The sequence below is a fragment of the Desmodus rotundus genome, chromosome 1 (assembly GCF_022682495.2).
Source record: "Desmodus rotundus isolate HL8 chromosome 1, HLdesRot8A.1, whole genome shotgun sequence".
NCBI lineage: Eukaryota > Metazoa > Chordata > Mammalia > Chiroptera > Phyllostomidae > Desmodus > Desmodus rotundus.
Window position 1 is genome coordinate 30008488 of NC_071387.1, and position 212498 is coordinate 30220985.

Below are 212498 nucleotides of genomic sequence, written 5' to 3' on the forward strand. Positions count from 1 at the left end.
ATACACTGGCTCACGTTTGCATGGTGCCATTATAATTTAAACATGATCTCAATTTCCCTGTCTCAGGCCAGTGAAGCTGGGCTGTGGTAAGCACCACCCAGGTGTCCTGCCCTCTGGACCTACCAAGTGTGGTTTCTAAGGGGCTGGGCAGCCCCTTCCCAAAGAAATCTCCAATGATTTTGGCCTCTAGCAGATGCCCAAAATCCACCATGAAAGCATCACTTTTTTGAACTTGGGCACTTTTACTGTTAAAGCAAAAATGCCTGTGGAAATAAGCACATAGCCAACTCTGTAACTGATTTACACCTGAGTATGAATGCGTTCTCAGCACCATCTCAGCAGAACGGCTGGCTAAGGATTTAAACAGGTTATACAAAGTATTTAGAGAGTAAAAGGAGCCTAGCAAACAGACATTGCTAACACTCTTCACTTGCTACAGCTTTTGAGGTAACAGGAAACATGCAGAGTGGTATTAATTCAAGATTGGATCTTAATTTAGCTAAGAGCTACAGAATAATCTGCCACCTACAGCTGCATACCTTCAAGGTAATAAAATGTTACAAGAATTCAATTTTGAAATGGCGGAAGTTTGAATCACAGTGCATCCTAATATCAGCAACACGCGTTCATTCATTTACCCATCTGTTCATGAATTCATTCTCTAGCCAGTAAGTTGAACACCCAAAACTCACGGAATATAATAAAAACCTCTTACTGTCCTTTGAACTTATTGGGGGTGCAATGGGGAGAGATCTTCCTCGGCCACCAGGTATAAATGTAAGCACGCCCCTGGGCCTTGGTAGTCATTCCTGAGGAGCTAAAATTCCTACCTTCACTTTCAGTCACAACTGCAAACACAGTTTCAATTCAGTAAACTAAAATATCCACATCCATGTTTGTAACAGAAACTGCTAACCTTGTTTAGGGGGCTTTCAGCAAGGAGGGAACCAGGGTGTAAATTTTCTCTTCCCATCTTGCTAAATAGGGTTCCTGACACCTCCTGGAGAGAGAGTGAGAGGAGGAAAGGGAAGGTGGGCGAACAGTGCTTGTCTGATTGGGGCTGTGGTAAGATGGTGTCATACTCCCTAGGCCCAGCAGCTGTCTAAAACCGACTTTCTCTTACGTGGAATTATTGTGAGTTCCTCAAACACCTGCCCCCTCCCCTAGCTCATGGTGGTCTCTCACTTGAGGATCCCTTAAACTGAGCAAAAATATTCTATTTCAGCAGGAGCTTCCACCTCGAGCCCTAGAAATCACTGCAGGTCCCATCCGGCTTCTCCTCAGCCTGGCAGCAAGGCATTCCCTGCTGACCAGATCTAAGGTGCTTCCCACAGCGGCTCTCCCTGCTGAGGCATGTATCTGCTCCATGGAGCATTCTTTGCCTGAACGGTTTCTGGGAGTGTTAGCCAATGCAGAAGCAGCAGCAACCGTCTTTGCTCTGCTGCCAAAGCATTAGCCAGCCCTGTTTTTTTCTTCTACATTTCCAGAGGTCCCCACGGCAGGAGACACAGCTGCAGGAGACACAGCTCAAGCTCTGAGGGGTCCTGTTTCAGTGAGATGAGGTGGGCGCCCATATCCCATACCCACTTAGCACACTCGCTGCTCCCTCTGAAGAAATCCTCTTCAACAGCCTCCAATGGAGTGCTGGAGTCGTGTACCCACCTCTCTGCAGAATTCGTTGTGTAGGTTTTTTCGGCTGGCCTGTCCCACAACTTTGGGTATCTGATGGCTATTATGTCTTGATTCTCTCTGGGAACTTCCAGTCTAATGCTGTTACATTTCATTCACTCATTCGATGAACAATTGTTATTTTTAAAAAGATTTTATTTATTTATTTTTAGAGAGAGGGGAAGGGAAAGAGAAAGAGAGGGAGAGAAACATCAATGTGTGGTTGCCTTTTGTGCACCTCCCACTGGGGCTCTGGCTGGCAACCCAGGCATGTGCCCTCACTGGGAATCGAACTGGAAGCCTTTTGGTTCGCAGGCCAGTGCTCAATCCGCTGAGCTACACCAGCCAGGGCTTGATGAATGATTATTGAAGATCTACCTAGTGTGGGTCTTTCCTCTTCCCTACTCCCTTTCTCTTCCTCACTTATTCTAATCTCCACCTTCCTGCTATCAAATGTTTTGATAAAGAATGAATCGTTCTCTCTCTCTTTTTTTTTTTTTTGAATCATTCTCTTTCTTTGTCCCTTCCTCCCTCTCCACAATTCCAGCTGTTATTGTAGACACATGGGAGAAAATGTTTCCACCTTCTGTACCAAGATGGATAACAACTAAACTGAAAAAACTTAAAAAACTACAATAAATAAAATTTTGGATGTCAAATTATCTGACAAGCATGGTAATTTTTTTAACCCAAAGCATAGCATGTTGTCTATTTGGACTTGGGTTTGTCAAAGTTCAAGCTGCAAAGTTCTTGCAAAGCTGTTGCAAACACACACTCTTCACAATGTTATAGAAAAGAAGGCGAGTCACCGTGCGCTCCTAGAGCACAGGGCCTGGGGCAGTAGGAGACAGGCTGGCGATATTGCTAAAGAAGCAACATAACTGTCCTGTACTTTCTGCAGCACATAAATATGGGCATGTGAATGGGATGAAATAAAAACAGTTTTCAAGGGATACCAAGTGCTTTAAAACTAACTGCTCCGCCAGACAACCGAAACATCGAACAGGATTTCTGAAATATCACACAACAGCCGTCTACTTTGCCAAGTCCTTGAATCCTCACCCCCACAAAGTTTGTTTGTTTGAAGTAATCAAGGTGATCACCAGCTAACACTTACTTGGGGCTTCCGCTGTGCCCAACGCTGGACTAAGTTAGTCGTGTGCATGTTATTTAATTCTCACAGCAGTCCTATGGAGAAGACAGTATTTATCTCCACCCTGTAGATGAGGAAAACAGGCCTCAGTGATTAAGGCGCTGGCCTTAAGTCGTGCGCCTTGTAAGTGGCAAAACGAGGAGCTCTGCCCCGCTCTCGGAGCTGCCAGGGAAGCCGCTCCGCCCACTCCACTGTGGTGCTCTGTCCTGGAAGCTAAAAGGGAATCCTCCCCTCCTAATTGTGCCTATTTGTGTAGAAGGAAGGGAAAAGGAATTTCGGGCTCATCTGGAAGCCTTTGAGTTTTTTTAAAGCTACCTTCACTTTGCGTTGTTCGTGAAACCTCCAGCAATCACAGCGCCGCGGAGTCGGAGTCGGAGTTGGGCAGAGTGCAACCGCCCGCCGCCTGCTCCTCGTTATCTGAGGCTCAGGAGTGTGTCACAGCGCCAGTTCCAGAATGGGGGGGGTGGGGAAGAGGAGGACCCAAGGATCTAGGAGTGCAAGGTGGTTGTTTTTCCTTATTTTCTCAGTGTTAGCACCTACAAAAAGCAGTATGTAGCGGGTGAGCACCTTCGTCACATCAAGCAAATCCATCAGGACAGTGTGGCAGGGTCCCCACACATGACTGCACCTCTCTGGATTCAATTTCTCTGTGTAGCCTTCGCCCTCCCCCATCGCTACACGAATAAGCCCTCCTTCCCTCCCTCCCACCCTCTTTTTTCTCCTCCCACAAGTATTTGTTGAGCACTTACTACGTGCCAAGCACTAAACTGGGTAAAAGGTTACAATTAGGATGAAGGCTTGGTCCCTGCCCGCAAGGCTCTTCCAGTCCAGTACATAAACCAGACGTGGAGGTATATAATTACAGTACTGGGTTGTGAATGCCACCACGGGGGCAGGTACAGGAGGAACACGTGCCGCCAGGGAAGGTTTACAAGAAAAAATGAAACCTGTCCTGGTCCCCCCTTTTTTTTTTTTAATCCTCACTTGAGGACATGCTTAGAGGGGGAGGGAGGGGGAGAGAGAAGGAGAGAAACGTCCATCAGTTGCGTCTCACAGACACGCCCCGACTGGGGCCGAACCTGCAACCCAGGCCTGTGCCCTGGCCAGCAATCAAACCTGTGACCCACTAGTTTATAGGACGATGCTCCAACCAGCTGAGCCTCCCTGGTCAGGGCCCCAGTCTTTTCTATTTGGAATATATTCATCCTTTCTCCAGCCCAAATTCAATTCCCCTGGCGTTTTGGCTTGTGTTAGTCACTTTGGGCTGGGTTTATTTATCTCCTCCATTCTGTTCAGTGTAATCAATCACGCCACATGACTATTGTAGCAGCTATGCCGTGGGAGAGGAAAATAACAACCCCAGCCGCAGGACCAGTTCCCCAGGGGAACTCGCAGGAGGAAAACTCGGTGACACGAGAGAAGGATGAACCAATGCAATGGAGGATAACATGCGATTGAGACATCCCATAATGGGGGCCAACATCGTGGGATGCTTCAGGGAAGAAGTGGCCTTGGAGATGAGCCTGGAAAGGTGATCCCTCTCTGTCTAGTCAGAGAGGAAGTGGAGGTGTGCTGTGCCATGTCACAGGGTCAGGGGAAGCAGGGAGATGGGGAGAAGGGAGAAGGGAGAAGGCGTGTGTGAGGGAACTGCAGTAGGCCGGTCCGCGGGATCTTTAAACACGGGTAAGATATTCTCACTCAATGTATAGGCAACGGGGAGCCGTTCTGAATGGGGAGTTATGAGACTGAAGTTGCTTTGTACTGACTGCGACTGAGGAAAGACAAGAGGTGGGGACACCAGTCAGGAGGGGACTGCAACAGGCGGGTGAGAACAACCATAGGTGCTGCTGAAAAGTGGCCGTGCAGATGGAGAGCACCCTTGAGTCGGGGACTGAGTGCCACCCCCTTGTGTCCCCGAAATGTCCAGTACTGTTCCTTGCCCTAATTTTCATCGCTCTCTCTGAAATTGAGCTGTATTAAAGGTTCGATTTGGAGGGATAATTTGTCTTGCAGGTGTTTTGTCCTTTTTGTTTTAATCCTGTCACCTAAGTCATCCAATTCCAGGTCACAGAAGATCCCTGCCCAGGGCTGTCATTATCTGGCATTTCATGTGGCACCTCAGAGCCCTGGCATCTCGTTCACAGTCCCTAATTAGCTCCCGCACCAGCTCAGCTGCTCAGCAGTCGCCTGTGTGGACAGACTTGGTTTCCTTTCTGGAGCCACTGAAACTGCCCCACCCTTTCCTGCCAGCTCAGGCCTCGGGGAGCCGGCTGCGCCCCAGCACATACAAAGAATGGGCCCTCTGGGAGGTGCCGAAGACCAGAGGGCTGCTGGGACCCACGATAAGGCAACTCTTCATTAAATTCGTAGTCACTTTAGGCTGGCATTTCTAGAGAAAGGCGGAAGAGGGTACAGTAGAGGCAGGATGTAGGGACCACCTATGGTGTGACTCTGAAATTCTAGATGAGGTCTGGTATTTGCCTTAGTAAGGATCTGTTAGAACAGTTAAGATAATTCACTAAAATTGTTAAGATGACCCATCAGGAAAGTAACCCACCTCAAGAAATGGCTTAGAATCATGGAATTAATGAGGCTACACTGTCTATCCAATACAATGAAGGGGTCAAACTGGATTGAGGTCAATACCTCAATTTAATCAAAAGATGATCATGGGTAATTTTACTGAGCATTTACTATGTGCCAGATTCTTTTCTAATAACTGTAGTTATATTAACATATTTAATCTTCACAACAACCCTATAGAGTGAGTACTATTGATATCCTCATTTTACAAGAGAGGAGCCAGGCACACAGGGGTAAGACTTGCTCCCGGGCACACAGCTGGCAGGTGGTGGAGCCTGAATTTGAACCCAAGCAGCCTGGGTCTAGGGCGTACTGAAGGCAACACCCTCCCACCTTTCTCCTGTCTCTATCCTCATCACTCCGTCCAGCAGGACGGGAGGACGAAAGAGGCCTGAACAGTAGCATCTCCTTCAGAGGCAGGGATGTACTGAAGGTCAGCATGACACAATGGGAAAACTTGGGTTTCACATGCAAAGAGATGCACCTTACAGCCCCAGGTCCATCGTGCATTAGAGAGTGACCTTGGGCAAGTTACTCAACCTTGAAGGGTTACAGTTTTGGGGGGTATAGGATGGAAACCAGACAATCTTTGAGCTTGTTATGAGCAAAATGATGTACCTAGTCCCAAGTGGGCACAACATGGGTCCTCAATAGTGGTCACTATCATAAAGGAGGGGTGCTCTGTGTGAAGTCTGGGGCAAGGAAAATGGAATAAGAATGTATCCTCACGTATCCAGCAGTGCTTAGAGGGCAGGGTTTTGACTCTTGATGTAGGGATGGGATTGGGCTTTTCTACTACGAATCAATCCCTGGTTCTGATAGTAGCATTCTTGATCATGGCTTTCACGCTAAGCCTCAGCACCTGACTTCTGTGCTTGACCTTCAAGTTGATAAACAATAGTGTTATGGTTTTTATAGTTTAATAACACGGTGCACAGCAAGATGTACTAGCCTGGGGGTCCGAGCTCTGTCTCTGCCTCTTATTAACCATGTGATGATGAGCAACTTCAGTCCCTGCCCTCTTTACCTCAAGGTTTTTCAGAATGATGGGATGCAATAGCAGAAGTGAACATGTGTTTTGATTGTAAAGCAGCTCACAAATGGAATGGAAAGCGTCCCACACTGAGGTCTTACCTAGTTTGTGAAATTCTGACAATGTTAAATAAGATGGTTTTGAGCCATGTGGGACTTGGCGTGCTCTAGAATCTCAAGGCTGGAAAGTGTTGTCAGTGAGTGATCTTGAAAGAAACAGAAATAAGGTTGTCCTTTGAGAGTTCAACTAGGACATCAACACACAACTGCTTGCAGCAGAGATTTGCTAAGTCAGCTTCAGGAAAAAGAATGGTTCTCAGACCAGGAGAACTTGATGGCATCCGGTTGAGAGAAGGAGAGCCTCAGACAGAAGGGAGGTTGGCTGGTCATGAAAATGCCAGGAAAGGACGTCGGAGGAGCAGACCTTGGTGCCGCCCACCTAATGCCATCCAGGCAGAGGGGCTCTGGTGACCTAGGTAATCCTGGTGACAATATCTTCCTGTTATAGAGGTCTGAGTCAGATGTCTCTAAACACCCTTTTAAGGATTTCCCCTTGTCCTAACTCCAAGCTTATCAAGCAATCTGATTTTAGTTCGACTTGCCTCATAGAGCCACCTACAGAAAACAAGTACACAGGCTTTGGACTCGGCACCCTTTGGCAACTGCACTTCTCATTGTGGTTTGATAAACTGACACCTAATTGCAATTTGGCTACTTATGCAACCTGTTTACAGGGCTAGAATCAGCATTGGATACTTTTAGCAACTCCAGTTTTCCCTATAAATTACTAAATCAGCATTCTGGTCATATATAGTAGCCTTGTGAGTTTAGATCTTCCCTGGAGTGCTGACAAACCAGATTTCAGAGCTTGGCAGGCAAAGGGCCAGAAGCTGGGCCCTGTAGATCACTGTGGTGAGATCCCATTGTGAAGTTGGGGGGACAGCCAATTGGCCTTCTCCTGGACTCATCCAGTCTTTGGCACTGTACATGCCATTTCTTTTGGAACACTACAGAAGTAACTGACCCCCCCCACCCCCACATTCAAGGTAGGGATCCCCTCTACGGCAACACCTGCCAACAGGGAAATCAGTCCAAACTCTATCCTGCCTGCCTCATTAGGGTCCCACACTGCCTTCCCCAAGTTACGTCTCATTGCTCCCCTAACACACACACTCTGAATTCCAGGCTTGACACTGTTGCTCATGCTGTCCATTTCAGACAGGAATAACCTTCTCCCTCCACTTCTCAGCTGTACATGTCAAATCCACATCTCATCTTTGACTTAAGACTCAGGTCAGGTGCCCTCTCTTCTCTAACCACTTCCATCATGGCCATCGCATCTCTGTGGTTCCATAGCTCATTTCCTATTCGCTCATACCTTCTATCTTATGTTAGGGTCCTGCCGTAAGAGTGAGGTCTCCAAGATTTCCAGAAATGGCAATCATCCCTCTACTCAGAGCACTCTTCCCTTATAGGAAATAAAATTCCTGGAAAATCACGTTCACTCAACCTTTCATTTATTTAGTCCGTCATTTAACAAATATTTACTGAGTACCTCGATGTGCCAGCCAGTGGGACACAGCGGTGAATAAGACTGATGGGGCTTCTGCCCTCATGCAGCTTCCGTTCTAGTGAGGAAGGCAGAAATGATAAATGACAGCTGTGACAAATGCCATGAAGGAGAAATACCTAGTGCTGTGAGAATACAGAGGAGACTTTTTCCAGGGAAGTTACTTGTAAGTTAAAACCCAAAGGTAGGCAGGAGTTAGCCAGAAGACAAGGAGGGGCTTGAAAGAAAATGAGTTGAATGGTCTCACTGGCCAGTGTCACTGAGCTGGGACAGTTCGATGTCTTCAGTCCCTGATCAACTAGCCTGTCTTCAGATGATGCTCAGAACAAAGTCACAGATATTTTTCCTCTGAGTCCCTGTCATCCAGCTGCAGGCAGACCACCCCTCTGACACAAACAGCTGTCAGAGCTGTCAAAGAATAATAGGATTTGTTATACTTAAGCTTTCTTAGTTGTAATTACATCCCCGTCAGCCACATGATTTTATTTGTCTTATGTTACATTTTCCTAATTTCTTTCTCAAAGAGTGACATTAACTTTATGCTTTAGTTGTTCTCATTGCCAACCTTATCCACCACCTGTGAGAAACAAAAATCTCTGTTTTGTTCACTGCTGTATCCTTGGGGATATAATGCTTGTCACATAGTAGGTGCTCAATTTGTATTCATTGGATGGAAGGATGGATGGATGGATGGGTGGATGGATGGATGGATGAATGAATGGGTGGATAGATAGGTGGATGGATGGGCGGATGGATGGAGGGATGGATGGATGGATGGATGGATGGATAGGTGGATGGGTGGATGGATGGGTGGGTGGATGGGTGGATGGATGGGTGGGTGGATGGGTGGATTTTATCTTCCCCTTTATAACAGAAACGCTCTGGACCTGCACTGGACCTGCCTAGTTCACGTTTGGGTTCCTCTAGCTCTCAGGACAGTGCCCTGCAGAGGGTCGGTAAGCAATCAATAACTTACTTGAAAATAACAAGTCATCTGGCTCTGCCTGAACTTTTCCATGACTAGAAAAAAACATCCTGCTTTTTCAGGCAATTGGTTCCATAGTTGAACCGCTCCAGCTGTTGAAGTTCTTCCCACTTTGGGGCTAACATTTGCCTCCCTACTGGTTCTAGTTCTGCCTTTCGGGCCCATGAAAAACAAATCTGCATTTTCTGTTCATGGCAGTTCTTCTAAAAAAAATTTTATTTATTTATTTATTTTTAGAGAGAGGGGAAAGAGAAAGAGAAGGAGAGAAACATTGGTGTGTGAGAGAAACATTGATTGGCTGCCTCTCTCACACATCCCAACCGGGGACTGGGCCACAGCCCAGGCATTTGCTCTGACTGGGATTCGAACCATCAACCTTTCACTTTGCAGGATGATGCTCAACCAACTGAGCCACACCAGTCAGGGTCATGGCAATCCTTCTGATGTTGGGGACAGTGACCAGGTTCCCTGCAGTCACTTATAAGCAGGGCACCTCTCCAGTATGAACTCAGGTACTTTAAAATACACTCTAAAGTGCTCCTAACATATTCAATACTGTGAAGGAGGACACATCTCTGATAGGTTTGTGGTGTGTTCTTAACTTCTAGAGAGAGTCAGTGTGAGAGCAGGTTCTCTCTCTGGGTCAAAAACCTAGACGGGAACTGATGGTAATAACAATAATTAATGTTTACTTTGCAGTTAATTATAGTTTACTGATTAATCCACGTAACACCCTTGGGATATAGGCCATGGTTTCTAGACCTATTAATGGTCAAGGGGTGAGGGAAAGACATGGACTTAGGCATATTTCACACGCATGCAGGGGCTGAGTGTAGGAGGGAATTGAAGTGCCGGAGTCTCATTGACTTAAGAACCCACTCCAGACTGATCCACCTGCAGTTACCACTGGTATCTGTCCTTGGCTTCGAGAATCACTCTGGGTCCAATCTCATTAAAATCACATCTGTGAAATGCTGCAAGTTCAGGGATGAGCAGTAAAGGGACAAAGGTGTATAGAAGACAGGCATCAAGGGCTTACTGTGTGTGAGCGTTAGGCTATGTGTACAGAGATATGTCAAAAATGTTTCCAAACACAGCACCCTACACACAGCAGGCCCAAAGCTATGCACAAAGGTTTGGTGTTATTTGGAAGAAGAGAACTGTTAGCTCCAGGCTCAAACATCTTTTTGTTATGCTTAGAGTTTCTTGTGGTAGGCTTCGCTCTGAATCCCCTGAGAAGTGATACACTTTGGTCACAAAGAGGCCACTAAAATAAGAGCATGTATTTAATTTCATCCATTTCACTGTAGTGTAAATGTAGAAGCCATTTTAAGTGATTCCATTCATCAAATAAAGAACCCTCTTTGAATTATTTTATAATTTGAATATAAATCCCTTCTTAAAATTGGATTTTCAAGTGGCAGGCTTCCTCCAAGCAGTATTTCTTAAGTTTGGGGGAGATTTTCAGTCCTTCAAGGATCTGGTGACCGCCACGTGGACTCTCCCCAGATGAGGGAACAGATTCACTCATGCACAGAAACTGCATAAAATTCAGGGCCTGTGAACTAAAGGTAAAGATCAGAAAAGAAGCTGGCCCCTGATGAAGCTTTGTAGCCATTGTAAGGGCTTTGATTTTTCACTCTGAGTCAGATGGAAAGCCCCAGAAAGTTTTGAACTTTCATTTTAAGAGGAGCACTCTGGTTCCTGTGATGAGGATAGACTTGAAGGAGGTGAGGGCAGAAGGAGTATCCTGCAACCATCGAGGAGAGAGAGGGTGGTAGTAGGAGTGGAGGAGTGAGAAGTGGGCAGATTCTGATACATGAGGTCTGTCCAGAAAAAGTCCTGCCATTGTTAATATAACCAGAACAATTTGCACATCGATGTAACCTGGCAGCCATGGAGAGTGGACTGGAATGCACATGTGTGAACAATGACAACTTCACTGTACTAGTTAGTGGGGGCGGTAGACACCATTGAGTGTGCATGTGGCTGTTGCGTTAAAAAATGACTGAGCCTGTAGAGCAAAGAATCTGCATCAAATTATGTGTTAAGCTTGCACATTCCTCCATGGAAACTACTCAGATTAATCAGAAGGCCACAGCTTTGAGCAACTGGTGATTGGCAGCTTCATCACAACAACATGCCTGCTCATGCATCACGTCTCGTGCAGAGTTTTTTGGCGAAACATCAAATCACCCGGGTGACTCAGCTGCCCTGCAGCCTAGACTTGGCACCCTGCCACTTCTGGCTTTTCCCAAAACTAAAATCACCTTTTAGTTTTAGGGAAGAGATTTCAGACCATCAATGAGATGCAGGAAAATACAACGGGGCAATTGATGGTGACCGGGAGAACCTTGTGAGGTCCCAAGGTGCCTACTTTGAAGGGGACTGATGCATCATTGTCTTATGTACAATGTTTCTTGTATCTTGTATCTTCTTCAATAACTGTCTCTATTTTTCATATTCCATGGCTGGATACCCGGACAGAGCCCGTAGTCTGAAGGTGCAGGGACAGAAGGTGCTGACCAGACCGAATGTGGGATGTGAGTGAAAGAGGTGAGTTAAGCTGATTCCAAGACTTTTGGCCTGAGCGACGTGGAGGCTGGAGTTGTCACCACCTGGGATGAGGAAGACTGAAGGGGCGCAACGGGGTGCAGGGGAATGAGAAGGGAAATATTAGGAGCCGAGTTTGGGACGTTTTAAACTTGAGATGCCTATTGAACACCCAAATAGAGATGCTGAGTAGACAGTTGACTGTCTGGTCAGGAATTCTGGAGACAGTTTGGGCTTTAATAATGTTTACCTGACATTTGAAATAATAATATAATAATGTTTACATACTAATACTTATTATCGGAGGGATTAAACAAGACAATGCATGTAAAGCACTTAGTGCCACACTTAGCACGCAATATACCCTCAGTACATTTTAAGTATTATTTTTACTAAAACTTAAATGCTGTCAGTCAGTATTCCTACCATTACTACAAAGTTATGAGCGTGGTTGCTTTTAAGGTTGGTGAGTCATTTCTGGTGTCAGTCCCCCAGGCAGGATTTGTAAAAGCAAACAAAGTCTTGAGCGATGCCAGTGCCTTCAGACTTGGTCCCCTGCCCCGAGAGTTTAACATTTGGAAGGCTTTTGCACAAGTTCGACAGTCTCCATGGGCAGGTTGTGTCATGTTTCTTAAATCATAGGTATGTTATTTCATCGACCCAGAATTTATTTCAAATTTCAGAGAGGGTTTGACAAGGAGAACGAGGCAGTTCATCAGGAGAAACTGAAAACCAGCGAGCACCTGCAGGGAAGACATTCCCAGAACATTATGTTGCCCACGTGACACGGGGGGTGTACGTGGAAGGAAGCATGAGGACTGACTGCCCTGTCTCCACTTCAGCAGCTCCAGGCGCTACTGCTGGCCACAGGTCTACCTGGCTCCTTCTGAAATTGATTCACAAAAAGCCGTGGCCCCTGTCTCCCTTACGTTGCAAGCTTCTCAGAGCGAACTTCCGTGAAGAAGCACACCCTTGCTCTCTGTAATTAATTTGGTCAGTGATCTTTAGCTGTTTTATGTTGGGAAATTGGAACCAAAGAGCTGGAGTCGTTTCATTACAACCTTCTAGATCTTTGAAGCCATGAGTTTCCAACATCAAAACCTAAACAGTATTTGAGGTTTCTCATTTCTTTTACATCTCTTTGAATTTTGACTATAAATCCTTGACCCTGTAATTCCCTTCGACATCTTTGACAGGCCTAATGCTCAATAATTGCCTATTAATAATCCTCCTTATCTCCATCTGTACCCAAAGGGACGAGGTGATGAAGCAGTTCAAACAGTCCCAAGTGCATCTGTAACAGATGGATTGTCAGGGTCCCACACAATCTCAGACCTTGTGTGATGGGCGTAGCGATGGATGGAAGCGCAGCCCAGCAGACACAGGCGGATGCATCAGCGAGAGGGGAGAGAGGAGAGGACACAAAACAAAGGCCCTTCCCCCTCATCCTTTTTTTCCCTCCCCTCTGTGAACAAGGCCACACAACCGAGCTGATTGCTGCTAATGAGCAGGGCAACGCTCAACTGAACTTCATGAAACACCCGTTGCTTTCCTTCTTGATTCTGTTGCAAGTTCCTAATAACTGCTACCTTCACTGGGACTATGCTGCCAGCGGATCTCCAGCGGTGGCTCCACGTGAGAAAACAGCTCTTCTCCTTCCCTCCCCCCAGGAGTCAGGAGGGGACACCTCTAGGACTAACACCTAAGGGTCCCGTAGTCCAGCAGGACATGGGAGGCGCTGAGACCCCCACCCTACATCTATGGTTCTTACCAGTCCCGCACCGCAGCCTCTCCTGGCTGTGAGCCCCAGAACTCTAGGCGGACCAAGGCTAGATGACCCGAGAACCGATAGCTCTAAACGGAGCCAGCCAAGTAGATCTGTGACAAGGACTCAATGGATTTCTACCCTGTGTCTGTTTTTCTACTTTAAAAGAGATCTTTTTTGTTTTCTATTAATTTTGAAAGTAAATTTTAGTCTTCTATTTTTCTAGCCAAGCTAAGGGGGGAAAGGAAAGCGTTTTGTCCATTATCAGACATGGGGCAACAGGAGAAAGCTATCCAGCCCGTGGTGTTTGTATCCCAACATCCCTTTGGCCTTAAATCCATAACTCAGGCCTGCCAGAAAAATGCGGGTGTGTTTTGTCCATGGGTAGCATGACGGTAATATGTGATATGTACCATCCAGCCCAGGATGCCTTTCAGAGAGGAACAAGCACTGATAACGTAAGCACTGACCCCAGCACGCCGTGCGCGAACGGGGACGGCACGGACAAACCCAACAGCAGCGTCACACCACACCGTCCCTGGCCTTCCGCGGTGTCCTCGTCACGCAAGAGACCTGGCCCCAGAGAAGGGTTCATGGCTCACACAGAGAATAAACGCCCTCTTCTCCCTACTGGGATAAACAGGTCCCAGCGTTTTGCGAGTGTAAGATTCCTTCTCCCTTCTCTTCTCCAGCAGTCTCTCCAGCCATTTTCACTGCAGAGCCCTTTCGCAAGCTCTGTCTTCTCAGCCTTGCCATCATCTTAGCCCCTGCCTCATTGATCCAGAGGGTACATCCAGGGATCTGAAAGTTATCCAGCCCATCTCCTGAATCCACTTCGTGGGCATGGAGCTGAATATTTAAAACTCCACCAAGACAGACAAAATGGTTTATAATTAACCTTGTCTGCCTTGACAAAGCAGGACAGGGGTCTCAAGGTAATTTCCAGGGTCCTATCAGATAGGCAGCCCTTCCCACTACCACCAGGGGACTCTTCCGGGACAATGAACATGCACAATCCAACCCTATATCGGCAACGGCCAGCACCCAACACAGGGATGAGTTCTCAGTATGCGTGAAGGAATGCGCAGGCTGCTTCCTCACATCCCTCAGCTCTGGGCTCCTGAGTACCCGAGGTTCTCCTCCCCCTTTCTGTGCAGTGAGGGGAAATCCTCCCCACGATCCCACATCAGCTCCCTGGACTGGGCTTCGGCTGCCAAGCCCCAGAGACTTCCTAGCATTCCACTGCTCAAGTACTGTACTGAGCCAAACAGAGCCTCCCACATACTCTTGGTACCAGGATCGGGCACAGGCTGAGTCTATCTGTTTCTGTTCAGTTCTGGGACACTCAGCAAAGCCCATTATCTTCCCAGCCCCAGGGTGGATGCTGGAGATAGAGAACAAGAGTCATGTGCAACCCCGAGAGGTTGCATAGGCGCCAGGGCACGGGTGGTTAACAGCAGTGACTCTGCAGCCCCGTTGTCTGGGCTTGTACCCTGCCTGGCTCTACAACTTGGGTGAATATGTAACGTCCCTGTACCTGAGTTTTCCCTTTAGCAAATGGAAATACGAGCATGCCTCCGAGAGCTGGTGTGAGAATTATTAATATAATTCTGGTTGTGATAATTATTATTTAGAACCCTTCTTGGCACAGAAGAAACACTCCATAAATCTAACTATTACTATTTTTGTGCTTCGGCTTCTCTTCCCGAGGGCCTAAAGCTTGGCCCATTTCTCTTAACTCTGTCTGCATCTGGCTGGTTCTCTCACCCCTCGGGGGCCGGGGTGGGGCGGGGGGTGGCTTTTCTTTTCCCCTGGTCCACCTCCAAGCTCCTGGCCAAAACTGACACTTCTCCACCTAACATCTGGCTGCTGTTTTGTGCACGAGGATTCAAATCCAATACCTTTGAGAGGTGAAGCAATCACCTTCCTCCTCTGCACCCAAGGGAATTATTAGGTAAGTATTTTTCTAAGAAGGTGGGGAAACTCTTGGTCAAGGCACAGGGGAAGGACCAGATATGAAAGGGGTCGCCCTGAGCCAGAAGCCCAGGTCCTAAGCATACCTCATGCCCACACACTTCCTGTTCTTTCAAGGACAAAGGCAGGAGTTTCCACACACCTTTCAGAAATTCTGGCATCAGTGCGCAGTGAGCAAAAGGAATGTTCCCAGGATTTAAAAAAAAATCATAGCGTTATTTTCTTCTCTACTCACCCTAAATTCTCTAACTCGTAGCAGTTAGTTTTAATGTACTTATTCAATTAGGCAAATATGTAATTTTCTTCATGCTTCCCAGGTTGTCTTTCATATGAGTATCAAAGTCACTGCTGCCCATGTAAGACAGGGAAACTTCCATATAAACTGGATTTTGGTCCCCTTGGCTAGAGGAATTCTGAATTTCCATGACTTGATAGTTCGTAGCCTCAAACTGCAGATAATCTCAATTCACCCACTTACCAGTTCCATTCAAAATCACTGCATTCCTGGCATTCCTTCCTCAGCCAAGTTCCAGGTGGTATTCTTTACACCATTTCCAGGGCTTAAATTTTGGGTAATTTCAGTGCAAAGGAAATAATCACAACTATTGGCCCAAAAACATCAAAACCTTTGCCAAATGTGGTCATTTTATGAAGTAAAAAATGACCACTGCTCTGCCACCATACTGACCCCAATCCAATCCTTGGAAATGCTCCTGACAGACCTGAATTTGGTGAGCTTTGGGGCCCCCGCAGTCTCTGCCCCCCAGGGTGACTTAAACAAACCTCTGTCCTAGCTTGGCGCTTTTTCGCTGAAGGCTGCTGCTGACCTGGAGCTGGTGGTTTGGTTGCCACATTTTCCTCATACACTTACCTGCTTCCTCCTGCTGGTGTTCACAGTCTTCATTCACACTGGACACACATTCCCAGAGCGTCGACCCTGGACGGGACGTTAGAGACCAGCCAATCCAAGCCCTCATTTTACACATATGGACACTGGACCTTACGAAGAGGAAGACACTTGTCCAAGGTCACATAGTTCTTTCATGAAAGAGCTGGAGCGAGAATGGCTGACCTGGGGATTCATCTCCCCGTGGTGTCACTCTTCTTCCAGCCGGTTCCTGAGCTCTGTCCCGGTTGGCTTTTGGGCTCTGACATATGGCCACACCCTCCTGGGATGGGCCAGCAGCCCGTGAGGCTCACCCGGGTGAACTAACCCAGCTCAGCCCGGGGAGTGCTCTTTACCTGCAGAGGAAGAAGTCATGTGACTCTCTTGAAAACACACACGGTGTGTAGGGACACATGCGACGTTCAGGAGTATCCATCATTTCATGTCCACCAAATCCATGACGCTGAGAAGCAAGCAGAGCCTACCAGTCCCCTATGATGTCTGAGGCTTTGAAGTTCCTTTCTTCCAGGCTTGTAACTTCATATCCCTCTACAACAAAAGCTTCGGTGCTATCCCCCAAAATCAGCTTATCTGACAACAAACATTTACTTAGGAGATACTCGTCCAACAGTTCCCATTTGCTAGGCACTGTGCAAAAATACGTAAGAAATGATTCCATCGTTTTTCCGTGGAAGAGACGGGCATGCAGACAAAGGCGAGATACTGTGCTGAGTGCTTCGACGTTCTCACTGGGGGAAGCACAGGTCTTGCAGATACACAGAAGCAGCAGCTAAGCAGGCACAGGAGAGTTAGAGGAGACTCTTTTTTAAATAACCTTATTATCCTGGAATAGTCTAAGCAAAGTTGCAAAAACAGTGCGGAGAGTTCCCATGGATCCCTCACCCCAGGTCCCCACAGTGACAACTTCTCGTATGACTGTGGCACAGTTGTTACGACAAGAGGGCCAACAGTGGCACAGTCCTTTTAACTAAACCGGTAGATACTCTTTGAAGGAGGTGAAAGCCAAGGTGATTTCTGAATAACATTAGGAGTTAGCCCGACAAAGAGGTAGGAAAAATAATTTTAATTAGAAAGAAAAGCACAGTATGTGCAAAGACCCAGGGCTGAGAGTTTGGTGAGTTCAGGAAGCAGCCAGCTGCAGTATGCGGGGATGGAGGTGGGAGTGTGCGAGGGAAAAGGGAAGGATAGAGGAAGAATGAAGAGGCACCAGACAGGGGAAGCAGAGGGGAACAGGGTGAAGTTAGTGAGGAAAATAGAAACCAGATCAATAAAATGCCATCTCAACAGGCATTTGTACTTTTTCCTGGGGGCCACAGGAAACAAATTAAAGCATTTTATATAGACTAACATTATAAAAATTATATTTAGAAAGTTCACTTAGACCACAGGGTAGAAAATTCACTCTCGGTGATAAGACAAAAGAAAGAAGACCAGTTGCTGGCTGGCCTGAGCAGAAATAGTGGCAGAGGGGACAGAAAGAATACAATAAATTGTAGAGACACTAAGGGGCCAGAAGTGACAGAACTTGGTGGTTAATTAGACCAGAGCACCTTAGGCAGAGAAAAGAATCAAAGTTGCCTCCCACGTTTCTGGCTTTAGCAACCGGAGAAGCCGGATGGTGGCGTTAGTCACTAGACAAAAGCGCCCGGGAGTTAAGATTGATTAGGAGGGGAAGATGATTGGTTCCACATTGAGCAACTGGAGGGTGAAGTACCCAAGGGACATGCCAGAAGACAATGAAGTCAAGAGGTGGGCTGAAGTCAATACAGGTCTGTGTTTCTGGAGAGAAATATGAGCGTGGAGCAAAAGTAGGTTTACAGTTGGGAGTATGTAAAAGAGTTTATTCTCATATTACTATTTATTGATTATTATATTCTTTTCCATACCAAGAGCTGTGAACCTACTTTTCCCCACCCTGTTTGTGGTAAATCATTAGCCTAAGGCTGGCAGTTGAAACCCGATTAGATTGCCCATGAGTATAGAGGAGAAGAGGGTCCAGGAGAGAATCTTAAAGGATGCTGCCATTTAGGAGTGGACCTTAGGAAGAGGACGGAAGGAGGCTTTGGAGCATCCAGAGAGGAATGTGGCTTCTCATAGGAGGGGAGTGCTTTCCTGAAAGGGTCCTGTGACCAACAGCGTGAAGTGCTGCCGAGGGGTGGGGGCCCACAGAGGTCCCTTGGATTTGGCAACAGAGACTTCCCTTAAAAGAGGCATTTCAGAGAATATGTGGGGTCAGCAGGTCGATCTGTCCTTGGGCTGTAGAATGAATAGGAGGTTAAGAACAAGAGGCCTGTGGATATGGGTCATTCTTTTAAAAAGATTTACTATGGGCCAGAGGCCAGAGACTTCTTAAATGAGACTAACAAATGAATAGATACTGTGGTAGTTAAAAATTACTTTTTCCATTTAGAGTATGACTAAGCTATAATTTTTCTAGTGAAAAATTATTTCTTCTGATTGTAGTAACTACCATTTATAGAAAGTTCACCATAAGTCAGGCACTTTAAGTTTAGCATCCTAGTCAGCCCTTAAAACGATACTTTAAAGTGGATGTCAGTTCTCTCCAGTAGAGATAAAGACACAAAAACCCAGAAAGGTTTAGACATCTTGCACCAGAACAGCTTCAGAGAGGAGCTGGAATTTACGCCTCACCTTCCTTCACTCCAAAGCCCATGCTCTTTCTACAGCAGGCACACTGCTTTTCCTGAATACTTCCTAGAGCTGGCCCTTACTTCCCAGGGCAAAAGCCAGGAACTAAAGTGGGTGGTCAGGGAAGTCCATCCACCACTGTGAGAGACCCGAGGGAAGAGAGAGGTAACCCAGGCCCACACTTCTTGTTCAGGGACAAACTCTGAGTGAGGAACAAAGAGTCTCTGATTTCGATTCCCAGAGATCCTTGCCAGGAGCCCAGTGCATCCCCTTCAGTTTGTGTTGGGAAGGGTGGGGGGGGGGGCTGGGGGAGTCGTAGGGTCAGACAGCTCAGAATAAATCAGTCCATCATTGCTAACTGGAAAAGTTAAGCTTTGGGTAAGGGAAACAAAACTTTTAAGAGAATTTTGCTAAAAATTATGTTCAGCTTGGAGAAAACAAGCATCGGGGAAGACCCAAAGCTGCTTTTACGCATCCATGAGGAAGAAGGGTCAGACTCGCTTTTGACATTCTGGAGGATGTGACTGGGACTGGTGGGAGTGCGGTGTAGAGAGGCAGCTTTTGGCTCTAACAGGAAGAGCTGCTTCTCCAAAGGTAGATGGAACTGCTCAGGAAAGCAGTCAGCTCCCTGTCACTGGAGATGCTCAAACAGAAGCAGGGACATTTGTGGTGGAGGCCAAGCATCAGGGAAGGCTTGGATGGCCTTTCAGGCCATTTTAGACCTGAGACTTTGAGAGACCTACTGAGAAAATGGTTAGGATAAGGTTTCACACATTAAGGCCTAAATGAACATTATGTAGTGGGAAGAGTGGCATGTACCTTCATTCACAATTTATACAATGCATAGCAATTCAACTTTGATATGCCAGAACAAAGTGTATTCCTACTGTTAGGAAGCCCTTTTTTCCCTAAGATGTGAAAATATGCTTGTGGGTGTCTACTCATTGGCTTTAATCAGGCAGGCCCGTCATCCTGAAAGTGGGTCCTGGTCATCTCGCAGGTACTTCTCGTGGAGGTAGGAAACGCGGGGCTCACTTCCTGCGTTCTCCCAGGGCTCCTGACAAGGGGTGAGAGAACACATTTAACGGGATAGAGGTGGACTTGTGGTCATTGAATCAATAAAAAATGATTTCTTTCTCTTTCTTTCACTTGATAAATATTAATTGAGCACCTACAGGCACTGCATTTTTATTGAAAAGCAAGAAACTACACCCAGCTATACGGACACATTTCCATAATATGTACGGATGTTTCTGTGTAATGGAGGTGGAATGGAAGTAGTGGCAAAATCAGCTCTCTAACATCTGCAGGGAGATGGCTGGGATTATTATGTGATCTAAGTAAGGTCAATGCAAATTACGCCTTTTTTTGCTGCAAAATAATCGTAATTTATACCACAAGGAAGCAAACCTCTTCTAAAAGCAAAATTTCCCATCCTTTGTAGTTCCCAAAGGTCTAAAGATCTGACACCTACACTCTCGGCCACACAGTACCTTTTCCCTCAGAAAAAAATAGAGAGTAATTGGGAAAATGGAAAACTCTTAATTTAATGTAATTATTATTATTATTGGGAAATTTTTCACATAGGCATGAAGATAGTATTACAAGGATGTTCCCTGGAATATTATTTGTAGGGAAAATATGGAAGCAAACTAAGTGCCCAAAGGTCGAGAGGCTTAGTTAAATAAATTATGGTACATTCATATATTGGAATACTATACAGCTATTATTAGAAAAATATTTAAAGATATAGGAAGATAGTCAATATAACATAAATGAAAAATGCAAGTTCAAATAGCATAAACTATTTGATCCATTTTGCAAAATATACATAAATAATATATATGTTGATATATACATATATATATACACACCTATGTGTGTGCTATATATGTATATGGTAAAAGAATAAAGGTTGGAAGAAATATCACTAGTGTGTCAATAGTGGTTGTGGGATTATGTGGAATTATTTTCTTTTTTCCCCCTTAATTCTATATTTTGATGGAAAAAGAGTTATTAAAAGTGTAGTATGCGTGCCCCGGCCAGTGTGGCTCAGTTGGTTGGGCGTTGTCCCTCAGACTGAATAGTCACCGGTGTGATTCCCAGTCAGGGCACATGCCTGGATTACAGGTTCATGCCCCGTTGGGGCGTGTACAGAAGGCAGCCGATCGATGTTTCTCACCTCAGAGTTTCTCTCCCTTTGTCTTTCCCTTCCCCTCTCTCTAAAATAAAAAAACTTTAAAAAATATTTTAAAAAGTATAATATGGGTATCATTTAATTATATTGCTTTAAATAAAACAAGTAAATGTTCAAGTTCGTTTAACTTTGCCTAAGATACATTAAAATCATTTACATGATTTCTACTTAAGCAAACAAAAACAACTTGTACAAAGACAGTGACAAATAAGTACCTATATAAAAATATTATGTAGAATTTTGAATAAATTTCTTTGGGGGACAATTTCTGTTCAGCCCGATATAGAAAGCTGCCAATTTTTTAATTCTAAAGGTTAGCAGACCTGAAGTTCATTCATTCATTCATTCACACACTCAGGGAGTACTTTCTGAGGTTTTAACATTTTAAATACCCATGCTCAGGAGTTTGGAGGATTAAAATGTATGTTCCTTGAACTCGAGGTGTTTACAGTCTACTTGGAAAGAAATCCAACATTGGATTTTCTGAATCATCCAGACAACAGGGCCCTAACAATTAGAACAGAGAACAGGGTAACATAGAAAGCAAATGCCAGTGAGGTGAAGGCTATCAAAATACTACTCATCCTCAAAGGTTCAAAAAGTCCCTCTTCCTGAAGATGCCTTATTGGGCCACAGTTTCTAGCAGTAAGTTATCCCATCTGCTAGGTGAGGACTCCAATTAACATCTAGCACAGAGCAGTCTTCACTGAGGTCCCAAGTGCCCTTTTCTTGACCTGACTTTTGTTTCATTCATCTTCAGTTCTGAGTGGCCTTCAAAGCCAAGTTTATTTTGGGAACTCCTGACCATGTTCATCTCCTGAAGGAATGAGGAAGGAGTGAGGGCGGAGCTAGAAAATAACCCAGCCTAGGTGAACGACCAGTGACGGTGTAGAAACACGGAAAGAAGGGCTGCCCTCGGACTGTTGCCAAGTAGCAGCCACCCTTCATCCTCTCAAAATAGGGTTGAACAACACCCCATTCTTCCAGTTCTCACCTCTGAGGGAGGGTCATCAATGAAAATTCGTAAGTATTGAAAGCTGCAAGTTGTGATTGGAAAAAGCACTGAAGTAGGAGCCCTAGTGACAACTAGCTCTACCTCTAATTAGCTTTCCTCCGGGCCTCAGTTGCCTCATCTGTCAAATGAAGGGGTTGAAGTATTCAATCCCTAAAGCTTGTAGCTCCCTACAAACTAGAACCCACAGATCCCTATGATTCTATGTTGAAATTATTCCCCAGTCGTGAGTTATCTGCCAATCTGTGACATTGCAAATACAAATTCCTCCCCGGTGATGAAAATGAAAACACTTAATTCTCTAATGGGAAGTCACGAACATTGAATGTTTGTGCGCAGTGCTGTCTGAGAAGTTGAGGCAAAAGAAACGGCTCCTAAACTTCCCGTGGGATTGAAGTGGAAAACAAGACAGCTATGACATCAGCTCCCATTTCTTCTGTGATCAGACTGAATAATACAAATATCGGTATTAAATTATGCATGCATACTTTTTATTTTTGCCTTTCACGGGAAATCACAGGGAATCCTTTGCTTTTAGCCTTTAGTGCAAAGTTACAGAGAACTGGAAAGGTGAACATATAATTTCAGTATTTTAGAGCTGCAAGAGATTTTAAAGATTAGGCCCAACCCCTCTTAGGTCCAATGAGAAAAAAAAATGAGGGATCCAAGATATGAAACAGCTCAGAACAGCCATGGGGATATAAAGTACATATAGGAAATGGAGTAGCCAAAGAATTTATGCATAGGACCCATGGACATGAACGATGGTGTGGGGATTGCCGGAGTGAGTGTGGGTGCTGGGTGGAGGGGGGCAAAGGGGGAAAAAATCAGGACAAGTCTAATAGCATAATCAATAAAATATAATTTTAAAAAAGAAAAAAACTGATAGTTCTCTATGAGAAGTGTTTATCTAAACTTGGCTAGCATATGGGATCTAGGTTCCTGGAATCCTATAACTCATTCCTTGCCAATCCATTTTGCCTCACTATTCAGATGGATGAGATATGCCTTATTGTTGCATTCTTCCTACCACGGAAAACACACACACTGATTGTTTTGATATCTCACCACATTTGATAACATTTTGATTATCTGCACACTCCAGACCAGATGTTCTAGAACTCAAAGTGCATTCCCGGTTAGAACTGAAAGGGACTCTAAGAGCATTTAATCATATCCTCCTCTTTTACAACTAAAGAAACGAAGTTGCAGTCCTTTGTCACGTGGCTAGATAGTAGCAGTGCCAGATCTAGAGGCTATGTCTCCCATCTTCCTGTCCTGGTTCTTTCCAAGGCATCTGCTGCTTTCCCGCCTCAGTGCAGGCTTTCTGAACACTCTCCAAGGGTTAGATGGAGGCTGTTCCTTGGGAGTCAGCCCCTCCCATTCCAGAGCTGCCCCTGCTATTCCACCGTATGAATTATAGATGCGGTAGGTTTCCAAAGCTTGAATATGCAGACACGTTCCCTTTCTTACCCCAATGTCTTACATTCTGTCAATGAGGAAGGTGGGTGGCAATTTTTATAGTTACCAGTTGCTCCCGTGGTAAATTACTATTCTAATTTTCCCGAAACCCATTGTCGCTATGCAATGTGCACTAAAGAAAGGAACATTTTATTCTGGTTTTGAATTATGTGAGCAATTCAGTCATCTGGTTCATGTCTAAGAATTATATATGGTTAGTTGGCGAGCATATTCTGGGGCAGTACTGCTTTGATGATTCTGTGACAGGAAGTCTGGTTGCATTAAATTCCCACCTTCTGACTCCAGTGTTGCCCCTCCAGGCAGGCTCTAACTGTTAAAAAGACTAACAGAGGAGCAGTAGGGTGCAGGGGAAAGAGATTTCAGCTTGACATTATAATTATCTGCCTTAGAACCGCGCCTCTGCCCATCACTAGCAGAATGACTTTAAGCAGCACACTTGGTTTCTGGGTCTCCCTCTTCTCATCTGTAAAATGTTGAACAGATTGGAACTTGCTTTATATATATTACATTGCTGAACAAATATTATAATTTGTAAGGATCCATTAACTCCAGAAATGAGGCTACAGCAACTATATGGATAATTTTTTAAAAACACACAAAACTCTTGTCTTTAGGGTCCCACAGGCTTAACTAGACATAAAATCCTGCTCTGCAATTACTAGTTGTGTAATCTTGAGCAAGTTTCAGCACCTTCACTTTTTTGTTTTACTTTTTTGTTCACTTTGAATGAAACATTTTAAACACTCAAAATAGAAAGGAAAAATAATTTTAATGATGTACTAAACACCGGCTTAAGCAATTTTCATTATTTTGCTAATATCATTTCATCTCTCTTCCTCAAACTTTTTTTTGGCCAAGATATTTTAAAGCACATTTGGGCAAATTGTTGTTTTCAAGATTTCTGTGCTTCAATTTTCTCATCTAGGAAATGAAGACTATAATAACATCTAGTTCATAGGGCAGGGCTGTACTGAGTACTCGATAAATGTTAGCCATTATCACTATTTATGGTGGCACCTATGTGCACTGTCCCCTCCGGGGAGTGAAAGACCTGGAGGCACCTAGTCCTGCGCTGCTAAGATCGCGGCCGCCCCCTCCCGGCAGCTCTCCTGAAAACCTCTTGGTTAGGATGCGGATTGTCCCTCGCAGGCTCCCGTTACGGCGCTCAACTATGGGGGGGGCGGGAACCGGAAGTGGGGTTGAGCCTACTTCCGGGTGCAAGGCTGCAGCTGAGAAAAAGCAGAGCGCGGCAGTTGGAAGCTGGTGAGGCAGCGCCGCTATGTTTCGTATTGAGGGCCTCGCGCCGAAGCTGGACCCCGAGGAGATGAAACGAAAGATGCGCGAGGATGTGATTTCCTCCCTACGGAACTTCCTCATCTATGTGGCCCTGCTGCGAGTCAGTGAGTGTCCTTCCAGGCTGTAACTGGGAGACCAGCAGGGAGCTGCCGACGCCGATCACCCAGCTGTGGAGCTACGGGCTTTGGGGGCTGTTGAGCTGAGCTGAGCGATCGCAGGGAGCCAGGGGCAGGCGAGTCGGAGGCAGCGGGCGCCTTAGAGTCTGCGGATCAGAGTGGGGATACTGAGCTGCACGTGGTGGCGGGTACTACGTGGTTAATCGTCCGGCCTCGCCCTGCCTTAAGAGCATTTGAATCAGACTCACGAGGGTTATAACCCAGAGCAGTTTCCTCGTTTTGCAGACAGAAACTGAGATCTGCAGTAGAGGAATGGCTGGCTCAAGGTCATTGAGCAATGCAGTGTATGATCTTGACCTGGAATCAAGACCTCTTAACGCAATACACGACTCCTTACTTCATTGCTGACCTTTGTAATCCAAAAAACTGTATTTGTACAGTGAGTAAACTAAAAATTGCTTTTGGGGGGAAAGACTGAGAAGAAAAGGGTATGCGTCTGTGGAGTTTAATGATGACACCCGAGGGTTTAAGCTCAGCAGAAACTTACTACCTGATCTTGACTATAGCCCTTTGGTGGGGGCTGGGCCTGAGATTCTGTGTATCCCATTTGTTAATTTGAACCTGACTTTCAAAGGGGACTTACGCAAGATATGAGTTGCAGGCACACTGAATATTAAAGCTAGTTTTAGATAGGAATCTCAGAAGTGACCGTTCTCAAATTCGATATTCTTTTCATTACACCTCGTTGTGTATTGCTGGCAGGTCTGAATGTAGAGGCAGGGACGATTAAGTAAATGAAGGCCATACCAAGTTCATCCTGTAAAACTCACGTTGGGCCTAGACCTGCTCACTGAGGGCAGGTCTCCCTTATTCGGGGCCCCTTTCACTGCCTGTGCTATTATACTGCTTCCCTGGAAGAGGGAGCCCTGGGAAACAGAAACTCCCACATCATCCTGCTTCTTCAACAGCTTCTAGCAGCTCCCAACCTATTTTCTCCACTTACCATGTTTTGTTGACTTAGCTGCCAGTAAAATATTTGCTTCTTGTCAGTGAGCTTTGTGTTTGACATGGTTTTCAAAAAAAAAATAGAGAGAGAATACTGTTCTGTATTATCATTTTTACATTGAGATACAGTTTGCGCATTGTGCCACTAACCCATTTTACAGTGTAGAATTCAGTGGTTTCTTAGTATAGTCAATTTATGCAGCCATCAGCGCAATCTGATGTTTTAGAACATTTTCTTTCCCTTTAAAAGGAACTCATGCCCTTAGCTGTCAAACCCCATTTCTCCCTGCCCCCCGGCCCTGGACAGCCACAAATCTACAATATGTAACCCTTTGTGTCCAGCTTATTTCACTTTGCATAATGTTTTCTAGCTTCATCCATATGGTAGCGTGTATTTTTATTTCCTTCCATGTGTTATTTCCTTCCTAGTCATTACTGGATAATAGTCCATTGTATGGTTATACCACATTTTGTTTATGCGTTCATTTGATGGATTTTTTTTTTCTGATAAGAATTGGTAGAGCCCTGGCTGGTGTGGCTCAGTGGATTGAGCACCAGCCTGTGAACCAGACGGTCACCGGTTCGATTCCCAGTCAGGGCACATGCCTGGTTGCTGGCCAGGTCCCCAGTAGGGGGCGCTTGAGAGGCAGCCACACCCGGCTGTTTCTCCCTCCCATCCCCTCTCTAAAAATAAATAAATAAAATCTTTAAAAAAAAGAAAGAAATAGTAGAAAAGGCTGGACATGCTGCTGACTTTGTCATTTTCTGGCAGATCTCAGTATCTTCAGTTTGATATTAACAAATGTTTTATTAATTTAGTATGAGTATTGAGAAAAAGATTCTGGCAGCTTTTTTGTTATGGCTCCTTTTTCCCCCAATTTTTAAAGTTACAGTAAAATGCACATAAAATTTATGACCTTTTTAAATGTACAGTGTAATGTTTACTAAATACATTTACAATATCGTGCAAACATCAGCATCATCCATCTTCAGGACTTTACCCCATACCTGTGGAATCATACAGTACTTGTCTTTTTTGTAACGGGCTTACTTCACTTAGCACGATATCCCAAGGTTCATCCGTGTTATAGCATGTGTCAGAATTTCCTTGTTAAGGCTGAATGATATTCCATTGTATACCATATTTTGTTTATCCATTCATCCATCTTTGGACACTTGGGTTGCTTCTGTGAGTAATGTGGCTGTGAACATCCGATGTACAGGTATCTCTCTTCAATTTTTTGAGGAACCCCCATTCTGTGTTCCACAGCATCTGTGCCATTTTACATTCCCACCAACAGTGACCATAAAGGTTCTGATTTTCCCACATCCCTTGCCACCAGTTTTTTGGTAGCAGCCATCCCAATAGGTATCTCCTTGTAGTTTTAATTTGCATTGTGCTCATGTTAAGTAATGTTGAGCATCTTTTCATGGGCTTATTTTGGCCATAGCACTTTTACACAGGACAATATTATCACTTCTTTCGATACTTAGGACAACACTTTCTAGTTTTCTAGATATTTTTATCTACCCCATCTGAACAGGCCCCTATAATCGAAGTAGAGCTGTACCGTGTGTGATCTGGAGGGCACAGGTGGTCTGTAGCTGGTCAGTGGGGGGTCACGACATGTGCTGGCTCTTCCCGTTCCCCAGTGCATTGTGTGTGCCCACTCTCACCTTCTGCCTTCTTTGAAGTGCACTTTTAAAGGTAAAAAATGATGATTTGTGTCCTTTTGTGTTTTGTGCCTTTGACAGTTAAATCACGAGAGTAAAGGATTATCATTTGGGGGAGGTTTGGATTTACTCTTTGTGGTCCTAAGGGAGAACTGCTTGGAGAAAAGATTTCGAGTAATGTGTGAGTGAACTCGGTGGTAGTTACGGCTGCGTGACACTGGAGTGGGCCACCTGGAAAGACTGCGTCCCTTTTGCTGGGTTGCGCAGGCAGAGGCTTGGCCATCACTTGGAGTTGTTTTCAAAAAATGTATTGATCCAAACCTGGAAGTTTTATCCCCAGTCTTAGAGTTTCATAATGTCACTTGTGAGCTAATGAAAACAAATTCTCTTTTCAGCTCCTTTTATCTTAAAGAAATTGGACAGCATATAAAGATTGGACATCACATGTGAATGCATGACACGAAGGACCTGGTTACGGTTTCTGCTCTGCAAGTGAATCTGCGAATGCATAGGCCCAGAAAGATGTAAGAGACTCTTTGACTGAATGGACATAAAACTTCTGCTTATTAAGAACAAGTTTGGTTGTATAACTGACCTTCATAGCTAAAATAGAAAACTATTCGAGAAGTATGAAAAGACATTTCTTATGCCTGTGATATTCAGCCTCCATGAATGTTGCTGTAATTGTAAATAATGTCAAATTCCATTTTCTAGCAAGTATTAATTATATAAGAGACTTTTGTCTGCAGTAGCCCTGTGTTGTCAGTCATTTCCGTTGACCTTTTTACTTCTGTCTGGAATGTATTCACTGAAGAGCTCCTTATGATTAGTTATGTTTTACGGAAGCCAGCACACAACCACAACAACATTTAAGCACAGGACCATTAGTCTGTATTTTTAATAAATGTACCAATTGAGAGAAATTGTTTTTTTTTTCTTCTTCACCTACTTTTTGCTGCAAATCAACAATCACTGGTGAGACTACTGTAATCTTGTGATTATTACAGCTGCATGAAATTGAGTTGATTGTTACAACTGCATCTGGTTTTGGAATTGATGATCCTGATGAAGTGACATTGTTTTATTGTTAAGCGACCTACTGCTTGATGCTGAAAATAGGCAATATCACCAAAAGTAAAAACAGTGTATTTTATAAGTCAGATAGTTCTCCAAGGCTGCTGGGGAAGGGGTCAGTCTTTAATCTTCTTCCCGGAGGCAGTGCAACTACATTCACCTCTTTTTTGCTAATTGTATTGCCGTTTACCTCGTGCCTCTGAATAGCAGGACTGCATTGTTCCTTTATGATTTTTCTGTTTTAAGACATTGCCTGCTGGCTTCTGCACGTCTGTAAGGACTTAGGCCTCTTTTCTTCAATTATTCGCAAATCTCTTCTTTCTTCCAGTGTATTTATTAATGTGGTTTTTATTAGTTTAATTTCATTAGCACTCCAGGTGCTATTCGTTGTTTTCATTTCCTATACATCTTTTTGTTTTTTCTAGACTTAGTTTTCTATTTACCACTAAATCAACTGAACTTTTCTGCCATTTGTCTAAATTGCTCGGTGTTCAGTTTCAGTAGATCGCTACTTCATCTTAGTGAGTGCGCTTTCCCTGGAGCTTTCTGACTTGCCCCAGTCTAAACGCAGTCTCCTGTGCCTCATGTATGACTGAGTTCTGGGGTCTCTCTTCACCGTCATCCTGTGGGTTCCTTGCCCTCTTCTCCCATGCTGGATGTCCTTGGGAATTACATGCATACTAGGGATGGTCGGGAGGCTTTTTGTGCACAGATTTTTCTTTGTGATGGGCTACCTGCCACAGGAGAGGTTCGAGCATAATGGGGAAAAGAACACTTCGTTTGCTGCATAAGGCTGTGCCAGGCATCTTGTTCAGAGGTACTTTCCAAACCAAGCCGCACACCAAGGCATTGGGAAAAATTAAACAAAAGACCTACTGGATCAGAATTGTGCCGGATGGATGGAGTCCAGGAATCTTTTAAAGTGCCCCAGTAATTTAATTGGCCCAGGATCTGCTTTGGTTAACCAGTAAACTAATTACCTTAAGGACCCTTCCAATTCTGAAATTCTGGACTAGTTTCAGAATAAGAAGCAAATAAAACTAAAAATAAAAGCAATTTTAGATTGCAGTAATACAATTACAACGTTAAGGTCTCCAGGTCTGACAGATGCTCCAAGAATAGCCAGCTTGCCCGAGTCGAGTTTGGTAGTAAGATTACTGAGAGTCTGGAAACCATGCTACTAGGAAATAATTTTTAAAAATTAAAGGTGCTTAGTCTTGAGAATACCTATAGTTGGAATCTGAAAGCTGTTTTTAATAGGTAAAAGGGTTGTTGTATCAAAGAATAATTGTCCCATAAGGCAGATAGGGTGAATGTTTGGAAAGCAAAGGAAGGTTCCTCCTTGAGTTCACAGCCACCGTGACCAAGGTGGACTGGGTTGTACAAGGCAGCCGCTCTCCTTCACTGGAGGAAGTCTTAGCAGAAGCTGCACGTGGATACTCTGTAGTAGAGATTGCCACTGTGGGGGGAAATTTTGTCATCTCTTTCCCCCGTTACTGAAAACTACTTGAACGTAAGTACTATCTCACACATTTCTCTGTCCCACGTAATATCTTTACAAAGAAGGGGCTGAGTATAAAGACTGCTGAGTTGAAGGTGAAAAAATACTGACTTTCCAGATACTACCTGTCGTCCAGGCCTCAGAAAAATATTCCCAATCTGTTTGGTAGTGGTGTTCACCTTCACAAAGACTATTCAGTGACTGCAGAGGGCCAGGTACTATGGTGGGTGAGCGGTAAGGCAGAGAGGAATTTGGTCATGGTACGTACCTTTGAGAGACTTAACAGTCCAGCAGGGGAGTCAGACATGACATAATTTCATCAGTAATTTCTTCATTATATTACATAAACTTGCAGGAGAGTGAAATACAGGTAACCGAGAGCCTGGCACAGGGAGGCCCTGACCCATTGGGTTGAAGGGGAGGCGGGCAGGGCTCCCTGGGGAAGTAATATTAGAGTAGGATTTGAATGCCTAGGAATTTGCCTGATAAAGGAGTAAGGAGCCTTTGAAAAAGGGTAAAAGCAGATGTGTTTAAGGAATAAAGAAGGCCATTGTGACTGGAGTGAGGTGAGCACAGAAGAAAACCTTCAGTCCCTCCAGAAACCCCTGCTGTGTCTTCAAACGTTAGTCTTAGGAGACCGATCCCATTCTGACATCCGGTTATGTATATACCGCATTTCCAAATTTCACTACACAAGAGCAGCCTTAACCTATTTTTTTTAAAGGCTACAATGATAAATTGGGAATAAAGCATCGGGGCTTTTCCTTACTCTGCATATGTCCAGCACAGGGAGACGTGAACAGTTGTTACTGACCTGCTATTTGCCTGCACTCAACATCACTGACGCGGATCTTGGTGCCTTTTGGCTACTTTTGTACAAGTTCATAAAGGTTTATATAGAAATCACATCTACAAAAATTGAACAAACTTGTTATTGAGTTGTGACATTATTACAAAATCACTTTGTGTCTTAAATAATATCTGATAGAATGTTTGCAGTTACGAAATGCCCTTAAGTTGTTTGTAAAGCAGCTGGCTTTAGTCCAATAAGCATCCTACTGATGCTAAAGATCTACCTTAAGCAGGTCTGATAATTTTCCTCTTTCTCAGTCATATTAGTACATCCATGTTCACTTATGTCTATAAAAGGCATGCAAAAATAAAGGTAATATTACATAGACAGCTACACAGACGATACTGCTGCATTTGAAACAATGTCCCACTGGGTTGCTTGAAATACTCATTAATCAACTGACGTTAAAAGTATACGTTTGGTGAACAAGGGGTGATTTAGAGATACGTGTACTGTGAAAATGTGGGTTGTCGGAGAGCAGAGAGCTGTATGTTGAGAAGGAACACTGGGATTAGTAGTTCAAAGTCCTGGGCTAGAGCTTCAGCTCTGCTCTAGTCACATAATAATGTGACTGTATGAGTCAGATTTTTTACTTACACCAAAATGTAGCTTCGGTAGATTTAAGGAGAAAATTAATTTCTTAAAAGAATTATAGGTAGTTTTGCATCATCAGGAGGCCCAGAGAATCAGGCTTGGATACTAGACAGCCGGAATGTCACCCTTTGTCACATGGCCACTCCACACAACCTGCTGCAGTGAGGACATCATCTCTGCTGAGGCTGAGATGCCACCATTTATTACTAAAGCCACCTGCACGGAAGCCTGGGCTATCATGGCAGCCAGTGTTGCTCTAAGAACTTCATCTTGCTGCCTTTGCCGCGGTCACCAAAGAATTATTCCACGAGCACTTCACTGTGTCTCTGACTCCCTATTCAAAGTCCAGGGGATGTTAAATTTGTGGTATCACATGGAGAAGCAGAGACAGTATCTGGGTCTCCGCTTCCATAGTGAAGGTCTTGCTCTCATTCCCAACAAGCTTATAAAGTGGGGAATTTCCAAATATAGGAAGTTCAGATGCTGGCAGACAAAAGGGGTGACAAAAGTCTATTACGTTGATCCTGGACAAATCACTTTGAGCAAAGTAAAGTTCTCACGGCCGTGGAGAATTACGTATGTTTCCTCATTTGTTTCACAATAAACACCAACTGTGTGCTGGGATGCACCAATGAGCAGGCTGGCCCTTGTTTCATGGAGAAGGAAACCCCACAGCAAGTGGTAGGATAGAGACGTGCACCGGAGAGGTGAGGGCAGCAAGAAGAGCGGGCCCAACTGCAGTGTGCAAACGACGTTTTTGTATGCAAGCGCTTATATATACAAATCACATTTTCCATTCAGCAAGTGGTGTTCTAAGGAGGAGGACAGCATACTCTCATAGAAACCTGTGGCCGCACTCCTTTAAAAGGCTTAGCTGTTTCATAGCAATGCCAAAATGATAATGTTGGCTGGCAAAAATCCAGAAATTCAGGCTTTTGATTGATGATTGACAGACATATCTAGACTGCCAGTTTCACACAACGGGGGCTTTTCAAAGGATTAAACATCATAGCTTTGCCAGTCACCAATAAAAAGATAAGTCATCAGACCCACTGTAGTGTGAAACCGTAACTGTTCTGACCTGAGTCAGAGAGGTCTTTCCACTGTATGTGGCTGCTGTGTGTACAACTTTGTGTCTTTGCTTAAAATAAACGGTTGGCTTTAGGCTTAGGGTGGTTTCCCCCCATTCATAAAAGAGAGCAGCTGCACGGTAACTTGGGCCTCAGTGAGAATAGTAATAGACGGAATACATTGTTATAGAATACAGTCTGTAGAACCAGGGACTGGCAGGTCGATAGCCAGTCCCTGGTTCTACAGACCAGATAGGGGTCAGCTATCACAAACCCCAGCCTGGTGCGGTAATTTCTTTTCCACAGCAATCTTAAGTTAGATTTCTGTAGCTGACGTTCTCTCCTAAAATCCAGAAGTCTATATCCAACTTGCCTTTTTGATTGCCTCATTTAGATGAGGCATAGGCATCTTAAATTGAGCAAGTGCAGAACTGAGTTCTTGATCTCCCTCCCCCTCCAGTTATGTCCCCCTACGATAGTTACCGTTTCAATAAACAGCACTTCCACGGGCCTAGTCAGCAGGTTCAGCTAATAGTCTGGGAACCCCCCTAACCTCCCTTATCAAGCCAAGTTTGACTCTACCTCAGAAATGCATCTCTAATCCATTTCTCTCCATCTTCACTGCCGCTACTCCAGTCCAAGTCTTCAGCGATTCCCCCGCTTCCACTCTACTTTGTCTGTTCTCCACAGAGTAGCTGGCATGGCGTTAAAAAAAAGAAAGGTATCAAATCATGTACATTCTCCATCCACTCAATGGCTTCCTTTCACATAAAATTTTGAAATCCTCATCACGGCCTACTAAGTGCTGCGTGATCTAGCTCCTAACCAACCTCCGTAGCTTCACTTGACTGTTCTCTCCTTAACCCAATCAGCTTCTAACAAACTGGACGTCTTCCATTTACCCAAAGAGCAGTCTGCCCCGCCCCACCCCACCCGAGGGTTCACCCTAGCTTTCCCTCCTCTCTTCCACCTGGTTAACTCACCTTTCTCTGACAGGTCCCTGACCTCCTTCCCTTCCCCCTAATTTTATGTCAGAGCTCCTTCAGTGCACTTACCATAATTTAAAATACACATTTAAATGACACCTGATTAATGACTACCTTCTCCACTTGAAAATTAACCTTGAGAGGATAGGGACCGGATCAGCTTTGTTCCCTTTTATGCCCACAACAACAACAGCGGCAGCGACAACTACCCTTTACTATGTGGCGGGCACTGTGCTAAGCGCTGGATCTATATACTCCCAGCTTACTGTCTGCCCCATAGCCAGCGGTCGGTCTGTTGAATGAATGAACCCAGCCCTAGGAGCACACCTTGCCACTATTTGAAACAGCCCAACCACACACAACAGTGGTGATTGGAAGAATCTTCTTTATACTGACCCCAGCATGCCTCCCTGCAATTTCCGCCCACCGATTCTATTTCTGCCCCTTCTGGGGCCACGAAGTAGAGCCTTAATCGTCCTCCCACAAGCCTGACTTTGCAGGACCTGACACCAGAGGCGTCTCCTCTCGTTCCTCCCTCGTCCCTCTCAGTCCCTCCCCGCAGAGACTCCTCCAGGTTCGGTTCCTTCCCACTGCGATCAAAAGATCGTCTGGAACCGGCCCGGCCACTGGTCCCCTGCTCCCAGCATCCCCCGCCTTGCGGGTCACGTGATGGTGCCCGCCCCGCACCAGCCCAGCAACTGTCCGCCCCCGGGCGGGGCTCGCAGCTTGTCCTCCGGTCCCACGCCTCGAGGTTCCTCTGCGGCTGCGGTGCCCGCTGCCGGGACTGCGTGGGCGAGCGCCCCAGAGAGCTCCGGCCAGGTAAGAGGTGGTCGGCGCGCAGAGGCTGCGGGCGAACTTATTCCATTTGCATCCCGGTGATGCCCCAGGCCTGGAGCAGGGGGCGGACCGGGGGAGGGGCTCGGGCGCCGGCTTGGAGCAGGGGGGCTACTCCTGGGAAACTGGGGTGCTTCTGGAGGCCACCAGCCCAGGAGGCGCCGCTGGGTCCCGGCAGAGGCTGAGCATCTGGCCCTGGCGGGACCAGGCAAGAGTGCCCGCAGGCCGCTCGCTGCCCCACGCATCTGCACCCTGCGAGTATCTGCACGCTCAGCCTCTCGGAAGAAGAGCTGTGCCTTGGGTTCCACTCCTGTAAAACCAAGGCGCCGGGAAGGTGGACCTCCGCGGTTACCTCCAGCCCTGAGATTGTGCGAGTTGTAAGTGAAGTCGAAGAAGCAGACTTTTGGGATGGGAAGAGCCCTCACCAAGAACGCAGGAGCGTGTTTCTGGGCCGGGCACCTTATTCAGTGTCTTCTGTGTTATGCAAATCGCATTTGGGACTTGGTTTCTCCACCTTTAAAGTAAAGATAATAACCCTTGCTCGGCCTCCCTCACGGGACTACAGTGAAGAATGAAAAGCCATTTGAAGAGCCAGAACTCTCTGGGTTCAAGTTCTAGTTGTGCCACTTACTAGCTGTGTGACCTTGAACCATATAGAATCCTTGTTTGTTAAAATGAGGTAATAATACTAGTTAGCTCCTTTGGTTGCTGTGAGGATTAAGTTTAAAGGGCTTAGCACAATGTCAAGCACAGAAGTGCTCAAAGATAGTGCTATTAATATAATAATTAAATTAGTAAGGGATTAGAATAATCACGTCAGTTGCTATATATTTAGTCCTTAAAAGAGTACTGTTTTGGTTTCCTAAGAAAGCATCCACGTGGGACTCTTTCCCCTTTTCTCTTTCTGGCTCCCTTTGGTTCTCATTTACAGTTGGCCCCTGAACCTGCTGTTCTATCCAGTGAGTCATGCAGGTTGGGAACAAAAATGTACTTGAGCAGATGGGTATCAGATTCCCTCTGAGAAAGGGGGAAAAAAGCGACAAAAAAACCAGGCCTGTGCTACCACCAAAAAAAGCACAGAACAGTGATTGACTGTCAGAGCTGGAAGATGCCTGGGAAACCATCTAATACAGCCCTGTCCTTTTGCACATGGGGAGGCCGGACCCGGAAAGAGACCGGGACTCTGATTTTCTCAAGACCCGACAGAATGTTGGCACTGTGTGACGGAAAGAACATACACTGTTTACCAGACACTGTGCTTTCCCTCGGGTCTGACCTAATTTTTCATTTATCCAACAAGTATTTTTGGAGCACCTGCTGTGTGCTTGTACACTTACCAGGAGCTGGAGAAGAAATATATATGTAATATATGTATGCACATATATGTCTCCATTCCTCTGCTGGTTCTCAGTACATTTTATAATAACAGCAAGTTTTAGCTCCCAGTGAGCTTGCCTCATAGCAGCTGGTCCCAAGGGACAGAAACACACAGAGACTCAAATTGTTTCATGATCAATCACAGCAGTTCTAGAGCCCTGGTTGAAACCTGGTAAGATTTCAGACACTGGAGAAAATGTTGCTTTGTCAGGGCTTTTAGGAAAGGATTTCCTTCTGGCTTGGAGCAGTTGGCTTTCTTTGTCTTTCTGGTTTCAAGCCTCTAATTGTTTTTGGATTTCTGAAAAAAGCCAGCCTTACCCATACTGCCTTCATTTTGGTTTCCATGGTTATCAGATGAATTGTATTTTTATGATAGCACAAGTAGCTGTTAAGTAATAACCTCGTCAATCAATCCCAATTTCACTGTGGGTTTCTGTTTTCTGGTGGTGGACCTCTGGGTTTGTTGGGGTTTTTTTCAGTTACAGAGCAGTCAAACTAGCCCTCCTTGCCTCCCTCCCTCCTTCCTTCTTTCCTTTAATAAACATGCATATGTGACAGAGCCAAGAAGAGTGGGAATAAGTAGAAATTGTATCCCGAACTCGAGCAGAAAATCAAATGGAGACGTGTGGAGTGCACTTAAATGGTACTTTATTTTTACCTGCACAGGGGTGAACTCCCAGGGTTGCCTGTTAAGGCTGCAAAGGGGAGTCGTGTGGAACGCTCCCAGGCTAGCTCTTTTATACGCGTGCCAAGCAAGGAAGCAAGCTACAAAAGCGGGAGTTGCGGTTATCTCTGCATAGCTCTGGGCTCGGGAGGAACTTTTGCCTGTCTCCTGTCAATAAGAACCATCTGTCTGTCACCTGTTGATAAGAACCATCTGTCTGTCTCCTGTTTTCAAGCTTACTTTGGCTGACAATGTTGTTTCTCTTCCTTATCTATTCTGGTGACCTTCAAGAGGTTTTCTGCTTAGCAATGCTTATAATTGCCTAGCCCTCTTGCCTAGCTTTCAACAAAATAAAGAAGTATACACGCACACCCTGGCTTAGGGACCTCAGAGTCTTGGGGGAAATTCAAGGGGCAATTTGGTGGGGCTCTGATAGGTGTGGGAGGAAAGTCAGCTGGAGCTCTCAGAGGTTCCAGGGATAGTGTCCTGGGCAACAAAGAAGACATCACATACTGAGACACTTTTCAGGGAAGATGTAAAAGAAACAAGTTCCTTTTACTTGTCTCAGTCACATAGTAATAATAGATGGTACCGCAAGAAGTATTTTGTTCTTCCACTAGTCTTAATGAATGAAACTTCACTTAAGTCATCTGTCACAGGCTTTGTTGGAAAGGCCTGCTAATTTCCCTCACTACCCTTTCTGTTATCCTAGTGTTATAAGATAACACTTTTAGTTTTCTTCTCATATACATGGGCCTGTGTACATAAAGGTAGATAAACTGGCAGACATATGATTTAAATTTTGTCTAGTTCAGTTCATTTTAGATATTTAACCTGTGTGTCGCATTTTACCGATTGTGTTCTAATCCAGTCACATATTTCTTTATTTTTCCAAGTAATCTCCCAAGCCCTTTAATGCCCTTACTAGTAATTTCAATGTCTCCCACTTCCAAGCCCCCTGGGGGCTTAAGCAGTCCAAAGAAGTCAGTCTTTCTTCCATCCTCAGAGGAGGAACTCAGAGTCTGAGCAGCCACCCACAGTGTTTTTCTGAAACAGCGATGTGGTATCCCTGTTGTAGACCTGTCCTGCACAGTGCGAGGATGTGTGGTCACTGCTGCCCAGCGCCCTTGTCGGACCAGGTTCCTGCCAGCTTGGTCCCAGGCTTGGATCCCAAGGTTGGAGCTTTTTTAGTTTATGCTCACAGGCTTAGCCATTCTCCCAGAAGCACTGCACTCTGGGCTACGTCTGGAGCCTGTCACCGGGCTGGCTCTCCAGTCTCCTGGTGAGTTCTCTTTGGAGGCGCGTAGGCCCTTTCCCACTAGCAGTCTTGGTCAGGGTCATCCCATTTTCAGACCTTTCATCAGGGTTTGGGGGCTCAATCCCTTTTGTTCCTAATCCTAATCCAATACATTTTTTGGCAAGTTGGTTCTTCTTCTCAAGGATTCTTCCTATGAAGGATTTTCAGGAATGGCGCCCTTCAACAAGATAACTCCCCCAGGACTTTGGGTGCCTACTCACTTACTTTTCATATGTAAGAGGGGTCCTCTGATGACTCTTGGCAAAGTGTAGATCTATTCCCAGGAGACTCCGTCTCCACCTATAGTCCTAAGAGAAGTAGGCATTATTGCAAATTTACTTGGCAGGTCCCCTTCTAGATATTTGGGGGACAAGGTTTTACTTTGAAAGATTTTCAGTTCCCTCAACTTTTCTAAGAATCATACAGTAATCAGTATGTTTATTTCATTGTCTTTGTTTTAAACTTTAAAAAGTATGACATATAACAAGAATGTCTGCAGGGAAAACCCCACACAATGTATAGGTTAACAATTCTAAGGGAAATACATGATAACCGCCGCCCGTGTCAAGAAGTGGAGCATCACCGATACTTAGAGTACTCAGTAGCACCCCTTCCAAATCACAGCCTCCTCCCCAGAAGAAAAAACTGTCTTGACTTTTGTGATGATCACGTCTTTGCTTTTCTTTGTAGTTTTGTCACCTATAGTTATATTCCTAAACAATACAGTTTATTTTCACTAGTTTTTTAAACTTTATACATGTAGAATCGTATCGTGCACATTTTGTGTTCGCTTCTTTTGCTCACCTTGTTTGTGAGCTGCATCCGTGTGATGACCACACTTATTTTTATTGCCAGCAGTGTTTCCTGATACGAATATGTCACAATATATTTATTCATCCTGTAGCTGGTGGACACCTGTGTTGCTTATAGTTGCCGACTACCAAGAACATCGAGGACGTTTTCGACTGTGTATGTGAAGAAGTTTCTTTAGGTCGTGTGAAAGTGGAATAGCTTTGCCATATGATACCAGTTTCCTAAGTGATTGTACCAGTTTACTTTCTGGCCAGCGGTATATGAGAGTTCCAGCTGCTTCACATCCTTGCAAATAGTTGGTATTGTCGGTTTCAAATGTTTTAACTATTCTCAGTGTATGATATCTCTTGTGGTTTTAATTTTCTTCCTTGTTTTCTGATGTTGAGCACTTTTTTATCGGTTAATTGCATGGTCTCTTTTTGTGAACTACAAGCTTTTACCTATTTTTCTTATTGATTTGTTGGAGTTCTTTTTTTTAAAGATTTTATTTATTTATTTTTAGAGAAAGGAAAGGAAGGAGGGAAATATCAATGTGTTGTTGCCTCTCTAGTGCCCCCTACTGGGGACTTGGCCCACAACCCAGGCATGTGTCCTGACTGGGAATCCAACTGGCAGCCCTTCCTTTTGCAGGCCAGGCTCAATCCACTGAGCCACACCAGCCAGGGCTATTATAGGATTCTTCAGTAGCCCGTCTTTATCTCTTAATGAATATTTAGTCCCTATTTAGTTAATATAACTACTGACGTATTTAGATTTAAATGTCTTCATATTTTATGCTTTTGACATATTTGCTCTGCCAGTTCTTCATTTCATTTTAACTCTTTCCTTCTTTTAGGTGATTTTAAAAAGATTTTATTTATTTATTTTTAGAGAGAGAGGGGTTGGAGGGAGAAAGAGAGGGAGGGAGACATCACTGTGAGAGAGAAACATCGATCAATTGCCTCCTGTTCTCACTTTGACCAGGGACTGAACCTGCAACCCAGGCGTGTGCCCTGACTAGGAATCAAAATGGTAACTTAGCCATACCAGTCAGGGATCCTTTGGGTTATTTTGAATCATTCAGGTTTTTTCCCCCCTCTACTAGTTTGGATGTGTGCATTTTCTCTTTTTTAATGGTTACCCCTGAAATTACAATTTAACCAATGTTGATAAATTAACGTTAGAGTATATCCCTACACTTCTGTTCGACAGTACAGAGACCTTAGGCTGCCTGAACTCTATTTATCCCCTTCCTGCCTAGTGGTAGACTGGGTGTAATGCTCTGTGTCAGCTTTGACTAGGGTCATTTAAGGACCCACAGATGGAACGAACGTGATAGAGGAAAAAGAGAGCAAAGAACTTACTTGAGAAAACTATGTACATTTGTTAAGAATGTGCATAGTTTTGGTTGCAAGTGATGAGCTTAGGCCCTCTTAACTTTAAGAAGAAAATCTCTTGGCTTATGAAACCGCATAGCTGGGTCCAGGGGCTCAAAAACTATTTTAGGGCTCTGTGTGTGTGTGTGTGTGTCTGTCTCCTTCCGTCCCAGTTGCTCAGCCTTGCCTTTCTTAAGTTGGCTTCTTTCATCAAATGAACTCTTCTGAGCTGTCCGCATCCTGGCCCTGGGGGATAGGATGTCTGATTATCTATCTGGAGTCAAGTATCCACCCTGTGTGCTGGAGGCCTGAGGCTCTCTGAGTGACAGTCCAACCAGGACGAAATGGAATGGGAGCGGGGTTCCTCTAAGGAGCCAGAAGAGGGAAGGGGTGCTGGGCAGACAAAAGTGAGAGCTACTGCAGTCCACCACACCACAGAATGACAACCGGAAGAGTGATGCAAAGAAAGAAGAGGGTTAGAGAGGTTGCAATTGGACTTAAGTCAGTAAAACCTGTACCAGAAAAAGAAAGGAGGACATCACATGTTTGTGAGCCCACTGAAAGGGGAGGAAGAGTCTGGTCAAACAGTTCCTTTGCCCACCAACCACTAGGCATCTCAGCTTTGTTGGCTGAGGACGTGGTGGTTCACAGCAGCCGAGGAGGGAGCTAGTGTAGGGGCTCTCTAGCTTGTGGAGGGCATCCCACATGTCAGCCATGGAGCTTGCTAGTCCTACAGCCCTTTTAAAGAGAAACCTCGACATCCATGCCTCCTGTTCATGCCGGGAAAGCCCCAGACAGTCATGTTCTCTACCGTGAAATCTTGCTCTGTCCCTACCCCCTAGAAGTCAAAACTTACGGACCAGAGATGGACATCAGACCCAAGAACAGCCAATTCCTAGGCTCACAGGGACCTGTGCAGGGGCTGTGACCTCAGTCCAGGTTAGGAGCCTCAGCTGTGCTGCTTACTAACTAAATAAAAAACCGGAGTAACTGTTTATTCCTAGAATTGGGGATAACACTGCTACGTCTTGGATTGTTGTAAGTACTCATTGAGATGACATATACAAAGGACCTGGTACTTAGTAAGTCCTCATCACACCTTTCCCTGCCTCCTCAAGATCCCCCAGCTAATTAGTGTTAAATCAGGCTGAAAACCCAGTCTCGGGATTCCCACCCCAGTGCGCTCTCCTCGGTGAACTGCAGTGAACGGGCATTGGAGGGGAGAGGTGGGTGCCCCGTGGCTGCCACCTACACTCAGAAAGCACTGTGTATGCATCAGAACACAGCGTTCTGGTCTGTGTCAGCAAATTTGTAAGCTGGAAATAAAAAACAGCTGATGATTTCTCAGGCTGAAGAGAGCTAAGTTTTGAAGAAATGCTGAAAAGCCCAGCTGAGATTTTTGTCATCTTCGAAGTTGAGAATGTTGTCTCATTTCCAACAGTGTGCGTACGTGTGTAGGTGCGGGTGTATACACGGCTCTCCCGTGCGTCACAATATTCTTACTCTGTGTATCTTTATATGAAAATCCACAAAACTTCAGGGAGATTGACTTTGATTTGAAGAAAGATCTAAAATCATTCACCCATTACAGTTGCTTAATTAATAGTTTGTAGTTATTTCCGCTGGAGCTTTGTATGCCTCGTAATGTGGGGAGAAAATATCTTTTTGTCTTTTCGTCAGTACTAAATAGAGTGCTGAGTTGTCCTAGACACTTTGTACCCCTTACTGACTTTTATAGTAAAAGCAAAGCTCCCTCCACTTTGACACTGACATGGCCTCCCCTCGGCAGGAAGTTAGTGCATTTTCTTCATTACGGGGTCAGGGAAGCTGGCCGGTTAAGTCCCCTGTCCTCCAGACTGCCCAGTGAGGGAGAGGCAGAGCCCAGACTGGAGCCTCTGGGTCCCTGTTGTCTGAGCCATTTCAGCACCGGGTAGGGCCTCTTGTGCTGCCCCCTTCTGCCCCCCAAACTAATGAAAACTCTGAACCCATCCAGCCCGCCTTTCTCCCTGACGCCTTCAGGCCCCAGGGCTGCAGCCAGAGTGAGCCTCTCACTTTGAAACCCAGCTAGATAGTTCCTACCTGGGGCTTTTGCTGACACTCCCCTCTGCTTCCGTTTCCTCCATTCTCTGCCCCATTCTTACCTGTATCTCAGAGTCTGACTCAGGTGCCAGCTCTTCCATGAAGCTTGGCTAAAAAGCCCAGTGGTTGTAAACCAAGATTTTAGGGTCAGGCCTGACTTCAAGAAAGGGCTCTGCTGCTCTCCAACAGAGTGATTTGGGGTAAGTCATTTGTCACATAAGTTCCCTGAGGCTTAGTTCCTTCATCTGTAATGTGAAGACAAGGACACTTTAAATCGGTGCTTCTCACACGTGCAGTACATGAGTTCCCTGGTCGTCTCATTGAAATGCCACTTCTGATCCAGCAGGTAAGGATGGTGCCCAGGAGTCGGCATTTCTAACCAGCGCTTAGGTCCTGGGAGCCTCATTCTGAGTTGTAAGGCTTTGGAGAGATGCTGAGAGATAAAGTGAAATAAGGCAGGAAAAGTGCCTAACGGTTTGTGCGCTTCGAATAGCCTTGCTTATTAGCACATGGTGGCTGCTGCTGTCTTTGTTGCCTTCTGTTATTATTGGCTCATTTCCCTAACTGGGGATCACATCTTTATTCTTTAAACAAGGGCTTTCCCTCCATTATGGTACGAAACACTGTTTCCCTTACACTGTGGTTTGGGTTGGGAGGGAGGGTTGTTTTTGTTTTTTCTCTTCAGGGGTGGGGGGTGTGGATAAAGGTATCTCTGTCTCCTGCCAGACTTGAGGGCGGAGTCTCTACCTGATTCCTCGCTACTTAACCACGCCTACCACGGCCTGGCACACAGCAAGTGTTGACTGCATGCTTGGGTTTTATTTACTTCATTTTTCATTCCTTGGGGATCTGTGTGACTATAGGGATTCTAAAGCTAATGGTCTAATAGTCTCAACTCTCCTAGTACCCCAGATAATGATGATGATGAGGATGATTCATTCATCCAGTAAGTGTTTACCGAGCACCTACTATGAGCCAGGCGTAGTTCTAGGCATAATCCAAAGCAGTGATACGGAGCTCCTTCCATTGAGGAGCTTACATTTTATGTGTGTTTATATGTATACTTGTATTACATATATATAAATAAATATATATACATGTGTGTATATATATATATATATATATATATATATATAAACAATAAGCTCCTAGAGGGCAGAGAACGTGTCTAATCATCATAGTGAGTTTCCTCATAGCAGGTGTTCAGGCACAGTGTCGCCTGGCCACTGCATCTGTATATGCTGTCCCACTTTTCACACGGGTAGTCCCTGCTGTGTAACATGGTACTTCCTGGTGCCCCCTTCACTCACCCCACAAATCCCCTCCGACAGAAGCTAAGTGAGCTAGGTGGATGTCACTAGAGATTTTATTCCTGACATGCCTACCCATCATGCCCAGCAAACTCAATGGCCCATAGAACCCACCTCGTCAGAAGCAGTGGGAGTCTGTCTGGCCGGCAAAGCAAAGCAAAGCTTTACTTCCAGGGCCCTACTTTGGCTAGACTCTGTGCAGTGTCCTCAGGGCGTTCACTCCCAATTTCTCCCTAGCAAGTCCTTTGGAGTCCGCGCCCTTTAGCTGTGAGGCTGGCGAGGACTTCGGTCAGCAGACTTATCTCTCCTCAGTCTCTGCTGTCTCCGGGGATCTCATCCCATCCCAGGGCTCTAAATGTCATTCAGGTCTCTGTCGAAATGTCACTTCCTTAGAGACCTTCCTTAACAACCCTATCTAAAACGGCAGACCTCAGCCTGCTGGACTTCCCTTCAGAGCACTGAGCTTCTTTGGAAGACTTGTCCTCTGTCTCTGACGGGAGGGACTTTGTCTTGTTCGCTGCTGTCAGTACTCGGAACAGTGCCTAGCATAAGAGCGGACAGTCAATGAATATCTGTTGAATACATGACTTTTTCTTTGGAAATCCTCCCAATCCCCGTGAGGTGCAGCCGGACAGCCCTCCTCAGCCCGCTGACAGGTGCGGAAGGAGTGGGCTCAGAGAGGTGGAGGGGTTTGCCTGGAGTTGCGGGGCTGGGACGCAGTGCGGCCTGCTCGTGGAGCACCGATTCTGATGGGACTCGCCTCCCGAGAGGGTGGCCTCTGCCTCACCCACCGTGGCTGGGGACACCAGGTGGCCTGGAGGCATGTGGATACCACCGGTGGGCTGTTAGGAGGCGCCGCACAGAAAGCCCGAGTTCTCCCACTCTCGGGAACACGCAACTAAAGGCGCGGTTTAAGGCCTTCCTCCGGACGTGTGTTCTCCCGTCCTGAGCTCGTTCCCACCCCTGCTTGCCCAGGCCTTCGCGGGCCTCCCACTCCAGGGCGTGGGCCCCGGGGGACACGCATTACTCCTACTTCCATAGCTCAGAGGCCCCGGTTGCCAAAAGCGAGTACAAGGCTCGAATATATTTTTTTAAAGTGTTACTTGGTTATAGAAATCCCTGTTGCTGCATGGATCCCCGTGGGTTAGTGTAAAGATACAGTAAATAAAGCCAAATGGAACAACAGGGAGTGTGGCGTTTAAATAAGAGGAAACCCTGAACGGAGCTCAGAGAGGGTCTGGACTCTATTTTTCATGTGCCCGTACCGCACAGTCTTGTGGCTGACGTGTTGAGCGAGTCTAAATTATATTGTCTTTTTTTTTTTAGAGTATTCCGTTTTTATTCCAGTAGGCAGTTGAGATACTGGTGGAACCCTGTGATCCCATCAGGCTTGCTTTTCTTCTCCCAGTTTGAATTTATCCCTATGGCTTATCCATTCTGAGTCTCAGCGCGAACAGTGCACGTCCTGGGCTAGAACTCCTTCGTTTCCCACCTCTGTGTGATCGCCAGGACCGCTGTGCGCCCCATGGCAGGCGATCTCTGCTAGGCCTGATGACCCCTGCACTGTGCAAGTGCCGCCCAGCTTTCAGCCAGGAAACTGCCCACTCTGCGCCGCTCGCCCCAGTCTGGCACCCTGCTGCAGAGACCCCAGCGCCCAGGCAGCGCAGGCCTTGGAGCTGCCTGCGCAGTGAGACTCCCTCTCTGCTCGGGCTCCGTCTCCCCCACCACAGTGAGAAGGTGCCTGAAGATACAAGCTGGGCCGGTCGTGCGCTCACCCTGTTGCCCTTCTCTCCAAGACCACAGGTGTGTGCAGCAGGCCCTTCAACGCCTGAAAGCATAGACACAGTTGCCCTTGTGTGTTTTGTCCAGCTTTGTAGTTGTTTATAGCAGAAGGATGAATATGAATCCAGTTCCAGTTACTCTGTTGTGGCCTGAAGTGGCAGTTGAGGTGCAGTTTTGGGAACAGTGCTGTGTTTTTAGCCTCTGTGGGATATCTGGGTCAAATTGCCCAACTGGCCATTGGATGTTCGTGGGCGCAGCCTGAAAGAGACCCTCGGGGCCAGAGATTCAGGTTTCGTAGTCACTCATTCAGCGGCGTTGAAGCCAAGGGAATGAATGTGATCATTGAGCTGCAGAATGGTTAGAGAAGGGCTGGGAGACCATTCTTCTCTTAGAAAGCCTGAGCAGACATAGCTAAAGAAGTCACTGAGGAACAGGAGACATCACTGTCACAGAAACCACCGTGAGGACATGGCATGCATCCGGGGCAGTAACAGCTGTCGGGAGCCTACCAGTCCAGAGGCCCACTTTCCTCCAGTGCCCCCGAGGACTTTGGAAAGCTTCGCTGGGCGATTATTAGAGAAAAGCCCGTATACGCAGGCTCCCGTACTAATTCTGAGGACGCTCAGAATGTCTTCCAGACGTAATCATACTTTTATGCTTCTAGCCTTCTTGGGGCTTAGAGATCTGACAAGTGTGATCACCATTTTCATAAAGTTGAGAGAAAACCAGGGCCCTGAAGATGTTAATGGCTTGATTCAAGTCAGTTGTGGAGTCTGCACTGTTTGGTTTCTAGTTGTCTACAGACCGTATAGGGTTTCACACTAGGAAGTTGCTCTAACACAGTCCCCTCGTTTTCAGGTGGAGGCACTGACACCCATAAACGAGAGGGCTTTGAGTATGTATATATAACAGAAACTCAATGGAGCCAGCTTAAGCAAAAAGGAGGATTTGTTATAAGAGCACAGAGATAGCAGATGGAATTCAAAAGGCAGGAAGAAAGCTGAGCTTTGAGAAGAGCCGAGAGCCAGGACCTGAAGTGCTGCCAAGAAACTGGGATGCCCTTGTGTGCGCCCTTTCTCTGCTCTTTTACGTGTCGGATTCATTCTTCTCATTTTAGCTTCTTGTGCAACCTCCATCAAGAGAACGTTGGCCAGCACCTATTCCTGAGTGTACAGTCAGGAGAGAAGTGACTCATTCTCCATTCAGGAAGGAAGTGATTCATTACCCTCTATTCAGCAAGGAAGTCCACCTGGCTCTAGAGTCACAACCCATATTCCCCTGGAGGTCTCAGGGGCCCAGGTGGAGCCATCCAGGGTCCAGTCGGTTGCAGCCAAGGGTCGGGGGTAGCATTGTTGCACGCACTTGGCTGTGGGGGCCCTTCCTCTGTAACCGTGGGTGTCAAGTGCTGGGGGAAGGGAAGGTGCTTTCCAGAAAAATGCAAGGGGGCAGGTGGTTGGGCAGCCAGCCCTGTGGGTGTTTGGGGCACTAGGGTACCATCAACACATTGCCAGTGGCAGAGCCGGGACCAAGAGCCACTGCCTCTGACCCAGCAGCAGTCTTTCCTGAGGCTGCCTCACATGGGGAAACGGTGGTAATGATCTGATCTAGTTACAAGGGGAGCCAGGCAAATGGGCACTCGCTGCCTCAGTTCCCATTCCTGTTGGTGTGAAGAGACAGAGGTCCCTTCCCTGGGAGTCCAGGGAATCCAGAGCTCTGGGGCTGTAACAGCCCAAGGCAAGTTCCCTCGGTATTGGCCCAGCCTCTTAGTTACCAGTCACAGAAACCCAGATCAAACCAGCTTAAGCACAAAGGCCCTTTATTAGAAGGCCAGTGAGGGACCTCACAGAAGTGGAGGAGGAACGGAAGATCCCAGGGCATCTGCAGGAATCTGGAATCCCACCAAGACCTATGTGCACGTGCTCACATTTCTTCTTTCCCTTTTTCAATCTTTATCCTTCATCTCTCCTCTTTTCTGCGTGGCTACACAAGGTCTTCTCTGCAAGGTGGGGAATGTGGCTGCCAGCAGTTCCAGGGTTGTCTGCATACAGTGTGTGAGCAAAGAAGAGAGTGTTCCCTGCTGATTCCAGGTAGGAAGTCCCAGAGAGGCATTCTGATGGAGGGGATGGAGTCCTATGGTTGTCTGGGCCTTATTCACTTGCTCTCCCCCCAAGGTCAGGAGAAAGCAGGGGGTATTCTTAGAAGGGGAACGTAAGCAGGGTCAATAAAAGCCTCTTTTGTTCTGTGTTCATCTCCCAGGGGACCATGGAGGCTGGCGGGCTCCCCCTGGAGCTCTGGCGCATAATCTTAGCCTACCTGCACCTTCCTGACCTGGGCCGCTGCAGCCTGGTGTGCCGGGCCTGGTACGAACTGATCCTCAGTCTGGACAGCACGCGCTGGCGGCAGCTGTGTCTGGGCTGCACCGAGTGCCGCCACCCCAACTGGCCCAACCAGCCTGACGTGGAGCCTGAGTCTTGGAGGGAGGCCTTCAAGCAGCATTACCTTGCCTCCAAGACATGGACCAAGAACGCCCTGGACTTGGAGTCCTCCGTCTGCTTTTCCCTTTTTCGCCGGAGGAGGGAACGCCGCACCCTGAGTGTCGGGCCGGGCCGCGAGTTTGACAGCCTGGGCAGTGCCTTGGCCATGGCCAGCCTGTATGACCGAATTGTACTGTTCCCAGGTGTGTATGAAGAGCAAGGCGAAATCATCCTGAAGGTGCCCGTGGAGATTGTAGGCCACGGGAAGCTGGGCGAAGTGGCCCTGCTCGCCAGCATTGACCAGCACTGCTCAACCACTCGCCTGTGCAACCTCGTCTTCATGCCGGCCTGGTTCTCACCCTTTGTGTTTAAGGTGGGTGCCCACATTGGATGGATGGCCACTCCGGCCCCAACCCCGGCCGTGGCCTCTTCACAGTGGGTTTGTAACCCTTTTTTTTTGTTGTTGAAACTGAGAGTTTAATCGTCATTGCTCTAACACACTCCTCTGAGTTCTACACCAGTTGAGAAATTGGCACAGGGATCAGTAGAGATTAACATTCTACTTTATTCCTGGTAAAGCTGTATTAAAAAATGAGCCTTGAACTTGAGGCCAGAATTGCTTTATACTTCTTCCCTTCCAAACTGGGTCAACTGGAGCCACAGGTGGAGCAACTAGGAAGGAAATCCAGGGTCCTGGAGCGTGCCACCTGGTGACAGAAAGCTGAGAACCCTTGATGGCAGCGTCCCCAGAGAGGGAGCCAGAGCAGGTGGGGGGAAGTGACATCAGTGCAGCAGCCCCACCCTGCAGAGGGTCAAGGAAGATCAGGTTTTTAGCAGGGGCGACTGGAGACAGGGGTCAGGAATTATCAGTCCCAACACCTTTCTTCTGGGAACACGGAGCAGACGTGGTGTTCAAAGCAAAGTGTGTACTGAGGTATTGGTAGCTCCTGGAAGAGCAGTCTGCAGCTGTTCCATTGCCTAAAAACAAATTTCAGTGCCTGCATTATGTACCTAGTCAATGAAAGTTACATTGCCACTTTACTACCCATAGCAACTAAATTGTCTCTCAGGTACGTAACAACCGTCATACCAACGCTCGTTTACGATGCACTTACTGTGTGCTATTAACACGGTTCATGGCCATTATTAAGATGCGTTGTGTCATCTGCTTTAGAGATGAGCAGACAGAGGCTCAACATTAAGAGATTTAGTAAGGGACAGAGCTAGGGTCCAGAGTCTGTATTCATAATCCAGGCGACTTTCCGTCTGTGGCCTCATTTGATCCCCAGAGCAGATGTGGGGTCCCTGTTTGCAGGCCAGGGGCACTGAAGCTCAGAGCTGCTAAGTCAGTGTCTCAAGTGGAAAACTAGTGAGGTTAGACCTGAACTCCAGGCCTTCTGATTCTAAGCACTTTTGAAATTAGATTGTGCTGAATTCCCCTCTTTTTAGTCCTAGAATGTTTCAGAAGGACTGATGAGTCCCTCTCGTGCGGGCCTGCAGACATTTCGTACACTTAACTTAGAGTGATAAGTCCATTTTAGCCTCCACTCCCCCTCACAAGTGTAGCTGTGGATCCTCAGGGGATGGGGCCTGGCCTTAGACTTCTTTGTAGCCCAGCCCACCACCTGGCTTGGTGCTTGGCGTATATTAGTGGCACAATTGTCTTTTCACTAAAAATGGAGCTAGGGGCTAAGAAGACCTTGCCTGAAAAATGCAAAGGCCAGGGTGAATTCACAGCAGTTTTTAGTGACTTCTGATGAGAACCTTAGCAGTGGCTCTGCATCTCCATTGAGCTGGTTTGTATCTGCAGAGAGGACCAAGGAAGGCAAAACGGACAAATTACAGCAAGGAAAATATTAGGTTAGGCATAGGGAAGAACTGAGAGGTGAAGTAGGGAATTAAATTCTGGGACAAGCTCTCAAGGGAGGCTACTGCTAGAGAATATAAGAATTGTTCAAGGGTTTGGATGTGCCTGGGTTACTCTGCGAGGTCGTGAAACCCTCCCTCATTTTATGGTTCATAGCATCTGACAGAATTTGGCGCACAATCCAGAAACAGTTCTTTTGCAGAAATTAGAGCAGCTGGGCTTCTCAGGCAGGCCCAGAGAGCTAAGGGCTCAGGTGGGTTGCGCTGTGGCATTCTAGCATTTCCCCACCCTGCCCCAGAGGGCTCTCTGCTCTTTCATACCTGACCCCAGAGGATATGAGCTAACTTTGTGCCTGGCTCTGTGCCTTGTGCTTTGCTAACTAGTAAGCCCCATGTTGCAGACAAAGAAACTGAGGCTTAGAGAGGTGACATCATGTGTCCAAGGTAACACCCTTGAAAGAAGCAGAGCTGGGAGCCGCCCCAAGCAGTCAGACTCAGAGACTGTACCCTTGACCGCTGCCCAACGTTGCCCCCCATGGCAGCAGGCTTGTCCCGCTCTCCAGGGCCTGTGGTCTCCTGCCGGGTCCGACGCGCACCAGGTGCCACAGAGACTGGGCTCTTTCCCAGCACCTGCAGCTGGGCCTCCCCGCTGCCTGCCTGAACCCAGGCAGGGCTCAGCCTCTCCCGGCCTGCCCTGTCCTCTGTCAGCCCTCAGGCTCCTGCCTGGCTGGGCCCTGAGTTTGGGCAACCAAGCTGGTGGCCTGTGGTGTGTGTGCTGTGGGAAAGTGCACACCCACAGGGCGAGAGCAGGTGCAAATGAAAGGAAAGTGCTTAAAAAGGTGAGACCTAGAGAAATGCTACGTGATTTTGACGCATTCTTCATAGAACCCAGATTTAGAGCTGCCACTCCCTCACCCTTACAGGTCTTGTAAAGTTGGGCTCATGTCCCAGCTGCTTCCTAGGTTTGTAAAAATTCAGAGCTCTCCCAGCCATCTCCCATCATCCCTAGAGAGACTCTCTCCTGGCTCACCTCCCATGTTAACATGCCTTGATTCTGTGGCTCCCAGTATCTCCCCTGATCCTTCAGCTTCTTCCCCTTCCCCATTTTCTCCCCCCAAAGTTTTATTCTCACTAGGCATTGCCTGAATAATAGGAGAATTTATTTGCGTTCCAGGGTTTTTGGAAAGGGCCCTGCTACAGAATGTGAACTTTTCTGCCGTTATTCATTTCCACGAGTGGAAGGAGGATAGGGCTGACAACTCCAAATGATCTTCCCTCTGATGCACAGCAGCTCCCAGGTTCCTCTTGGGGCCAGCCGACGCTTGCCCTAGTGGCTCGGGGGACGTGGTCAGCAGGACGAACGGCTCTCCATGCCCCGCCCTCCTGGAACAGCAGTTGGAGTACTGGCTAGCTAAACAGATCTGACCCCTGCTGTCTTCACTTTCTGTTTCCCCAGACAACATCAGGTCATGTCCAGTTTGACAACTGCAACTTTGAAAATGGGCACATCCAGGTCCATGGCCCAGGCACCTGCCAAGTGAAGTTTTGCACCTTCAAAAACACCCACGTCTTCCTGCACAACGTGCCCCTGTGTATCCTGGAAAACTGTGAGTTTGTGGGCAGCGAAAACAATGCTGTGACTGTTGAGGGCCACCCGTCTGCAGACAAGAACTGGGCCTACAAGTATCTACTAGGGCTCATTAAGTCCTCTCCCCGTGTGCTCCCCACAGAGAGCTCTGACTCTTTAATGTCCCTGGACCTGGAGAGCAGGGACCAGGCCTGGAGCCCAAGGACGTGTGACATTGTCATTGAAGGCAGCCAGAGCCCCACCAGCCCGGCCTCTAGCTCCCCGAAGCCAGACTCCAAGGCTGGCTCACAGGAGGCAGAGGTGGGCAGTGATGGGGAAAGGGTGGCCCAGACCCCAGACAGCAGCGATGGAGGTCTGAGCCCCAGTGGTGAGGAGGAGGATGAGGACCAGCTCACGTACAGACTGTCCTACCAAGTGCAGGGCCCGCGCCCTGTGCTGGGGGGCTCCTTTCTGGGCCCCCCTCTGCCAGGAGCATCCATTCAGCTGCCCAGCTGCCTAGTGCTGAACTCACTGCAGCAGGAGCTGCAGAAGGACAAGGAGGCCATGGCACTGGCCAGCTCCGTGCAGGGCTGCCTCATCCGCAAGTGCCTCTTCCGGGACGGGAAGGGAGGTGTCTTCGTTTGCTCCTACGGCCGAGCCAAGATGGAAGGGAACATCTTCCGGAACCTGACTTACGCAGTGCAGTGTATACACAACAGCAAGGTGCTGTCGCGGGGCTGCCTCCACAGAGCCACAAGGCAGCACCGGGTCTCCGGGAACATGATTTTTGATTGATGAGAAGCCTCCTGTGGCTACATGCAGGAAGGCTTTGATGGGGCTGTTTTGCATTTTTTTAAATCTCCTTTTTCATAACCTTGTAATATATACTTGCCTTATGTCCGTCATCTGATTTGGGGAGGGCAGAAACTCTCTCCCATTTTACACCATTATATAGCCCTAGTTGTTACCCTCTTGAACTATGGCCCTGGTGACTTTGGGCAGGAATTGTGTCATCAGTGAGTCTCTAGAAAGGAACCTGAAACACTGATAGTCAAGGTTTTTGACTAAAAGGAAAAAATCCATGATGTCTCATGAGTACAATTATATGCTAAGTGGTGTGAGTACAAGCAGGGAGTGTGGGTGAGAGCGGGCAGCTTACTCAGTTGGCCCCTGTGCCCGGGAGCAAGGCCTCGGTCCAGGGGCCTACGGGCAGCTGCCCTGTCTGCCCTCCAGGACATCCCCAGGAGGGTAACAGGTGGTAGAGGGAGCTCAGTTGCTCCAAGAAGAAAAGTATCACTGGCTGATTTTTTTTTTTTTTTTTTTTTTTTTTTGCTGCTTTGTGTATCTTGTAATTTTTAGTTGAAAGTCAAGTATCTCATATAGGACAGTAGAGACCGAGGTAAATCGGATTTAGTGGCTGAGGTAAATTGAGGCCATCAGGGGGCCCGGGTTCGGATCGATGTCGTCAGGAATGGGGCTGGTTCAGATTTTGTCGTGGCTGTGATAACCCTTGGTGTGCCATAGCCCTCACATTCTTTGGGCATGACCTTGGGCTGGCTTGCCAGTGGCTTTCCTCCTCCTCAGGTCTTCCCTGTGCTCCTGCTCTGCGGAGAGGATCTGTGTCCAAGCACTCGGCCCTCAGCAGTACACTGCTGTCGTGGGCGGCCGGCTAGCCTAGGGGCATGGTTTCTCTCATGTCCAGGTTCATCATTAGCTGTCGTGTCCGTGGGTCAAGAACCTCAGGAGTAGACCCGTTTTAGTGGCCCTGCCTCCACCCCAGCACTAGGGGGCTCTAATAATCTGGGCTCCCTGTAGTTTCCTCCCACCACCCACAGGGGTCAAGGGTTTTGTTTTTGTTTTTTCTGTTCCCTTCCTGGAGAGTGACAGGCTTATTCTATGGGAAAGTTAGAGAAAAATCCAGAAGGAGCTTAATGTTTTCCCACAGTGGCTGCTGTACTTCCCCACAAGCCTCCACTGTGCGGGTGGCTGCCCCCATCTCCCATGCTGTCTCCACTCTTTCTCTATCAGCTTGTAGTGCGTCCCATGGAGAGGTGAAGAGTGAGCTGCTCCCAGTTTCTGTCCTCACACTAGTTCCAGGTTTTATTAAGGACCTGGTGTGAGGTTGGGGGAGAAGGCAAAGCCAGGAGGGGCATGAAGGTGGCTTTGCTCCTGGAGGGTGGCCGTGCAGACACTGAGCACTCCTCTCACCGAGGGGTCGGGCAGCACCGACCAGACACTGAGGAAAAGATGCAGCGGTTTTAAACCTTTGTGACAAGAAAACAAACGTCTCTCTCTTCTCTGCCTAGATTGTCATGCTCAGGAATGACATTCACCGCTGCCGGGCGTCAGGCATCTTTCTTCGCCTGGAGGGCGGAGGCTTGATCGCGGGCAACAACATTTACCACAATGCAGAGGCTGGCGTGGACATCCGGAAAAAGTCCAACCCGCTCATCCTGGTACTTCTCGCCATCTTCACGCCCTTTTCAGGGTGGCTGTTGCTTCTCAGAAACCCTTTCTGGGGATATTTAAATCAGTGTCGCCATCTTCAGTTTATATTGCTTTCCGTTTGCAAGGGGTTCCTGCCCCTTTTCCTGCAGTCTCCCCGTCAGTAGGAAAGAGGACCAGTCACAGGGAAATCTCACAGGGCCCCGGTATGTTCTGGTTGGCTTTGACCTTGGTAAGAACTAAAGATGACGATGTCTGCCCTAAAAGACATGTGGATCAGAAATAAAACACCCATTAGTTCATTCTTTACTATAAAAAGGATATTTAGTTCTGAGGATTATTTGTTTCGTGGCTAGTGTGAGTTGGATGTCACACCAGTGTGGAAGCCACTTAAAATGCTAGCATATGAGACCCGTGGATTGAGGGGCCAGCCCCTCTTCCACCCTGGCCTTCCCCGAGAGACAGAGTCCCAAGAAACTGGGAAATGTGATGGACTTTTTATGGACCTGGAAAAATAATATCCACACTGTGTATAGTGCTTATCATGAGCCGGGTTGTTCTAAGAACTCTGTGCATGTATATTTAATTATGGTTTAATCCCTACACAGCCCTGTGGGGTGGAATTATTATCCCCATTTTATAGATGAGACACAAAGAGACCAAGTAAGGATTTTGCCCAAATCACACAACTAGGGACAGAGCGATTCCAGGCAGTCTAACTCAGGGTTGATGTTCTTAACCCATGGCATCTGACTGCCCTTGACAATGCAAAGAAAGAAAAGTCCTACTTATACTTAAAAAGACATGCCTACCCGAGGTCCCCTTTCATCCTCTCCCTCTCACGGTGTTTTTGCCATGCAGCTGGTGTTTGACGCATGGCCACGGCTTAGGAAATTATTACCGCCGTTGCCAGAGAGATGAGTTTGCCTTTCCAGGCTCAGAGGAGGCGGGCCAATTAGCAGGTGGAGGTGGGAGGCGGGTGCTGCGTGTCAGTCCTGGCTTTGTGAATGGGCGTGGATGGAAATGTCATTGCATGCACCCCTCTCTCGAAGCCCTTCAGCCCTGTGAGGGACTTCCATTAGGCTGTGGTGGCCCTGGTGGGTCGGCCATATCCGTCAGGATAAAATCTGGAAGGTGAGTCAGAATAGAAGAGTTTGCAGCATGAAACACTACAAGGAAAACTAGAACTTTCTATGAAATCTATTTGGAAGAGAAGTGGCTAACTTCCTGATTTAAGTATGGGATTGTATTTGAGGCTGTGTGAAATGATTTTATTATATTTATTATAATCTAAAAATTTTGTCACTGCGCAAAAGCATCTGACTGACTAGGAAACAGAAAAAACTAAGTTTCAAATCTGGCTCTGCCATGAACATGACCTTGGGCCTGTTTCCCTTTTGTACAGAGGTGTTAGAATGAACATGTGTGAGGTTCTTTGCAGCTCACACACCTGTGACCTCATTCCCCATGGGACAGCCACATTCCCCAGAGCCGTACCTTTCCATAGCCATCCCCTGAATAAGAAGTGAGCGCTAGAAGCCAAATGGCTCACACTTCCCTGGGTGTGGCCCCCTTGGGACTGCACATGGCCAACATTCTCATCTCGTGGGTGCAGGCTCCCCTGACACTGGGCGATATGGCGTGGCCAGATGATTGTGTGTTTGGGGGACTCCCTGGAGGCTTAGAAATTTCCAGTAGCCTGCCTTGCCAGTGAGGAGCCAGTGCCCTCAGCAGTAGGGACCAGCGTCACTGCATCCCCAGAGGCGGGACAGTGAAGACTCCTGCCTTCAGGTTCTCCTGGATAGGTTTCCATGGGCGCACGCGTGCAGGGCAGCAGAGGGACAGGGTCCGTGCGCTTTGTTGTGTGCCAGGGGGCCCCAGTGATGTGGATTTCTCCACTGTATTCCTCTGGCCCTGCTGCGGGGCAGCGGTTGAGCACTCTGTTGCTTGCTGGCATGTCTGATCTGCCTTGTGTGGTGTCTCATGTTCACTTACAGTGTAACCAGATCCACCACGGCCTTCGCTCTGGCATTGTCATCCTTGGCAATGGGAAAGGCATCATCCGGAACAATCAAATCTTTTCAAATAAGGAGGCCGGCATTTATATCTTGTACCACGGAAACCCAATTGTGAGGTATGCGTTGCTCTACCCAGACCATCCTCTCACCCTTGGTTCCTTCTTTCCTCTCTCATCTCTGTTTCCCTGCTCTCCGTCTTTCCTCCATTTGAAAACAGTTTAGTTTGCTAAAGCAGCCATACAGATGTAAGCCCGTAATCCCACAATCGCACAACCACTGTTGTGTTTGTGTTCCCTTCCAGGTACCTGTATAGTGTTGTAGTCAGCAGGTGTTACTGAGCACTTCTGATGATGACAACAAAGGTAAAAGAAGAGACAGGGACAGACTCTGCTCCCTAGGAGCTTACTCTAGTCTGGAAGACATATGGCCCACAAGAGATTTCAACTCTGGTCAGTTGCTAGCGGCCCCCTGGGATGCCGTGTTAAGATCCAGGGGCTGCATCTGGCCTCAGCATGAAAGCAGGCCGAGGCCCATCAGTGCTGGGAGCTGTGGGTGGAAGGGGCAGTGGCACTACTGGGACCAGTGCTCTGCCGTCCCTGCAGTTGTATGGGGCAGGCTGTGATAAGCGCTATCCAAGCAGTATCGAGAGAGGCAGGGCACCATCTGGCTATTTGTGCTGTAGCAGCAAATGTGTGGCTGGTATACATGCGGCCCGGCTCTCAGAGGGGAGGTGTAGGGAGGCCTGATTTAAAAGGTGGCATTGGAGTTGGACTTTGAATATGGACAGAACTTGAACTGTCATGGAGATGGGGGTGGACATTGCTAGTGAAGGAACAACCTGGGCAAAGGCAGCAGAGCGGCACACAGCAGTTTCAGGGGTGAGCAAACAGTCCAGTGTGGCTTGAGAGGAGGTCTGACACCAGGAGTGGCCCTGGCATAAAATATTTGAAATGTGCTTTGGCTGCCGTGGCTCAGTAGATTGAGCACCAGACTGCAAACCGGGAGGTTGTCAGTTCGATTCCTGGTCAGGGAACATGCCTGGGTTGTGAGCCAGGTCACAGGAGGCAACTGATCAGTGTTTCTCTCCTTGTTTTTCTCTCTCCCTTCCCCTCTCTCCTCAAATAAATAAATAAAATCTTTAAAAATTTTTTTCAATATTTTAAATTGGGATTGTCCCAGAAAATCTTGGGTGCCATGGTCACTGCTGCCTGGTCTTTTGTATCCCTGTGGCAGCCCATCTCTGCCATGCAGCGTGGCGGGAACGGAGGATGGGACACAAGCCCTGGGCCCGGTGAGGAAGCCCTTGTCTCTGCAGACCGCACTGGAGAGGGCGGAGTTTTCTCTCCAGATGATGGAGACTCACTGAAGGGTCCCAGTGGGACTCACCCAGTTATGTCTGTGCTTTAGGAAGGTAACTGGCATTAACGTGCAGAAGGTACATTCTGAGGGTTTTCCCGTACATTATTCCACACGTACTTTTCCATGGTGTTGCATGGCCTTTACGTTTAATCACTCTGGAAAGTTTCAGAACACTCCATTGTTTCGATATCCCGTAATTTGGGGGTCAGTCCTGTGAGGCATTTATTTTTTTTCTGTTACAGGCCGCTCTCTAACAACAGCAGTCGTAGAGCTCGTTTCCGTCTTGCATGGTTGCCTTAAGAGTATGTGTTTGTGTATATGCATGCTGTTTACATGACGCATACTTACATGTTCACTCTATATACGGGGTCAGTGATGTACGAAGCACGCGAGAGCAGTCTGTTCTGTGCAGTTTACCACCTCATGCCGGCGATGGACAGACACGCGAAGAACCAGGAGGGAGGAGTCACCAAAACAAGCGCGTTAGTAGGTCTTCATGCAGGTGCCAGAGGAGCTCAGCCCCGGTATCAGCTTCATGAGTCAGGGACAGGGATGCGGGGAGCTGACAGTTGAGTTGTGCCTGAAGGATACAGAGGACTTCCTGGCCACGGAAAAGCACTGTGGGCCCAGAGGCAGCGAGGTTGTCTTGGGAAAATGGTGAAAAAGAGAAAGTGGTATGTGCGGACACAAGAGGCCCCGGGGGACTGAGTAGACCCGCCCACGAAGGCGGGCTGATGCTAGAGCGTGGAGGACCTTGCATGCCCCGTGTGGTGGGTATTGCCTAAAAGTTCACTTGGTTGTCTACATACAATGACTCTAGGAGAGCTTAGTTGTCTTTAAATTCACCTGAAACAATTTTGTTAGATTGTGCGTGACAGCCGTCATATCAGCGTGCATTAAAAAAATACTTAATCAAAGTTGGTGAATTTTTGTGTAGCCGTTTTAATATTGAAGATGGAAGAAAACATGCAACATTTTCAGTATATTATGCTTTATTATTTCAAGAAAGGTAAAATGCTACTGAAATGCAAAAAAAAAAGATTTGTGCAGTGTCGGGAGAAGGTGCTGTGACTGAACGTGTCAAAAGTGGTTTGTGAAGTTTCGTGCTGGAGATTTCTCACTGGGCGATGCTCCATGGTCGGGTAGACCAGCTGAAGGTGATAACGATCAAATTGAGACAGTAATTGAGAACAAGCAACGTTTTACCGTGTGGGAGACAGCCGACAGACTCAAAAGGTCAAATCAAGCGTTGAATCACGTGCACCAGCTGGGTTATGTTGATCACTTCGATGTTTGGGCTCCGCATAAGTTAAGCAAAAAAACCCTTCGTGACCGTATCTCCACATGCAATCCTCTACTTAAACGTAATGAAAATGTTCCAGTTTTACAACAAATTGTGATGGGCAATGAAAAGATCGTGGGGCAAGTGAAGTGAACCACCACCAAACACACCAAAGGCCATTCTTCATTCAAAGAAAGTGATGTTGTTGCTGGAAGGGAGTCCTCTATTATGAGCTCCTTCCAGAATACCATATGATTAATTCCAACAAGTATTGCTCCCAATTAGACCAACTGAAAGCAGCACTCATTGAAAAGCATCCGGAATTAGTCAACAGAAAGCACATCTTCCATCAGGACAACACAAGACCACATGACCAGACAAAAACTGTTGCCACGTGGCTGGAACGTTCTGATTCATCTGTCGTGTTCACCAGACATTGCACATTCGGATTTCCATTCATTTTTGTCTTCATAAAATTCTCTTAATGGGAAATATTTCAATTCCCTGGAAGACTATAAAAGATACCTGGAACAGTTCTTTGTTCAAAAAGATAAAAAGTTGTGGGAAAATGGAATTACGAAGTTGCCTGAAAGATGGCAGAAGGTAGTGGAACAAAACGATGAATATGTTGTTCAATAAAGTTATTGGTGAAAATGAAAAAAAAAAGTGTCTTTTATTTTTACTTTAAAACTGAATGAACTTGTGGGCCAACCCAATAGAATAATGGCCCTCCGTGACCTGAGCCTTTGAACCTTATGTGGCAAAAGAGACTTTGCTGATACGATTAAGTGAAAGACTTCATCTTTAAATTGGGATGGGGAGATATTACCCTGGGTTACCAAGGTGGGCCCAGTGCGATTACAAGGCCCCTTGGAAGAGGGAGGCGGGAGGGCCAGTCAGAGAGCAGGAAACGTGGCAACAGACGCAGAGGTTGGAGTGACGAGGCCACAGGCCAACAAATACGGGCGTCCTCTAGGTGCTGGGAAGACAAAAACAGACCCCCCCCCCCCCCCCCCCCCAGGCCTCCCGCAGGAACGCAGGTCTGCCGCCGCTCTCCCTGCCCTCACTCTGCGCCTGTTTCTGAGGAACTGGTTCATGAGACCTTGACGGGACCATGAGGGCCGCCTGTGTCTCTGAGCAGGAGCATGCGTCCCTCCGTCTCATTTTTGTGGCTCACGCAGCTCATGGGGCTTCACATCCACGTGGTCTGATACTCGAGACATCCCCTTTTATAACTTCGGGTTTTCTTCTCTTAAAGCGTGTCATTGTTTTACGTTGTCATTCAGTGGGCGTGTGATTGCGTTCATAGAAAATGAAGGGCAGCTGTTGGACACGAACAGAAGGTTGTAGGCTTGGTACAGGCCTACAAGAATCCGAGGCAGGTATTGGACACTCTCACTCCCAAACAAGCTCAGCACCGCGTCCTTGGAATTCCAACGTGACGAAGACTTCACCTGGGAGCTGTGCGCCGCGGTGGCATCTGTTTAAAATGCAGTTCATGTGGGGGTGATGGTCAAGAGAGGCCACTGAGGCTCAGATGTCCTTGTGCTCCTGTGGCGTAGCCGCAGGTTGAGTTTTTGGTCGGTGATAGCTGAGGATTGCCACACGGCTGGCTGGCCTGTAGGGCTTCAGGAAGTGCTTTATCCCACCGTGGGCTTGAGCCATACGGGGAAGCCCGTAAGAGAAGGTCACCTTGAGTGGGCGTTGTCTTTGACTCTTGACACTGGGCTGGTCTCACCTGTCTTGTTCTCCTTCCATTTTAGCGGGAATCACATTTTCAAGGGCCGTGCAGCCGGCATAGCCGTGAACGAGAATGGCAAAGGGCTCATCACAGGTAGGGTCGGGACGCTGGTGCCTGGCCAGTCATGCAGTGGCTAGCACTCGGGGATGCTGGCCCGACTCACTGGCCGTGCTGATCACTGGCCTGGCGGGGAAGGAGTGTCTGGTCTTCGCCAGACCCAGTGCTCAGGGCCTCCCTGGGTGGCTACGTGATACTGCCAGGCACATCTATGCCACACAGAATGTCTGAACCCTCCTCTTGGCTTTTGTACAGGCTTCTGCCTGTTCTGGAAGCCCATGCCCATGTCCCCTCTGCCTGGCCAACTCCTGCTCATCCTTCAGGTCTCAGCCTGAGTGCCACTTCCTCAGGGAAGCCTGCCCTGACTTCCCTTTATACACATATATACTCACTGTACCCAGGAGGCCTGCTCTGTACGACATTGACCTCATTTCTTAGTGATCTGTTTAATGTCAGACTCCTTGGCTACAAGGCAGTAAATTCTGTAAGGTAGGATCAAGCCTGCCTGGGACATCGGTGTAGCCTCAGCACAGAGCGTAGCCCTCCCTGGGACAGAAAAGGGATTGGGAGAATATTGTTCCAGTGGATCCCTCTCACGGAACCCAGCCCTCCTTCATTCATCAGACATTTACTGAGCACACGCTGTAAGCAGGAGCCGAGCACACAGCAGTGAGCAAAGCAGACACCATCCCCATTTCAGGAGCTGAGGGTTCAGGAAGGGGAAGCAAATAAATAAATAAAAGCATACACGTACAATGAAGAAAAGTCATATCTGAGCATGAGAAGTGCTCTGCAGATTGATAGAATAGGGGATAGAGGGACTTTGTGGATATGTAAGCTTGGGTGGTCAGGGCAGGCCTTTCTGAGAAGGTGACATGTAAGCCAGAGTGTGTATGCTGAGGAGGAGCCCAGGAAAAGAACCAGAATTGCATGCATGGCCGCCTGCAGGGACAGACTGGGCGGGCCTGAGCATCAGGGAGATCACTGTGTCCACTACAGTATGGTGAGTGAGGGGGTGGGGTTTGAGATGGAGTCACAGAGGCAGGAAGGGGCCAGTCACCCGGGGTCTTGTGAGCCATTGCCCTCCAGTCCCAGGAGGCTGAGAGTCTGCCCTGCCACACTGCTGGGGACAGACGGTCCCAGGACCACCCTTCTGACTGTGACAGTCCACTCCTGGAGAGGTGGAGGGGAGAGGAGAGGAAGGCTGTGGCCGTCCAGAGCTGCAGCTGAGAAGGACCGGCTAGCGCCTCCCCAGGCTTGTGAGGGAATGGCTGGATTCAACCTCACCCTTCTGGAAACAGCCCCCCTACCCCCAGGACAGATAGACCCTGCCTGGCCTGGCCCAGGGGCTCTAATGCCCATTTATTCTTAGTCACCAGTCCCCAAGGCCACTGGGTACAGTGGGTACTGGGATACAGGAGAGCACAGGACACACAAACCTTGCCCTTGGGGAAAGCAGAGAGCAAACAAGGCCCTGAAAGGCCAAAGGAGGTTCCGGGTGCTGACTGCTGACAGGGTAAAGCCTGGGCATCCTGGTCCAGACTGTCCTTCCTCTCTGCTGCCCAAGCCCTCGTTGCCAGCCCTTGGGTCTTGACCCTCTTCTTTGCCTCTCTCCATAGAAAATGTCATTCGTGAGAATCAGTGGGGAGGTGTGGACATCCGCCGCGGAGGGGTGCCCGTCCTCAGGAGCAACCTCATCTGCTTTGGCTATTCAGATGGTGTGGTCGTGGGAGATGAAGGCAAAGGACTGATAGAAGGAAACACCATCTATGGTGAGGAGCGCATCCCGGGGGAGGGGTTTGGGGTCCAGCCCTGCCTGAGGGGGCAGGAAGCCCAGGTCCCACCTTTGTGGGTCCTAAGAAAGTTGTAGCCTTTCCCTGGGCCTCAGAGACCTCATCTGAATAATAGCACCGACCTCAGGTCACAGTACGCAGCCCTGTCAGAATTCAAGAGCCTCTTGTAACCACCGCGTGGCCAGATTGGCTCCGTGGGTTCAGCAAAGCAGAGGCTCTATCCCCATTTAAAACAGCGAAGGGCAGGACTCGGGCGCTGGGCAAGGACAGGGCCCGTAGGCTCTGACCCACGGCATCTAACTTCTCTTACCCTTCCTTTTGACCCAGAGAACTGAAAATAATACGGGAGAAATAGGATAATGAGAGAAAGAAAACTGTCTCACTCCCTCTGTGGCTTTGGGTAAAGCCTTAACATTTCTGGAATGTGTACTTGATGATGATGATGATGATGACGATGATGATGATAGAAGCTGAGGTGTATTCGGGCCCAGCTCTGCCAGGCCCTTTATATGCATTCCTGCATTTAATCCTCATGACTGCCTTCTGAGGTAGATACAGACATTAACCCTATTTTAAAGATGAGGAAACTGAGGCAGAGAGGTTCCATTAACTCCTCAAGGTCACACAGCTAGGAAGGGGTAGGACTAGGATCCGACTGAGGCCGCCTGTCTCTTCAGGGGGGCCTGGGCTGGGTGCCCTTGGAGGCCCCTTTGGTGCTTTCACTACGGGCTTGCGTGCTTCTGATCTGGAAGTGTGGCCCTGACCTTTCTCCAAGCCCTTTCACACCCTGTGGAACCATCCTAGTTGAAGGGTTGTCCTGGTTGTTCTTTTCCCTCTTCTATGAAGGGGGAGCCTGTAGCCAGAGCCTTGTCCGAGGCCTGTAGCAATCCAGGGATTTTGGCTCCCAGGCCAGTGCCTCTTTTGCCTGCCCTCCTGGGGAGACACTGGGGCTGCCTCACCCTTTGCTCAGTGTCGGTGACCAGCTCCTTTCACTGTCCCAGCCAATAAGGGCTGCGGCGTGTGGATGATGTCGTCCAGCCTGCCCCACGTCACCAGCAACCACGTCAGCTACAATGGCCTGTACGGGGTGGCGGTGTTTAGCCAGAAGGATGGCTCCGGGGAGCTCCCTGGAGGCCACGGGGCCCAGGAGAACTTCAGCGAGGATGGGGACGCCATCCTGTGGGAGACAGAGCTGGAGAAGGACGACGACCCGCTGCGCCAGCCCATCACCATCACGCTCGTTGAGTCCAACAGTATCAATCACAACGGAGGTGAGTGTCCCCTTGCCCTCAGTCCCTGCTCCAGAGCCCTCCGTGCTCGCACTGCCAAAATGGCCCTTCACCAACTGGCCCTCCCAGCCCTCTAGCTTCGTTGGCCACTTACCCGATACCCCAGGCCCCTGGACTTCATGTTCCCTGAACTTGAATCCATTCTTTCTTGTCCCCCAACCCCCGACTTTGCTCGTGCTGTTTCTCTTGCTTGACAATCCCTTTCTCCCACCCACAAAGCCCAAAAAACTTGACCCTCAGAGCCCACTGTGAATGCACCCGGCATCCTTTCCACCCCCACCCCCAGTGGCACTTGTTAGGGGGCCTGGGACTGTTTGTTTCTGTGGCTGTTTCATCAACTGATAAGCTCTGAACTTGCAGTGAAGACCTGAGTCCCACTCATGTTGGTGCCCACTGCCCCGGCAGTGCCAAATCCCACCTGGCAGATGCGTTTCTAACCAATTCTGAGACACATTTTTCCTGGTTTAACATCTTTGATGAGATGCGTCTTGCAATTGATGGCATAGCGTGGTTTAATTGGCAGTGGCTTTTCCTTAGATGTACAGAAAATAAGGAGTGTTTTAAATCTGCGTCATCTTACACTTGACCAAAAAAGGAAAGTATTTGATGTTTGTTGAATTGGAAAAAAAATAGTAATTTATTGCGGAATTCATCTAGCTCCAGGGCTCCCACACTGGGCTGACTATCGGAATCACTGCCGGGGGGGGGGTAATGGAGGGTGGCTTGTTAAGAAGAGGCCTGGTAAGCTCATTCCTCTGGAAGTGGCAGAGGGCTGGCAGAGCTGTAGCCAACAGCCCCAGCCCACTCACCTGGAAAATGAATTCTGTCCCCTCCCAGTTCAGGGTTTCCTCTTTGTGGCCGTCTGTCCCATGGGACAGGCTAAGCTGCGTACATTCACACATATGTCATTTATATCTGCTGTTCTCAGCCAAGCCAGGAGAAGCAACAGGCAGGCACCACCGAGAAATTTGAACTCTCAGGCTCACAGCACATTCTGCTCCCACGTGACCCCCCTCATCGCCCTCCCCACACTCTCCTCCCAGCGCCACCCCGGTGCCTCTTGCCCTAGTGGTGGGTGGATGTCACCACTGGGGAGTCCTCCTCCTCCTCACCTGCTGTGCCATCTCTCTCAAGCAAGTCGGCAGCTCTGAGTCCGCCGACATTGTGCTTTTTCCCCACACATAGTGTCTCTAAGCGTACACAGCCCCAAACAGCATTTCCTTCCCAAAATGTGCCACGCGTTTTTGACACACAGTACTTAGCTCAGTTAATTTTTCTACCTAAAAATTACAGAATTTCCCTTTTACCAAGATTTCTCCAAATGGTAAGGAGGCAGATTCCAGGTCAGTATGGGAAGGAAAATGAAACAAATGACTTTCCAGCAGGTAGGTCTGACTGGCGTTGGACAGGGCAGCAGATGACGAGCGCCTGTCACAGGAGGCGCCTGTGGCGGGAGGCCAGTGATGTTGTAGGAGGCACTCAGCTCAGGGGAGAGAGCCTGGGCCCGGGGAGCAGCTGAGCCTCAGGGCTCTTGCATCACATTCCCCTGGCTCTGTTTAACAAGGACTTTGTTCAGAGGAAGATTGTCTCCATGTTCCCAGGTTCCCTTCTGCTGTGTGCGTCATCTGGCTTGGAAGCTGCAGCTCCCAAGGGTGGATTCTCAGTGTTGCTGCCTCTTCTTCCCCAGCTCTCTCCTGGGGGCACAGTTCCAGGGAGGCTTTTCCTGACTGACTTGTCAGGGCTGACCCTGGGACCGCCCTGTGCTTTCTCTGCTCCTCCCCGCCCCCCACCCCGACCTGCAGCCTCTGGACTCTACGTGCAGAGCAGTGAGGCGCTGCATGTCGTCACCAATGTGATCCACGCTAACGGGGACAGAGGCATCACTGTGGCCCAGAGCAGCCAGCTCACCCGTGTGGCTAATAACAGCATCTCCTGCAACCGCCAGAGTGGGGTCAAGGTCGAGGCCCAGTGCAAGGTGGAGCTCCGGGGCAACGGTATCTATGACAACAGAGGCCATGGCATCATCACCAAGGGTGACAGCACCATTGTCATCGAAAACGACATCATTGGCAACCGGGGCAGCGGGCTGCAGCTGCTGCCCAGGTCCGACACCAAGGTGCGTGTGTGTGCGTGTGTGTGCGCTGTGTGATGGGTGCTAACACAGGGTACAACCCTGGGAGAGCTCGCATGCCCTCTCTGCTGAGAAGCAGCCACCACTGGGAGGGACATCACTCCTCCTGCCCAAAATCAGCCCGGAAGGCAAAGATGGGACTTCAAACAGAAGGGGACATAGGGACTGGGCCCTGAGGGATGAAAAAAAGTTATCAGCAGGAAACCAGGGTGGGTCTCCAGGTCAAGGTCAGGGCTCCTCTAGCTCCCTTCTGCTGACAGAATAATCTCACATAGGACCTGGTACGCAATAGGTGCTTAATGAGAAGAGAAGTCTTGCCTCAGGGCCTTTGCACACACTAGTCCCTGTTATACCCAGGACACCCTTCTTCTTCTTTTCCTATCTCAGTCCTACAGCTTAGCTATCACTTTCTTCAGGAAGCCCTCCGTGCACCCCCAGGCTATTGAGGCACCCCTTTCCTGTACTCTTGGGTACTTACGCCAATCCCTACCTCACAGAACGCTTCCCACAATGCTTTATAAATGTTCCTTTACCTTTTTTGTCTCCCTAATGGGACAGTGAGCTCTGAGCTCCCTTTTTATGCAAAGTACTGTGCTGGGCGCTAGGCTTTCAATGTTGAACCAGACTGACCCAGTCCCTACCCATGTGAAATTATGATCCTAGAGCCTCTTTTCAGCTTTGTGGCTTCATGATTAATGACTTAGGCAAGGAGTAAAGAATTCCTTGGCTTTGCCTCTGAGCACTGTGGGAGCAGAGGAAAGGCAGAGGGCATGCTGTTCCTTAGTTGAGTTGCAGTGGCCCTGGCCTGGGACACCACCTCCCTCTCTGCCAGACCTTTGCACATTCTTTCTCCTTCCTGCACCATCTCTCCCTTGCTCTGCATCTTATAAACTTCTACAGCTTACCCATCACCTCCTCCAGGAAGCCTTCCCTGGTCCTCCCTCCCCCAACTAGTCTCAATATCCCTTCCCTGAGCTCCCATGGCTCACTGCTCACCGACCTAGCATGCTCTGACCCCTCAGTTTTATAACCCACCTCCCCCTCTCTATTACCTGGCTCCCCCACCAGTCTGGGAGTCCCTGAGGTATGACAAACTGTGGCTGCCTCTTCCAGGTAATAAAAAACCGGATCCATTCATTTCGGGCCTACGGCATTGCAGTGCGGGGCCGCACCAAGGCTCTGGTACAGGAGAACATCATCTTCCAGGGCAAGACCAACAAGACCATCTTTCAGCAGGTCTCAAACAACCGAGAATGCATCATGCAGAACAACAAGTTCTTGGTCTTCAAGAAAAAGTAAGTGCCTAAACCAATTTTCTAGAACCACAGTGAGGTCACTGAGGAAGCCAGGCCCAGTGGTCGCAGCAGCCCTTGCTCCCTGCAGCCCTGCCAGCTTTTGGCTCGGGTCAGTAAAGGTCCACACGTGGGCTTTGTGTCAGGCCTGGGCTGCGGACCTGCGCCTGACACCCTGGCAGGAAACAAGCTTTAAGAGCAAGGGGTATGTGGTTTCAAATGTCAGCTCTGCCAGTTACCGGCTGTGTGATCTTTGGCAAGTTACTCAACATTTCTGAACCTTATTAAGATCCAGTTAATAATAGCTGCTTTGTAGCACCAATTTAAGGTAAAATAAGATCAGGTGACCTAGCAGAATATCTGAGGTATTACAAAAAATGTCCGTTGCTGCTGCCACTGTTTTTAGAACCTCTGCCTCAGTGTACCACAGTTGCTTTACACTCATCTGCCCTAAACCTCTCTGTCCTTCCCTGTTCCCCATTTCAATGATACCACCATCCACTCTGTTCTGGCAGCAAAGCCTTTGCAGCCTCCTTTTCCCTAACACCAAACGTCAGTCGGTTACCAGATCCTCTTGATTCTAGAACGTTCTTGTCCTTGGTCCCTCCTCTTCCCAGCTGCCACCACCCTTGTTCAGGTCTTGGCACCTCTCACCCTGACCCACAGCCCCTATTACCGGTACAGACAGCTGTTCCCGTTAACAGAAGGACTCTGTTCTGATTGGTTGGTGCTTTGCTCTACTGGTTATAAAAATTATTATTACTCTTATCACTGCTGGTATCACTTCTGCACTGTTCATAGCCCTGTCCTGGCGTAGCAGCCTCCTGCCTGGTCTGCCTGCCCTTAGGCTTCCCCACTCCAGCCTACGCTCCTGCAGGCTGTTCCCCTTCAGGCTGCCTTGTGCATCCTGCCAGAGGGATCTTGCTCAGTCTGCTGTGGTCATGTCATGTCTATGGTCAGAAGCCTTTGATGGATCTCCTGTTCCTATAGTAATGATCTCTATTTTCATTATACACACTCTCAGTAAAACTATTTTTTGAGACAACCTCCTCATATATGTATGTTTATATATTCGTAATTTGTATAAAATAAAAAATAAACAGAAATTCTAATATTTTCCCGAATATCCTAGCGGATCATACTGTGGACTCCCTGGGATCCGCTCCTTCTCTCCCCTTGCAGACCCCAGCCCAGACTGCTCAGCCTGGCGCTGTCTGCTGCGCACCGGCGGGTCCCAATTTTCCTTTCCAGCCCCCTTTTCATCACTCCTCCTCAGCAGCTCTCTCTGCCACCAGACTCCAGGACACACAGTTCTTTGAACATACCTCCCAGGCCTTTTATTCACGCCGTGGTCGCCAGCCTCTGTCGCGATCCACACCTTTCCAGTCCTACTCACTGTAGTGTCGTCCACATAAAAATATGTTGCTGATCTAGCAGTCTAGGGTTTGTTGTGTATAAGAGGTGGTTCCTTGTAACTCAGACGACAGAAAGCCCTGAGCAGTGTTTCACTGTTATTTGATTTTCCCCAGCCCTTCCTAATCTCCACTAGATCTTTCGGGACCAGAAGCCCACCAACTTCTGTTCCCTGTAGATTTGCATTTTCCACAGTGTCATGTAAAAAAAATCATACAGCATGTGGTCTTCTGAGTCTGGCTTCTTTCACTCAGCGGAATGCCCCTGCGGTCCGCCCGTGGTGTGGCATCTGTTGTCCCTTCCTTTTGCTGCTGGGTGGCGTTCCGTTGTATGGATGTACCACACACCGCGTATCCACTCATCAGCTGTAGGTTCTAGTTTGGGGCGATTGTGCGTAAAGCTTCTGTACATTTTCATGAGATGTACATTTCAGAGAAGGGAAGATGAAAGAGAAAAAAAAAGAAAGCCACCGAGCTTATCCAGATCCTTTTAAGGAGGGGAATTGAGGCTCCTGTAGCGAACTCTTCCAAGGTAACATACGGAATTGGCTGGGACCGCAGTGCAGGACTTTTGCCCCTTAGCTTCACGTATCCCTCCTCCTCGGGTCATCACTAACTTGGGAGACAAAACCTACACCCAGATTTATTTTTCTTTAAGATTTTTATTTATTTATTTTTAGATACAGGGGAAGGGAAGGAAAAAGAGAGGGAGAGAAACATCAATGTGTGAAAGAAACATCCACTGGCTGCCCCTTGCACGTCCCCAACTGGGGACTGGGCCCGCAACCCAGGCATGTGCCCTGACCGGGAATCAAATCTGCAACCCTTCACTTAGTGGGATGATGGCACACCCACTGATCACACCAGTCAGGGCTGCACCCAGATTTAAACACCTGGATCCAATGAGCTTGAACCGAAGATAGAATTGTACAGGGCATTCGGTAAACGCTGTACACTCTGAGAGTCCATTGATCATCGTTTTGCATCTCCAGGTCTGATACGTGGCGGCTGGTGAACCCACCAGCACGCCCTCACCTGGAAAACTCCCTCCGGGGCTCCTCTGCAGCCCACGGTGGGCAGAAGGTGACAGCCATGGCGACCCGGATCACAGCGCGTGTGGAAGGTGGGTACCACAGCAACCGCAGCATCTTCTGCACCATCCTCTAAGGATGGAAAGCCGCAGGGCAGGGCAACTGGAGCACTGTCCAAAGACTGGGAGCGGCAGCCATACGCCCGCTCTCAGGCTCAGGCCGGGACAGCGCTCAGCCGAGCTGAGCGGGGAGGCCTTCGTGATGGAAGCAGCAGTGCCTGAGAAGCTCCACTTCCTTCTTACCACGCCCCTGAGAAACAGGCCCCTGGGCCTCCTGGGGACTAAGAACTAGGTACCTCCAAAACCTTTCAACTGCACAACCCTCAGTAGGAAGGCACTTGGAAGTGTTTTTCAGGGAGAAAAAGGAACAGAAATCGGTGGGTTTCCAGTCGTTCAAGCTCTTGTAGAAATTATGAAAAATTGAGGAAAACCAGTACTGAAGCGTCAGTCAGGGTTTTCTCCCTGAGTTGCAGGGAACAGCGTTTTACACCAAATCCAGGCTCTTCTCAGGGAAGAGATTTACTTCTGAGGGAAGTAATTCTAGTGAGGTGGAAAGAGACAGCTGCCCCAGAATTTACCCCATTCCTAGACCCCCTATCGCGACACCACCCCCCCTCCCAGCTGCCTGCAGAGGCTGGGTAAGTTGAGTTCTGTTTCCTTAAGGATACAGTTGTCTTAGACATGGATCTGTGTGGGAGGGAGGGGCTTGGGTAGGGAGCCTCTCTTAAAAGGCTGGTTTAGAGATGACAAGGGAACATGTAGAAAACCGGAGCGGCATGTGGGGAAGGCTTCCTTGCATGGCTCAGGAGCCAGGCTGGGCCGTGCAGGGCCACACACAACTCCACTCTACCTTCAAGGAGCTCCCAGACTCAGGAGGATGTTCGCTTGGTGCCTGTTGCACAAGGAGGGTTCACGTCCTACAAGCACACCCACACCAGCTGCCCTTCCCGGGCAGCAGACTGGTGGAGATGCAGGTGCCGGGGCCCCTTGTCTGTGGCCATGCTCTCTCATGGACAGCCACCTGCCTTTACTGACCCTCGTGGTGTCCACTCTGTGCCTTGGCTCATGTTCTCTCCTCTCCCTGGCATGCCCTTCCCTTCACCTGCCCGTGTGCGGTTCTGCCCGTTCAAGTGCAGCTCAGACACTGCCACCGCTACGGGGCCCTCCCCCACTCCTTACAGGTGACAATGCTCGTCCCACTCTGAGCTGCCCCTGCCCTGTGTCTGCTCCCTCAGGTACTGAGCACTTTCTGCCTTGGAGCCACCCAGGTCCATCCCTGTCCCACTCACCTGTCACACTCACCTGCGTAGGGCCCTGTCTCACTGGCTGAGCCCCCAGGTGGGCTCACAAAGAGCTTTACTGAACCTTAGAGTGAGTGTGTCAAGGTCCAGGTGGGCTCACCCCACTCTGGCTACTTGAGGAGGGGCTGGATGCAGGACCCCTCCGCCTGAACAGTCCCCCTCCTACTCGGCCTTTAATGCAGGGCCTTCACCAGCCTGTTGGGGTCGCCGTCCTGCACCTCACCGATGGCTTCCTGGGCTGGTGCTCCTGGGCCCTGGGTGCTGCTCTCCCAAGCCGGGTGGGAGGGGGCTGGAGGGAGCCAGGAGCACTGGCTTCTTGAGAACTTTGGGCACAAGAACGCTGGCCTCTCCTGTCCCCACACTGTCCTTTGCACTTCTCTGGTGGCCCCAATGTGAGTCGCTGTACAAAAATGCTGCCTTTATTATAAGAAATGACTTTTTTTGTGAACCAAGTACTTATGAAAATCTCAGCAACTAAAATAAAGTTCTATATTTTAAAAGAGGCACTTTGGGGGGACTTTCCTTGGTTGGATGTGTACTGGAGTTCCTGGGCAGCTGGAGGCAGGCCCCGCCACTTCCTCTGGAGGAGATGGGGTCCCGGGACCATCTTGTCAGTTCAGCTTCTTCCCACCCCAGCTCCAGGTCCCGAGGTCTGTCTCCTGGTGCATGGGTCAGGGATGGACTTGCAGTCCTGCCTGCCCCGCGGCTCTGTGAAGGGCAGTGACAGAACCTGGTGCAGACAACCGGCAGTCTGCAAAGGGTTCTCAGCTCCATGAACCCATTTTCCCGACTTCCATCAGTCAGCGTCTTAGTTTCAGCCATACCCACATGTCACCAGAGGAGAAAGTTAGTACTTAACATCTCCCTTTAAATCCTTTTTAAAAAGACTTGTTCAGTTTTAAATTCACAGAAAAAGCAAGCAGACAGGTAGTACAGAGTTCCCACATTACCCTCCCCCAAGTTTCCCTAACATCCTACATCAGTGTGGTACATTTGTCAAAAATTAATGAGCCAATAATGAGCCATTATTATTAAAAGTCCATGGTTTATTCAGATTTCCTTAGCTGTTACCTAATGTCCTTTTTCCATCCCAGGATCCTATCCAGGAAACTTTGCTGAACTAAAAAGAAATGTTTATATTATATTCCTACTATAAACGAAAAGCTAGTAGTGTTTTCTCATATGCACTAAAACAAACCTTTATAATACTCACGATAGCTCCCAGTGCAGTCCGAGCCACTCACAACACAGCTGTCACCTCTGCTCGGAACCCGCTTCTGTCCGAGTGCAGCTGAGACCCTGTCTGATTATCAGGACGGTATTTCGTTTCTTGGTCTCGGCCCATTACTCCCGTCATCTGTCCGGGCTCCTTGGATACAAAGCTGACTCCAGGGCCAGAGCAGGGAAGGTACAAGAAGGCTGGAATACCTTGCGCCTGAAACAAGGCAGCACCCTCACAGAGATGGGGATATAGGACTAGCTTGAGTGAACTCGACTGTCCAAATGCGGTCCCATCTGAGCATCGAAATAAACGACAGGAACAACGTTCATGGGGTAAGAATCTATGAGCCCATGCCGATAACTAAATGAACGAAAACATTTAACGGGAGAGAAAAGGCATCCCCTTATAATAGAATGCCAGTAAGTGTATTTTAAAAACGGAGTTAAAAAATCACCATTCTGCAACCATCTTGGTAATTGATCCAGCAGGAATTCTCAATGGAGACTCAAACTCATGGGGGGAAGTTTCATGAGGAACAGGATATTTAGAGTCTCCAAGTAACTCTGCCACAGATTAGCTTCATTACGAAAAGAAAAGTAGCAGCTTCACAGCGTAAAGAACACAACCTTTACGGAGAAATAAAAGTTAACGTCGGCGACAGTAGGAGAGACCAGTGCCGGGTGCCTCTGCTGTGATGCACCATGTCTGCGGAGCTTCTGCCAGAAGATGCGGATCCTGAATCTAATCATAACAAACACAAGACACACCCAACCTGAGGGACACGCTCCAAGATGACCAGCTTTACTCTTCCAAACTTCAAGGTAAAGAAAGTCAAAGGCTGAGGAACTGTTCCAGATTAAACACGACCAAAGAGGTGTGATTGGCGGAATCCAAGTATCAGCTGTGGGCCAGATGACAGGATAGTGTCTTCCTGCTTTTGATAAATGTACTGTGGTTATGGAAGCGCAAGTCCTTATTTTTAAGACACACTACTGAAGGGCTTGTAAAGAAAAGGACAGGATGCTTTGACAAGTGAAGACGACACTAAAGAATCTTATCTAATTAGCAGTGCCCAGGCCAGGGGCCCGGCCCTGGTCACTGTTAGCAAGGTGCAGTAGGTGAGGGCCACAGGCCAAGATCTCCCCCCTGGGAATAGACCTCGGTTAACCAACACCTGTAAGTTGAGATTATCCCGCAAACCGCAAATCTTACTAAGGGCACCAGTTTCTAGCCCGGTCTCCCTTTTCTGAAAGAGGACAGCAAGGAGACCTTAAGGCAAAAGAACTTGGTGAGATCAAGGTATTCACTGTGAATGTTAGCGAACCAGTGTTTCTTTAGAGCTACAAAGAAACTCAGTTCCAGTATTCTGCAAGTGTTCACCTCCTCCCAGCCCCGCCGAGGAAAGAAGGCGCAGTTCACACACTGCGTACCCCTCCGACACCCGCTGTCTGCTTTCATGTCAGGTGCTGCGCGAGCTGCTTTCCCAAGTCCTGTTCAAGTCGAACGAGGGCGCTCTTGAGCCTTTTGACCCTCGAACCCCTTGACGTAGGGAAGTGTGCTTTTCGGTCAGCCCCGGGGAGTACCCCGAGTACCCCGGCTGTCACCCAGGACAAGCACTGGCCAGCCTAGACTCCCCCCATCGATACCACTGCTCCGCGTGAGTGACTGAAGGCAGGCTGCTCCCCGTCCAGCACGGCGTTTGTTCAGAGGCCTGCTGCCCTGCGGTGACCCAATCATTCCTGGAAATTCAAAGTCAAACCCATCAGGACCTAAAAAGCGTTCATGAAATCGCATTCTACCCTATACGCACATTAGTTCTCTTCCCAGAGGCAGATCAGGATGGTATTTTTTCTGCTACATGATCACATACTTGACTTTCACAACAGCTCAGATAAGAGAAAACGAGGTGTTCAGATTTCCTGCTCACGCCTCTGCTGGAAGGAGACAGGAGGCTACAAACACCCATTACCCAGCATCAGAGACGAATGAGACACACCAGAGAACATGGATAATTTAGGCATGGCCTCGCTCCAGAAGGGCTCTGACAATAGCACCCCAGAGCTCGAAGAAGTAAATACAAGTGCCACCCAAGTGAGCCATCTACGATGCACGGCCACATCTTCCCTGACGGATGGCCCAGCTGCTGCACAGATGTCGTCCTCCATCTCCAGAGATGAATTCTATCTCCCTTTGCTGCTTCTCGCTCCCCAGCACTGGGCACGAAAACCTCAGCTGCTCCCGGAGTGGCCCCGAAGATCCGAAGATCTGAGCGTTAGCCGTGTACCTAAGTCTCTCCATGTCCCACCCCCATTCCTCATGGCACCCCTGACTCCTCCCCGGGGCAGGTTAAGGTTTGTTGGCAGTCAGCACCCAGTCCCACCTGCTGCAGGTGTGCCTCCCTCTAACTAGATGCTGGGGATCTGAAACCTGTTTCCAAGAATCCCTTGCTAGTAGGGTTCTAGGTGGGAATTCGGTTCCTACAGATGTACTCACAGAAGAAAGAAGCAAGATGGAAGCCAGCATCTTGATCTTTTGGTGGTTCTTGCTGACAAGGGGGTGCAAACGGGGGTATTAAAAGCGTGGGTGGCTGAACTCAGTGTCGTCACCAGCTCATGAATTCAAGCAGCTGTGGGGCAGAAGCGGCCTCCTGACGCCTGGACAGCAACCCCAGCAGTGTGTTATTGGACTGAGCACTTCCGGGACAACCTCCCGGTTCCCTCTCCGTGACCCTTTAACGACTTTCCGTTTTATCCACCTATTGTATTCAACTCCTTTCTTCTTAGGGTATCTAGTACAATTTGTTTTCTGTGATGAATTCTGACTCATCCCCTCAGAACTGTGGCTTCAGGGCTGACCCCTACTCCTACGTGGCCTGAGCCAGACAGAGCAGCTGAGCTAATCGCTTCCCCACTGTTAAGGCAAGGGCCCCCCCGTTTTGGCAACTCCACCACACTGGTGACCTGAGGCCTCCTCTTCCAGCCCTGCTGGGCTGTCTCCTCCTCACCACGTACTCCACTGGCGCTCCAAGACCTCAGCATGGCACTTCACGTTTCTCTTTATTAACCCGTATGTTAGATTTGGCCCAGGGTTCAGCCTGTGAGATCTTTTGGCTCCAGCTTCCCAGGCCCCACTCCCCACATCACCACACATGAGCCCACACGAGAACCGGCTGCCATTCAGTCACAACACTGAAGGAAGGAGACGAAGTCCAATGCGGCAGTCACTTGATATTTTTGCTTAAGCACAACTGAGATGCCAGCTTGTGGCTTCATACCCGTGTCAAAGCAGGGCTTCTTTTTCCTCTCTTTAAAAATGAAAGTGGAAATGAACAGAAGTAGTGGCTATGGTGTGGCCAAGCTGCTGTCTGGAAAGCACACCTCTACGTCATTCTCCTCCGCTTTGACTGGCGGTCCGACTGGGCTGGGGGCAGCGGGACGCACAGGGTGCCCAGTTTGTGCTCCTCCTCCCCGCCGGCTGCCAGAGACACCTTTCTTTTAGAGATCTTCAGCCTCATGGCTTTTGCTATCTCCATCATCCTGAGGAACAAACACACGAGACAAATGGAGAGTCTCCTCAACGTTGCTGCTCAGGGTGGTCTGGCAGGAGGGAGCAACGTACTTCACGCTCCAGGCCACGAAGACAGAGTCCCCAGAGTGGCCACCAGGAGAGCGACAGACAAGATCCCCCACAGAGCGGCTGGACAGACAATTTCATTTTATTGTGCTGCCATTGGAAAATACCCTTATAGGTGATTAAAAACCAGTTATCTATCTGGGCCCTATTAATAAACTTTGTTTACTTCCAATAACCAGGACTGAACGCTTGCTAGACGTTTGCTAGAACAGGCTCCAAGTATCTTCTCTCTGACTTACAGCGTCCCTGCCTGCGAGAATGCCACGTGGGGACCACCCTCGGAATAACCCGTGTGGGAGAGTCTGGACATAGGGGTTTCACTGCCTGTTTTGAGCATCAGGGTCCTTGGGTGTCAGATGTCCCTAACTCACCAACAAAAGCCAAAGGAACCAATGTTTAGGATGCGGGGAAGTTCTGCCCCCTACTCGGTCTGAATCCCTTCTAGCAAGGCTAGAAAGGGCCCGAAGGGCCACCTCTGCCAACTCTCCCAGTCCGGTCAGAGAAGCCCCATGTGACATTCCTACCCAACAGCAGCCCCACCATCTGACAGCCCCTTCCCTCGGACTCTGGGGAAGGTCTTTGTGTGAAGCTGAAACTGGGTTCTCACGACCTCTGCCCCTGGGTTCCACCCCTGAGGACCACAGAGAGTCTCTCTCCCCGGAGGGAGGTATGTGGAGCCTGGGGCCTGCCTGCTCACAGGGGACAGGGTGCTGCAGGAAGGCTCGGGTCTGAAGCCCAACTTATTCCTCTTCTTGGTTGTGCGACCTTGGGAAAGTCAGTGACTTTTCGAACTGTAGATTCTTTAGTTGTTTTTCAGGGAAATCATTGAGATATTGGGTTAGCCAAAAAGTTCAGTGGGCTTTCTTCCCAGTAGCACTTACGGCCCAGCAGCCAGCAGCCCTGGCTCCAGTAGCGCTTAGTGGTCTCTAACTTCATTCCAAACAATTTTGTTAGATTATTTTGTGACAGCTGTCATGTCAGTGTGCATTAAAAAAAAAATCAAAATTGGTGAATTTTTATGTAGCCATTTTAATAGTGAAGATGGAAGAAAATACGCAACATTTTTAGCACATTATGCTTTATCATTTCAAGAAAGGTGAAAACGCAACTGAACTGCAAAAAAAGATCTGTGCAGTGTGCAGAGAAAGTGCTGGCACTGATCGAACGTGCCAAAATCGTTTTGCGAAGTTTTGTGCTAGAGATGTCTCACTGGACAATGCTCCAGTCAGGCTGACCAGTTGACAGCGATCAAATCGAGACACTGAGAACAATCAACATTATACCACGTGGGAGACAGCCGATATACTCAAAATATCCAAATCGATAAAGTTTTGGTGAAAATGAAAACTGTGTCTTTTACTTTACGGAAAGACCACATGGACTTTCTGGCCAACTCAACTGTACGACAGTGTTAAATCTGTGCCTGGCGCAGAGAACCGGCAGTCTGTCATGTCCAGCTGCTCATCCACCGAGTCACTCCCTGACAGCTGTCCCCTGCCCCCAGGTCTCTCCCCTATTAAATGTCCCCAGTTCTCTTGATGGAGCCTCATGCTTTCCAGCTGTACTAGAAATACATCAAGGCGGCTTTTTATTCTGTTGTGCTCACCTTTTCTCACTGAGCTTCAAGTCCCTCTGTAACACCGTCAGGTCGATCTGGAAGTCATTTATGTGCAAGGCGAGTATGATCACATGCGCAATGATCTTCGCCTTCATAGAACTGGAAATTAAGTTGCGCAAACTGCAAAATCAGTGGCAAGAAAGATGACACAAAATTAAACTAAATGATTTTTCCAAAAGCAAAATAAAAACATCCAAACCTGTTCCCGTAGGGACTCATCATCTTCCCATCTAGGGGAGGAGAAAAGGAATTCAAGCGACTCCTTGTCCTTCAGGGCGCGGGAGCCATCACACAGAGGAAGGAAGCCAATCCCAGGGCTCCCTCCACGTGGGACGGCAAAGGCCGCACCTACTACCCCAGGCCCAGTGAGAGCCTGCACTGGCCAGGACCCTCCAGTCTGTCCCTGCCTGCTCAGCAGAGCTGCCAGGAGAGTGGTCACCCCACACTCAGCTACTGATGACTCCTCCAAACACACTCGGAGCAGGAAACACATTCCAAGCAAATGGCAAGAAGTAAACCCAGGTGTTGCCCCCAAAATCACCACACAGGCCTGCCCTTTCCTACGACCTGCCTTTTCACAGAACACGAACTCTGGAGGGGGCACGTCAGGAAGGGTTCCTCGACAGGAGCCTGTCAAGTGAGGTAAGTCTTCGTTGCTGGACATCCCAAGGGGAGTGCTCCCTTTAGCACTGCAGCTCTGGACACAGCATTCAATCCATGCTCCCGCTCCCCACTCTCCCACTTCCCCCACCCTCCCCAACCTGCTTTCTCCTTCACAGGCACAAGCCAGAGAAATTGTACCAGACCTGCCGTTGTTGTAGGTCAAGCAGGTGAAGTGCTTCAGCAGTTTGGTGTTGATGATGTGTGGGACTCCGGGCCCCAGGGCACCTGCAACACAAAGCGGGGTTGGTCACCTTCCGTCAAAACCCTCAGGCCACATGTCACCTGTGAGCTGGGAGAAGAGGCCAACGGTTGGGCCAGTGTTACAAACAAAACCAGGTGGTAGGAGAAGCAGGGGCCCATGGAACAAGATGGCCTCCTTTAAATGAAAATATGCTAATTTCAAATGAAACTGCCTGAGACATTTGTGATGAGGCGACAAGAAAGAAGAATAGACTCCAATGAGAGCTAAAGACACAGAATTCGTATGATGTTAGAAAAGCAAAACAGAACGAGGAGAAAGCCCAGGGCGAGGGAAAGCAGGGGAGATCAGGGTATGAAAATAAGAATTAAGCAAGTACTGAAAAGCATACAGACTCTTGGGTGCCCAGTCACGGTACAAAACCACGTACACGTTGTGGCCGAAACCCCGGGGCTCTCCCACTGGCTTTCGGACTGTGGATGCGCGGATGTGGCAGCCATGCCCTGGCAGTAGGCGACCCTGGGGTGACCGGCAGAAACTGGCTGTCCCCCTCCCAGTCAGAAACCAGCTGACACAACACAAACCAGTCATGAGCCTTCACGAGCAAGGCCAACTTGTCTCCCTCCATGACTGACGTCCGTCTCACAATTTTCATTTGGTTTGGACACTGCACGCTGCCCAGTGCAGAACGGAAGTGAATGTTAACAACTGCGGGATCCCGCCTGTCCCTATCTGCAAAGGAGGAAAGACCCTGGCGAGTCCTCTCGGCGGCATGTCAGCAGTACCGATGGGAACCTCACTGTTACGCGGTTAAAAGTAAAGACCTGACCGCACATACTCATTTTCTTCTCTCATTACAGCTAAGAATTACGGGCAATAGTGGTCTGGAAATACCTAGAATCGAATGTCTATCACGAACTTACTTTTCCGCTTAATCACTTTCTGTGCTCGAAATTTGAGGAGCGTGTCCAGAAACCATATGCATCGGGCCTGGTGGTCTCGGCTCTCCTCATCTGATGGCAAAGACTTCAACGCTTCTATGACAAAGGAGCAGTGGCTAAAACACGGGTGGGAAAGGGAAGAATGGGTCGGTAAGACCACTCGTCAGGAGCCATTCACCCCAGCACAGTTAGAGCAGCAGCACCCCTCACACCTGACGCACACTTGATGGCTGAGGAAGGGCCACCCACCGATGCTCCTCGTAACAGAAGGAGCATGGTTTAGTGCAGGGGCAGTGAGGGGCCAGCACAGTAAATGTTCTAGGCTTCGTGGGCCACATGGTCTCTGCTGCAACTGCTCAAATCTGCCTTTGTAGTGCAAAAGCAGCCATTGACAATACAAAAAACAAATGACCGTGGCCGTGTTCCAATAAGACTTCATCCACGGGCACCAGGCCAGACTGAGCATGTGGGCCATGGGCTCTGTCAAACCCAGATGCAGTGGTTTGAAGCACAGGCTCTCAAGTCAGGCTGCCTGGGACTGAACTCCCTCTCTGCCAGTTAGTGGCTTGGGCAGTTTCCTGAACAGCTCTGTACGTCATCTTTACCCATAATCAAAGTGAGGCCAGTAATGATATCCTCCTCATAGGGGTTTTTTTTTGGGGATTAAAAAAGACAATACAAGTAAAGTACTTAGAACAGTGCTTGGCACCTAAGAGCTCGATCAACGTCAGCTATTGTTTCTAACGCGCTGTCTACCGCTGCCGGGATCCTGGACTCGAGGACACAGAAAGGCTCGTCCACATCATCTGCAGCTGCCTCATTTCGCAGACAGAAAAAGAGCCTCAGATCGGGGAAGATCACGCAGTATATTTACAGAGCTCCAAAACTCAGTTCTCCAGGCTCCCAGCCCAGAGCTCATCCCTGCACCTGCCCCTGGGCCACAACCACAGTAAGACAACTGAGAAATAGTAACGAGCTTATTACCGGGAAATGGATCTTTGGAGGTGAAAAAAGTATTTTCCAAGGCCTTGGATTTCACTGACCAGTAAAATATCCAAAGAAAAATCAGGAAACCAACCTGTGGTTGACAAGTTTTTACTTTTTCAATATAAAATTATTTGTTTTAAAACTCAAAAGCAAAAGAATACCACCATTATTGTAAAAGAAAAGTTATTTTAGTGGCCAAAAGGGCGGCGGGGGCTATGGCCAGTGTGGCTCAGTTGGTTGGAGTGTCCTCCCGTCCACCAAAAGGTTGCAGGTTCAATCCCCAGTTGGGGTACATACGAGTGAGAACAGATCAATGTTTCTCTCTCACATCGATGTTTCTATCTCTCCCTCCCCATTTCCTCTCTCTAAAATCAATAAATATACAAAAAGACGGGGCACCTCTGCCTGGGTGGCTCAGTGGGCTGGAACACTGTCCCATATACCAAAAAGGTTGCAGGTTCCATCCCCGGTCAGGGCACATATAGGCAAAAAATCAATGAACATATCCTTGGGTGAGGATTGAAAATAATATTTTTAAAGAAGGAGAACAATATATGAGTTATTTAAAATATACAATGTTCAATGTTTAAAGAGAAAAGCTCCTCAGCACACCATCACAGATAAATCAAATATCCAGCTGGAACCTGCTTTCCGGCCGGCACTTGGGCCCCACGGCGACGATCAGCATCAAGCATGACACTGGGGGCACAGTCCATCTCTAGTCCCCAGCCCACTACAAGGCCTCGCCGCCATCTGCCCAGCCGCAGGTTCCATGCACTCAGAGGCCAGCTCTCCCCCTTGAATGCCACCCACAGCCTTGGTCCGGAAGCCCAGACATTTATGAAAACACTGGCTGCTTCATGTTCAAGTGCTGGACAGTGACCCTCAGTGACTGACCCCCAAAGGCCTGCTTCGCGTCTGATGACTGCCGCGTCCCTGCGTTACTCCCTCAGACACGCCATCCACCCAGGTGATACCTGTTCTCCTCAATCATCTTCAGTATTTCCTCTGACGTGACGTTCCTGAAGGCTTCAGATGGGCTCTGAAGAGCCTCATACTCCACAGGGGAAAGAACTAGTTACTGGTTAAGAACACAATCCGACCAAAACAGAAACATCTAACTAGCTAGATCAATGCTTTTCAGCCAGTGTGCCACAAAAAAATTTTAAAACATGCAACACCTAACTATTTAGTCAGGGACACTGATTCCTTTCCATTAGATTGTCAAATTTAAAAATGACAACAGCCAACACAACAACAGCTATCTGGTGTAAATGGTCTTGAACCACAATATATCCGTCATATATAGAGCTGCATCTTATACGTCATATATAGGTGCATAAGGTTGCACCTGATTGGTTTTCTTTTTTATCTTTATTGTATTTTTTTCCATTACCATTTATGATTGGTTCTTAGTACCTGAACTCCTATATACAAGTGTAGGCATCTGACTTTTTAAAAAAGTCACTTTGGAGCAAAAAGGGTAGGTAACTACTATTATTTATCTATCAAAATTATACCTATTTTTTGTCAGGTCAGCAGAAAATATGTATTTGGTGTGTTGCAGGATTTTAGTAATTAGCTTACGTGTGCCATGAGATGAAAAAGACTGAAAACTGCTGAGTCAGATCATGTCCCAGTGGCCTCATTTCAGACAGGAACACTGAGGCTCAGACCAGGAAGATCACACAGCACTTTGGGACAAGCTCAGCGACTCAGCTCTCCACACTCCCGGCCTGGACCCAGTTCCCTACCTGGCATTTTCTGCAGTCTCTTTATCACAAAGCCACCGCAGGCATTTCCCATCTCATCAGACCCCCAAGCAGGAGCATTTTACATTCCAACCCTTCCTTCTACAAAATCAGTCTGTCCTAGACTTTGGCCATTGGTCAAATTTGGACTCTTCATGGAGAGTGACCCCCACAGGGCTGAGCCCCGTGGACACAGGCATTTTGCTGAGGAATGGGTTTGAATCCCAGGGGCTAAGCAGCTGGTGCTAGAGCAGGGTCCTCAGCTAGTGAGGGAGCCTAGCTGCCTTCCCAGCAACAGCACGGGTCAACTGCAAAGATCAGGATGTAGCTTCTGTGAGTGTCCCGGGACCACTGACTCCCAGAGAGCCTGGTGGTGCCACTCACGTGCACACACTCCAGCTTGTGAATGAGGCAGCATTTCTACTTCAAGAAGGATACGGTCTTCAAATTTATACACGTCTTCAGGCTTGGCTGCATCAGCGTGGCACGGAGGGAGGCAGAGGGAGTCATCTTGCAAGTGATCGTGCATGGCATCGTTGACCAGGGCTTTGCAATAAAGGAGGAGTCAGTGTGGGTATCCCCCAGTTTGGCTTCAGGTTCCCCAATACTCTTTGCAACCTGTGCACTCAACATCGTAACCAGCCCAGAAACCCCTAATCTGAATGCTCCCGCCAATGAGGCCCAAACTCCCCACGAGGCTGACTGATGGCTCCAGCACTGCGGTGTCCACTCAGGACACGACCCTAACTGGGCCCAAGAGAAGGTGCATCCAGCGTGGGCTCCCCTCGAGTACCTTGCAGTACAGTTGGGAGAGAGGTGTGCTAATAAATATTTATAATGCAATGCGAGAGAAACTAAAAGTGAGGGATATACCAAATAGCCTTTAATGGCTTAACTTCTCCACATACTATGAGTGAAAAAAAATCAAATTATAAAACTGTAACTACCACACAGGAATAACCATGTAAGACTTAATTATGCATGTAGACAAAGAGAGGAAAACAGGAAAATTATTAACAGTTTGGCAGAATGATGAGAAAATGGGTGAATTTATTTTTCTTTTTAAATGTCCTTTAATAGCTGAGAGTAAAATGAACAAAAGAATTCCAAAATTTACTTGGTAAAGTATGTTTCTGAATGAACAGAGAGACATATTTCTAGATTCCTGGATGAGAAAATATGACATTGTAAAGGCGTTGATTGTCCCCATAGCAGTCCCAACTGTATTTTGAGGGGACTGACAAAATGATTTTTAAGGTCGTCTGGAAGAAAAAGCATGTCACAGTAACCGAGGCGCGTGTGAAAAATGAGGAGGCAGGAGGAGGACGAAGTCGCCCTGTCGGACAATAAACTGGACAACGAGGCCGCTGTAATCAAAGCTGGGACAGCGGGACAACACACAACTAAGAATGGGGCAAAATGATAAACATAACTTTTTTAATTGCCTTTTACAAAGGAAAAGATGGCCTTTTGAAAAACGTAAAATCGGGTCTGTACCATATGCCAAGAGAATTCTTCATTAAGATTTAGATGTAAAAATAAAATTGTAAAAGTACTGAATGAAAATATAGGAAAATATCTGTATTAGCATAGGACGTGGAAAGATTTTCTAAAAATTACTAAAGTTCCATTTTAATGGAAAAAAAATGCTCATATAAACTTTCTCTTACGTTCTTATAGTGCATCTGAACAATAAATACATTTTAAAATAATAAAATTCAGTACTCGAGCTTCTCAGGAATTTAGGAGCAGAAAAAGATCTGCTGACCCCCGAAGTGATGCACTGTCTCCAGAGGCTCAGTGCCTCGTCGTCCCATCAGCCCTGAGGACCAAACCCTCCCCACGAATCAGACACTGGGAGCCTTCTCTCTCCTCCGGGCCCTGCAGGCTGTAACCTTGGCACCAAGGACGCAGCGCGCACATACCCATTTCCCCTGGCCTGTCTCCTCTACTTGACTGTGAGCTCACTGACAGCTGGCCGTGTCAGATGTTTCCTACGACTTCCAGAATCTGTTCCTGCAAAGACCCTCAGCAAGAGGCAGGAAGAAATCCAGCCTAACTTCAATCATTTCCATCTATGGGTGGGCAAAAGATCTCAAGAGAAGAGAAAGCTGTCTCCGTGAGCAGATTCCTACCCCAGCTTCCACCTGCTTACCGGTCACACCCTTTGTATCAATAATGCTCTCTGCGGCTTTAGCTATCGCGTGACTCAAAGATTCGCTGCCCACTCTGTTCATCCTCCTGGAGTTCAGAGCCCGCTTCTGTTTGGTGGTACCGAAGGCTTCAATGCAGGAGTCCATCTGTGCAAGGGACAAATCTGGTCACTGGGGTCAGGCTGGGCACTGCTACTCCTAGCTGGGTGACGATGGAGAAACTGTCACCTCTCTCAGCCATCATTACCTCGCCTATCAGTGGGGTTGAATGATAGCTATCTACCTCACAGGCTTGTATGAATCAAACGATATGAACGGATCAGAAGAACCTGCTTTGTAAACAGTAATGGACCATTCACAAATCAACAGTGCCTCCATCTGTAAAATGTAAAGACCTGACTAGAATCGGGGTTGGTAAATCTTTGGCACACAGTTTAACGTTTTCTAATCTTACACCTGTAACAGATACTGCTGATAGAGTACTCACTCTTTCCCTCTGAGTGGGAAGACAGCCTCAGGCTCCTTCTCAACACATTGCCCCAGGCTGCACTGAAGCAACCAATTTGCCATCGTGGGGTGAGATGAGCTTTGTAAGAACATTCTACTTTGAAAAATCCTCAAGTTTGCTTTTAATATGAAAGTTTCCAGGCTACAACCAATATTGTCTGAAACTTGGATTAAACGTTAAAAACAAGTGTATGCCACACCCCTATCAGCCCAGAGAACCAGTTCAAAACACTGGCACAGAGCTGTGTAGAGCTGCCCCAGACAGGGGAACTGCTCTCTGTGAGGCTGAGGAGGCTTCTGCAGGTAGCAAACTGTCCAGACACCCCCAGAACGAACGAGCTGGGAGCAGCCAGGAAACCACGTGTTCAACCAGCTCATTTTACTGACGGAGAGGCCCTTTCCCGAGGCCTAGAAGGGACCTGCTCCAGGTCCCACATCCTGGTTCCGTCACACGTACCTTATCTCTAAAAGTTTTGCTCTGACTCTCCAACGTCAATTCACTCTCAACTGATTCATCTATCAAAACACAAAACAAAAACGGGGGGGGGGGGGAAGCAAACTGTTATAAGTCCTACAGAGAGTAATAGTGTTTGGTATTTATTTGTTTAAGAGTTAATCTAAGAAAAACAGATTTCTTTACTCCAGGACCTCCCAGAGCTTAACATGAGTATATACTGAACATTTAGTATGTAGCTTTAATATAAACTTAGAGAATTTGGAGAATTAAGGAGTCAAATGAAGGGGCCATGTGATCCAACCTCTTCCTTTTACCAGAAAGGACGAATGAGGGCTCCAGATGAAATGAGGCCCCCAGGTCAATGTGATGGGTATAATAAAGCAGTATTTACAAACTTCTTACTTATAAAAAAATCTGTTTAATCAACAAATTAATGAATAATTTTCTTTGCTTCCTTGAAAGTTAGATGAGAATCTGGAGGATAATTTAAATGTAGTTACATTTGTTTGCAAAGCCAAGAATTCTTAACCTAGAGACTGTGGTCCCCTGGAAAATTCACAGATGGGCTTTAGGACTCAAGAGCCCTTTAAAATAATAAATAAGTAAATAAAATTATATTCTAAATCTCATATACATTTTTGTATATTATGTATGTTTCCAGAAAGTAGGTCCAAGTCCTTATCAGATTCTCAAAAAGGTGGGACCGCTGCTCTGAGAGAATCCAGTCAGAACTAATGCCTCAGAAGGTATCAGGCAGGTACACCACGACCCTAAGACTGCTTCCTTACCCAACACCCTTCGCCACCGTGGTTCTCAGTGTTTAAGACTTAGGGAACAGGACCCCTGAAGTCTGACCCTCTTATCTATCATTTCGGAAGCTCCCACTCTGGCCCTGAGCATTCTGAAAGCCAAGGCAGAGAAGCGATGCAACTTCTCTCACTGGATTAGGGAAAAATGGATCTTCTCCCAAATTAGAGAGTGTAGGGACTTTTCAACATGAAAATTACTGTCTAACATGTAAGCAACTTCCAGCACCTGCCAGAGATTCCAAAGCCTCTATCCCAGTAGACAGTTAAGAATTAAGGAAGGCCTTCAGTCAAAATGATTAGCAGATATGCCCTCTGATATTCTGCCCTGACCACTGCTCAGCACGCTTCAGGGTCAGCTTCTCATCTCAAGTCTGTAAACACCGTGGGGACAGGATCTTTCTCTGCTCTGCTGCACCCACAACTCCTAACTTGTGCCTGGGGCCTAGAGGGTCATCGACAAATGTGCTGAGTAAAAACTCTTAAAACTTGTTCAAATGAAAAAAAGAGTCCTGACCAGTGTGGCTCAGTTGGTTGGGCGTCGTCCCACAAAGCAAAGGGTTGCCAGTTCAATTCCCGGTCAGGGCACAGGCCTGGGTTGTGGGTTCAGTCCCCAGTTGGCGCATGTGAGGGGCAGCCAATCGATGTTTCTCCCCCTCTCTTTCTCCCTCCCTTCCCCTCTCTCTAAAAATAAACAAATAAAACCTTTAAAAAAGAAAAAGAAAAAATACCGACAGAAAGGCACTCTTTTAAAAATAACTACAAAATGTGTTCACAAATCAGAACGCAAACCACCTCACCCAGCAACGCTAAAGCATGCGGCATTTCCACAAGCCTTGCCTGGGACCTACCTGAAAACAGGGGCTGCAGGTTGAACAACTCGGCATCGTACACTTCCATTTGGCCAGAGGTCTTGTTCAAAACTCCCACAAAGTGCCTGAATAAAGAAGAAATAATACCAATGACAGTGGATTATTCAGATGGTATTGTTTATACAACTTCCCTGCTTAAAGGTTCTCAACCTTCTTTCCACCCCAGTACACCTGTGGAATGCACCACCTGCTCGGGAGAAACAATACTCCTGCCGCAGCAATTCTGGGCACGGGGAGAAAAAAGCGGGAATGGAGGCAGGAGAGGGTAGTGATGGGGTTCTGAAAAATAAAGCTGCAGGTGACTCTGGCAGCTGATCACCTTTGGGCTCACTGCTGCAGTGGAAAAGCCCCTTTGGGATGTAAGAATGAAGATTTACACTGTAATTTACTGCACACAGATTTTACAGAGGCAAAGACAAGGAAGCCTTGGTAAATACGGGGAGAAGACCAGTCTGAACTAGCTCTTTGATGCAGTGTTAACAGTTTTAAACACATACTCATTAATCTGACTTGTATCCGGGTGGTCCTGTGGGGCTCTGAAAAAGCCTGTGACTCACTGTTGGATACCATCACGGGGACGCTGTCTGCATTATGCCAGCCCCCGACAGTCACAGACTGCTTAGCCTAGGCGACCTTCATTGTAAGGGGGGGTGGGGGGCAGCAGGGAAGACCGGGGCTTAGTACAGGGCAAGCTTGCCCAAAGTCGGCCCATCAACAGCCGAGCTGGATAAAAACCCCAGACCTTTGACGCTACCAACTCCTTTCCTTACAGTTAGTCCTAAGGTAAACTTCTGCCAAGCTTTGGAATACTAATCATACATTCCATATTAGTTAAGACAGCTGCCTTTTAGAAATAAGATTATAAGTAAGTCCTGGGGAAGCAATGCACAGTATGATGATTACAGTTAACAATACTGTATTGTATGTTTAAAGTTGCTAAGAGAGTAAACCTTAAAAGTTCTCATTGCAAGAAAAAAAGGTGTAACTATGTGTGGTGATGGATGTTAACCAGACTTATTTCGGTGACCATCTCACTCTACGCACACCTGATCGTTATGTTGTACTCCGGAAACTAATATAATGTCATGTATCAATTATATCTTAATTGTTTTAAAGATTTTATGTATTTATTTTTAGAGAGAGGGGAAAGGAGAGAAACACCGACGCAGAAAACACTGATCAGTTGCCTCTCCCACATCCCCAACTGGGGACCTGGCCGGCAACCCAGGCATATGCCCTGACTGGGAATGAAACCCGCAACCTTTCAATCCTCAGGCCAGCGCTCAATCCGCTAAGCCACACCAGCCAAGGGCTATATCTTAATTTTTTTTAAACTTAAGGAATGCTACAAATAAATGAGGCTTTTAGGAAATTCAACAAATGTAAGTCAACTTTCTTTTCAAGAATGCCTACAGGCTGGTGTGAAGGCCCCTGGGTCTAGGAACACAGGGACTCGGGAATAAACTGCTCTAGGTTTTTCCCGCTGCCCCTGAAGACAGAACAGCAGTGCCAGGGCCCCCACCACTCCCCTCCCCTTCCAGCCGTCCCTTCCCCTGTCCCTACCTGCACAGAGTGTTGCATTTGAGGGCTCCAGTACCAAAATTGTTTCCCACATAGGAAAGTCTGTCTGTTTCAGCTGCCTAAAATGTGGAGAAAAGCTCCATTACAACCAATGTTGAAAGGTATTAAGCGTCTTGTCTCCCTTTTCCACATCTGCAAAAACCTTTAGAATCCAAACCCCAGTGGATTAGAACTAGAGAGCCTCTTGGAGACAATCTAGCCCCATTAAGTGAATCTGGGGTGCTCGTGGGGGAAAGACAAGAGCACTTTAGAAAGGGAAGCCCCAGATAGTGCTGGCTTCTAGTTTGTCTGAAAAAGTTCTTGGGGAAGCTGCACCACTGGGCTTGGGAGAGAGGCCCTGGGCTCCCTGCACTTACAGACATGCAATAGATTGATCCTGCAGGCAACCTAACCTTCTGGGTCCAAAGCCCAAGCCCTTCTTAAACTTCTTCACCCGCCTCCCCTATGACTGCTCCTAATATGCTCTTAGGATCACGGAAATGGCTGATTCACTCCTCAACTACAGCCCAACTTTCCTGTTTCCCTATGTTTGTCCTTGCTATCCTCTTCACTTGGAATATTAAGCCTCCTCCATCCTTCAGAACTCAGCCCCATGTGCCCTCCCCAGGAAGACATTCTGGCAAGCAGAGACTTAGACTCTGCCTTTTACTCTCCCTCCCTCAGGCCCTGAGCTTCGTCTGTTTGTATGAGCGTCCCTCACATCGAGTTATTTCCTCTCCATAGAGTTCTTTGTACCATACTTGAAATGTTTCTGTAAGTTTGAGACTGGGTAAAATCTCAAAGAACTCTCTAGAGCAGTGGTTCTCACCCAGGGAAATCCCCCTTCCAGGGGCATCTGAGAATGTCTGACCTTCTGGTTGTCACAACTAGGAGGTGCTACTGGTAAACAGTGGGTAGAGGCCAGGGAAGCTGCTAAACCTCCTGTGATGCACAGGGCTGCCCCCACAACAAAGAATTATCTCAGTCAAAATGTCAGTAGCGTCAAGGTTGAGAAACCTCACTCTAGGGTACAAGCTCCCACAGAGTAGGGCCAGGTCTGATGTAGCTGTTTTTCTAGCAGTGCACACCACAGGGCCACAGTAGGTGCTCAATAAATGCTTGTTGAATGAACTAATGAATGAAAGGCCATCACTTCACCAAAACTATGAAACTGAATGGAGCCTGTCCCCACATCCCAACCTGCTGGGGCTCAGAATTGTGCTTCAAAGACTCATTTGCTATCTCCCCCTTTCTCCTTTCACTCCCTCCCACATGCACCACACCCAAGGAGTCTACTGAGGCCTACAGAGTGCAGGCAACTGGCCACTGCAGCACTCACCAGGATCCGGTGACTCCTCTTCCTGGGATTTGTGGAGTCATTGCTCTTGTACAAGGTAAAGCGCAGGTTACCTGGATTCTGCAGCTTCCCATTGGAGAACTGAACTGTAAGATCACAGCCCAGGAATGATATGAGATCAGAAAGAATCACAGTGTATGGCGAGGTGGAAGTGGACTGTCAACGGGAAGGAGTGACTGAAGGAATGAGGATGGCAAGGAAGCTCAAGTCCCGACCAGAAGGCGGACTGTAGGAGATCCTGGCCCACTTGGGAAGCGGGGTTGGGGAGGTAAGGGGAGTCCTGGGAAGGGGCAGCGACAGGAGGGAATAACTAGGGGAATGGGACCAACTGAGGAGGCATCGTTCAGATCTAAAGAAACAGAGGGAATGGAACAGGTCTAAGACCTGGTGAGTGAGGGTTTGAGAAAACCCTGGGTAAATCCTCTGGGGAGGGGGTGACGGGGATGTCCTCATTCAGGTGGCAGGTGGTAAAAGATGGTGGAACGACAGAGGGAGGAGTCTCTAGCCAAGTCCCAAGTAGTGGTGGACACTAAATCGGGGGGCGGGGGGGCGGTGAGGGGAGCGTGGAGTCTTGGCTCAGCTGGGAAAGGGGTCCGGCTGGGGGCGGGAGGGCTGTAAAGGTACCGAGACGACGGGTTAGTTACGGGGAACTCTGTCCAGCCCCGCAGTCATTACCTAGTACAGCTCTCTGGCCGTCGTCGGGCTCCCCACAGTACAGCCACTGTGCACTCGGCAACACCTCCGCCGCCATCTCGCCTCTCTAGTACCCAAGTCCAGATGTTAAGACAGTCTCACGAACCAGTACGTTGGTACACACGCGGAGACTGCGCTGCGGCCCGGAAGGGGCGTGACCTCTCCGGGCACCGCCCTGCGCAAGCAGGCGTAGTTCCGCTCCCGCACACACCGCCCCCTCCGCGCTCCTGCCGTTAACTCCGAGGCGACATCCCCGCCCACCCTGCCCCGCCCACCATTCGCCCCGCCCCCCGCCAACTCGCTCGGTCTCCACGCTTTGCACCGCCGCATCCTAGGCCTGCGTCTCCGAGGCGCCACGCGTGGTTGGCCCAGCACTCCGCCTGCGCCGATAAGGGTTTTGTGGGACAAGGGGCCGAAGCCCCTACAAGTTTGCGGTTTCTGCCTAACGGTCATTGGGGTTTCTTCCTGCTCAGCACAGTCTAGATACAGTATGAGCTATATCTCTCACGGTGACAAGTATATCTTACCAAGACCTGGAAGGCCAGGTTTAAATTTTGAATTTTCTGGCAGGCACTCCTTGAGCCCCAATTAAATGTGGCAGATAGCAGTTGCTCTCAATAGAGCCTCCATGCGCACCCGTGTACATCCAGTGCTCAAGTCCAAGCTTCGTCCACAAGGCTGTAAACAGCTCTCAGCCATGATCATTCCTCGGACCTAGGAATCATTCCTGGGACTCGGATCATTCCTGGGTACATCTGTGGCCCCATCAACCCTGCGAGGATGGACCGGGGTGGGGGGCGCTTAGCAGGCTCGAGGCTCAAGTATGTTTGGGCAGAGGGGCTTCTCTGGTGGACCAGAAGCGGGGGAGCCAATCTGATTGTGGTGTCCCATTGTCCTTGCAGATTCAAACCTACCTCCACAAGGGGAGTTATCAAAGCTGGGGAAGGGCCAAAGCAGGGTCTTTATGGAGGGACGCAGTACCCTGTCGAAGAGGTGATACTGTTGAACAACAAGACCACGAATTGAATCCGTGCTCCAAATCTCCTTTAAGACTCATTCCTTTCCCGCAAATACCCGGGATGCTTCAAATAACCCCTGCACCAGAGCTCCCTTTGAGCACTTGTTATGCTTTTCCCAATCTCAAACAGAACATTGCAAATACAGGGTAAATAACTTTCCTTTGCCCCGAACCTTTTAAAGTAAGTGTCAATGCCTCATCATCACTCCTGAAGACTATAGTATTTCCTACAGTCAGGGATGTTCCCTAAATAACTACATACAGCCATCAAAATCAGGAAATTAATATCAATACATTACCATATAATCATCATACTTCAAGTTCACCGAATGTCCTAATAATTTTTTTATCATTATAAAAAATATTGTCCTCACCCAAGGACATTTTTCATTGCTTTTAGACAGAGAGGAAAGGGGAGAGAGAGAGACAGGAAAAGAGAGAGAGACATCGGTTGATTGCCTTTTCATATGCACCCCGATCAAGGATTGATCTGCAACCTGGGTGTGTGCCCTGACCAGGGATTGAACCCATGACCTTTTGGTCTATGGGACGATGTTCCAACCAACTGAGCCACACCGGTCAGGGCCTAATAATATTTTTATAGGAAAAAAGATCTTGTCCGGAATCACACGTTGCATTGGGTTGCCACAGCTCTTTAGTCTCCTTCAACCTGGAGTAGTTCCTCACTCTTATGTTGATTTTCATAACTTTGACAATTTAAAAGGTTACAGACTAGTTATTTTGTAGACTGTCCCTTAATCTGGGTCTGCCTAATGTTTCCAAATGCTTAGTTTCAGGTTATGCATCTTTGGCAGGAATGTCACAGATATGAGACTGTTCTCACTGTATCCTATCAGGGACAATTTCAGTTTCTCCCATTTCTAGTTATATTAATTTTGATCACTTAATTAAAGTGTTTTCAACCAAGCTCAAGTAAAGTAGTGTCAACTAAAAGAAAAGTTATTCTTTTCCCTTTGTAATTAATAAGCATTTTGTGGGCAGGGACTTAGAGCTTAAGTAAATATCCTGTTCATCACACTTCCAATTTATTTATTTATTTATTTATTATTTATTTCAGTATGGACTTGTGGATTACTACTTTTTCAATAGACTTGAATATACTACTATTATTACTTACTTTTATGTTTAAATTTTCCCAGATTAGGCCAGTGGGAACCCCATCAAGCTGGTTTCTGAATCACCATTAATCCTAGGCACCTAGCACTGGGACTGGAACCCAAAGATGCTTAATAGTGTTGGCTAAAATGAACTGCCACTGGGTTTACACATAGTGGATTCTCTGTATATGTTGATGGGTTCAATGAAAATATGAACAGGTAAATCAAAGTTAAGGGGTGACAAAGAAAACAGCAGTGCCTGCTAGGAGTCAGTTGTAGTTCTTGAGAGAAGTGTCCTGGCACCTCCTGAGAGAGGGACATATTGTATGACCTTGCTATCCAAAGTGTGGTCCGCAGGCCAGGAGTGTCAACATCACCTGGGAACTCTTAAGCAGTGCAGAATCTCCAGCCCTGTCAAATCTTCTGAATCAGAATCTGCACCTTAACAAGATCCTTAGGGGATTTTGCACTTCAGCGTTGGGAAGCAGTCCTGTACAAGACGGCTTCCTTTTAAAGATACAACTTTACCAGTCAGACAAAGTCTGTGAAAGTCCTCAGAACTGGTTGTTTTATAGCTGGGAGGAAGAGTGAAGAGCACCCCACACAGAATAAGAGAAAAGACTCCCAGAGTTACCACCGGCAAGAATTCAAAGTGATAGAGATTCTATCTGGGGAAGGAAAGTGTTAATGGTGGAGAAGGGGACTGTAGTGTACCCCTATGTTGTTTCGTTACTTAACTCAAAACACATATACACCATATCCATATAAATACATGTATATGTAAGTGGGATGGGGCAAGATGGAGCCCTACTTAGTGACCAAAATGCAAAAAGCTGTAGTGACCTCTTCTAAATTAGAATCAAGGTAGTCACCGGCAGAATTTACCATAAATGTTTGCTTATAAATTTAGCTTGGAAATTCAGAGACTTCTGGAATTGTCTCTTATCATCATTTTTCAAGAAGAGGAAAGGAAAACCTGACACATTTTAAAAATAAGAAATGGGGGCGGGGGGAGGCGCGGGAGCACAGTCCTCCTTTCCTGGGTTAATATCTCCATCTGCTGGCATTTCAAGGTATCGCTAACGAAGTCCTGAAAAGGCAGGTCAGAACCCCCACAGTATATTTGCCACACTTACCATGTAGAGATAATTGATATGCTATTGTTGAACTTTGTATCCTCCTGTTAAAAAAGTTAACATCACCTTGGAAGCATTTTCTTCAGTCTCACATGCTAGCCCACTGAATGTCGTCACAGACTTTATGCACCCACCCCTTTCGTTGATCGTTCAGCCTGTGCCCAATTGTTTCAGTGTTATAGGCAACATTGCAGTGAACTTTTTAAGCATAAAACTTTGCTTTTTTTTTTTTAATGGATTCCTTTGGCTGGAGGCCTAGGATATGAATTAATGAGTCAAAGAACATGCACATTTTTAAACACTTACTACATACTGTCAAATTTCATGACAAATGTTTTTAGACCTTCTAGAATTCTCATTTTGTCTTCTACCACTATCCAAGGCACTTGAATATAAGAATGATATAAGAATGAAAATATATGATCCTTGCCCACAAAATTAACTTCCTGGGAGGAACACAAAAACGGAAAAGAGCGCGCTCAAGGGCGGATAGTGTTATTTTAAGTCTTTAGGACTTCTCAGTGCTGTCAATGTCATTGTCTTTATTCGAATCTTTCTTTTGAATTGTTGGTACTAGGATTATACTCATTCAAGCTTATTATCTCTTCTTGAAAAATTAACCCTTTTATCACTAGAATTGTTCTTTGTCTCTCTCAATATACCTTGTCCTGAAGTCCACTTGCCTGATCTTAATATAGTCACTCTGGCTTTCTGATGATTGCCATTTGCATGATATGTCTTTTTCTATCTCTTTTACTTTTATGCTATTTGAGTCTCTATATTTAAAATAGGTTTCTATGGACAGTATATTCCATGTTTTCTTCTTTTATAGTTTGGGTTTTAAAATATTTTAATATTTGATTCATTTGATAATAAATTTTTCGTAAGAAATTACCAAATTTGGTAAGGTACCCAATATATTTTTTAAAAGACTTCCCAGTTTCACAATCTCAAAAATTAATCTCTATATATCTTCCATTGATTTGAAATACCAACTTTTTCTTTTTTAATATATTTTATTGATGATGCTATTACAGTTGTCCCAATTTTTCCCCCTTTGCCACCCTCCACCCGGTACCCCCATTCCCTCCAGCAATCCCCCCCTTAGTTCATGTCTATGGGTCATGCATATAAGTTCTTTGGCTTCACATTTCCTATAATATTCGGAACATCCCCCTGACTATTTTGTACCTACCAATTTATGCTTCTTAATCCCTACACCTTCCCCCCCATTCTTCCTCCTCCTCCTCCCATCTGATAACCCCCCAAGTGATCTCCATATCTGTGATTCTGTTCCTGGTCTGGTTGTTTAATTGATTTGCTTTTTTAGATTCAGTTGTTCATAGTTGTGAGTTTGTTGCCATTTTAATGTTCATGGTTTTGCTCTTCTTTTTCTTAAATAAGTCCTTTTAACATTTCATATAATAATGGCTTGGTGATGATGAACTCCTTTACCTTTACCTTGTCTGGGAAACACTTCATGTGCCATTCAATTCTAAATGATAGTTTTGCTGGATAGAATAATCTAGGTTGTAGGTCCTTTGAATATTTCTTGCCAGTCCCTTCTTGTCTGCAAAGTTTCTTTTGACAAATCAGCTGGCAGTCTTATGGGAACTTCTTTGTAGGTAACTCTCTGCTTTTCTCTTGCTGCATTTAAGATGCTCTTTTAGGAAAAATGGAGCTTCTGGCCAAGATGAAGGCATAGGTGGATACGTGTCAATTCCTCGCACAACCAAAAAGAAGAATAACAGCCAATTTAAAAAACAAAAAACAACCAGAACTGTCAGAAAATCAAACTGTATGAAAGTCCGACAACCAAGGAATTAAAGAAACATACATCCAGACTGGTAGGAGGGGCGGAGATGGGAAGGGAGGGACTGGGGCGTGGGGAGCGAGAATGCATGACAAGGCAGCAGCTGGTGGACTGTGGTAGGCAAGGTGGGGGCTGTGGACTGGGATATCCCACATTCCCATGTGGATAGCCAGGAGGCAGCAGTGGGAGAAACTCCCAGTCTCACAGGAGAGTCCGCTGGAGAGCTCCACAGGATCCTTACTTACACAAGACCACCTACCCAGGATTCAGTACCTAAAAGAGCACAATCTGCTTGTAGGAAGTGAGGGAAGTGAATGAAAGCTGGGCAAGAGCCAAGCCAGTGGCATTGTTCCCTCTCTGACCCCTCCTCCACATACACCACCACAACGCAGTGAATTGGATTGCCCAGTCATGGTGAATACCTAAGTCTCCACTCCTTACAACATAACAGATGCACCAGGACAAAGAAATATGACCCAAATGAAATAACAGATCAAAACTCCAGAAAAAGAACTAAGTGATGAAGAGATAGACAACCCAGCAGATGCAGAGTTCAAAACATTGGTAATCAGGATGCTCAAAGAAATGATTGAGTGTGGTCACAAAATACAGGAAAAAGTGAAGGCTATACAAAGTGAAATAAAGAAAAATATACAGGGAACCAACAGTGAAGGGAAGGAAACTGGGACTTAAATCAAAGATTTGAAACAGAAGGAAGAAATAAACATTCAACCAGAACAGAACGAAGAAGCAAGATTCAAAAAAATGAGGGGAGGCTGAGAAACCCCTGGGACAACTTTCAACATTTCAACATCCAAATCATAGAGGTGCCAGAAGGAGAAGAGGAAGAGCAAGAAATTGAAAACTTATTTGAAAACATAATGAAGGAGAACTTTCCCAATCTGGCGAAGGAACTAGACATACAAGTCCAGGAAGCACAGAGAGTCCCAAAGAAATTGGATCCAAGGAGAAACACATCAAGGCACATCATAATTAAGTTACCCAAGATTAAAGATAAGGAGAGAATCTTAAAAGCAGCAAGAGAAAAGGAGACAGTTACCTACAAAGGAGTTCCCATAAGACTATCAGCTGATTTCTCAAAAGAAACATCTCAGGCAAGAAGGGGTTGGAAAGAAGTATTCAAAGTCATGAAAAGCAAGGACCTATAGCCTAGATTACTCTATCCAGCAAAACTATCATTTAGAATGGAAGGGCAGATAAAGTGCTTCCCAGATAAGGTCAAGTTAAAGGACCACCACCAAGCCCCTATTATATGAAATGTTAAAGGGCCTTATCTAAGAAAAAGAAGAAGATCAAAACTATGAACATTAAAATGACAACAAACTCACAACTATCAACAACTGAACCTAAAAACAAAAACAAAAACAAACTAAGCAAACAACTAGAACAGGAACAGAATCACAGAAATGGAGATCACATGGAGGGTTATCAGTGGGAAAGGGAAGGAGAAATGGGGGAAAAGGTACAGGGAATAAGAAGCGTAAATGGTAGGCACAAAACAGACAGGAGGAGGTTAAGAATGGTGTAGGAAATGGAGAAGCCAAAGAACTTATATGTATGACCCATGGACATGAACCAAAGGGCAGGAATGCTGGAGGGAGGGAGGGTGCAGGGGAGAAAGGGGAGAAAGAAAAAAATGGGACAACCGTAATAGCATAATCAGTAAAATATACTTTAAAAAAAGAGTCTCTATCTTTAACCTATGGCATTTTAATTCTAATGTGTCTTGGAGTGGTCCTCTTTGGATCCAACTTGTTTGAGACTGTTCTTTCTGGATTTGTATGTCTGTTTCCTTCACCCAATTAGGGAAGTTTTCTTTCATTATTTTTTCAAATAAGTTTTCAATTTCTTGCTCTTCCTCTTCTTCTTTACGATTCTGGCATCCTTATGATTCTGATGTTGGTACATTTAGAAATTTCCCAGAGGCTTCTTATTCTATCCTCGTGCTTTTTAAATTCTTTTTTCTTCTTGCTGTTCTGATTGAAAGATTTTTTCTTCCTTATGTTCCAAATTGTTGATTTGATTCTCAATTTCATCCCCTCCACTGTTGGTTCCCTGTAGATTTTTATTTCACTTTATGTAACCTTCATTTCTTCCTGAGTCTCTTTTATGTTGTTGACATACTCAATGAGTGCTTTAAGCATCCTGATAACCAGTGTTTTGAACTTTGTGTCTGATAGGTTGGTTATCTCCATTTCATTTAATTCTTTTCTGAAGTTTTGTTCTGTTCTTTCAATTGGGCCATATTTCTTTGTCTCCTCAATTTGGCAGGCTCCCTGTGTTTGTTTCTGCATATTAGGTAGAGCTGCTTTGACTCCCTGTCTTAGTAGTGTGGCCTATTGTAGAAGAGGGGACCTGTAAATTGTGTGGGCAGAGCCTTAGGTGATCTCCAGGGCAGGGCAACCTGTTTCACTGCTTTGTGGCTCTGTGTGTGGGGATGGCTGGGAGAGGGGGCAGTGCTGCTGTCTGAATTGCCTGGGAGGAAGCTGTCTCCCAGCACTCGCCCTGTTTCCAGTCACCTCACTTTCTCCCTGTATACCACTTGTGCCCTTTCTGCTGTTGTCCTGCTGCTGAGTCCCAGAGGGGTGTGGGTCTGCCTAAGCCCTAAGTCTACTCCAGGCCCTTTAAGAGGATTCTCCTGATAATCCAGCATTTTCTTCTGCTACCCACCCCCCACTGGTTTTTACTGCCAGTAGTTATGGCACTGGAATCCTGGGCTGCTGGTTGGTCTGGTTTGGGGCCTAGGTATCCTCCCAGTTGGTCTCCACCACCCGTGAATGTGGGACTGCCTGTTCTGCCGCCTCCCCACACCAGTCCTGCAGCTCCACCTCTCTCCCCATCTCTGCCCCCTCCTACCCGTCTGGGTGAATGTGACTTCAGACGGTTCTGGATGATATTTGTTTTGTAGACTAGTTGTAATTTTTTCTGCAGTTGTGCGAGGAGGTGAAGCATGTTTACCTATGCCTCCATCTTGACCAGAAATTGCCCCAACTTTTTCATACATTAAATTCTCTTACATATTTCAATCTATTCTGGACCCTCTGTTTTGATCCACTCAGTTGTCTATTCATAGGCCAATACCAATTTTTTTTATTGTGGTAAAACAAATACATATAACATAAAATTTACCATCTTAACCACTTGAGGTGTACAGTTCAGTGATATTAAATACATTCATAATGTGCAACCATCATGCCATCCATTTCCATAGCTCTTTTCATATACAAAACTGAAACTCTATACCTATTAAACAATAGTCCATTGTCATTTCACCCAAGTCTCTAGCAACCATCTTTCTACTTTCTGTCTCTATAATTTTGACTACTAAAACCTAAGTAAAAATTTTTGACTACTCTACTTACCTCATATAAGTAAACTCATACAGTATTTGTCTTTTTGTAACTGGCTTATTTTACTTAGCATAATGTCCTCATTTCACTCATGTTATAACACACATCTAACAAGGCTGAACAATATTCCATTGTATTTATGTACCACATTTTGCTTATCCATCCTTCCACTGATAGGCACTTGGTTTGCTCCCATATTCTAACTATCATGAATAATGCTAATATGAACACAGTTGCACAAATATCTTTGAGACACTGCTTTCAATTCTTTTGGGTATACACCCAGAAGAAGAATTGCTGAATAATATGATAATTCTATTTTTAATTTTTTGAGGAACTGCCATTACTGTTTTCCACAGTGGCTGTACCATTTACATTCCTATCAACAGTGTACAGGGCTCCAGTTTCTCTTCATCCTTGCCAACACTTATTTTTTATTCTTATTTATAGTAGCCACCCGGATGAGTATGAGGAGATACCGCATTGTAGCTTTGTGTTTCGCTAATGACCAGAGATGTTGAGCATCTTTTCATGTGCTTATTGACCATTTGTGTATCTTTGAGAAATTTCTACTCAAGATGTTTGCCCACTTTTGAGTTACATTTTTTGCTTTTGGGGGAGTTCTCTAAATCTTGTGGATATTAAGCTTTTTATCAGATATATGATTTGTAAGTATTTTCTCCCATTTTGTGGTTTGCCTTTTTATTTCATTGGTATATAACATTTTAATGAAGTCCAGTTTGACTATTTTTTTCTTTTGTTGTCTGTGTCTTTGGTGTCATATCCAAGAAATCATTCCCAAATCCAATGTCATCAAGTTTTTATCTTGTTATTTTCTAAGGGTTTTATAGTTTTAGGTCTTACATTTAGGTCTTTAACCGATGTTGAGTTAACTTTTAAACAATCACATTAACTAGCCCTGGCTGCTGTGGCTCCATGTATTGAGTGCTAACCTGAGAACCAAAGGGTCCCTAGTTCAATTCCCAGTCAGCGCACATGCTTGGGTTGTGGGCTGGGTCCTGGGTGTGGGGCACACAGGAGGCAACCACACATTGATGTTTCTCTCCCTCTCTTTCTCCCTCCCTCCCCCTTTCTCTCAATATAAATAAATAAAATCTATCAATAAAAATTATGTAAAATAAGCATTCAATTTTATTATTTTGCATGTGGATATCCACTTTTCCCAGTAGCATTTGTTGAAAAGACTGTCTTTTTCCCATTGAATGGTCTTGGCACCCCTGCCAAAAATCACTTGACCTCACTATGTGCAAGTTTATTTCTGGGCTCTCTATTCCATTCCATTGGTCTATGTTTGTCTTTATGCCAGCGCCACATTGTTTTGATTACTGTGACTTCATAATAAGTTTTAAATTTAGGAATTTGAGTACTCCAGCTTTGTTCTTTTTTTAAAATATATTTTCTTGATTATGCTATTACAGTTGTCCCATTTCCCCCCCTTTATTCCTCTCTGCCCTGCACATCCCCTCCCACCCGCATTCCCCTCCTTAGTTCATGTCCATGGGTCATATATATATAATAACTTCTTTGGCTTCTACATTTCCTATACTATTCTTAATCTCCTCCTGTCTGTTTTGTGCCTACCATGTACGCTTCTTATTCCCTGTACCTCTTCCCCCTTTCCTCCTTCCCTTTCCCACTGATAACCCTCCATGTGATCTCCATTTCTGTGATTCTGTTCCTGTTCTAGTTGTTTGCTTAGTTTGTTTTTTTTAGGTTCAGTTATTGATAGTTGTGAGTTTGTTGTCATTTTAATGTTCATAGTTTTGATCTTCTTCTTTTTCTTAGATAAGGCCCTTTAACATTTCATATGATAGGGGTTTGGTGATGAACTCCTTTAACTTGACCTTATCTGGGAAGCACTTTATCTGCCCTTCCATTCTAAATGATAGCTTTGCTGGACAGAGTAATCTTGAGTGTAGGTCTTTGCCTTTCATGACTTTGAATACTTCTTTCCAGCCCCTTCTTGCCTACAAGGTTTCTTTTGACAAATTGACTGATAATGTTATGGGAACTCCTTTGTAGGTAACTCTCTCCTCTTCTCTTGCTGCTTCTAAAATTCTCTCCTTCCGTTTAATCTTGGATAATGTAATTATAGTGTGTCTTGGTGTGTTCCTCCTTGGGTCCAACTTCTTTGGGACTCTCTGAGCTTCCTGGACTTCCTGAAAGTTTATTTCCTTTTCCAGATTAGGGAAGTTCTCCTTCATTATGTTTTCAAATAAGTTTTCAATTTCTTGCTCTTCCTCTTCTCCTTCTGGCATCCCTATGATTCAGATGTTGGAATGTTTAAAGATATGCTGGAGGTTCCTCAGCCTCTCCTCATTTTTTTGAATTCTTGTTTCTTCATTCTGTTCTGGTTGAATGTTTCTTTCTTCCTTCTACTCCAAACCATTGATTTGAGTCCTGGTTTCCTTCTCATCACTGTTGGTTCCCTGTGGATTTTTCTTTACATAATTTCACATAATGCGACCTTCGTTGCTGCCAAGGTCTTTTTTATTGGTGAAGTACCCACTGAGTTCCTGGAGCATCCTGATAACCAGTGTTTTGAACTCTGTATCTGATAGGTTGGCTATCTCTTTGTCCCTTAATTGTATTTTTTTCTGGAGCTTTGAGCTGTTCTTTCATTTGGGTCTCTTTTTTTTGGTCTCATTGTGCCTGTTACATAGTAAGGGTAGAACCTTAGGTGTTCACCAGGGCGGGGCAACCCACTCACTACGTTGTGATGCTGTATGTGAGGGAGGGGTCTGAGAGGGAACAATGGTGCTTGCTCTGCTCTCTGCCAGTTTTCGGTCACTTCCCCCACTACCCACAATCAAATCGGGCCCTTCTGGTGCTGATTCCCAGTGGGTGGGTTTGCGTATGTTCTAGGACCCTGCGGGTCTCTCCAACAAACTCTCCTGTGAAGCTGAGAGTTTTTCCTGCTGCCACCTCAATCCCCACAGGTGTTTTCAGTCAGAGGCCCTGAGGCTTTATTTCCTAGTACAGGAACCCTGGGTTGTGTGATTTGTCTTTCTCCCTAGTTGTTCCTCCCGGTTTATCTGCATGCAAATGTGGGACCACCCAGTCTGCAAGCCACCACCTTGCCTGGTCCACCAGCTGCCACCTTGCCGTGAGTCCTCTCTGCCCCTCCTACTGGTCTGGATGAATGTTTCTTCTTTAACTCCTTGGTTGTCAGACTTCCATACAGTTTGATTTTCTGTCAGTTCTGGTTGTTTTTTTTTTTTAATTTTTTGTTGTCCTTGTTTTGGTTGTGCAAGGAGGCACAGTGTGTCTACCTGTACCTCCACCTTGGCTGGAAGTCCTGTTCTTTTTTTTTAATAGTAAAATATATATGTTTATATTTCCCTTTTTTCTATAAACATACAAAAATATATATGTTTATATTTCTCTCTTTAAAAGATGACATTTAACACTTCACAAGACTGGATTTAACTCCCCAACCCCCACCCTGCCAGCTGTCCACCTGGCACAGGGGCATTAAAGTAAAGGCTCTCAGAGAGGCATGTCCACCTTGGCTGTGGGCTGGGGACTCAAGGTGAACTTCACTCCTGCAAGATCAATAGAAAGGTTTCTCCCTCATATATTCATTGAGCCATCCTGTATCCTGAAGTATACGCTCTCAGACATGTTCACTACACCTGGAATCGTTTTGATAGCTATGTTGTTCACTTCACTCCATTCGTGCACCCAGTCAAACTTCCAGGCCGGGATAGAATTACCATTATCTGTCATCATGGGACCTGCCTTGGTGACGTCTTTTCAAAGTTTAATCCCGCCACCAAACTTCTGAGTCACAGCTCGACTCCCTGGGACATAGCTCATTGGGATAACCTCCATGGGGATTCTTCTGTGCCACTGATCCCCAAGGTTCTTTGAATCTTCTCCTGAAATTGATGATCAGGATCAAGTGACTGGCATAGCCCACTACAGTCTTATCCTGGATCAGGTAGCCTCCACTCCCCACGATGAGACTGAGATCAGCATCTACCTCATCGACACCATAGACGGTGAGGTCACTGTCTGTGTGTTGGTCCGGGTCACTGAGAGTTAAGCTATACTGCAGGATGAGCTGACAGGCCTTGAAGGAAGTGGGATCACAGAGGTTCACATTCTCTTATTTCACTCTTTCAGCTATTTGCTGCATAGCATGGACAACTTGAGAACCACTTTCAATTCTCAGCACTTGCTTACTCCTCATGCGAATTTCCACCTCTTTTCTAATTTCCAGCTTTTTGGCCTCTTTGGCCTTGGACATCATGGAGGGGACTGGGAAGACTCTGTTAGCTTCCACACCACTGGTTCTTGTTTGCCCCACGCTGCCGCAGGTCCTCAGACTGTGCTCCCCAAGCAGCTGCACATGGGAACCTGGGACCCAATTTTGATCTTCTTTTTCAAGATAGTTTTGGCCAGTCGGGGTCCCTTGAAATTCCATGTAAATTTTTGGATGGATTTTTCTATTTTGGCAAAAAATTTTGAGATTTTTTAATAGCAGTTGCATTGAATCTGTACATTGCTTTGGGTAATATTGACATCTCAACAATATTAATTGTCCTTCAATCTATGAATATGGAATGTGTTTCCATTTACTTGTCTTAATTTCTTGCAGTAATGTTTGTAGCTTTTTATTGTTTGTCTTTCACTTCCTTGTTTAATTCCTAAGTATTTTATTATTTTAGAGGCATTCGTAATTCTCATAATTTCCTTTTGAGATTGTTCATTTTAAGCATATAGAAATGCAACTGAGTTCTGTGTGTTGACTTTATATCCTGGTAGTTGACTGAATTTTGTTAGCTCTCATGAATTTTTGTGGAATCTTTAGGGTTTTCTTTCTTTCTTAGATGTTATTTATTTATTTTTAGAGAGGGGGGAAGGGAGGGAGAAAGAAAGGGAGAGAAATACCGATATCTGAGAGAAACATGGAACAGTTGCCTCTCACACACCCCCAACCAGCAACCTGGCCTTCAATCCAGGCATGTGCCCTGACCGGGAATTGAACCTGTGACTTTTTGGATAGTGGGATGACACCCAACCTACTGAGCCTCAACAGTCAGAGGTAGGGTCTTCTAAATATAAGATTATATCATGTGCAAGCACAGATAATATTACTTGTTCCTTTCCATTTTGGGTGCCTTTTATTCTTTTTCTTGTCTGATTGCTCTAGCTAAAAATTCTAATATTATGTTGAAAGTGAGCATCCTTCTCGTTTCTGATTTTAATGTTAAGTCTTTAAATCTTTCACTATTGAGTATGATTTATTTGCTGTGGATTTTCATAGTTTTTATTATGTTGAGGTAGTTTCCTTTTCTATTCCTTGTTTGTTGAGTGTTTTTTTTTTTACAGGATGTTGAATTTTGTCAAATGCTGTCTGCATAAATTGAGATGATTATTTTCCCCCTTCATTCTTATTTTGTGGTGTATTACATTGATCAATTTTTATATATTGAACTGTCCTTGCATTCCAGGAACAAATCCTTCTTGGTCATTGGTGATGAAGAAGCCATAGAATGCATATATATTTGTAATCCTCTGCAGATGCATATTCAGTTTTTGTTTTCTTCTAACAAAGCTGTGATCAACAGCCTCCTATATATTTCCCCTAATTTGTGTATTTAATCTAGGTTAATGTGTGTATTTCAGAATACACAGATTTCTAGATAGGAATAGCCAGTTAGGAAAATGAATGCATATTTAAAATTTTGATAGATACTACTAAGTTATCTGCAAAGACACTGTCAATGCTACTCCCATGGACTGTATAGGAGGGGGCCTATAGTACTCCTAAGTACTGAATATTCACCTTTTAAACTTTTGCTAGGTTGTAAATTAGAGATAATGTCTAGTTCACAAAATTTTTTAAGGGTTACGTGTGAAAAGGTCTCTCATACCACCTGGTTTATTCTCAGTATTCTTTATCTTTTTATTTCACTGCCCAATCTGGCAATAAAATTTGGTAAGGGCTATAAAATGTCTGGGAATCTTAAAGAATAGAATTTACTATCGGATTTCCTTTAGCCTTTAAAGAAAGAAACCCCAATGGCAATATTTCCAACCTGTAACGTCGGAAGAGATGCAATAGCTGTAATAATACTTGGATGTTAAGTTCTGAGGCAGCGGGATGTTCCTTTTTAAAAAGTCTACCCTTTCCCTCCCTCTCCCCCAAAAGAAACTAGAGGCGTTCCCCAGCCTGCCTCGTCCCCGGAGCCAAGCGGAGCTCCTGAACAGCTCCCCCACCCCCTGGCAAGGCCCCTGAGGATCTTTCCTCTCTCCTCTTCACCGGAGGAAGGAGGGCTTCTCCCTGGCCCGGCACCCGGCGCCCTCGGAGGCCACGCCGGCCACTCTCCGGTCAGGGTTCGGGCTCTCCATGCGAGGGTGCAGCACGGATCCCGAGAGCCACCCGGCGCTTGCTCTTCTCTGACAGCGTCCCACAGAAGTCCGCCAGCACTGCACGTGTCCAATTTTGTTTGGGGGGGAAGTTGGTTTTGGAGACTGGACTTCTATGACCTGCGGCTCGAAATGTGGAGCAAGGGGCGAGTCGGAAGCCCGGACCCGCCTGTCATTCTCAGACGCCACAGCTGCGATAAGCCACCCTTGAAGTTGCTCCCGGGTCTGGGCTTGCGGTGCTGTCGGACCCAACTGCCGTCAGCGACGGATCCGCGTGGTTCGCCTGGATTTCGTCTAATTTAACCTAAAGAGCTTTTTTGGAATTTTATTTTCTCCAAAGTCTACGACGTGAGAATTCAACTTCTAAGGCGGCGCGCGTGTGGGATCCTCAAAGTGCACTCTCTTCCGACAGCAGGCAGGGTCACCCAAGGGCCAGCGCCAGCACCAGCGCCAGGACAGCAGGGAAAACCCTTCCGGTCCGGAAGGTGGAACGCGCGACCCTGACGGCCCGCCTCCCGGGGGTCGCGATCGTGATGGATGGAACTAGGCAGAAAACACTCTCGCCTCCATCCCAACGGTCTCGACTGGCTTGACACACAGAAGCTCTTCTGTAGCCCAAACCTAGAGCCGCTTGAATTCCTCCGGGAAGGAGTTTGAGAGCAGCTTTACGAGTCGTAAGGAACACGGCGATTGGTCACAGCACTCACCGAGCGGCCGGTAGTAAACACAGAGACTCCTGGGACCGTGGATTGGTCCGCGTTCCGGGGCCGTGTAAATTCTTCCGGATGCCGCGCGCCGGCTGGCGGCTCCGCTTCCCGCCCCGCTCGCTCCCCTGCTAATTGGTCGCGGTTCTGTCCGAGGGGCTGAGGTGGTGGAGGCGTGATCTCGCTGCGTCACTTCCGTTTACTGTCTGCCGCGGCGGCGGTCCTCGCCGAATACCGCGGCGAAGGGGCCGAAGGAGCTGGGGGGTTAGAGGCGGGGCGGGCGGGGAGGGTGGGCGGAAGGGGGAGGAAATCCCATCCTGGAGACACCCGCCTGGACGTTCCACCTCCTCCGACACTGTCGAGTGCGATCGGAGAAGGGTCATCGCCTTCTCCTGCGGGGGAAGGGGGGCGGAGCCCGGCTCAGGTGAGGAGACCCTGTCAGCGCGAGTGGTGGTGGCACGCGCGGGCTCGCTCCCGTGGAGACTGTTAAGCAGCAGGGGCGCTGGGCTGGCGGCGCCAGCAGTGTCACGACAGAACATCTGGGCAGCGCGCAGACGCGTACTGGTGCCCCTCGGCTGCCCTGCCAGTCTTTCTGAAGGGGTATTGTTACCCTACCGAGCGGAGGGGCCCGGAGGCTGGGCGGCCGGTGGTTCTGCGCAGGCGTCCCCCGTGTCCCGACGCCCGGCTGTCTGTCTGCCGGGTGGGGCGGGGGCTCTTGCCCCCTCAGATCTGGGGGCGGGAGAGGTAGGTCACGGGGATGCGGTGGGATGGGGCTCCGGACCTTCAGCAGAGAGGATCTGCTGCGCTGGGGAATGGGGTCGAGCGGCTCCCTTTCCCTCGTCTTGGGTCTCCTTGAGCAACAAGGTTTCCTTTGACCATGGCGAGGCCAAGGCGGTCTGGAGTCGGGAGCTGGCTGCTGACCCTGCAGGGGTGGAGCCAGTGTTTTGGAACGGCCCAGCTTGGTATCAGAGGACTCAAGTGTTTATAGGCATTTATTGAGTGCCCACTCCTGGGCTTCCTGCAAGTCGCCGCTCCACCTTCTCCCCTTGTAGATTTGTACATAAATACATAAGACAGCGAGTTAAGGGGGAGTTGAAGTTTAGGGTGGTTTTTTCCTTCCAAAATGGGTCATTTGTTTTTAAGGGAGTCTGCATTCTGGCATAGTGAAAGGTACTGCAGAAACTAATTCCTGAAAAGAATACAAATTCTAATTTAATTTGGAGGAAATTTTTAAATTAAAGCCAAAGCAAAGTCTTGATTACCGATACGCTCGGATTCTGGTTAATTTGAATGGAAAAAAAGTAAGAAGCCCTTCACATTCAAGAATTGAACAAAATTTTTTCCCCAAATACGTTAATATATAGGGTTGAGCAAAAGTGAACTAAGTTTGTTCTGTATTATTTGTTAATTGTATTATTTTCCATAGGATCTACTGTAAACCTACTTTTACTCCGATCTGTACTTTTCCGTTGTAGTAAATAGAAGATATTCCATACGGGATTTTTAGATGTTGAAGTGCCTTCCTCATCATGGATGGTTTGTTATTTTTGTATGGACCGTTGTGCCTTAGATAATATAAAAAGTGTGAGCTGGGTGTCTCTACTGTCTAGAGAACTTGCTTTTCATGTGCTAAAGTCTTAGGATTTCCTTGTTGAGGGCGGTAGGCCCTAAGCTAAAAGAGTAGAGTTGGGGGGGAGAGGGGAAGAGATCAGATGGGGAGAGAAGAAGTTTTAGAGAAAAGCCTCTACACGGAACAGAGGCCTCCCATTATTGCTTTAGCTGCCTCTGGAGATTTGAGCAAACTTGGGAAGACTGGCCCGGCCGCTGCAGCCAGCCTGGTGACCTGCCAGGTAAGACTGGTTGGTTGGAAACTTGCTCTGGGCCCTTGGATTTTGCTGAATAAATGAACCAGAACTTTTTAAAGAGTCCTGAAATCAACTTGTTTTCAGATACATATTTTTTTCTCCTAAAAGTTGTGTCAAAACAGTGTAATTATCTGAAGATACTGGCAAGCTGTTCTGGTTCATTGAGGTGTCTCTAGCAAAATTCGGAAAGATTTGGAAGAAAAGCATCGTATAATTGAGTGTTTTTCTAAATTTAGGGTCAGCGATCTCAAAGGAGGCTTTGTTGCAAGACTCTCTTGAGAAGTTGAAGTACTTTTTAAAAATCACTTGGATACAAAATGCATGTAAATGTTTTAGTGTTTGAAGTACTTAGCACGAATTGCATGGAGGTCTTCAGTGTGGGTGAGACTGAGTACTGTCTTGTATACAGCCAGGTATGACAACGCTTGCTGTAGTGCTGACGCAGAATCTTGAATCTGCTTCAATTTCTTCTTGGAAGGGAGAAGAAAAACCCAAGGTACTGACTCCATGTTAGTTTTCAACTTTTTTTAAAAAAAGTAAATTTATTATAAACCAATACTTTCCCCCTGTGCCAGGTCTAAGCATATGATTTCCATTTGACTGTACTAACGTTTCTCAAATATGGATGTTGTCTAGTAGAGCCAGGTTTTGTTAGTGCAGCAGGTGGGACGGAAGGTAACACTACACAGCACCTTTGTCTAAGTATGCGGTGAACTTCTCATGCTAAGAGACCAGCTGCTTCTGAGTGAACTATTGTTCTTTATCATTGTTTTCATCATTTTCATCACTGAAGAGTGGCTTTTCATCTCAAGACCAGTTTGGGAGGAGGGGTGACTTTCTGCATAGATAGATGGATAGTTGATTTATCTTTCTGACAGTTCAAACTTATTAGGAATTGTGTTGGAGCACTAACTTTATTGTAATATACTAGGCATAGATCACTTTCTTAGTATTCAGGATTATGTTTTTGTCTGTAGATAATTTTCCTTCTGATCTTCTAACATATTTGAATGATATGTTTAAGATTCCAGTATTTCCTCGATTCTAAAACAGTTTTGTTCCCATTTTAATCTTGAAGACAGGATGCCATCAGTAAGCATTATGCTATAGCCTAATTGACAGCTTTTTTTCTTTCCTACAGTTACATGAAATGTTGCATCTTATAATCACTGGCATCTAAGATTTAATGACATTTGGTACACTTAAAAGACTTTTGTACTAGTTGATTCACTATAATTATAACCAATTAATTTTCCAAATTTGTCCTCTGAAGAAAGTTTGTTGTTCCCCTGACCGTGTGGCTCAGTTGGGTGGAGCATCATCCATACACCAAGAGTTGGGTTGGGTTCAGAGGCAACCGATTGATGTTTCTCTCTTACATTGATGTTTCTCTCCTCCCCCTCACCAAAAATCAATAAACATATTTTAAAAATTAAAAAAAAATTTGTTATTGAAGCAATCCTATTGGAAGTGATCCTTTTTTTCTCATATGAATGGAATTAACAAAGTGTTTTGTTTCTTTTTCTAAGTGTGAAGGATGTTGGAGGGGTGAATCTGCTTTTAGAAATTAGACTTGGTAGGCTGTTATTCTGTGTACTTGATAAGTTTACAAATGCTGTATTTCCAACTTATTAGGTTAAAAATGATTAGGATGAATCATGCTAAACACGATTCTGAATATATTATTTATTCTGAACATATTATTTTTTGGTGCAATTGATTTTTCACTACACCTTAATTAATCCATTATAATTTAAGATCCACTCAACAGTCTTCCTCTGAAAATGCAGGACCTTCGGTTTAGTCCTTCTGTTTTAGTCTCTACTGCAGAGAGGTTTCGAGGAAAGATAGGGAGAAGAAAACCCACAGTTTTGGGGTTCAGTTGTGAGGGGAACCCATAGATGGTACCAAAATCTAAATGCATTTAGTAACATACATTGTAGTCTTTATTTTGAGCGCAATGTCTAAAGCGACTCAGCAGGAAAAGTATCAGTTTCTTGCTAACTGCTGTTGATTTGATAAATGATTCAGAAGTGAAGGCAGTATGCTACTTTGAAAGTAAACTAGGTACAAAAATGAATGAAATCTACTTTTTCTCTTATTGGAAAGGTGCTATCAATGGTAGTGTCTACATAGCTCTGGCGTGGCTTTTTTGTTGATAAAGTGGTTTTGTTCGTTAAGAAATATGTTTCTCGATCTGTCGTCGTGAGAAGGCAATGAAAGCTGTTTTCAAAATGATGAAAAGGTTGTGTGTGGGGAGCATAACAGGGTGGCAGGCAACATTTTCTAAATAATAGAGGAAAAATACATTTAGACTTCTTAAGTAGATGTTAAACTAGATACACGTTCAGATTTGTAAGCACTAAAAGAAGCCATTTCTGGTTGGTTTTGTATACCTTTGTGAAGTTTGTATAATCTTTAGAGCTTTAACTGGCTACAGATGTTCTTTATCCCCCTAGGTAATCGGCTAGGTGGCTATTCGTTTTAAATTCTAGGAAGATGTAATGCCCAGGAAAGGGAAATTTCTAGGCCAGTTATAGTACGAGTATAAAATTCTAAACAGGATAAAGCAGTGAAATTTGTCATAAATTACTTTCCAGTTTAAAGGTAGTGTTTTCAGTCAGTCATGTCCTGGGCATGCCCATCTTTCCGACAGCACCCTCTGCTGGTGGGCCACCACCCTGACAGACCACCTCTCCGACAGGGTTGGGCAGACCAAGATTTTCACTGTATGACAGGTAAGCCTGCTGCCAGGAGTGTACCTTGTCACCCTTGCCTTCTCCCCAAAGCTCTGAACCCTGATTCTTGTGCTGCACCAGGCTCATGCAAGGCAGTGTTGGAGAGGAGCCATAAGCAAGAGGCAGTGGGAGAAGGCAGAACTCATCCTTCATTCTCCTCACCTTCCAAACTGGGGTCTGTTGGCCAAGGTGGAGGTTTGGCATTGGCATTAAGGGAGGATTTGAGTAAGAGAAGTCCCTCCTGCCACCTCTTCCACAACCCTTGCTCTAATGTTTACCCCAGTAGCTGCTGTTTTTCACACCCGTCTTTTCACTCTCACTGACCCCCATCCTTGACCTTGAGCCTGCTTTTCAGCTTTACCCATTACCCCCTCAATCTCTTAATCCTTATTCCTAGCCTTGCTCTTCCTTGTAACTACATACTGTTCTCTCCTGAGTATTCTGTTACTGTCTACCTGGGCCATATCTTACTGGGAGCTTGTTTCCACTACAGCAAAGTGAGGTTTTGTAGTTGGACCTGGGTTTATAACTCTTCTCCTTCACTTACAGTACTGGTTGGGTGATGTCGGCCCTAGTCATGGGGATGACATTACTCCTTGACAGTCATCTGTGAAAGGTAATATGTGTAAAGCACCTACACACCCTGGATTTTAGTAGGCATTCAACCCTTGCATCCCATCCAACTAACCCTCCACCCTCCAACTAATAGAAGTATAATAGTATGTGTGGTACGCTGAACAGGTGCTTTGACAGTTTGCTACCATAGTAACAGGTTAATACTTTGTGATGATCTTGGAAGGTAATATTGCTGAGAAAATGCTAGGCAATTAATTTCACAAAATTGAGTAGCACAATATATGTATAAATTGAAGGCTGCCTTTACACTGTAGTCTCATTTATCCGATATATTTGAAGAATGAGATTCCACATATATGCATTTTCCATGTATGAGGCTTATTTATGTCAGTGATTTTCAAACTTTTGACTTAAGGATTCCTTCATACATTGAAAAATTGTCGGTGAGTCTGAAGAGCTTTTTGTGAGTTATAGCTATCAGTATCTAACATACTAGAAGTTAAAATTGAATTCATGAAAAATAATAAACCCATTATATGTTAACATCAATAACACAATAAAAACAGTTATAAAAAATAACTATTTTTCCAAAACAAATTCTTAGGGAAAAGAATGGCAGTTAAAAAAAAAACACCTTTATTTTTTAGAACAGTTTTTGATTTCTAGGAAGATTGTGAAGACAGAATAGAGTCTCCATATACCCACAATCAGTTTTCCTGTTACCAATGTCTTGCCATTAGTATGGTAAGTTTATCATGATTAATGAGCCATTGCTGATACATTATATACATTCTTTACTCAGGTTTCCTTAGTTTTCACCTCTTATTCTTTTTCTGTTCCAAGATCTCATCCAGGATAGCACATTACATTTAGTCATCTTGTCTCCTTAGGCTCCCCTTGGCTATGACAGTTTCTCAAACTTTTCTTGTTTTTTGGTGACTTTGATAGCTTTGAGTATTCGTCATTTATTTTATAGACTGTCCAGTTGGGGTTTGTCTGGTGTTTTTCTCATGATTAGACTGGGGTTGCAGGTTTTTGTGGGGAAGACCAGAGAGAGAAAGAACCGTTCTCATCACATCAGCACATGCTGCCCACTAACATACATACTGTGAACATAGCTTATCACCACTGATGGTGCCCTCGATCACCCGGCTGAGAAAATGTTTGTCAGGTTTCTCTACTGTAAAGTTCCCTTTCTGTGCTGTTCTCTGGAAGGAAGTCACTATGCATAGCCCACACTTAAGGAGTGGGGAGTGTGCTCCATGTCCTTGAGGACAGAGTAGCTACATAAGTTATTTGGAATTCTTCTGCTCAGATTTGTGTCTTCTCTCCCATTTATTTATCTGACCAACCATTTATATCAGTATGGACCTATGGATATTTATTTTACACTTTTGGGTTATAATGTAATACTATTTTATGTGTCTTTTTGCTCAAACTATTTCAGCTTTGTCCTATAAGAGCACTTTCTCCTATTGGGTCCTATGTCCCTTTCATATATTCCCATTGTCGTGTTTGTTTGTTTGTAGCCCTTCCTTACTTTCTGGCACTATTAGATTCTGCAGGCTTATTTTATATTCCCTGCCTCATCCTAGAATCGGCCATTTCTCCAAGAAGCCCTGGTTCCTTTTATTAGCGAATGGTATTTGAAACCAACATCTGTGCACTGGGAATGTTCAGAGTGTCATTGTTTTGCATTTTGCAAATCTCTTTAATGTCTAGTTTAATACAAGACAGGTTAGTTGCAACGTAAAATCTGAAACTGTATCAATGAACTTTTCATATTCTGTTACATTAAAATACATTAATTTATATCTTGCACTTGAATAGATTTTTTTAACCTATACCTTATTTTGTAACATAACCTCATGGTTACATTAGTCATTTGGAAAGTGTTGATTCACTGAGTTATACAGATCTTTCAAATGTTGACACATTTATTATACAGTATTTTCTAAAATCACATTTTATTAATGTCACTAATGATCTCATTAGAAGAGCACTGGGAAGCTATCCAGCTCACAGTGACAGATACAGATATTCCAGAATTCTAATTTTCACCTGAAAGCTCAGATTTTATCTTAGGCAAGAAATACTGTAAGTTGTTTTCCTTGTAATGACAAGCTGATTTTGTTCATTTCCAAGAAAATGTCTGGCACATGCTCAAGTCTGAATAACCATAGTTTGTCATTCATTCTTCCAAGTGAAAATGCTGTTCTCTGAAAAGAGCAGTGAGTGCTGCTTGTGACTCCAAAATCGCACAGTATTTTTTTCTTGAGGACATCTTTTTTCAACATGCAGCACAATTACTCCCAAGTGTACTTCCCATTTCATCTCGCATAATATCAAAAAAGACATATGAATGAAGACTAAATAACAAGCCCTGGCTGGAGTGGCTGAGTGGATTGAGCGTTGGCCAGCAGACCAGCAGGTCGCTGGTTTGATTCCTGATTCCCAGTAGGGGCACATGCCTGGGTTGTGGGCCAGGTTCCCCGTGGAATGCGTGCAAGAGGCAACCCCACATTATTACTTCTCTCCCTCTCTTTCTCCCTCCCTTCCCCTCTGTCTAAAAGTAAATAAATAAAATCTTTAAAAAGAAAAAGAACGCTGACTGATACTGTGCTTAAATGTGAAAATATTTTTACAAAAATTATCTGAAAAGTGATGATAGTCTTTAGTTCAAAATTATGTGCCTCGTGGCTAACTTTTCTGATGACTCGCTGTAATCATTACCATCAGTTATGAGCATTCACTATCCAATACCTACCTTCCTACCCTTACCTGTTTTCCTGCCAGAATGGATACATAGCTTCCCCGACCTCAAACCTCTCCCCACCTTTACCTTTTTCTAGAATATCCTTTATATCTCATTTTATCCTAAGTCAGTACCTAGCTCTGTTGTCAGTGCCACCAGGAAGCCGTAAGTAACCTTTGTCTTCTTTGAGCCACCGTGTACACTTTATCACTTATGTGGCACTGAATGCTTCCTACTTTGTAACATGGTTGTGTATGTCTTGTTTCTGCTAAGCATCACTGACAGGTAGGACTATGCCATAGAAATCTCTGTCCCACAGCAGTTGCCGCGGTCCAGCCACTGCAGTCCAGGGGGTCCCGAAGGTGCTATGAGGCGCCGGCACGTGGAGATCAGGCGACTACACAGCTCAGAGGCAGGTGAAGCACTGATTCGTTTATTGCAAGTACAAGTGGATTTTTATATTTTCCTTTTTGGCATGGATTAACATTTGCAAGTGTATAGCATGATCAGTTAAGCAGAAAAATCAATACAAAGGTAACCAGGAAAAGTACGAAAGTTTCCATGGATTTAATTATATTAAACAAAGATTGTTTCGACCAAAGTTTTCGTAGATTCAGTTATAGTGAACAAAGATTATTTTAACCAGGAGAGTCATAAATCAGACGATTAGACATTTTCAGAAATTGTTCATAGGGCAAAAGTATACGGTAGATTGAGCAGAGGCAATAAGGCCTTTGTGATATCTAACTTAGCTATCTATCTTTTCTGTCTAAAATGTTTCTCTGTGTACTATAAACTTTAACTTCATAGTAACTGTTTCTACATGCTTAATAGCTAACCAGCTTTTCTTATTTCTATGGCTGTCTAATTGATATATATTCTTATTTAAGGTAAAGGAGGGGCTGTTACTCTAACGACTTTTAGACATTCGGGGACTTATTGACCAGAGACGCATTGGTCTGATTATATCCTGTTTGTGTCAGCTGCTGGTCAATTCTAAGAGTGGTGATCATTTCCAGGAGGTTCCAGATGATTAAAGCAGTAAAAATGCAGATTCCATTAAAGAGAAAGAACAAAATCACACACAAATCCCAAGTAATGCCACGTCCTCCAGGCCAGGATACGCTTCCTTGAAGACATATCCCCCATGTCTGGACCTTGTCAGACAACATGGTTGACCGTACTGGAACTGGACGTGGCAAGCAGTTAACCTTGAACAAAGTAAGCACTTCAAAACATTAGATGAATGAATTTGTGTACTAAGTACACAGCACCTTCCAGGGCTGTTGAGATCTCAAGGGCTTCAAGTTGCTGGGCCTCTTGTCCCCCAGTGGGTCAGCTGTCTCATTTTGCATCTGTCAGCCTGGCGCAGCCATGTCTTCCCTTGTTTTAGAATTGCTATTGCTTATCTCCAGTTAGGAAACTAGAAAAACCTGAATTTTGTTTGTTTAAAACAGAAGAATGTGTGAGGGTTTGAGGGACTTTCCTATAAGAAATCTCTCATACGTAGGTTTTGCTCTTTATTTTGGATATTCTGAGACTTTTTCTCCCTTCCTAATAGCACTCTCGATTTCTTGTTCGTAAATGATCTTGACCCCCCCCCTCGCCCTTTATGTATAGCCTTGTTAGGTGGATAAAAAGCAACCAGCCTTCCACTGCGTAAGTAAAAACGGAAGAAATACCCTTCCTCTTTGCTTGCCCAGCATAATCAGGGGTGGGGGTGGGTGCTCTCTAAGCTTAGTATGTAGGAGCTCTCCCTGGAGCTTTGAATCTTGAGCACGTGATGTCCATACTGAAGGGACTGTTGGAGGCCATTTATTGCAGAGGAAGTAGCTGAAGGGAACTTCTAATATACCAGTGTGACTGTGGATTTTGCTTTCTAACCCTTCAGAGTTCCCTTGCTGTCTGATTATCTTCAGCATCCCAGGTCTTTGCTTTCTCAGCTATCTTTAGCTCAAGTAAGCCAGAGTTGGATTCTGTTGGTTCTAAGTACAAAGCCTTGCCTGACAGACTGTTATAACTACATCTAGCTGTCTTTTGATGCCCAAGTTAATTAGATTTCTTTATTTATGCCAGAAAGCCCAATTGAGGAAGTATGTGGTGATACATTATCTTGTTAATAACTTTTAAAACAGTATTTACTAATGTTTACTACATGGGGCCTCTTAATGCTAAGTGACACCTTAGAATCAAAGAGCTAAATTGAGATTTCTCATTAACTTAATTTTGGGATAGCAATGGGGGGTTGGGAATAAAACATATAAATTATATATACAAAAATGCCCTTTCCCAACAGACAGTAGCATCTGTGTGTTTGTATGGTTACACAACTTGTTTCTTTAGTGTCGCCAAGTGTGAGCAGCAGATACTGTCTGGGCTCTAACCAGATTGCCTTGATCCCTTTTACCGGTCTGTGCTCCCATGGTGCAGCTTCTGTATGCTTTTCCTTCTGATGGCTTGCATCTGTGACTCTTAAGAGGACCAGGTCTTTGGGTGACTGGCATCGCTGTGTGTGTGGGCCTGGAAAGCTGGAAAGTGCCTGGCAGTTTCTGGCCCCGTGGAGAGGCCCTTAGCTGTTGACTGACTAATGCAGGGCTACAAAGGACCAGTTCCTTTGCCCTGAGGTGACTTAAACTCATTTATACTCCAGAGCTTCCCACTAGACCAGGCTTAGGCTGGGATTTTGCCCCAAGTCACACTCTTGCTTGGCTGCTGCTGTTTTCCTGTCATGTTCCCCACTCCTAGCTTCTTCTGGGAGCACCTCCTTCATAAATCACTTGCACTTGAGTCATTCTCTCAAAGTCTGCTTCTGGGAAATCTTACCTAAGATGGTGTGAATCTAAGCCTTCTTCATATTCGTGGTCTTTAGAATCACTTTTGGACATCATAGTAATGCCCTGCTATTTCCAGTTCATTTTTGGAATATCAACAGTAGCACTTTGGGATGGCCAAAACCTGTTTAAAAATGCTACTGCATCAGCCCTAGCTCACGTGGCTCAGTGGATTCAGCACCAGCCTGCAAAGTGAAAGGTAGCCAGTTTGATTCCCTGTCAGGGTACACGCCTGGGTTGCGGGCAAGGTCCCCAGTTGGGGGTGAGCAAGAGGCAACTAGTCAATGTTTCTCTCACACACTGATGTTCTCCCCCTCTCTTTCTCCCTCCTTTCTCCTTTCTCTGAAAATAAATAAATAAAATCTTTTTAAAAAAATGCTAGTGCGTCAACTGCATTTCTCATTTGGTTTAACTCATGGCTTCACTTTTACCTTAATTGAGTTACGCACATGTTACTGGATTTTAAAACGCTTCTCTCAAAAGTCTATTAGCACACTCACAGCAATAGATTGCCCTTCTCTGCATAACTCATCTTTACCAATCCATTCAGAAATGTTGGTCAGTATATACTGTATTTAATTGCATTGCCTGGCATGTGATATAATAACTATGTAAATATTGGATCATCGGAAGCTTCCTCTCTTAAAATGCTTTAAATAACATAGGAATTATCTTTTCCACAGCATTTAATAGGTATTTTCTATAAAACTGTTTGGTACTGATGCCTTTTCAGGGGTTGGGGAGTAATACTTTGGTGACTTTTTCTAACTTCGTGTGTGTGGTTATGATCTGTTCTGGCTCTCTTCTTTTTAGATTTTAAAAACAAATTTCACCAAAAGTATATGTAGTGTTAAGTAAAGATCACTTAAAGAGTCAAATAGTTCCACAAGATTTGTTAAGAAAAACACCAGACCTTAGCCTCTCTGCTTTCCATTTTCTCTTCCCCAAGGCTACCACTTTCAACTCTTAGCTAATTTTTTTTTATAATTGTGTGCCTATTCTAAAATGATATGCTTGGAGCTACTTAATTTTTTAACTAGACATTATCTATTGGCTTCCCCTTGGTTAGAGATAAGAATTTTGTTTTTTAAAAATGAATTTGTTAATTTCTCCTTATAATTCCACTAGTTTTGGTCTGTGCATTTTAATGAACACTCCCTGCCTCCATCTTCACAGTATAATTAGAATTTTCATTAGATTAGCAGTTCTCAGAATATATTCCAAGGACCCATAGGGCCCTCTGACACTTTTTCAAGGGATCTGTGAGGTCAAAACAATTTTTATAATAATACAAAGACTTACTTGCTTTTTTTCACTCTCATTCTTCCATTAGTGTACAATGAAGTTTTTCAGAGGCCATGTGATGTATGATTTTGCAAAAGCCTGAATGCACAAGCAAATATGAGAATCCAGATGTCTTCTTTTAATGCAAAAATGTAAAACACTGCCACTCTTCTCATTTTGAAGGGAAAATAAAATTTTTATAAAAGTTGTTTAGATTAACATGTAATTATTTTAAAATAAATTAACAAATATTTTATAATTTTCTCAGTTTTAAATTGCCTAGAGCTTTTAAAATTCTACCCTAGCTTCTTATCCTAGTCATAGGCGAGGAGGAGTCAGGGCTCAGTAAGTGCTAGTTGTAGATGTCTTCATTGCCTGCACATGTGTGTTGTAACACTAGTTTTTCTAGCCTCCTGTTGTTTTTGTGCTCTTCTGGATGATCACCTCTTACCCAGTACAATTGTGCATTTCCAAAGGCATCTGTGCATTACATGCATGTAGAGGGGCTTTAATTGTCAGAAGAGCATTGTAGTGGGCATTTGTCATTTGCAGCTGCCCAGAATCTTTTGAACACCTTCTCCTTTACATTTGGATAGCCTGCAAATTGTGAGCCTGCTTTTGCAAGGTAGAATCATAGTTTCAGTGCAGATATAAGAACTAGGTTCCCTTGGTCTTATGTACTTGAGTAGGGTTTGGATGCAGATGTGAGCAATATGGAACAATATTGCACATTTAGAACTATTCTCCAATACGGTAACCATTTAAATTAATTAAAATTAAATAAAAAGTTCAGTTCCTTAGGTGCACTAGCCACGTCGCAAGTGCTCATAGACACATGTGACTAGTGCATGACATTGCAACAATGCTGATAACTTCCATCACTGTAAAAACTTCTATTGGACAGTGTTGGTCTGGAGGATGCAATGGCAACTACTTCTCTGAGCAGCTGACCCAGAGCAAGATCCATGCCAAGCTGCAGGTGGCAGAGGTGGCGGTGGCAGTAGTGAGTTTTCTAGAATGGTTCCACAATGTGGTTGAGTGCTCTGGGGCATTCAAGCATAGCTCTCCCATCCTCCTAGAGATTTTGTGGGCTTCCCAACATCCCTTCATCATAACCTCTTTCTCCTAAAATCAGTTGAGTGGACTCTACTGTACTCAGTTAAGGACTCCGACTTATACTGAGGTGCTTTCTGACGCTCTTGGTGTTGGAAAGGACAGTTGAGTAATCCAATTAGCCAGTTTTATGGCTGAGATTAGCTTTGATTTGGTGTATTTCATTTCCATTGCTAAACCAAGTGATCATAAATTGACTTATTAAATGATACTGAGATGAAAGAATATTGCCATTAAGGAGAAATTAGTTTGAAGTATCTCGAAATGGAAAATTTCACACTGTTACTTACTTAGAGAACAAGTGTTTCTCTAGGTGTTGGTCATCTCCAGGGTCATCGTGTTAGTTTCACTACTTCTGGAGCCCCTTAAGAGAAAAGGAAACCTTTGCTTTTGTACTGCCCTGAAGATGACCTGACTACACGGCATAGCAGGACATTCCAGGCATCCGTAAGGTGTTTTGAGAAGAGCCTGAGTTGAGTATTTTGAGAACTTGAGTTGATCTCCAGGGCTGTATTACAGCATCTGGTATAGGGCTGACGATTTTTAGGCAAATGGGAAGTTAAATGATTGTGTGAACTGTTTACCTGTCTTCCAGTATTATTTCACCCTCTGCCTTTGTGGGGGTCATGCTAAGCTACCTCAGGAGTCTCTTCTCGAAGGTCTCTAGGCCCTGGGCATTTTCCTCAAAATGATGCTTTCTGAGACCACAATATCCTTGCTACTTACACCTTTCCTATAAAAAGTGGGGATTGAACGCTAAGAGGCATTCTAGTGAATGACCTTTTGTAGAAAAGAATGGTAGTTTCTTGTTAAACTCAAGATAACTGACATTTCAAAATATAAGGAGGCTCTTTTTCCTTAGATAATGATATTTCTGCTGCTTGTCGAAGAAGAAAGGCATTGGACAGAATATTATCCTTTTAAATTGATATACTACAGCCCTGGCTGTTGTGGCTTGTTGTTTGAGCACCATCCCATGCACTGAAAGGTGGTAGTTTCGATCCCCCATCAGAGCACACACCCGGGTTGTAGGTTCAGTCCCTGGTCGGAGCACTTACAAGAAGGCAATCAATCAATGTTTCTCTCTTCCCCGCTCCCCCTTCCTCTCTCTAAAAGCAACAAAAAAAATGTCCTTGGATAAAGATTAAATAAATAAATAAATAAATAAATAAATAAATAAAGTGGTGTGCTGGGTTGAAATGCTATTTGGAAAGTTAGTCTCTTATAGTCCCCTCATCTGGATTGTTCATCTCTTCTTTTTCTTTCCCCATTAGTTTTTTATTGGGGTATAGTTTATTGAGCTGTACTGAGGGATAATGTACATACCATAAAATTCCTGGTTTTAAGTGTACAATTCAAATATTTTTAGAAAATTATGAGTTGTACAGTCATCACCTCAATTCAATTTTAGAACATTTCCATCAACCCCCCCAAATTCCCTCTTCCCATTTGCAGTCCTGCTGTCATCCCAGTCCCAGCCCCAGCTAACAGCTCATCTTTCTGTTTCTATAGATTTGCCTTTTCTGTGCCACAGGCACAGAGCTTCCATTGCACTGTTTTTTATTGAATGGATTTCCACCCAGTCCACCTGTCTTAGCATCACCTCCATTCCACTTCCCTTGGCATCTCCGCAACCAGTTCCTGAGCCTTTGGGTGGGTGGGGAGCTTGTATCTAAGTCAGGATGTTTTATCCACTGCCAGTGTAGGATTTAGCTTTCTGGGTATGCTAAGTCAGTTGTCAGTCATTCATTTACCTGTTCACCAGCTTCCAAAATGCTATTGATATTTATTTCTCATTGTTTTTTTCCTTGTGGACTTTTAAAACAAATACAAAACAAAAAGACTTCAGTGTATTTTTATGGGGTTTCAGAAATAAGCATGTTGTGTGGCGGGGAGGTAAATACATGTGTGCAATCTACCACCATCTATAACTAGAAATCTTCCCGCCAATACTGATTTACCCTTTTCACTTATTTAAGGTGACCTAAAGACTCCGGAATTTGCTCATTGTCCTTAGGAATGTAGAACTCAGATTAACTTACGCAGGGTAGATATTCTATCATGCACACGTTGGTCTTTTCTAACATGGGCCCTACATGTTAAAAGTGGGTCATATGAAGAGTGAAAGGAGCCTGTTAACAACCAGTAGCTGAGCCCACATGAGTGCTTGCTTCCAGGCCTGTAGCTGAGTCAGCATTTGCTCCTTGTTTGACAGGTTTCTAGTCTGTGTGCCGTTATCAAAAACATCACAAGCTTTTAAAGATCCAAGCTTGGCCCTCCACGCCTCTCTTTTTTTATCACACCCTCTGTGCTCTGGCTTTGTCTTAAGCTTTTTAAAGTCTTAACACTTTCCTTTCCCATAGGATCATGGATTTTCCTGGACACTTTGAACAGATCTTCCAGCAACTGAACTACCAAAGACTTCATGGCCAGCTCTGTGATTGCGTCATCGTAGTGGGAAATAGACATTTTAAAGCCCACCGCTCTGTACTGGCAGCCTGCAGCACGCATTTCCGAGCCCTGTTCTCAGTGGCGGAGGGAGATCAGAGCTTGAACATGATCCAGCTGGATAGTGAGGTAGTGACAGCAGAGGCCTTTGCCGCACTCATTGATATGATGTATACCTCCACCCTCATGCTGGGGGAGAGCAATGTTATGGATGTCTTATTGGCAGCCTCTCACCTGCATTTGAACTCTGTTGTTAAGGCATGTAAACACTACTTAACGACAAGGACGCTGCCCATGTCCCCCCCCAGTGAGCGTGTTCAGGAACAGAGCGCCCGCATGCAGCGCTTTTTTATGCTGCAGCAGCTGGGACTAAGCATCGTGAGCTCAGCCCTCAATTCCAACCAGAGTGGTGAGGAGCAGCAGGCCCCCCTGAGCTCGTCGATGCGCAGTAACCTGGATCAGCGGACACCCTTCCCCATGAGACGCCTTCATAAGCGCAAGCAGTCTGCAGAGGAGCGGGCCAGACAGCGCCTCCGACCCACCATGGATGAGTCTGCCATTTCCAATGTTACACCAGAGAACGGGCCTTCAGGGGTTCATTCTCGAGAGGAGTTCTTCTCACCAGATTCTCTGAAAATTGTGGATAACCCTAAGGCTGACGGAATGACTGACAACCAGGAAGACGGTACGATCATATTTGACCAGTCTTTCGGTGCTCAAGAAGATGCCCAGGTGCCTAGCCAGTCTGACAACAGTGTCGGCAACATGGCACAGTTGTCCATGGCTTCTCGCGCAACTCAGGTTGAGACTAGTTTTGAGCAGGAAGCTGCAACTGAAAAAAGTGGTTTTCAGTGTGAGAACCCTGAGGTTGGCCTTGGCGAGAAGGAGCACATGAGAGTAGTGGTTAAATCGGAGCCCTTGAGCTCTCCTGAACCTCAGGACGAAGTGAGCGATGTGACGTCACAAGCAGAAGGCAGCGAGTCTGTGGAGGTGGAAGGAGTTGTGGTCAGTGCTGAGAAGATAGACCTCAGCCCCGAAAGCAGTGATCGGAGTTTTTCAGATCCCCAGTCTAGCACTGACAGGGTGGGTGACATCCATATTTTGGAAGTCACAAATAACTTAGATCATAAGTCCACTTTTAGCATTTCAAATTTTCTTAACAAGAGCAGAGGAAGTAACTTCAGTGCAAATCAGAACAATGATGATAATATCCCAAACACCACCAGTGACTGCAGGCTGGAGTGTGAGGCCCCGTACTTGTTGAGTCCAGAGGCTGGGCCTGCGGGTGGGCCCTCCTCGGCCCCTGGCTCTCATGTAGAAAACCCATTCAGTGAGCCTGCGGACTCCCACTTCGTTAGGCCCATGCAGGAAGCGATGGGCCTGCCATGTGTGCAGACATCAGGCTATCAAGGAGAACAGTTTGGGATGGATTTTTCCAGATCTGGTTTGGGCCTCCACTCCTCGTTCTCTAGGGTAATGATGGGCTCCTCAAGAGGAAAGGCCAGTAACTTTCCATACTACCGCCGTATAGCTCCCAAAATGCCAATTGTAACTTCTGTCAGGAGCTCACAGATACCGGACAACTCTGCCAGTTCCCAGCTAATGATGAATGGGGCCACGTCCTCATTTGAAAATGGGCATCCTTCCCAGCCTGGCCCTCCACAGTTGACCAGGGCATCTGCGGATGTCCTGTCAAAGTGCAAGAAGGCTTTATCAGAGCATAATGTCTTGGTTGTAGAGGGAGCTCGCAAGTATGCCTGTAAAATCTGCTGCAAGACTTTTTTGACCTTGACAGATTGCAAGAAGCACATCCGTGTTCACACAGGTGAAAAACCCTACGCCTGCCTGAAGTGTGGCAAGAGGTTCAGCCAGTCCAGCCACCTGTACAAACATTCTAAGACTACCTGCCTGCGCTGGCAGAGCAGCAGTCTTCCAAGCACTTTGCTCTAACCCTGACCTCTTGAGAAAATGCTGATGCCAGTTGTAGGACCGAGACTAAACTGTGTTTTGGTTGAGGGCTAATGCCCCTGGGTTTGAGGCTTCAGGCTGTTCGATGGCTCTTGCAGATTTCCACGACTCAGTGGAGAACTAATAGTGCTAGAGATGCACGCTTTCAGCGAGAGATGCAGTGCTCCAAACCACGTTCTTCCTTAGGGTTGAGCAATGCAGTAAGAGAGTAAGTAGTTTATAATTGATGTTGTTAAAAGTGGCACATGTAAAAATTAAAAACTGAAGTGCAAAAAAACTTTTTTAGCAATTTTTATAAAACTCTGTGAAGCATTTAATTTCTTATACCCTCTGATGGGGATATTATATACCTGTACAGTGACATAAAACTCACTTATGTGTAGCCAGTGGCAACCTTGTGCCCGTCTAAAAGGCCCTCGAGGACGACACACCTATTGGCCACAAATGCTTTAAAGCCTATCGTGAGCAAGTCCTCGGCCTCAGAAAGTACTGTATTTTTTATTTGTGTCTGATTTGCAGTCACAGACACTGCACTTCGATGGTGCTGACACTGGGTCCGGAGTGAGCATTCTCTGGGCTCTTAGGTGTATATGCTTTTGAAAACATCACTGTTAGATAGATGTTTTAACAACTGTCCTGGTTTTAAAAACCAAGTTGTAAATGGAGTATGTACTTGTAGGGAGTGACAAGATATTGTTTCTGTGTGTGCTGTTTTAGCAGTATTTTAACCAACTTGTATACATGTGTTATAATTCCATGTTTGGAAGTCAGAAAAGAGCTAGTCTTTGTCTTTGTTCTGATGTGGAGTCCTATTTTGTGGGATCTGTCATAGCACATTCACCCTTTGCTCCATCCAGATTTCGGGGCCAGTCTAGCCTGACACGGCTGGCCCAGTGACACACCTGTTCCCTGTTTTGCTCCTTCACACTCTCGCGCCCTGTATGGCTTCATCCCCAGGCCTAGATTGCTGTTTCCGGTTACAAGCTAACCAAACACCGCCGGTGTTATTACTGTTATATACTCTGAAGTGTAGAATGTGAACTTTGGTTGTTGTCCCAGCCCAATACACGGCAGTGTTTACAGTTATTTTCCAGACTTTGTAAGAGGGTTGGATTGCCCAGAACTAGAAGTCACCAAGTAGATTCTGAGACTGTTGGAAGAGACCTTTGGGTCACTGTCCAGGGCCTCTTCAGGTCCCACTGCCTCACCTCCCCAGCCCACCTTGCAGTCATCCGACCCCATGCTGTTGGGGCTGTTGCGGCACCTGTGTCGGGGCTGAGCCCTGGATGGGTGCTTCCTGGGAACAGCACAAGTTAATGTGTCTCTGAAGAGCTCCTGAGGTCAGTTTAAATCATGCATGAATGCGTGCTCATTTGCATACAGCTTAAGACACCAACCATTGTGCATAAGTTGAGAGAAATCCTTCAATTCTTCTGTTTAGAAAGCTAAATATGTGTAGCCTAAAACAAAAATTAGCCTTTCCCCCTCCATCTAGTGTGTGCAATATATGCACACTGTCTGCGGATGCGCATCTGTCTGTGGATAAACTCATAACGTTCGTAGGTGGCTGAGCATCTCCTGTGTAGAGTCCCAGGGAGGAAAGGAAAACAGACTCCTCTCCTTCCCGGCAGCTGTGGGACAGAGACCACTGGCGGCCATGGGGTCGGTCACCTGTGAAATCCAGGGGTGTGTGTGGCTAATTATTAGCAGTTGGGTTTTGACTTGAAGTGAGGAGGCTCTACGTCCACCCCTCTGCACGACATGGGGACCAGTGTCTTGTGAGATTAACCGTGGGAGACAGGTGGGTCAGCATGGACAAGAAGCCCTGCCTGGGCCTGGGGAGAAGAACCAGTGATGTCGGGAAGAGCAGGGGCAGCCCTTCTTCCCTTCCACCTGAAGCAGGTGGTCCCAGGAGGCTGCCCCTCACCTCATCTCAGGCTTAAGTGGACTTTGCTTCGGGGCCTGTCTCCAGCACAGGGGCCAGAGTCCTGCCTTTCCTCTGCTAGGTGGAACCTGGAATTGCTCATCTACCTCTTAGTCAATCAGTTTCCATGTGAGAAGCAAGCGTGCGGGCCAGTGTGCTCACACAAGCTGTAGTGCTTACAAGGTAGTTCAGAGGTTCCCTGGGAAACCAGTCCGGGGCTCCTATGATCCATAGTTTCTACCTGAATTCTAACTGGCATTGGCTACCTGGATTTTGATTGATTGGCCTTAATTCTAGCCTGGCGTAATCATTTCTGGTGATCACATCATAAAGCTCTGTCAGGGCACCTCTGTCAGTGGTGCCCTCCTGGTCAGAATTTGAGATTTTGAAATAAAAATTTGTCACATTCATAATCTAACTAAATATGTGTTCTTTTTCTGCACTTAGGTTAATTTTAAAACAAAAAAAATAAACGGATGTAGTACTACCTTCTCTGCTAAAGCTGCTTTGACCAGAATATTTTTTTAAATCAAGTCTTGTAGAAAACACTGTAAAGCTCTCAGTAATAAACTGAGGTCAGTTTAAAACACTGTAAAGCTCTTGGTCATTCCCTCAGTTTAGTACCCTCTGCCCCGCCTGTGCTTTGTCTTTGAGCTGTGGGCTTGTGTGAGTTTCTGTTCTTGGCCCACCGGCTTTTATTGCTTAATCTTATGCCTTCTGCTGCCCCCCTCCTTGCCTCCCAGACTGAAAACTCCACGTGCCAGTTTGGTGTGGCTGTGGGAAAGGGCTGGAACCTGCTCCCTCGGCAGGAGTAGCGCTTTGGCAGTGCAGGTGGCCTGGCCTTGGGGAAGAGTGAGTTGGTGGTTAGAACAAGGACATCCACCTGGGGTTGGGGGTGGGGACGAGATAGACAAAGGGAGCAAAGTGTGGTGGTGCTGAAACTAATTGTAAAATAAAAATTAAGAAACTCACTTCCAGTTATTCTTCCCTGGTTCCCCAGGGGTCTAGGCAGCAGGTTCTAGTGTCACAGTCACTGCTGGGCTATGGTTTTCCTGTTCTCAGGGACGGACACATGAAGGGATCTGAGCAGAGGATGAGGGGTAAGGTTTGGACAGGTTCTGATCATTAAAATGCTAGGGGGTAAGGACTGCGGTGGGAAGCTGAATGCGCAGGTCACGCTAGATGCTCTGAGTTAGGAAAGGTAAAGCAGATGAAAGGTAAAGGAGCTCTTACCATTAGCTCCTCCCAATTACAGGCCAACACAGTCTCAGAGAATTATTTAATAGTTACACACTTTTGGCTCAGGTGTTTTCAGCCACAAAAGTGGCACGCCCATCCATCAGCACCAGTCTCCCTTCCGCAGCTTCAGTACAGACCAGGCTCGGCTCCCGTCCTGTGGGTCCAGGTCAAGCCTGCTACCCCTGACAGCACTCCGGGCTCTGCCTGCCTGGCTCCTGGTGTCCTGTCTGGCTACAGCATGAGTTCACTGGGCATTGGCTCCCCTCTCAGGCCAGCCAGCAAGTTGTTAGCTGCCAACAAGGACATGGTGTTTCGGGTTCCGTGGGTGGCACTGCCAATGTGAGGCAGGATCACTGGGAAGAAGAGGAAGAGGGAGGTCAGAGGGGGGCGCTCAGGAGCCTTAAAGCGGGCCCTGCTTTCCTGGCCATGGCTTGCCGGTAAGAATAGAGAGCCTACCTCAGTATCCCTTGATTTGCCTTCCCCCCTGTCACTCAGCACCGCACTCCCCTGAGGCCGAGGATCAGAGTAAGCGGAAAGGGAATCCAGGTTACTGACACCCAGAAGCAGGGAGACAAGGAGCTGTCTCCTGAATATAAGAAAGGACAGAAGCCTGAAAGGAGCCTTGGAGCGTAGCTAGAACTCAGCCCTTCAGTTACCAGGTAGTGCATGGTGCCAATTTAACTGCTCGTCCATACCCTGCACCCCCGAAAGTGATGCCACAGGGCTTCTCTCTGGAGAAGGAACGACAAGATGAAACGCTGGACAGCACAGCAGAGCACGTGAGGTCACTTCCAAAGAGTGCCTTTTCAAAGCAGTACTCGGGGCGCTGAACTGAACTCCCAGGCCTTGGGGGGATGGGGAGTTTTCCTGGCTGTGGTCATGGGCCTGACATCATAGCCAATGTTCCTTTCTGGCTGGTGTCCGGGTGGGAACAGTAAAGCTTCCAAGGGCTACAATAATGGGAGCATTCATTGCAGGGAAGGCAGCTTCTCTTTGGGTTTCCAATGCAGAACATAGAGAAAGGACAGGGACTGGCCCAGACACCTACTGCCCTAACCACAGTTATATATTAGTGTGAGAAACCACACCAGCCACCTGCACAGACAGAACTTAATGTAAAGAACTTAAGGTATAAAGTTGTTAACTAGGTAACAGGAGGCTAAAAACACCAGGGCAGTAGTTCTCAAAGTGTGGTCCCAGGCCCAGCAGCACTGGCGCGGAGCACGGCAGACCAACTGAAGCAGAAACCTTGGGGGCCCGGCACCCTGTGTTCGATCTGTCCTTGCAGGTGACTGAGGAACATAATAGTTTGAGAACCACTGCACGTAGGTATTGCAGAGAATGACCGCGGGAGCATCTCCCTCCCTAACCCTCGGGGGATGAGGGGAAGGGTGGGATTGTTCACACTTAGAAGACTGAGGGAAGGCCCCTTGGGAGCTGCAACTCCTACGTCTGTGGCCAGGACCCTGACCGGCTGTGGCTTGTCTGAGGAGGCACAGTGGTTAACCACGTGTTGGGAAAACTGCAAACTGGATCCCCCAGGCACTACAGGGAGGAGCAGCTGCTGCTAGTGAAGAAGTGTTGCTGCGGCCGCTCTCGGACAGACGACAGACAGGAAGGCGGGAGGGAGCCCAGTCCCGCTGCCTCAGCCGGCAGAAATTAGAGAACCGGCCCCTGTATCACAAAGCAAACCACGCAGGGGTAGGTTTGCAGCCAAGGGACAACAGCTTACTAACTGGCCCAGGTTACAAATATTAGTACTGTAATTTCACTTGTGACTTCCCACACTTAAAAGTGGTGACAGCAATTTCTAGTAGTGGGTTCTACCCATGACTAGCTATGGATAAAAGACACCCAGTCAACCCATTCTCTTTAAACAAATCCACTCAGCTCTACCTCCATTCACTCCTTTAGGGACCCAGACCCAGGTGAGCTGCTCAGGAGGCCCCTCCCCTGTTGTGATGCATCAGTGCCTCTAATGGCATTAACATTTATGGTCCCTGGGTGTGTCCCTTTGTGTTCGTACTGCTCTCAGTAGCTCCACACAGCACCCCCAGGCCATTTCTAACTACTGTGGTCCCGCCAGGCAGCGGATGACTGCATGGCAAAAATTCAGTTCTTACCACAGTTCTTCAGGGTCAGGAGAGGGTGGTCCGTAGGCAGTGGTTCTGGGGTCGTCACATCCAGCCCAGCAGCTGCAATCTGACCATTGGCCAAGGCCTGATATAGATCGTCCTGGTTGACCACATCTCCCCTGGGAACGACAGTGATGTGGGTGCCCTGCTCCTCCCTCCACCAAGGCCTGCCTTTAGGGCAGAACCACCCACGGAATGAATTTTCCCACCAACCTGGCACTTGGCACTGACTTCTAAAGCAGTAGGTCTTAAGTCCTTACTTACAGTCTGTCTGTCTAGTAATGCAGATCTTCTAATCAGGGAAGCCCAGCTCTGCCACTTTCTAGCTGTGTCTCACGTTCCTCCTGCGATATAGAAGGAACCTAACTCCCGGAGTGCTGGGACGATTAAAGCTTACTGACACGCAACTGCAGAAACAGGGCCCTATCCAGGTGCTTCCGAGCTGGCTGCTCCCCAGACCACCCACTAAGAAGCTCCGCCGCTCGTCAGTCACCTGCCTGACCAAGGGCAGATGTGATACACCTGACTATACCCATCTGAGTGAGCGGCCTGCCCTCCCAGGACTGAACCACTGAAGTAAAGAACTAATTTGCTAGAGACTTCACTTTGGGCACTAAATAACACTTGTACAATAATAAATAACACAGCAGCCTGCACAGTTCTGGGTCCGTGTGGGTGCTCAGTAAATGGAAGCTGTCACACTGCCAGCCGTCAGCGGAAGCCCTGTGTTCCCTCCACCTCCATGCCACCTCCTTTGTAGCCTAACACCAGTAATTACAGACACCTCGGGTGGAGAGCCTTGGTGGGGTGGAGGGGTAACCTCATCCAACCTCTTCCCTCACCTTTATTTGCCTCCAAACTGATTTAAGCTGGTTCAAAGGGCACCAGCTAGGAAGGGCTTGGAGAGGCAGATAAGGAAGGTCTGCTCCCATCACATGCCCAATGGCCTGAAGGCACCCTGGGGACATTTTGACAAACCAAGGCAATTTGAGTTTTGGGCCTGTCTTCCCGGAAGCATGAAGCTACAAGCTGTCACTGACTCACAGAGACAGGTCCAGGTTCAGTGCAATGGAAGGTCAGCCCCTGAAGGGCTGTTAAATCATCAAGTCCACCCCTCTGTGGTTCAGAGGAACGGGCTGCCCAAGGATGCCTGTGCACCTCACGCCGTCATGTCCTCACTCCTGACACCAACGCTGCGATGTGCCCGGCCGCCCTGAGCAAGGCTGGGGGTACTGCTGGGCACCAGGCAGGCCAGGCCCTGCTCTCACGGATCTTCCTCCCAGCCAGGACATTCTCCGCGGCCTTCACTGTATTTCTGAGGTGGCTGGTGGGTTAGGTTATGGGGAGTGGCAAGCTCAGCCCAAGGGCTCCTCAGCGATGGGGAAGAAAAACCTCAGATCGTAGCACCAGGGACAGCCCCTCTCTAGGCTTGCCCCAGGACCCAGGGATGTCAGGCGGCCCCGGGATACCTGCTGATGTTGACAAACACAGCTGTTTTCTTCATCTGCTGGAAGAAGTCCTTGTTGCAGAGCCCCTTGGTCGCAGGTGTTAAGGAGCAGGTAACAACGATGAAATCAGACTCTGCAGTCAGCTGGGGGGTAGACACTGAGGAAGGGCGGGGCTCCATCAGATGCTCAGTGCCACTTAGGAACAGTAAGAGGGTAGGAGGCCGGTCCCTCCGGTCCCCCCTCCCCTCCCATAATGGAAACTCCCCAGATGCTTCCTGGAGGCCTTGTTTCTACCTGCATGTCTTGAAATCATACAGTGGACAGCCACTCATGGGACCCTGGTGTTTTTCATCATTAGCCCAGCCCCCTGGTCTAACAGATGGGGAAACTGAGGCCAGAGAGGGGCAGGAGCTTGTTCGGGTCACACAGTGGGAGCTGGGCCACTTTGGCTTTCACCAACGTCAGTGCCCAACAGGCCAATGGGGTGAGGAATGGCTGGAATCCAGCCTGTTCTCTGCACACTGAGCTGTGCACCGTGCCAGGGGCTGGATGCACCTGGACCCGGGCTGGGGTGAGTAATGCTCACCAGTTTAAGGAAACCGAGTGAAAGTTCCCAGCGGCTCCTTACCTCTGTCATCATCCCTGCTGCTCTGCCCACACCATGTGCAATGGGGACAGGGACTCTGAGACAGCCCGGCAGTGCTCGCCTGGCACCGAGAGAAATCACTGCCTGGCCTGGATAAGTCTCTGTGCCCCTGAGTGGGCCTCTGCCCAGAGGCAGGTAGACTGGATCACACTAAGGGACACGGCACGTCCTGGACACACCTGGAGTTCCTGTGTTCTGCCTGCCAATTCGGCCACAACGGAGCACAGGTGGGGCTCCTGTGGAAATCAAGGTTTTACTCACCAAACTCTGCCTGGAATTCTGCTGCTTCCTGAGGCCTGGGCTGGCGCCCTGTGTACAGAAATCTCTGGACCCCGAATGGCTTCAGTCGCCGAGCAACGGCCTGGCCTAGAGACAAGGAGTCACAGCTTGTCCCAACCCCTCAGAAAGGAGACCCTGGGGGCAAGGGACAGACCCTTTCATTAGCACGGTCCCAATGTGAGCCGGTCCTGCCGCAGTGCAGCCAGCCCCCAGCCAGCCCGCACTACCTGCCCCACAGGGTCCATGGGACAGCCCTTCAGAGACCGGAGACAGTGGTGTGCGCTGTCCTCGCACAGTCCCAGCCATCTGGAGGCCGGTTTGCTGACCTTCCCTGAGAACTGGACTGGCATCCCAGGAGAGTTCTGACCAACAGTGCCCATCCACCCTGCTGTTAACGAAGCCCCAGGCCTCCGATGGTTTTTTGGTGGCACTGTCAGACTGCCAACTTGCCATGTCTGCTGTTCCTGAGACAGGCCTGGGCAGTTGGATTTTCAGACTCAGCACGTGCCCCAGAGCTCGTGGGTTTCTCCAAGCAACTCTAGTGTAAGAGGCAGGGCTACCAGCTGGCCGGACAGGCCACACACGCGTTGCACCCTCTCACCTCTGCCCCACGCAGGGTGCCAGAGAACCCGACCGCTGCCTGGCTGAGCCCATGCCGTTATGCCAGGCTTCTCCAGTGGCGGCAAAACAGCTCCACCCCATCTGCAGAATCACAGGCAAGCTCAGCCCACGGGACCCTCTAGTTCCTGAGTTACGTCTGCACGAGTCAAATGCTTTCCAGAACCCAGGCCTTTGGGAGCACGGGCTCCCCCAAGCAAACCCCTCCCACAGGCCCCAACCCAGCCAGCCTCGTGCATTGTTCTGTATGGAGCTGCCGTCATAAAGAACCCTGGCTCTTGCAACTTGCTTCCATCACTGGGTGAGTTCTCAAAGAACTCCTGTGTTTCTTTTCTATTTCTGTTTTTGCCTGTGTTTTATGAAGCTGTATCTTCTTGCCACGTCCTCTTCCAACCATGTTGTCTGACAAGGTCCGGACATGGAAAGAAGGAATTCAAGGAGTCCATCTGTCTGGAGGAGAATGTGGCATACAAAGGGGGGCGGCAGTTTTCCTGGGATTGCTTTTGGTAACTTCCTTGTTGATATTATTCATGGTCTTACTTTGAACCTTGATTCCCATGAGGAGAAAGAGGCTCGAACCTTGAGGGAACTTCTGAAGGGACAACTAGTTCTCCCCAGACTACTGAATCATGCCCAAAATTGTTTAAACAATGTGTTTATAAACCTGAGTAAGAAATAATCCCCTCTAATGAAATAGCCCCTGAATGTCTAAAAGTTGGTGGAGAACAGCCCCTCCTTTACCTTAAATAAGAATATATATCAATTAGACAGCCCTAGAAATAAGAAAAGCTGGTTAGCTATTAAGCATGTAGAAACAGTTACTATGAAGTTAAAGTTTATAGTACACAGAGAAACATTTTAGACAGAAAAGATAGATAGCTAAGTTAGATATCACAAAGGCCTTATTGCCTCTGCTCAATCTACCGTATACTTTTGCCCTATGAACAATTTCTGAAAATGTCTAATCTTCTGATTTATAACTCTCCTGGTTAAAATAATCTTTGTTCACTATAACTGAATCTATGAAAACTTTGGTCAAAACAATCTTTGTTTAATATAATTATATCCATGGAAACTTTCGTACTTTTCATGGTTACCTTTGTATTGATGTTTCTGCTTAACTGATCATGCTATACACTTGCAAATGTTAATCTATGCCAAAAAGGAAAATATAACAATCCATTTGTACTTGCAATAAACGGAACAGAGCTCCACTGTCCTGTGAGGCATGATGTCGTCTGTCTCCCATCGCCGACGCCTTACCCACCTTTCAGGAACCCCTGGACCCTGCTGCGGCTGGACCGCGGCATCTTCTCATTAGAGATACACCCACTGCATGCAGAGTTATGGCAAACCTTTCCAAAGGATGGTTGGCGTCCAGACGCATGAAGCTGGAGACCTAAACCAAACCATGTGACCTGGGGTGGGCAAGGGGGCAGGAAGGGGCCTCACCTATGCGTCCCAGCCCGACGATGCCAACGGTGCTTGCCGTGAGGCCGTAGCCACACATCCACAGGGGCTTCCACGTGGTCCAGCCACCACTGCGGGGAGGGAGACAGGCAGGGTGAGGGACCCCGGCCTCCGGCAAAGAGAAAGAAAGGCCCACGGAAAACGCACAGATCCAGCACCCCTGGGCAGGGGCTGTGTTCCAAGGAATAGGCCCCACCCTCCAGGTCAAAGGACTGACAGGCATAAGCAGCACCCAGAGCCACTGAGCACTGTGGACAAGCAGCAGGAGTGACCCTTCCTTTAAAGCTACTGGGGATACAGAACTTGATGGCCGGAAGAGGCCTTAGAAGCTCTCATCCTGTTTAACGGGTAGCAAAACTGAGACCAGAAAGGCTGACCTGCCTGAGATCACGCAGCAGGTGGCAAACTCAGGATTGCAGGGAACCAACAAAATGTAAAGCCACAGGCCCACCCGCTGTTGCCCTGGATGGACAGGGGAACGAGCCAGTCTTGAATCACTTCCATTGAAGGTATGGAGCCCCCAGAGAGAAGGGTGAGTGGGATTTTTAGCACTGTGTCTAATCAGCCCCACGATGCTGTCCAGCTCTGCCCCGCGCATGCTCCCGGTCCGCATTCTCAGAGGAGGGCCTGCATTTGCTTGGGCTGGGCCCTGCACCTGGAATGCCTCCCCCCGCTCTGGATAAGCAGACGTGAATCCCTGATCTGAAACCCGCAGGCCAGATTTCAGAAAGGGAGTCTGGTGCACATGCTACGTTCTGCATAACCCCCTCAGCAGCACGTGGGGCAGTGAGCTGGATCCAGCACCCTGGTGTATCTGCAGCGGAATATGAACGTTCATACTGACTCGGAGAAATTGAAACCATAAGCAGCCACCTGTTAGTTCAAGTTTTGCTGCCAGAAGATTTATGAAACAACCTTCGGTTTTCAGAGCTTTCGTATTTTTGCACTGTGTGTGAGGAGTGGGGCACTCAAGAGGACACTACCTGCTACTTCCTCCGTGAAGCCTTCCCTGATCCACACTCCTGCCCTCACCGCCTCACCTCCCTTGTCCTCTTCTCTCACGATTTGCCTTCATGCACTGTTTATTTCAGCTCTGCCTTATACTGTAGTATTTTGGCTAAGTCTGTCCCCCCTCACTAGATGGGGCATATCTGGGGACCAGGATCACATCTGGGCCAGCGTGACCCTGGGTGCTCAGGAGCCAGCAGCTGAGCAGAGCCAACTTTCCCACCAGGTGCTGACTTACTTCTTCACTTCCTCAATGGCCTCCGGCAGCCGGCGACAGGTGGTGAGCAGCAGGGAGACGGCGAGTTCCGCAGTGGCATCTGTCAGGACATCTGGGGTGTAGCCCACACGGATCCCACTACGAATCAAACATCTGGAGGTAACACTGGTTTCAAGCACCTTCACCAATTTCTATTGCTGGGACATTTCCATGATGCTCCTTTGCCCTGCCTGCCAGGAAGCTCAGAGCTGTAAATGAGCACTGAGTAATTGTCAGCCCTCATTCCGTTTCATTATCTCCTGCTTTGGAAAGGATACGAAGATGGGAGACCAGGATCCAAAGTCTGGATCTACTTAACTACTTAACTTAACCTTTCTAACTACTTAGCCTTTCTGAATTTCCTCATTTAAAGAGGGAAATAATAATACTTGCCTCTTCTACTTCAAGGGATTTTTGTTGGGTCAAAAAAGATAATGAATGTAGAAGGGTGCTACTTGGCTGGATATTTACCCGCCTGTTTCTGACCCCTTGTGCTTATTTTAAATGCCTGTGTACATATAGACAGATTTTATCATCAGCCACTTCACATTCCCACTGAAAAGTTAGGAATATGAAATAAAACAAATGAGGACTCAGCTCCTCTTCCTCCGTCTCTGGTCGTCTCACCCCTCACACCCCAGGCCCCCTTCCAGAGCCCACGCTGCATTTACCGCTTCTTGATTTCATCCAAAGCCAAGTGGTCAACGCCCACAGACATTGTACTGATGACTTTGAGATTGGCTCCTGTGGTACAGAAAAAGCATCATTCTTACCTTTCCTCGTGGGGTTCAAGCCCTCCTGCATGCTCTAGATCAAGGGTCCCCAAGCCCCTGGCCGTAGACTGGTACTGATCCGTGGCCTGGTTCTGGTCCGTGGCCTGTTAGGAACTGGGCTGCACAGCAGGAGGTAAGCGGCGGGCGAGGGAGCAAAGCTGCTTCGCTTGCATTACAACCTGAGCTCCACCTCCTGTCCCCTGAATCAATACCCCCACCCATGTCCATGGAAAAATTGTCTTCCATGATTCCGGTTCCTGGTACCAAAAAAGGTTGGGGACCATTGCTCTAGATGGGTCCAGAGGGGCAGGGCCTTGCTGGAGGTCAGAAAGCAAGGCTGTGGCAAGGCCAGACAAGGGCCTGGGACCTTGAAATGCTCTCCCCCACACCCTGCTGCCTCCATGCATGGTCTTTGCCCCCTGAAGTCTCCCTCTAGGGAGTCACTGGCAAGAGAGCAGCGATGCGTGTAGCAGATGGAGCTGCACACAACTGCTCCCCCTGGCCGATCTGCAGCCACTGCCCTCAGAAGGTAGAGAGGTCACTGCTGATCTGCTCCGGGAACCAGGAGCAACAGGCTGACATGGCCCACAGGCCAAGACACCTGGGAATCCTCCCCAGACCTTCCCAATGCACACACCTGCGATATCCAGGAGCCTTTTGTCCACGCGGTCAGTGAGGAGGCAAAGCAGGCCGTGCGCCCCGGCCACACCTCGCTCCAGCTCCTTGTTGGGGACGGGCTCATCTGAATCCCAGTGCTCCACCTCGCAGCTGAGGCAAAGGAAAGACCGCTGAAGCAGGGCAGCCCCGTAGATCCTCCCAGGCCCCCCAAGTCCCCCAGCCTCATCTGCAGTCCTCCACTCAGAGTAGGAAACACTGTCTTCTACTTACGGGCCTCAGACTGCCTGAAACTGGCTAAAGGGAGTCAGGGTCATGTGCAGACAACTTCAAAACTGTCCTGAGCCCTGGCTGGTGTGGCTCAGTGGATTGAGCATCGGCCTTTGGACAGAAAGGTCACCAGTTCCGTTCCTAGTTAGGGCACATGCGAGAGGCAACTAATCTATGTTTCACACATCGATGTTTCTCTCCCTTTCTCCCTCCTTTCCCCTATCTCTAAAAGTAAGTGAACAAAATCTTCATTAAAATAAAAAAAAAGAACTGTCCTGAGAGGGTGGCTGGAGGGTGAAGGGCTCCCACAGAGCACAGAGGGCGGACAAGGACCTGCCTGAAAGGAAAGCCATGGAGACAGCCCTCAGCTCAACACAGGAAAGCTTTCTCCCCCTCCGCTCCCTGGGGCCAGGTGGGGGCGGGGGTGCAGGTTCCTGCATCAACCGGGATTGGATTCCACGTCCCGTTGCATGTCCTGTCCCGTGAGTCCATGAAACGGAAAACATACTTGCACTTGGACTTGGCCAGAAAGGACATGACCAAAGCCATGCGACACGGAAGGTGCACTTAGAGGCTCTGAGCGTGTTTCCCATGGGTGCTGCCCAGCCTGCCAACCCTGGCCACTTAATTCAGTGAAGCCAGCCTATGGAGCATCTACATGTGCCGGACACAGGACGCCTGCTGGCACCTCCCAGAACACCCTGCTGCCGCACGTGGCCGACTGAGCCCGGCCCCAGGTCACCTTTCATCCTCCCTTCCTTGAGCGGGGCGAGGGGCTGTGGCAGTGAGCCACTGCCATCACTGCCATTGTTTCTGCCTTTCCCTGCTCCCCCTCAATGCTGGGTACCCGGCAGGTCCTCAGCAAAGATTCTGTTGCACTGAACAAAATGAACGAATCTCTGAGGCTGGGGTCCACCTTCTCCTGCCTGGCGTAGTAGGCAGGGCAGACCTGTATAATGCAGTGTTCACACTGTGGTCAGACAGAGCTGAGTTCAAATCCCAGCCCTGCCGCACGCAGAGTTGTTTGACTTTGGGCAACACACTTAACCTCTCCCAGCCTCAGTTTCCTCATCTGTAAAATGGAGATTACAGTACAACTTCAAAGTGTTGCAAGGATTAAAAGAGTTTATGTATGTAAAACACTTGGCAAGGTTTGCACACAAGGTTTGATTTAAGAGCTGTCACCAAAGGCCCATGCCAACCGTCTGAAGGACCAGACCAGTGACTGCCAAGGTTCCTGACTTTGCCAAGTGACCTTAGAAGTTAAAGGATTAACAGCCTGGACCTTGCATCCCGAGCGGTTTTCCCTCTGACCCCAGCCCGTCCCTGGCGCGGATTCCAGCAGTCCTTCCTCCTCACCCCCAGTGCAAGTGGCAGGGGAAGTGCAGATCCACGCGTCCCTGCAACGGGCCTGGAGAAAGCCGGTCCCCAGGGAACTTTCCCTAAGCCTCCCCCAAACTCCAAGACCGTCTCCGGTCGGGCACAGGTTGGAAAGCCCGGCCAAGGCCCAAAAGCAGAATTCTGGCTCTCTCGGGACCCCATAACGGACCGGTTCTCCGCACCTAAAGTGAGAGGGCCTCTGGGAACGCCCCTAGCCCGCCCGCCCCGGCGCCTCCAAAGTAGCTCCAGGAGACGCTGAGTCACCCTGCGTGCGGGGGTGCCCCAGATCCCCGGAAGGTGCCTGGGGTTCCGCAGCCCCTTCCACGACACCACCCCAGCCCGGTGTGGGCGGTGCGGGGAGGATCAGCGCGCGGAGAGGCGCGGGGCATAGGGCTCTTACTCTGCAGCCCCGGCGAGCGCTGCCCTGCCCTCGGGGGGGATCCTGCGGGTGACGAACACCTTCATAAGTCGCACTGGCCTCATCCAACCTGCTCCCTCTGGACACTGACCCGGACCCCGTGGGCCGGAAGCTGGACGCAACCTAGGGGCCAGGCCTCGGAACAGGCGGGCTGGGGCTGGAGGGGGCGGGGCGGGGGCGGAGCGAGCGAGTGCGCGTTCCCGCACTGGCAGGGTGCGCCTCGAGCAGCTGTGGGTAAGCGATCGAGCCTTAATGGAGCAGGGACTGTTCTGTGGCCCTTGGCCCCTAGGGCCTCCCTGAGAGCACCCATTGCCCCAGGAGTTCAGGGACTGACAGGGGTGTCTGGAAGCTGGGGTGGGGAAAGGGACCCAGAGTCCTGTGTGAATGAGTTGGGGCATCTGTCCGGGTGCCTACAGCGATCAGGGTGTCTGTTTTCAGACGGGGATGTAGGCAGAGACCGTCCCTATTTCCAGGGCCCGAGTGCCCTTACCACCTTCCTAGGTCTGTTGCATCGTGGTCCCACTGTTCTCAGCAGGGACCTTCGGTCGCACAGTGGGCTCTGACCCTGGCCTATTGTGCAAACACGGAAGGCTGGAACCAGGGCCGTCTGAATCCAGCAAGGGCCTCTTTAATACTTGGTGCAATTCCCCATATGAAGCCCGCAGTTGAGGGGTGGGGTTTAATTGGTTGTGGGCCGCCCAGCTTGCTTGACACCAGATGACTGGCAGGTCATGTATAGGGCAAGGGCCAAGGTGCTGGGTGGGGCCTTGTGGGGTCATGGGCAGACCAGGAGATTGCAGTCAGATGGAACTGGGTCTGAATCCGGGTCCATTTGCAAACTGTGTGGTTTTGGTCAGTTCACGTCATCTTCCTAAGCCTCAGTTTCTCCAGCTACAAAATGGGGTTATGAGCAGTTACCTCTGAGAGTTACCGTGATTATTAAACAAGCAACATGTGCATGGGCCCTGGCTGTGTTAGGCGTCCATCAAGCACAGAGGCGGTGGAGGAGAGTGGTGAGGAGCTCGGGCTCTGCATCCAGACTGTCTGGTTTTAAATACCAGCTCTACTATGTACCAGCAACAAGTCATTAAACTTCCGTGTGGCTCAGTCTCCTCACCTGTAAAATGGGCAGTACCTGCCTGTCTCATGGCTCGTTGAGGGGAACTATGTATAGTGCTCACGACAGCATGTAACACGGTAGGTGCTTAGCAACCACTACCACATCCTAGGAAACCCACACGGTGGCTGGCGCCTCAGGGCCGGGAGTTGGTCACAGATGCAGATGCCGAAGCCAGTCTCAGGACAAGTGGGAGGGCCCAGGCCTGTTCCTCAGCTCTGTTGCCTTTATCTCTGGGGGAGGCTGTTCCTGTACTTGCTCCCAGGCCTAGGAGCACCCAGAGGGCAAAAGCCCTGCCTGGCAGTCTCTTCTCTGCTCAGTGTGTCTGAATCCATTCTGCCTCCTCCAGACCCAGACAGGAAACAGAGACAGGTACGAGAGGTGACATCTTCAGCTTAGGGCCTCACAGCAAGTCCAGAGCTGGTGCCCCAGGTCACCTGGATTCCTGGCCGGTGCTCTACCCTGCCGTCTCCCTCTCTTAAAGTAACACATTAATAAATGTCATACCCACACACCATTATCTGCATGGCTAGGCCACCTCAGGGACACTTTTTGAAATACCTCAAACATTGACACAGTGAGGTGTTTCTGTCCCCAGGCCAGGCCAGGCCTGTTGGGGACAGCAGGGCCCTGTGGCCCCAATCTCTGTTAATCAGGAGAGACAACAGAGCCCAGCTCCTCCCACACCCCAGGGCAGGCGCGCATACCCAGCAAGCTTGTCCACCAGGGGCAGGAGGGGGCATGGCACGTCCTTGGGTCCCTTCCCCCAAAGCAAAGCACCCAGCTGGCCCTCAAAAGTGCTACTGGGTGATGGGCGTGAGCCAGAACTTGGAGCCAGCTGAGGGCCCAGGAGGCGGGACTGGGTGAGGGGTTGGGAGGGGAGGATCCGATCTGGAGAGGAGCCAGACGTCTAGCCTGGGTCTCACAGGGTACGACTGATCATCTACTGCGTAGCTAAGATTTGGGGAGCTCTTAGCGAGTTCCAGGCGCTGTCCAAAGAACCAGAATTAACAACTCACCACAGTTTAAACATGTCACGTACCATTACTCTTCCCACTTCACAGACGAGGAAGCTGAGGACAAGAAGGTAGGGCATTTGTTTAATTAAAGTCACACAGCTAGTAAGAGGCAGAGCTTGGGTTCAAGCCTGGCACCCTGACTCCAGACCCAAGCTCTTAACCCCCGTGCAAGCCCGTGGAAGCGGGGAGGGTGTCTTAGCCCACTTGGGCTGCTGCAACAAAATACCATAGACCGCGTGGCTGAAACAACAGACATTATTTCTCACAGATTCGGTTCCACGTGAGAGCCCTCTTCCTGGCTTGCAGAGGCCCCTCTCCTAACTGTGTTCCCGCCTGGTGGAAGGGGTGAGGGAGCTCTCTGGGGCCTCCTTTGTCAGGGCACTAATCTCATTCATGAGGACTCCACCCTCTTGGCCCAACCACCTCCCACAGACCCCTCCCACTAATATCACAAATTCAACATTTGAATTTTTACTGGGGGAGGAACACAAACATTCAGTCTGTAACAGGAGGTGAAGGGGACAGGTGAGGGATGACTTCTAGGCATTGGCTTGGGAAGGACTCTTGGAGGTGGCTGTCACTGGTGGATATCCAGGGGGGTGTGCAGGTGTTGAGGGTAGAAGAGGAGGTGGCTAAGTTCAGCTGGGCAGGGGCTGAATTCCAGGTGCCTGGGTGCTCAGGGGGAGGAGACCGGGAGGGGGGTGATTTAGGGTCTGAAGGTCAGTGACGGTGGGGGGGGCTGGGGCTGCTGTTCCAGAGTCATCAGCATGGAAGTGGCAGCCTGGGAGAAACCTGGGCGACTGAGTAAAGGTCAGGGTCACAGCTCCGGCAGAGGAATTGAAATGTACAGAGTGCAAAAATTCAAAATGACAGTAGGAAAAGAAGTTTTTGTAGGACTTTTACAATTTCACTTTCACATTTTGATCTTGGCTCCATTTGAAACTTTTTGTGCATGTGGTTTGAAGTGGGGCTGTTCTTACTGTTTTTCCAAATGGTTAACTAGTGATTCTGGTATTGTTTTTAAGTGAGTGTCTTCTTAGTTTTTGAAATAAGTAATAAGTGAAGGAGATACACATTTCCCGAGGTACACGGTGAAAATTGTTTCTCCCCCACCTTATGTCCCCCACTCAGGACCTCTCCCCACGGGCATTCGCATTTTTTCTGAGGTGTTTAACACACACACACACACACACACACACACTCTTTCACATTAGATGGGAGCATATACACTTTGCATTACCCAGTTTTCTCACGGAAGTGTGCAGAGTGGCACCTCTTTGTACCAAGCAGAGCGTTTCGCTGTGGGAGTGAAATAGTGCATAGTCCCCGTGAATGAACACTCGGGTCGTTTCCATTGTTACAATTGTTACAGTCACAGCGCCGCGGGGACCAGTCTTTGGCTGGTGTCAGATTGCGCATGTGTACGTACACCTGCAAGATAACTTCCTAGAAGCAGAATTGCTTGGGGAAAAAATATGTGCACTATGAATTTTGACAGACACTGATAAAATGCTTCTCGTAGAAATAGTTCAAGGTATAAAGGACACATGGACAAAGCCAAAGGGGGGTAGGGTCAAGGGTGGGGGGTGGGGATGCGTGGGGCGTGTGCAGGGAAAATGGAGACAACTGTACGTGAACAACAATAAAAAGAGAAAAATAAAGGGCAATGATTAAAAAAAGAAAATTGTTCAAGTTACACTCCCACCAGTAGTGTATGAGAGCACTTATTTCTCCGGGGTATTATTTTTTAAATGGTATATTCTTGCAATTTTAAGTTGCAGTTTTCTTTTGAGGCAAGTTCAGAACTATTTTTTTCATTTAAGGGCCTCTTCCTTGTCTATGAACTATGTTACCATAAACTGGAAACTATGATACCCTTTGGCTGGTCAGGTGAGTTGGGCATCCCTGGCTTGATGATTTGTAGGAACTATTTGTACAATGAAGAATACGCCCTCTGTCTGTAATGTAAGTTGCAAATACGGTCTTTCCCCTGGTTTGTTGTCTTACGTTTCCCCTGGTTGGTTTGTTGACCTTGTTAATTATTTTTAATGCAGACATTTTTTATTCTAATGGCTTCTCGGTTTGGCCACACATACTGATGGCGTACCAGGTACCTGTGACAGCATCATGAGTGACCCTAGAACACAGACGCTGAAAGCCACAATGACCACTGAATTGCCATCTCCTATGGTTCTGGCGGTTGGCTGGGCTCAGCTCCAGGCTCTTTCTCGCTCAGGCCCTTCCAGGCTGTGTAGTCAGATGGCAGTTGGGCTGGAGTCAGTGCAGGCTTCTTCACTGAAGGTCGGTGCTGGGCTGCTGGCCTGATGAACGTCTATGTGGGACCTGTGCCCGTGGCCTGCGCTTCCTCGCCGCCTGGCGCCTGGGCCCCAAGCCTGGGCCTTCCCAAGGGACAGAAGGGGGAAGCTGTCAGTCTCTGAGGCCCTGAGCCTGGAAACAGTGCTGCGTCACTCCTGCCATATTCCGTTGGTCACACGGTCACAGAGCCAGCTTCTAGGAGGGGCATGGCCCCCCTCTTTGTGGGAAGAGTATGGGGGAATTTGGGGGCCATGCTTTAAAGCTGCCGCACCTACAAAGAGCTTGTTCACATTGGGCTGAGTTTTCAAAGAAACAACTCTCGAACTTTCTAGGCCTGGGGCTTCTGTGGTTTAATTTTTTATAGAGTTTGGTCTCTATTCTTCCCTGAGAGCCAGCAGGTTGCTCAATGCCTTTTATGAAATAATCCATCTTTCCCCCAGTGATCTGAAATTCTACTGTTATCATGTCCTCAGCTGGGGCTTCCTGGGGTCTATTTCTGAACGTTGTGTTCTGTTCTGCTCTGCTGAGCTGTCTTATCTAGTCCTGTGTGACTGGACGTGTGAGAGGCAGCGAAGGGTTGCTGTTCTAAGCCGCGGAGTGTGGGGCTGTTTCTTCCGCAGCGGTAGCGCACTGATACAGGTCAGGACACATCTGAAGTCCCGCTAGAAGCAGAGGTTAGGTGCTCGTGGCCTGTGTCCCTTCTGAGGCTTTATGAGAACAAGATTGGCTCAGAACCCCTGCCTTGGCCACAAAGTGGCCGGACGACATCAGGCAAAGCACATCTTCTGTCTGATCCTTGGTTTCCAAATGACAGAATGGGGACAATCTTTTCATGTCATGGTAGTTGGTATGTGCTGAGTACAGGGGTGGGGCCTCAGGGGTGCCCAGGAAACAGTAACAGTGGGGTGGACTTTCGGTCTCACTCCTTTAGCCAGGGGAAGTAACGGGCCCAAGCCATGGCCATGTCAGGCACTGCCTGCCCCCTGTCCCCACCAGCCTTCCCTCTCACTACTGCGGTACTTGCTCCCTATAGCCCGGTCCCCTGCTCCAGGCCCTGGACACTCCCTGCCCTTGGTCAGGGGTGTGGAGTGTTCAGGGGTCTTGGCTGAAGGCAGCCTGGCTGAGGGGGGGTCTGCTTGGCCCTTGAGCATCCGATCTGGTCGTCTGGCCTGACCCCACTCCTGACTTCTGAAATCTGGAGCTTTGAGGGCCTGTGCCACCCTAGTGACCCTCCTGGGCCCCAGCCAGCTGTCCTGGAGACCTGCCCCGCTCTCTTCTCCATTGGCCCCTAGCCCTGGTGACAGTCCAGCCTTGGTCCTCTGGGCCGGGGTCCCACCTCAGCACCCCAGGCCTGACCTTGTAAGCTAGCCCCTTACCCAACCCACTCAGGCAGAGAATGACTCTGCCTGGACATGTGGCCCAGAGACACCTGAAGATCTCCGAGGGGTGGGAGACAGGGAGAGTGTGGCTGCCTCCCGGGCCACGGGGAAGGGCTGCAGGAGACAACATACAGGAAAGCACCCCCCAGTGCTGGGCACAGCGCAGCTGCCCCCAACTCTGAAGCAGCCTCCGTGTGACGCTGACGCTTCTGGTCCACGAACTGCATTTTGAACAGCAAGGGGTGAGGGGGTTTCTGACTTGGCCAGGCTCTAAGAGCCTCCCAGTGACGCCTTGATTATCCGCCCTGCTGTTCGTTGAAGGAATTCTCACTCGAAGGTCTGGATGCAAGCAGGCCCCAGCGTTTTCTTACCGCTGCCCTCACCGCCGCCTCACGCTTCCTTGCTTCATTTATCTCCTTATTTTTTGTCTGCCCCTCTCTTACCCGCTTCCCCACTAGAACATAAGAGCCTCAAGACTAGGGACTTCGTTGCTTTGTTTCCTGCTGATGTGCTACAGTCTTGCACGTGGCAGGTGCTCGGTAAATATTCGGTGAAGAAATGAATGAAGGAGGCAGGGGTTGGCTTCCCTTATTTGCTCATCCCTGCTGGGAATGTCATTTTGTCACCACCTAGTGGGCACTTTCCTGTACTGCGGAGGGGGGGAGAAAAATGCTCTACGGGTTTGAGTCGGACCCAGGACGAAGGTAGAGGGAGCCACTGTGGGTAGAGAGCGGCCTCTGGTGGTGTCCTTGTTCTCTGTGTTCTTGTCTAGGGCACAGAGCTCCTTGGAGAAGCAGCTTCCTGGAGGAGGTGGCATTTGAGCTGAACAGTGAAGGCGATAGGACTTGGAACAGTGGGAATGAGAGAGGGAGAACAGGCGTTTCTGGCAGAATGAACAGCATTAGCAAAGGCTGGAGGCTGGAAGGCACGGGCATGGGCCTAAAGGGAAGAGAAGAAAATGGAAGCAGCTGAGGTGGGCAGTGAAGACGAGGCCAGCTGACGACACAGGAGGAGGGGAAGAAGCTCCAAAGAAAGGGAGTGAGTGTTAGAGCTTAGTGAGTGTTGGCTCCGTGCCAAGCCCTTCACACACAGGAGTTCATTTAATTCCTGCGAAGCCCAGGGAGGTAGATTTCGGGGCCTCCGCTTCACAGTGAGGAAAGTTATGTATAGATGGGTGCGGTGACTTGCCTAAGGTCACACAGCTGATAAGGGTCAGGTAGATTCTACCTCAATTATCTGTTCCTCTCCTCCCTAATCAGGGTGCCTGCCCGCCGTTTGCATTTGGAGGGGAGGCATGTTGGTGGGGCATACAGGGGAAGCTAGGGGCTGCACCCTAAGCCCTGAGCTCTTTGGCTCCACCTCACAGCCTCAGGCCTCACAGCACATTACCCAGGGCCCTCCCTCCGCTCACCCTCAGGGTCCTAGAGCCTCAGCCTGAGTCAGATGCCTGGGTACTAGTCTTGTCACTACCTGGGCTCCCTTCGCCTTTCTGGGCCACAGAGCACAATGGCTATAATGACTTGTAAAGGGACCTCAGAGATCTCTTACTCGCCCACTACACAGATATGGAGGCTGAGGCCCAGAAAGGAGAAAGAACTTCCCTGGTGATGTCCACCAAGCTAGGCCCAATGTGGGTTTCATCCTGGCCCTTGCCTGGGCTCCCATCTGGCAGCTGGAAGCTCATTCTACCATACCAGGGGCCTGAGTCCTGGCCGCAGAGAGTAGCAGAGGGTCCATTCGGGCCCCACTAGCCAGCCCAGGCCTCTGGTAAATGTGTTTGAGTTTTGGTTTTGAGTGAGGTGTGTCCCCAGGGATGGGGTGAGTGTGTGGAGCCTCAGGCTGAGGGTCCAGGGCCTCCCTGAGGAAGGATGGAGGCCTAGCTGGACCAGCATCACAGGCTTTCTGGGGGCTGGACTCACCGGGGCAGAGGGAGGGATGGGAGGGCAACCCACTTTTCCTAGCTCCGGTGCAGACCTGGGTCACCTGCACGCTTTCAGCTCTTCTATAGCCCTGCATCCAGCCCGGGGAAGCCACCTGCCCCTTCCTCAGTGCCTTGGCCTGCTCTTCTAGGGAACAGAGGACCCAGCCTGGGGGACTCAGGGGCATGGGGCACTGCCTCTACCCAGACCACGCTCAGCTCTGCATTGGGCTTCATGCTGCGGTCTTCACCGCCACACAGAAAAAAACTGTGAGGCTCAGAGAGGTGGAACGACTCGGCCAAAGTCACCAAGTTTCAGCTGGGCCTCAAAGCCAGGTCACATTGACACTGAAGCACTTGACCACAATACCCATGACCGCCCATGACCCAAACCACCAGCCGCATCTCCAGCTGCTGGTTCATTCACGGCCTCAGATGTTGGGGAGCTCCTGGAGCGTCTGCTGCCACCCTAACGCCCGAGATGCTGGCTGCAAGCCTCGGGTTTGGGCTCACGTGGCCCCGCCACACTCACCCCATTGTCCTCCGGCCCTCGCTGTTCCCTCGCCCTGCCCATCTTGCCCATGGACCAGCAGCCACGCCAGGGCTGAGGCCCCAGGCCCCTGCTGGGGTGGACACAGGGTAAAGGTGTTCTCTGTGAGTGAACCTCTGCAAAGGCGGATACTACCCCATTTTTCAAATGGGAAAACTGAGAGTTGGGGGGCGGGGAGACGCTGACCTGCCGGAGTCACCAGCAGGCTCCGGGCAGAGCAGCGAGGCCTCTGGCTGTCTAGACTCAGGTTCCTTCCACTGGCAAGTCACCCTTGCCCCGCCCTCCCAGCAACTGTGCAGCCCCGAAATCCTGAGTGTGGATCTGGATCGGAAGGCTGCTGCCTGGGGTCCTGTTTGCCAGCCGGACAGAGGCGAGCGCTCACAAGCGGCCGACCCTGTTGATGTGCAAACACCGGGATGTGAGGGCCAGGAGAGGATTACCAGGATTACCGTAGTCAAATTTCCAGGGCTCCCTGTGGCGGGAGCACATTATTTCTGCTAGGGATTTTCACCGGAGCCGGTTCCTTAATCCTTCTCAGGGAACGGCTGAGATTTAGTAATGAGCTGTAACAGCCAGAGTATATAGTTCTGTGAGCGAGAAACAACTGTTCATTCTTAAATGAGCTGGCTCCTCTTTTCTCAGATTTTTCAGTTTGTGGGGGGAGCAGGGAGCTGGGATCCAGGACCAGAGCAGCAGTGCTCACCCCGGTCCAGTGCCCTGCACCCCACTATGCAGATGGACCCCCCTGGAGGCCCAGGGAGGCTGTGTGAGGTGGGGGCAGAACCAAGATCCAATGGGGCAGCACAATTCCAAGTGCAGACTGGACTGCAGGTGCAGCAGGGCGGAGCAGAGGGGAGCTGCCGCCTCCCAGGGAGGGGGAGGGAGGGAACTAGGGGATGTGGGGCGGTGGGGTAGGGTGTTTCCTCCGGGAACTTTCCTGCAGAAGGAGAGGTTGGTGGGGCCTGGCAGGCTTCATTCTAGTGTGTAATGGAGCTGCTGAGGAGGGTGGTGAAGACAAGCTAACTAACTGCAGGATAGAAGCATGGAATTTTGTCCTGGTCGGTTCCCCAGAAGCAGTCTTAGATTCCTGTGCAAGTGAGTCACTCAGGAGGTGCTCCCAGGACAAGTCAGGAAAGGAGCGGGAAGCAGGAGAGGGGAGGGGAGGACAAGTGACCCCATTTCTGGCTGAGTCCCACAGAGGGGAACTTCGGTCTGATTCTGTGGGGCCTCTTGGTAGTTACATCTCAGAGCTGTCGAAACCCCAGGCAACGGAGCTGGGCTTCCATGCTCCCTGCATCCCATTAGTCAGGACCATCCAGGGAGAGCTGGATGGCTTCCTGGAGGAGGGGGCATGTCTTTGCTGAGAGATCAGTGATGACCCAGCATGCAGGGCCTGGGGGGGAGCTCAGGCCCACTGTTGGAAGGACACAGTTGGTCTTTCCTACCTGGATGAGGACCAGGCCACCCTCGGCCCCCCCCCCCCCCAATTTAGGACAGGCCAGGCAGAAGCACAGAGCTCGGAGGAATGGGTCGGCTCCCTGTAGGCTGCAGGTGAAGTTCACTCAACTATTTCGGCAAAAGTCCCATAAACCACCTCCGGAAATCCCTTTGTCATGTGCTGCTGTTTGGGGCCAAAACCCTGAACTGTGACGAGGAGGGACAAATAGCTCAGGTGCAAGATAGAACAGTCATATTCAGCTAAAACCAGTCAGAAATGAGTCACTGGCCCAAACTGGGCCCCAAGGAGCTGCACTAACATCAGCTCAGGGCCCTGGGCAAGGTGGGCATCAGGCCTGGGCCCCAAGGACAGGGCTACAGTTGACAAGGCCCAGGTGAATCGGTGTAAGTGGCAGCTCCTGCACCTCTAGTTGCCCCTACTTCCCTTCTCCCCTCCCCTCCCCTCCCTCAAGGCCCCATCTGAACCTCTAGGCTTCCAGCCACACCTCCTACAGTCTAGTCTCCTGGAACTGCCAGACAGTCCCTTCTAAAATGCAAACCTGGTCCTGTCCCTTCCCTGCCTGCCACCTTCCATGGCTCCCCGTTGCCTTCAAGAGAAAGCCCCAGGGTTCCCCTGAGTCTTCTTCTAGTGATGACCCCACAGGGACTGGGAGCAGAAAACTTCAGGCAGAAATCAGAAGTGCCAGCAACCTCCAGAGCCCGCGGGGCTCGCAGCTGCAGCCCAGCCGTCCGGGATGAGCTGCCTGGTCCTCCCTCTCAGGTTTTGCCTTAATAACTAATTTATGAAAGGCGTCTAAACTTCAAGTCTAATCTCATCTAATCCCATCGAATCCCTGCTGCCCCCCAGAGGAGCAGTGCCCTAGAGGTGGAGCTTTTCTTACAGTGATTACATGTGGTCTTATTTCTGCAAAAAACAAAACAAAACTAAAACTTCAAAATGAAGCACTTAAGTTCTTATACCCCCAATCATCTGCCTAAGGAGGAGGCTTGGGTGGGTGAGGTCTCCGGGAACCTTGCAGTCCTGCAGCCCTGGGAGGGTCCTCCCGGAAAGGGCGATGGGGGCAGCCTAGAACATCAGCAGGTCTTCTGGGCTCTACCTTTAAGCACACCCAGAATGCAACCTCTTCTCCCCTTTGCTGCCTCCTCCCAGTCCAAGCCGCTGCCAGCCCTGCAATGAGCTCCAGGCAGACAGTCTCTCTGTTTCGGCCTTGCCCCGCTCCATCCCGTCTCTTCTCCACGGGCTCCTACCTCATCCCACCCACAGATGCCCTCTGACCTCACCCTGCCTTCTGCTTCCCTGGGCCCTTGCTGTTTTATACTCTGCCCAGTGAGCATGCAGGGCTCCCGGCTTGTTCCCCTCTGCCTGGAACATTCTTTTCCACATTTCCTCCAAATCTCACTTGGAAATCAGCCCTCCCAGACTTTCCTGCCTGCACCATCTGCCCCACCTTCGTTCTCTCGTCCCCTCCCCCTGCTGTACTCACCCCCTCACACTCACACCGACCAGCCCGACACAGCCTTCCTTCTATTTATTTATTTAGTTTATTGTCTAGTTTCCCGCTAGAATATAAGCTCTGAGACTGAGAGATGTGTTTCGTTTGCTGACATCTCTAGTATGGAGAGCATCTGCTATGTGCTGCCTTGAGCACATAGCAGATGCTCAAGAAATACTTATTGAATGAATGAATGAATGAATGAATGAAGCTCATCTGTCCTTTGACAGAGAAGGTGGGCAGAGCTCCCCAAAAGGTTCTTGGGTGTCCTCTCTGGGGGGTGGAGTCAGCCCGACATTTCCGCCTGCATGAAATCTGCTGTCTAGGCTCTAAAGGGACATTCTGGTGGCAGGCAGCAGCTCTGATCACTCAACAGGCCTGATTTTCCACTGGTGCAAACACCACCTCCTCCTGGCAGCCCTCCCAGAACCTTTCCCAACCATTAGGAAAAGTAAAAGTTCGCCCTACCCCCGCCTTACCTTACCCTTCCCCACCCCCCAGCCCTCCCACCCCATGATCTGCACTGGGTGGCAGTGAGCTCCCCTGCGGGCCCGTATCAGCCCAGAGAACACCTGGGGCGCCTGCTGCAGCTGGGGTGGCCTCTGTCACGCCCTTTTCCTCCTTCGAGCCTCACTGCAAGCCTCCGAGGCAGTCACTGCTTTCTCCATTTTACAGATGAGGAAACTGCGGTCGGAGGCTACAGAGGTGACTTAGCCAGGCCCCACGGTTGGCGTCACAGGGTGGAGTGGAGCTGCTCTCCCTGGCCCCACGGCAGCCCCACTGTGTTCGCAGTTGGTGCTCCGAGAGTTTCTGGAGAATGAATGAAGGGCGAGTCTGACTTCTGGGGTCCCTGGGTGAGCGATGAAGGCGCCCCAGTAACAGCGCGTGCCAGTTGCTGCCAGGGCAACCAGCGCAGCCCATCCCAGGCTCAGCCGAGCCTCGACACTGCGACTTTCCTAGAGCCCTATGACAAGGCCCGGGAGGGCTGAACTGTGAGCCAGAACTCAGGAACAGAGCTGGGCCCAGGACCTCTTGACACCAGTGCTGTCCGTGTTCACTACCTACTTCTTTCATAACCGCTGCCTTCCGCGGGCCTGCGTCTCGGCTTTCCCACCTGTAAAGTGGGGGTAACTGTATCAAAAAGGTTTGGGAATTAAAGGGGACGGCGCAAGGGCCCGGCAGGATGTGAATTCTTACTAAGCGAAGTGTGTGATCGGTCACTGGCTCCAGAGAGGCGTCGCCAGGACATACATATATTGCTTCCTCCTTCCCCCCCTTACAAATGGACCTCGCAGGCCTGGGGCTGCAAACTGGTGGTTAGAAAAAGACCCATTTGTGTAGGAAAAAAAGAATAGTGCTCAGTGGTAGAGATGGTGCGGCAAGGCCAGCATGGTGAGGCGGCATTTGGCGAGCATTTTAAACATGCCAGGTAAATATGTTATCAAATGTTAAATATTAATACAGTCTCATTTTGTCTGAATTCTCCCTACTTTTAAAATATATGTCAAGAAAGAAATAATTTCGAAGCTGCCCAGATAAGTGAGCTTCAGACTGGCTTTACAATATGGCCAAATAAGGTGTTTTTAAAACTGGTAAACAAATATAAATGCCTCCTTCTGTCTTTTTTTAGGATTAGTTGTGAATTCCACCTATTCCACAGCAGGACTAGACCTTCCTGGCATGAGATGCAATACCCTATACACACCTAACCTGTCACCGGGCCAACACCTGGGTAGACAGCAATTTGACAGAACAAATCAAGAGCCACAGAAACCACTTGTACACTTTGACCAGTTACTTCCTCTGGAATTTGTCCAAGTGAAATAGTTTTTAGAACACAAAGCAAAAACTCAAAGCCTAGCCCTGGCTGGTGTGGCTCAGTGGATTGGGTGCCGGCCTGAGAACTGAAAGGTTGCCAGTTCGAACCCCAGTCAGGGCACATGCCTGGGTTGTGGCCAGGTCCCCAGTTGGGGGTAGGCGAGAAGCAACCTATCGATGTTTCTCTAGCCTTCTCCCTAAAAATAAATAAAATCTTTATAAAAAGAATTTAAAAAATCGAAGCCCACAAAGACGTCAATTGCAGTGCTGCTGGCAGCTGAGGAAGGCGGCAAGCACACCCACTCGTAACCACAGGGACGACTGAGTGAATTCCACTCGAGTCCTCGGTGGCTCTTCAGCCCAAACAATGATCGGTTTGGGAGCGACCGCGTGCGTGATGCTCACGTTCAAAGGTTTCCGATCAAAGGGAAAACGCAAAGCCGCGCTGAGACTCTGGGCCCCGCCGCCAGGGGGATAGTCTTTCCTTCTCTAAGCGACCCTCACGACAGCCCTTCACGGTAGACACAACAGCGTCCTGGTTTAGTTCCCCGTGGTCCTGGGGAAGAAACCAGGCCGAGCAGTGAGAAACCACAGGGACTCGCGTCCGGCGCTGACTGGGACCCTTTCCAGGTCTCCTAACGCAGAGCCGGGTGCTGCCTCCGGGGATCCCGGAGCCTGTCCCTGACGTGGGGACCCGGCAGCAAGCCCCCAGACCGAGAGGCAGGAGGAGAGGCCCTCTAAGCTGGGGTAGCCCCCGGCTGGGTGAGGTCAGAGGGAGACAAAACCCTGTTCTCGGCTCCCCACCCTGTCTCATCCAGCGGGGGTGGCCCCCTGGGCCGGCCCTTCCTCTCTCTCAGGCTGGGGGTTCCCCTTTCGGGAGATTTGGAAGAACCCCCAGCCCAGGCCCCACCTTGCTCTGAGCTGGGCTCGTAGGAAGCCCCTTCTGCACCCGCGGCGCATGACATCATGTGGGAAAACCCTACACACTCTCACACCCGACGCAGGTGCTTGCTGTTCCTATTATTAAAAGAAATAATAAGTTGTAATGTAAAAATTTTCCATCATGCAAAAATTGGTGATAATATAACACACACTCTCAATTCCCTGACAGGGGCACTTGAAGGCTCCTGAGTGTCCCTTCCTGGGCCACTCCCCACCTCTGTCACAGAGGTGACCCAATGTTAAGTAGTATTGTTTTGCATGCTTTTTAAACTTTCAGTATTTGTTTTCATACTTTTTTTTTAAGATTTTAGTTATTTTTAGAGGGGAAGGGAATTAGAAAGAGAGGGAGAGAAACATGTGTGGTTGCCTCTCATGCGTCCCCTACTGGGGACCTGGCCTGCAACCCAGGCATGCGCCCTGACTAGGAATCAAACCAGCGACCCCTTGCTTTGCAGGCTGTCACTCAATCCACTGGGCCACACCAGCCAGGGCTGGTTTCATACTGTTTTGTACTTATCCACAAATTCACTCAATAAATATTTATTGAGCACCTACTGTGTGTGAGGCACCAGGCTAAACTCTGGGAATCTTGGTGAAAAAAACAGACGAGGTTGCTGTTTTTGTGGTGTGTACACTTCCGTAGGGTAAGCCAAATAATAAGCAAAGTTTATGGAGTATAAATAAATCATGTGATATGTCAGAATGTGAGAGGTGCAAAGGGGAAAATAAAGTCAGAGAGGTGGAGGTGGAACGTTGCAATTTTAAGTAGGACCGCAACCTTCTATATCTTGCTTCTTTACTCAATATTATGCTTTTCTTTTTTTAATGAAAGTACCATCTCACTCCCTTGTCAATAAATATTTAAGATGTTTTTGGTCATTATAAGCAATATTGCCATAAGCATTCATGTAAGTGTCTCTTTGCACACACTCGGGAGGTGTTTTTCTGGGGCACATGGAGGCTCAGGTACAGATTTGCTGGGTCCGGGGCATCTTTGTCTTCCCTTCTCCGGGTGGTGCGGAAGGCGTCCCAAGGGGGTGGTACCAGTGATGCTCCCTCCCACCAACAGCCTACGAGCCCTCTCCTCGGTCCAACTCCTCTCCAACACTTGATGTTGTCAGATTTTAAAAAATACTCGCTAATCTGATGAGTGTAAAATGCTGTATCTTTGTTTAAATCTCAACTTCCCAGATAACTACAAAGTTTGAGCATATTTGCATAAGTTTATCTACCATTTGTGTTTCTTCAATGACTAGAAATTTCATGGACTTTTGCCTATTGATTTCATATCTGCTAATCTTGCTGACTAATCATTGGTCTGTAGATTATTTCCTGGGGTTTGCTAAATAAACAATCGTATCACCTGCAAATAATGACAGTTTGTCTTTTCAAATGTATACCATTAGTTTATTTTCTTCATTACTTTATGTAAAAACTTCTGCCAGGAAATGTATTAATTTATTTAAGAAAAATAGATTCAAAAGTACAATGTTGAATAAAAGTGGACATCCTTATTTTTTTCCTGATTTTAAAGGGTTTCTTTTCTTTACATATCAAGTAATGTTTTGTTTAATTTTTTTTAATAGAGAGCTTTTAGTAGGTTAAGGAAATTCCCTTCTATTTCCAATCTGCTTAGAGGTTTATCATTGATCAGTGCATCTGTTACCAAACAGCATTTGGGGTTCTGCTGCCCACCGCCAGCCTCCAGAGGCAAAGGTTTGGTGACATGGGAAAGGAGTCTTCATTCAAAAGCTTCACAGCTTTGGAATAACAGCTTTCCACGTGCAGTAGTCACTTAGGTCTCTCAATTAAGACTAAACTCTTTAACTCTTTAGTTACAGCTTTAATCACTTAATCCTATCACTTAAGGCTAAACTCTAACACCTGAGTTCTATCATTGCCCCTGTTAGTTTTAATTACCTTATTTCCATAGGGTTAGTTTACACATTAAAACATAAGATACCGAAACTACACAATTTTGGAAGAATGGCAGGCTTCTGACTCAGAGCACCCTCCAGAACACCCAAGGAATAACCCTGCCACCCTCTGCCAGGTGAGCCTGCTCCTGGGCTGCACCTGGAGTTCCTTCCCATCCAAAACACTGTCATCCATTGGGGAACGCAGGCAGCTGCAGCATGATAATCCAGGCATTCTCGAGGAAGACAGTCCAAGAGCCAGAGCCAGCCAGCAAGCACCCCAGGGCCCCAGACTGTTTCTTTTATTTCCAATCTTCTCATCCATAATTCCATGCTCTCTGGAGGCATTCAGCTTCTCAGCCAATCCTGTCCTGGGCTGTTTACCATCCCCTCAGCAAACTCCTCCTACCACCCTTCCCTGCTCCGTCCCAGTAATCCGATCAGGCTGCTCTGTATCACCCACTTTTATCAAACACCTTTTCTGCATCTACCTAGATGACTGTATGGTTTTTATTGCTCAGTCTACTAATGTGGTAAATCACCTTTATAGATTTTCTAATAGTAAGCCAGCTTTGCATTCCTGGGATAAACTGAACTTGGTTATGATACATTATCTTTTTTACACACAGTTGTATTATTTTAATAACATGTTATTTAGGATTCTTACATCTATGTTCTTGAGTGAAATGGCCTGTAATTTTTCATTCTCAGGCTTTCACTGTCTAATGCATTCACTGAATGAATTTGGGAGTATTCCTTATTTTTCTATTCTCCAAGAGAATATATATAAGATTGGAATTATCTACTCCTTGGAACCGGGATAGAATTCGCCTATAAAACCATCTGTGCCTTGAGTTCTCCTTGTGGGAATGTTTTCAATTATTGTTTAAATTTCTCTAATAGTTTTAGGACTATTCAGAATCTCTGTTTTTTCCAGTTTTGGTAGGAACCTATTTCTACTAAGACTTTAAATTTGTCGGCATGGAGTTTTTGATAACATTCTGCTACTAATTTTTCTCAGTAATCTTTTATTTGCAAATATAGCCACATGGAAAGATAAAATCTCCGGATAGTTGGCTGTCTTTACCTAATTATCTTTTAAACCTCTGTTTTAACTATAGTTAGGTTACCCTTCATGTATGATGTCATTTACTTGTATCTTTTTCCTTGCTTAATCTTCCTAGAGATGTGTCTATTTTTTTCCCCAAAGAATTAACTCTTGGTTTTGTTGGGCTTTCTGATTGCATTTTTGTTTTCTATTTCATTGAATTCCATTTTGTTTATCATTTCTTCTATTGTTTTGGGGTTTATTGCATTTAAAAACAACTTCTTAGATTGGAACACTTAGGTCATTTATTTGTCCTGAGAGTATTTGCCTCCCACCTGAACTGAGCTGAACAAACCTTTTTGAGTGACCTGCGGGACCTGGGGTGGGGGCTGGATGAGGAGGCCCAGAACCCAGTGGGGGGGATGGGGAGTCTAATCAGAGATGCTTCACACTAAGCAGGACTCCAGAGGACTAACCTTGGTGCAATGTTGCTTCCTCTCTAAACTACAGTAAACTGATTTAAAAAAAAAAATACTTAAGGAAGAAGAGAATAATACAGCAGTCATCAGCATTTTGTAAATTGAAAAGTACAAGGATTTAATAAGCCCAAGAAAGCCAAATTCCAAACTTGAAAAAGAAGGCTGTTTTTAAAAAAAAATTTTTTTTAATTTATTTCTAGAGAGAGGGGAAGGGAGGAAGAGAAGGAGAGAAATATTGATGTGCAAAACAGATTGGTTGTCTCTTGCACACACCGGGGACCTGGCCCACAACCCAGGCAGGTGCCCTGACTGGGAATCGAACCAGTGACCTTCTAGTTAGCAGGCCAGCACTCAATCCACTGAGCAACACCACCCAGGGAAGGAGCTTGTTTTATACTGCAGAACTTTGAAGAGACCCCAGAACCAGGTACGCCAAGTATCTCAGAACTGGGATTAATTGGCATGGACAGAGAAAAGATCCTACAAGTTTGCAGAGAAAAAGCAGATTGTAGACAAAGGATTATGGTGCAGAATGACACTGGATTTTTAAAATAGCATTGGTAGAAGCCAGAACACAATGGAGTGATATGTTAAGAATTCTGAAAGAGAGTTTGTAGTTAAACTGGTGATAAAAATTAGCAAACTAAGCCCTGGCTGGTGGGGCTCAGTGGTTGAGCACAAGCCTGCAAATCAAAGGGCTGCCTGTTCGATTCCCAGTCAGGGCACATGCCTGGGTTGCAGGCCGGGTCCCTAGTAGGAGGTGTGCGAGAGGCAACCACACATTGATGTTTCTCTCCCTTTCCCCTCCTTCCCATCTCTAAAAATAAATAAATAAAAATTAGCAAACTAGGCCAATGATAAAAAAAACAAGTCAATTATTTCCTCCAAGGAAAATGAAAGTGCAGGAAAATAAAATGTTAGTGTCCTATGCTGCTCACTTGACAATGGATTTACCGTCAAAATAAGGCACGTAGTGCATATCGATCGATCTAACCAGAAAGACAAACAGCTACATATCGGGAGGCTGATGGCCAGGGGGTGAAGTGTGGGGTGGGGAGTGAGGAGGGTGGGGTATGTGTTTGTGTTTTGTGGGGGGGAAGTGTTTAGGGGGAGGGGTTGGTGAGAAAGTTCATCCTCTCTCTTCATGATGAGATGTCATTAGATAATGCACCAATCTCAAAAATGAAGAATTAGCATTATAAGCATGTTATTTAAAGAAAAATACAGTAAAAACCAGAGGATTGAAAGCAGTCTCTCTGGGACTGAGAAAAGAGGAGGGGAGGGGTTTCAAGGAATTGCTGATTTTTGTAACAAACTATGCAGAATTTTTCAGCTTTTAAAATTACGTGCATATGTATAACTTTGGTAAAAATAAAACTAAATTTTAAAAAGCCATCCTGACTGGTGTGGCTCAGTGGGTGGGGCATCATCTCCCAAAGCGAAATGTTGCCTGGGATCAGGGCCAGGGCCCGGCGGGGGCTGGCTAGAGGCGACTGATTGCTGCCTCTCAGGCTCTTTCTCCCCCCTCTCCCCTCTGTAAAAATAACAACAATTAAAAAATTAAAAAATAAAATAAAAATAAGTAAATGAAATCTGACAATCATAGCGCCGAGTAGCGCCCCCATCTGGCCTCTCCCGAAGGGTAGAAGTTTCTCACTTCCAGTCCTTGCGAACACCAGTATCCAGTTTGAGGCCCCTGCCAGTTTGAGGTTTTTAAAAAGGGGACCATATTGTGGCTTTAATTTGCATTTCTTTGACTACCAAATAGTTTTACATAGTTAATATATTTCACCATTTTTAGTTCTCTGATTAATTTCTTGTTACAGTACTTTGTCCATTTTTATCTTGGAGTGTTCATCTTTCTTCACTGTTGGTTTGTAAGGCCTCTTAAAATAGCAAGCCTACTAACTTTTTGTCTATCATACGTGTTACAAATATTTCCCCCTCAACGGGTCCTTCTGCTTTTAATTTTCTTTTTTGATGTGAGGGAGTTTTCATTTTTACGCAGTGAAGTCTCTCTTTTGCCTTTTGCCGTTGGGAAGATGTCTGGGAAGGCCTTGCTCATCCACAGGCTTTTACAAACCCAGCCTCTCTTACAATTTTGCCTAGTATTCATATATAGTACTTCACTCATTCGGAGCGTTTCCCACTTACGTCTCTGAAACTGGAATGTGTTTGCAAACACTGGTGCCCAGCGGAAGTCACGGTCTGCCGTCCCACACCAAAGCGCGCAGAAATGGGGGCACCTTGTAACCAAGTCTTGGAGGAATCATGGGGCACTCGTTAAGAAATGCTGCATTTTCACCTGCTTCCTTTTCCTCTTGGGCACAAAGCTCGACTACACTTCCCAGCCCCCCTTGCAATGAGGGGTGGCCATGTGACTGTGTTCTAGCCATTGGATTATGGGTAGAAGTGATGTGCAGGGCTTCCCTGCTGGGACCATAAAACCTCCCATTCGATCCTTGCTCCTCTTCTGTCAGCTGTCAGGGGATCTAGCAGAAGTTATAGGCGCTGGCAGAGCCAGGAAGCCAGAGTATGTGTCCCCGAAAGGCCACACGGGAAGTACTTGCTGGCCGGGACCCCTCATTGTTCTTTGTGTGTATAGGAATATACCGTTACTGTGCTAAGCCACTGAGATTCCGGATTCTGCTTGTTACATAGCAGCTGGCATTGCTGATACCTGACTGACACCCTTGTCTGAATTCTGACTCACATCTGAGTCGCTTCCACTAGAGCTGAGTGCTTTCTCATTGAGTATGATGTTGGCTCTTGAGTTCAGATAAATGTACTTCATCTTGTGCTTTTTTTTTTTTTTTTTTTTTTTGTAGATCAAGTCATGGTATTCAAGTTATTCTAAGTGTGTAAAATTTATTGGAATTTTTAAAGTTTTTCCTAAGCTCTGGAAAGGTTACAGAGCCTAGGCTCTGTCACTGACAAGATTCATCCTGAGAACTGCTTGTATCCTTTTGCAGAAGCGGTGCTCGAACAAGCTTGACTTTCTTTTCTTAAATTAATTTTTAAGTGTTTCTAGTTTCAGAGCAGTTTAGATTTACAACAAAATTGAGAAGGTACAGAGATTTCCCATATATCCCCCGTGCCCCCATACAGGTACCCTCCCCCATTACCTACATGCCCACCAGCATGGCGTAGTTTTAACCCAGGATGAACCCACACTAACACATCATTTTTGCCCCAAGTCCATAGTTTCCACGAGGACTCACTTTCGGTGTTGCACATTCTATGGGTTCGGACAAAGGTGTAATGGCACAAAGCTACCGTTACCACATCATACAAAGTATTTTCACAGCTCCGAAAATGCCCTGCGCTCCATCTGTTCATCTCTCCACACTCTCCCCGGCCCACCCTCTGGCCATCGGGGTCTTTTTACCGACTCTCTAGTTTTGCCTTTTCCAGTATGTCATACTGTTGGGATCATACAGTATGTAGGCTCCTCACACTGGCTTCTTGGTAATACGCGTCTAAGTTTCCTCCCTGTCTTTATATGGCTTGACAGCTCATTTCTTTTTAGTGCTGAATAACGTTCCATTGTCTTGGATGTACCACAGTTTATGCACCCATCCACCTACCGAAGGGCCTCTTGGTCACTTCCCAGGTGTGGCAATGACGAATAAAGCTGCTGCAAACGTCTGTGTGGCTCTAGTTCCAAGGACTGCAGCTGCTGCATCCTGTGCTAGGAGTATGTTTAGTTTTCTAAAAAAGTGCCAGACTGGCAAAACCTCCAAACTGGTTGGACAACTTTGCATCCCCACCAGCCATGCGTGAGAGTTCCTGTGGCTCCACATTCTCGTCAGCATTTGATGTTGTCTGTGTTCTGGATTTTGGCCGTTCTAATGAGTGTGTAGTGGCCTCTCACTGTTGTTTTAAGTTGCATTTCCCTCACAACCTATGAAGCGTAGCATCTTTTCATACGCTTATTTGCCATCTCTACGTCTTCCTTGGTGAGCTATCTGTGAAAGTCTTTGGCCCACTTTTTAATTGAGTGTTTTGCCTTCTTACCATTCAGATTCCAGAGTTCTCTTATCTTTTGAGTAGCAATCCTTTATCAGAGTGTCTTTTGCAAATATTTCCGCCCGGTTTGTGTCTGGTCTCCTAGCCCTTAGTATTGTGCTTTGCAGAGCAGTAGTTTTAATTTTAATGAAGTCCAGCTTCAATGACTTCTTTCATGGATTGGGTCTTGGTGTTGTAGCTGAAAAGGCACCATCCTACCCACGGTCATCTAGGTTTTCTCTTCAAATTAATTCTTTTCCTGAGTGGTACAATACAAACAAGAGAAAAAGAAAGCTACCCATAATTCTACTGCTCGGGGACAAATATTGATAGAATTTCGGTGTGTATCCTTTCAAACGCGCACTCACATTCACTTACGTAAATGGGGTCATTTTCTACACATACCAATTTTCAATCTGCTTTTAATACTTAATATATCATACACATTTTCCATAATAAAGTATCTATTTAATTTTTATATACTTATGTTTCAGATTTCAAAAGAAACATGTATTATATAGTTCAAATATTACAGAAATATACAATGTGGAAAGTGAAAAATGTCCATTTTCTTCCATGGCCTCTTTATGCTTTCTACCTTTTTTGAGTCAATCTTGTAAATATTTATTTTCACAGAAAGTCACCCATTTTGTAAACCTTTCAAATTTATTAGAGTTACAGTCTTTAAAAAAATCTCTATCAAAAAAAAAAATCTACTACATTTAAGATCCAGCACCCTTCTTTGTCTCCACCCAGAGAGAGCCGTCTGGGTGTTCAGCACACAGCTCCCTCCTCCTTCCCCAGCTTCCAGCACTCCCTGTTCCTCAAGGTCCTGCTCACCCGCAGCCTCCCCTGCTCCTGCTCCTCCAGCCCCTAGCCCCCATTCCCCCCCCCTACCCCCCCCCCCCCCCCCCCCCCGCTTGCACCTCTTGTCACTGCTCATAGACACCACTAGAGGCAGTGTGAGGCGGAAGGAACAGTGGACAAAGCTGGGCTTGCGTGCAGGCCTTGCCCCTTCCTGGCCCAGGGCCTTGGGCATCAGTGCTCTCACTTGTAAAGTGGGGTAATGATCCTGCCTACCTGGCCGGGGTGAGGATTGACTGAGATGCTGCGTGAAAGCTCCCTGGCACTTACTCTATTTGACATGTGAGTGTATATCCCACCAGGGTCTCGGTAACCACAGAAAACACCGCCCTGAAATCCACAGAGGAAGCCCTGAGAGGCCTACGAACCTGTCAGGCAGGCACAGACCATCCCACGGTCGTGTTTCCCTTTGGTTGAAGCCCCCAGGATTCCCCGTGAGCCCAGGAACCTCTGGGTGAGGGCTGCTTCCTCGCGCTCCCAGGCACCGCTGGCTTGGCCTCCAGCCTGAGGAGTGGGAAAAGGATAGAAAGGTGATACATAAGAAATGCTTCCACTGAAAACAATAAAAATAGGATCACCATAGGACCCAGTGCCTCTTGGGTTTATTTATTTTTAGAGAGAGGGAAAGGGAGGAAGAAGGAGAGGGAGAAACATCAATGTGTGGTTGCTTCTCGCAAGCCCCCACAGGGGGACCTGGCCGGCAACCCAGGCATGTGCCCTGACTGGGAATCGAACCGGTGACCCTTTGGTTTGCAGGCTGGCACTCAGTCCACTGAGCCACACCAGCCAAGACACCGTAATGCTTAATGGGCGTGGAGTTTCGGTGTTTCGGGAAGAAAAACCTTCTGGGGTGGATGGTGGTGGCGGTAGCACCGCAGTGTGAGTGCACTTCACCGCACAGGGATTGTCTGCTTAAAAATGGCTAAGATGGTAAATATTATGTTATGTCTTAACCACAATTTAAAAAAATGTTTCTGGGGTGTTGTAGGTGCCCAGGCTGGGGATTTCCAAGCCACCACTTAGAGATCCGAGCCCGGTGGGCACCAAAGGCACAGGGCCCCAAGTACCCAGCTCGCTCCCCCTGCCTCGCAGGCGACTTCATCTCCTGCCCTCTCCTCGTGCCAAAACCCGAGAAGGAGATGGAAGGGTGGGGTGCACGAGCTCCCTCCTGCCTCTGGCTCTGATGAGTCAAGATGAGAATTAGAGAGAATGGAAACACGGGCTTTTAAAAAGTAGAAAGAGAATTAAACATACAATAGAAAATCACTCTCACTGTTCCAAGATTACAAATATTCTTTAGAAACTGGGCTTTATTAGACGACATGCTTCCTGCTCCACGTGGGAGAGGAGGGAGCCAGGTCACCGGTGCCCTCCGGAGGGGGCAAGCAGGTGAAATGATTATGAAATATTGTCAAATAAATGGTCCTTTTTTTCTCTCCAGGAGATAAGAAAAGGTAATTTGGTCTGTCAGTCGCGCACACGGAAGACGTCATGGTCAACTGCATTAATACTGAATACTTTGTCCAGAGTCACGGAGCTAAAAGAAATTACAGAATCTTTCTCCTGTGAATTCTGGCACGACTCTCAGCGGACCTTTCCCCACCTGAATTCTCAAGACAGATTAGTAATAAAAGGCAGGGCCCATGGTGGGACCTGGAGCCCGCTGGGCTGTCCTGGGCATGGTGGCCAGAGCCTAGCTGCCTCTCCAGCCCCACCTATCGCTGCCCCTTTCCTGTGTCCTGATTCAGCCAAACATGACCCTCGCCATTTCCTGTGGGTCACCTGTACCTCCCTACTCTGTCTCTGTTCCTGTCCTGCCCTTATCGGCACAGTCAATGCCCACCGTCCCAGGGCGTGCCCTTCCCCTGCCTGAACCCCAGTCTGCACACGCGCTTCTCTGTGCGGTTGTTTCAGGAATTCTGTGTCCATACCTTCTCTACTCTGACCTCCCGGGCCTCCTAGCGGAGAAACTCGCCCAGCCGGCCCCCTTGCCCGCCCAGTCCAGGGTCTGCACTCCTTGGTGGCGGGCCGAGTGCGTGAGGCCTCTGCACCTTTCCTCTTTTATAATCTAAGAAGATGTGTATGGTGGGTTTGCTCTTTTCGTTCACTCTTGTGTTCATTGTTTGGTGATGGCGAAGGGGTGCTGTCAGGGCTGAGATGGACGTTGAGATGGGCTCTACATCCATCGTCAGGCTGTGGAAGTTCCGGAGGCCATTGTCCCCTCCGCCCGCTCCAGCAGGGGTCAGGAGAAAGCCTCTTTCCTTCTCTGCTCCTGGGGACTCGGCGTTTGCGGGACAACTAAATCTCTATTGACGCACTACTGTAGTAAGTTCTGCATTGTTTTTAGACTGTTGTACTCAATTAATTATGTATTGACATTTTAAGAAAATGACTGTTTGCCCAGTTACTTAAACTAAATCATTAAGTATGTATTTACTCCTTTTGTACATGCATAGCTGTTATCTCCAGCCACCTGAGCCTTTGAAGCAAACCCTTGTGCGAAGGTGCCGTCTTGGCTGTATGGGCTGGGCTCCTGGGGGGTTGGGAGCCACCTGGAATGTGAGGCCCACAGCACGTGGCATAGATCTGGGCCTCGCGGGTGAGTGAGGAAGGCCACTGCCACACGGTCACAGCTTGGCAGACTCTGGGATGCGGGAAGTCAGACTCGTGGGGGTTTGTGAACAAGAAGCCCACGCCCAGACGGTTATGGGTCAACAAACAAGTTCCCCCTCGCCACGCCGGGCGGCCTGGTGAAAGCCTCCTGGAGGCCGACACACCCAGTTCCCGTGGGGGCCGGACTCGTCACAGCGTGTGGCCTTGGCCAGTTGGCGGGCTCAAGCAACTTCAGTTCCCTGGGTTCGCAGCAAGGAGGTTGCACTGCGTGGCTGCCCAAGGCCCTGGCCGCCCTCACATGCCGGGAGCCTGTGCATTACCGGGAGATTGCCCCAAATCTCCCATTCTCATGGTGAGGGCAGGCCAAGGCCAAGGCTACTGTCCCAGGAGGCAGTGGTCCCAGCTCGGGACCCGCCATCAGGGGAGCAGTGTTGACTTACCCAGCGCTCCCTGTGGGTGCAGATGCCCACCCGGTGATGGGCTACACCAAGGGTCAGCAAACTAAGGCACAGGGGCCACGTCCTGCAAATTGACTATTGTCGTGCGGTTTGAGAGCTAAGGATGATTTTTATGTTTTTAAAAGGTTGAAAAATTAAGATGAATATTTTATGACACATGGAAATTATATGAAATTACAGCATCTATAAATACAGGTTTTATTGGAGCACAGCGAGGCTCACTAGTTTACATTGCCTGTGGCTCTTCAGTGCCACCATGCAGAGTGGAGCAGCTGTGATGGAGACCACGTGGCCGCAAAGTGTAAAATACTATCTGGCTCTTTACACAAAAAAGTTTGTCAGCTCCTGCTCTGCAGTACTTTTCTGTGGCAATTACAAGGGGAATTTTCTTTACAACAAACTAGATGGGACATTCCAATTGTGTGCGGTAGTGAGAATTGATTGTAATTCACTTATAAACACCTAAGCACTTCTTGGTTGGGCCATTGGGGAAAAAGAGATTAATCAGATCTAGTCCCTACCCTGAAGGAGCTTCCAGTCTGATGAGGAGACAGGCAGTTGTGCATGTATGTAAGTTACAATACAGAGAGATTAGCTCTATGTTGTATATTTTTTACAAGGAACTTGGAAACAGGGGTGTGTGACTGACTTTGCCTGAAGAAATCGAGGAGGGCTTCTGAGAGGAGGTGATGATTGAGCAATGATTGAGCACCATACTGTAGCCAGCAGAACAGACTGCATATTATTTAAATTTAGGGCACCCCACATGGTTACACAGTGCAAACCTGCACAACTGTATACGGCAGCCCTGTTCAGTGGGTCTTGGAGGACTCTTGGTTGCAAGTGAGAGATACCTAACTCACTTAAAACTAGGCAACTAAGCAATTCATTAGCTCCTGAAAGGAAGAAGTCTGAGGGCAACTAGGCAGGGGCAGATGTGAGGGCTCAGGCGGTGTTGTCCGGGCCTTGTCTCTTTCTCCCCACCCCTCCACTCCACTTGGCTTTCTTCTTCCGTGAGTTAGGGAAGAATGTTGTGGGCAACCCAGATACATAAGCTCCCAGTGAGGTAAGACTATCTGAAGAAACCTCCCTTTTTCCCAGGGACAATGTAACATTCCCAGAAAGGGATTCTGATTGGCTGTTTGAGCCATATACCCATTCCTAAACCAATCACTGTGCTAAGGGGTGGGGCACAGTTATCCTTGAAGGGGTGTCCAACATTTTGGTGTCTCTGGGCCACACTGGAAGAAGAGTTGTCTTGGGCTATACATTAAATACATTGCAACATGTAATCACAAAAAGACTCAATGTTTTAAGTAAATTTATGATTTTGTGTTGGGCCACATTCAAAGCCATCCTGGGCTGCATGTGGCCTGTGGGCCGCGAGTTGGACACCCCTGCCCGAGATCATCTGTCTCAGATGGCCAGGGTGGGGGGTGGAGTCACCATGATTGACAGCCTCATGGAGTTGGGGAGGAGTGGTTGCAAAGGGAAACTTGCAAACTAAATCATAGGTTCCCCACAAAAAGTCAGGAAGACCTCTTCTGGGAGACGAGGCAGGAAACGTCTGCAACCAGGACATTGCCAGAGCTACCCCACAGTGCGGGCCTCTGCAAAGCGTGAGGCCAATGTGAGCAGTGGCCCCTGAGATGCACCACCGCGCAGCCTGCCTGTGCTCAGTCAGAGACGACTGCTGACCTCTGAACCCAGCTGGGGAAGAGAAAGCGGGCACCTGCCCTCCCCCCTCTTCTCTAAGCTGTTAGAGCTCACAGGGTGCTGGGAGTCCTCCTATTTGATTCAGGAGCTCTTTAAAATGGTAACGAGACCAGCTGCTGACTGGGAGAGACAAAGTTTTTGCAAAAGACACATCTGATAAAAGACTGTTATCCAAAATATACAAAAGAACACGGAAAACTCAACAATAAGAAACAAACCACCCAGGTAAAAAATGGCGCAAAACAATGAGATACAGCTGCACACCGATTTGAACGGCCAACATCCAGAACACTGACACCATCAAATGCTGGCGAGATGCGGAGCAACGGGAACCCCTATGTGACTCTGGGACTGCAGAATGACACAGCCGCTCTGGCAGGCAGTCTGGTGATTTCTTAGAACACGAAACACAGTCTTCCTGTGTTTCCAGTAATTGTGCTCCTTGGTATTTACCCAAAGGAGCTGGAAACTTAGGCACACGTGAAAACCTGTGTGCAGACACTTACAGCAGCCAAACTTGGAAGTAACCAAGACGTCCTTTGGCAGGTGGGTGGATAAATCAACTGCTGTGCAACCAAGACCATGGGATACCATTCAGCACGAAAAAGAAGTAAGGTATGAAGCCATGAAAAGACACGGAGGAAATTTCAATGCATATTTCTAAGTAAAAGAAGACAACCTGAAAAAGGAACACACTGTATGAGGTCAACTGTCTAGCATTCTGGAAAAGGCAAAACTCTGAAGACAGTAAAATGATCCGTGGTTGTGGGCGCAGGTCGGGGGAGGGACGAATGGGTGGGGCACAGAGGGTTTAGAAGACAGAAGATACTCTATGATACTCTAGTGACGGGGACATGACACCGTTGTGTAAGTGCACAGACGGTACGACACCAAGAGGAAATGCTGGTTTCAGCTATGGGCTTTGGGTGATTACGGTCTGTCAAGGCAGGCTTCTCCCCGATCGAACCCGCGGCGCTCTGGTACAGGAGGCTGACAAGGACAGAGGCTGTGCATGTGTGGGGAGGTGGCGCCTGGGAAATTTCTCTATTTCCTTCTCTGTTTGGTGTGAACCTAAGACCACTCTACAAAAATTAAGTCTTAAATAATGAGAAGAGCTCACGAGCTAGAATGCACGCACCTTTCTTTTCAAAGCTCCTTTGCTCGGCCAAAAACCACGAGAGTTCAATTTTGTACTGCATTTAACAGACAATGAACACTGAGCAAGGTCACAAGTACATGTTGAGATTACAAGACAAGACACCGTACAGAAACTAGAATCGCTGGCAGCCTTGTGATGGCTGCCTGGCCTGGATACACACATCTAACATTTCCCTCGCACGTGCCTGCTGGGCCCCTCGCTCACCCCCTGTGCTCTGCCCAGGACGTCACTTCTTAGAGGTGGGTCACTGCAGGGCAGGAAGACAGAGTGGTTCTTGTGTATTTAAAAACCCATGTAAGGATGTCACTGGCATCCTTGTGGCTTTTAGACCTGAGTGATGTCATTGAGAAACATCGTTCTAGCCCAACCCCCCGAGCATTTAGTCCAAGTCTCCAGTTTTATCGATGGAGAAATGGAGGCACAGATACAGAAAGGGACTTTCGAAAGTGATTTTAACAGCCAGGACTCACCTGCGAATCCGGTCGGACACATTTGGATTTGCTCAGGCGAGGAACTTGGGAAGGTCTGCAGGCGGCGCTGCTTCTAAGAGCTCGGGAGCACTTCAGCACAATCTTCATGCTTGACCTTTGGGTTTTGACTAAGGGTGGGAGACATTGCTTTTCTTGACTTCAAAAATGAAGGCTCTACCAAGTTGTTGTTAGAGGAAAAATGGAAACAAGTTAAATGTGGTTCATCCCCATTTAATGTTGCATCTATGAAAAGTGGTTCACCTATAAAAACCTCCACTGCTATCAAGAATGGCAGCTATGCTAACCAGGCGTGTGGTGGGTCGGTGGCCACAGCTGACGCTGCAGTTACTGGCCTCCCTGTAACATGCATGCCCTTTACCCTGAAACTTGTAGTCCCTCCCACTCCGACTCTGGGCTGGTCTTGTGACTTTGACCAACAGAATGTGATGGAGGGTGGGACACGTGGCACAGTCGCCCCCATCACCCAGGTGACAGCCAGTCACCAAACACGTGAATGAGGCCATCTTAGACTACCCAGCTGGCCAGAGGGGCTTAAACAAGCCCAGGCAAGACTAGCTGACGCCCTGGCTGGTGTGGCTCAGTTGGCTGGAGCGTCATCCCACAGACCAAAAGCTTGCGGGTTTGGTTCCCGGTCAGGGCGCACACCCAGGCTGTGGGTTTGACCCCCGGTTGGGGAGCATATGGGAAGGCAGCCAATTAATGTTTCTAACGTTGACGTTTCTCTCTTCTTCTCCTTGCCTCCCTATAGAAGCAATGAAAAACAATGTCCTCAGGTGAGGATAAGAAAGTTAAATAATTAAAAAAAAAAGACTAGTTGAGCCTACCTAGACCACTAGAACTGCCCACCCACCCCGCAGGCTCACGAGCAATAATAAATGTTGCTTCAAACCGTGAGTTCTGAGTTGGAGCGTTCTTCATCAATAGCTGACGGGTACAGAGGTGTTACCAAGGGGGCTGGGAAGCCTGTGGAAAAAGCAGGATAAAAACGTGCGTGGACAGTATGGCCAATGGCATGGGCTAAGGAGATGGGATGTGTAGCAGCAGACCACACCTACCTGCACTTCTGGAAAATACTGGATGGAAACACACCAGCATCTCCGGATGAGATTAAGGGAAGGATTAGGGTAATTTCATTTTTCCACTTTTCCAAATTTCCTGTGATGGTCTTATGTAACTTTTATAAAAATGCCTTTTCATAAAACAAAGTGCAGGCTGGTCCCACTCAGGACTCTCCTGCCGGAGGTGGCAATGGCCCATCAGCTTCTTTGGAGGACGCTGCCGGGTCGAGCCACCCCCAGAACAAGCCCCTGCTGCAGCCAAAAGGCAAAACCAATCTCTATTCACACTTTGGCCTCCCCCACAAATGAGCAGGAAGCCCACCCACAGTGTCTGTCCAGATGACTCAGCTAAATGACAGGGCGGGACCTGGGGTCGGGGTGGGGCTGGGGTGGGGGGTGTCTGGCTGTCTGGGACAGAGGGAGCTCTGACCTGAGGAGGACAGGACAGAGCTTCTTGGGCAGCCTGATGCTCAGCACCCAGCCAGCCTGAGGACCCAGGCCGCCGTAGGGGGCACTCTCACAGTGGCTCCACCCGGGGGTGCCTTGTGGTCCCCAGGGCCGCTTGCATCAGAGCAGGACCACTGCAGCAACGACACTGGAGCTCAGCTCTGACAGCCGGCCTGGCCGGTCCGTTCATGGCCTCTTGTAAACTGGCCGTGATCCCTTTGGGAACTGTAATTTTATTCATGGAGGTTGTGCCATCTAATTTGAATATAGAAAACTGTACTTAAGAGATATAGTGGCCCTGATGGCCTCTCCTCTCCCTCCTCCTGTCCCCTCTGCACCCCAGGCCCCGCAGAGGAAACACAATATGGCACTGGGGCCAAAGTCAGGGGAAATCCACACAGACTGAATTCCAGTCTGTGTGACTTAAACAAATTACGTAACCTCCTGAGCCTCAGCCTCCTTCCTCATCTGCAAGTGACAAGAGGGTTAGTTCCTAGGGTTGTAGGAGAGCTGTGCGCCAGGGGACAGGCGAGAGCTCCCGGTGCAGAGCCCTTCTCAGAGGGCAGCGCCAGCTCCTGGGGCGGCCTCGCTGTGCTTCCCCGCCCTGGGCCACCCAGGGCAGCACAGAGCTCTGAGGAGCGCCAGCTGCTGCTAGAGCGGCACGGGGACAGAAAGGCGCAGTGTGGGGACTGGCAAAGAGTCCGGCACCCTCTGGGGAATGCCGGGGTCTGTGGCTCCCTAGCTCCACCTCTAAGGCTGTCCTGGTGGGTTTGCCCAAACAGTCCATGGGCCATCACCACCCACTGCCTCTGCCAGGTGCTGAGTGTGGGCTGGGGGCTGCCCTCTGCCTCCACCCAGCAGGCAGCAAGGCCCCAGTCCTCGAGGCTCTCCCATCCCCCAGCTCATGGGGCTATTACCCCCACCTCTGGGCCAAACCCCAGGGCGAGGGGCCAGAGACAAGGCCCTTCTCAGAAGCCCCATCACTATACTTTCTTGTGCCCCCACGCCGCCCCCGCCATTGCCCTTCCTCCTCCAGCCTGGGGGGGGGGACTTTACCGAGTCTTAGGAGGTGGGGGAGGGGCGAGGAGGGGAAAGCGGGCTCTTTCTGAGCCGTATGCTTCGGATGCACTGCCAGCCGCACCAAGCTGGCGCTCAGAGGCCTGCAGAGTGCGGGGTTTTTGGGTGGGTGGGAGTTTCATGTACCCAGAGCTCTGGTTTGAGTGAGGAAGCCAGTGGTGTTGGGTTGTTTTCTGTGTGTGCACGTGTGTTGTTACTCTCGTTTTTTTGTTGTTGTTTTCTAGTCTCTTGTATCACCCTACTGAGCACGCCTGCCTTTGTCTGGACCATCTAGATCCTCATTTTTACAAATGTGACATGAGGAAGATGGACAGGAAGGCAGTTTTTCTCCTCCCCCCAGCCCCCCCAACCCGCCCAAGAATGAGATTGCATGTCTTGTTGTTTTCATTTGCACTTAGCAACATGAACTATAAGCATTTTTCCATGTGAATATAGAATAAATAATGCACACTAGTTAATATATTGAAAACATTACCCACCCCTGTCTCCCCACCCCCTGCAAACACCGATCTCTTTCTCCAGGGCTGAGCGTGTTGTGTAAAAACAGTCGGGCCTGTACCCTTAGCCGTGGCTTCCTCATCTCCCTCCCAGATTTCCCCCTAGGCCTCCCTGAGGTCCTCCGGAGAAGAAGTGAAGGGAGCAGGAGGCCCGTGGGGGTCCATGAGGTCTGCCACCACCTGCACAGGGCTGGGGCTTCACGATAGCCACAGCTGACCCACCCGGGCATGGGGAAGAGGTTCTGGGGCTCTGTGTTTTGTTGCTTTGATAAAGCTAATCAAGTTCAATACGGTTAGGAGAGTATAAATTTAGGGTCTCCACAGAGCTTTCTCAACACACAGCTGTACATGAATCTGCCTCTAGACTTGTAATGCAAATGGAGCACCCAGAAGAAGGCACTGGTGGGAGATGTCTGCAGCAGCTCGATCAGAGGGGAGGGGGTTTACCCAGATGCGCAACAGCAGAGAAGACTGAAGGGAAGTGAAGAATGCCAGTTGGGTGCGGGAAATATGACCTCACTATAAAAAAATGAGAATTGCAGCCCATGTGGCTCTATGAAGAGATGTACAAGATACACCAAATAATGGTGAATGAAAAAAGGCCTTGAAATAACTGCACACAGTTCGACCATCGTGCACAACATTGGGCATCAGAAGGTGTGACCAGGGACGGGTCTCGCTGGGTTTGCTGTACTGACTGTACAGCCAAGAGAACAGAGTGACGGCTACTTGAAAGCCAATTGAAATTGCTACTTGAAAGCTACTTGAAGGCCTGATTGGGCAGTGATTGAGGTCGGCAGGGTGAGTGGACAGGAGAGAGCACCCAGGAGGACAGGCTTTTCAGACAGGCTTCCCACAAGGGTTGATGGGGCAGAGGGCCTGCTGGGGAGGAAGCGAGCACACCGCAGCAGCAGGTGTGGGAGCACATGCCCAATGACAATACCTTGGGATGTTTCCCTTCTCTGTGATCTTTTAGGACTCAGGGCTAGTGCTCCGGCTCCCAAAAGCCCCTGGCTGGGAGCTATCTGCTCCTGAACACATGAGCAGACTTGAACAAGCTGTTCCTGAATGAGGATCAGGACTCAATTCCTGCTCCCTCTGCTGGTGGGGTTGAAGCTCCACCTCAGTAGCACACAGGATACCCAGGAAGTAGGGCCTGCCTGCTGGGCTGGATCCTCTATAGAAAACCTGGCTTTACACATAGGTGAGTCTGGATGACGAGGACAGACTCACAACACAGAACATCTGGGCTGGAGCAGGCCCACACAACTCACTTCACTGCTCCCCATACAGCAGGGTATCCTGAGGCCAAGGGGCTCGATGCCTTTCCCACGGACATAGCGAGTCCAGAACTCAGGTCTCCTGCCTCTGCCCTGGGCCCTTCTTTGCACCAGCTGCCTTTTCTCGAACCTGGCAGCTGTCAGGAGGTGCTCCCTTCTTAGTTCAAAGCAGGACAAAGCAGCTGCAGGGCAGGGGCGTCAGAGGGCAGACCAGGCCAGTGGTCTCGCCTGGCCCACAGGGTCAGAGGCACCCCATGAGGGGCTCAGCCGGGACAGCTCTCCACCCACACGGCGCATGCTACCAGGCCTCCTCCCGTCACTGCCTCCTGGCTTCCTGATCAGGATACACTGTTTGGCCGCTGGACAAGGTTATTTTTACACAGACTAGGATTGTTATCACTTAATTGAAAATAAGGATCCAATGCAAATTGAGTTCAACTGGCTAGCTGGAAATAAAGAAGTGAATATTTTGGGTGGTTTCACTGCTGCAAAGGCAGGTATTTTAAGTAAATGAAAGTAATGAGAATAGGCTGGTCTCTCAGCAGGAAGCCCTGGGAAATCAGGGGGGCCTCTTTTGGGTGGCACCCGTAGCTAGGAAGTCGGGTTCACGTTGTTGTCCAAACCAGCACTTGTCCTAATGGGTCTGTAACAGAGGAGACGTCCTGGCAGAGCGGCAGGCCCACAGGGGCTCTGAGTGTGGCAGGGACACGAGTCATCCCACTTGGAGGCTCACCCCCAAGGGGGTTGTCCTGGCAGACTCAGGCCTGTTCTCCTCCGGAAACATGGGGAGAGAATGATTCAGAGGAATGGAGAGAGAGCCGCTGATGGAAGTCTGCTGTGGGAGGTCACTTCCCGTCTTCTTCCTGCTATGCCCCCCATCCTGTCCCTGCACCATCCACCTCCTGGGTATCCCATCCAAAGCCCAGAGCTCTCCAGACTCTCCGTCAGTGACACTCACGCACCAGCTGACCACCAGCTCCATTTGCTCTCCTAGGTTCTCCTTGGCTTTGTTCACTTCTTTCCTGCCCCACTGTATCAGTTACCCACTGCAGTGGCCATGCTGCCTAACAAACAGCCCCAAATCTCAGCCTACAGCAACAAGCAGTTCTTCCTCACGGCTCCGCTGCTCTGCTGACCTCAGCTGGGCTGGCTCGTGAGAGTGCAAGTGGGGGGAAGCTCTGCTCCACGCGCCTCTCATCCTCCAGGATCAGGGAGCATCCTTCCTCCGGTGACGGCAGACACACAAGAGGGCAAGAGGAAACACGTGAGGCTGACTGAGGCCACGTCTCAGACTGGCATCCAGTTGCTTCTGCCCCACTCCATTGACCAAAGTCAGTCACAAGACCAAGCCCAGAGTCCGGGCCTGGGAGAGCAACAGCCAGAATGCGGGTGCAGTTGCGATCATACCCCGAGAGTCCCCACCTCTGGCCTGCCCCCTTTCATCTGTTCTCCACAGTGTAGTTACTTTGCTCCTTCTAAAATGCAAACCCGACCATGTCATGCTTCAGCTTAAAATCCTTCCTTTGCTTGGTGGTCTTATTCCCTTTTCTGAGAATAAACTGGAATTCAATGGTAAAAGCTCTGTCTTTAACAATATCCTAAGGGTCCTGTCAAATGTGCCAACAGTACATCTGTCCTGGCGGTCCCCTCTGGCTGCATTGCCCTGGCTCCTTCCCCTCCAGGGCCAGCCCTGGCCATTCGTGCCTGTACAGGGCATGCAGAGCTCTACCACGTGCCAGTGCACCCAGGGGGTGCGCAGCGAACCTTCAGGAGGCTGGGAGCAGCAGGAGCGCGCTGCGGGAGGGGGTGTCCTTTGCACGTCGTTGCACCGGAAGGCCAAGCCCGGCACGGGGCTCTGGGAGGGGCTGTCACGTGCTTCCAAAACCCAACCACAAATCTACCCAGACGCCAACTTTCCCACAGTAGACCGCCCGTGCTCCAAGACCGCCCGTGCTCCAAGAAGTCGTGTAGACAAGCATGCTCAGAATGTGCCCTGCAGACTCTGCCGGCCCGCAGTTCTTGGGCATCTGTTCCTGAAGGAGTGAGGATCGCGCATCAGAACGTACTCACGGTCCATCGCTAGGCGCACACTTCCGTCCAGCCGACTTTTTTTCACAGCAAGACTTTCTGGGAAGGAAGCAGAGTCTGATTTACTCTCTGGCCCGAGCTCCTTGTCAAACGAGCACGGGTAACTTGGTTTGTCGCCTGCTGCTTTGAGACTGCTCACGTCTCCTCCGCTGCTGGCGACATGGACCGGGGGCCCAAGCATCTCTGAGTGGCACCCCAGAGTAAAGTTATGAAGGCAGGGGGAAGACAGATGCCAACCCAGGAAACTTCTCTTCTTCAGAAAAATTTGTTAGAAGCTTAAAAACATAACACGTGCTTGTAAAAAATTTAAAAAATACTTCCTTTGACAGCAAACCCATTTACAGATCAGCAGGGGGAACAGTTTGGCGTGTGGCCCTCAGGTATCTTTCAGTGAATACACAAAGACATATTTCTTTATAAATAGGCACACATTCCCAAACATCGATATGCATGTCTATATAAATAGTCATTTTATTTTTATTAAAAGGTGGATCTTAGAATGCATTAGTTCTGCAATGTTAAGACCCATTGTTCTGAAACAAAGCATAAAAACGCAAAGTTCTGGGGACCACCGAGGACGGGGGACGGTTGCCGGAGCGAGGTGGCCCTGACGGTGGCCATGGGTGTGAAATCCTGGCCTCGATCCTGAGGGGTCCGCGCTGCCCTGCAGCCTGAGTTCTGTGCCGCCCGCTGGCGCATTTGAGGCCTGGCTGAGCTGGCTGCTGAACATGGCAGGGTGGCTGGGCAGAGAGGTGGGAGAGGGGTGAGGAAGGACAGAGGTGAAGGACCAGAGCGGGGAGATGAGGCCAACCCCTCTGTGGGTCACCGCCCCCTCGCCTCCGGCAAATGACTGCCCAGGTGAGGCACACACCTGAGTCTTGATTCACGATACATCTTTCTTCCCTGTCTTCCTTCCAGAGTTTCCCCTGCCCCCACCAGTGCCTCCCACCCCCACCTTGTCCTTGAGGCCCTCCAGCACAGGAACCAGAGTGTGGCCCGGCTGGGAGAACAGTTTGCATTTCAGAAGTGGTTACCGGGGTCCCAGCTCATTATAAAAATCAGTTCTGTACTTAAACATTAAGGAGAGAGCTGCATTTACGAAGCCTGTGCTGTTCACATATGCAGGAGGAGAAATTAGTTCACAAGAAGGGGAAAGGTGGGGTTTGGGGAGTCCCACTGTCCCCTCGCTGTTCGACGCTCTGACTGACGGGCAAACCCAACAGGTGCCCACTTCCACTGTGACGGCTGGTCTCGTAAAGTGGGAACCCTTCAAACATGGGAATTCCCCCAGTCCTAATCTTGATAATTAAAATAAAAAAATCAAAATACCCCAGAGAGATTCAGAAAGAACTGCCACCAATCTGTGCAAACACACCAGGCATCTTTCTCGTCTTATTCCAGTCACCGCTCTGAGATGACTGGCTCGGGCCTCTCTCTGGGTGCTCCGGGCAGGGCCCCTCTGAAGTCCCCGTCCAGGCTGCTCTGCATGGGCCTGAATGGGCCTGCTGACCCCACGCCAAGCCCCGAACGCCTGCCAGGCCCCTTACGGGCTTGGTTCACCTCATTCAACCCCCCCACATTCCCCTTCCCTCTCAACCCTCTTCCTTTCTCCGAGTGCCTGTGCTGGTCTCTGTAAACTGAGGGGTGGGGGGGGGCAACAAAAGTTCATTCTGAAATAAACTAAAACAAGGAGGGGGAATCTCTAAGAATCCTTCCCAATCTGATCTTAGAAAAACAAATAGGGAGAAAACAGATCAGCTAAGATTCCCCTGAGCCGGCCTGGGTTCGAGGTTGCAAACCAAGATCTTGTTCTGAGATCTCATCGCCCCATCCCAGGACATCGTGTCTACCCCAAATTCTTTGGTCTCCCAAGTTTAAATTACCTATCAGTACCCACTTCCCTATACACACACACACGAACCCATAGACAGCCTCGCTCTCCGGTCTGTGCTGGCCTTCCCGTCTGTACGCCAAAGAACAGTGAGCTGGGACCTCAGCCATGCTGTCTGAACTCTTGAGCTCACACCCACCCCAGCTGCTCTCCCCCGCACCCCACAACTGGCATGACGGCCCGAGCCCCTCTGAGGTCGTTAACAACATAGGCCGCCCTTAGCCCGCCATGCTAGGGTTAGGACAGCACAAGGGACAACCCCACCTGCAGCCCAGTGGTCCTCGCCCTGTCCCTCTCCCTCTGCCACCACACGCCAGGCCCAGCCCTGGCCAATCTCTCCACCTGAACGCATCCTCTGAGCCCTCGAGCGAGCAGATCTGAGATGCTCTTTCTTCCCCATTCATTCTGCCTTCATCTTTGATCTTAGGGCAAGAGCCAACTCTCAGGGGAAGCCATCCCGGACTCCATGCTTCCAACCTGGGTCAGAACCGAGCCTCCCATCCCAACCCTCCCAGCTCCACAGACCTCGTCCCACTCACCCGTGTATGGACCACATTAACTTACAGCCTTTTTACACTAAACTTTAAAATACTTTGTGAAAAACAACATGTAGCTTACATAAAGTGCAGTTACAGCTTAATAAATGTTTCTGTATTTATACATCCATGTGTGGGTTTGAGAAACAGATGGGTAGTTTGAGGCACAAACTGAAAAGCTAAAAGACTCTTGCCAGTCCGTGTGCCTTGGGAAGATGGGACCACCTGTATGTAGGTAACTTAGAAGTTGGAAGCCAAAGAAAGTAGACACATGCCCAGCATCCTGGGTGGGGTTAGGAGATCTCAGGATAAGTTTCTTTAAAAAAAATATTTTATTTATTTATTTTTAGAGAGGAGAAGGCAGGGAGAAAGAGAAGGAGAGAAATATCAATGTGTGGTTGCCTCTCACTGGGGACACGGCCTCCACTGGGGACCTGACCTGCAACCCAGGCATGTGCCCTGACTGGGAATTGAACCAGTGAACCTTTGGTTTGCAGGCTGGCACTCAATCCACTGAGCCACACCAGCCAGGGCAGGATAAGGTTCTTGATCAAGATCAAGATCAAGGCCAATGAATTTTCCCACAGGTGAGAGACCATGCTGAATGCACAGCTTAAAAAATCTTGATAATTTGTGACTTCTGCTGCTCAGCTGAATTGATTGCCGTTACCGGTTTTTTCGTTCTCCCACTGTCAGACATTCCCAATATCTACAGTTATCAAGAATGTTCAATGGACATCTCTGAAGGGAATTCTTTAAGGACATTCCTGGTTAGTCTTAGGGTAAAGTCCTAGAAGTGAAGACCCTGGGCCGGAGGAGTAACCCTCGTGGGACTCTTCACACAGAAGGTAGGAGGGCTGAACAGCACTCATGTTAGTCTGCTGGGCCGCCACAGTAAAATGCCACCTGGGGGGCTGGGGGGCTTAAACAACAGAAAATTCTTTTGGTCATAGTTCTGGAGGCTGGAAGCCCAAAATCCAGGTGCTGGCAGGTTGGGTTTCTCTGAGGCCTCCCTCCTGTCTTGCAGATGGCTGCCCTCTTGCGGCCTCTTCACAGGGTCTGTTCCTCTGTGCATGCGGCAGCCCTGGGGTCCTTTGTCCAGTTCCCCTCTCTATGAGGGCACCAGTCCGATTGGATTAAGGCCCATTCTGATAGCCTCATTTTAACCTAATTTGTGCTTTAAAGGCCCGACCTCCAAACATAGTCACACGCTGCGGTACTAGGGAGCAGGACTGCAAAATGGGAACTTGGGGGGCAGGGCGGTGATACAGTTGAGCCCGTTACAGAACTCTTCCTTAGAGGCTGGAAATGTCCCTTGGTGTCTCTTGACTTCGCTGCAGTCTCTTTGGCTCCTTGCAAAGCTGGGATGTATTTTGGTGTGAAGACCTCTGTCTCAGCCTTACCTCTGTCTCCCAGCCTCACCCCTGTCTCCCTTTCTTCCCATCTCTTACCCCAGTACTATTGACAGCTGTCAATCAATCTAAATCAGAGATTCTCAACCTTCAGTGCTCATTGTAATTGCCTGAGAGCTTAAAACACTACCCTGGTATTTGGGTCCTAGCTCAACAGATGTCATGGGCCCGGGGGTGCAGCCTGGGCAGGAGAAACCTCAAACCTCTCCAGGTAGGTCCGGGATTTGCCAAGGTGCACACTTCCTGTCTCTGATCTCTCTGCTTTTGCGAAGCATGAGACAGGGCACAGGGGCTGTTTAATTACCATCTTTCGAAGTTAATTAAAGCTCCACAGTCTAAAGCCTGTGTTTAACTCCCCTAAACAAGTTCATTTTAAAGTGTGGCGGTAATTTGGCTCTTTTGTTAAAGTTAAAGTCTTTAAAATAAAAATTAAAAGACAGAATGGAAAACCACTGGGCATAGAAAATCCACACTGGGTTTAATAGAGTCTCTTAAATCGGGGATGGGAGTGCGGAGGGGAGTGCTCGCTATACATGGTGGTCCTTGAGGCTTATGTTCTATGTAAGCTTTTAAAAGAAGAGGATAAACGCTAATTTTCATGAGAGTCCTGCTTCTGTGGCGGGGTGATTAGGAAACTTTTGTGTTAAGTTTGGGCTCCTCCAAGTTTAGTGCCCCAACTTCCGATGTCTGAAACAAAGATTCTACCCATGGGTGTATCTCACAGACACACCGAGCTCAAGAAGCCAGAGACAAAAGAATCCTTACTGGATGATCCCACTTACGTGAAGTTTAAGCACAGGTGACACTGACCTGCAGCGCCAGCCGTCAGAAAATGGTTGCCTCTGACGCAAGTTTATTTGTTGGAGAGTTAGGTCCTGAATAAATACTGTCCTGAGGCCCTGACGCTAGACAGAGAGGGACACGTGGCTCAGCTGGTTCTAGGGGGATGCCTGTGATGCTGGCTCTTCAAACCACAGCTTTCACAAGTGGTCCAGGGGCCCATCCAGGGCAGGGCCCTGGCGCAGGCACTGCTCGCCCACTCTACTCCTGCACCCTCAGCCGTCCACCTGGCACAAAAACGTCACCTGAGCACATGCTGTCCATGTGAGGTGGCTTCCCAATCCCGCCTGCCTGGAATTGGGTCATCCTTCCTATCACAGTAGGGGAGTCGCTTCTCTGCCTCCAGGGATGGCATTAGCCACACCCTTCACTTGTCACTATTTGTTTAGGTGTCTGTTTTTGTCACGAGGCCGGGTGCTCTTTTGGGAACGGTACTGCCTTTACTTGTAATACTGGATGCAGCGCTGGGCACCGGGTAGGGGCTTAAAAATGGTGTTTGTCATTGAGTCGTGATAGCTTAGGATGGAAACGGAGAGCTGCAGAAAAACGTCTTTTGTCACAGCCATCCATTCATTCATACCACTACCTGAAACACGCTGAAGCAGCATATGATTCTAACGACTCCTGAGAAAGAGTCTACTTAGTGGGTTGGGACCTGTAGACACAGTTATAGGTTGTCCCAGCTCCAGAGCTGGCAGCCGAATGGCTCTACAAAACAGAGAGATTTGATGCTGGGCTGGGGCAGTGCTAGAGGAATGGAGGGAAGAGAGGGGGCGAGCACAGAGTGGGCAGAGGGAATGGCAAGATGTCGGGAACCTGTGCTCGGTGAAAGGAGCAGCTCCCCTGGCCCTGAAATCTTCACTGAGGTCCCTCAAACCATTGAAATATTTAATGGGAGTGTGTGTGCGCGTATGTGTGAATATGTATATATGCATGTGAGCATGTACCTGTGCGTGTGTGTGGGTATGCATCAGTGTGCATCTGAGTGCAAATATGTGCACGTGGGAAGAGTGTGTGCATGTGTGTACATGTGTGTGGATTGAGAAGGGTCTGTGTTTCACACCTGGACTGTTTCAGGAGGGGGGCTGAGGCAGCCTGAGGAGGTCAGCCGTGAGTCTCTCTGTGATCACAGAAAGCACGGACCAGGCAGTTTTGCCAAGAGAGCCGATCTGGGCTGCCAGGCCGTGCCTACCGGGCCAGGTGTTGAGGAGTGAAGGCTCTGAGACTCCAAGGTGATTGTGGCTGACGGGCAATGCCTGCCCCGGGCTCTGACTGGGGCGGGGGCAGCACGCAGGCCACGCTCGCCACCCCTGTCCTCCCAATGGGGGCCAAGCAAAGTGCTTGGCTTTGGGTTACAAAGATGGATCAAACACAGTCTCCGCCCCTAGAGGGCCCAGGCTTCTGCGGGAGACCGGGAATGTAAATGGACAATTGAAGGTGGGTGTGGGCCACACGGGGAAGTCCATGAGGTCGAGTGGCACAGCTGAGACGCTGGAGTTGCCCGGAGCAGAAGGGAAGGTTTCCTCATGGAATCTCAGATTAGGCTGGCAGGGGTGGGGGAGCCAAGGAAGAAGGGCACTTCCAGTGGGAGACACAGATGAGCAAATTCCCACAGGGGTGACAATGTGGGCAGAGCAGGAGGGGTGGAACAAAGGAGGCAGTGCCAGGGGCTAAGCAGGACAGGAAGTGAGGAGCTGGAGAGGGCCGGGATTCTGTCCCTGGGAGGGCAGTCCCAGATAGGGGCGGCCAGGAACAAAGGGGGCCGCCCTCAGCCCAGCAGACACCTGCAGATGGAGGGTGGGCCCCCAAGCACTGCCCTCCCAGAGCCACGGGGCCTTTCTCTGCTGTTCTCTCTGCTCTCTCCCTCCCGAGCATGGACTGTGGGAACCTGAGCGTTCCTAGTATTGTGTATGTTGCGAGCTGCTGCAGGTGTAGGACTAAAGGCCACAGATAATTTGCATGAATGGAGAACACATTTTCAGTTTCCCCCCGTCACAAATTGCAAATTTCACTTTTACAGACCTTCTTTCCCCATCAAAACCACATGGGTTTCTCCACAGCACCACGAAGATCTGTTGTCACAGAGACACCCCAGCTTTCCTCTGGGGTGTCTCTGCCTCACCAGCCTCCAGAGCTCTGAACATGCAGCCATGGACGGTCCTGCTCCGTGCCCACTCCGAACCCTGCCCCTGCGCACCCTTCCCCGCTGGCAGACTGAGCTCCACTCTGGGAGGCCGGAGCCCCAGTGTCAGTCCTGCCTCTGCCCCTCAGTGTGAGGGATGACCTCTCTCTGGGCCTCAGTTTCCCCAGATGGACCACACAGGATTCTAGACTTGATAAATTCAGGAAGTCTCCAAGTTGTAGATTTTCTGATCTTGACGGTTCTGATCTAGGAACTGTTTCTGCCTCAGTTTGCCATTCTCTGCCTCGATTTCTTTTATAGCGAGTGTTGGGACTTGTATTGGTCTCTGACGGTCTGGGAACTTGAGGCCTTTGAGGTGTCTCCTCCTGTTCCTTGGATCTGCTACTGCTCCCATTTTCTTTCCCACTTTCTCCCTGTCCTGAGGTCTGGGGCCTGTACCTTTTTGTCCATCTGCTCTCGGGCTCCTAATGATACCTCTATGGGGAGGGGTTACTTCTAAGGCGCTCACGTAAAAGAGCTCCTGGCTGGGAGGGAGGTTTACAGCTTCCTGCAAACAGCTCCATCTGAGCAGAGGTTACAAGGCTGTCGAGACCCAGGATTTCAACACTAAATGCATTTTTCACTTACTCCCATGGAAGCTATTTTCTGTTGACAAAAGTGTGGCAGAGGGAGATGGGGGCCGGGAACCAAGGGAGAAGGCCCCAAAGCCTAGACCTGGCTCTGCACCTGACCATGGGCAAATCTTTCCCTCGTCCTGACCTCAGTGTCCCCATCTGTGAAATAGGGGTCAAACAGGGTGACCCAGAGTGGACTAGACAACCTATTCGGCCTGCTGCAGTTCGGCATTCACCGGAACTCCAAGGGTCCAGTCATGACCCAGAGTCTCCCCGCCCTTGCAGGCTGGTGCTGTGAGCACAGCCTGGCTTGCTGGTAGGAAAGGAAGGCTCGTGAGAAGACAAGGACCCCTGGAGCACAGGCAGGCAGCCTGCACAAGCCAGGTCTGTGGTGGAGTGGCAGGGGAATCCAGAGTGACCCAGGAGGTCAAGGTTAAGTAAGGCAATGAAACCAGAAAACTCCCCTGAGTAGCCAAGTGGAGGAGGGTTGTCATGCAAATCACCAGGAAGAGGTGATTAATTGGGTGTAGGTAAAAACAAGAGAGGCGGCTGGTGAGCCATGACTTGTGGATGGTGCATCCCCTGGGCCCCCTGAGGCTCCGTTGGCAGTAAGCGTGGAGGATGAGGTGGGGTGTGAAAGGCGGCCAGGGCAGAGTGGAGTTGACAAGCTCCCCTCCCAGAGACTAACCAGGCGAGGCTGGCTGGGGAGAGGAGGCCGATGGAGGCAGGGTGAGAACGGCACACTGATAGTTTCCATTTCAGACAGGTTCCGTGTTTCGCCCCAACCTAACTGGGGGTGGGGGAGGGGTGCAGAGAGCAGGAAGCAGCGGGGACTTTTCTGAGCAACATTTCTAGTTATCCAGAGCTATCAGAATTCGTGGGCTCTCTGGCGGGCTTTCTCCCAGTCCTTGGTCCCACTCTCGGTAGATGCTTCAATCTCCTCCACAGCTCTGGGTGCTCACCTCCTGCGACCAGGAGCCCACTGCATCCTTCCGAGGCTGGTCCCACAGTTGGGAACTCTAGTCAGCCAGGGGTTCTTGCCTCCAGGCTGAAGTCTGCACTCCCAGCCGAGCCTGCGTGTGGCACCACACACACTGGAGGTGTTCAGCGTGGTTCTGGTCTGTGGAGGACCTTACGTAGGAAGCAGGAATAAATAATGTAAAATTATTACCAAGGTACAAAGATTAGGTGGCAAGCCTGGTATCTTGTTCTAGGGATTAGGATTTTGTCAAGTTTCTGCCTTAGTTTCTACTTTTGAGACCAAGACCACCGTGATGGTTAATTTTGTGTGTCAGCTGAGCGAGGCTATGGGCAAACACTCGTCTAGATGTTGCTGGAGAGGTATTTTGTAGATGTGATTAACTCGGTTGACTTGAAATAAGGAGATTACCCTCCAGAACACGGAACTGGTCTAATTAGGCAAAGGCAAAATCCTGAAGGACTCCTTCTTCAAAACTGTAAGATAAAAATGGCCAGATCTCCTAGGGCAAGGGAAATAAAGGAAAACATAAACAGATGGGACTACATCAAATTAAAACGCTTCTGCACAGCTAAAAAAATCATCAAAATGAAAAGGGATCCAACCAAGTGGTAAAATATATTTGCCAACGATCCCTCGGACAAGGGTTTGATCTCCAAAATATATAAAGAATTCATATGACTTAACACCAGGAAGACAAAAAATCCAATTAGAAAGTGGGCAAAGGACCTGAACAGATACTTCCCCAAGGAGGACATATAAAGGGCCCAGAGGCATATGAAAGGATGCTCGGTATCACTAGCCATCAGAGAGATGAAAATCAAAATCACAGTGAGACACCACTGGTCAGAAGGGCCATCAAAACCAAATCAACAAACAACAAGTGCTGGAGAGGATGTAGGGAAAAAGAGAACCCTAGTGCACTGTTGGTGGGAATGCAGTCTGGAGCAGCCACTGTGGAAAACAGTATGGAATTTCCTCAAAAAACTAAAAATGGAACTGCCTTTTGAGCCGGCAATTTCACTGCTGGGACTATACCCTAATAATCCTGAAACACCAAATCAGAAGGACCTATGCACCCCTATGTTCATAGCAGCACAATTTACAATAGCCAAGTACTGGAAGCAACCTAGGTGCCCATCAGTACATGAGTGGATCAAAAAACTACGACATTTACACAATGGAATTCTACGCAGTAGAAAGAAAGAAGGAGTTTCTACCCTTCGTGACAGCATGGATGGAACTGGACAGCATTCTGCTAAGCCAGGGGGTGAAGACAAATACCATATGATCTCACCTTTAAGAGGAACCTAATGAACAGAACAAGTGAACAAAACAGACCCAGAGGCATGCAATCAAGGAACAGACTGACAGTGACCAGAGGGGAGGGAGAAGCGGGGTAACGGGGGAAAGAAGGGGAAGGGACTAGTCAAGGAACATGTATGAATGACCCATGGACGTGACTACAGGGTGGGGACTGACTGTTGGGGGGCAGTGGAGATAACGGGGGAAGTTTGGGACAACTGTAATGGAGCAACAATAAAATGAAAAACCTGCCTGAGTTTCCAGCCTGCCCCAGGTATTTTGCTCTAGACTTGCCGGCCCCACAGTGACATGAGCTTAAATGAATTTCTGTGGTAGAACTGACCGCGGCTTGCATCTGTCTTGCCCACTAGGGAAAATGAAAGCTTCTCAAGGGCAGGGCACCCTCCAGGTCAGCACAGGACCAGGGCTCGGGGTGGGGCTGTGAACCAAGGGTTCTTTATGGGTGGGTTCCCATGTGGCTGGGCGACAGGAACTGCTCTTGCTTTCTTATATAACTAACCTCCTTTTCTTACTTGTGACTTTAGAAGATTGAACTATTAATGGTGTGGAAGCTAAAAACAGAGATCTGTCTCCTCGAGGCTACTACAGAACAGCCAGTTCTAAGCACTTAGGGCTAGTTGTACCCTCAAAAAGGCCCTGTGAAGGGACATGACCCACGCTGAAACTGGGTCAAGAACTGCCAACAGCCACCAGGCTCTAGGAGAGGCATGAATGAACCCTCCCTTAGAATATCAAGAAGGAACCAACTCTGCTGCCATCTTGATTTTGGCCTTCTAGACTCCAGAACTGTAAAAATAAATTTCTGTTGTTTTAAGCCATCTAGTTTGTAGTGATTTGTTACCATAGCCCCAGGAAACAAATATGGGGTGCATCCTTGCTGTTTCCTATCCCTGTGCCTTTACCGACATGGTTCCTTCTCCTTGAAGGGCTGCCCTACTTCTGTCCACTTGGAAAAAAATCTGTTAGAAAGACCCATCAAAGTCCTGGGCAGGAGAGACCCTGCCCGGCCCTCTCTTCCTGCCACCCCTCACCTGTATGACAAGGTCTTCATTTTTGTGTTTGTTCCTTCAACTGTTTCTTCGCCCCCAAGACTTGAGATTTCTCTTAATAAAGTCAACCTCGAACAAGAAAATTACCAGCATAAAAAAGGTCCATAGCATGTGTTTGTTTACTGACTAACTCGGAAGGCAACAGGAGTATCGAACAGGGAAGGGCTAACGTTGGCTGGGGCAGTCATAACAGTGGAGCAGGCCAGTCTGTCTGATTTTGCATGTAATCTTTTGTTGGCAGAACAATGTTCCTAAGTTGTTTCTTATGGGAAGCTTCTGTGTTGATATGTTAACCCGGTCTCTCCTTACACAAGCACAGTGCACATCAGTCCTTTTGCCGCAGCACCAACAACTGATGTCTCTTTGCCCGTCAGCTTGGCAAAGGGAAAAAGGAAAATACTCTTATCGTAGAAACTCTCACACACTGCGAGGAATGGGATTTGGCAACGTGCACTAAAACCTGAGTGAAGTATGTGCATTTTTTGGACCTCTAAATTCTATCTTATCACAATGAAATAGTTGGAGAAGATACAGTGCATGCAGAAAGATTTTTCTAAAAATAATAAAAATTAGAAACAACCAAAAAGTTCAGCAACAGGAAGCTGATTAAGTTACGGTATAGCTATAGAATAGGATTCCACGTAGCCATGAAAAATAATGAGCTATATATTTGATTGAAAACATTTTCACTAGTAAGTATAAAAGCATGTTACAAAACGATGTACATATGTATAAAATAACATCTAGAATAGATGTTAAGGATGTTAACCGTATCTTTGGGTAGAAGAATCAGGCATGACTTTTATGTTTAAAAAGATTTCCCCCCTTAAAATGAGTATGTACCCCTCGCAAAACATAAGAACGAACAGCTTGACAACAGGCACCGTTCACAGCATGGCTCCGAAACAACAGGCATGGCGTGGTCCGCGGACGCCGGGCCTCCCATTACGAGAATGGGAGACGGCTTCTCTCTACTCCAAAGCGCCAAAGGTGAACCAAGCTAGAACCCAGGAAAGGAGCCACTCTGGCTGCTTGTAATCAAAGTGGGGCCACAGACAGATGACTTCAAGAGTCTCCTCAATCCTAGCAAGACAGGGTTTCTCATTGCTTGGGACATCTGCTTTTTTTCCTTAATTGTATTTATGTATTTCAAGTCTTATTTGAGCCCTGGCTGGTATGGCTCAGTGGACTGAGCATTGCCCTGAGGACTGAGAGGTTGCCAGTTGGATTCCCAGTCAGGGCACAGGCCTGGGTTGCAGGTCAGGTCCCCAGTTGTGGGGGGGCGGTGGAGGTGCGGGGGGTGGCGGTGAGCGAGAGGCAACTGATCCATGTATCTCTCACACACTGAAGTTTCTCTCCCTCTCTCCCGCCCTTCCCCCCCTCTAAGAATAAATAAAATCTTTAAAAAGTCATATTTGATTGTCAAATCTCTCTATATTTTAAAGTCCTCATTCTTGTATAGACAGCAGGTGTGTGCGCAGACTAACTCGAACACTTGCTAAGCAGGCGCCAAGGGCCATGAAGAGGAAATGGAGCAGAGGTCCCCCCGTGTTTGGTCTTTTCTCACCGTCTTCATGCCCACAAGTAGCTCAGCCACCTTTCCTGTCTGCATAACAATGACGTGGACCTGAAGGGTGCAGTATACCCCAGAACAAAATGTTTGCCTAATAAAAAGCTAAAATTGGGGAGGAAAAATAAGAGAATGTGCAAAATCAAACAGAAAAAGAGCTTCCTTTTTCCAAACAAGTCTTCTGTGTGGAAGATGCTACCAATGGCATCCTGTTTCTGCCCTCAAAGCACATGCCCTCAGATGCCAGTCATACCACATCAATAATAAGCCACGCTTGTCCCGGGTCCTACTGAGGAATCATGCCTATTATCTCAAGGCGCGCCACTCTGTGAAGCCCGCTGGCACTTTTACAGGGTAAGCCCCTTGACCAGGGACTTCTGGTCAAGATGGATGTGTAGGTAGACACGCTTCATCTCCTCACACAACCACAAGAAGAATCACAACTAACCTCAAAACAAGAAACACCCAGCACTGCCAGAAAATTAAGCTGTATGGAAGTCTGATAACCAAGGATTTAAAGAAGCCATATTCAGCCAGATGGGTAAGAGGGGTGGAGACAGGGTGGAGAGGATGCAGCGTGGCACTGGAGGTGGTGGCAGTGGAAGGGGCAGTCCCACACTCAAGGGTGGTGGATAAAAATCGGGAGGGATACCTTGGGAGTGAGTGATCCCAGCCCCAGGCCAGGTCGTGCAGCTTGGGGTTCCAGCGCTGGGAAAATAAAGCCTCACGACTTCTGGCTGGGGGCTGGGGAGGAGGAAGAAACTGCTAGTTTCTCAGGAGAGTCTGTTTAAGGGCCCGCAGGGACCTAGAACGTATGCAAACCCACTCACACTCTGGGAACCACCACCAGGGCAACAGCTAGAAGGGCATGAGTCGCATACAGAAAGTGGGTGAAGTGAGTGGCAATGGAGCAAGTGCCAGACAAGCCTCCGGAAGCCAGGCAGCGGCACTGTCCCCTCTCCAACCCCTCCTCCCCCACAGAGACCCAAAATGGTGAAGTGGGTCACCTGGCCCTGGCAAATACCTAAGGCTCCGCCCCGTACAACCTAACAGGTGTGTTAAGACAGGGAGTCAAAGCAGCATTACCTATTACACAGAAACAAACACAAGGGGGCTGCCAAATTGAAGAGACAAAGAAAATGGCCTAAATTAAAGGACAGAACAACCCCCAGAAAAATAACGAAACAAAATGGAGACAGCTAACCTATCAAATGCAGAGTTCAAAACACTGGCCATCAGGATGCTCAGAGAACTTGCTGGGTAGAGCAAAAGCATAAGGGAAGAAACAAAAGCTACACTAAGTGAAATAAAGAAAAACTGACAGCGAACCAACAGTGAAAGAAACGAGGCCAGGGCTCAAATCAATGATTTGGAACATAAGGAAGAAATAAACAGTCAACCAGAACAGAATGAAGAAAACAAGGATTCAAAAAAATGAAGAGAGCATAAGACGACTCTGGGACATCTCCAAATGTACCAGCGTCCAAATCATAGGGGTGCCAGATGGAGAAGAGGAAGAGCAAGAAATTGAAAAGTTATTTGAAAAAATAATGAAAGAAAACTTCCCTAATTTCGTGAAGGAAATAGACATACAAGTCCAGGAAGCACAGAGTCCCAAGCAAGTTGGACCCAAAGAGGGCCACCCCAGGACACATAATTAAAACGCAAAAGGTTAAAAATAGAGAATCATTTTTTCAAAAGATTTTATTTATTTATTTTTAGAGAGGGGAAGGGAGGAGAAAAAGATGGAGAGAAACTTCAATGTGTGGTTGCCTCTCAAGTGTCCCCTCCTGGGGACCTGGCCCACAACCCAGGCATGTGCCCTGACTGGGAATTTAACCAGCAACCCTTTGGTTTGCAGGCCAGCACTCTATCGACTGAGCCACACCAGCCAGGGTTAAAGAGAGAATCTTAAAAGCAGCAAGAGAAAAGAAGAGAGTTACCTACAAAGGAGTTCCCGTAAGACTATCAGCTGATTTCTGAAAAGAAACTTTGCAGGCAAGAAGGGATTGGTAAGAAGTATTCAAAGTGATGAAAAGCAAGGACCTACAACCAAGGTTACTCTACCCAGCAAAGCTATCATTTAGAATGGAAGGGCAGATAAAGTGTTTCCCAGACAAGGTCAAGCTAAAGGAGTTCATCATCACCAAGCCCTTATTATATGAAATGTTAAAGGGACTTATTTAAGAGAAAGAAGATCAAAACTACAAACAGTAAAATGACAACAAACTCACAATATCAACCACTGAATCTAGTGTCTGCCATGATGAAGTAACCGCTTGAGCTAAAACTGACCCTCAACCACTGAATCTAAAAAAAACAAAAACAAAAACAAATTAAGCAAACAACTAAAACAAGAACAGAATTACAGAAATGGAGATCACATAGAAGGTTATCAGCAGGTAGGGAAAAAGGGAGAATTGGGGAAAAGGTACAGGGAATAGGAAGCATAATAGGTAGGTACAGAATAGACAGGGGGAGGGTTAAGAATAGTGTAGGAAATGGAGAAGCCAAAGAACTTATATGCACGACTCATGGACATGAACTAAGGGGGGGACTGCTGAGGGGTGGGGGGTACTGGATGGAGGAGGGCAAAGGGGTAAAAATTGGGACAACTGTAATAGGATAATCAATAAAATGTACTTAAGAAATAGGGGAAAAAAGGTCATGTGAAGAAAGACTGAGGAAAAAAAAAAAAAGACTGGTCACTTACCTTAGGGTCAAAACTGTCCCCGCTGATGGCAGGAAGCCAAGCATCAACATGCCGAGCCCTCACACTCAGCTGAGAGCCGGGCAGCCACACAGACGGCATGGGCTGAAGACGGCGGGTCTACCGTTCTCACGGAAGCTGACTTGGGAGAGATTCTTTCCCCGGAAAAGACAGGAGAGCTGACCCTACCAGGTACATGGCAGTTTGTGCATTTCACGAAGAGTGAACACCAATTCAAGAATCTGGTATTATGAAACTGTCCTAGTTAACTGCTTCTACCTCATTTTATTATGGCACAGAACTAGTATTGAGCAGTGGAGCATTTTAACTCCAGTTAATGCAGATTTTATAACTTTGGTCACTTGTCCAACCCAAGTATGACCTCTGTTGCCCAAACTCTCATTGTCTTTTTACGTCACAGACACACTTATTTACTCCATTTCTGACACTTTATTTTTCCGCTAGTAATTTTAACATTATGCTTTGATAAGTACAAAAGGTTCACAAGTACAAAACTTTCTGTATAGCTTCGTGGCAGTTAAAAAACCCATGAAAACAAGTAATTTTTTAAGTTGGGCAATATTCATTTTTATATATCTGAGTGACATCTCCTTGAGGCATGACTGTAAAAATGATTTCATTGTGATTATGTCAAGATGTCTGATGACTCTTTTTCCCGTTTCGGGAACTCTGGCTTGTGACACCGATGCTCAGTGGGCTCCGCACGTGCATTTGCAACAGCCCAGCCCCGGCCCATGCAGGGCTCCAAGGACGGCCCCTTCATCTTGCAGCCCGTACAGCTCAGACAAGAGGAAGGCTCTGACACCAGCTTCAGAAGCACGAGAAGCTTAAATTTGTAGCTATTATCTTCCCAATGTTAAAAAAAGAGTAATGATGAAAAAGATTGATGAATTTTTCATATTAGTGTTAATGTTTCTTCCTGCAAGGATTTAATTTACATACACTGCAGATGAATTACATTTGTGGAGCTTTTATTTGTCTGAAGCACTTTTTAATATTCCCTGGAAAAGACTGATTTTTCCTACCTGTGAGATTCTGAGTGAAAATGACCAATAGGAACAGGGGAAGAAGCCCGGGTTCATCTTTCTGTTCTCTCACCTAATAACCCACGGGACACAGAGAACAGATCTCTACGGTCTTTGCTCAGCAACTCTTAGGTATGTATGGCTGAGATTACCCCCCAAAACCAAAAACCAAAACCCCCCCAAAACCAAAATAAAACAAACTCCCATCATTCAATCTTAGATGATAAAAATACTGCCAGAATGTCACAGACATGAAGCGCAGACAGACACTGGAAAGCCAAATCAGAAGCTGCCTCACAGTTTAGATTTCTTTTTCCTCTGCTTAATGAGAAACAAATTATCATTGTCTTCCTCCTCCAGGCAGCCCTCCTTTTTCCTGTGCTTGCCCCGCTTGGACTCTTTGGGCAGCCTGTCTTCTCTTGGCTTGTGGTAATGGGAGTGGTGAAAGGACTTGCGAGGCTTCTGGGTTTTGAAAGTGCCAGGGGGAGAGTGTGTTTTTGGGCCCCTGGGAAAGTCCTCACCCCCATCGTGACACCTGTCAGTCCTCCTGTGCTTTTCACGCTCTCGGTTGTTTCTGCTCATTGCTTCTTTTTGGGTTTCTCTCTTTTCTTGAGGCCACCTGGTGCTTCTCCACGAGGCCTGGCTCTTCCTCATATCGTGGTGGGACCTTGGATTTGCTGCTTTCGTATGCAGCCTCTTGAACTGCCTTGGAAAATCCCCGTTTTTCTGGAGCTCTGGAAAACATAAGAGCACTTTTGCATCTCCTGCAGCTAGACAGTTCGTGCGGCGCTTTCACGGCTCTATAAATGCCTCCGCAGAGAGGGGAGCCCGACATTTCAATGCATTAATGATGCCACATTCTAAAGAGCCTTCACGAAGGTACAAATCACTCACTAAAAATTGTGTGGAACAGTTCTAGATTTCTGATTGCTAATAATGAAAAACATCCAGAAATCCGATGACATTTATTCTGCTCAATACAATTAAGTTAAACAATGCAGACGAGGACCAGTGAGAGCGGTAATCACTTTAGCTTTGTGAAGAAAAGTCCCGTCTCACTAACTCAATGGACAGCCCTTGATGATAAGGTAAAGCAAGATGCATAATACGTCCTATTGACAGTCTCACGTGACATTTCAATTACACTCTGAAGATAAAAGTTTGGCCACAGCACTTAGAGGTGGATGCCAAACTGGACAGATTAATCCTCCAGAGCAGAGACCACTGGCTTGGAGAGGGAGTGTGTATACGTGCACACACGTGTATCTTAGGGGTTTTAGTGCAGATCTGGCGTTATTTTTATTAGGACTTGACTCTTCTGCAAGTGTCTGATGACAGTGACTCTGAACGGGTGGGTGGGAGATGAGGTCACAGTGAGGGATGAAAGTTAACGTGTCAATAAACCTTCAAAGACTAAAGAGGAGCGCCACCCTCCCCCACAACGAAAGGAAGTACAAAGCAGTATATTTAGGAGACAAAAAAATGAATTTTGGAATGTAGAGAAAAAATAAGTAATAGACTTACAGACTTCAGCTAAAATGAACATGCGAGTGCATACAGCAAACCTCAAAGTGGGTCTGCCACAGCTGTCAGTGTAACTAGCTCAACAGGAAAAGGAATGGTTTTTCTCTGATTATAAGACATATAAATGCTCATTATAAAAAAGCTGAGAAATACGAAAAAGTATAAAGAAAATAAAACAGAAGCACCCACAATCCTTTAATCCAGAGATTATACTTGCACGCATTTCTTTTTAATCTTTTAAAGAGAATATGGAAAAGGATAACAATAAAGGCCAAGAGTCGACAATGTATAGGTCAATTTGAAAAACACAGGACTGTTTTGTCCCCAAAACCGGAAAAATAACTTGATAAACCGCCCTGAAGTCTATCACAAGAAAGAGCAGAGGCAGAGAAAACAGGCTTACATTAGAGGATAATTCGATGAGAAAGGACTGTATGTCCTAGCAACAGAAAATAACGAAACTGCAGAGGTGGCTGTGAACTCGGGGCTCTGCTTGCAACCAGGGCTGATGAGAAACGGCTTCTTGGGGGAAGCCCCAGGAATGCACCCAGTCGGGAAAGCCCTTCTTTCCATGAAAAATTCGAGAGATACACAAAGGGAAAAAATAATAACTAGTAAAATAGAAAAATTTCAAAGGAACCTTTAAAAAACTCTGCCTACATACATGGATAGAAGTATTTTCTGGACATTTCTAAGGTGATCATTATGTTAGAAAAATGTTTATTGTGAAGAGATTACAACACATGATTTTGGAAGTGGGTACTTGATTTCTGGAGATCAAGAAAGGTCCAGTTTCTATAGTAATTATTAAAACCATTCTCTGTGTTAGCACCAATGACCCCCACTCCTTTGTAAAGACAGTACAAAAAAAGACATTAAGGAACTACTGAAAAGCTGATCTAGCAAGAAGTCTAATAACATACCTTTTACTTTTCGTTTTATTCTGTGTTCTCTCTCCCGAATTTCGTATTTGTCATCATAGTAGTAGATGAATGGAGATGTTGGAAAGGTCTGGTTGAACATCCGCCTCTCTGCACATTCCTGCAAATTGCACTTGAAATTAGGGTGTCACAAGGGCACACAGTTCAGACAAACTTTTTTCAAGACTATGGAGCACGGGGATTAGAGTGGAGCGCCATGCCACTGATACTCATTGCCGGCCCTACGCTGTGTGGTCCTGCTGGGACACTGGGAGGATCAGCCAGCCTGACCCCAATTTTTTTCTGGACTTGAATTTTCTTCCCTTACTTCTTTACTATGAAACCCTTCTCTTTTTCAGTCTTCCCTGCCAAACCACTCCCCCAGTCTGATTTGACAGCAATGGGTCCCTACTACATGCCTCAAACCTGTGAAAGGGTTTATTTTATCTGGCCTTAAGCTGTATCAGACCTGTGCTGGCCTGCCTTCCATCAAGCGCTTTCCCTTCTCATGTACACCCTAAATGTGGGTGTCACTTCCTAGCTCAGTGCTCCTCTTCTCGCCACACGCAGGGTTTGTAAGCTTATTTTAACCCAACACTCGCTGCTCTTGTGGGCAGTCATTCTTACAGTGGGGGGCAGGGTGGTGGTGGGTTGTATCTAGTTGGAAAATAACCCAAGATGATTCCGAAACACCCTAAAGGAACGCTCTCTTCTTTGTGCTCCTTCCAGTCAAGATGAAATCACTCCTCTCACCACCCTAGGCCAGCTCCCTACTTCCGCAACTCCACCCTTCCCTGGGCCTGGAGTTCCCGAGTCAACGCTCTTGGCCTGAACACGCCCCACAGAGCAGGCTGTGTTTGTATGACATGTATCCGTTCAGCATGGCTGAAACCAAGTATCTTTTCTCTGAAAAAGCTTTCCCATTCCTGGTTTTTGCCACCTTGAAGAAAAATTAGAATACTTCTTAGGAAGAAAGTATGTGAAATAGCCACATGAAGTTTAGCTGATGTTCCATAATTTTGGCATTATATAAGGAATTTGTACTTCTAAGACATCTGATCAAGCTGGAACATGTATGTACACGTAGGAACATAATCTGCAGAGATTAAAAAATTGTAAGTCATTTAAAATACGTACTTAAGTATAGAAAATAAAGCAATGGAAAATCCGTATCTACCATTCAGCTTTATAACACGTTACCTTAATTTACTCGTTTTTCTCCCTGAGAATTAAAGTATTACCAATACAACTGAAATAATCTGTGTAACTCTTTCCCACTTCTCATTTATATCATTCCCTTTCTAGAAGGTGCCACTGTCTTAAATTTGGTATCTACCACCCTCATATGTTTTATATCCTTACTACTAACGAATACTCCAACAAACAACAGTGCAAGTTTGAAGTGTCCGACCGCACAGAAATGATACCCTGTGAATACAGGGTCTGGCACAAGTCAGGCCCCCTTTTCATTACAAAACCTTATATAAGCCCGTAATTCTGTAACATAATATCACACTCAAGCATGCCATATGACATTTTAAGTGAAATGTTCAAAGTAAAGCTATACCTATTACACTCATACTATTACCCTACAACCACACTCCAGCAGGCGTTACTTCTGCCGAACCCTGTATTTTTGCAATGGCTTTAGGTTTTAACAGTTTCACAGAATAAGCTGCGTAGTGTTCTCTTGGATCGTGTTTCCGAATAAAGTTTTGGTAAAACTTGACTATAAAACTATCGGATCTGGTATATTTCAGTGTGGAAAATTCTGATTACTAATTCAATTTCTTTAGTGGTATCAGTTCAAGTAGGTTTGTTCTTCAGTCATTTTGATTAATGTATACTCTTCTAGATAATTATCAAATTTCACTTTAAACTTTACAAAGCTTATACAGTATTCTCTTATAATTAAAAATTTTACTGTATTTTAAACTATTTACACTTTTAACTCATTTATATTTGTACCTTTTCTTTTTTCTGTGAGTTGCTTTTCCAGAAGTCTCTTTTCTTTTGAAAAGAAAATGTTTTCAAAGAACAAGCTACTGTTGATGTTACTAATTTTGTTTTCTATTTCAATAATTTTGTTTCTTATCTTTATTATTTCCTTCTTTCAACTATTTTTAGGTTTATTCTCTTGTTGACTTTCTGGAACTTTTTGAGTTCTGAAAGTTATAAGGCAAACCTACAAGGTTAAGGTGGAAACCTAAACCCATAATTTGGCTGTTTTAAAGTAACAGCGATCATTAGAATGCATGAGAACAGCTACCATTCTGTTCCCTACTGTTATTTCCCGGACTGATTTTGTGAGCTGTGTTTGTTTTAGCTTAACCTGTCCACAGGTACTTACATCAATTAGAGGAATAAGCTCTGACAGATCTGTTACTCTGGCAGGGATGGGGGAAGTCAAGGAGTTGAAACTGTATTGAATCTCACTTTAGGGTATCAGTTTTATACAAAAGTAAGCGTTCAGGATGACGCTCGTTTTGAGTTCATTTCTCACCCCCCACTTCCCAAACAACAGAATCCTCTCGCCCAGTACCACTCAGACTCACGTGTCCATAATGGCCTTCCTGACCACAGTTGTAGCAATACACTAAGGCCGACTGTCCGGAAGGGGTCTTCGGCTTTTTGGGTGGTCCAGGCTTAGTCTGCAACACAAATATTTGTGAAGGTTTATTAAATTTTAGGAGAAAATTAAAACCTCATTCTTTCCAGAAAAGCTCTTTTTAGATAAGAGAGTCCCTTAGAAATATTGCCTCCTAAAGTTTGGTATGGAGACCCCATATCCAGATGACTCCGTATTAAAGCATATGACGTGATAAGGAGTCTTTTATGCTTTTTTTTTTTTTTTTACTTTTTATTGTTATTCAATTACAGTTGTATGCCTTTTCTCCCCATCCCTCCACCCCACCCCAGGGGAGTCTTTTATTCTTAACATCGCCTGTGCTTTCCTCTCCTTCCTCACTCCTCATTCCTTTCATCATTGCATCCAACACTGTGTTAGGTATCAGTATCTCAGACAGAAAAGAATAACACGACAGGCATAAAAATGGGCTAATGACAGGATGATGTAATAAGCACAGTGACAGAAGCGTTATTAATGGAGGGGCAAGGGAGACCCACCATTAGATGGGTAAGGCAGTCAGGGAAAGTCTTCCCAGAAGCATGAAATTTAAATTTACTCTCAGAGAGTTAGGTGTAAGTCAAACGGAGAATCCCCGGTACAGGGGACAGCATGAACAGGGGCATGAAACTAAGAAGGAGCATTCCAGGTGTAAGGAAAATGTGTCTGGAGAAAGCATGGCAAAAAACTGGAAGGCCTTTAAGTCATGAGAAGGAGCTTGGGCTTTGTCTAGTGTTATGTGTAAGGTTCTAAGTGTAGGAGCAGATGGCTAGAACTGCATTTTGGAAAAACCACTTTGGCTTATAGCTATAAGGAGGAGGAACACGAGCAGGAGAAGGTTAGATGCAGGACCAAGACCAATGAGGTGGCTGTTAGCACTTCCTGGTGAGGCGATGAAGGCCCCAACTATAAGAGTAACAAGGTAACAAGGACTAGGCAAAGGGGACAGATCTGGGAACTACATTAGGAAACAGAACGGCTTTACTTGAATACTGGAAAGGTAAGAGGGATGAGGCAAAGGGGGTCAGGGTGTTTTCCAGGTTTCTTGAGTGAACTGGTGGTGAGCCGTGGTGCGAACAACTGATTCAGAAGAGGTAGCAAAAGGAGGAGCTGGTGTAGAGGGAGAGATGATGAAATCTGTCTTGGACGTGGAGCATCTAGGTGGAGATGTCCACCAGGCAGTTGTCTCTGTAAGGCTAAAGCTTGGGCCACATGCCTGAACCGATTGACCAGAGTGAACAGAACCAGCCCCACCAGCGCAGCAGCAGTGAGCTAAGGCCGGAATCCTCGGCCTAACAGCATTTGAGGGGAGAGAAGGAAAGGTTAAAGGGTGCAGAGCCACTGGAGAACAGAGTCACAGACCTTAGAGAGCAGGTTCAAAAAGGATGAACTGACTGACCTACAAGGTCAATTATAGCAGAGAGGCCCAGTGGGATTAGAACTGAGAAACATCCATTAGATTTGACAGTTGTTCATGGATAACCTTATTGGTAGAATCTGGAATCAAAGGGAAGGTAGAAAGTAGAAGGCAGAGGCTGAATAGTAAGGAAAGGCTTACAAAGGTGGTAAAACTATAAAGAAGAGCAAGGACATGATTACCCACAAGGCCCAGCAGGCGGTTACTTCCAGGAGGGGAGAGAATAGTGTGCAGAGGGTTTCAGAGTAGCTACAATTTTCTGTTTCTCGAAGATAGTCATGTTATGTAATTTGAGTGTGTTATATAACTAAGTCATTAAACTCTACATGTCCTTTCCAGCATGTATATTACATTTCATGATAAGAAATTAAAATTAAAAAAATAAAATGAAGGTTGAAGAAAACAAGACAGCAGGTACATATGATTTTAAGAAGCATGAGTAAGAAGGGGCAGAATGAGACAAGGCGGGACCCGGGGCGGGAGTTGGGGAAGTCTGTTATTAGAATGGGAGAGACACGAACCCTTGAGAACACACTAGCAGAGATGGAAGAAATGAAAACAGAGGAAAGGTAAAAATGGATTGAGCAAAATCCCTGAGGCAGCAGGGGCTTTAAACAGAAGGAGAAAAACCTAATCTCCCTCCTCTCCCTTACCGCGCCCCCCCCCCCCCCGCCCCCCGCCTTTGAGATTGAAAGGATGAGAATAAACTTGGCTAAGTTTATTTATGATCTTTATTGGGATCCCATAACAAAGAGTGCTGGTCTGATAACTAATTTTGCTGTTGTTCTGTGTGGCAGGTTTTATGTTCTTGACATAGGAAAATACAGGCTATAAAATTCTTCAAACAACTTAACTTTTGGCGCCTATTTCCTGAAGTGGAATAGTGGAGGACACCAATAGCCCAAAAGGTCCTGTCTGCTGAGAATGACTACAAATGCCACACACAGCGGAATTTTAAACCTCAGCTGTTATCAATTGGGATATACTACAAACCATAACCAACAGATGTCTTGTTCTCCAATAAACAAAGTGGTTTATAAATTAGGAGTAGCTGAAACACAGTTGTAACAACTATGCACACAGCATGTACCATTCATTATAGTGGTTTATAAACTGGTTCAGGTAGTAGAGCACCAGGAAGACAGGAAATTATTAAGCAGAAATAATAAGGTAAGTATATTACTTGTAACACAAAATTGCAACCGTGAGCATATGTTCTTTAAGAGAAAGAAAGAAAATCAAGAGATGGTGTCATAAATGTGAAGGCAGAACAGACAATGTTTCAAGGAAGCAGCTGTCAAAAGCTATTGATGGGTCAGGTACGATGAAGACAAGTGAAGCCCCCCAGACTTAGCAATTAGGGGGTTGCTTGCAAGGGGAAACTGTTGTGAGCAGTTTCACTTGAGGGGTGGGGGCAAAGTCAGATTGTAACAGGTTCATGACGAGTAGAAAGATGCTCAGGAATGGAACATGGGTGACTTTCCCCAGAAACTACACTGTGCGTAGGAGAAGGGAACGGGATGAGTGGAGCAGAACGTCAGTCGGAGGGCACCTGCGCCAGGACGGGCCGCGGGCACGAGCACAGGCGTGCATTCTTTCATCAGCTGACTTAAAGCAATACAGAGTGCCTGACACACGCCGGTTAGTGTTCTAATATTAGGTGACTGAGAAGTGAGCAAAACAAAATCACTGCTCACATCTCCGTGGTGGAAGACAGATAAATGAAACCAACACAACACACACTATCAGACAGTAATAACTGGTATGCAGGCAACTGAAATAGTTGTGTGAATGAGAGTCATCGGTGGTGACTTCGGTCGACTTTTGGGGAAACTCTCCCTGGAATGGCGTCCCAGGCATAAGACATGGGGAACTTCATTGGATTGCTGAAGTCTGAGGAAATGACAGGCAGTCCCAGTGCTGTCCCTCTGCCTGTATCATTGTTTCCCCAGATAGACACGGGGAATTCCTTCATCTCTTGGCTCCAAAGCCATCTTCCTAGTAAGGCCTTCCTGATCACCCTATTTGAAGTCTCTAGCGCTTTCTGCCAATGGCGCTTCCTACCACCCTGCTTCATTGCACTTTCCTTAAACTCCACGGCGCTTACTTCATCTGATGTACTGTATATTTTACTTGCTTGTTTTTCCTATACACCTGTGCCCTCCTCCCCTGCAGGGATCTGCTTGTTTTTGGTTCACTGCTATACCCCAGACCCTGGAACAGGGCCAGGCATATAGCAGTTCAGTAAATATTACTAAATGAATAATGAGGTGATGCATATGTAAAGTACATTGCCCATAGAGGGCATCCAATACATTTTAGTCACTAAAGACAACCTAAAAATTAAGCTTTTATGTATTAAAATGCCTGAATAAATGAACACAACTTCCTAAGTGTCTGAAAGTGTGGCACCTACTCTGGCAGAACTAGGAAGGAGTTAGTAATACAGAGAACAGGAATTCAGTCTTACACTGCTAGGGATAAAGAGGTCCTTTGAAATCAAGATTTTGAAAGCATGTTTCATGCTGACACTTATTTTATTTGGAAAGTAATCTCATTCAAACAGCCTCGGATTTAGTCCCTCTGGCTCATTTATGCCCATGGATGAAGTGCAGACATTTGGGTGTTCATTCATCTGAATAATGTCACTAGTTAAAAACTTCCATTATTACTAATAAAAATAGCAACTGTACTTATATTATGCTATGAAATTCTAAACTGTTTCACAATAATTAATTAGTAAATGACATGACAAACGCTATCTACATACTCTCATTTTAATAAACTATCATGTACTAGGACTTAATAGGAATGAAATCAGCCTAGATCTTAGCTAATTAGAGAACATTTCTGTATTAGAATACAGTACTGAACACTCAGTAACGATTTCCAGTGGACAAGTTTTCATACTACGATCTAAGAAAAATCTTACAGCTGTTTCAAGTGTTAGAAACATAAATTTGTGACTTAATACTTCTGCCTTGGAGCATGTCTTTATTTTTTAATTAACAGTAAAGATCCAATTTAAAGCAGAATGTGTCAACCGATTAGTTCTAAGTTCAGGGTTCTGTCATACATGTCTGTACTGCAGACGGAAAGTTAAATGCAGGAAACAAATGTAGTCTTTTAGAACTTTTTTTAAGTTCAAATATTTATCTGAAGACTTTGACCTAATGGATACCAAATGACCTATTTACGAGAGCAGCTCTTTTTCTTTCTTTCTTTTCTTTTTGTGACAAACATTTAAATAATCTATATTTGTAGCGTGATATCTCGGAGATTACTTTACTATCAATATATAGAAGTAATAACCTGGTAGATAGCATTACCTATGAAAGGTCCATCCCATCTGCTATTCTTGCTGAAAGCTTTTCATGCACCAGTAAACTCAGTAAATATCAGAAGATAAAGCATAAGCCTACCACGCCACGGATTTACTCCTAATGTCTCCTCAAAGTGCAGCCCGATGCAACGATTACAAATGATTTTCTTCTAATGTCATTTTACATAACCCTTTTTTCTGCATGAGTAGTTAGCGCAGAATGAATGAATGAATGCCATTAAAACAGTTAATCATTATCTGGGACACTGGCCTTACTCCCTTCCCTACTAGGAATCTCCATGACAAAGGCCAAGAGATCAAACCGCCAGAGCTGCCTCAGTGTCCTATTTCCAACAGTAATTTTTTATGCAAATGAACCTGCTGGGCATCTCCCTCTGTGACCTTGAGCTGCCCTTCTCTAAACTGACTTTGATCCAATGAGGACTTGAATCTTGTTGAAGCTCTTTACTATACAGGAAATGTAATCAATTTCACTAATTAAAGGGTACTTTTCACTCTCGTGACTACAAAATGGACTTATTTTTAATAATCATACATATATGTTTAAAGACTAGACTATATGCTTTTATTTGTTAACCCAATGTGTTCCATGAACATATATTAAAAAGCACGTCAAGTACTCGATGTAAATGTATTCACGACCAAAAAGAACACTGAGTAAAGTACTGAGCTTGGCTCCAGCTTTCTGAACAAGTTCTTACATCTCTTAAGTCCACATACTTTTCATGCCTGACAACTTTATTCTTTCAAAGTTTTCCCAATCAACTTATTCTTCCAATAAACTCATGAAAAACACAAGCCTCTCATCAATATCCATGTATTAAAAAAAAATGACCAAGTAAATAAATAGCATTTCCCAAGAACATGCCACAACAAACCAAAAAGTTGCCATCAGTCAAAGACCATTACCTGAAGGAGGGACCTAAAGGTATGATTCGTAACACTTGACATTTGAGCTGAACAAAGGTTTAAATTAAAAATATACTTCCCCCCCCTGTATAAACATATTTTTTTTTCTGCTCACTCTAGAGATAAGAGGTAGTTCTCTAAGTGTTTTATTTAGTTTTATAAAGAGTAGGCAGGGAAAGAACAACGGGTGCCCCCCCTTTCTTTGGTGCTGTTTACAATGTAAGTGACAACAGCAAAGTAACTGGTACACAGTCGAGGAAAATCACAGCTGAGGCCTAAGGCATCAAAGGAAGAATTGAAAAGCTAGGCCAACAGTTCTGCAGTGAACTGAACCAAAGCTGAGTCTGTGAGAAGGCAAAAATAAGGATCCCATGTGACCGAAGATATAAATGACACCCTGTCCCCCCTCCAGCCTTGTTCTGGGCATCTGAACTGCAGGTCTTATTCCAACCAACACTTGGAACAAAAGCCATCCATTTGCGCAGTGTTCTGGCAAATATTCACACTATTACTTCCCTTTGAGGAGTATTGGGAAGAATTTTCTCTAAGGTAAGGCTTTCACGTTATTTTAAAACAAAGTTTCCTTTATGAATTTTTAAGCTTTTATTTTTTTCTCAGTGAAAAAAGAATTCAATTGTATTCCAGTGGACACCACTACTAATTTTCCCTATACTCTAAAAAGGCCATTAAAAGCACCATATGTAATGATATACCTGTATTTTTGTGTGTTAAAAAAACGATGTCACATACCCAACAAACTCCCAATCCATCGGGTAATTCCTTAATTAGGCAGATTTCTGAGACATGTATTATGTACACAACAGACCGGAACGTCTCCTTTGGAGCATTTTCTAGTCTATCGGGTGATTACATCATTAAGTCACACATGCTACGTAGAAAAAAATCCTTATGAAAATTCATGAAAAAATGTACAGCACATCATTAGCATGCAGCAGACGTGTATGCTTTTGATATTTTCTGTTAAAAAACCCCCAAAACACTACATGAAGCAATCAGCCCAGGTCATGAAAACATGAGAAAGGTACCAGGCTCTGGTGAAAGTGAAAACTGCAAAAAACTGCATCTCTCATGGTTTTGCTGAGAGTGATTTGCTTTATTGGAAAATGGATTCTAAAGCAGCGTTCACTGGCACGGCAGCAGAGTCAACGGCGTTGCTTTACTGATTCGGTACTTCCTATGTACACGGAACTTCCTGCCCCTCTTCTGGATGCTCCTCAGTTTTACAAACCAATGGGCTGAAGGTTGCAAATGACCAGTGGTGAGACTATTAATTATTCAAGGCGTTGCAGTATATGTCTGTATACTTAGATCTTCATTTTACACAAACAAGAGTGTAAGGGATTGCACGAGTGTATTTTTTCTTTTTAGTAAGTCAAAACTATGTTAATGTAATATGACTAGAGGTAAACTGTTGGTACGACTCCTAATAGTGAAAAGACTATATATTAACAACATTAAGCATTAGGCTAAGAGACAATATATTTGAAGAGTAAAAGAAACACAAGTTTTACAAAACTAAGTTATGAAACTTATTAATTTATGACTTTTTAATAAATGAAATCCCTTACCCCCGCCAAAAACCCCCCACCACCAACAAAAAGAAAACCTCAGTGAGCAGAGAACAATGAACATATGCCAGACAGTAAGGATCACAGTAATTCACTCCCTGAATGCTCCCAATCTCGTGGCTTAAAAAGCATCCCAATTTCCTCCAAAGGTAGTGGCATTTATTCACTGGGCCATAGCTAATTTTACATGGAATGCAAAAATGTTAGTTTAAGTTTAATTTACCACCCTATTTAAATATTTCCAATGTAGCTCTCCAAGTGCAGAGCTATCCCGCCGTCTATTTTAATTTTAAAGTAAGTTAGCAAAGGCTTCCTTCTTAATCCCCAGAGACTACCTACATAGTGACACAAACGCACAAATTTATGACACCGACATAAATGCTCTTCTGAAGTAATGTGCAACATTAAGTGAAAATCGTTTCCTGGAAAGATATTATAGGTATCTATATTTTATTTGCCATCTTAAACATATCTGGGTCTTTATGGCCTTATTTTAAAAATGTATTTCCTTTTTATATTTCCTGGTGCAAATGGACTGCATAAATAAGCAATGTGCTATGAGGCTTCAGACCAGCCGATAAAACCTTTCAATTTTCATGCCAGCTTCTTCTTTTGTAATTCAAATCCGCCTGGAAACTGGCAGCTCTGAAAACTGAAACAAGCACTGCCACAAATACCTTGTAATGCTATCGACCTTGTCTGCCCATGCAGTGAGAAAGGGGGACGCGTATGTGTCTGCAGCCATCCAGATAACACAACTCATTTTGGGGCGGGGGGCTTGGGGTGGGGATAACAGAAGCCAGGCCCAGACTATGCACCAAAAGCAGTCATTACCGGGCACGATGGAGAATACGTCTCTTCAAAATACACAGTGCATTCAAACACCGTGCATGAGGCTGAGCCACTGCTGTCATTACCAATGTTAATTTAGCTCCTTCAGTTTGCCAGCCAGATAAACTCTTTAGTGCTGGTTTTTAATCTATTTGCCACATTTTATGTTTAAGATTATAGTAATATGGACAGGAGAAGGAATCACTTTTAGGGGAAATAAAGAAATATATCCGCTTATCGGCGCCCATCAGAAAGTTCATTAATCAGCCAGGCTTTGTGCCCTCTAAATTGAAAGGTTAAATAATCCTCTCAGGAATATTTCCCGGCCCCTCCGCCAATTGTCCACAGAGGAGCTGCCATTCACAGCACGCGGGATCGGTGACAGGGTATCTTCCCACTGTTTGGACCCCAAACAATGATGGACAAATGGCCTGGTTTCCAAAGAACCTTTTAGTACATGGATGGAAAAGGACCCTGAGCTTTGATGCAGGGTGGAGGGATGAGGGGGGCAAGGGACAGGATGCGGGAGGAAGGGACAGGAAAGAACACACATGTGTGAATCCCAGGATATTTTATCCGTTTACTGAGGTGGACTGTAACACATAGAATCCGCATGAATAAACATCTTCCGGCCACATGAAGTCTTTAACATATTCAAATCTGCTTACATATACAGCATACGATTGTACATAAATCATCACTGAGAAAACTGTGGACTAATAGAACTGTAGCTTTATTATATTTATTATCTAATACACAGGGGATCAAAAAGAAACCCCGAGATTTTCATTTTTACCATGACTCCACATGACTTACAATACACAGAACTCCCCCTCCCCACACCCCATCCCTGCTTATTCTACTGAAAAGTGCTCTTAACCGCCAGTCACAAAGGCAGGGGATTCCACAGCTGTAAGGACCTGTTTAAAGGGGGGGAAGTAATGCTTTTCTGCTTTGACAATGTGCTCCATCTTAGCTCCTGCTTGTCTTAAAATAAAGAACAAGCAAAGTAGGAATGCTCTTTGAAGAATACAAATCCCATGCACCAAGGAAGTGCTTAATTTTGTGTTGCCTTTCTTGCTGGACTTACAGGAGAATATGGGTGGGAATCCACAACACAGCTGACCAAGCTCTTACACCTCGACACTGTGTTGTGAAATCAGGCTGCTTCCTGGCATCAGTCGTGTGAAGGCATGAAGCAGTTTAACCTGAAGCGCAGAGAACTGATAAGCGATTTGTTTCATCTCTCATCTGATGAACATAAGCCCTCTACCCCTAGCAGAAAGTACTATAATTGGTGTTTGTGTGTGTTCAATTTCATATTATTCTTACTATTTACAAAGGAAGTAAAGATTTACGTAATTTTGTCTGCTTATGATAGATGACTATGTTCAAATGAAACTGAAGTTACCATTTAAGAATTATATATTTATTAACTTAATATTTCTTCAAAATGATATGGTCGTATCTTTATATATTTTACATAGTCATTTTCATTAGGAAAGGAAGTAGCCTAAAGATTTTTTGTGATCTATACTCTTAAATGTCCCTATGATTTTTTAAGCAAATCAAATTAACAAAATAATTTGCTTCCTATATTTGATTAAGTTATTCACCTACATTTCTAGAACAGAAGACAAGCATAAATAATTAGAAAATAAAAACTGAGGTAAATAATTTTGTTAACAAAAGACACTGCTTGTGAGTATTTTAATTTCAATAACTGTAAGAAGGAAACAGTTTTAGGAGAGTAAGGACAGAGAGTAAGGACGTCATTATGAATCTCCCCATCTTAGGCAAACAACAGACTTCCCAAAGGCATCACAGTAACTTGAGTTTGCGCTCTGGTCCAGAGGCTTTCTCTACCAGTGGGACAGCCTATGGGTTTGCTGTATTGGGGCTCACATGGCCTCGACCGCCGGCTCTGTGCCAGGCATTGAGCTAAGTACTTTACATTTATCATCTCACTGCCTCCTAACAACCACCCCAGTAGGCTCTATGCCCATTTTTCAGATCACGAAACCAAGGATTTAAAGATGAATATTTTAACTAGATTTGCACATCTAGTAAATGAGAGGGTCAGAATTTGAACCAATGTCTGATTCCAAAGCTGGCATTCTTTTCCCTATATTGTGATTAAAAAACAAAACAAAACAAAAAACCCCAACACATTCCCTAGTGACTTCCTCAGAAATAAGCCTCCCCCCTCCAGCTCAATTTTATGGAATATTTTTCTAAGGACTTCAGTAAAATGAGAAGGGAATGTGGCATAACTATAAAATAAGAAAATGTGAGAGATCCAAGAAAGACGAAATTTGAGATTTTATTATATAAACAAACTTAAGGAACACTCCAAAAGTTAGTTCCCACAACTGAAGAGGCATGTGGGGTAATCCACAAATACAACCAAGAAAAACTATTTTTTAAATGGGTATTTATAGACAAGGACACATTACGAAATTATAAAGACGGCCTTATAAAAGCTATCTAACAGGTTTGGTGTTACATCATTTTTGAAAAAAGGAATGAAAATAATGGGGTAACTTTATTACAAATTCATTCACACTTGTGAATTACTTTTATAAAACTTATTTCTGAATATTCCCATGAAATAATTCTTGTTTTTGAAATGATCTACCAGTATATTAATACACCAATTAAGGTAAAGGCTATTTTAATTTTAAAGCTATTAAAATTTTTTTTTTTTGGTTAAATGCTCTCTAAAAATGGAGCATTTTTCTCCTTATAATATTTTTGACGTACCTAAGAAAACCAGAGTTGTTGGTCCTGGAGGACCACGGCCGAGTCCAAAACAGCTGGAAGAAAATGCAAGCGCACAAGACGCAACACCGTGGCTTCTGGGTGCGTAGGGGTCAAATGGCAAATGAACCAAGTGTAAAGGCTGATGGCTCTGATCAATTCATTAACTTTTGGTCATTTGAGAGATTTAGCTTTTAAAGCCGTAAACTTAATTCAACTTCAGTTCACTACTACAGTTTACGCCGCAACAGGAAATGCAACGCACAAGTTCAGAGACTGTGCACGTCAACAAGTCAAGGGGTCCTTCAGGGGTCTTTTCCTGCAGAACATTCAATGCTTAACCAACACCCTCCCAGGTTATGGCTGGTGATGCCTCCCAGTGTCTAAGTGATTCTCGAATGCACAAAACCCATTAGGAGTTACTGTAATCTGCCATGTTTTCACAGGCTGACTCGTAAAAGAAATGCTTTAATACAAACGCCACTGGTCCAGTACACTTTATCTACTTTTGTTATTTCCACTGAAATGTCCAGAGAAGATCACGATGAGCTCAATCACCTGGAGTATATCTGTTTAAGGACTAGCATGAATCACCTGTTCGAGATACACAGGAAAAATAATCACTCAAATATGCTGAAATTATTTTATGTAATACTTCTGTGTTCATGATGTATATAGTTAACACGACAAAGAATAGGCACCATTCCAGATTTTTAAACTACAATGTATAGGCAGGTACTGGGCAGTGTTAACCTGCATAATTTTGAAAATTCTCAGGCTACCTGTTTATATTCATTTTGTCAGAAGAGAAGCACTTCAAGTGTAGAATTTTGAGTAAAAAAATGTAGCTCCTTTGAGATTATATGAATAATGTTTATGTTTTTTAAGAAGTAAGAAAAGATTATAAATACTTAGAAAAAGAATTTAATTACCACAAAATTTAACAATCAGGAAGAAATTGCCCCTATAATAACTGACTATAATTCCTTTGTAAGTGAAGTAAACAGGGAAAAAGGACCGAATGGAGTCCAAAAGTAATTTTCGTTTATCCTCCCCAGGAGAAACATTTGTTAATAGATAAGAAAATGAAGTCCACAACAAGCATTTCTTTAAAATTTTAAAACAGAAGTAAACTTGAGGCCCAACAATACATGTACATCCTCAATGCAACAGTCTTTGCCCCCGGCCCCTAAGGGGAAGACAAGAAAGCATAGGAACATTTTTTTTGACCAAGTAAAGTTACTGTTTACAGTAGGGCCTCATTCAAGTACTTTATTATTGAGCAACATGTACTATGTAAAAAATGAACAGAAATCACAGTGATGGGTGATTAGAACATTAATGATATTTAAGAAGGTAGCAAAAACACAGCTGCTTCTAGGCCAAATATTTATAATGAATGTTTTCTAATTGTGTATGCATCTTTTTCATTGCTTATCTGAAACATTTAAACCTACATTAAAATTGTCATAAAGTAGTGATACTATTTAAATATATTAACACAAGAAAAAATCTGGTCAGAATATGCCATGTTGATTTCCCATTTAAAACAAATTAATTTCATTAAAATACTGAAAATCAATTAAGTTGGGAGTTTCTCTGAATGGATGACACCTCAACATTTGTTTGAAAAGAAGAAAACATGAAGGTTCTTTCATGTACTTCAATAAATAGAAATAAATGTCTAAATATAAGTAATTTTATTCTACCCTCATTCAAAAATAAGTTTGGACACAAATTGTTTAAATGTCTGAGGAAACACTGTGAAAGGAAAAATAACATATGCTTAGAGTTCACAACATTCACTTTCTTCCCCTTTTACAGAAGCTTTAGAAAATTGCTTTTTGATGATTTGGCAAATTGTATTTATTTTTAAATGAATCTCATTTATTGAGATTGATAATTCCAGGTTTCATTTGCTTTGAAATTGCATTTTCCAATTGCTTCGAATGATAAGTTCTGGCAAGATGTGGTCCAACATGCCAGCAGAAATAAAGATTAAAAAAAAAATCAGTCGACCTACTCTGTAAATGTAGTAATTATTTTTTACACTAAACTCAAAACATTGTGAGATTCAAGTAAAAAAACTGCCAGCAAAATGTTCATATTCAATTTTTTAAGAACAAGTACATAAATATGAAAGTATTCACATAAAATTTCCATTAAAAAAATCTTAAAAAATTTTAGTCACCGTCGAAATGTATTTTCCGTCTCTTATCACAGAAAATAAGTTGCCAGTGCTTATTCAGAAAATTCTTTTTCTGCAGACGGCCCCGAGGTGCAACAGAATAGCCGCACGCCTGCAAATGCAGGAGAGCACAGCTCCGCTCACACCTCAGCAGTGTTTTAGTGCCACGGGTACTTTTAACAAAAACTAAATCTTTGAAAATTTGACAGAGATGTAACATCTCAATAGCAACACTTAACTAATCCAAACACTGAAGTAGTCATTTCTGATACAGAGGAAAGAAACCTACAATGTAAACAAAAGTACTCCTGGGGCTTGAGGAAGTTGAGGCAATGAAGTGAACCACCAAAACAAATGGACTTATAAATGCATTACTTCAGGATAATTTATATCCCAGTCCCCAAAAAACTATACAAAGAAAAAGTTGATTTAGCCCTGGGTGGCTCAGTGGATTGTGTGCTGGCCTGTGAACTAAAAGGTCACAGGTTCGATTCCTGGTCAGGGCACATGTCTGGGTTGTGGGCCAGGTCCCCAGTCGGGGGCGTGTGAGAGGCAACTGGTTAATGTATCTCTCACACATTAATGTTTCTCTCTCTCTCCCCCCACACCCCCCATCTAAAAATAAATAAAATCTCTAAAAAATTACACAATACGTAACCAGTTCTATTTTCTTACATACACATGACACCTATCACTTGATATCTACCATGTACATGGGGGTTCTTGTAGGGTTTGCAGTACTGCTTATGTGGCCAAGGAGCTCTCAGAAAGAGATTTAGGATTCCCAACATATATCCAATTAAGAGATGGTTTTCTTTTTATGAAAAGAAAAAATCCTGGCTTGAGTATGACTTTTTGAAACTCTTATTTCACATTTTAACTTATCAAAAGAACTCCATTTTCGTATTAGGCAACTAGCAAACAGTTACTCACCCTATCCTTACATTATGATTGCAGGATAAAGACTTTTGTATAGCTATAGCCTCACAATCAAAGTCCAACTTCTTATTCCTTTCTTTTGGTCCGTAAGATACACTCTGGCATTCAACTAGTTCAGGTAAGACTACTATTAACCCCTGGCCACAAGCCTTTTCTAAGCTACAAAAAAAAAAAAAAAAAAAAAAAGGCAAGGAAACTTCACTCCCCATTTTCCTGACAGCAAGTGTTTACTTTTTGAAGTATGAATTCTACATAAACATTTAAAATGTAATTCTTCCCAAAAGGTTACATTTGCTTTCTACTTAAACTTGGAAGTTAAAATAAAAGTTAGCAAGGTTGTAACACATTTTAACAATGCACACAAAGAAATCCAGGGGCAAAATTACACAGAAAAGATGTATTGTCCTTTTCGGTTCTTAACACGTACATTCCCCAAACAGCAAACTCTGAGTTACTTTTTTAAGTAGATTAAAATCAAGATTAACAAAATGTCCAAAGCATGTCAAATTACAGCCTCTACCAGTTAAAAATCCTGCTGGTTGTAACACTGTGTTGGCGGCAATTTTGCCCTAGGATTTTTAATATAAATGAGACTAGAAATGACAGGGGGTGGGGGAAGGGACTTTCCTTCTTGAATAGTTAAAGAGGGAAAATTTTTATCTAGAATGAGTTATCTGAAAGATGAAAAAGAATATTCAAAGTCAGGCATTAACCAACATTTGAAAATATAACAGAAATTAAAACACAAGAACAGTGCTGTATTATTGAAGATTTTAAAAACTTTCTGAACATTTTGAAGGAGGTAAATACATACACCATTTGGGAAAATTATTTAATTGCTAAATAAAGATCTTATTTTTTTCTTTTTCCCATGCAGGTCTCCAAAGTGATAATCCAAAGTCATTAATTATATGACAATTTTATAGCTATTAAAATATATCAAGAAAAATGATGTAGCCAAATAGCATATATGTACTATATCCATATAGACACATAGGCAGTGTTTTAGAATTTTATTAGCGTGTAACCTTTAGAATAATGGTCTTATTCTGCATTGATGTAGTGAAGTCTAGTCAAGTTGGTTAAACAGCTATTCTATTCAGATACCAATTGTTAAGGAGGTTTTATTTGATCGCACAAAATTGCTGAGAATAGTGAACACATCTCTTTTTTAGAATGAGTTTTAAGAAATTTCTGATTTGGAACATTTCACCAGTCCACTTGTACCGATCAACTTCACCACCTTTCTTATGTGTTTGAAAAACAATACTCTGTTTAACTATAGACTTTTTTGTTTCAGTTTTATTTTTAAGTTTTAAAGAAAGTGACTCCTGGACAGACCTGAAATCGTATTTGCTATACACTCTTGCTTGTGTAAATGTCCTTCTCGTCCTCCTGACTGGAAGGCAGGTAAAAGCAACGGAGAAGTTCCCAAATGTAAATAAACATTTCCAAACTGAATATACTAATCAATCCCCCCACCCCCGTGCCAAAAGCACAGTTCATTTTGGGTAAAAATTGGACACTTTTTGATTAGAAAAAGAAATTAATCCGTGATTAAGTGTAACATTTCCAGAGTTTTCAGAAGACTGGTTTAAATCAAGACACAGTAGCAATTCTAACCCAGGCGTCACTGCTTGGCCCCCGGCTCCTTCTGACTGGTGCCACTGCACCTGTGAGGGCGACTAGCGTCAATAGATGGCAGTCCACCGCCTGGTAAGGAGCTGGGGACGGCTCACCTCGCGTGCGCTCTGCTTCCATTCAGAATTACACACCGCATGAGCGCAAACATCTGCATGCTGCCTATGCACACAGCTCCTTATTTTATTTTACATGAGTTGACATATATGTGCATGTATTTATAAACACACAAATCTTGCATTCGTATTTGTAAGCTATTCCTAATTATTAATTTAAACATGACAATTATGAATGGTGATAGTTGCTACAATATTATTTTGAAAATTAATCAGGATTCTAGATTGAGACAAATGGATTTTCAAAATGATTTTGTTTTGTACCTATAGATAGAAGATACTGTAATTCCCTCCAAGTTAATTGATTTTGTTTCATTAATTTGTCCTATTCTTTTTACAATTTATATATTTTAAAAGCTATAGTATTAAACCTTCAAATATTTCTGTTATACTAGATACCAATTTCTAGTCTTCTATGAGAGTTATGTAGAAGGACACAGGGGCAAATAATGAAAGCAGTGCCTTTAAAACAGCACTGCCAGCACTTCAAGTTTTCAAGATCGGGGTTCTCTAATTTAGGAAAAAGGGGACAAGAAATGCACTGTCAAATCCATTTATTACTTAATGTACTCAAAGAACAGTCTGATAAAAAATGCTATATGAACAGTGACCGTGATCTTGTAAGTATAATATATGACTGGATTCCGATCAAGTTTAGGCTATAAGGATTCACCACAGCATGTTAGGATAAAAAAAATTTACACATAAGCACACATATAACGTAGTCATGTAAGTCACATCTTTAAAATATGTCTGTAACATATTTGTGTGTGTGTGTGTATATATTTTTTGGTTTTACACTAAAGTTTTTGAGAAAACCCAATATGGAATTAAGAGACAGTTGAGGAATTACAACTTTCTACTAAGAATCTTTAAATAAATTAAAGTGATAACAGAATATGGAAACAAAACACCTGATATTATTCCTTGCTTCTTGGACCTGTGGTAGACATAGTGGTAGTATGAGTCTACTTATTGGCTTACCTTTTATTCCCAAAAAAGGAGAGCAATAAGAAGACATATCTTGTAAAAACTTTGCCCTTTGTATTTTTACTACTTGTTTTCCATAAAGAAAACTTCTTAATACATTAAAGAAAACAGCTTTTACATAGTTTGTATAACTGTATAATTATAAGAGCAATTTTTATTGTCTCTTGCTCAGCACAATACATTTAATACATTAAAAGAAATGACTAGTAGGGCTACGGCGAATTATCAAAATTACTTAAGCTGAATATTAGAAATAAACTGACTTCATAATACTGAGCATTAGTCAATTGATTCCATAACAAACTATGTTTTCTGATTCTACTTAGCCTAAAACCACAATAAAAGCAGAGAACTGAATAACTTGAATGGTACTAAGCAGGTATTTATACACGTTGAATTAAGCCAAGGAGGGCTTAAGGGTATGACACTTGCATTGATCTATATGCAAGATACACTGAGCTTTGTCTAGTTTGATTAAAGAATAGACCTAACTATTTCAGTAAAGCCAGAAAATTGATAACGGAAGGTAAGGTGGACGGCATGCTCATGGACTATGGATAAAATACAACCTATTAGACGCTGGATCATTATTATTTTTTATGGCTCCTATAATTTTCCCTCTGATTTAATGAACGTATTTGGGAAGACTGAGAGACAACATGAGGTAATCATTACACGATGTGAGTAACAAAAACAATCCACATCTTTTAGGGACAGGAGACGGAGGACAGAGTAGTGGGCAGGGCAGGGGAGAAAAAGTGTATTATTGCTGTCTCAGTGCAAAAACTCCTCAGGTATTGATTATCTTCCAGCAGAAGATGCTTGTCTGTATTTTATGGTCAGCAGTTCAGAGAAGGGTAAATAGGCTAGGTCTTGGGGAAAATAAAAATGGTGTTTCTACTCACCGTTAGGTGATACTGCCTCCAGATTTCTGGGCAAGCCTGGAAAATAAAAATATTGATCAGCTGGGAGCATGAAACAAGGTACTTTACAGCCTGTTGGTTTTGGCATAACCCAGCATCCACTGGTGTCGGTCACAGGAAAATAAGAAGCTTAACAGAAAGGGTCTGCATTTCAGCTTCAAAAACCTGGCTAGACGGTTTAATTGAATTTTACACTGGTTTAACACACTCCCTGCCATTGTCAGAAAGCCAGTAACAAAGTTTTCTCTCTCTTTTTCTTTTTGGGTTAGAAGTTTTGGGCACTAAGATGTGATTAAGAGCCATAACTCAGTTAAACTGATAAATGAACATCAGTAGTCCAAATCGGTAAGACTCACCAAGTACACCTTTTACAAGAACATTTTGAACTCTGGTAGTATGGTAGAAAACAATTTGATAGCAACTGCTTTTAAGAAGATTCACTGTGGTTATGTAGTTCTGATGTCTGTTGCCATCTTTTAACTAGTCACTTCCTAACCTTCACTCCTCTATGAAATAAGGTAAAAAGAGAATTAAAATAAAACAAAACCTCAAGAATCTAAACTCTATGTCTTTTCCCTTAAAAGTCCAGTCTCCTCCATCTTTACATTTATAGAGATACAACTTAAAAAACCCAAAGAAACGTCAATAATTTTGTAAAAGATGGATTTACTGAAACCAGAATAGTTAAAAACAAAACAGAAACAACGGCAGCAGCAGCAGCAGCAACAAAACCACTTAGGGGATATTTTGTTATGGACACACTTACAAATCCTCTTTCCTTGTACCCGAATTATGACTCTGTTAGGGACAGACACTCTTCCTAACCAAGGTCTTCATGAATAGTTGATGACAGAACATATTTTTTAAAATAACAACTATATTATAGCAATGGTTTTAATAAATTAAACCACCCACTAAGTGGCAACACTTCAAGTAAATGTGAATTTATAGCTTTGGTTTAAAAATGTGTACACACATACACATGCATGCCTAAAATGAGAAATGACTTAAGTTTTTTAAAAATCCTAATAATCTTTGACATGCACTTTGAAACAATTCTTTACCCGATCAGTCATCCCTGCCTCATTTGTTTCA

The 212498-nt window shown here is 46.9% G+C and overlaps 6 protein-coding genes and 1 pseudogene across 13 annotated transcripts in view; 3 read left to right on the forward strand and 4 right to left on the reverse strand.

Annotated features, from left to right (window-relative positions):
- The first annotated feature begins 24731 nt into the window (after positions 1–24731).
- Positions 24732–28372, forward strand: TOMM5 (translocase of outer mitochondrial membrane 5). The gene is made up of 2 exons (XM_024560216.3): positions 24732–24930; positions 28017–28372. Exons 1-2 carry the CDS (start codon positions 24810–24812, stop codon positions 28049–28051), a joined length of 156 nt encoding a protein of 51 aa, XP_024415984.1. The 5' UTR covers positions 24732–24809; the 3' UTR covers positions 28052–28372.
- Positions 28373–34396: 6024 nt separating this feature from the next.
- FBXO10 (F-box protein 10) lies at positions 34397–70932 on the forward strand. 2 transcript variants are annotated; one of them, XM_045195120.3, is made up of 12 exons: positions 34397–34518; positions 47200–47297; positions 47467–48057; positions 51007–51840; positions 53424–53573; positions 55560–55696; positions 59985–60055; positions 61639–61791; positions 62814–63083; positions 64904–65217; positions 66346–66527; positions 68929–70932. In XM_045195120.3, exons 3-12 carry the CDS (start codon positions 47473–47475, stop codon positions 69101–69103), a joined length of 2871 nt encoding a protein of 956 aa, XP_045051055.2. In that variant the 5' UTR covers positions 34397–34518; positions 47200–47297; positions 47467–47472; the 3' UTR covers positions 69104–70932. The 2 variants fall into 2 exon arrangements, with proteins under 2 accessions (XP_045051055.2, XP_045051056.2); XM_045195121.3 differs by lacking the exon at positions 34397–34518 and adding an exon at positions 44667–45231.
- A 3654-nt stretch (positions 70933–74586) lies between these two features.
- On the reverse strand, positions 74587–89901 carry POLR1E (RNA polymerase I subunit E). The gene is made up of 12 exons (XM_024560172.3): positions 89729–89901; positions 89036–89139; positions 87700–87776; positions 86116–86201; positions 84459–84517; positions 83497–83641; positions 81780–81887; positions 80568–80664; positions 78586–78719; positions 77607–77688; positions 76789–76920; positions 74587–75085 (listed from the first exon to the last, which is right to left on the reverse strand). The coding sequence occupies exons 1-12, from the start codon at positions 89802–89804 to the stop codon at positions 74929–74931; spliced, it is 1257 nt and encodes a 418-aa protein (XP_024415940.1). The 5' UTR covers positions 89805–89901; the 3' UTR covers positions 74587–74928.
- A 6819-nt stretch (positions 89902–96720) lies between these two features.
- Positions 96721–102652, reverse strand: LOC112304384 (ribose-5-phosphate isomerase pseudogene; annotated as a pseudogene).
- A 2840-nt stretch (positions 102653–105492) lies between these two features.
- ZBTB5 (zinc finger and BTB domain containing 5) lies at positions 105493–123126 on the forward strand. Of its 4 annotated transcripts, none has more exons than XM_045195162.2 (3): positions 105607–105729; positions 107580–107666; positions 120831–123126. In XM_045195162.2, exon 3 carries the CDS (start codon positions 120835–120837, stop codon positions 122863–122865), a length of 2031 nt encoding a protein of 676 aa, XP_045051097.2. In that variant the 5' UTR covers positions 105607–105729; positions 107580–107666; positions 120831–120834; the 3' UTR covers positions 122866–123126. The 4 variants fall into 4 exon arrangements, with proteins under 4 accessions (XP_024415773.2, XP_045051097.2, XP_071077429.1 ...); XM_045195163.2 differs by lacking the exon at positions 105607–105729 and adding an exon at positions 106033–106049; XM_024560005.3 differs by lacking the exon at positions 107580–107666 and having other exon boundaries at positions 105493–105729.
- Positions 123127–126072: 2946 nt separating this feature from the next.
- On the reverse strand, positions 126073–137506 carry GRHPR (glyoxylate and hydroxypyruvate reductase). The gene is made up of 9 exons (XM_024560007.4): positions 137345–137506; positions 135317–135447; positions 134578–134650; positions 133889–134005; positions 132625–132713; positions 130537–130641; positions 129651–129786; positions 128170–128300; positions 126073–126399 (listed from the first exon to the last, which is right to left on the reverse strand). Exons 1-9 carry the CDS (start codon positions 137425–137427, stop codon positions 126278–126280), a joined length of 987 nt encoding a protein of 328 aa, XP_024415775.1. The 5' UTR covers positions 137428–137506; the 3' UTR covers positions 126073–126277.
- A 50238-nt stretch (positions 137507–187744) lies between these two features.
- Positions 187745–212498, reverse strand: part of ZCCHC7 (zinc finger CCHC-type containing 7) — a 214322-nt gene continuing 189568 nt past the window's right edge. For 2 of the 4 annotated variants that reach the window (XM_045195178.3, XM_045195177.3), the window contains exons 6-9: positions 211386–211421; positions 193687–193782; positions 191135–191252; positions 187745–189421 (exon numbers count right to left, since the gene is read on the reverse strand). In XM_045195178.3, the coding sequence (XP_045051113.1) occupies positions 188982–189421; positions 191135–191252; positions 193687–193782; positions 211386–211421 (690 nt within the window). In that variant the 3' untranslated portion in view covers positions 187745–188981. The remainder of the gene's footprint in view (positions 189422–191134; positions 191253–193686; positions 193783–211385; positions 211422–212498) is intronic. The other 2 variants (XM_024559926.4, XM_024559925.4) reach the window with 2 other exon arrangements.

Bases quoted from the DNA above. Each gene is read 5' to 3' on its own strand.
- GRHPR (XM_024560007.4), bottom strand. From the start codon at position 137,427: ATGAGGCCAGTGCGACTTATGAAGGTGTTCGTCACCCGCAGGATCCCC. The intron at 134,006-134,577 runs GTAAATGCAGCG...TTTGATTCGTAG, and splicing joins TTGGATGAAATCAAGAAGCG to TGGGATCCGTGTGGGCTACA. The intron at 128,301-129,650 runs GTATCCCGGGGC...TGTCGTTCCCAG, and splicing joins GTGTTTGTCAACATCAGCAG to GGGAGATGTGGTCAACCAGG.
- ZBTB5 (XM_024560005.3), top strand. From the start codon at position 120,835: ATGGATTTTCCTGGACACTTTGAACAGATCTTCCAGCAACTGAACTAC.
- TOMM5 (XM_024560216.3), top strand. From the start codon at position 24,810: ATGTTTCGTATTGAGGGCCTCGCGCCGAAGCTGGACCCCGAGGAGATG. The intron at 24,931-28,016 runs GTGAGTGTCCTT...TTCTCTTTTCAG, and splicing joins TGTGGCCCTGCTGCGAGTCA to CTCCTTTTATCTTAAAGAAA.
- POLR1E (XM_024560172.3), bottom strand. From the start codon at position 89,804: ATGGCGGCGGAGGTGTTGCCGAGTGCACAGTGGCTGTACTGTGGGGAG. The intron at 89,140-89,728 runs GTAATGACTGCG...GTGATCTTACAG, and splicing joins CGGCCAGAGAGCTGTACTAG to TTCAGTTCTCCAATGGGAAG. The intron at 87,777-89,035 runs GTGAGTGCTGCA...TCCACATTTTAG, and splicing joins AGAGGAGTCACCGGATCCTG to GCAGCTGAAACAGACAGACT.
- FBXO10 (XM_045195120.3), top strand. From the start codon at position 47,473: ATGGAGGCTGGCGGGCTCCCCCTGGAGCTCTGGCGCATAATCTTAGCC. The intron at 55,697-59,984 runs GTATGCGTTGCT...CTTCCATTTTAG, and splicing joins CACGGAAACCCAATTGTGAG to CGGGAATCACATTTTCAAGG. The intron at 66,528-68,928 runs GTAAGTGCCTAA...TTGCATCTCCAG, and splicing joins TTCTTGGTCTTCAAGAAAAA to GTCTGATACGTGGCGGCTGG.